Genomic DNA, 256,610 nt, shown 5'->3' on the forward strand with positions numbered 1-256,610 from the left:
CCATGGCTAGATTCAGAGTGTTTTATGTAGGTAGTAAATATAAGAGGATCAAAGCATTGTGCAACAGCAATTGGATTTCAAGTTGCTGTCAGGCAATTAGATAATTATAATGGAAAAAATACAGTAAGTACAATTACAGAAAACTCATTTAAGATGTACCTGCACAAAAGGATTTCCCATGCTATATAGTCACATGTTTTGGTCTTAACATTTTCTCAATAAGCCATAACTTTTTTCCTTATAAATTATGTATTTTAAAGTTGAAAACATTTTTTTTCCCAATATTATTTATTTAACAGAAATACAAAGTTATTTGATGTGTAAATTTTCTTTTAAAGAATTTTTAAACTGTTATAATATTTATCTGTTTGTGTTCGTCCAAGGTGTATACTGCTAATAAGAATGTAGACAGTGCTAGTTGGCATTATTTACGTTTGGTTATATATAGAGTGCATGCACATAGATATACTGTAGATAGCTTGCTGATTACATGCACTGCATGCGCCCTGTCTAGTTTTGAGTAAAATACATTTGATAGTTTGAACTCTTTCTTCGTGGTTAGTGGATACTATGGTAGTTATGCATTAGTTCTGGCTCAAGGTTTTTCATTTTACTATTTAAAGTTAAAGGAAATATGTTTTTGTTGTATGACTTATTAATTTGAATTGTTTGGCGTGCTTTTGTGCACACTACTTTTGAAATTAATGTACTTTCCATGAGTAGGTTTTTGTTTTGAATAACATCACCCCATAAAAACATGGTCTTCTCACATAAAATTCACACCCCTACTTTTCAAACTTGATTTTAGTATAAAATGTGAGATGATTATATGATTAAACACGGTATTTCTGTTATCTATTAGGTTGACAAGAATGTCCTGCAATTAATTGCAGTAGCTTCAGTCCTGAAAACCTGACTAGAAAATAATTAAAAAAAGCAAACACACTGGTGTAAATCTTCAAAATAAATTTTTATATTCTGGATTTGTTAAGCATTTGCAGTAGATTGACTATAAACTACAGTGGTTAGTTGCATAATTGTAGCACATTTTATAGTAAAATCAAGTTTTAAAGTAGGGGTACAACTTTTATGTGATAAAAGCATTTTTTGTTAGGTAAAGTTATTTATGTAAAGTAATTTGAGTATACAAAAGCATACCAAAAAATATAATTTAATAATTCATGCACCAAAAAAATTTGTTAAATTTTAAATAGAAAAAAAAAAACCTGACCTTAACTAACACATAATCATCGTAGTACACACTTCCCATGAAAGAGCGTGAGCTATCAAATGTATGCAACTCGGCACTAGACAGAGTGTGCACATTGCATGCAATCGGCGAGCTATCGATATCAATATTAGATTACATGTGTGCGCTCTATACGGGAAGCAACATAACCAAACATGAATGATGCCGAGCGCTGGCTACATTTATATAAGCGGTACACAGCGGCAATGCAAACGAACAGATAAAGGTTATAACGTTTAAAAAGTCTTTAAAAAAATTTTTACACATCAGACAACGTTGTATTTCCGTTAATTAAATAAGTGGTAATGTCCAAATAAATATTAGATTTTAACTTTAAAATACATTGTTTTATAAGGGAGAACAACCTACACAAAGCACTCGTAATCCAATGGCAGGACCAAAAAACAATGCGATAAAACACAGCAGATGTCTACAGAATCTGCTTTTTTTGGTTCCTAAAAATGTTTCAAAATTAAGTCTCCTAAATATCTAAATAATAATAATAATTCTAATTCTAATAACAAAAAAGCAATAAAAATACTGCATGTTTATTTATCAATCCAACAGAAAAAAAATTTCACTGCCCTTTGAGGGTGTGTATGTGATAACAAAATATTTAAGTGATAGAAACCACACAAAAACTTCTTCTGGACTAGATTATTGGACTAAATAACTAACATGTTTATGCAGTTGGTGTTAAACATAACAAAAAACACAATTTACAGGAATGAAATAATTATATGAGCAGATTTAAACCAAATACACATAATATAACAACTAACAACCTACGATATACTAACTTTCATCAACATTGTCTTTACAATGCTATTTTTTCCTTCGATAGTTTTAATAATCACAAAGATATTTTGACACAATGCTGCTCAATCTTAGATATCTAGTACTTTGCCTTGTAAAAGATTTTTGGATACAGGCTACAAAATTTTACATACATATTCCTAAAATTTCTGCACACCCAAACAATATATGCAAGGTTCTGCTGCATTCACCCGTACTGTGTATACTAATGGAAATTGTGAAGATAACGAATGAAAATATTTTCAGCAACTTTTGTCCACGCTGTAACCATCCAACTCTCACAGCCAATACCATAATGCTAAGATCACAGATGTAAACTTGTGCAGGAACTATTTTGTCCATACAGAAAAACAAATATATTCCCAGTTAAAATCCAGGTCACTTTACAAATACTTCCCTCACACAGGTTCACACAGTATTTAAAATCCAATTATGACTGCACACTCAATGCACTTACAAAATAACCTCACTTCATCATACTGCTTTGTGAACTAAGATCCAGTCTTTTTTGTAATACAAACTAAAACAAAATTACAGAATAAAACGTATCACAGAAGTATTTCACAGCTTTTTTTAAATCAAATCTTTACTCGTTAGGGACTACAAGATAAATAATTCTTATAAGTTTCTGATTTACAAAAATTTTTCTCGTGGTCAATTTAGAAGAAATATGAAAAGAAAAAAACACATGATCAAAATGAACATCAAATTTAGCACACAAGAATTGCTAAGAATATTAAGTCAGTGCATAGTCAGTCTGTTTTATAAATATTTCAAAACATTCTACATTCGTAAATTTGTTAGGGACTGCTCAATGTTCAACAGTACAAAACTCTGCAAAGAAATTCCTCTAACTTATTATATCAAGACATCCTCAGTAATGTGAAGGAAAATAAACAATCGACTTGAGATGAATGAAATATGAAACAAGTGTCCCTAGAGCTGAAAAATGCAGGTGATTGGTAGGTGCTTCACCCCACTCACCCCCAGAAGTTTAATATTTACCATTGCGTGTAACATTCATTACACTGGAACTGGTCTATAGCAGAAGTTTCAAGCTAGTATATACCAAATTTTGCTATAGCAATGAATAATATTTAAATTATGTGAAATTATGGCATTATGTACCTATTTATTATGATCACACAATATACATACATATATGCCAATTAACAATAAACTGTTGCAATAGGTAGGCTTGGACAGTATTTTAACAAGAAAATAACTGAATATTTAGAAATTTTGTTGACCCTTAATGATATTTAATTTGTACTGCCAAATATCTACTAGAGTCCTTTTATGAATCATTCTGAACTTGGATCTGGATGATGCAACATATTTATTACAAATTAGGTCAAGTTACAGAAAAAAATTAGGATTAAGGTACTGTAATGGCCAATTCAGTTCATTAATTTGGAATGTAAACACATTTACTAGAATAATAAAAAAAAAAAGTAAGCTTGCTTGTCAAGTTCCATTTTTAAATCACATTACAAAGTATACAGAGAAAAACACTAATGACATGCTAAAGAAAATAATACTGTATAAAGGAACTGAAAAGAAACACTGAACACGCCTACATCTTGGGTGGGCCGTGATTGAAACAGAAACCTCCTCGCACGCTGCCCGGAGGTTGGGTGTACTTGCCAAATGGCGGAGGGGTGTTGAAGCGCATGGCCGGCAGCTGCTGTGCAAAGTAGTTGGTTGTGGGAGGGGGCGGGGCTACCTGGCCAACAGGCGTGAGCTGCCCCTGGCTTCCACCGGCTGCGTAGCAGCCGTTCACGCCATCCGCATCGTAGTTCCGGGCAGGCTTGCTGTTGTAGCGGCTCCTGCCTCCACCGTAGCCAAACGCGGTGGGCAGGGTCGTGCCATCGTCCTCTTGGTGATTGGCTCGCCCCCCTCTCCCTCCTGCCACAACAGAGCATGCACATCGCACCTCATCTCTACTAGCTGTTCCCTTCTTTATGAAATCCAGAGAATTTACAATAAGCAAGGGACAGATAGAACTGGAAGCATGCAGACTTAAGAGACAGTAATGGCAGAGATGCAGTAAATATTGTTTGTGATAAACTTTAAGAAATGTAGGTAATGTTACCCTAATTACATGGCAGAAACTTATGTGCTATATGGGAATTAGAACAAAAGTTATGATTACAGTATTTACTCACATATAGGTCGCGGCAATTTTACCAGTTTTGATGGGGAAAAAATGAAGTGCGACCTATATGAGAAGAAAATTTTTTTTAAAATATTTGAGGAATTTTTTTTGCAATACAGTAGAATCCCGCCGATGCGACCCCCTTCTGATGCGTCCATTCCGTTTATACGACCGTTTTTTGAGAAACCGTGAAAAATTTGAGCAGAGAAAGTCGAAAATTTGAGTAAAATCAGCTGAAAAACAAGTCTCACACTTAGTTGGGCGCTATGTGTTCACGTTTATCTTGGCGAGAGCTGTACTGTAAGCAGGCAGGCATACAAAAGACTGCTAAAAATAGATACCACCCCTCTAGACTGTCCACGCGGCAGTGTCTTGCCGAGCTTGGCGCGTCCACTATCGCACGAAAAGCCGTCTCAGCTGTCATGTTATCTTACCCGCCCACACGAAAAGCCACTGTGGTAGCTTCTGCGAGAGCGTAAGAAACTCCTCCGGCCAGCCTGGTGGTAGCGGCGGCTTGACGTCATACGTGACGTGACGCTTACCTCTCCCATACCCTGCTAATTCTTCAAGGCTCATCCCTCCCAGAGCCACATACCATGTAAAAACACCCTCCCCCCCTTTTCCAACTAACATTTCAACACATTCCCTCCCTTATTTCAACCTTCTGCATGAGAAACTGTCAGCATCCTCCTCCCCTCCCACACAGCGTGCGGCAAAAGCCAGTTTGCAGACCTGCCAACATTCAAATTTAAAAAATCATGAGGTCCTCGATAAAAATTTTCAGGCCCATAAATACAGGTTAGATATAAAAAAACAACAAATGAGAATCTTTAAATTTAAGTGACATACCTGTACATATGTTAGTTACATGGTCTCTGCTTCAAAATTTATTTCAACAAATTATAGGCGGCAGATTTAATTTAGTTGAACATAATTTAGCACTGTCGTGTAGTGATCATGCAGGGCCGCAACTAAAAAAGATTAAAATAACATTCTGCTCGTGTAACACTATTATCACTGTTCACAGCAAAACTAATTTTTTTATTGGAAGCAATACACTTCACGTGTTAGTTGTGTTTTTTTGTAGCGACATGTTTCACAATGTCTCCTCTTCCACTATGCGAGATAGAAAAATAGGCACGGCACACGCTACAAAACGCAAAATTGCTTCCTTTACGTGACTCGAGTATTGATGGAAACTCGTTACTGTAAGCTTTCGTAAAACTTGTTTTGTAACTTTTACAAACAAAATCTTGGGGCCCCGAAAAATCGTGAGGAAACACTATTTTGGCGTGAGGGCGTGAGATGGACCTTAAAATCGTGAGCCTCACACCAAAATCGTGAGAGTTGGCAGGTCTGAGTTTGTATAATCCATTCTCGGTAAAAAAAAATATTTTTATGGGCTTATACGACTGTCCTTTGCCGTTTAATAAATACTTTATAAGTTATTATGATACAATTTGTTTATTAGTCACACAGCAGTTTCTGCTGAAAAATCACTAATACCTCGAATTTTATTGAATAGAAAAATTTAGCAGGGCCGTAAATATATTTATTTTACTGCATAGTTACTTTTCCATCTGCATTCGAATGTGTCTTTTTTTTTTTTTTACGCTGTGAAGGGTCGTGGATTATTGCTTTTGCTGTCAAAATAAACATCGCTGGCGGCAAGGGCGGGAGCGCATCCTGTCGGTCTGTCGCTGTGATTATCTACTCCAAAAACATGCCACAGCATTTCAGGATAGCATTGATCTTATATCTTAATTAACCAAGCGTATTTTCATAACAAGAAATCACACACACAAAAAAAATTAAAGGCAACGAAAGATTTAAATGGCATCTTTGAAGAACGGGGAAAAAACTGTTGAAAATGTTCACGCAGTAAACACAAAAAAAAAAAAAAAAAAAAAGTAAACGAAGGGCGATGTTGCACCTGGATGGCAAACAAGTAGAAAAAGGGAAGGGGAGAAGCAATGGTTTCCCCAGCCACTATCTTATCTGTGTCCGGAACTTCCTCACGCGTCAGACCAATCGCACGTTTAAAACTAAAACCGCTGTAGATATAAAAAATCATAACAGGCCTTTTTTATTCGTAATTAAATTTGCTACAACTTTTATTCTGTGCATTTTTTCAATACAAAGCACTGTTTTCGAGTTATAGTCTACAATTAAGACATTTTAAGAAGTCAGGAATCTAACTTGACTTCAATTTTCTATATTCGGTTATTACGAGTACTTGTTACAATTTATCACGCCATTATCAGCTCTTGAAGTAGCGGAGTTTTACAGTACCCGTTAACTCTTTCGTGCACGGCGCGCCGGCCGTTCGCGTCATTAAATTACCAGTGCGACCTATATGGGGGAATCTTAAATACCAAATTCAAGACCTCAAATTATGGGTGCGACCTATATGCGAAAGCGACCTATTTGCGAGTAAATACGGTAATTAGGGTGTATATGGTAAAAGATGAATGGTACATCAAGTGTCTCGATAAGCGGCAGTGCTTCTGAGCTGACCTATAGCCTCCCACAACAGCAACGCCACTGACAGGTTCTGTAGAGGTGGGCTTCGTGAGGCAGAAAAGAAAGGCAGGTGAAAAACAGTAATCTAATAATGATGTAGGTTGTACGCTCACTGGCTCATATTCATTTGAAAATTATATTGTCTTTGATTAATTCTAAGTTGCAGTGTGCCATTTACCCACCGAAATTCCTCAATAGTTAAATTGAAATTTTTATGGTCTCTATAATAAAGAATGTGTGTGAGGATTAAATAATTGTAAAATGGAAAAAGTTAGGACTCGAGACATTTTATGGATGCTATTACCTGCTGAGCAATAAGACCCCAAATAAAGTAAGTCATTGGAAGCACATATAAGTTACCTTATTGGTACCTCAAAGATGAACGACAAAGAGTTTATGGCAATGTTACTTGCACAGCTACCTTCATACTCAGAGCGCAGTTTTGGTAACCTGAAGAAATTCATAGACCAACTGCTTGCATGTGACAGGTTACAAAAGCTTAATCACAACTATGGCCACGAGGAAGGCAAACAAGGCATGGAACAAGGCCAACCGCAATCAACCAGCCAGACACACGTGAGTTGGCCCGACAACGCTCAACAAACATCCACCCACTCGGATGGTGTTACCAAGATCACCAACGACCGTTGCACTACCGTAAAAAGATGAATGACAAAATATTTGTTAGATTTACGATTGAGCTAAATTGGTGGGTCTGATACCATAGTGAACCAAGTATAAAATCTTAAATGTTGGGAAATTGATGTTTTAGTTTAGGCACAAACCCTGAATTTTAGAATATACATAATCTTTTTTTTATTGATTAGGTTATTTATGCTTTTCTAGTCGAAGGTAAGCTTAATATTAAGAACGGGGAAACAATTTACACATTGTAGGCCATAAAAAACAATTTTAATACAAGACTTAGTTCAGAATGGCACAAGAGTTAGTGTGCATAATTTAATAAAGCCATAATGAACCAAAGTAATTTTCTTTATATTTCTAGATAATCTTGCTTAATCTAGTTCATAATAAAGAACATGATTGGTTTTTTGTTTGAACTCATTCTTAACTATATAAATACAACAATAATACAAAAAAATTAACTTAGTTCCTTATAGCATATGAAGCAAACTAAACTAGACTTAAGTTGGTTCAAAAACTTGGTTCAGCTTAACTAGTTTGTATTAATATTAGTTCAGTATAATTACACAGACCGCTGTTGGATTTAAAATCACATACCAAATATATTCTACAATAAGTAAAAGGCAATGGCTATTCTTTCTGGAAAGTATGATAATTTTACGTGTTTTACTTTCATTCCTCACTTCCCAGAAATAAATACTCAAGTGTCTCTTCTCATTGTGTGAGAATGCTGTATTCAGATAAGTCTGTAGTAAAATATAATACTACCATGAAAAGACCTTCATAAATTTATAAAAAAAAAGCTAAACATATAATGCTCTAAACATATATTGCTCGGATAAAACAATTAGTTTTTCCTCTCCCATGTGGGATCATCGTCTGCATTTTCTTCAAACTGTTCACTATCCCAGTACTCTTCACTGTCTTCTGTCTCTGTGGGAACGCTGGGGTCTTCAGCGCAGCTTTGTAAACAGTTAATCGTGTTAGACTCATTTGGTTCATTCTCTTGATTTGATATTTCTCTAGTGGCGCAAAGTGTCGAACTGTCTGTGTAGTAGCCGCTAAGATGCTATGGTAAAATGTGTGGTAGACTGGGGGAACAAATGGCAGCATGGACTATGTCCTTTTTCACATCTTTGATAGGCTTTGGCTGAGTCTGTTTGAGTACCAATTTGTGTAATGGTGTCTGAATGCCTTTCGAACGTTTAGCAAAACTGACTTCTTCAAACTGGATATCCTCATTGTGGCTGTATTTATACTCCATGACGAAAGGTTTTTCTCTTGAAACACGCAAAACGAGTATGTTCAACCATGAAACTTTTTTACCATCATGTTGTTTGCGATTGGTTATCGCGTGTGTTATTTCGTCGGATCTGTAAAAATCCGAGGATTTCATTATCATCACATCAAATGCTTCCTTTTTGACTCTGCAGGTTTCAATGATATTCTTTACCTCATCAAGAGTGAAGATATGTTGTTGCTTCATCATTTTCTTCTCAATGTGACCAAAATCACTATCATTGGGTAAATAACTGTGTCCTGGGATGGCGAACTTCTGTGTAACTTCCTTAATTGAACACGAGGGGTCAGACACTAAGTGCATCAAAAGGACTACTAATTTAATGTTTCGATTTTGTCCTCCGCACGAGTCTGACCAAAGTACAAGCCTTTCCATCGAAGGAAATGTACTCAGATATTTGAGCAAACAAGATCCAATTTCATCTGGACCTCGACCAGAAACACCCTCACGCCACAGATGCATTGTCCCTTTAGATGTCGCACAGTTGTGTATTCCTAAATTATAACAAGCCAATTGACGTTTGTAATATACTACCCCTGTTGGAACCTTTGGTAACATGATAGTCTTCTGCAAATCAAATGTTAACACAGAACATTTACCTTCTATTGCAGCCTTCTTGTCATTTAGCATTGTTGTACGTGCTAGCTCCACCCTCCTGTGGTGCAATTCAGTGTCAGTTTTCAGGAAAGACAGGCAAGCAACTTTCTGTTCGCTGCCTGGTTCTGCTTCAGTTGCTCTGATTTTTACTGCCAGGGTGTCGCACAGCTTACAAGTATCTTTATGGGGTGGCTTAAATCTTAGATTAAACTTTGAATAAAAAATCTTTTCGTACATTGATTGGCTGACAATACTACCAACATTTTTTCTTTGTAGAGTCGATACATAATACTTAAATTTAGGTTGTGGTTCAAGAATTTCTTATTTGGATTATCTTGACGACAATAGTGACTACAATATGCTGGAAAAGAGGAAATGTGATCTTCAACATGCTTGATGCGGTCTGCAGAAAGTTTGTTACTTGGCGTGTGACGTCCTCTTTTATCAAGAATGTTACCACTTGCCATTTTCTCCAATGCCCGATGAACACGAGCACTGTCTATGCTGAGGGTTTGCAGGAACATTTCCTTGCAAACCTTTATATCACCATTCTTAGAAGGAATAAAATATTCACGAGAGAATGTTCTTTTCTTTGTTGTATCTTTTTTCCCCTTATTACTAACCTTTGGGCAAGATTTAACTGAACGAGCAATTACAGCTGTTTGAGACTCAAATGTTCCATTTGTCCAATACGAAAGGTAGAAGTTCTTCTTGTCTTGTACGTGAAGTTTTGAATTGCACTTATTTCTGCATATGCAGATGTATTTTCTGAAACACTTTGCTTGCACTTTCTTACCTCTGACAGAAGTGTAAGATTTACCACTGTTGCGGCGATTTTTGCGAATATTTTTCTTCCACTTCTTTGGATTACCTCCATGTCTTTTTCTTCTTTTTTGTTTTGGTTCACCATCTTCATCTGCAACAAATAATATACAATGCTTAAAACCGTATTCTATTTCGTCAGCCACTCAAACAACACAAAATTACAAAATGCCTATAGTAAATTATTTAACTTAGAGATTTGGGCAATGAGTGTACGGAGCAATACCAGAATAATAGGGGGGACGAGAGATCCCCGAGAACACCTACTGACCATTGAACTCACGTTTAACAGTCTCAACAAGAAAAACATTTTATCAACTCACTGAAAAAAATTTCTAGTAGGTACATGTAGGGAGGCCCCTTAATGTGAAGGATGTATGAAAGCCACACATAATAAATTAAGGACTCAAGTTATTTTCAGCTGGTTAGTTAAATTTCTAGGTGCATCAAAATCTGTAATGTTTTAATAATGTAACAAAATAATTATGTATATTATATAATTTTTGTAATTACAAATCCTAAAAATTGCTACCATTTTGCAAATATAATCACAGTGCAACAAATTATTCTATGACTAAATACAGGGGAAAAATATACATATCAATTATTCAGTAATATGAACTGCTTTAAAAGCTACACTTTTGCTTAATGAGTTTTTTGTTAATAGGACAGGCATTTTAAACTTAGACGGTCACACATTAAAATATATTTTTCATTTCTCATTGATAATAATTGCGTAGCACTTAGCATTTATTATTATAGATAGTGTAGAAGATTGTGCCATTCTTATACAAATATTTGTTTGTATGGTTTGCATGGTTATTTAATATGTAGACTTGTCTTCACAAATAAACAAAACTATCCCTTTTTTATGTTATTTTACTTTATTTTTAAGAGGTAAAGTATTTAAGTCATTTGGTTCACAGGTGAGTAAAAACCAAATTTATTTCTTTAGCCAAAGTGAACTAGCGTTATGAGCATTACTTCATGTGCCAAAGTGAACCAACATTTGTCCGTCACTTGTATCGCTTGCTTACAAGGTTTCAGAGGCAAGTGCTGCACTCTGTATCCCCAGAAGTGAACAGTGTATAAGTAGTAACTGTTCACACCAACAGAGCGCTCTAAAGCAATTTTCAGTATATGGTACACTATGGCACATGAACCAAATAGCAAAGCCATCTACAAAATGAACCATTACAAAAACTATTTTAACAAAATATATTATTACTACTTACCTTCACTAGTTGGATTTTCAGTATCTGGAATATATTCGTCACTTGTTGCATCAAAGAGACCTAATGAATCATCACTCACATCATGATTATGTTGTGTCCTTTCGTAAGTTGGCAGCAGTCGTGTCTTGTTGTAAACAAGGGTGTTTATGGCGGGACGCGGCTACGACGGGCGCGGCAAGTTTGTGTGTTGTGTGTGAACAACGAGGTGCATACAAGTACCATGAATGCTGCGATGTGCAGCGTTAGTGTCATCAACATAACACTGGCGACGAGGTCGGAATAACCACGCGTTTTCGGGTCGCATCGGGCACCTGATAATCCACGGCAGCATAACCTAAATGGCGTCGTGGAACTCATTTGGTGAGTTTGTTCCGGGCCGGGATGCCTGGCAGACGTACGTGGAACGGGTGAAATACCTGTTTATAGCGAATAAGATTACAGACAAAGAGGAGCAGAGAGCCATATTTTTTACGGTATGCGGGGCCGAATTGTACACTTTAGTGGCGTCGTCGTGCCTGCCGAAAGCAACCAGTGAAGTGGATATCACTGACATTTTAGCAGCGTTGTCCAATCATTTCAACCCCAAGCCGAGCGAAATCGTGGAAACTTACAAATTCCACAAGCGAGATCAACAGGAGGGTGAGTCCATCTCAGAGTATATGGCCGAGCTACGGCGTCTGTCGGCGCACTGTAACTTCACAGATTTGAACAGAGTGTTACGGGACCGCCTGGTGTGTGGGGTGCGCGACAAGACACTGCAGCACGCAATGTTGGGCAAGGTTGATTTAACCTTCCAGTCCGCCCTGGATATGGCGACTGCGGCCGAAGCAGCGGGTCGGAACGCAAGTGATCTAAGAGGGGAAGTGAGCGGTTTGACGGGAGCAGTAAATCGGTTAGGCCTAGGTACCTCCAAGGACCGGCACACCGGACAGAACAAGTCTAATCTGGTTTGTGAGGGCGGGCCACACAGGCGCACACTCGAGCGGCAGGCTTGCTGGCGCTGTAATGGATCGCACAGTCCAGAGAATTGCAAACACCGTTTCTCAAAATGTAATTATTGTTCCAAGCTGGGACACCTTGAACGGGCATGCATATCGAAACAGAAACATGGTTCCAGGGTGCAGGGGACATCCAGAGGGGCCAAAACAAACCCTAGTAGCGGGGCTTTTCATGTAGCGGATGGACCAGATCCAGCCGGCGAGCACTCTAGCCTGTACAGTCTCTACCAGTTACAAGCAAGCACCCCCAGGAATCACCCGCCTTTCAAAATGTGGGTACAGGTGGACGGTAAAGACCTAGAAATGGAGGTGGACACAGGGGCCGGATTTACCGTTATAAGTAGCGAAACTTTTGAGAGGTTATGGCCGAGCAGACCAGAGCTTAAGGCCGCGAATCTTCTTCTCCACACTTGGTCCCAGGAGAAGCTGCGGGTACTAGGGGCGCTGGAAGTGCGTGTCGAGACGGATGTTGCAGATGTACAGTTACCACTCTTAGTGGCAGATGGGCGTGGACCGAGTCTACTGGGGCGGAGCTGGCTAGAGCCCCTCGGAATTTCAGTGGAAGGGGTGCACACCATGCACTCGTTAGCAGCAAGCATGGCCGCACAGCACCCTAACGTGTTTGCCAGCGCAGACCTGGGGCACTATGTAGGGCCCCCAGTGAGCATAGACATTGAGCCAGATGCCAGACCAATTTTTCGTAAGTGTCGACCTGTGGCATTTGCACTGCGCGATGCCGTAAGCAAAGAGATAGACAAGACTCGTGGAGCAGGGAGTGTTCGAGCCAGTAGTGTATTCTAAGTGGGCAACACCCATCGTTGCTGTATGTAAAGCAAATGGTTCTGTCAGATTGTGCGGCGATTACAAGTGTACTGTGAATCGGGTATGCCAAAGCGAGACTTACCCTTTACCAACTACAAATGAGGCTTTTTCCAAATTGGCCGGTGGTAAGATGTTTACTAAATTAGATTTGGCTGATGCATACTTGCAGGTGTCCGTGGATGAGTATACCGCCGACCTACTGACGGTAAACACCATGAAAGGTCTGTATCGGGTCAGGCGGTTGCCCTTCGGCATCAAGTGTGCCACAGCGGTGTTCCAGAGACTGATGGAAACCTTACTAGCAGGGATAGAAGGAGTCGCGGTGCTGTTAGACGACATCCTCATCATGGGAGCGACCGCTGAGCAACACTGGCAGCGGGTCAACCAGGTCCTGGGTCGGTTAGAGGCAGCTGGGTTACGATTGAAGGAGAATAAATGCATGTTTGCTGCACCATCCGTTCAATTTTTGGGGTTCAGCGTAGACAGTGCTGGCATACACCCAACAACAGCCAAAGTGGATGCTATACACCTTGCACCGGCACCCACCTGCAAAAGGGAACTACAGGCTTTTTTAGGGCTACTCAACTTCTACGACCGTTTCCTACAGGGTAAGGCCAGCAAAGCCGAACCACTTCACCGTCTCCTGGATGCTGGGCATAAATGGGAGTGGACTGAGGTTCACGAAGAAGCTTTTCATGCTGTAAAAGAGCTTCTTCAGTCAGACGCAGTGTTAGTACATTACGATGCAACGAGGCCTGTGTCATTGACATGTGATGCTTCAGAGTACTGCGTGGGGGCAGTTCTGGCTCATGTGGAAGAGGATGGGAGTGAGAAAGCCATAGCTTTCGGGTCGCGCACATTGCACAAACATGAGCGTAACTACGCACAAATAGAAAAGGAAGCGCTCGCAGTAATGTTCGGGGTGATAAAGTTCAGGCAATATGTGACAGCGAGACCCTTCACAATTATCACAGACCATCAACCCCTGTTGCGGTTGCTGGACCCCACCAGGCAAACGCCAGATTTTCTATCGCCGAGGTTGCCACGTTGGAGCCAGTTACTGTCCATGTTCGATTACAGGATCACATATCGGCCAGGACAAAGCATTGCGCATGCGAATGCTTTAAGCAGGTTGCCATTGAAGGTTACGGAAGTCCAAGTGCCCGCTGCGGGAGACGTGTTGATGTTGGAGGCATTGCCAGATCCCCCAATTGAAGCAGCCAGGATTGCTGCACTGACAGAGGCAGATCCAGTATTGGGTGCGGTCAAGAAGTATTGCGGTGGTGGCTGGCCACAGAGTGGCGCAGTGGCTGATGAGCTCCGCCCGTACTGGACACGACGGGACGAGTTGTCCCTGTACAAGGGGTGCATCCTTTGGGGCAGCCGAGTAGTTATCCTCTCGGCACTAAGGCAGGAGCTGTTAGTAGTGCTCCACGCAGCTCACAATGGCGTGGTGAAATCAAAGGCAATAGCACGCAGCTACATGTGGTGGCCGAAGATGGACGACGACATTGAGAGAATGATAGGGCTGTGCCAGCAATACCAACAGTCACAGGCCAATCCACCCCAATGTGTACCAGCTAGTTGGGAACCAGAAACCAAACCATGGGCCAGAGTACACATAGACTTTTTTGGGCCGTTCCAGGGCAAGGTTTTCCTTCTCGCTGTTGATGCCTACTCCAAGTGGCCGGAAGTCAGAATAGTAAGGTCTGCATCATCAGCATGTGTGGTGCGCAAACTGCGGGACATTTTCAGCATTCATGGGATTCCAGAATGTTTGGTCTCTGACAACGGATCCGCGTTTGTGTCAAGCGAGTTGGGAGTGTTCGCAAGGAAAAATGGTATCCGGTTAGTGCGCACAACACCCTTTCACCCCACTAGTAATGGGCAGGTAGAGCGCATGGTCCAGACGGTCAAAGGGAAACTTAAAAAGGGGGGCATGGGTGACTGGCAGACCCGGCTAGCACGAACATTGTTCGCACTGCGTACCACCCCAGTCACTGGAAGTCACAAGACACCAGCTGATCTGCTCATGGGTCGTGCCCTTAGGACAGCTTTGGACCTGATTCAACCAAACCCCAGCAAGTCGCCCTCAGTACAGCCACCAGCTGAGCGCCATAGCAGACACTTCAAGGCAGGGGACACAGTGTGGTACAGGGCTTACTACAAGAATGCCAAGTGGTTGCCTGGGACAGTACTAAGCGCACAGGGTCACCAGATATTTATAGTCAAGGACGACATCGGAGGAGAGCATAGGCGCCACAAGGATCAAATCAGGCACAGGGTGCCCAGCGGATCGGCTGAGGCAGATGGGCACCTGCCTGCGAGGGGAGGGCTCAATGAAGCAATCGAGAAATGTGCCGCGGTCCAGGTTCCACCTAGGGTAGAGCAGCCCAAGGGTGAGCACGGCACTCGCAGCACCCATGACAGGCGGCAACAGGCGGCAACAGGCAGCAGTAGAAGACACCGCAAGCTGCGAGGATGACACAAACCCCTTTCGGGGATTCAAGACGATTGAAACCGTTGGCAGCGGAACAGCTCATCCAGCCATCCATCGAGAGGGATCCAGCCAGCGTCTGCATCAGGGGAGGACCAGCATTGGGAGAGCCTATCGCGGAATGGGAGCACAAAGGCGCCAGTGACTCTAGGAGCGCCAGTGCACGGCTCGCCCAGGATCCGGAACCATCGGAGAGCGACCAGGCGGCTGGAGCACGACGGTACCCACAGAGAATCAGCCACCGACCCAAGAAGTGGGAGGACTATGTACTGTACCACTAGTGTAGCATAGCGTAGTAAGATATTTGGCAAGGTTTTACTGTACTGTTATAAGGAACTTTTAGTAGGGAGGAGGTGTTGTGTCCTTTCGTAAGTTGGCAGCAGTCGTGTCTTGTTGTAAACAAGGGTGTTTATGGCGGGACGCGGCTACGACGGGCGCGGCAAGTTTGTGTGTTGTGTGTGAACAACGAGGTCCATACAAGTACCATGAATGCTGCGATGTGCGGCGTTAGTGTCATCAACATAACAGATTATCACCGTTTTTAGTTAACAGATTGTTTTCGTTGTCCTGCATAAGCGCCATTTTATCTGAGACCTGGTTCACTCTGCCAACCACATAAAATCACAATTGTCCAGTATGCTATAACAAAATTTCCCTTTTTCGTCCTCTCTAATTATGATACAACCTAGTTCACTTTAGCACATGAAAGAATATCACTTTGTGAGTTACAAATTAGTTCTATCTCAAAAATGGCAAAATTGGACTTGGTTCACTATGGCATCAGACCCTCCAATTATAATCACAATAAATTATGTTAATAAAATAATAATGAATTTATTCCTATATAAACTGATAATAGTGATCTACAATATTTGAACTGCTTTCATATTTACATCTATAAGAACAAAATATTTATAATATTAATCTGGTAATGATCACATCCAAGTGTTATATCCAAGACAACATTTAATGGTACATATGTGAAATTTGATGTAAATTGTGATTGGGTACTGATTATATATACAAATAATATATAGAAGTATCCAATAAAAAAGCAAAAGTATAAATTATATATATATAAGTATAAATTATATATATAATTCATACATCTTATTCTAAACATATTAAATTTAATTCATATTGTAACCTTTTGCTGAAAGTGTATTCATATTAAGACAGTGGAGATTGGTATATTTAAACCAAGATGCACCACATTAAATATTTTAATATGCATACCTGCTGATTAAAGCATGAACTATATTAATTAATAACTATTCAGTTTGATTTGATAAGATTTGATTTACCCAACTGAGATGATGTGACAATAGATGATGTGGGATAAAATAATAATTAGTGTGATAATATGGTCCATCCTCAGCCAGCGAGACAAAGCCCTACCTTTGCCCCCGTAGCCGCCGTACTTGGCCTGTTCTGCCATCTCGCTCAGCTTGGGGTTGACCATCTGGTTGGCCTCCTGCAGCACCGAGATCAGTTGGTCGGCATGCTTCATGTTATGGGGGGTGAAGAAGGCGTACGCCGTGCCCGTCTGTTGTGAGCGTCCCGTGCGCCCAATGCGGTGGATGTAGTCCTCCGACGATGACGGGTAATCAAAGTTGATCACGAACTTTACGTCCTCCACATCTGTGGCACCACATCATCATGGTTCCGTGGCTACTTAAGCACCTCTCAAACACAGCATTGTAGCTGGCTAGATTTGGAACTCATATGGAAAGATGACTATAAGCCCAAAGTCTGAAATTAGCAATGCTACCCTACCAAATGTACATTTTCCCTCCGAGATTTAGAAATTCCTATTAAATGTTTCCTCATGAAAAAGTAAGCACTAAATATATGCCTTCATTTACCTTTTTCTATTTTCACATTCTAAATATACAGCTTTTAGTTACCATGAGACAAATCAAATAATTCAGAAAAAATTACTCTTAGATTATAAGTTAACAAACTGCTAAAAAGAGGAGAAAAAAGTTTCCTGATTATGGAAACTACTATTCTAACATTGTAAAACATTTATAATCCCTCCAAATATTTTATATGTATTAATATTATTTTACAACTAATTTTTTAAGAAAAAAAATCTATAATTACAATTACTACACATTTATTGTATATTAAAGAAATTTTTTTTAGTTTATTCAGAATGTACACAAAGAGTGAGTTAAATACACAGCAACATACTCAGTTATCTGACTCTGCCTCTTGGTTTGAGCAAAATAAATTTTATCAACTTGAGAAAATTTTTGTGCCAATAGAATACAATGAGCCAAACCAATTATGAGTAAACATTGTGAATATGTTTCAACTACTTATTAGTGAAGTGATTATAAACCAAGCTAGGACTTTTTTGGAAATGAAATTCACACATATCAAATGTTCTAGTCATGCACAATGATAAAGAGCCGGTATGATAAAGCTGAACCCATCAGAAGGCCACATCAAAAAGTATACAATCGACACGAACTTACAATGTGGTGAAAGTCCAGTATAAGTTACATGTTTAGAAATAGGAACTTAGCAAATAATAAATGTTAGTTTACAAAGACTATTCCACAGTCACATCCATAAATGTGGTCCTCTATAATTAACGTATTTTTTCCTAACCCAACTATAAAAAACACAGCTGGTTATTTGAGCATAAAAACTATAAACATAGAAGCATAATTCATTGTTACCAATACATCACAGATTATTGGGTACACAGTAGATGATTTTTAAGCAAACTACAACCATATCAATGGCATTCACAATAATTTGACTGTTCAATAATATGTAAATAATAATGATAGTCTCCTCTCAGTACTTCAGGATTTTGTGAATACAGCCACGATTCTAAAATTGAATTATAAGATAACTTTAATAAAATTTAAGCAAAAAGAAAACTTAAGTTATGGTTTACCACCTAATAATAATTGTTTACATAATTATGTCCCTTGTTCTTTTCAAATATTAAACTAAGTCATTTATTTCAAAAATAAAAAAAATTAGGTTTTCTTTGTTATTTTAACAAACACTTGTATGACAAATAAAAAAAAATGTGAATAAATTGTTTTTATTTATACTGCAATATTTCTTTCAAATACAAAAATATTTCATAAGGCTGAAACAACACATAAGCTTAGTCAATGATATTTAAATTATATTAACAGTTTTGTTCTTATATAAGAATATAATAGACTGCAACTAGTAAAAAAAATTTCATGCAAACTAAATGCATGTTAGACTCAACAAACATTTCATTAATAGGGTTATTGCCAAATCATCTTACACAATCTACCCATGATAGAAAGTCCTATTATCAATTCTGTTATCATTTAGGAGAACCTACAAGCTATAATTAATTATTGTAACCTTGTATAAGTGAAAATTCTTTGTAATTAATAATAATGATAAAAATTCATTTAAAATCATTTCTATAGTTTTCTTATAAAATTACCACCTTCAAAAAAAAAAGTGTTCCAATGTAGTTAAGATTACATTGTCACTTGTTTGTGTTAACATTTGTTTTACTTTTTTTAATTATAGAAAAAAACAAATTAAAAAGAGCTCATTCCTGATTTATAGAAAGCAATATTGATATTATAATATATAATACTTATTTATAGAATTTATATATTTTATTTACAAGTTCTCAACAGCTATAGCAAGCAAAAAGTAAGCTCTAAATGTAAGCCTTCATTCATTTTTTCCAACACATTCTAAATCTACACTTTTTGGTTACCATGAGATATCTGAAATAATACAGAAAACTTACTTTTTGTCAGATTATAAGTTAACAAAGTGCTAAAAACAAGGGAAAAAATCAGTTTCTTGACATTTTTTTTTATTACTACCAAATCATTGACATTTACTAACATTGATTATTAATATGATTAATAATAATAGTACTTCCAATCAGGGGTAGAATGCTCGTGCCTTTTTGTTTTGAACATTTATTAAGAATATTTTTTAAAAAAAATCAAATAAAATATGTTCCTAACTTTCCAATGTTGATATTAATACTAAATATTCCCACCATATTAGGATTTATATCTGGACTCCTGTAAAATTGCAGAATGTGTCCCCTTGTAAATCTGAAACCAAATATTTCATAACTATTTGTGTTCACTAAGTTTATAAAGATAGGCTAGGTTAATGTTTGAGAATACAATCTTAAATAATGACTTTTGATAATCAGTTTCATGGTGAACACAGATATTTGTAATTTGTATGTTTATAATTTTATTGTAAATATATCTTAAGGATTAAGTGTATAAGTTTTCTATATTTTTGGTTGTACTATATTTTCAGCTAAACTTAATTGCATTTCAAGGAGTTCCCAACACTGTGCAATTCATGAAAATACAGTTGGCTTTCTGTGTGTTGTTAATAAATAATCATAATCATGAGTTGACCTGCGAGAGTATTCTCTCAGACTTCCCATTATTGACATAACGAAACTTGTACTGCTGACCATTACTAACCAGAGAATTCAGAGAAAATGCTACATAGGCCTTTTAATTTTCTTTTGTTAACACAGTTATGTAAATTATACTTACATTTACTACAAAATAATTTTTTGTATTAAAATCCTTGGTTTACGGTATATTTACTAACCAGAAAAAAATATAGTAATGATTGATTTTGGAAGAAGAGAGACAAAAAAATCAGTAAGATGGGCTGGTCGAATCCTCGAACCTTCAAATACCAAAGAACATCTAGTATTTGAATGATCTGAGATTTATAGAAAAAAATTCTAAGAAAAATATTGGAAGAAATGTATCAAATTTAATTATTAAACACTGCCAACTCTTAAGTTTACTAGGTCTAGTTGTGCCTTTACCTGACTGATTCCATTACAGTTCCCAAAGATATTGTACTTTAATATGCAATAATGTAAATCAAATCATATATTTGAATAAGGAAACATACTTTAAGAAACAAATATTTAAATAGTTGAATGTTTTAACACCACAGTAAATATTTTTTTTAAATTTTATTTCTTGTCCATAATTTTATTTTTTCATCTTTAAGACTTAAATTTGGATTTGAGGGGTAGAAACAAAGTATCCTTTGTGATTTCACTTTCAGAAAATTGTGGTTTGAGCCATCACTAGCCATTGGCAAAGTCAAATGAGTGTGGATGCACAAAAAAAGGAATGCGACGTATAGTCTTTGGTGGCCTTTTTTCAAACTTTGATGTACATGAGTATCGGCTTTAGACCAATAAAACACAGATACTACAGGAAACAGCACCCACCTTCAACGATAATCCCACCAAAAGCAGTAGGACATCTGTTGCAGGCGAGATGCCGTGAACTGATCAGAGCCGAAGCTCCAGTGCACAAACTGTACTTGTGGAAATTTCAAATCCATTTTTTTTGCCAAGCAACTTTGTTCAATTTAACAACACAAAGTTATGTCTTTCTACGTTGAAAAGACACAACAGGGCCCCAGACAAAATTTAAAATGTACATATTTGCCATACACCTGGAACTCTTATGGAGATGGCCAGGCTTCAACATACGACTCAAAAATAGAGGCAATGCCAAAATGTGCAAACTGGCACAAACTACTGTTTACTTTTACTCTATCTTGCATGTGCCTCTGAAAACAGAAAGAGCCAGATTGGTTAGTTGCCATGCATCAAGTATAACACACAACTCACAGTGTACATTTAACTAGGTAAAACACAGAACTCAGCTTACCCACAATACCACTATTACTTCACACATGTCACATTTGACCATATGTAACATGCAACATTTCCCAAACTTTGCAGTTGGAAATCTTTACATAGCTAAAGAAATTTAGCAACCTACCTCACTTAGAAAAATGTAAAATTATCTTCTCACTTTTAGATGGAATACAAATTTGAAGCAGTAAAATTAAAATTTAATAAGAGAATATAATATATACAGGGTTTGTATAAAAAGTACGGAGAAAAGTTTAGGAAAAATAGATTTGAGATATTGCTAACTGAAACTTGAGTATAGACACACTTTTGCCTGTAGCTTTTCCACGAATCGAAGGCTCTCTGCCAGGCGGATCGCAAAAGGTTCTTAAGGGTATGTGTGCAAGCTTCTTGATGGTATTTAGGGTCCCTGGTGGTGTTCTTTGAAGGAGGATTTCATGTTTGGGAATAGGAAAAGTCTGCTGGTGCCAAGTCGGGACTGTAAGGGGGTTGAGATCGTCTTCAATCAGACACTCGCCTCTGGTTTTGGTCGTTCGTCCAGACCTTCGGGACGAGTTTCGAGAAAATATCTTTCGCAAGCCAAATTTTCAGTAATAATGGTGTGCACTAACATCTTATCAATGCCAATTTAATCTGTGACCATGCGCACACTGAGTTCTGAATTCAGCACTTCATGCTGCATGTTGTCGGTTCTTGATGTCCACGGCCGTCCAGCACGGGGCTCTCTTGGCCATCTCTGAAAAGCTTGTGCAACTTAAAAACTGCAGTTTGTGACATGCTTTCATCCTTGACTATTCATGCCCAATATCTCTGAACCTGATTTCCCCGGTCCAAAACAAAATTTGATGGTGTGCTGCTGTTCAATTGCTCACAGCATTTTGTGCTTGCACCAGGTCACTTGCCAAGGTTCCACTAAAACACGATCTAGCCTAAACGAACGCTCACAGGCAACTGGCGCTTGGCGCATGTTGAAAGTCACACACCCCCACCATCGAGCCTGCACGGTGCGAGCTAGCTGCAATGTACTGTCATATCAAGAAATAATTGTTCTCGATACTTTTTATACAAATGCTGAAAATTTTATTAATAGTACAAAACTCTCTTAAAATTAATATTTGCATTGTATAAAATTCTCAAAATTACCAAACATTTAAAAAATAAATTATCATTCTAGCTAAACAAAGATTATCCGGAAGCTATTTTTAATATTCTGAAAATTTATTCACAAAATTAAGAAAAACTTTGATGAGAAATCACTAATGAGTAGTGCATATAATGAGGTGCAATTACACCTAAAAAAAAATAATCCTCATAAAACCCTTGTTGTATCCAGTATATATTTTTTTTAATTTAAAGAAGCAGCTTACAAATAATGAATAAACCAATGAGAAGTGCTTATGGCAGTTCACAGTAAATGGTAGCATATTATCAATAACTGTTGTTTCAGTAAGTATTACATGAAGTTAATGCCATCAAAGTATTTTCTATAGCCTAATGTGCAAATTCCTTAAGATGCTTAACTTATGACAAGAACGAAAGAATAGTTACTTGAACTACCTATTATTATATTAAAATTTTAAATCGTTATAAATCTTCAGTTCAGGCCTTTATTAAGAAAGAAAAAAAGTGTACTATTTACACAAATTTATTCAATTTCCACAAAGTAAATAAAGTAAACCTTTTTTACTAAAAAAACTTAATAGTAAGTTGGCAAAAGCTGTCAGTATCTGATATGTACATACAACCTTATAGGGTGAATTGAAATAAAACTACAACACTGCAAAGAATGTCAATACAGCATACAACACCAAATTGCAAGTTAATACATTATTTTGCACAGAAATGTAACCAAAAACTTTAAATCAATTAGCAATTTGATAAAACCTTTACTCAAATTACAAACATGTTATATAATTCAAATGGTAAAAACACTGAATGCAATATATTTAGTATGAATTTTGTATTAAAATGTAGAAACTAAATGGATTGAAAAATTTATTATGTTTTTGATCTTGCACCTATGATGGGTATGCATGATATGACTAATCTATAGAGATGGTGTTATGATTATATGTGGAGATGTGAGGAATTACCTATCACAATGATATTGTGTACTCCCTAACTTTAGGACAATATAAATATAAAATATTTGCAGGAAATGGTTTAGCATAAATTTCTACACTTTGCAGAAGCTGGTGACTGACTTCTTGGCTCTGTGTGGGGTCTCTAAGGGTTTGAGACCGCCCCTCACACAGAAGCCACCTTGCTTCACTGAACGCTAGAGCTCCAATCCTTTATTGTCAGAATATTGCTAATTTCATTCTGCTAAGCCACCAAGGAGGACTGATATAAAGAGAATGATTTTTAACTACTATTTTTACTTGGACGCTATTGCAAAGCAGTAAAATCAACGTTGAAAATGTATCTTGTGTGGCCACATACTAAAAAAAATGAAACTGATGAAATAATATATATAGGCTTAGAGAACAACGATGAAACTGAAAGAAATCTTGCTACAGTATGGCTAGGTTATTAACTAAAAATATTTACATATAATAGAATATAATGTTTTAGCAGAATAATATACAAGATAAATTAATTTAACAAGTAAACTCAATCATGCAAGCATTCTTAATGCTTACACATCGCTTAGTAATTAGTTTGTATATTAATGACTTAGGCTCATTTTTAAAACACACAAATTATGCAAAGATAATTTTTGAGTAGTTCTCTAACCCCATAACATAGGGTGTATCAAAATTCATGTTACAACGCTTGAGGGTAGAAAGCTCTTATTATTTGCAACCATTTTTGCCAATAAACATTGCCGGAAACGCGTAGTTAAGCCCCTGTAGCCCCAGAAAGAGTCAGCGTAGGCAACCCGTTGGGCTTTGTGCGATACAGACGATGCTGTGGTGGATTACGTGTTTACGATGCCGGGCAGCGCTCTAGAGGACTGTACGATGTCAAATGCTGACCCCCGTCGCAGTGTGTTGTGATATCACTGGTGGTCTGTTGTTGACTGTTCTGTCGTACAAGCAAACTCGTGGTGTCATTTCTTTCGCTTTGGTTCTGAAAAGGGCGACGTTTTAGTGGAGCTCAATGGAGTACACGTTTAGTGAGTACACGGAATTGCTGCTTGTTTACGGGGAAGCTAGACAAAATGGACGAGCCGCCCATCGTCTGTACGAAGAACGATATCCGGGTCGTAGGATTCCAGCTCACACCATGTTTGCAAGACTTACTCAGCGAATGTGTGATACTGGTACATGTGCCGTCACAAGACCAAATGCTGGTGCTTCACGCAGGGTTCGTACTCCCAGTTTTGAAGAAGATGTACTTCAGAGATTTGAGGAGAGTCCGGATACAAGCACAAGGGCAGAAGGTTCCGATATGGACGCTGACAAAATGGCTGTTTGGCGAGTTCTTCATGAGCAACTCTTGTACCCATACCACCTACAAAAAGTGCAACACATGGGTCCGGCGGACTATCCTCTTCGCATGACCTTTTCTCGTTGGTACATTCGAAGAGTATTGAGGAACCCCGAGTTAGCGGTTTTATTCAGCGATGAAGCCAAGTTCACTCAAGACGCTATTTTCAATTCGCACAACAGTCATGTTTCGAATGATGTCAATCCACATGCTACGAGTGTTACAGCTTGCCAGGAACGTTTTTCAGTTATTGTGTGGGCCGGTATTGTTGACAGCGTACTCATCGGGCCTTTTTTCCTTCCGCCACGACTTACCGGCGCCGGATACCTCCACTTCCTTCAGAACGAACTACCAGGTCTTCTTGAAGAGGTTCCATTGCATGTCCGACGTGTGATATGGTACCAACATGACGGGGCACCACCTCATTTTTCCCTGCAAGTGCGAGAGTATTTAAACCAAACATATCAAACCGATGGATTGGACGAGCGGGCCCTGTCGCATGGCCGCCAAGGTCACCGGACCTAACCCTGTTAGATTTCTTTCTGTGGGGTTACGTAAAAGGGCTTATCTACGCTACGCCAGTAGAAACGGTAGAAGAGCTTACACAGCGAATCATTGAAGCATTCGAAATCATAAGGTCGACTCTACACATGCTCCAGCGTATCCATGAAAACATGATTCGCCGTTGCCACCTCTGTGTCGCTCAAGGTGGGCGTGTTTTTGAGCCGTTGCTTTAGGCTGTCACGTTGTTAAAACGTATGCAACAATTTCAATGTTGTGAAACAAAGCCGAAGCTGTGATTGATTTGAGAGTGAAATTAAAATCTGTGCCATGATTAAAAAGGTTATTTCTCTACTCGAATGCCCGCACATCCACTACATAACACTACAACGGGTTGCCTACGCTGACTCTTTCTGGGGCTACAGGGGCTTAACTACGCGTTTCCGGCAACAAGTTTATTGGCAAAAATGGTTGCAAATAATAAGAGCTTTCTACCCTCAAGTGTTGTAACATGAATTTTGATACACCCTGTTCAATAGCCCTACCTCCGAAAAATAAAATTTTACAGGAAATTAGGAAAAACATTTTCTTCACCAGCATTGGAGTTTTGATACTTTAAAAGGCTTTTGATGTGTAAAAGCTGTTGTTTTGAAGTACGCAACTTTTTGTTGATGTTAATATTATTGATTTTTAATATTTAAAAAAAAATGAATATAGGATTTTTATTTTAAAATTTGCTGCTGAAATACACTGTATCGAACAGCCCTACCTCTGTATGGGAGTTGGAGCTTTTTATTATCATAATTGTCATGTTTAAATCTCTAACTAATCATTTTGCATAAAACTACTTTTAAAAACTGTATAATACCATAAACTAAAAAGATAACATTCAATAATTTTCATTTTTTTTTAAATTATATAAAAGTAGATTACATATTGTTATGATTTATAATGTTGTAGGGGAACTGGGTTCGTAAGAGATAGCCCAATTAAGTTTTTTTCTCACAGTTACAGTTTCACTGATTACTAATATGGGCCGCACTCGTCGCGGAACTCACGTGGCACACCCCGCCAAACTCTTGTTGCCAAAACCCTGTCACTGAACTCACCACAAACCTCTGTCGCAGGACTCTGTCACCAACCTCTCGCAGCAACCGCGGCACTCACTGTCACGGGACTCGTCACGGGCTCAAATGGCACCCATCGCTGAACTCTCACCGCACTCCATCGCTGAACTCACTGCGGAACTCCGTTGCAGAACTCTGTCGCCAAACTCTCGTTGCGCCCGCGACATTCACCGGTCCACACCGTCGCGAGACTCTGCCACCCCCAAAACTCCCACGGAGGCCGGAAATCTTGCTTCAATAGTCTGTGGCGTCCTTCTAGAACTAGCGAGAGCAGCTGGGGCGAGTCAAGTCATGCCGCGCCGACCCGACGCCCGAAGCGTCGAGAACAGCGTCATTCGCTCATGCCACGGCCCGCGGATTCCCAAGGCTGCTCAGCGATAGATAATGGCACCAAGGCAGGAAGATGCACGGGGAGCGGAGGAGGGTAGCGACGACCCTTATAATCCAGCCAGGCGCGCGTGGCATGTCTTATGTCAGCGGTCCACATGTGACCGTGCAGGGCTACCAGTCATGGCGGTCTGGTCTCTTGTGTTTGTAACAATATAATATATTAAACATGTTCTTTGTCAGTCTTTCATTAGTCAGCGTTTAGTATCTCTGGCTCTTTTGACTCTTGGATGCTCAACCATAATCCAATGGTTGGATGGCAAAAGAGGGGAACACAGTTTCTGAACTATTTCTTTTTTCTTTGAATTATTGTATCATTGTACGTATGTCAATTTTATCAGGCCTGGGAAAGTTCTTGAGGCATTTAGCTTACATGAAATTCAACACTTCTGAACTAGATTTTTCATATTTGGTCGAGTACAAAAGACTTATATTTCCTAGTTTAGCAGTTACGTTAACAACATCTGAGAGATAAGGTATGTTGTCATCTCAATGCTTAAGTTTTTGTATTTAAATGCAGTCTCTCTATGCGAAAAGGTCCCCTACACTAGGTTCTTTGATATTACTTTTCCTGAGTTTGCTAGTTTTAACACATTTAACAAAATCCTGGAAATAATAAACCTTTTCACTGTACTTCATAGCCCATTCAACTTTATGGTGAAATGAATCAGCAGCCAAACAAATAAGCAGGTTCAAAGTAAAAAATGTAAATGGTGTTTACAGAAATCTGTGGGCAATAATTTACAAGATACACAAAAAGATTTTTAAAAGTCATTTTTTTTTTGCTGAGCAGTTGTCTAGTCAAATAGAGATATGATTTACACCTCTAAAAGATTTAAAAAAAAATAAAAATAATAAAAAAAAATTAAAAAAAAAATAAAAATAAAAAAAAAATTAATGAAATGCATTAAGATGTCTTCTTTCTTTCTTCCACTCATTGCCTCATACTACAAGACTGAGAGGTATAGCCTTTAGTTTGGTACCAATAGGTACAATACTTTCATTAAATACTACCATTGTTCGAGCAAACACAACTTCTTTGAAGGAATCCATCCATGGCCACATAAACACTTTCTGTAGTTCAGCACAAATGTATAAGGTATCAGTGAAAGACTGCAGCTTAGTATCTTCATTAGAGAGGTCTCTTGATTTTTCAGCTTTTTCAATGTGGCAGTTCTAAAAAATGCAAGTCTATCAGTCTGTTGATAGTTTCCTGATTGTGGTCTTTGTCATGTTCCTTAAACTTGAAGCACATGCCACAATAATCATGACTGAGTTTCATAAACAATATGTTCAGTTTATTAACAACCTTTCTAAACAGATTGTAATAACAGTCACAACCACAAGAGTTTGCATCTTGTATATCTTATGTTTTTAACTCATACAAAACGTAAACATGACCAGTCGGGTCCACGACCACCGCCATTGTTCTGCTGGTGTGTCCTGATGCACACAACAAAAACACATCCCCATCTCATCTCAAAACTATAATTTTAAATTTAATCTCTTCGGAGCTTTCACCACTCTACTTGGGTATCTATTACTATATGGAGTTTTAACTGGTTTTGTAACTAGAAAACCTTTGAAGTCGTGTTCTTTCTACTCATCCATTTCACTTTCTGCCCAATCTGCTGAGCTATCTCTCGGCTCTGCATCCTCCCCTTGCTGCTGAATCTCCGAGGAGGAGAAAACATACTCATTTTATGTGATGATTTTTCTAAGTGGGTGAGTACCTGGTTGATGAATACTACCTCAGTTTTGAAGGTCATTGAAAAACTTTGTTAATGTTTGGCCATTTTTGGAATTACAGGTACTATTGTCTCTGACAATGGGCCTCCCTTTAACTCTGAAGACTTAAGGGGCCCGCCTCGTCAGGGGTGTATGTGTGTTGATGAGGCGGGATGATAAGTGCGACGCTCGCTGGTGCTTCTAGCGCAGTATCGCCTCTAAGTGCAAGGCTCTGAATTTACGCGTAGTCTTCTCGTCATCACAGGATAACTGTGAAATTTTAGCGGTGACCGCAACATTATATGGCCGATAAATGAAGATAAAGGTGTGATGCAAGTCCCTTAAGTGCTTTTAATAATCTGTACCGGTTGTTTTACGCCTAATGATTACTCCGAAAACATGCGTTTTAGCCATTTTAACTCTTCTAGATATACAGTTTAAAAACATGATCCAAAATTAAAAGTACTTTTCGGGCCTCAGCGAACTCTTAAATGCTTTTCGTAAACATACCCCACTCGGATATCTTGAGTAGTTTTGAAATCGCGTTGTTTTTCCTGAAGCTCTGAGCACCGTCTGTGTGACCAGGTAGGCGGAGCCCTTAATATCCTTTTGTAAAGGAAATGGGCATGTAAGACTATTTTATAGAAACAAATAATAATAAATATTTTGGTTTCATGTTTAGTTGAATAATAAACTATTTTCATGAATATAAACAATACATAAAAACACTGAACTCTACTGTTTTTAAAACGAAGTTGACATAAAAATTAAAACATAAAACCTTGTTCCTACTGATGCTTGAAACTACACAGATGTGGTTAAACATCTTAAGGCAATGTATAATTATTGGGCTTTCAACATTAAATAATATTGATTTAATTTATTTATATTAATAAAATTAAAATAAAACATGTCAGCACCAGGAACAAATTAAAACCATACAATTATTTAAATATGTAATATTTTCCCCCACTGCTAATAATGTAATAATGTGATGTGGAGTATATACAAAAAAATTGATTAATTACTTTGGTACAAAAAATGTGAAATATTCCAAAATCTGCATTTTTTTTATCATGATACATAATACTAGTGTCACTTAATAAAATAAGAACAAATTTGAAATCTTCAAGTTTTCAAGGCAATAAGTATTTCTGTGCTTGCAAATATTGGTTCCATTCAAAACTTGATGGTAATGTTGAAAAATCTGAACTGTCAATTATAAAATTATATGGATTAAAAATAACGTAGATATCATCAAACATGATGCATAGTAAGATTGTACTTATTAAGAATAAGTTCAAACTGAAACTGTGAGTCAAATAGCATCCGAAGATTTGAGTTCATTCAATTCCATTTACATTATGCAGGGTGTCTACCAGATCTAGTAAATGAAATTCCCTGATTTTTCCAGGTTTTCCAGGTCTAAAACTGAACTTTTCCAGGTTTTCTGTAACACAATTACGACATTACACGAAACTGAAAAAACTGCATAACAGTATATTGACGGGTTTCAAAGTATTTCAACTCACTTAAATTAGTAAAAAAAATACCTTCTTCCAGACGAGGCCAAAGTGACTCAATTGATGGCTAATAAAACATGCTGCTACAAATATTTCACACACTTACTTTTGCAAAAACATAAGTAAAAGGAAGCTCCCATCAATTTCGCAGTGACTCAACTTTTGCGTCTATTGCACTTGCTTCAGAACGAGCCAAATCCAACACTCGAGCCTTCTTCAACTGCAATGCCTTGATCTCCTCTTCAACTCTTCTTTTTCTGCCTTCTTCTTGTCTGTAGCTTCCTTTTCTTTGTTTTGTTTGCAGGGCTTCCTTACGCCTACAACTAGCATTTCTTACATATGTACTGTAACATGGACTTGGTGATATCAGAACGTTGAATGAAGTCGTACATCTGTCTTTGTTTGATCAGTATTTCTTCCTGCAAGTTTTCAGTCAGAAAATTAGAATTTACTGAAAATCCTCTTTCCAATGATGCATTTCCATGGGAAAGTACCAACATAATTCTCACAAACTTTAGAAGGCCTGTTTTGGCAGCTACTGTATGTGCCTTTAAGAATGAGCATCCACAAGTGATCAAGGCGCCAGTCTTCTCAAGAAAAAGACGAGAACAGTGCTGCAGAATCTTGCGAGGAACATACCAACTGATATGATCACTCAATGTTATCAGCTTCTTGTCCTTATAGCCACCTGTTTTGAAGACAACATTCTAAACTGTAATTCACACGCTGTTTCCTCACACCCGAATTTAAAGCCACAGACGGACATAAGCAGGAAATTCCCTTGGTAAGTTTGTACTTCAGGGGACTTTTGTCTTGAAGTTTTTTTACCATAACCTTTAGACAAGTCCTAATCTCATTTTTCAGTAACAGGACAGACTTTACTGGTAATTTCTCTTTCTTGATGGCATGGCGTACTGCATAACCCAACTTGATATTGTTAGCAGTCAATAGATTTTCCTGGTTATCTACATCCAATCGAGATACATTGAATTTCTCCCTAAAGCTCTTCAGTACCTCTGGTTTCAAAAACTTTCCTGCCAAAGCTACCAGTGAATCATAGAGAAAAGGTGCTATGGGTGCCTCACTTTGGAACATTGTGAGAAACAATTCCAACTCTGATGCCAAAGAGTAGAAGAATGTCTATTTCACTTTCTTCAAGAGCACTTTTCACTACACTGAAAGACACAGATGAAATAGAAACTTCACTAACAAATTTCTTTAGGTGGGGTAACGTTTTCATGGCATGCTCAGCAACTGCAGTATTCCATCTGATTGCACAAAATTTCTTGGAAAAAAGCTCTGAACCAGTTATTCTAATGTAATCTGCCCTCCTTGCAGGTAGGTACATGCATAAACAAATAGTAACTGTGCCTCAAAAAACTAACAACGTCCAATTGTATACCAGAAATTCCAGTTTTGAAAGCACCATGGACCGTATGAAGCCCACAGCTACCAATTTTGTAGCAACGATGGCGAATCTTCACCAAAAGTGTCTGTGATATGTATTTTCAAAGCTAACAAAAATGCCCAGTTTACGTTGAGGGCATCCATTGATGCACCTGTCGGTATAATCCGAACGTGGGAAGCACGTGCTGCAGCACGTCACGTCAGCAGGATAACAGACCAGCTTGAACCAGTTTGTGTCGCATGATTACGCCACTTCCGAATCCGATGGTAAATAGAAAATGGACGTGGGAACGGTTCGTTATTTTCCATTCAAAAATTAAAAAATGGGGCGCGATTCACTTGATGCTACGTCAATGCAAGCAGATCAATTAACAAAAAACGTATTTCCAACTACAACCTACCAAACAAAAATTCCCTGATTTTTAAAAAAATTTCCTGATTTTTCCCTGATTACAATATTCCCTGAATTTTTCCAGGTTTTCCAGGTTTTCCAGGTTTTCCAGGGTCAGTAGACACCCTGATTACATTAAATCTAGGACATGTTAGCTTTGATAACCTCTAATTTCAAATATTTCTCGCCATGGCAAAGTAATCAAAGACATATACCTCGGTGCAGTAATCAAATAAATTGTAATAATTTCACTTGTTCGTTGCTGAACATTAATAGTCCCGGTACACATTTAGACTTCAAAATTAAATTTGCAGTAAAGATAGGCTAAAACGTAGTCACTGTTCCATTGCTGTCAACATTTATTGTAATTTGTATTGTTCAGTTAAAGTGTCCAGTTAGTAATTCTAAGCATAGGAAAAAAAACATTTTTTAAAAGTTATTAAAATAAATAATGTCTGTAACATGTCCATGTATATTGTTTAAGAAGGTGTGATTCCAAATACCAAATACTTTTATTTAGTATTGACGTCGTCCCGACCACGGCCTCTAAGCCCGTGCTCCGCACTGCTAGTACTAGATCCCGTTTTCGGAGCGCACCCCTAGCCCAGCAGGAATAAGTCAGGCGAGCGCCTCGTGCGTGACCCCACTAACCTCAAATAAACTTAATGGCACGAAACCCCGGGGGCTTGATTCCATAAAACAATTAAGGAACAAGACACTAGGACACAATTATTAATTCACAGACATTAAACAAGTGCATCGTAGCCACTCCGTGCGAGCACCGCATGCACGGAGCAGACAACGAACCTCATTAACAGTCACCGCGTGCCCATGACAATGATCAAGTCAGATTAGGAGAAATCCCACTAATACAGTTCACAGGGAAACAATATGTTAATAAATTTACAGTCGCCAACTTGATGCCACAATTCAAATATTTAAATACTCTAAAACAGTCGTTAAGCCTTTAGCACCCAATTACCAGGTGCTACCTTTTATTTGGGCACCTGGAATGTGTTTTTAGCTTATAACAGAGCAAATTAAGTTAATGTAAGTTTTTGGCGCCGACTCCCAAAGGAGGTGAAAGTTTCCCTCCCTTGCGAGGTGGCCATGTTCGGCAGTCTCCAACCACTTCGCGCAGGGTCAAGACCTGTGTCCGTGAGAAGCCTTCAATTTTGTTCCACCGATCATTCACTCTGTACCTGATTTAATATCCAAACCCTTTTACTTCTTTGCTGCTCATGTCGACTCGGCGTGTATTTTGCGGACTCGGGCTTATCTTGACCGTTTCCTTAGTGATTCCGCACCGCGTCGCGGACCACGCAATTTACGGCACTGGCAGACTCCAGCCAACTCGCTTTCGCTAAGACCGCCGCGCATACGCCTGCCGGCTGCAACCTGATGTAAGTGTAAAGTGTAATTTAGGATCATGCTTACTGAGCCCCCCCCCCCCCCCCCCCCCCTAAGACAGTTAACTTTCGGTGCTGGCCGTCTCCAGAGCACTAGTGACAGCGCTCCCGCGAAACTGCAGTGGAAATTTCACATTGTTATGTAGTGTCATGTTTTGTTCTGTAATCAGCGTGTGTTAATGTAACTGTACAATGGCTCAGATGCCGCATAGCGCATTCACATAGTTTTGTAGTGGTTCTGCCACCGCGTAGTGTATGTATAGGGAGTACAGCGTACCCATGCGTACCACCGGAGAAGTCCGTGGATTAAATGCCCATTTAACATGAACTGTGTCGCTTACGATTATTCCGAACCACTCCGTCCTCCACACGGCCGAGCGGCCACACAACAAAGTTGGGAAGTACAGGATGAATTTCAAGCCGTGTACCTGGCGGGGCACGCGGGGGCAGAGTACCCACGACCCAACATTAACGGCCTAGCAGCCCGCTAGCCTGGCGCCCCCCGGACAACAGCAGCACCGCGACGCCCGTAGCGCCCGTCAGGTACTTCCCGGGCCTTCTACAGAGGCCGGGTGAAGGCAGTGTTGCCAAAACTGCACATATGTTTGATTTTTTACTATATTTCATCGAATGGTGGTTGAGAAAACCTATTATTATCCTTTCTGAAATAAATTCTTATTGGTTCTGTTAATCCAACACTGCAATACAATATGACACTACTATTAATGACACTAAGGATGTTTTAGTAATGTTATCCAGAATAATATCTAATAGGTTTTTGTTTGTTTTTAATTTTGTTTGGGGTCTGTCAACTTTAGTTTTCAACGAGCCTTAGCACCTCGCAGCCACACTGTTTCAGCTGACTTCACTTTTGTTCGCACACATGAACAGGTTCTTCCTTAGTTAGCTTACACCAATTATCGTCAGTTGCGCACAGCCATAAGGTCCAATTGCACAGCCATAGCATCATGCTTATCTCCAGTATGGTGTGCCTTTTTGTATGTGGCGCACTCGAGTTCCTGCCAATGTATCAGTGGCAATATGGCAGAAATTGCAACGGCAATTTATGTACCCATGCTACCTAACATTCCTGAAACCTCTCCCGCTGCTTTGGCCTTTAACTATTACAAAGGTACAGATGCGTACTGAAACTTTACTTTTAATTTATTTCAACCGCATAGAGAAAAGGAACACATTTCTGCACTACAGACTCTTAAGACTTACAACTTTGGAACTATATATCTATGCATTTTCTTTAAGTGTCATGTTTTCCAATATTTTAGCTGTGTATTTTAACAGCTACATATTTGTTCAATTTTATGTCTAATTTGCAGTAATTTGGATGTTAGATATGATATTGTGCTATCTGCGATATATAAGACATTTGTAGCCTCCAGTTAAGTTAAGCAACCGGATTAGTTGTCAGATTGTTTTTCGCACTATTCAAATGGTATGTTAACTCCTATTATTGGCTGGAATTGTTTTCAAATTTTGCTATAGTGAATCAGGAGGTAAAGATTTAAAAAAATAGGGCTCTTCTACCAGTATGGAGGAATGGGTAATTAATTTGGGTTGGCCCATTTTATGGCTTAACGGATATTCCAGGCATGTATCAGAGTTAAAAACTGTTTCAGTTTAAAGCCAAAAGAGCCTGAAGGTACCTATTTTTGACATTTAGTCTGTGTGATAGAAGTGTTAATACGAAGATATTAGATTAAAAAAATCAGTGGTTGATTCTGTAAATGGTGTAATGCCCCTCGTGCACTAAAATTATATCATTTTAATTTACTAATAAAAAACCTAGGAAACAGCTGGGCAAAATTATAGAGAAAAAAATACAAGTGTTACCAGAGGGGGCACGAGGTGGTGAACAAGACAAATTTATACTCCCTACACCCAAGCAAATTGGGAGCTAGTGGATCGTTTAAATGGATTAAGGAATATGAAAAATAAATAAACACTTCATAAGTAGCTTGGTCTATAGGTTCCCCATTTTATTTAAATAGGTCGAATTAACTCACCAAACAAGGTGTAGCTCCAGGGCTCAGGAGATGTCTCGTGTCGACATCAAAATGGTGCGGACCGAGAATAGCGCAGATGACGCAACCGAAATCATCGATAAGTGAAATAAAAATAATTAATAAATTTTTTTAACTAAGACATGACTTGTTCTAAATGTTCCTACTGACTGGCTACTGAATTTTTAGCTGGGATCACATACCTTAAGCCAGATGATTACATTCTTGATTCGAACGAGTATGTCATTGCCGAAGACCAGCCTCTTAACACAGGGAACGCCGGGATGACGCGGTAAGTAGCCGAAGTCAGAGTACCAAATGCCGGCGATGGCGGACAAAGCTCCTAATTAAAACGGGCGCTAGGGCCCTAGGGAAAAGGAGGGGGAAGGTTCGGTTTTGGACCGAACATATCCGGAGGTGCCCGAAGTGGTTGTAAGCACGACTTCAGTTGTTTGCGACAAAGGGCGACTGCTGCGGTCTCTACCGGCAGGTACAGAAAGCAACATACAATCGACTAATACAGGCCGTGAGGAGGAAGCATAGGGCCTTATGGCGTAGCTGGTGGTGCACTCTAGCGGCGTAAAGGGGAACTAACGGGGGCGGTGAGCTGACTTGCCACCAGGTTTCACGAGCGTGTGCTCTGCACGCTGGCGACCAGGGCCGAAGTTACTTATTCTGTCACTAGATGTCGTAGGTATTCCATTAGGGTAAGGGAGAATGTCCTTGGAGTAGGCCATCGTCTTGGCGAGTTTACGCCAGGTCAATGGTCCTGGGTTAATTTCTCAGAACTGAGGGGGTGGAGAGAGAGGGGAAGGTGGACAGAAAAGCGCAGAGAAGGCTGGGAACGAGCGTCTACAGGAGACTCGTTCGTGCCGAGACTAACTAGTCTCAGCAGGCCTCTAAGAAATAGAGCTTGCAGGCCAGAAGATGCTCTATGCGATTTTTGTCATGCAGGGAATTAATATTACAAACCCGGGACGTGACTGCAAGCGAGAGAAATTTCAACCGGGCTGCTAACGTCCACATTAGACTAGCAAAATATCAGATAGGTCCCTGAGAAAGGTGCCTCGGTCCACTGGCACAAAGTTTAAATACGTAGCGTACACCAGCATAACAAAGTGTAAATCATCCTTTTATAACTAAATTATAAGAAAAATAAAATATCCAAAAATAATTTAAAATTATAATAACAAATTTAAAAAAACGTGCCGAAAAGGCCTAATTTCCGGCACAATGGCCATAGCCATTTTGGTAACTTCTGGTTCTGGGTGAGTTTAACTGTTCACCATTTTAACTTACATAATTTTTGACTATTTGAATCTAGATAACTTAATCAGCAATTTAGTCTGCAATGGTCAATAGCTAAATCTAGACGTAATGAACAGTGATTTAAAAGATCTCTGGCTCGAACAAACTGAGTTACATAAAATTTCAAAATTCTTTTTGCCAAAAACCAGAGAATTAAGAACTAAAATCAAATGCCTAATGTTATTTGCACTTGATCACATAATGAAATCCACTTAAATTGGGTTAATTTTCTATAAAATATTATTAGGTGCTTGAAAATTATTGCCATAATCATGTAAATTTTTTGATTATTAACTAATTTAGTTACAATCCTTACTAATATTATAAATGCGAAAGTAACTCTGTCTGTCTGTTTGTCTGTTTGTTTGTTACCTTTTCCCGGCTGAACGGCTGAACGGATCGTAATGAAATTTGGCAAGGAGATAGCCTATGTCCATCCCCAGGATATAATCTATCTTTTGTCTAAAAAAATAAATTTTAAACGGGTTAAAAAAATATATCTTAATATTATGTAATGTGTGTCATAGATATACAAACTGTTAGTGTCATTCCTCTATGTCTGCCGAGCAATAGCTTTCAAGCCATTACGTTACGTTTTGCTATTGTAAGGAACTAAGTAGAGTAAGAAAAAAAAAAGCTCTTGACAGTTTGTAGTGTCGCCATATTTGTTTCAATTTTCAATACCGTTTTTGTATATTACAATTTAAATTGCAGAAAAAAATCATGTTTCATAGACACATAAATAGTGAGTGTGTGTCATTTCTCTATGTCCACGAGGTCTCGCCGCGTCAATTTTCTCCTTGGGGCGAACCCGTCCGCTTAATTAAATAAACAGCTTTTATTGTTGAATGATTTCATGATTTATTTCATGAAAATCTGCTCTCATAAAAAAGTTAGTTTTATAGACATTCAATAGGTGTCTCTCTCTCTGAAGATCAATCTATGAATCGTTACAAATTTATTTCCTTTATTTTTTTAGTTTGTTTTGATACAATATGATTTCACTAAAATCAATTTCTACCCCTTCCTATTTTCATTTCCACATTACGAAGTTTCACTTCTTCCACGCGGAGGGACTCCATGCAATATCTTTGCATGCAATTAAAAACTATTTTTTAATGATGCCAAAGAAGTATAACTTCTCATGCGCGTACCTAAGTACACGCACCCATTTTTTTTTATTTAATTTCTTCTATATATATTTTTTCCTCCCTACCTAGGGCACTCATAATTCTTTTAAATTTCACGTGTATGTTTTCAATGTCATTCGAGTTGAACAATTTTTTTGTTGTCAAATTGGTCATTACTTATACTTTGTTTCATTTTGGAAACATACATATTTTAGGTATTATGACAAATAAAATAAATTAGTTTCACTAACATTCTTAGGTTTTTATTGTGTGGATAGTTTCAAGTTTAATATTATGTAGGTACATAAATTCTTAAACTTATAAATTTCTTCGAAATTTATTCATAGGTAGGTAGGGCCTACTAATATTTTCTATTCGTCAATATTGTTATTTTTTTTACATTACCTACTTATTTGCAAGGAGTTTGGTTTAGTGTTCATAATTTATCTGCTGAGCGTCAAGAGTCTTAGAGCTGCTGAGACCATTATCAACTATGTAATACATTGTTGAAAAATTTGAATTTTACTATTTCAGGAAAGTTGATTTTTTTTATTAATTAGAATAGTTACGTGTAATTTCCATCTTCCTTTATTTCATATTAAACATTATGTTTGGTTGAGTGTGAGATAATTTTATTTATGTATGTTTTAATTTCATTTAATTTCTTATATATATATATTCTTACCTACCTACTTCTATTAAATTTTCAGGTGGATGTTAACATTGTCATTCCAGTTGTATAAATTTCTTTGTCAATTTAGTTGTTATTTATACTTTTTGTTTCATTTTGGACTATGTTTTTTTTTTTTTATACTTAATTCAAAGATTTGTGGTGTGTACAGGGAGTGATATCTCTATTAATTTCTATACTCCTTTGGATAAGCGGAATATTGCCACCACAGTTTTACATATAAACAAATCCTACAAATGTTTTAAACATTATGACAAATAAAAAATAGTTTCACAAACATCCTTAGTTTTTTTTTGGTGTGTATAGTTTGAAGTTTAATATTATGTATGTACGTAAATTCTTAAACATAGAGTTATTTATTAATTTATTTAGATAATTATTCATAGGTAGGTAATAAGCTTTCTATTTGTCAATATTGTTATTATGGTAGATAGAGATAGGAGTACAGTAAATGCCTACATTCTTATATTCCATTATATCTCTTTCGATTTGGAGTGTTTCCGAGCCATTCAGGGTCCTCAACGTCAAACCCCCCCCCCAGGTGGTTAAAGCCCCAAAATTTTGAAAGTTTAAAAAATTTTAAAAATCTATCTCTTTCGATTTTAAGTGTTTTCGAGCCATTCAGGGTCCTCGAACCTGCCTCCCTCTGGGAACAAAGCCCCAAAATTTAGACAATTTCAGGAATTTCAAATATCTATTCTTTCGAGATGGAGTGTTCCAAACCATTCGAGGTCCTGAACATCCACTTTCCGCAAAAGTGAAAGCCCCAAAATTTCGAAATATAAGAATATATATAAATTGGACGTTGGCATGTATGTCGTCGATAAACTCTTACACCGTTTGACCGATCGCCATGAAAGTTGGCACATCGAAGTGTTTTTATCATGGAGAAGGTTTTTATGCTAACCATTTTTTTTTGTAACTCGCCGCTAGATGGCGCTGTAGTGCATCAACTTCTAAACCTATCAACCGATCGCCATGGGTAAACAGAAAACCATAGGTCAGAGATACACAAACCGTAATTATGTGTCATTTCTTAATGTCCACCACACTGGACATATCGCTATCCATTTTGCTGTAACTCGCGAACAATATATCACCCGGTGTTCAGCCCGGGCAAAGCCGGGTACTGCAGCTAGTAGTTAAATAAGGTAACAATTAAATGGGGAAAGTTCACAAAAGATTTGTACTTTAAAAGTTCTCAAGAGCTCTATAACCAACAAATTTAGCCATTAATTGGAGACATACCTAACGGCTGATTTTAATTTCTTGAATATGTAAATGTCCTCTTAGATTCCCTTTCCTAAGAAAATGTCAAATTATAAGATGTTTATAATACTGAAACTATATCCTATAAGGCTAATTTTATTCCCTATTTTCATCTGTGTACTGTATTTACCCATTTATGGGAGCATATTTTATGCCGATTTTAAGTTTAAAAATAGTGTAGTACAACTTGCCGTCACCCGAAGTCTAAAGTTCGGGACCCCGGATGAGCCCAGTGATTGCTGGTGGAGATTATTTAGTTCTTTTCTTTATGAGGGGGTGCCAGGCTAGCCTTTGTGATTGCGTGAGTCGTCGGCCCCAGTATGTATCACTGGACTCGCAGCGATTATTAATTTATAAACCTTACAAGAGCTTCCAAATAAAGCTGGTTCAGGCACACGGTTCTTACACAGTAAATATGAGTCTTCTCCTACATAAATTACCTGTTGTTTGTTGTGGCAGCTGCAACACTAGGGTGGATGTCACCACACACACTTATCGTCTGTCGCCGTTAACGTGCACTGTCGAGCGCAATCGCGAATGTTGTAGTCCTTATCAAGATGCACAGTTATGTTCTTTAACGCGGGACGGAGCGTCCGCCCTAGGCCGCGTTCTGTTGGCTACTGCCTCGCGGCAGCATCGAAAATTCCTCTGTGCGGGCCGCGTGAAGGGTGCATTCCGCCAGCGGGATTCAGTGCTGACGGGGTGGGGACAGGGCTTTACCGCCGCAGGAGGCACGAAATCAAACAAGCCCCCCCTGGAGAAGCCCGGTCTTACCCCGCGAGCAGTACCCCGCGGCATGGTTGCACCCCTAGCACTGCCAGCAGAATAGAGGTGGGGGCGCCTGGGGTGGCCGCAGCCAGTAGGGTCGACTATCGCGCTCTGTGATACCGGGTGGAGGTGTAGGTGCCCGGTTGTCCTTGGGTCGTAGTTGGTAGGGCTGTCTCTTCTCTGGCCCGCTTGGTGGTGTTAACGCCATCAGGGCATTACGATCCATTACATAGTCCAGCAGTCGCATCGGGCAGCGGCGTTTTCGCTTGGGCCTATCTAACCCCTGCTCATCTGGCTCATCCATTCGGACACGGAACGTTGCATCTGCGAGTGTTGCCTGGTGAGCCCATCCTCATCGGGTTAGTGTTAGACTCGGTTTGGCTTCTAGTTCGTCCGGTTCGGTCACACAGGGGACCGTTTCAGGTGGTTGATCATCCTGTTCCTGGAGTTCCTCCTGGAGTTCCCCTGTCACCATTTCTGTTATCGTGAGCCGGGAGGGGCGGGCCCTGCATTTCCGGCACCTGCGTGGTGTGGCATTGGGGCTCGTGTCTTCCTTCCGTCTTGGCGGGGAATTCTTCCCTGATCCTTCCCACTCCTTGCTTCACGATCTCCGTGGCTGGTATGTCGTCATCAGGTATTGGCTCTTCAGCGATGTTGCTGTCCCCTTTTCTGTCTGGAGAACACTCTCCAGGAAGGTAGCGCTTTTAGCCATAGGTCATCCCGGTGTATCTTACTTATTCGTCGGCCCTCCCAGGTTCACCAGGTAGGAAGTGGCCCCCAGACGATGTTGGACCGTATATGGGCCTCCACATCGTGGTGCGAGTCCGGAGCAGTAATTGCGCGGAGCTGCAGACAAGGGGTGGACTCGCGCAAACAGGCGACTGCCAGCTTGTAATGGGTACGGAGGTCGTGTGGTCTGGGGGGTTATCTCCTGCGCGTAGCTGGTTTGTCACTGTCGTGCGACTGCGTGTTAGCTTTCGCGCCGCTGGTTGCGCTCCTCTGCCCCTTCTCCTGAATCGGGTATGCCATGGGTAGCCCACTCGCCAGGCAGTGGGAGATTACGTCCCTGGACCATTTATGCCAGGGTCATTCCAGTGGCGGCGTTCACGCGACTCCGGACACAGAATAGTGCATCGGCAACATGGCGGTTCCAATGGGCGTGGTTGTCGCAGAGTCGTAGCTGCAGCTGTACCTTCAGCTCCTGGTTCCTGTGCTCGGTGGGTTCGCCCTTGGGTGGTAGGCAGGTGTGGTGTAGTGGGCGATGTGCGTCGTCCTACACCAGTTCTTAAATTGGGCTCCCAGGAACTGGCTACCATTGTCCGCGAGGGCGGATTCTCGGTAGCCCCACTGAGGCAGAAACTCACGGGTTAGGATGTCTATGATGGTCGACGCTCGCACGTTTCCACAGGGGTAAGGTTCCATCCATCTGGTAAACATGTCTGTTACGACTACCAGGAAGCGCTTGCCCCGTGGCGAACGCGGGTACAGCCCCATGATGTCGAGAGCGATGGTCTCTAAAGGGTTATTTGGTTGGCGGGGTTGTTGCTGTTGCACACCGTCGACGCTTCGGGCTTTGCGCAGCTGGCAGGTTTCACACTCCCGAACGTACTCGCAGACATCCAGCTTGTATCACTGGACTCGCAGTGATTATTAATTTATAAACCTTACAAGAGCTTCCAAATAAAGCTGGTTCAGGCACACGGTTCTTACACACTAAATATGAGTCTTCTCCTACATAAATTACCTGTTTGTTGTGGCAGCTGCAACACTAGGGTGGATGTCACCACACACACTTATCATCTGTCGCCGTTAACGTGCGCTGTCGAGTGCAATCGCGAATGTTGTAGTCCTTATAAAGATGCACAGTTATGTTCTGTAACACGTGACGGAGCGTTCGCCCTAGGCTACGTTCTGTTGGCTACTGCCTCGCGGCAGCATCAAGAACTTCCTCCGTGCGGGCCGTGCGAGGGGTGCATTCCGCCAGCGGGATTCGGTGCTGACGGGGTGGGGACCGGATTTTACCCCCGCAGAAGGTACGACATCTAACTCTATGTGAAATTGGGTACAAAAAATTAAAATTGCTGTATGTCTTGAGTATGTGTGTAAATAACTCTCCTGTGTTGGTTTTTAATAAGTATGTTACAAGTAAGTATAAATTGTTTCGTTAAAATATCTCAACAGTGCGTGAAAAGCGCCAATCTTCCTAGTCTGCCCGGTAGCCGCGCCAGTCACCCAGCCGCAGCAGGCGTCGGCGAGTGACATGACTTGCTGGGTTGTAATTCGGCTGAAGGAGGGGAAATCTAAAAATTAACCAGCAAGTTTGTGTGTGAGCATTCTATGAGAGCTCTGGTGTCAGTTCTCTCTCTCCCTCTCTAACTTGTTAATGTCCGTGAACTGGCACAATTTCCACTTGTCTATTTTGACTGTTTTTTGAGTGTGATTCCTTAACTTTTATATGGAAATACCATTGCAAACCTACAGCCATTTTTGGTGCTTTCAAAGCAGCACTTCAATGCCCGGCTTTTTACCGTTCTTGAGCTCCCACACGAATTCCTCGCTGACTTGCGTATGAGCATGCTAGGTTTTATTACAAACTGTCAAGAAAGGGTAGTTGCTGCCTTTTTTTCTATTATGGAATAGGACTACGTAGTTTGAAAAAATTACGATAGCTGGGAGCTTTCTTTTGTTATTAGGAGGGGTCGTAAATCAAAAGGGGAGAGGCGGAGATAAGTGAGCTGGCCTCAGTCCCTTCTACACAGTAATACAGTAGCAACAATAAGCTGAGACAAGGAACAAAGACTTCACTTGTAATCTACTGTAGACAGATGTATGGTGCCACTCATATTTGAGGGCGACCCTTACGGCAGAAAAGTTGTATTTTTATGACCCAAATTATAGCTGCAACTCATACGCAGGGGAGACTATATTTCGGGGTAAATACGGTACTACATCCACATGAAGCTTGCTAAGCAGCGTATCCAGTATAGACTGAATTCTAAATGAACTGAGTAAACATCCACAATCAGTATGCAAAGAATTTACATTTACAATTGTATGTAAACCATTAATAAATGGGACCAAACAGTTTTAATCCATTTAATTTAATATTCCATACAGCAACTAGCCTTGTATTTAATGGTTTGATCACACAGATATAAAGCATGTGAGGAACATACCCAAGCCCCGAGCTGCCACATCTGTTGCCACCAGGATGGGAGCTCTGCCACACCGGAACTCTGCAACACATGCCCACATTAGCTCCTTCCGTTCCAACAACTTGCTACAAGACTAGTTCAATTGGTCCCGCTCCAGGCAGCAAGTATACTCATGCCTACATTCCTATCTGAGCTTAAGATAAAGTAACCCAAATAAATTGCAATTTACAATTTTTAAAAATTAATTACTTATATACTTATAGAAATTATTATTCTTAGGCATGTCACAAAAAAAAAATAACTTATCTGTTGCAGGATTAATAAGTGCCTAAATCCATATTTCAGCTGTTGGAAAAAAAAAAAAAAAGTTATGAGGGTGTGTTACAAATCATGCAAAGGCATAAAGATCAGTTTAAAATTGAAGAAGTTTAAAGCAACATTTTTTTAAGGACCATCATTAATCCCATTTTGTTTAGATAAATTTTCTATTCCCCACCTGACTTCAGGAAATATATTTTTAATAATATGTAGGGGAGAGGGGGGCACATGTGGACATGGGGTAGTTGTGGACAGTTCAGATTTCCCGCCTTTATTTTTATTAAATGTTACTGTGGCTTCTATTCACAGTTGGCACTACTGCACACTATGTTTACATGAAATTTCAACCTGTTGAGATCTGTTGTTTGTTTTCTATTGCTGAATAATCAGATTTACTCATGAAAGGTAAGTTTTCAGAACTTTATATCTTGGGAAAATACAAATATTGTATGCATTTATATATTTACAATTATTTGCCTGATGAAAGAGTGTAATTTTATCTAACTGTTAAAATAAACAATGAAATTCAGATCATAATCTAAATGCACTTTTTATTTTCATGTTTGTTTAAAGTGGTGCTGGGGCACATGTGTACAGTGCACAGGGGGCACATGTGGACACTGTCCACATGTGCCCCATCCTATAAATTTTCCATTTTTAGGTTATGTAGCCTTATGAAAACCACTTTGAATGGTAGATTACTATGTCCTTATCATATTATTTTGATGTGCATGATTATTATATTAATTTTTATATTTCTTTTCAGTGAATAAAAATGGTACGAACATATAAACGAAAAACCAGCCTTGCAGAAATTCCTGAAGATAACATATCAAAAGCAATTGAAGAAATATTAGGTGGTGCTTCTATCCGATCAGCAGCTGCAAAGTATGATCTAACAAAATCAATGCTACACAAAAGAATGTCAAAAATGAAAGCAAGTAGTGAAAACAGTGAAATTTGTGTAAGTGTACCAGGAACTACTTCACATAAAAATAAAGAAAAAATACAACCCTATAATTCAAAATACACGAGCAGGCAAATATTTACAAAAGAAGAGGAAGCTATGTTAGAAGAGTACCTTATTCAGTCGTCTAAAATGCAGTTTGGGCTCACATATCTTCAAATCCGAGAATTTGCATATTCTTATGCTGTTAAGCTATGTCGTCCTCTACCGAGCAACTGGACAACACAGAAAATGGCCGGGACTGACTGGATGAAGTAATTTATGAAACGTCATCCTGCTTTATCTCTTCGTAAACCATAGTCGACCAGTATTGGCAGAAATATCAGTTTTAATCAATATAATATTAGTTCATTTTTTGACAATTTAGATAAGGTGTTATCCAAACACAAATTTAGTAGCAGCAGGATCATCAATGTTGATGAAAGTGGAATCAGCACTGTCTTACCAGCTCCTAAAGTGGTTGCTCCAACTGGCTGCAAGCAAGTGGGCCAAACAGTGTCTGGTGAGAGGGGTGAGCAAGTTACTTTTGTGGGAATAGTTTCAGCGGCAGGCAAAGCTTTCCCTCCAGTGTACATATTTCCTAGAGTTCGTTTCAAGGAAGCATTCCTCACAGGATCTCCTCCAGGTAGCATCGGCTTGGCAATCCAAAATGGATGGATGACAAGAGACGGTTTTCTGCAGGTTATGAAACACATTCAAGAGGTCACTGCAGCTTCCAAAGAAAATCCAATTCTGGTTCTTCTTGACAATCATGACTCACACACAAGTCTTGATTTAGTTGTATTCTGTAGAGAGAATGGAATAGTTCTATTAACATTCCCTCCACATTGCACCCACCGAATTCAGCCCCTTGATATAGCAGTTTTTGGTCCTTTTAAGTCTAGGTGCAAGACTGCATTCAATTCCTGGATGGCTTCTAATCCCGGAAAGCCGATTACAATTTACAACATTGGTTATTTGAGTGCAAAACCCTTCATTGAAATATTCTCACAAAATAACATTTGTGCTTGTTTTGAGAAGTCAGGAATTTTTCCTCTGAATAGGGATGTTTTTACTGACGAAGATTTCATGCCTTCTAATGTTACCGAGATACACATGGTTAGTATTTCTACTGATGGTAATTTAGAAAAATCAACCATTCCTGGGCCTTCAAGTAGGCTTGATCTTGCTTCAATTGAGTCGGACATTCAGTCGTCCACGTCAAGTATGAGATTTTCTCCAGATCCTACTTCAATTGAGTCAAGCACAGCGACTTGTTCTTCTCATCCAGACAATAATCCTGGCTTCGTGAAAGCTATTCATCCATCCACTTCAAATCAGTGCTATAATGTTTCTGATTCTGTTTCAACAGCATCAAACGAGAACTGTAGGTCTACTTTATCTCAACTGAACAGCGGAACTAGAAGGTCTGTACAAACATTGTCACCAGAAATGGTAAGACCATTCCCAAAGGCAGACAGACAAAAACCAAAAAAATTGTAAGAGAAAAAGAAAATCTACAGTATTGACTGATACGCCGGAAAAAATTAGACTTGAAGAAGAATTCCTACGCCTACAGGAAAAAGACAAGGGTAAGTCAAGAACTACTAAGAAAAGATGCAGTAAAAATAATCAAACCATCAAAACTAATTTTCCTAGCAGTGTAGGCCTACTTAGATCAAAACTTAAATCAAATGAAAATGACTCTACTGACTCTGATACCACAACATTTGACAGCACCAGCGAAAATGAAATTGACAATGACGTTATGGATTCAGCTGGATGTCCGGGTGAAATTAAAGTGAATGACTATGTTATAGTAAAATTTCAGTCCGAAAAAATGGTTAAACATTATGTTGGTCAAGTTGACGAGAAAATAGATGAGAATAGTTTTGAAATTAACTTTTTAAAACGGAAAAGTGATGGAAAATTTGTTTTCCCAAATGAAGTTGACAAAAGTGAAGTGCTTATAAAGGACGTTGTCATGAAATTGCCAAAACCAAGAATGGGTTTAATTGGTGGCACAATGCGAGCAAGTGGCTTTCTAACTTTTTCAATTGACACTGAGAGCTACAACTTGGGTTAAGAATAGCAATGAAAAACCATTTTGAATTGTAGATTACTATTTCCTTATCATATTATTTTGATGTGCATGATTATTATTTTGTTAATTAGTGCAGTTGTAGTTAAGACTGTAGGCATAAATGGAATTAACTTGAACTCAATATGCAAATATAATATTATTATACAATTTTAATTTATATTTTTGCTAAATTAAAAATCTAATAATACTTAGTTAATAAATTCCATGCCAAAGTGTAATTTTATTGCAAGTGGTCAGTCACTCAAATCAGCGTCCACAACTGCCCCACATTTGTCCACAAGTGCCCCAGCATGGGGTACATGTGGACAAAACACTCAGTTTGACAAAATAATTTCTCAGTGACAAAGTATGTAATTATAAGTGTAATCTGAGTAGGTGCGGCCAAGTTAACACACTTATAGTACTGTCCACTGCAACTAATGCATTATTTAATGAATAGTAGAAAAAATTCGCTTATTGCAATATTATTGAGTCAAATCTGTCCACATGTACCCCCCTCGCCCCTATAAAAAAATTAAGTTTATTAAAAAAAGCACAATTGTAATAAATCATGAGATAATAAACACCAACAACCAACCAACCTTGTAAAACTTGGTCACGTTCTTGCTGAGATTTGTCACCATGAATACTCACTGCAGACCATCTAAAATATCAAAATTGAAGGTTAGATACAAGGTTAACTGATCATTCATTTTGTTTATAGTTTATTTGAAAGGATATAAGGGAACATTTAAAAAGGTACCTGTTTACCTGAATAAGCCACACACAATTTTACGTCAAATGTATGCTGATTAAGCATGGTGCATTATTCATAACTCGACACCGCTACATAGCAACACTGAACACAAGTTCCATCAAGTTCCATATTGGGAAACCTGTTATATCGGACAGAGTGAACACACATTATTTGGATAGTGTTTCGATACATAAATATTAGTGAGAGTTAATTTAAAGAGTAAAATGTTAGACACAAGTTATTTTTAAACTTCCCCCCACCCCACCACACCCCCTTCTGCCAGCTAGCAACGCCAAGTTTTCATCTTGGCTGCTTGACAAGGTAGGTAGTCCTATAGCTTCCAGTGACAAAACAACTGTTGATCTTTGACCATCATGGTGGAAAGTTATGCAATGGAACACAATTGCTGCCAATCGATGTAAATAGTCTTTGGTATTTATTTGCAGTACATTTATTTTGTCACAAAACAGTGTGACTATATACCATATAAACCCACGTACCACCCGCACCTTTTTTAAAACATCAGGTTCGAAAAGGTGGGGTGCGGGTGTTACATGGGTCTTGAGCCGCTTTTGCACGGTGACGAAATAACGCTGGCGCGAATGGAGGTTTATGCGATACGCAAGAGATGTAGGGGTAAAGAATGGGAAGGAAGCGGCAGACAGTCAAGGTCACATTCCTCACAGCGTTGTCCCACTGCAGCTTCGCTGGTTACAAACGTGCGCTCCCACGCACTGTCCTATCCTCATTTGCAAAGTACCCAGTGGTTTTACACCTATGTTGGCTGCAAGTATTGTAATGAATCGTAAAAAGTTGCGTTCTTTCACCGTTGTGGAAAAATTAAAAATAATCAGTGAAGCGGAAGAAATCGGTAACCGTGCTGCTGGGCAAAAATATGATGTCGACGAATCATGTGTAAGGGATTGGACGAAAAGTAAAGACAAACTGCTTTCGGCCAGTGGCGATAGACGTGTGTTTCGTGGTGTGGCAGCAAAGTTTCCAGTGATAGAGGAAAAACTCTACGACTACTTACAGGACAGACGGCAATTAGGGTACGCTGTAAGCACGGAAATGTGTTCGCTAAAGGCGCTGCAAACTGCTCGTGAACTTGCCGTGGGTGAAGATTTTAAAACAAGTAAGAAATGGATGCGCAGGTTCATGGTAAAAAAGGGTTTGGCCATGAGGCGGCCTACTACAATCTGCCAGCGTTTACCGACAAGCTACGATGAGAAATTAATAGCATTTCAGAGGCATGTGTTAAAGCTGCGGAAGCAACACAATTATTTGTTTTCACAAATTGGAAACGCCGACCAAACACCTGTGTACTTTGAAATACCTACAGATACGACAGTTGAAACAAAAAACAGTGCGCATCTTAACTGGAGGCTGTGAAAAAATGTGGTGCACTGTAATGTTGACAGTCCTTTCCGACGGAAAAAAACTACCGCCATATGTGATTTTTAAAAGGAAATCGCTCCCAAAAAATGAAAAATTCCCTAATGGTATTATTGTGAGGGCTCAAGAGAAGGGATGGATGGACCATGCAATGATTGTGGACTGGATTAAATGTGTGTGGGAACGATGACTAATGTTAAAAATTACGAAGCATGCTGGTGTTGGACAGCTTTCGCAGTCATTTAACCTAAGAAACGAAGAATTGTCTGAAAGATAGGCGAACAGATCAGGTCGTAATACCTAGACATCTGTGAATTGTGATTTTTCTGTTCGAATCGAATTCGAATCGAATGTCAAAAAAAATCACGAGTTTCGAATTTTTTTCGAATCGAATTTGGGAATATTTATTAAAATAACATAGATCATTAAAAAATTTTAACATACCACTTTGTCACATAATTCACAGTTTAAATCAAGTAACTAAAATTAAAGTGAGACTATATTGAAGTGCACAACCAGATTCTCTAAAATTAAAAAAAAAAAAATAAAAATTAAAAATTAAATGTCTATAGCACTAACATAAATCACTTCGCAAATTATTTCAAATTGTCATGGAGAAATGTGAGTTCACCGACATGGTGCGGCAACAACAATTCTCTGCGGCTGGTAAATATGTTGCCTGCTGTAGAGAAAACTCTCTCACTTGCCACCTTATCTAGCATGTTTGACTTTCAAGGATAAAAATATTAATAAAAATTTCACAGCATAAGGAAGTGGTACAAAAATAAAAAAAATTACTGTTTTTATCGTTTAAGCATTGCACATTTTATTCTAAAATCAAGTTTATAATTTTGGGGGTGAGACGGTGGGTTCACTCTTAGCTGAGTTTTGAAATATACAAACACCGTCGTATCACTGCGCCGCGTCAGCAAGTGATAGGCTGAATTAATCTGGCGTGCCAAGCACTAGTTGCAACACACACACTTCAGTACAGTCGGTGCTAATAAAATAACGGAGAAGTAATATAACAGGAAGCACCGTAGCACTTTGTTCAGCGTAGGTGGTTCATTTGCGAAGAAAAAACTATGCACTTTACGCCTAATAGCCGTCTTTACAAAATCAGCACAAGTTTTGATAACAGGATACTCAAGTTTTCTTTTCTTCCCGGGAGTTGTTAATGTCCCAGTGTCCTGTAATTCTTTCCTTGCACGAAGCACACTGCTCTTCGAAACACTCGTAAATTCCGCAGTTAAACTCGCGATATCGTTCACACAACAATCCGGATATTTGTCTGAAAATGTTTTAAAAACATTCAACACAATAGTTTTCTGTGCACTTTTCAAAGGCTTTTCCGTTCTGTGCTTTACAAAACAGTCCGGCGTCAGTCATAACAAACCGTGCGCGCGCGAATCCTAAATACAGTTGTTGCGCCGGGCATCAACTGTACACGTGGCGTCTGCTAACATAATTGTAAGTAAATACTTGCTGACACATTAAACTGTATTGGATATTAATGGTGAAACGCTATAATGCTATATAACAACAATTGTTATAAAAAAGGCAGTGTAAAAATACTTACAAATGGTACGTAACCAAGGAACTATTTCTTGCGCACAAACAATGTGCGCAGCGGCCGGCAGCCAATGAAAATGTTTGTTTACAAGCGGCTTTGTTTATTCCAAAACTCAGGTAAATGTGAACGGAGAATACTATTATGCAAAAAAAAATGTAAAGTAATCCATAAAAACAAAACCTATTCATGGAAAGTACGTTTATTTAAAAAGTAGACTTTGTGAAAGCAAGCTAAATAATTTAAATTAATGAGTGATGCAATAAAACCATTTTATTCAACGTAAAAAAAAAAAAAAAGAAACCCGTAACAAGAACGTGATTTGTAACTATACGCATAACGATCGTGCGGGTTAACTCGGTTCTGACAGAGCGCGCGCGTGCATGCAGTCTGCGAGCTATCGATATCAATCTTGGACTACGTGCGCGCTCTCTATAAGGTAATACAGGAATCAACACAACCAAACTGGCGCTGCTTACGTTTCTTTAAGCGGTATAAAGCGACTCCCGAGACGTTAAAATTGAAGTTTTTAAAAGTTAAAAACGTCTTTAAAACACGATTTACACATCAGATTACTTTGTAATAAGATTAATAAAGTTAGTAAGCAGTTTTATCAGAACGAACGGCGTAAACTGCGTATAGCAAAAGGCGCGTTGTAAACAACGGGAATTCATTGCATTACATCAAATGAAGTTAAAACGGGACAGAAATAAAATGGTTAAATAACGTGAAAACGTAAATAACGGTGACGTAAATAAGGGGTTTCGATGTATAATTTTTTGTAAGTGGAAGATGTAATCGCCCATTTACATTTCTTTTAAAAATGGGGGAGGGGGATGTCTTATATTAGTGTAACAGGGGCCAGATTTTCCAAGTCAAATTATTGTAAAATGAATTCGATTCGAAATTACGAATCGAATATCAAAAAATTCGAACTCGAATTCGGAAATTTCGAATATTCGCAGAACCCTAGTAATACCCGGAGGATTAACTTCAGTTTTGCAGCCCCTTGACGTCTGTATCAATAGGCCGTTTAAAACGCATCTGAAGCGGCAATACTCCAAGTGGATGGCGAGCGAAAACCACGTAATGACACAGACCGGGAGAATAAGGCAACCAAGCTTGTATCTTGTGCGTCAGTGAATTCTAAGGCCTGGTCTGCGATCCCAGAAACATTAGTCGTAAAGAGTTTTAAAAAGTACTGCATTTCAAATGCGCTCAACAGCACGGAAGACGATTGCTTGAGCTCCGATGATGAGTGCTCCGACACTGGCAGCACTGTGGACAACGGCTGTGAGGAAGTTTAAGTCCATTCTTGGGCGACGGCTGTGACATCATGTTATTGTTTTGTTAATTTTATTGTCTGTGTGATTTTGTACGTCACTTTTATTTCAGCTTAAATAAATGTCGTATGTGTTAAACTAATTAATATTTTTATGTAAAATATGGCACATTTAGGCACAAGGTTTTTTATTATGCATGTAATAAAAATAGTTTTTATTTTGCGTGGCTAGGACTCGCGTGCTTTATCGTTTATTTGTTTGAACGAGGTCATTGCCCAGCGCACGATAATGGACGCGGAAGATTGTAACTGTAAACATTTGGGAGCTGGGCAAGGTCACGCGCACACACGGTATATTGTTATAGATAGCGTGCGCCGATGCCACGTTCTACTCGCGCGATGTTGCCACATTGCAGTTGCCTGCCTTCTGTACACTTTTAACACAAATGCCGAGGCTGTAATACGTAGCATAGTACTTTTTTGGTAATTCTTTACGATTTGTTACTGTTTGAAAGGAAAAGATAATACGACTAAATTATTTTTTTTCCATGCAGATTTGCAATAAAAACATTTTTTCCCACAAGGGTGCGGGTCTTACCCATGGGGCGGGTGGTACGTGGTTTTATACGGTATGTTAAAAACTAAAGCTGAGGAGATAGGAAATGTGATTTGAGAAGAACGTTATGATTAAACATCTGTTACTATACTGCTGTCGCAAAGGGAGTTCAGATTTACGGATATATGTACTTGGCTTTATGGCTAGGGCGTCACCACATGTGTTACGGGCAGTGGTGTGAGTGGTCTGACTGCTATACCCTTGTGATCACTTTCAGCAATTTAATTATTTAAAGAAAATTTTAGGAATTTAGCAAAGGCAGGGTGTTTGTAATCCAGTATTGATTAAATACTCACCCGTCACGGACAATGTTTCTTGTTATCTCATCAACTTTGCGCTTCGTCTCTACAAAAATGATGGTCTTGTTCTCCTTCTCAGAGCCAATCTCTCGCAGCAGCCGGTGCAGCCTGCAAAAAACAAGCGCTGGAACAGTGACACTGTGTTCGCCCCAGAGCACAGACAATGGCAGTGCACGAGGTGGCTGGCTCACTTCTGGTCCTTTTCGTGCTCCTGGCACACGTCGACTATTTGCATGATGTTGTGGTTGGCCGCCAGCGTCAGTGAGCCGATGTTGAGCTGCACGTAGTCGCAGAGAAAGTCCTCGGCGAGCGTCTGTACCTCCTTGGGCCATGTAGCAGACCACATCAGCACCTGGCGGTCCGGCTGCAACACAAATACTTCCGTAATCCAAACTTCCTTCCACAACAAGCAGCATCATGTACATTATTAAAACTACTGATGGCCATCACGAAAATTATATTCATTTTAATTTTTTAAGCATTATCAAAGGAATTATGCCAACAAACTTAATACAAGATGACTTATATAACAACATGTTTAGCACACTATTAAACTATGTAGTCCGAAGTAAGGTAGTTAATATTTTTTTTTCATGCAAGGAGATTTTAAACTGTATTCTTTCCATCAAACGTCAAAATGGGTGCCAGTGACTTTTTATCTGCCTGCAAAAATACATTTAATTTATGATTAAATTAAATGTGAAGCATTAGTTCATGATCAGTGAAGTAGCATCATGTACAACAGGAACAATTGGTTCACACTCCTAAATTAAGACAGACTGCAGTCTTCTTATTTAACATTCTTTGGAGGATTTTAGGAAGATTACCCACAGAATAAGTTTTCATTTCATGGTTCTATAGAGCCACATAGAAAAAGAAATTGTCAGTACTTAAAATTATAATAAGTTATGCTTAACGTATTTTTTTGGCAAATTATTTGATCCTGACTAGCCCAAACATTAAAACTTTGGGGGGAAAAAAAATTTGGAGAGCAAGTAAAATTCTATTTCTACACTTTGGTGACAATGCAATTAATATACATGGTACAGTATAGCCTCGATTAACCGTGACAACAAAGGGGACGAGTGTATCGGATAATCAAAAGCTGTGATTAGGCAAGTCATGCTTATCAATTGTTGGGCCACTTCAAGTAACAGCAGTTCAGGCCAACCTTAAACAGCATCAACGAAGATTTGACTTTTAGTTTTGTATTTTCTTGGGTTCATAATATCTCATGGACGAGGATGCGAAAGGGCGGGGAAATGAAGTACGTGTGTACATTCAGGTAGACACAGCTATCGCTCAGTTTTGCAGATTCCGTTTACAGAGTGTCTACAGGCAACAGAAAAATTAATTTGGTGACTTTTTGGTGACCTTTAGGTGACCTTTTCAAGAAAAGTTGATACTTCGAATTACACGTTTCATTTTTAGGTAAAAAGTTTTCAGAAACGTTTCACATTATACCACACAGAAAAAAGGAATATTTTTAATGCAACTTATTGACTATGTAATAACATACACTATTGGAAATAATGAAAAAGCAACAAAATATACTAAAAAATATTACACAGTTTTATGTGCTTACCTTTTAATAGTCCCGGGTGTTAGCAGTTGTTATACAAGACCACAATTTCAACACTGGCCAAAAAACACTGACAGTTAATATTTAAAATTGTAGGCCTATGTGTTTCTGCACTGTGGATATGGATAGAAACATAATTCATAATTTTAAGCCTGCTTTTTCAAAAATGTTATCCTATCCTCCATGCTGGTCATTTCCTCCTTATGCATTTCTAACATCCTGCGTTTTGTAGCTTGCAGTTCCTTCAGTTCTGACTTGGCTTTCCTCTTTGCTTCTACTTCCTCATCTTTCTTCATGTTTTTCATCCTGAGTGCTTCCTGTCTCCTGGCAGATGCATTCCTTACAGTATGGATCATTTTTTTAGTGATTTGGACATTTTTAACTCCACCTTCTGAATGAACAGAATCATACACACATCTCTGTGCTATCAAAGAGGCTTCCGACAAGTTTTCTACCAGACATTCTCTGTTCACTGAAAACCCCCTCTCAACTGCAGCATTGCCATGAAACATAACTAAAATCTTCTTGCAAAACTGAATCAGGGCAGCATTGTCCACCTTCGCCATAGAAATTAATTCCAAAACAAGGGCATCCAATTTTTGAGACCTCCAATCATATGTCTCTATAGCATCTTTAACAGCTGCATTGTCACAAACAATCAAGTAATCTCGTTTGATGCAGTCTGCTACATGTGGAGCCATGTGTCCATTTGACACAAAAATGTCTAATGCAGTGGTAATGCGTGAGTTTCTTAATAGACTACTTCTGATGACTTCAGGCGATAAACAGGATGCTCCTTTAACAATTTTACTTTTGAGTGGAGACTTCACAGTAAACTTTGAAAATATATGTTGTAAGTAACACCTGCATTCATTTCTAAACAACAACACTACAACCTCTTTAAGGTCTTTGCATGCTGCTTTGGCACCAAATCCTATATCTATATTGCTCACAGCTTTCAAGACATCTGAATTGTATACATCAACATTTGTCAGCTGAACACCCGATTTGATGTCTTCTACCACATTTTTCTTCAAGATGCGAGTGCCAATGCCTATCAAGAGAGACAATGTATCTTGATAGAGCAGCGGAAATAAAGCATCATTGGACTGGAATTTCGTTAGAAAAGGCTCTAGCTGCAATGAAACTGATAGAAGAAATTCCAACTTTGCAAACAATAGCTTATCTTTCAAGGCTTCTTTCACTCTTACATAACACTGAGAATTCGGGGGATTTTTCTCTACTGCACTGACATATTTCACAAGTGATGGAAACATCTCAATGGCTCCATGAAGTACTCTTGAATTTTCAACCCATCTAACTTGGCAGAACTTGAGTGGGAAAACTTCAGAAGCAGTCTTCAGAGTGTATTCAGCTCTTCTAACCGGAAAATCCCTGAACAGATAGTACACAGATCGCAAAAATTCATGTATTTTCCATCCTACTGTAGTGTGTGCTGTTTTATAAGCCCCTTGCACAACATGTAAAGGGCATGTTCCAGTATCAAAAGGCTTTCCATTTCCATCCAGCTCGTTACCAATACTGTCTTGCAAGTCACGTAAAAACTTTAAGTTCACGTTAGGCCCATCAACAGATACTTGCAAAATGTGATTTAGGGGCAAACCTAGATTAGCCATAGTAGTTGTGAAAGTTTCCAACAAATCTTTTTCTGTTGCTCGTTGAAGAAATGTTGATGTCAGGTACTTGGTCACAACTGCATTGCAATCTTCATCCCAGAAACGTACAATCAGATCCATTTGACCTTTCTGACTAATTTTATTTAAACTTTCATCGAGGGAAATAGCAAAAAAATTTGCATTTTTTACTTCATCTACAAGTTTACTTTGAAAATAAGGTCCAAGACCATAAGTAATAACATAGGACAATTTGTCCTTTTGCATCATGAAATTTTTTGCAATCAAACTATCGGGGAACATGTACGGAAACAGTTCAGAACTTGATCCTGAGCCACGTGAAGACCCATGAGTAACTACTTTATTTAAAGCCCAAACAATTTCTGCCTTTGCTACGTCATCCTTCAAAATGAAATTGCCTAGGCCTATGCCAGAAGTACCTGCACATTCAGTTCTTTTAGTATCACTATTAGTTGTTGCTAGAACAGTCATTCTGTGTTTCAGTGTTCATTGGTGAAGTGCCTGTTGCCAACACAGATGGAGCATCATTTTTCTTAGAAAATTGCAGTAATGTTTGCTTACCTTTAGAGATTTCCAGGAGTTTCTGAACATGTTTTTTCCCCTTTTCATGAACTTTAACACAGTATACACCACCATGGGAAATACCAAAGTCGCTTCTACAAATAGTGCAATAAGCTTTGTATTGTGACTTTTCTACAGGCCTAAGCCAAGACGTCCAATTTCCTTCTATTGCGCAAGGCATTTTGAACCACTGATCTTGGAAACTGCACTTTCCAGGCATTTCTTTTATATTTCACACATATAAATACATAAACACGTGAAGACGTGTCAAACAGAATTTCCAGAACTTAAGTAAATAATTAACTGTAACTTTTTGTTACAACAAACTCTTCCATGTTCCTAAATAGCACATGATACATAAAAGTCAAGAAATATTTTGCACCAATTACAGAAAACACCTTTTGGCCGATCTATATTTAGTACCACGTGCTAAAACGTTGGAGTGGCGATTAATTAGAAAAGCACACATCGATTTACTGGTAAATAACGCACGGAACGTTTTTACTATAAACTCAGTTAACTGGCACACAAACGAAAACGTTTTCTTTCCGGTTTTATATTCACAAGAATTACAACTACATGACGTTATAATTAGTAAAATCCACGCCACTTTACACAACACAAGTCGGCAGCCATTACAAATCTACGTACAAATCCAAACATCCGTGTTTCGAAGACAAAGGAAACAGCAAACAGGAAAGCACTATCGATTAGAAGATATCAACGTCTGCTTCCGCGACACTATCGATGCGCATATGTCGATTTCTACACCCGCAAACTATCGATTTGTATCGAAACGTTACGTACGACGGGTAAATAAACATTAATCTGTGACTTCCACAACAATTGTGCCACTTTTTCGGTACTTCCGTGACCAGCGCTTCATTTTAGTTACTTTTTGGTGACTTCCGTGACCTGTAGACACCCTTTTTTATGGGTGTATCGCAGCAGCATTTAAACAAAGGAATGGGTAGGGTGAGATCTTTAGCTACATGAGAGTATAAGTTGTGACACAGGACGCACTTTGCAGAAGAGCATGGAAACAAAGGCGAGCTTAATGGTGAAAACACGAAGGAATAGCTGCAGTACAAGGCATGTTAACTATTTTCAGAACCATTTTCAGTAAGTCCCTGTGCATACCTACCTCTTCCCTACTCCCATCAATTGGCAGTATCGCCAGCAGTACATATTCATCTGGCACGCCCCTTCGGCCCAAAACTTGAGAGAATATTTAAAAAGGGGACTGGGTCTAAATGAGAGCCGTAGGCCTACATTTGCTACGGCAGTGTTGCCGGATCAGTGCCGAGTATGCCTTCAGGTGTATAGCCACCTGCTGCTGTATAAAACAAGCTGAGTGGTTCATTGCTACGTATGTGTGGGCAACTTGAGCCCGCTGTGATAGAATGAATCAATAATTGGCACACCCTTAGACCTTTTATGTTGAAACCAATTAGACACGCATCTAGGCAGCTTATGCAGGATACTTTCATTGTTTTCTGTTTCGTAAGTTCGCTTGAACTGTCTGCTGACAAATATGCGAGGATTTCCCCAGTTTTTTTTTATTATGTCACACATATTCAGCAGCATGTTTCATCATTTTCTCTTCACTAAAACATTTCTATAATTTACAATCAATTGTTAAAACCACTCCCTTTCTCATTTGAGAATTTTCTAACACAATGCTGTAGATAATATATTAAAAAAAAAAAAAAAATTAAAAAGATAATACAAATCAGAATATGAGCACTTAACAATATCTAAACTATACTTTAGTAGTATCCTTATTTTAGGCGTAAATAAAACAAATTGGCAGTCACACGGCTAACCAGATTCTACTGTATTATAACATTTAGCACTTTTGTATGTACATAATGTAATTTACATTAATGAGCACATTATGTTCATTTTAACAATCTAAATACTAAAATGTCTGCCAAAAAGTTGTTGCCAGTCAGTCAATAAATAAATACAAATAGTCCGTGGATCTATTCCTTTGAGGAGACCAAGTCGAAGATCACCAAAATCTTTAGCTACTTTAAGAAAACTCCATAGACAAATTTGAATGTTTGGTTGGTGTTTAATCAACACATCCTGTATACCACACACAATGTAGGAACATTTAGCAAGCTAACAAACAGCCACAGCTTGTAAATAAAAATAAAAAATTGCAAAATTAAAAATAACTTATGTAAAAGCAAGATTATCTGAGTAAGTACATTCAAAATGTCAACACACTATGAATATTGCATACAACTAAGCATCTTTCTTTTCAAATATCTTTCTTTAAAGGATGCTGTTGTGCAAATTCTGATTTACCAAGTCAAGAATATATTTTCTGTCAAATTTATAAGTATAAAACACCCAATAAACATAAATACTCTTAAAAATTGTAAGATTGATATCTCTCTCTTCTTCAGTAAAGAGAGACATGTGACAAAGTTCAGAACATTCGAGAGTCGGTGACAGTTAAGTTTTTAGAGGTCATTAGGCTGTGTGTTGATTGCAAGGTGTCATTAAACAAAGTTTTAAATGTACATTCATATTCACTGCCAAGGCTAGATTATGTGTTTGCAAAGTTGGCTGGAGGACAGATATTTACTGTGCTGGACCTCAGTAATGCCTATCAGCAACTAGAAGTTGGGCAGGAATCTAGGAAATACCTCACAATAAACACACACCTGGGTCTCTTTCAATGGACTCGTCTACCATACGGTGTTGCAAGTGCACCTGCAATCTTCCAGTCTGTGATGGATAGGGTGTTACAAGGCTCCACATAGGCTCGATTTATAAGTAGGGTATTTGACATGGTAAGGTGTGAGTTCTGCATTGGAGTTGCTGGTATTAGTGTTGTACTATGTTGTTAAAGTTTTAAGAGAAGATGGAGTGTAGTGTATAAGTGTAGGGAAAGTGACTGTGCAGAGAGACTGTAAGGAGGGCCAGGTTGGCAGGACTGTAGAGAGTAGGCAGTAGGCATGATGGCGGACAAGAGCTATGAATGTATGTGGCTAGCGTATGAAAATAAATAAAGAAAATACAAAAATGTGGAGTTCGAGAATCGTTTTCATTAGTGAAATAACATCTTCTGACTTGTTAGAAATAAAGGAATGATGATCTTTGGGTTGAAAAGTTAAAACACTTATTTACATATTTAGTGTCCTGAAAACTCGTTGAGAAGAATCATTGTCAAATATCATTACCACTAGAGTAGTTTTGCCTGGCGTTCACATATTTGTCATTTTTTATGTGCTTTGCAACAGAATTTATATTTGATTTTTTTCAAATGTTACTCTGCAGTTGCAGTATTTACAAATTAGTGTAATGGCATCGCATTCATAAACTCAAACTTTTAATCTCATCAGCATGTTGCCTTGCACTAACTATATTTTTTGGCATTTTTTATGTGGAGCAATTATTGACTTAAAATACAGTGGAACCCAGCAATTACGTTCCCGCTAATAGTGTTGTCCCGTCAATTAAACCATTTTTTGCTGGTCCCCCCATTTGTCCTATGTACGGTTCAAACAATTTTTGGTTTATGTACTTTATATACATTACCTATGCACTTTCAATCTTGAGTACATTAGTAAGTACCAAATTTTTTTTCGTTCTTCAGATCGTTCCATGTAGTGAAAGGAACACGTCCGCATAGCAAATACAGTTTCTCGCTCCTTGGCAAACGTTGGCAACACTACTGCGCACCGCTGTATTGGTTTGGTACCAGTTATTCTGGGCTTTTTTTGGTTTACCTCGACGTAAATTTTCGCGCTTTATTGACACGTTCTACAGATAATTTATTCACATTTGTGATTATAATTTTCGTGATATTTGTGCAATGGCGAGTGATCATGAAAGAAACACTTTAACAGTTGAGCAAAAATTGAAAATTTTGAGGCAGTTTGACAACCACATTGGATCGTGTGTGGCCTTAGCCAAGGCTTTGGATATTCCAGTGTCTACATTAAACACAATTTTTCATAATCGAACTTCAATCGAAAATGCTGCAGAAAAAAGTGGACCAATGGCAAAAAATATTAAAACTGTGAAGGTGTCCAAACACCAAGAACTGGACTGCTTGGTTAAGGACTGGTTTTGATGCTACACCAGCAGCAAACATTCCAGTGGACGGCAGATTGATTTACAAGAAAGAAACTCAGATTGCGGATCGCTTAGGCATTGAGTTTACCCCCTCAAATGGTTGGATTGATCGGTTCAAAAAAAAGATACAATGTTGTGTACCATACTGTTTGCGGTGAAAGCAAAAATGTTGATCTGGAAACAGTTGAACACTGGAAAAACACTTTGCCAGATGTGGTGAAGGGTTATCAGGTTATCACCATAAGGACATATTTAATGCCAATTAGACCGGGTTGGTTTTTAATGTACTCCCCAACAAAACATTAAATTTCAAAGGAGAAGAGTGTCATGAGGGGAAATTGAGCAAATTAAGGCTGACTGTTTTGTTGTTTGTGAATTCTGATGCCACAGAGAAGCTGACTCACATAGTTGTTGGGAAATATTTAAAACCTATGTGTTTTAAGGCATCAAAACTTCCCAACAAAATATTTTGCCAACAAAAAGGCATGGATGCCTGAAGCCCTTTTCAGTTCCCAGCTCCATGCATTAGATGCCAGGATGGGGGTGCAAAACCGCAAAATTATTTTGCTAGTTGACAATTGCCCAGCCCACCCTAAAGAAATTACACTACGTAATGTAAAGTAGCTTTCTTCCCTGCAAATTGTACAAGTGAACTTCAAACCCTAGACCTTGGAATAATACAGTCTTTTAAGTTGAAGTACAGGAAGCGACTCGTGCAGAATGCCATTACAATGCTGGATTCAGTAGAGGATCCAGCCACAATGCATACTGCGTGTTCTAACTGCTCTGCATTATATTGTGTGGGCATGGTCAGAAGTCAAGTCTGACACGATCATCAACTGCTTCAAGAAGGCTGGATTTTTAACTGAAGGTGAAGTTGCTGCAACCCAGCCAGAGGCAGCCAACACTGTACGAGTACAGCCTTCAGAATGGGAGACACTCAGTCCCGGTGTCACTATTGAGGAGTTTGTCAATGTTGATGCTGCTGTGGTCACTTAAGAAGTGCAAACACTGGATGACATTATTGACCAGCATTTGCAGGACAAAGAAGATGTGGTAGAGGAAGAAGAGGATGATGAGGACGAGCCAGTACCAGCATGCAGCCACAGTAAGGCACTGTGAGAAGCTATTTAGCCAGTGTTTCTCTGGAAGTGATGAGGTGTTTCATCACTTGAATAAAGTGCAAACTCACCTTGAGGGTGTGAGGATCAAATCGAAATGTCAAAGTAAATTATCTGACTTTTTTAGGAGGCATTGATTTTTTTTTTGTTTTTTAGTGTACTACTACATATATGAATACAGTACTAGATGGTGTGATTACATAACACCTTTGTATTAAAGATGCCATGGCTACAGTACGTACATCTAACAGGGAGTATGGTAAGTTGAAAATTTAAAATTTTTGTTTAATTCTGTCTAATTTTTTGCACGATATTGTTAATTTCATCCCATTTGTTTGTGTTATTGCTGCTGCTTAATGTAAATTCAAAATATCAAGTTGTTAAATGTTAGGCCTATAACTTATTTATACTTAAGTTTTGAGATTGCCATTAACTACTAATGTTAATTGCAAACAAAAATAATATAGTTATTGGTTTAAAACTTTATTACAGCAAGCGTTGACTTGAAGTAGTTTTGACTTCATGTAGTTTTTAGTGTAAGTTTACTATCCCCTAAATTACACTTTCCCCCGAATTACACAATTTTCAGTTTTACCATTGAAAAGTGTAATTCAGGGGTTCCAGGACTGTAGTGATAACCATTGTTATTTATACTGGCCATGTTAAAACCACAACCACTACATAACTACAGGTATTTGGCGATCCTCCAAATGTTACAAATGACCCATGTTGTGAAGTTATGGTCATTGTTCTCTACACTAGTATTTGTAACCAGCATGCTTTGTGATATTGCCAATCTCTGTAATGCAGGAAAGATACATGCATCTGAAATAAAAGCAAAATATAAGCCAATCCAATTAATTGGTTTGTAAAATTACTAGAAATTAAACCTGCAACGAAAGTTTGCTGGCATAGTGCACTACCTACTTTGTAGTTAAAATCTGCATTAGTATTTTTTTATTTTTAATCTAGAAAGTCAACATTGAATTATACTAACATGAAATAGTTTCATATGTTGGTAATTTATATATATTAATATTTAGTTTTCAAACATTTAGAGCATCTTTGTTATTTTTTAAACAAGCTGCATTAAAACTGTAATTTTACAATATTAGATACTAATTTAATAAAATAAAAATGCTAATTTTGTAAAAAAAATTGATGCTAATCAATAACTTTTGCCCCTACCAATTATTTGTAGGATTTCATGCAAAATATTAAAAAAAAATTTATAATATAATTATATTTTATAATATCAAATTTCAACTTTAAAGTATCTGGAAACTCATAATTTTTCAATTTTATCGCGATTGAGAATTTTTTACCTCTAACGATACGGGATGTTGAAATGAGAATGGAGCATTAATGAAATGAATGGCGGGTGAACAGGGGCAACTAGACGAATACCAACTGGCTCGCAGTAATGTCCAACACCTTTCCCACTTGCGAAGTAGCCTATGATCACCTTGGTAGCTCTTACAAGAAATGACCACAGAACAGAAAGGAGCAAGGGGGCCTCACCCTGATCTGCTCTATGATCTTGCGTATCTGAGGCTCGAAGCCCATGTCCAGCATGCGGTCGGCCTCGTCCAGCACCAGGTAGGTGCAGCGACGCAGGTTGGTGGTGCTCCGCTCCAGGAAGTCTATCAGGCGGCCCGGCGTGGCGATGCAGATCTCCACTCCCCTCTCCAGGTCCCGTGCCTTCATTAAAAAAAAAAAAAAAAACACAAAACATCAACAAAACAAACTCACAAGGTTTTTTAAGAGGAAATTTTGCAATTAGCAAAATCACACAAAGACGAAACAAATAAGAGAAAACCCAAAAGAAATATATTTAATGTTACATCAAAGACAAACTTGAAGTCAATTGGTGTTGAATCTGGTCAGTAGATGACGTCGAACTACGACAGTCAAATTGACTCTGAAATAATTCACCAATAGCACGCTGAACTTGTTTTATTCAATAATTTTAATTTCCCATAATTTGTATTTGTGTTGTCTATATGTATGTGTATTTGTCCTTTTGTGTGTACGTTGTGCATGACTTAAAAAATTTAAAACTGTTGGTAGTCCTATAAGAAATGAACTATGTATTAGTTGATAGTAAAATAAATGCATTAATTAAATACATAAATTTAGTTAAATAAATGGAAAGGGCAGTGGTGAATAAAATTTTTACAAAATAACAATAATAATACTTACACACTTAAATTAATAAAAATTAAAATAATTTAGCTGAATTTTTAGTCACTGTTGAGATAAGCATTTAAGAATAGAATTATTCAGAGAAAAATATAATTTTTGGTCTTGAAACTGTCTTCTATGTTAGAACCACATCTATCCTATTGGACAACAACCACAGCCTGTGAGAAAATTTATTAAAGAAAATTTTTTTAAAAAAAGTTCTTTTTAAGAAGCCATGTTTGAAAACAGGGAAACTGTCATGAATATAGACCAGTAATGTCAAGATGGCCGGCCTATGTAAACACAGTGAAGTAGTCGCTCGTGTTATTGTATGCATATTGTAGTCAGTTGACGAATAAATTAATTGCAAACAATCTCTCCGAATTGTCAACGTATTCATTTGCTAATGAATACAGAAACCAGTTGCATTTTTGTGTCTGGGCAAAAAAAAACCCTTGTTATTTAAATGTGTACAATTTGTTGAGCTCTTGCCGAAGAAATAGTATTTAAGTAACAGTTTTCAATTTTCACTTGGATTAGGATGAACAAAATCAATAATTACAATGCAATAACTGAATTGTAAAGTTAACCTCACTTAATAATCTCTAATCTAAGTAGTCAGAGTTATGTTTACAATTGTAGTTCCAATTTATAGTAATTAAAAAGAGTACTCATATTCTTTGTTCACTACTTATTTATTTAGATTACACTGGATATTAGATACAATGATATAAAACACACTTCTTTGTTGGCTTCCATCTTTTTCACTCTCCTTTCTTGCCAACCTCAGCTACACAACTTCCTCCTGGCAATCCATGTATTTCTCTACTATTAAATCAACCCTTTCTTAACAGTACTCTTCCAAATACTTAGGTCTATGTACATGACGTCCACTTTGTGTTGTGAGAGGGGTGGAAGGTTGAGCCGTGACTGACTGTCATCGTGGTGTAACATCTGATTGTTATGTTGATCCCACTGTATTGTTTCCTTAAACTCCCTACTCTCATGATCCCATCCTTTAAAGTCCTCGTCTATACTTCCCTTCTTCACCTCGCCGGCCTGTTTGTCTCACCTCCTTCCCCCTCGTCGATCCTGTTCTTAACTCTAAACTCAAAATTGTTAGTTCCTTTATGTATGTGAACTCTATTTCTTTCAACCTGCTTGCCCTCAGGGGTCATAATCACATAAGATCGTGATCTTTTGGAGGAGTACCCCAGTACCTGCCCCATGGTCCTTTCCTGATCCCCTTGTCTGCTATAGAATACATTATCACCTGGCTTGAAAGGCTTGAGTCTTCTTGATCCCCTATTGTAATACTCCTGTTGTTTGTTTTGTCTGCTAATGAGTTTTGCCTTGTCTGCCTGATGTACTTCCAGACTATCTCTACCCACTGTCAGCACGGTGTTTGGTTGACGACCAAACATCATTTCTGCTGACGTTTTCCAGGTTCCCTCTAGCGGAATGTTGTTTAGTGTAGGCTATTGAGAAATGATAAAACACTTCTTTTACATTAACATCAGCCTTTATTCATCACCATGTTACATATCAACTGCCGCCAATCTCGCACTCATTGCAGTACCAACCTAGCACTCCTCACATCTCCCTTTTTCAATAGAATAACATACACATTCTACACTGTTCCTGTTGCAATAAGGTTCTAACTAAAGCAACATACAAATTCCACATTTTTCCTTTTACATTAATACATATCAGCACATTACAAACAATGACAATATTATTGGGAGCCAAAACAAACTTAGGCCCTTCTACTTTATATTACTTGGAAACATACTCTGCACAATTATATCTTTTGGATGGTTTCAGTAACCTCCAAAACCTCTATCTACATTCAGCACTAACACAATCTTATTATCTTTGAAAGATTTGTGCAATGGGAGTGCATGACTTGATGTAAGCTTTTGGTCATACGCCATTGCTAAAGCTTTAGCAATGGCGTATGTCCAAAAGCTTACATCAAGTCACTAACACAATCTGCATCAGATACATTTGCTGCTGGGTTCACAGAATCTTGCATGTCTACTGATGTGAGGTTTGTGTATAATGGGTCCTGGGCACTACCCCTACAGTCCTCTTCTGTGAATCCTCGAAAGCCCTCAAATTTTGTATCATTGTGACCACCTATGTTGGGTGTAGCATCCTCTCCAAGTTCTGGACTAGCCCCCTATTACTAGAGTCAAGATTTTGTGGTGTTATTTTAAGACAAATTTCGGTGTAAAGAAATAAAGATTTCGGTGTTATATGGTTTTATTTTTTTGCTCAAAATTCCCACGGCAAAATTTTCTTGCTTTTCTGTACGACATGCAAATTTATTAAAACAAATATTAATAAACACTAAAACCTCATGATCTAATTACAATTATGTTCATTTGCAAATTCATAGATAATTAAGTTCATTTGCCAATTCATAAATTCAAACTTTTAAATAACTACTAAAAATTTCACGACTTAATTACAATCACATACACCACAAAATTACACAATAAAGCACTTCCAAAGTTACTATTAAGACGGTTTTATTGAAATGCTATCATAGTTAAATTTTCTGCATTTTATGGAGTGAGACGTTGTCTTCTGTCACTAACTACCAGTGAGTACCTGGAAAATGAACGTTTTGCATTAACATTTGATGTTGGGAACCAGATTGCCCTTAAACTGGCTTGAGCAAATTCACTGTAGTCCCCTTTAAGGGAGCAAAGTACCTTTGCAACATCAATTTGGCTTGTTTCTGTCAATGAAAGTTCATCCTCAATTATTTTTTTGAACGCAACATAGCCATGTATGAATGTATCAATGGGAAGATGGGAAACAGAAGGCAAGTTATGCAGAGACTTCTGTAGGTTTGCATCTTCTTTGCTAACCCAACTCACATTTCTTGGGTTGAACCGCAAATTAATGGCATTAAAGACTCTTAGACAAGGATGTCGTTTAACAGATGAGTTTTGCCTCAAACGCTTATGTTTCTCACTCGCGACATGTTTCACAAGCGTATCGCGTCTCTCGTAGTCTAGCCTGCAGTTACAGAATTTGCACATTAAAATTTTATCACTGATATAAAATCCTTCACTGGAAAATTCTTTCGATCGGTCAATGGCAGAAACCTTAGTTTTAGGCATTATCAAAAAAAATTTAATCACATAGGAAGAATTTAACCTCTCAATACGCAAAAACTTGCCGTGCTGGAAAGATAAAAACAATGGAGAATAGATGCGAATACAAACGCATACCGAATACCAACGTACGTACGTGAAAATTAATACCGACATAAACATGTACTATTTATTATTTACATTCGTTACGTTAAGCAGGGTTAATTTTATTTTCGTAGCCTACGTACTTTATTTCAAACAAACAGTAAAAGCAATGCGCTTTAGTGTGTAATATTTTAATGATTAAAAACGTAATCTTAGAAAAACATATTTTGGACGTTTGTTATTTTTGTATTTACAGAAAGTGAACGGCGGCCATTGTATCATAGTTATCAACATCTTAGTCCAGTCAATGAATGCTCAAAAGGGGGGTGTAGAGGGAAATGGAAGGAACACAATTTTTGACTTTGGGACTTTGTTTGGACTAGTAAGGAGGTAAACATACTAAAAGTCCCCACTTCTATGTGGTGAGCGGGAGGGAGGGGGGCATGTTGAAGGTCCCTTTTTTCGGTTTTTCTCTTATATCTTGGAAACTATACGCTCTAGTGAAAAGACCAATCTACACTAAAATAAAGCTGATAAAATTTTCCACAAAATGTATTCGTTTCAATTTTTCTCTATCTCGCATAGTTTATGAGATATTGGCGTTCAAATTCACTAATTTTTAGGGGGGAAATGTTTTTTTCTTACTTTTTTGCCCTATTTGACTAGATAACTCTTTATCCGTTCGTGTTACGTGATGGTCATGCAGAAAGAAAGTTGTAGAAAATTAAATTTTCTTTAAGAAAAACCAAACATTTTAGTTTTATCTTCAATCATTGTAAAGTTAGAGCAATTTTACCTATTTGTGTAAATCGCGAGATTTTTCAGAATAGTTTAACTTCCGTATTTTTCGCTATTCTACTGCTCTAACTATATATAAGTTAATATATACATATTTATGCGTATAAATAGTATTATATGTATAGTATATATAAATGGCACATAAATAAATTATTTGTATACATGTATATATAATGTTTTTTCAGGTACATATATAGTTCTCCAATTGTAATATTGTTTGGTATCGTTTCATACTATTTTTGGCACCGGGAATCGAATGGAAGATCTTTCAGGGCTCCTTTGTAGAGATACAGTGACTCACTGTATCTCAGGTCATTTTTGTTCGACCTTGTAAGTTCAGACAGCGTGATATTCTCAGGGTCCGCCCCCAGGCCGTCCACTCGAACCTCGCATACAATGGGGACCGTTATCCCCACCCCTCACCCCCCTCAGGAATTCCGAAGGGCTCGCAAGCTGGGGGCCCAACACCAGATTCCTTACCATTCAGTTGTATCTCAACTGCGCTTGTGAAATGTTGCGTTCGGTTGAGAAACGTTTTATATGTGCCACATATTACAGTAGTTGTTCAATATCAAGAGTGTTTTAGCGTCACAATGAGTAGTAGGTGTTTTGTGTGTGATGAAGAGATAAGTGAATCAAGTGACGGTGTTTCAAAGGTGAGTCAAAAGGGAATACATTCCCTTAAAAAAGCCAGCAAAGAGAGGGGTGATGGCAAAATACGACAACTAGATGGTTTGGAGTCATTTCTTGTCCACACTTTGTGTCGAAAAAATTACACAAGGAACAATACGATTGTAGCTTTGAAAAAATATGAAGCATCAACATCTTCACAACCGGCGGTTGTGAGATCTAAAATTCCAATATTCAATTTTAAGAAGAATTGTTTCTTCTGTGGACAGCCTATAAAAAGTGAAGACAAGAAGCCTCTGAATAAAAGGAGGAAAGTGTTTAATGTTCGCACTATTGAGTTACAAAAAACATGTCTGGAAGCCGCCTCGTTAAGAAAAGATAGTTGGGGCAATGAAGTATTAGGTCGCTTATCCTGTATTAACGACCTCGTCGCTGAGGAGGGTGTTTATCACAATGATTGTCGTTTGAAATTTGTTAAGCATTATTATGCTCAACCGCAATTAGACAGTCGTTTGCCCCAGTCTGCCAATGTTACAAGAGCAATGGATGAAATTTGTGCCTACATTGAAGAGACAACTGACTGCCAATTTTCACAGACCGAAATACTTGGTGTCGTCACTGGTGTCAAACCTGTATGGAAAACAATAAAAGCACAACTTGAAGCAAAGTATGGGGATCGTATACTAGTGACTGAAGGCTCGAACAGATTCAAAGTTCCAGTGCTATGTTTTAGAGATGCTGGGCAACAACTGATACGTGATGCTTGGTACGAACACAAGGAGGACAATGCATGTGATGAACGACTCAGGATTGTCAAAAAAGCTGCCGAAATCATTCGGCAAGATATTCAGAGTGAATTGTACACTTATGAAAAATATCCCCCTAGTGATGATTTCCTTAAGGATGCAGAAGCTCTCCCTCGAACCTTACTAACCTTTCTAGAGGATGTGATGATGAAAAAAACAAAAAGAGTCAAAGAAACAAAGACAAAGTGTATTGCTATTGGGCATGCTATCGCCTCGATTGTCAGACCACGCACATTCACGTCTTCAGTAATGAGCAGTCTTTCCCTCTTTCTCCACAGGAAATATGCCTCTAAAAGACTAATTGATGTTCTAGCGAATTTGGGTTTTTGTTCATCGTATTATGAAGCCCAAACATTGGAATTTTCTGCTCTCATGCATGCTCAACCAACTTTCAAGTCAGACTCATTCAGCCAATTCGTATTTGACAATGCTGACTTTAATGTGTGCTCTATCGACGGGCTCAATTCTTTTCATGCTATGGGTGGTATCAGATGTTTTACACCGTCCAGTTCTGTGGAGAAAGGATCCGACATTCCTAGACTGATCAACATGCCAACATCGCGGGAGACAGGAAAACTCGGGATTATTCCACTCGAAACATTTCACGGCAAGGAAGTGGGGTTGCGAAAAATCATGGTACAAGAATTGGTGATCCCAGATGAACAAGAACATCCTTATCCTCATGAAACCTTGTGGTTTGTTGCTAAACATCAAGGTATTTCAATACCAGAGTGGAAAGGATACATGCAGTACATTACAACAGGACACTTCAGCGAGAAGACAAGAGTTGTACCTCTTCCCTTCATAAATTCACCTCCCTCCAGCTACGATACCATCTATACAGCATTACAATATGCAGCTAATTTATGTGGAAAACTTATTAAGCAACAGTGCTTGATCGTTACGTTTGACCAGCCTCTTTATTGGAAGGCCAGAGAGATTGTGGCAGCTGCTCCACCTGACTCAAAACTTTCAACATGTGTGGTGCGTCTTGGGGGATTCCACATCCTGATGTCCTTTTTGGGAGCCATTGGCTATTTGATGTCTGGAAGTGGTCTGAGGGAACTTCTGAGTGTTGTCTATGCTCCTCTGTCAGTAGACAAAATGCTGCAAGGCCGTGCTTTTGCCAGGGCAGTGAGAGGACATTTGCTCGCAACCACAGCTTTGTCAAACATAATATTAGAAAACATTCTGTTGACAGAAGAAGAGCAGACATGTATTGAAGAAGTTACATCAAATTTTCTTAACGAGCCTCCCTCTGTGCTTTCAATAAATAAAAACTCTCACCTTAAAGAAGTGTCCATGAAATTCAGAGCTGCACTGGATCAACTCAGTGATAAGGGACCAACAGCAAAACTTTGGGTGCAGTACTTCAAAATGGTATGCCTGATGAAAGAGTACATTCATGCTGAGAGGTCTGGGGATTGGAAAGGACACCTTGTTTGTGTGAAGCGAATGATCCCGTACTTTCATGCTTCAGGGCACTTTCCCTATGCCAAGTCATGCCATTTATACATCCAAGATATGGAAACTCTGTCTTCAAAACTGACAGCCGAACAGTACAACAAATTTGTAAATAGCAGTTACTTTACAATGCGCCAATCTGATCGCTTTTGGTCAGGGGTGTGGTCCGATATGACCATTGAGACCACCCTTATGCGAGCATTTTCTAGCCAAGGTGGCATGACTCGTGGTAGAGGTGTGACAAATAGTACACTCAGCAAATGGGTAGTTGGAATGAGTGCGACACATGATATTTGTACCTCCATAGAAGAGTTTTGTGGGGTTCTATTCACATCAAGTGAGCAGCACAAAGATTTTGGACAAGCCCGCCAAATTAGGGATGCAGCTGATGTTACCAAACTAATTCAGTGGTTTGGGAAATATTTTCCCTTTCCGGCCACCTGCGACATAATATCCATTGTGACTGGGGTGGTTGGTGACAAAACAATCACATGCTACAATGCTGTTACAGTTGGTAAACAAGCAATAGCTAAAATGGTGAGTTGCCCATTTTCTGATATTAAACTGTCTCGAAAAAATCTAGCACTCCCCCTTTCGACTGTAAGCTCGTCAATCAAGATCAATGACGAAAAAGTGTCGGGGGTTCTTTTTTTGCTATTCCAACGCATAGCCATAAGCAAGAAAACTGACCAAGATTTAAAAACTTATTTGCAATATGAATTAGCTCCTTTCCCTTTGGCTTTCTTCAATGAGGGTGGGATGAGGAAATCGAGGAAGTCGGTTCTCTACAAAGAGCTCAAAGCAACAACCAAAGAAGTACATGTGACACACTTTGACATTGTTATGGACGGAGGACTTCTCCTCCACAAAGTTATATGGCCAAGAGGTTCCACGATATCTGTAATTTGTGATGGGTATGCCAATTTCGTGAACAGCCACTATCGTGGAAGGAGTTGTACTGTAGTGTTTGATGGGTACACGAGATCATCAAGTACCAAGGTCGCTGAGCAGCAAAGGCGGTACCATCTCAGAAAGTCAGCCGACATACATTTTAATCAGGAGACAGTCATAACTGTGAAGCAGGAAGACTTCCTTTCAAATGTCTACAACAAAAGTCGACTGATTAACATACTAAAGGTCATACTACAGGCACATGGAATCAGTACCCTTCAAGCACAGAACGATGCCGATGTCCTCATTGTAGACACAGCTGTAGAGTTATCACATACCACTGCTGTTGCTGTTATAGGTGAGGATGTCGACCTAATAGTCCTGTTGATGGCCAAAACACCTGGTGACCAGGATATAATTTTCGTAAAGCCTGGACGTGGAAACATAAATCGTTCATTGTTTTCTACCCAGGAGCTTCAGACCCAGGGGCTGCGGGATATACTTTTTCTACATGCCTTCACTGGGTGCGATACCACCTCAGCAGCCTTCCGAAAGAGTAAGCTTGGATTTATCAAAATGTATTTGAAGTCTCCAGATGTCCAGGGAGCTGCTGCAGTTTTCTCAGACCTTTCCTCAACAAAGGATGATATAGAGGAAGCTGGAAAAAAGTGTATTTTGAGGTGGTATGGAGCCCAACCTAAAGAGAGGTCTTTAAACGCTTACCGTTACCAATCTTTTGTTAAATCGGTAGCCAATATAAAACCGGACATCTCAAGCCTTCCACCCACTGAGGGGGCAGCGAAACAACATTCACTGAGGACATATCACCAAGTCCAGACGTGGTTGGGACATGAGCTGCCTCCTCAGATGTATGGGTGGAAGCTAACCACCAATAAATTTCTAACACCGGTGCACAGTGAGCAACAGGCTGCACCAGATGAAATATTAAAAATGATATTTTGTCGGTGCACGAAGGATTGTGCCACCACCAAATGTGGATGCAGAAAGGCATCTCTCAAGTGTTCCCCTGCCTGCCAAAGTTGCCAGGGTAACTGTCTTAATGGGGGGCCCCCTCTTGGACAATGAAGATGAAGAACTCGACATCTATACTCTGCCAGTCATCCTCCAAGATCTATCTCCTTTCTCAACAGATGAAGAGGAAAACGAAGCAGAACCCACCCCATGGCTAAGTTCCCATGACGAGCCCGGACCATCTCACCCCAAAAGAGCCAGGAATTGATAACAACTATTACTGCACAATTGTACTATAAGGTAATAATATATTATTAACTGAAAAGTAACATAGTTCTACAAAAACATTTACAAGTTCATGTGTCAGTAAAATAGTTAAGTACAAATGTTGTTGCCTCTATACTCACCCTAACACAATTCCTTTACGGAATGAATGTACAGTTAATAGATACATATATTATACATTATTAAAAGTACATTATATATTTTATAAATTTAACTGTATACAAGTGTTATTGCTTGTGTAGAGGGTTATTATTGCTCCTAATTAAAAATGCAGTGATCCTTGATAAAGTGCCAATTATGAGTATTATTAGGAAGTTTTCATCATATATAGTAACTGCATTTCTTAAGGGTTAAGAGATGGAGCTGTCAAAGTTGCTCTATTACATTCAGGGTGCCGAAAATAGTTTTATACGACACCAAATTAATTATACTGTTAAAGAACTAGGTACATAAGTTAAGGCAAATATATAATGTATGTTCATATTATTTCTTTATACGCCACTTAGCCTATATGTAGTTGATACTTGATACTGTTTACACATATTAAAACGTATCTATTGGCTTACATTTAGAGTTAGATCAGTGGAATAACAAAAAAGACGGAATTTAAACTATGCTGTAAATTCTCGCGATTTACACAAAAAGGTAAAATTGCTCTAACTTCTTAGTGATTGAAGATAAAATTAAAATGTTTGGTTTTTATTAAAGACAATTTTATTCTCTACAGCTTTCTTTCCGCGTGACCTTTACGTACGACGAACATATAAAAAGTTATCTTGTCAAATGGGGCAAAAAACGTACGAAAAAACCTTTCCCCCCTAAAAATTAGCGAATTTGAACGCAAATATCTCATAAACTATGCAAGATAGCGAAAAATTAAAACGAATAAATTTTGTGGAAAATTTTATCAGCTTTAATTAAGTATAGATTGGTCTTTTCACTAGAGCGTATAGTTTCCGATTTATAAGAGAAAAACCGAAAAAAGGGACCTTCTACATGCCCCCCTCCCTCCCGCTCACCACCTAGAAGTGGGGACTTTTAGTATGTTTACCTCCTTACTATTCCAAACAAAGTCCCAAAGTCAAAAATTGTGTTCCTTCCATTTCCCTCTACAACTTTTCATTGACTGGACTATCTTAAATTATTATGGTACACAAGATTACCGTTTAAAGAAAATATTACGTTAATTCAGAGACTTCATTTTAAAATCTATAATAAATCACAGTCGCATATAATATATATGGCTGCTAGTTACTGTAAGAAATATTTGACTGTGCTGAAGGTAGTGAATTGTCCTTACAGAATGGGGGGGAGAAAAAAAAAAAAAAAAAAAAAAAAACGTAAATAATCAGGATAGACGAACTTTCGTGACATATCGCGGATTTCGCAAAATTTCGTTTTATTTCGTGTTTTCAAGCGGTTTTCTGTGTTATTTCGTTTTATCGCGCATTAACATATAATCGTGGCTCTACCTATTACTGGTACTGATATTCCCACCACCTATCACTGACATGTCCTTGTATTTAACCGGCACAACCACAATACAATCATCTTGGCAAAGTGCCCTAGAAAAATGTTCTAAAATGTTACCATTGAGCATTTTTACCACATACGAACGTGGGCGAGTAGCTGGCCCTACTATCACAGCACCTTTCACCCAACCATTAGAAGTCTGTACCCTCACTGCTCCAGACAATGTTTCCGCTTCCGCCTTACATGCCCTCCTATCATAGAATGCCTTTTGTTCCTTCTGCCGTACAAAAAGAGCGTCACGAACAACCTGATGGTTTGGAAGCAGAGGATCAGGTAACTTAGGGACAACAGGAATACATCCTCTAAGTTTACGACCCATGAGCAATTGCGCAGGTGAGTACTCCCTTATGACCGGAGTGCTGCGTAACTCAAGGAAGACCATGTCCAGGTCTTTCTGATCTTTGATCGCTTTTTTGACTGTCTGAATATGGTGTTCGGCCATGCCGTTCGACTGCGGGTGCCGTCGCCCGGGTTCTCGTGTTCGAGATCCGGCGTAGTTCCTAGCGAGAAGGCTGGTTTATTATGTGAAACGTGTCCGGGAGGGCGCCAGGCTAACTTTGTGGTTAACCACGAAGTGGGTCGGTGGGTACGAAAGCCCCTGCGTGGCCCACTAGGAACGGCGGCGGTGGTCGTGGTATTAGGGATCCCTGGTTACTGATGCACTACTGGCCCTACACAGCATAGCACCCTGATCCCTAACTGGATTGGGGAGGTTCACAAATAATGTACAAGAGTCTGGTTTGCACTGTCGTATACACGTCGCGCACGGAGTGTGCGGAGTGGACGTTTAATTAACGTTGGCAATTACACTTGCAGTTAGAGTTACACTATTTTCCCTACACAATTACACTATGTTTACACTGGGCGCTCTGACGCGTCTTCACTAAGATTAAGCCCTCACGCCAGTCGAGGTCGAGGGGGAGAGTTCAATTGGAGTCGGCCAATCCCGTAAGTTGTGAACGGCAACGCTCGGGCCCACCTGTGTGGACCGCGGCTTGCTAAGAAATTTAGTTAAAAGTTTTTAACTAGATGTGGCCGGTGCCTGTGCACCTCGGTAATTAATGAAATGTCTGTGGTGGCGGGAGTCGGCCCGCGCCGTATGCTGCACTGCCCCGCGTAAAGCGTGGTGCGGGGAGTTTTACGTTTAATCGGCTGGGATAGGCCCTCACCGTAAAAGGACCGGGCGCACACGGGGAGTTAATTAAAAAAGGTTTTGGAACGTGACTATATTTACCAGAATGAATTCAGTGTAGACAATGGTTGAAGGCTCCCCGTGGGACGCACGTCCGTCCTGGTCCGTGAGTCGCTCGGTACTGGCGTCTGGCCCTGGCGCGAGGGGAGGGGTGAGCATCCTCTCGCGCCAAGGTTTCTAAAGTTCCGTTATTCGTAAAATATTATATTAATAACAGAATGTAAGTGGTTCTAAATTCACACATTAAAAATTAACAATTAACCTAATACATATATACGTTTTGGAAATTGGATTTAACAAGTTTACATGAAATAAGTTTGAATAATCTGAGTCACACTGGAAACTGTTCATCGCTTGATGACTGCTCCAGTGGTGAATGATACATGAAAATTTGGGGCGGTTTTAATTAAGTCACACACTACGTTATTGAAATTAGGCTGAAGGCTGCAAGGGGAGCACTCATAAATAATACAAATCCACACGTGAGTGACCCGGGCACTCCTACGTCGCACTTCCTTTGCACGGGATTGTTAATTAAAAGTGATGTGATCATTAATGTAAATTGAATTTATAATATACTGAAATCGTGTTGTCCGGTTGATTAGGGCATGGGCTTTGATTCTACATTTGTTCCGCGGCGCTCGTCTGACTTGGGTGGGCCATTGCTAGGGGCGCGTTCCGTTAGCGGGGTCGGATACTGGCGGTTGCAGTTCGGGCTTTAAGGTGGCCTTCGGTCGGACGACGTCAAGGGTAATGGGGGCTAGATGTGTGGTGACTAAAATTCCACTCGCGAGCAAATTGGTCAAACTGCGATGAAGTGAAATTACTACCCCCATCAGACATAACTACTACTGGGATGCCTAACCTAGCAAAAATGGCTTTTAAGCATTGAATAACACATTTGCTTGTTTGGTTTTTGAGCCGTTGTAGCTCCAGCCATTTAGTGTAGTAATCTACAAGAAGTATGGATGATCATGAAGAAAAAATATATCAATGCCTACATTCTGCCAAGGTCTGTCTGGAACTGGGTGTGGAAGAAGTGGATATCGACGTTTCGAGTTCTGGAACTCCCTGCAAATCTCGCAAGTATCAACAAATTGTTTTATATCTGAAGCCATCCCTTGCCAAAACACCGTACCACGTGCTCTTTGAGTACACTTTTCCGAGCCCTGATGAGCTGCATGAATGGAATCAAGAATTTCCAACCTTAACGATTTAGGGACCACTATAGTATTACCTTTGAGAACTAAACCATAGGCACAGCTAATGTCTTCTCTGTATGTCCAGTACGGTTTCAGTTCGACATCCTCAAGCCTTTCAGGCCACCCTTCACTAACCACTGTACGCAAACTTCGCAGCACGTCATCCCGATCAGTTGATTGCTGCAATGCTAGCAATTTGGCATCCGATATTCCGGAATTAACTATCAATGAACATACCTGCAACTCCATTTCCTTTTCCAGGTCCGTAAACCCACGAGGTTGAGCACTAGTATGGCATGCACGAGAGAGTGTGTCAGGAATGTACATCTGTGAGCCTGGTTTATAAATAACGGTAAGTGAAAATCGCTGCAGCTGCAGCCGCAGTCTCTGCAACCTAGCTGGGCAATCTACCAAAATTTTTTTTAAGATACTTACCAATGGCTTGTGGTCGGTTTCCACCATTACTTGTTTATTGTAAATGTACTGGTAAAAATGCTCGACCCCAAACACTATGGCCAACATTTCTTTATCTATTTGTGCATACCTTTGCTCTGTCTCCGTAAGTGCTTTAGAAGCATAGGCAATCGGATGACCCTCTTGTAGTAGCACTTCACCTAAACGCGCTTGGGACACATCGACAGAAAGGGTAGCTGGTTTACTCACATCGTAATATTTAAGCACAGGGCTTTCACACAACAGGTCTTTCAACCTCTCGAAAGCTACCTTTTGCTCGTGCTCCCAATGCCAGTCAACATCTCTCTTCAAAAGAACCCTGAGTGGAGCTGTAGCCCCTGAAAGGTTAGGACAAAATCTTGACAAATATGTGACAACACCCAAAACTCTCTCGACATCTTTTTTGCAGGATGGAACATCTATATTTTGAATAGCATCTACTTTGGTATCATCAGGTTTGACACCATGTGCAGTGAAAATGTGTCCTAAATAACGTACCTCCTGAACACCAATAACACATTTACGTTTATTAAACCTAACATTATTCACAACAGCTCTCTCCATCACAGCATTAAGCCTCATATCATGCTCCTGTTTTGAACTTCCCCAACAGATAATGTCATCAATATAGGTAAGCACTCCTGGTAAGCCCTCAAATACTTCACTGAATTTACGATGAAAAACTTCAGGAGCTGTACATATGCCATAAGGTAGCCACAAAAACGTCCCCATGGAGTGTTAAAAGTGCAGTAGTCAGTGCTACTCTCCTGCAGTTTAATTTGCCAAAATCCTTGTGCCGCATCTAGGACAATGAAATAACTAGCACCTGCCATTTGAGATGTAATTTGCTCAAACGTGGGTAGTGGAAAGTGTTACCTCATTAATGCATTATTAAGATCTTGTGGATCTAGGCAAAGTCTTATGCTACCATCTCGTTCGTGGACCATTACAAGAGAGTTTACGCATTCTGTGGGCTCGACCACTTTAGCGATTATTTTTTTCTTCACCAACCTTTTCAACTCCTCCTTCAAGGGTTCCCTGAGGGCAGCGGCAACTTTACGAGGAGCATGAATCTTCGGCATTGCACCCTCCTTAAGAACCATCTTATAGCTACCAGGCAACTCCTCAATATATGTGAAGCACTTAGGATACTGGGTGACTAAATCTGCAAGCTTAGGACTTGTGGAACTAGATTGCACACAATCAACCTTGCGTATCAGGTCCAGCAACACGCATGCAAGGGTATATTCTCTCCCAAGTAATTAACAAGCTTAACACTAGAACTCAACAGGTTCTTATGGCTAATATTAAGTTACTCAAACATCTTCCTAGTTATGAGGTTGGCTTGAGTTCCAGTATCTAACTTAATTTTGATGATATGAGAATTTATTACCTCAATTTTTGCAGTCCACTCAGATATAGTGCTTGTGTGAGAGATAGTATGAACACACAAATTCTCCTGCCGACAACTTGTTGAATTTTATGCTGGAGTGTCATGAGGTTCCTTCATTTCGACCTCCGATTCCCGAATTAGCGCAACACGGATTAACGAGGTTCTACTGTATTGTACTTTTAATTTGTTATTATATAAAAAAAAAATGAAGCATGTACTGATTTGGGAAACTTACTTTATATTCATGAACATGGATGCATTGTCGCTACATTGGCATTAAATAAGGCATAAATCACAGATGTATTCTCAGAATATGCTAAAAAATAAAATTAAGCACATTTAGGATCCAGACTAGTAATATGAATCTTGTTTTTTTTTAATAACTTTACCGAGAAATCTGTTACTTAGTAATACAACAATAATGCCGACTTTCATCACAAGTTACGGTCGCACATGTAGTAATAACAATGAAATAATGAATGACAAAAATTAATACATTATACAATTATTATTTTAATCGCGATTCAATTTTAAATATTCTGATAAACGTTCTATTTATGAATTTTTTTAGGACCAAGTTTGGTTTGTCTAGACTACCAACATTAAAATATGTATTATCTGAGAATTCCATGATGTCCAACCAATGAATTTGTTAGCTAATCATTTTGAGAAACACAAAAAATAACAATAATATTAATATAAAGAATTTTAATGGGTGAACTAGAGAAAACACCCCGTCACTTTTAACTTCGGGCATATTAATCACTATGCTTTAGTGAGGCTTAATTTTAAAAGACGCACGACAATATTTCTTATGGCCTAAAACCATTCAAGCCAAGATGGCGCATTTCAGTTTCCATTAAATATTTCAGGAAAGCGTTTATCTTCATTTGGGACTTTAAACAAATGTCAAGTTGGTAACTACAAAATATTGTTCCGTCGGATATTGAATTTCGTTTTCCGATTTCCGTGGATACATGAATCACTGTACTCACAGATAATGCCTGAATGCCTTAAATCCACCAAGTCGGATTCTACAGCAATTGATGAAGTGACCAGATTCTTACGTGATCCTACAGTTAACCCAGAAATAAACATCCTCGAATACTGGAAAACTCAGTCTACGTGTTCGCCCAGGCTACATAAAATGTCCAAAAAATATTTGTGTTCACCACCTGCGACAGTGTTCTCTGAACGTTTGTTTAGAACTGCAGGAAACATATGTGACCAAAAACGGAATCGTCTTGATCCAGACCGTGTCAAAATCCTTGTTTTTTTAAATAAAAATTTAAAGGGTTAGATAATTCTGCATAATGTTTAATTTTTTCTCTTAACTTATAAATTATTTTATAATTAACCCTTGAGATATAGATTTGGATTCGAGGTACTTTTTGGGATTCGAATTCAAGATTTGGATTCGGGAAAAATGGGATTCGACCCATCACTAAAAACAAATATTAAATAAAATAAATATTGACATTTCTATAAAGTGTAAAATTATCCTTTATAATACGTATGTATGTACTAGTATTTTTTTTAACTTTCTGTGTATATAAACATGACTGAGTCAAAGTACTTTGTCCAACATACATTTGCAAAGTATTTTTAACATTTTAACATTTACATACATATTGAATCATTGGTTATATTATATGTAGAGCCAAGATTATATGGTTTTATGCGAAATCGCGAATTTTCACGCGAAATTCATCCCAAACCGCGAAAAATGCGAAATGTTTTCTAACCACAAATAAACACCTCAATATTGATTTAAATCGTTAACTACCGACTATTGGTTGATTGACAAAAATTCCGTATCTGTTTGTAGAAGAAATGGTCGTCATCCAACTGCAGTGTGGTGGTTATTTAATACGTTAATTATTCATCTTAAAAAATTACAATATATCACAAAAATTGACGATTTCACGAACAAAAAAAAGATCGTTATCGGAGTTAGGTTAGGGTTTTTAAAACTCATCTAGCCACTAGTGATGGGTCGTTCGTTAACGATTCGTTCAAAAAGAACGAATCTTTGAGAGAACGAAATCTTGCGATTCGTTCGCGATGTAAAGAACCGGCTCTTTGAGAGCCGGTACCTTGAAAGATTCGGTAGAACGTAAATGCGGAGAGAACGAGAGAACCAACCGGCTCTTTGAGAGCCGGTACCTTGAAAGATTCGGAAGAACGAAAACGCGGAGAGAACGAGAGAACGAGATGAGAGAACCGGCCACGCGCCCGGTCTGATTCGTTCGTGAAATGATTGATGACGTCAGGAGTCTGAAGAATTAGTAATCACAGCGTGAGCATGTTCATAAGAGCAAACGATAACTGATCAAATAAAATAGGGTAACATGAAAAGTATCTATACCTGAAAATGTCAACTGTTAAGTAGTGGTTTAAAATTGCGTTTTCACATTCACATACACAAATTTGGGGAAAAAAAAACATGAATTAAAAATAACAGGGAAAGTAACTACAAATGTTCACACTTACCATTTAGGTGTTAATTAATGTACCTACTTAATTTTTCTCTCTTCATACTGAATCGCAGTAGTAGTATTCAATTTTTGTCTTTTTTTCTCTAAATGTGTTGGTCTACATGTAAACACTTTACTCTCTCTAGAGTGTAAATAGCCTGTATATTAATATTTGTAACTTAAAAAGTAATACAATATAAATAATCTTGTTTCATATACGCAACTGTGATTCACTGGCTACGAAAAGCAATGTTCAAGTACTAGCTATAATAGTGCGATTACAAATTAAAGTTAAGAAAGATCACTTTCGTACCTAACATTCTTAGATTTAATGCTCCCGTATTATATAGAATCACTGCATGAAGCATTTGCAGCGATCAACAGTCAATAATTTTATAACAGTCAGTATACAACTAGACGTTTGAAATTTCATTTACCCATGCAGAGTAGATAAAGATAACCACCCACGCGATCCAGCCTCCTCTCGTTATCGGGTCACGCGATAACGAGGGGAGGCTGGAAGCAAACACGTAGCCAATACTCTAAAGGATGAACGAGTTACGACACCTGATAAAAGAGCCAGATCCTATTCACAGAAAAGAACGAAATGACCGAGATGAACGAATCGTTCTGAACGAATCTTTCTCGGAACTGATCCGAAAGTACCGGTTCGGTCAAAAGAACCGTTCTGCCCATCACTACTAGCCACTAGAGATCACGCAATATTAACTACTGACGATCGTAAACTAAAATTAACAAGTTAACAAACACAACAACGTGAAAAATCTCAGCGCCTTGTTTGCTGTATCCTTTGAAAAATACACGTGAACAAAAACTGCATTCATTAAATAAATACGTATGAAAATAAAATGAAAGCGAATATTGATATTTAATGATCACTTGATATTTAATGAAATTTCACTGTAACGCAATTTTGTGTGCTTGTTGAATAAGCAGTTTACCGTCAAGCCTTCATTTTCATTTCACACTTCACAGGCGAGAGAGCCAAAATCGTAACATAATCGAAGTTTTCAGATCGCTAATGAAAAAGCACCATATTGTAAGGATTTATTTATTTTACGATCATTAAATATTTTAAATAACGCTTACCTACCCAAACCTTCCGGAAAATAAATAAAAACATTTATTTCACTGTCCTGACATAACCTAACCTTTTACTTCGGGTATAAGGCTCTCTCGCCTGTAAAAAGTAGGCTTCCCGCGGTTTATTTTTTCGCTACAACTTCAGTAAATACTAGTTTTTGGTACCTCCGGGCTTTGTTTACAAATGACGTGCATAAATGAAAGCTAAATTTCTTAATCATGCCGAAAAATAAAGCTACTGCGGCATCACGTGCTGACGAGTTTAAGAATGAGGGATTATATGTCAGTGACGGAAAAATACTTTTCTGTAAATATTGTAATTGCCGTTTGGAGCATGAACGTAAGGACACGGTAAACAAGCACATAATTAGCGACAAACATGTAAAAGCTAAACGATCCCCATGCACTTTGAAACGACAGCTTTCTATCCCAGAAGCAGGAGTGGCGCAAATATGCGCAAAAAAACAAAAGGAAGATTTTGTTCTCGAAACTGTTGAAGCCTTTGTAGCTGCAGGTATTCCTCTTGAGAAACTTGACAACAGCAAGTTGACTGCATGGATGCAGAAGCATGTAAGTGGTGCTGGTGATCTTCCAACAGCGGATTGGATGAGGAAAAAGTACATTCCCCTACTTAGAGAGAAAAAAGAAGTGGAAATCAAGCAGCAGCTCTTGGGTAAGATGTGGTCATACTCGCAGATGAAACCACTGACAAGAGTAATTGTGTTTTCAACATCTTGTTTAAAATTCTGAAACCAGGTGCTGAACAAGATGTTATCTTAGGGGCTTCTTGTGTCCTTGATGCAGCAAATGCTGTTTGTTGTTCTCGGGCAGTGATTGATGTATGCTCCAAATATGAAGTCAAGGAAGAAAACATAATTGCGTATGTTACAGATAGTGCCAGGTACATGACAAAATCTGCTGGCACCCTTGAAGGTGTATTTGGTGACCACATGTACCACATACAATGTTGGGCCCATAAAGTAAACATTGTTGGGCAGATCTGGCAAAACAACTTGGAAGAACTGAACCTCTTCGTTTGTAAGGTAAAGATGGCCTTTCTTAACACCAGAAAGAGGAGGCATGCATACCTTCAATTTCTTCTCCAGAAACATGGAGAAAACAAGGCTCTCATCAAGTTATTCCCCATGCCAGTTGTTACACGTTGGAACACATGGTTTGAATCTGTATCATACATACCTCGCACTCCATCTGCACGACATTGTGGAATTCTTTGAGCAGCTTAGCGAAGATAACTCTGGTGTTAAATATATCAAGGGACTCCAGAAGGAAGAGTTACAATGTCTTGAGGCCACTCTTACATTTGTGGCTCAAAACTGTAACACCTTTGTAGAGCTAATTAATTTTCTTGAAGGAACAAAGTATCCTACTGCTCATCAGTTGTGCACAAAATTGAGTAAACTGCAAACTACTCTTGATGTCTTGGCTAAGGGAATATTTCCTGAAAATGTTGAAGACATTTTGGCTGAAATGAAAACTGTCAACTCTGCAGCCCTTAAAGAGCAGTTCAAGAACACAGCTAAACTCAGTCTTATAAAACTGATTGATCTGGTGAACACTGATCCATCTCGTCAACTATTTCTGGGAATCGGTGCTCTAATGAATCCTCAAAATGTAGGAAACATTCGTGTGGAGGAAAAAGAATTCCAGAAACATATTGGGAACCTACCTTTCCTTTGCAAGGTGCAGAAGACCTCTGTAGCAACAGGCTACATAACACTCCAAAACCTGGTTTCCCAAGAGCAGAAGAAACCGCATGTGAACTATATAGACATGGTGGACATACTATGTAAAATGAAAGCGGATTATCCTGAATTTGCAGCTGCTGCTTTAAAGTTAATATGGATACCTGCAACGAATGTGGACTCAGAAAGATCTTTTTCTAAGTATTCTGTAGTTGTAAGTGACAGAAGAAGATCTCTAAAACCAGAGAATGCTGAACTGCTGACAATGGTGGCTTTTTCCTGAGCTTAATTATATTGCATTTATAGAACAAAAGTTTAACTGTAGTTTATATTTTAATTAATTTAGACTCTCTCCTGAACTCAGGAACAGTACTTACCTGCATAAGAATACTGAATATTTTAGTTGTTAATTTTTATGTACTCTCAACATAGTATTGTTTAATATGCATATTTTAAGTCTCTAACCACGAATTATTGAAGCATTTGATCAAGGCAGCTCTGCTAGGTGTGTACATGTTATTACATGTGTTTTAATTTTTTATGACGATAAAGACGAAATCCACAATTCTTAATGACGAAAAGTCCTTTTTCATAACACCATAAAATCTTGGCTCTAATTATATGTTATATGTAACTAAAAAATTGGACTTGGACATAAATCGCGGTTAATCCGCGAATCGGATGATCGAGTCACGGATAATCGGAGTTCTAATGTATTCTATTTATTAATAGGTACACATATCTATTCATAAATCGAAGTTCTTTTTTGGTCTCAAACAAGGCAAACACTGCCAAACACTCGTATCGTAACAAAAACGCAATAGACATTAACACAGCAAAAACCCGGTCGGCCATATTGTTGTTTTGGTTTTAATTTGCGTATTCGATGCATCGAATGAAAAACATAAGATATATATTCGATGCTGAAGTATTAAAAATTCATCGGTTCGATACGATGCATCATTACTATACATCGAGTGTTTAAAATACATCGATGTATATCGTCCATCCCTAGCACTCACCAGTGATATGTAATAACTAACCTCGGGAATGAGCAAATTTATGTTATGTTGCAAATACACTTACAATGTGAAACTTGGACCTGACATTTAAAGTACAATTCTAGCGTGAAAATAAATGCAAATTGCATTTTCAACTACATTTATTGACGCAAATCACACGTAGATTCCACAACCACCATTAGAATTTTCTGCCGAAACAGCAACATTGACTGTCCAATAATTCTATTTGCACAGCAAAATTTTAAACTGTATAATGAAATGGCTCCAATAAAAGTGAAAAAGACTTGATAAATAACATATAAACACCGGCTATAGACTAGATTTTTGACAATGAATTTTATTACAATACTGCTGTTATGTATTGACATAGTGGCAACACCGTGTTTATGTAGCACACTGTGGCAACACTGCAGCCAGTTGGTGTCTTGTGTTATGTGCGCAACTGTTACAATGTAATGGCCGCCTACTAGGGTTCACCTAAGAACAAAGTGTATCACGATTAGCTGGAACAATGTTATGAAGAGGACATTACATTGGCGACGAGGATAATACAAGTTGGTACAAACGGCCGCGGACATGGCGGGTTTTATTGGTTCGGTGGGTGAGTTCGTGCCCGGAAAAGAGTCGTGGAAGACATACCGCGAACGGTTGCAATTTTATTGTGTCGCAAATAAACTTACGGATGACGAGACTAAACGGGCCGTGTTTTTTACTGTGTGCGGGGCAGAACTGTACAATCTGGTTACGTCGCTGTTATCTCCACAATCCACAGATGCTGTGTCGCTCGGCGATGTGTTTACGAAGCTAACCGATCATTTTGAACCGAAGCCAAGCGAAATAGTGGAAACCTTCAAGTTCCTCCACAGAGACCAACATGAGTGAGAGACAATCGCCGTTTATGTGGCAGAGTTGAGGCGGTTGAGCACACACTGCAATTTCCCTAACTTGGAGCGCATGTTGCGGGATCGGCTCGTGTGTGGAGTGAGGGACAGAGTCGTTCAACAGGTTCTCCTCGCGAAAGACAAGCTCACATTTAAAGATGCAGTGGAAATCGCAGTTGCGGCAGAGGCGACTGGGAAGAACATGGGGGAATTAAGAAGTGCTACGACCGAAACTCGGAGTGAAGAGGTGAATAGAATTCACACAGGACGAAGCCGCGACAGTAAAGAATTACCTACGGGAGCCATGAGGAGGCGAACAGAAGAATTAGCCACCAAACGGGACACGGAGGCCAGTACTACCCAGCAGTGTTGGCGATGCAATGGAAACCATCTGGCCGACAAGTGCCATCATGTCAAGACAGTTTGCCGGTTTTGCAAGAACCGGGGGCATATTGAGCGTGCGTGCATCACGAAAAAGAAAAACCAACCTGCTACGGACGCAACAGGTAAAGACTGGACACACAGAAAATTCCGTGAAGTGCAGTATTTGCAAATGGACACACCAGCAGAGGACATTGCATATACCTTGTACAGTATGCAAGACACCAATCGACGAAAGCCTTTGTGCATGGAAGTGTCCCTAAATGGGAGTCCTCTAACCATGGAAGTCGATACTGGGGCAGGCCATTCCATCATTAGTTGGCGAACATACCAATTACTGTGGCCCCAGGAGCCCCCCTTAAAAAAGGCAAGGATTGTGTTGCGTACATGGTCTCAGGAGCATTTGGAAGTATTAGGTATAATGGAAGTAGAAGTGAAAACAAAAACCGGGAAGATGGCAACACTGGAGCTTTTGGTGGTGCAAGGGAATGGGCCCAGCTTGATGGGTAGTGATTGGTTAGAGCCACTGGGGATGGAACTGGTTGGGTTGCACCAACTTGCAGATGCTCATTGGAATAGAGTGATGAACCAGCACCCTTTTATTTTTCAGACAGAGGAGTTAGGTAAATATATTGGACCAGAGGTGTCAATTAGGGTTCTGCGAATATTCGAAATTTCCGAATTCGAGTTCGAATTTTTTGATATTCGATTCGTCAATTCGAATCGAATTCATTTTACAATAATTCGACTTGCAAAATCTGGCCCGGATACACTAATATAAGACATCCCCCCCTCCCCCAATGTTTTAAAGTAATGTAAATGGACGATTATATCTTTCACTTACAAAAATTATACAGCGAAACCCCTTATTTACGTTACCGTTATTTACGTTTTCCTCTTATTTGAACCATTTTATTTCTGTACCGTTTTAACCTCATTTGATGTAAGGCAATAAATTCCCGTTGTTTACTACGCGCCTATTGCTTTACGCAGTTTACGCCGTTTGTTCTGATAAAACTGCATACCAACTTAATTAATCCTATTACAAAGTAATTTGATGTGTAAATCGTGTTTTAAAAACGTTTTTAAAAGTTATAAACTTCATCTTTAACGTCTCGGTAATCGCTTTATACCGCTTATAAAACGTAAGCAGCGCCAGTTTGGTCGTGTTGATTCCTATATTCCCGTATAGAGTGCGCACACGTAGTTGAAGATCGATATCGATAGCTCGCAGACTGCATGCACGCGCCTATTGCTTTACGCAGTTTACGCCGTTCGTTCTGATAAAACTGCATACTAACTTAATTAATCCTATTACAAAGTAATCTGATGTGTAAATCGTGTTTTAAAGACGTTTTTAAAAGTTATAAACTTCATCTTTAACGTTTCGGGAGTCGCTTTATACCGCTTATAAAACGTAAGCAGCGCCAGTTTGGTTGTGTTGATTCCTGTATTCCCGTATAGAGTGCGCGCACGTAGTCGAAGATCGATATCGATAGCTCGCAGACTGCATGCACGCGCGCGCTGTCAGGAACGATCGTTATGCGTATAGTTACAAATCACGTTCTTGATACGGGTTTCTTTTTTTTTACGTTGAATAAAATGGTTTTATTGAATCACTCATTAATTTAAATTATTTGGCGTGCTCTCGCAAAGTCTACTTTTTATTTTTTAAATAAACGTACTTTCCATGAATAGGTTTTGTTTTTATGGATTACTTTCCATGTGTTTTTTTATTTTTTGCATAATAGTAGCACCCACGGTCTCACCCCTAATTTTGAAACTCGATTTTAGAATAAAATGTGCAATGCTTAAATGATAAAAACGGTAATTTTTTTTTATTTTTGTACAACTTCCTTATGCTGTGATATTTTTGTTGATATTTTTATCCTGGAAAGTCAAACATGCTAAATATGGTAAACTGTGATACTTTTTATGGTCTTCCCTTTATTTTCACTTTCCCACTTTTTTAATTCTTTTTTTTCTTTTCAATTTCCTTTTTATATTCTCAAATTCGATTCGAAAAAAATTCGAAACTCGTGAATTTTTTTTGAATTCGATTCGAAAGGAAAAATCACAATTCGCAGATGTCTAGTGTCAATCACCATCCATCCAGGAAGCAATCCAGTTTTTCGGAAGTGTAGACCTGTGGCTTTTGCACTGAGGGAAAGGGTAAGTGCGGAAATAGACCGCCTAGTGCAGCGAGGTGTGTTTGAACCAGTGTCTTTCTCAAAGTGGGCTACACCAGTGGTGCCCATAGTAAAAAGTGATGGTTCGGTCAGGTTGTGTGGTGACTACAAGAGCACGCTAAACAGTGTGTCAGCGACAGAAGTATATCCATTGCCCACACTCACGGAGGCTTTTGCGATGCTTCAAGGGGGTCAAGTTTATACAAAACTTGATTTGGAGGAAGCCTACCTGCAGGTCACTGTGGACGACGCCACAGCAGAGCTGCTTACAGTCAACACAATGAAGGGACTCTTTAAGGTAAGGAGACTGCCTTATGGAGTTAGCAGCGGGCCAGCGATTTTCCAACGCCTGATGGCCACACTGCTTGTAGGGGTGCCCGGCACTGTAGTTTTGTTGGATAACATTTTAATTACTGGGGGTGATGCACATGAGCATTGGAACCGTGTCCATGAGGTCCTGGAGCGATTGGAAAAGACGGGCCTCAAACTAAAAAAGTCTAAGTGTGTTTTTGCAATAGAGTCTGTACAATTCCTGGGGCATAAAGTTGATGGAAGAGGCATTCACCCATTGGAGAGCAAAGTGGAAGCTATTCATGGTGCACCAGAGCCAAAAAATAAGAAAGAGCTACAGGCATTTCTTGGGCTTTTAAATTTTTATGAAAGATACTTTGAGAACAGATCTGAAGTACTGGAGCCATTGCATAGACTACTTGATGCAGGGACTCCGTGGCAGTGGACAAAAGTACACAGCCAGGCCTTTGACAGCGCAAAGCGACTGCTGCAGTCAGATCAAGTTCTTATCCACTATGACCTGGGCAAGCCGTTGATCCTGACTTGTGATGCTTCGGAGTATGGGGTGGGAGCAGTACTAGCTCATGAGCTAGGGAATGGGTTAGAGGCTCCTGTGGCATTTGGTTCCAGAACATTGCAACAGTGTGAGCGCAACTACGCACAGTTGGATAAAGAGGCTCTCGCAATAATATTTGGCGTAACTAAGTTCAGGCAGTATCTGGTGGGCCGAAGCTTTAAAATTGTAACAGACCACAAGACGCTCCTAAGACTATTGCATCCTAAACAACCTATTCCAGATATGCTTTCTCCTCGGTTATTACGTTGGAGCCTGATGCTGGCCATGCATGATTACGAACTAGAATATAGGCCCGGGCCACAAATTAGTCATGCTGATGCTCTTAGCAGGTTGCCTCTGCTTGGGCAGGAATTTACAGTCCCAGCACCATGTGATGTACTCATGCTGGAAGATTTACCAGAGCCACTTATTAACCCCTTAAAAGTGGCTGCAGAAACTAAACAAGATTCCTTGTTAGCTCAGGTCATGGCATATGTACAGGAAGGATGGCCGACAGGCATTAAAGATGGGAACTTGCAACCTTATTATGTGAGGCGAGATGAGTTGTCGGTGCACAAGAGTTGTTTGTTGTGGGGAACTAGGGTTATAATTCCAACCACCCTACGATTAGTGATGATGAAGATGCTCCACTCAAACCATGATGGCATGGTCCGTATGAAAGCAGTTGCCAGAAGCTATTTTTGGTGGCCCAAGCTGGATGCAGGAATTGAGGAAGTGGTAAGGGAATGTGTTAGGTGCCAAAGTTGTCACAACAATCCACCCAAGTTAAAGATGGTATCATGGCCAGCACCAGAGAAGCCATGGTCACGACTGCATATGGACTTTGCTGGACCGTTCAAAGGGATGATCTTTTTGATTGTTATTGATGCATACTCAAAGTGGCCAGAAGTTAAGCGGGTCAAGAGTATGTCAGCTGCATCAGTTGTGCATGAATTACGGGACATATTCAGTTGCCATGGGCTGCCTGATGTGGTAGTAGCAGACAATGGCACAGCTTTCAGATCACAGGAAGTGGCATTATTCATGAAGAAAAATGGAATCCGGATGATGTTTTCACCTCCATATCATCATTCAAGCAATGGCCAGGCTGAACGCAGTGTACAAACGGTGAAGCAGAAACTGAGGAAGTTAGTACAGGGTGATTGGAGAGTACGCTTGGCACGTATGTTGTTTTCATTACGCACAACCCCTTGTTTGGACAACTTAAAGACTCCAGCAGAGATGCTGATGAACCGGTGCCTGAAGACCATCTTGACAAAAATGCATCCGAGTGCACAAGAAGAAACTCAGGGAATCTCACGGGCCCACGAGACCAACACCTACCAGGCCCAGCAGTTTGTCTCTGGAGAGGCAATCTGGCTACGTAATTATTTGCAGGAGCCAAAGTGGGTTGCAGAATGCGTGATTGCAAGTGAAGGGCAGCTGATGTACAGAGTGCGGGACAAGCACGGCCATGAACATCGACGTCATGTTGACCAACTACGGCACCGTCTGGGCCAGAAAACAGGGGGACATTCAAATTTATGTCCGAGCGAAAGGACACGGCATGCCTCACGGCAACCACTAGGGTCACAGGAAACTGGTTCATTCATGATGGGTGGTGTCCATGCCAGAGCACAGTTGCCTTCTGGGTTCCCACCACAGAGGGATGCAGAGGTGGTTGGAAATGAGTCTACAACTGTATCAAACCAGCAAGCAGTGGGAGGAAGTGCTCCATGTTCAAGGGACTCTTCTCCATTCCGAGGATTTGATTGCCATGAAGAATCTTCTGCCCCTCCACGATGTTCCTCACGACGTCGACCCCCTGCGAAGCTTCGTGATTTTGTGACATCTTAAGAGGAGAGAGAATCTGTTATGTATTGACATAGTGGCAACACCGTGTTTATGTAGCACACTGTGGCAACACTGCAGCCAGTTGGTGTCTTGTGTTATGTGCGCAACTGTTACAATGTAATGGCCGCCTACTAGGGTTCACCTAAGAACAAAGTGTATCACGATTAGCTGGAACAATGTTATGAAGAGGACATTACAACTGCCCATTTTGTTAAAATTCATTAATGAGTTGATTCTATTAAGTTTTCCTTTGGCTTTGTGAATGTAGTTCGTGACATCCACCACAGATGGCAGCACTGTAGTTACACATTTCCATTCCAATTGACTTCTGTTCCATTCACAATACTGTTACTAAATACTGTATACAGAGAACTCAGATGATACACCCACAAAAAAAAAAGCTATTTTTTTTTTAAATTCTAGTATGAGTGGTATCAATTCATAGACATGTAGTCTCATAACTACAGCGAAACCCCTTATTTACGTTACCGTTATTTACGTTTTCCCGTTATTTGCACTATATTCTTCAGGTCCAGTTTAGTTCCCATTTAGTCCAATACAATACTTTCACGCGAATTACGTCTCAAAAATCGAATCCATCCCGCTATTTACGTCACGTAACAACCATAAACAACCAGAAAATACCGTGGGTACTTTAAGAGTAGATAAGATTAGCTAGTAGGCCTAAAAACATCGTGAAAAACGTAATGTTTAGAGTCGGCAATGAACATTTTAAATCGCAAAATATACATATTTTATAACATGAAAAGTTGCTTTTATTTCTAAACATGTAATAATTTAAGCCTAGGCGTGTAAAAGTCCGAGTAATTATAGCAGGAGACAATCTAAAATGCACGAGGGAAAAACCAACTCACGAATGTAAAAACGTGGCTGATTGTTAAGTTCTGATACTGTATTTATGCCACAACTTAGCCGAAATACTGGTATGAGACAAACTTCACAAAAGAAAATGAGCGGAGTCTTGGTAACTGTTTTATACGTATTTTATAATTTCGGAAGAATTGTACAGTTGACGCATATTTTTTAAACTAACAATTTATTTCTGGGGATCGTAAATAATTAATTATTGACCTCAAGATGAACGTAACCTTGAACATGTCATGGCAGCGAGAAAACTGGTGCGTATACCAAAAAACTGGTATTAGAACTGGACAAAACTGGTACACGGGAGGTGGAGCTTATATTTTTTTCATTTTTTTCCGCTAAGCTCGCATCTATTGGCTGACTGCTGATGGAAGGTCATGAGTCTGGACGGAATGTTGAGTGAGTTATAGTGCGCATGCGCAACTCAGACAACAGAGAGAGCCAGCCGGCAGCTACGCCGCGCCGTAACAACAGCTGATCGAGTACAATGACCTTTCTCTGTGCACTGCGCGCTATTGACTGTAAATTTCCATCAATTTGCGGCCCTTTTTTAATTTTTTTTTTACTGTGGTGCAATGCGTATGTGTAATGTAGTCCGTATTTGTTCTGAACGCTGCAGAATGCGACTGTATTTTAATTAACTTTAGCGTATTTCTTACTTATCCCTTTATTTACACTTTCCCGCTTTTTACACTTTGTCCCCATGAAAAGTGCAAATAAGGTGTTTTGCTGTAATTTAAACCTTCTGTACACTTAAAATGGAGAAACTTTTATATTTCCTATATACAGTAAGTCCTCGGTTTACGTCGGGGTTACGTTCTTGAAAACCGCGACGTAAATAGAAACGACGCAAAATGAGCCATGTTTCATGCCACCGGCCGACCACGGCCCAAGGTTGACCGGAAGCGCTGGCATACAGACGTGACAACGAGCAATTTTATCAGCAAATGACAACCGACAGCATGGGAAACAAGTCCAACTAGTACTTCTCAGCTTTATAGAATGGTTATTTAACCAGCTGCTTTATTACCTTTATTGATTGAAATATAAAAACAGATATATAGTACATACTGTACGTAATATAAACGCAGAATGCATTCAAAGTGTAAGGATACAAAGTGGTTTAGCGCTACACAGATTTTACTTTGAGTCATTCGCGGGAGAAAACAACTGTTTTGTTTGGAGGCTGGTAAGAACAAAGTCAAAAGAAATGCATACATACAATAAAAGTACTATAAGTATGACAAACATTGAGAGCCCTTGATTTAAAATAATCACATGAAGTAATAAACACCTAAAAGAGGTTATACAATAGCGCGGCGCAATTCTTACAATTTACGTACGGGAATAATTCTAATAAAAATCAATGTAAAATATTTTTCATGAGAAACACTACTTTAAATTAACGTCGCAAACAATATAAATTATATCATTTTACGTAACATTTTAAACGTTTAAAACTCCGCCCAACTCAATATCATAGCGACTGAAGTGCCAAGGAGTTGGACGAAAAGGGGTAGGAGAAAATGCTGTGTCGTTGCGGGAAGTAGATAACACTTCTACGTGCGAGATACGTGGGTGGCCGAGCGGGCGGGCTGGTAGTATTGCATCACCGCGCGGAGAGCAGGAAGCGTCCCTCATGATGTATGATAAGATAAGGTGGTGAACGTGTAGCTTACGCTACATAGCATAAATTAGCTACCGAAGGAAACAAAGAATTATAAACGAATTATATACGGTGTTTTGGTTAAAATAAAGATTTACGGTCATTGTAAACGACGTTATTGTGAATCGGCGACAACTTTAATTGAAACATGAGTACTCAAACATTAGCGACGTTAATCCGAAACGACGTAAATCGGTACGACGTAAATAGAGGACTTACTGTATTCATTTAGAAAGGAGAGAAAACTGAATTTAACAAAAACTGAAACAGAGAAAACCTTGGACTCTGGATGAGAATTGAAGAAATGAGTATGTAATGCATCACTAATATAGACTCGCACAGCTTAAAACATCAACATGTAAGGTTTGTAATGTTTCATTGAGTCCCTGGCCACTGGCAACAGTGAGATGCTTGTACCTGCGGGCCCTTGGGAGCACCCCCGAAGACGCAGGTGTTCCTGACGGCAGAGGAGGTACCGAAGTCCGTGGCCACCTGCTGGATCTGCTGCGCTAGCTCGCGTGTGGGCGCCAGGATGAGGGCGATGGGGCCGTCGCCCCGGAACAGTGGTTGTTGGTGGTTGATGTGGACGATGGCAGGCAGCACATACTGGACACAGAGTACCACAGTGCCTCCAGTCAAACATTTACCTGCCACTAGACAACCATCTTATCTAGACTGCTCTAGTTCAAGTTGAGTCTTTACCAGGTGCTATGTAAACACAAATCTGTAGTAAAATTTTTATGCCTTTCTTGACCAAAATTTTTAAATTTCTCTTTTTTTATATAAATAATTTACCTATTTCATAATTATCTGAACAAAATATTGACAATCCAGCCACCACCCTACACATAGCTATGCTAGTTCTACCCCCACATTCTTTATTTTAAACAGAACCTCACATACAAAATTTCATAGTGTTGGAATATTCACTAAAACATCTGGAAAAAAGAAAGTGTCTGGGTGACAGCAGACTAAAGTAAAAAATTTCCCCCTTGAATTACTATCACTGGTGAATTTTCATGACTTTTCCATTACTTATTCCTGAGTTACCTTGATTTCATCAGACTTTCTAGAATGTGGATAATATATATTCTATGTATATATGTATATATGTATATATATAAATAAAAAAGCAATAATGTCCACCACATTAAGTTTATTATGATTATTATATATTCATTTCAATTTTATAATAGAGAAAAATTCCTGCAAATTTATTGCCATCGTTCTTTTGCAATTTTTGGTACACATTTTTATTTTCAGCAACTACCTACATATTTACTGAAAATTATTTTTGATCTGTGAAATGCCATTATAAAATATGAACACTTGAGTGACATTATTGCTATTAGATAATCTTTTAAAAAATCTGTTGAGAAATTTTTAGACGAAACATAAAAGTCAAGCATGCTATTGGGATACATTTACCAGAATATCCTGAAATACAGTAATGATAAGAAAATAAACTAACCATCATGGCATGGGAGAATGAGCCTTAATTTCTAAATGATGCCAGGAGGTTGGAATTGGACCATCAACACTTATCACACGATGCCTCAGCACTTGCGGCCACTCAAATTATTCCTTATTAATTAGTCAAAAAATAAAGAAAAAGAAATAAAATAATTTTTAAAATATTTTCAGCACATTCTAAATAAAGATTACAGAAAGAAGAATGGCGACTGAATAAATATAATGTGGGAATGCTTTCAAGGTTGGGCAAAAACAGTTTTTTTAAAAAAAAAATTAACAAACATGTTTTTATTGTTTTGAACTGTTTTTTTTTTTGTTTTAAACAGTTTGTCATGTTTTAAAAAGTTTTTTAAGTTTAGCTTTTTTTTTTTTTTTTTAATTTTAAACAAAACCACCACAATATGTTTTGCACATATGGTTTCAGCAGAAGTCCCATCAGGTGTAAGGTATATTGCTACACATTTTTGAATATGGAATTCCCTGACTTTGCCCGGTTTTCCCTGACTGTAGCAACCCTGATTGAGAGGGGAATGTGGTAACTGTAATACAGGGATTGTTTTGTCCATATTGTTAACAGTTGAGCAGCCTGGTTTGTGTGTATTTGTATTTGTTTATGTGCCAGTTAGTGCATGACTTGACTAGTAGTGAGTGATACATTTTATTACTTCATAGTGTCAAAAAGTGTGAAAATAAAAGAAAGTAGTGTATTGACATAGTGTAATAATGAGTTCAACTGATAGAAGAAAGAATCCAATATGGCAACATTTTATTGAAACAAGAAATACTGGTAAAACTATGAGGGCAAAATGTAAGTTGTGCAAAGAAGACATGGTTGGACTGGTTGCAAGAATGAAACATCATATTGAAACAAAATGTAGACCTACCCACAGAAACAGTGCTCTGGAAAATAACACAAACTTAATGAGACAAGAAGAAGAAGAAGAAATGGACCTTTGTATTGTCTACCAGTACCAGTCCTAGTACTTATGAGCAGTCCCCCGCAAGCTCTCTTTCATGTTTCCATTAACCTGGACCATCTCAGGCTCAGCTCGGTAAGAAAGTTTTTTTTACTGATAGTTTACGTAAGAATTGTATAGGTTATGTGTAGGTAGTATGAAAATTAAGTGTTCATTATCTCATAAACAGTTGTACTTTTTTTTTTTTGCTGTTTATGGTCATACTATCACTTAACAATTTTAAGTTTTCATAGCAATGAAAGTTAACGAAGCCAGCCACTATCCTGATTTAATAATAATATTAATTAAAAACAATCCAAATTGGGGTCATGTTGAGTTGCAGTGAAAGTTTGAGAGAAAATTAATTTTTAAAAACATTTTAATGTACCATACTACCATAGCCAAGTTATTAAAAAAACATTGTTTTCAAAAGTACACATTACATTCAGTCTTGTGAGAGTTTTGTCAGAGCACAAAATTTTCATATAGTAAATGAACAGGATATCATGTACGCTAATAAGTATTTTTAACTTTTGTTTAATGTAGTTTACGTTAGAAATTAAATGTTGCCTAGGAAATTTTGAGTAGGTGTAGCATAAAATTTACACAATGACACTTTTTATTAATAAAAAAATTTAATCCCAACTGGGCAAGCACATATTGACAGCTGCTTGTTTTGTTCAAGGACATGTTACAATCGAAATAACAGTAACCATACCAGTGACAGTAAAGCGATAAATCCTTATTATACAAATAGAAATTGCTACAATCCCAAATAACAGCAACCTTTAAAAATAAAAATGTATGTCACATGCTAGCCAACTTAAACAAACAAAAGTTGGTCCATGAGAAAGCTGATAGGATATGGAACAAAAACTATGCTATGTTGATTTGTAGCAAGTTATTTTTTATGGGATTATGCCTATGCACATTGGTATCAACATTGTCCCTAACCCCACACAGTATTCTGAAAATTCATTTGTGTGTGTAATTCTGTGCCTCTCGAGTAACAAAGTTGAATATTTGCCCCCACTGTAAACCACTCCCTCTCCCACTCTCTACCCTTGTTGATATTATAGGGTACGAAAAGCGAAAACTACAACAATGGGGTACTTTTTGTTTGTTACAGATAGAGAGAGAACATCAACACTTGGTTGCAAAAGTTCTATTTTATCAAGTTTAGAAAGTAATCTGTCTTTCTCGACAGTAAGTAGTGAAGAGGATTCAACTGAAGGATATCAGGCTTCTTCCTCTACACATGTACCACATGGATCTACTACCTTGTTAGATAGGTTTACCATACGCACCACAGTAACAGTTAAAAAACAAATAGATTTGCAAATAGCTCGCTTCATATTCGGTACAAACAGCATTCAGGCATGTCGAACATCCTGAGTTTGTAAAAATTGTTCAACTTCTTCGCCCTGGCTACAAACCCCCTAACCGAAGGCAAGTTTCAAACTAACTTCTAGATGAATATTACTCTGAGAAATGGATGGAGGTGAAGAAAAAAACTATCCAGAAAATCTGTGTGCATGGCTCTGGATGGTTGGAGCAATGTGCACAATAATCCAATTGTGTCTGTGTCCGTGAGTGATGTGCTGGACAAATGCACTCATCTAACTGAAACCATTGACACTGAAGATAAGTCATACTTATGAGTACCTGTTACAGATAGCAGAAAAATCAATTAAAAACTGTCAACAGTATGGCTGCTGAGTTTGAAGTTTCGTTACTGATAATGCAGCCAACATGGCGAAAATTATGGAGGAGCTGGCAAGAAAAGACATAGGAGATGTTATAACGTACGGTTGCTCAGCTCATCTACTCAAATTTACTAGCACATGGCTTGCGAGTAGACAGCATTATGGAACATGTTAAGCAAATAGCAAAGTATTTCAGAAACACCCACTTTGCAGCTGCTAAGTACAAACTGGCTGGTGGAACAGCTCTCGCTCTCCCTACGGATGTTCGCTGGAATTCTTCAGCTGATTGTATACAGTCTTATTTGAACAATTGGCACATCATTGCCAAAGTCTGCACTGAAAATCAAAGTGCCATCGAACCAAACATAAGTGCAAAAGTGAGTAATATTGGATTGAAACAAAATGCAAAAGACTACCTTAAAAAACTCAAAACTCTTTCAGACTCTTTAGATAGGTGCAACGTGATGATTGCACCATTGGTGAAGCAGTTGAAGTTTGGCTTGATCTACAGGATTTTTTCAAAATGATGATTGTGACTCCAATGAACTAAAATGCTTTATGAAGCGATTTAACTTAGCTGTGACTGATTCCCATCTCCTAGCTAACCTCATAGACCAACGTTTTGAGGGGAGAGATTGAGTGAGGAGCAACTTCACTCTGCAATGGAGTATGCTTTAACGTACCACCCAGATGCCATGTCGGGTATTATTAAGTACATGGCAAAACGTTCACCTTTCAAGGAGTACTTATTCAGTCCTGTAACACTAAAAGAGATTAAACCTCTAGTATGGTGGATGGCTTTGGAGAAAAGTACTCATCATGCAACTCTGAACCTGGCACATCTGTTACACAGTGCAGTGGCTTCGTCAGCTGGTATTGAATGTCTTTTCTCCACATTCGGGTTTGTGCATAGTACTGTAAGGGCCTAGGAACAGAGAAGGCTGCCAAACTTGCAACTGTTTTCCGTGCACTTAACTAACAAAAGCAAATTTTAATTAGATTAGATGAACTTAGTGGAACTGGCACCCTAAAAGGTATGACTGGTTTGACCCCAAGCAGTGCTGGTATTTTATGTTTACATGAGGAATGTGTTTCTATTCAATACTTCTCATCCTAGTCTGGATATTTATCACAATTGGTGACTTACAATGAGACAGTGATGCTTGCGATGAAAATGTCAATATGGAGTTTTCGTTTTCGTAAGAGTAAACTTTTTTTAAAATACATATAAAAAACATGTTTAGAACAGAATGTTATAAACATTTTTTTTTAAAAGTGCCAACCCTGAATGCTTTTACTACAAAATGACTGAATTCATAAACAGGACAGCTATGAATGCAACTGGTCCAACATGAACAATGATGCTTACAGCGAGAGTCTTGCCAGATCCTGTCCGAGCAATGCCGACCATGTCTTTGCCGCTGAGTGCGATAGGCCAGCCTTGGGCCTGGATGGCAGTGGGCGTCGAGAATCCCTGCTTCCTGCACACAGTAGTTGGAAACTGGTTATTTTTTCAATAACTTACTGGTTGCATACAATAAAATGCAATTTAAATTGTTCTTAGGTATTTAAATACAATAATATTTTCTGAAAAATACCCCAAAGAAAAACAATGTTTATTTCACTGCAATAAAATACACAAACTTTTTACCACCCCATAAATAAGAAAGCATTTATAAACTGTTACAGCACTGCGCTCTGATTACCATTTTTTTTGTTACAGCATTGTTCATTAATCAAAACAAAGCAGATAAAAAATTAATCACGCTAAATACTACCATTTTTGTTACTTTGTGGCAGTGTAGGTAAATCAGATTAAATACATAAATAATACCATTAACATTATACACTGCTGTAACGGTGGATCTTTTAGTTTCACAAGGACATGAGGAATGAACAGAAACAAGGTGTGATTCCATCTGAATATAATTACTCCATATTTATTTAAGGAAACTTATAACAGATATTAAAATGTGCTAAAATACAATTTCAATTACATGATTAAAGAGCGCTCGGATATGTTAACAAAAATATGGGCCGGCCCTAAATTAGATTATAAAAGGTTTCATCAAATATAAATAAACAAACTCAATTAAATTAAAGAAAAAGAAATACAAAGAGGTATAACAATCCCAATACCGTGGGTGGAAGTCCAGAATGAAAGTGTTATATAATTCTGATTTCTTTGAACGTAGTAATTTAAAGGTGGTTCCAAAAGGTTCAAAAATACTGTAGGACCGAAGTTCGGTGGCTCGCTGCCCGGAGTTCAGCAGTCAACATGGTGCCAGGGCGCCTGTTTGTTGAAGAGGAAGAGTGTGAAAATGCTAAGTCTGCATCCGGCTCTTGGACCCTGTCTGTGAACTCCGAATCAAACATGATCAGAACTAGTACACAGACAGTTAGCAAACTGGGCAGAAAATGCCTGCAAAAATATAAGGGGAGGTCGGGGAATAAAGCTGATAGTAAGTCACCAGACAGGGAAGTTGGCTTCTAGCTTCTGAAGTGTAGCAAGTCCGGATCTGAAGATCGCAAAAACGCGGGAGGCGGAGACGTTTCCATCATTTCAAAAAAAATTATTTAAAAAAAAATAAAAACTATGCTGAGTACTGTACAGACGGACTAAACTACTTAAAGAAATCATAGGGATAGCATCCCTTGTCTAATTGACTACATCGTCGGTTTCGGCCGGACAGAAGTCTTGTAGTACGTCTCGTCGATCCGCAGATAATCTAAAACAGTCCGTCTGGAATCGCGACGCGAAGTGTCTGTGGACGGGCCGCGTCTCGTAATTAAAAGGAAATGCTCAAACAAAAGTTGGGGGGGAGACTAGGGCGTCCGGACGGAAAGGTTCCGAAGTTCTCCGAGTGGGAATCACAAAAAACTCTGACTTCGATATCTCGAAGTAGGTAGCACTGGCAGATATTAGCGCTACCTGTTGAGGGCTGTCTGAAACAAAAAGGGATCGACTCGCCTGAGGCGTCTGCTCCAGCCTGGGGCTAATGGCGCAGTCGGTGCTGCTCTCTGACAGCCTACAGTGGAAAGAAAGCAGAAGGTTGGCAATGTCGCCACCAGGTGTCACGGGCGTTAGCTCCACTCGCTGGCGACAAGAGAAGAAGTTACTATTTCTGCCGCTAGATGTTGTGTGTGGTCCATATTTGCACATATATTTTCTGTGGCAAATTGTCCTTGAAGTCGGTCACTGCCTGCCGAGTTCACGTCAGGGCAATGATCCTGGGCTAAATTCTGAGAACCGAAGGGAGGGGACTGGGAGGTGAGGGTGGAGAAAAAACACAACGAGGCTGGGAACGAGCGTCCTAACGTGACTTTCTATGAGTGAACCTAAGACGTATGTGTGACAGTAAGAGTTGTTCCAAGCTCGTCTCTGAGAAGTGGTAACAACTCGTCCAGAGCTGTTGTGGCAAATTTAGTCATGCAGGGAAATAATTTTACAGGCCGGGAACGTGACTGCAAGCGGGAGAAATGTCACCCGGTCTGCTAACGACTTCATTAGACTTGCAAAAGATCAGATTGGTCCCTGAGAAAAGGTGCCTCAGGCTACTGGCGCAAAGTTTAACTAAGTAGAGTACACCAGCCTAACAAAGTGTAAATCACCTAATTGTAACCAAATTATATATAAAATAAAATATCCAAAAATAATTTAAAATTATAATAACAATTTTTAAAAAAGTGCTGAAAATACCTAATTTCCGGCACAAAAACCAATTATTCAATTTAAGAAAAACCAGTTAATATCTTATCGAAAGAAATGATGCAAGCTAGGGCAAATTTAGTTTCCACATTTTTTAAATGATCCTTGAAATTGATTCATAATGTATTTTTGGACAATTGTCTGTGCTGGTTTACACTGCAATTGAAAGAGAAATCACGAAAAATGACAAAAAAGATGACTATACGAAGACACATTGTTGTAGATGTTATCTATGTTAGAGTTGGCAACCCTGTGTAGTGGGTAACAACTGAAGGCGGTATGTCGCTATCACAGTGTGTGTTGTATGTGGTTAGCAAGTGATAAGTAAAGATATGACACATCATGTACTCTTATAGTTCAGTGTGATGCATCGCAGAATGGTTTGGGAGCGACTCTCTTTCAACAAGGCCCGAATGGCTTTCAACCTGTTCATATTGCTTCCAGGTCACTGACTGACTCAGAGAAACTACTCCCAAATTGAAAAAGAACTGTTGGCTGTCTCATTTGCTGCCTCCAAATTTCATTATGGTAGAACTGTGCAAGTTCAGTCTGATCACAAGCCCCTTGTTAACATAATGGCCAAGTCTTCATCAAATTGGCTCAGCACGGCTTCAGAGGTTACGCCTAAAGCTGCTCAAGTATGACCTGGATGTAACCTACCTACCGGGCAAGGTCATGTATTTTGCAGATCACCTGTCACGAGCCTACCTTCTGGACAAAGTACCTGAAGACCTAGCAATGATGGAGGTAGTTCACTCGGTTAGCAAACACCTGCCCATGTCCAAACAGCGTTATAACGGTTCGTTATATACAAAAATAAACAGATGTTCAACGCAGATTGTAATTTTGTTGTTTTTATTTTTTTTTAAATAGAATTCACAGACGAATTCAAACACTTCCAAAAAAGGTTACTCACTCATTCCACATACATCTGCCCGTCGAAAAATGCCAGCAGTTTGCGTGATGAGGATTAAAGAAAAATAGCGTCCTTCAGCAATGTTTTATTACAAGTACACGAAGTTAGTGCGGCCTTAAACATGGCCGCACCCAGCGAAAACGAATTTCGCTACTAGCCGAATGCCGACGAAGGTGGCCGCAATTTCTAATTAAGTACTGTTCGAAAGAAAATAAAACAAATTAGGTTGACTTAATACTCGGCCTGGCTCTGACCACCACCGTGAAATTATCCATTAGCAATTTACTTCATAATTTGGCGAGAAGCCACCGAACGCGACCTACTCGTCCAGCGTTCGACGGACGACTGGTGAAGTCCTGCCACACTCTCCTCCACGCAGGGAGTAGACGTCACATGACCTCACTGACCAATCACACGCACGCTTCATTCACGCTTACAGATACAAGCCAATCACAGAATAAGTTACAATACATAAAAAAACCTTGTACATACAGAACTCTGGGCTTCCCCTGATCTATCTCTTTTCAATTTCACATTGAAATCGAGGACTCCCATTCTCGTTCTCTCTCCCACACCGTGAGACAGCAGTTATCACTTAATTCCCACGCAGTGGGGGAATTACCGTCTATCTCGGTTGGCGGGGAAGCACTGTTTCTTTCTCATTCACACTTACAGGCCTCTTATGCCTCTCTCTCCCTACACATCAGACACAGTCCCTTGTTCTAGAATTATGCAACACGTTAATTAAAATTAAGAACAATAATCATAATACAAATTACTTTACAAAATTAAACTTATTGAGAAAAACCTGAAAAGGTAGGCCTAAACAGGCAAAATTCTAGTACAACGACTTCTTTGTGAATAATTACATAAAAAATAGTAATGACTAAAAATGTCTAATAAAATAATAAATACCTTCTTAAAAACATAGCAAGTGAAAAATATCAACCCTAAAATATATAACAAACGGTAAAATATCATTAGAAAGACTTTTTAAGAAATATTTACATTCATGAAAATAGTTTAAAAGAAAAATTATTTAATTAGGAGGGCAGGGTTCTGCAACATTACAGCGTCTGACCCAGTTCCAGTCGGAAACGAGTAAAGATCCCTCATTGAGTCTAGTATCCAAATTTTGTAAGTCAGGTTGGCCAGCATATAATCTATTGCCTAAAGACTGTAAGCATTATTAAAAAAGGAAGATCTGTGCCTTGAAAGGTACATTGTTATTTCTTGGTGACAAAGTAGTGGCTCCCTTATCCCTGCGGAAATACGTACTCAAATTACTTCATGAAGGCCATTGTGGGGAAACCAAAACTAAATCCAAAGGCCGCCAGTTATTTTATTGGCCTTCAATGTCATCAGATATAGTACTTTCATCCAACAATGATTGATTTGTGAAATGTTCCGCCCAGGCAATTTCACGCAGCCGTTGCATCCACATCCCACTCCAAATCTCCCATATGAACAAGTTGGTGCAGACATCTTTGAATTTGCATGAAAACCTTACCTTGTTCTCGTGGATAAATACTCTAAGTGGATCGATATTTATGAACTCTTTGCAAAATCTTCTACTGCTGTGATTCAAGCTATGCAAACTTTTTTTGCCACTCATCGTTTCCCAAAACTTGTGGGCAGACAATAATCCCTTTAGCTCTCATGAGTGCCGTCATTTCTTCGCTCAGCATGAAATAGAGTTGTGTACTAGCAGTCCCCATTATGCACGCAGCAATGGGCTGGCAGAGATGGGGGTTAAAGTCAGTAAAATGTTATTGCAGAAAAGCCAAGGAACTGACTATAGAGAGATGCTTCGAGAATACAGGACAACTCCCCTTCCTGGTTTGGACTGGTCCCCAGCTCAGTTGCTTTTCAATAGACGGCTCAGAACCAAATTACCTGTGTCGTGCAATTCCCTGAAACCTAAGGTCATCCAGCCTCGTCATGTGGTTCGGGCTCTTGTCTCCAAGGAGCAACGGATGAAGGGTTTCCGACGACAGGAGGTGCAGCTCGTCAGGGGGGACAGGGTAGTTGTCAGGACAAGCAGTTCTGCCACCTGGGAGCCTGGTGTGATAGTAGGGCAGCATTCATCCCCCCGCTCGTATTGGATTCGCATGTCACGAGGTAAAACGGTTCGTCGAAACGTCATCCACATTCGGAAGTCTAAAGTGTCTGAGCAGCCAAAAGTGGCCACTCCGGTGCTGATGGAAGTTGATTGTGGAACCCAGTCAGGCGACACAGAGTTGCATCACGGTAGCGAGGAGCTGGGTCCACCTTCATGCTCGTCCTCACTGGAATCAGACTTCCGAGGTTTTGAGCCAGGCACAGGACAGTGTACCGTAACAAGAAGTGGAAGGGTAGTCAAGCCAGTGAAGAGATTGGATCTGTGAATAATGTAACTAGCCTTTGACAGGGAAGGTGTTATAGGTCTTGTTATAGGTCTTTGCATTTGTCTATCAGTATGATGTGTTATTGTATCATATGTGTACTCTGTATTGAAGGGTTTATTCTGTGTAGTGTTCTATGTGTAAGCAGTCAGTACATATTTTTATGTTAAAATTGAAGAAGTGATTTGTCAAGAGTTAATCTAGAAGAGGGAAGGTGTTGTAGATGTTATCTATGTTAGAGTTGGCAACCCTGTGTAGTGGGTAACAACTGAAGGCGGTATGTCGCCATCACAGTGTGTGTTGTATGTGGTTAGCAAGTGATAAGTAAAGATATGTAGCCTACAAGATTGTGCTGTATAACTAATGCATTCTCTAATGCATTCTCTCAATATAAAAGGGACTAAAACACAGATAAACCAAATCAGCCAATGTCAAAAGTTAAATGCATAGACAGCACAGAAAATTCCATGGAACTGGTCAGAAAAATATCACAGCACAAACATGAGCACAATGTGCTGACAATAAGACCGTTGCAACAAAACAGACGAACAGATAATTTGGACAACATATTGAAAACAGCACAGAGAAATGAGTAGAGTATCCAAGACTCATTGCAAGGCCTGTCTGTGCTTCGCTGTGTTGTCCACAATAACTTATAATTGGGTTCATCTGTTTGTCACTATTAACCAATTGACCATATTTACTAATTTGTTGCAACTTTCTCATCGCCGTCAGCCCACTGTGTTCGTCTGTGCTGTGATCTTGTTCTGACTCATTCCTTCAACTGAATTCTCTGTGCTGTGTGTGCATTTACCTTTAATATTGGCTGATTTGGGCTTGTGTATGGGGTAATTGTTCTGTATCATGCATCCAAGTTTATCCCTTGATCATGAGGTAAATGATGCTTGCTGTGTTGATTTAGTACGTCAAAAGATCCTGGACCTAACAAATATATTACTATACAAACAAATCATCGGTATGTCAGGCCTTGTGAAATTTTATTATTTTAATTCAACTACAATCCTGATTCATAGTTATTTCACAAGGTTTTGTTATATCAAGGATCTTTCAGTGTATTAAATTAAAACAGTGAGCATTGTGTACCACGAGATCAATGTATACAGGATTATGCCACAATGGGAATAACTTGAATATATGACGCACGCTTTTAACTTTTTTGAAAAAATTTCATAAAACACATGGACCATTTTAACTACAATTAATGCTGTAATAACAGAACATTGCAAGTAAAAATTACATCATTAGAACTATTACATTACTAATCTAAGCTTAACTTCTTTTTCCACCCACCTGATTCCATCAAGAACATAACCAGGAAAGTTTCCTTCTTCAAAGTACTGGATAGGACTTGGAATGTCATCGCCTTTGACAGTGACTTCCTGGCTGGCTCGATACTCCATCACCTCATCATATGACCTACACATTTTCCTTAATATTTATCAGTGTCTGCCAAAAACATTTAATGACAATGTATTTTTAGACATTTTAAATAAATAAGAAATTTATAAATGAAAAATGTGCAAAGATAACAAAACGAGGACAAGTCAAGAACAATATAGAGCAACATAGAACACAATTTTATGTAATAAATCAGTATATCCTGAAGAAATGACATTCTAATGACTAGCATCTTTCGCAGCCTCTGCGGGACTATGGCATACCTAGAAATGTGCCAAGTCAGAGCAGCTGCTTATCCTTCAGAAATGAAAAAATAAACAAAACAAAAAATTTTAAACGATACATTTCTGAAAAATTGATAAACAGGTTGGTCATCGGTGTTTAAATAGTAATCAAAAAAATTAATTACAAAAGGAGGTCATTTTAGTATTTTTTATAAAAGGAATAATTGGCTTCACCTGGGCAGAGCTTCAGAAGAAACCACACAATTTGAAAACTTGAACAACCCTGTCTACTGCCCCCTCGGCTTATTACACAGTTTAATTAATGATTTATTACATTGTATCAGATTCAGTACTCTGGTTAGGTTTTCTGGTATTTTTTAAATAACAGCTTTTTATTCCTTTTATGAAGTATTTGTGCATTTGCTAAACAGATTATGATCACACTTTACATAGTTTCATCCTGTTTTTGTGTTACTGATTATTTTCTTGCTTATAAAGACAGTCACTTAAAGTTGTTTTTAAATGTTTGTTCATTTTACAAGCGAGTTACGTTTTTATGTACTTTCATATTTTTTTTAGTATTGATCGGTTTTTTAATTTGTAAATGTCTCAATTTTTTTTTCGTATTTTTTTTTTGCCATGGTTCTTTGCTCAATGAGCTGATGCAATAGTTTGACAGTTGCATAAGAATTAGAGAGAGACAGAGAATTTGGAGTGTGAGAGAAAAGACTCTAGAACCAATGTTATGCTACCTGGGAGGTTTGGAGTGTGACAAACTGCTCATAGTCAGGGGCGTAGCCAGGGGGGTGTTTTAGGGGTTCTAACCCCCCCCCCCCCTATTTTTTTTCTTATCTGAAAGCAGGTTAGCTAAGAGCCTGGGTGTCTTACTGCTATCACCGGCCACTGCACTGGAGGAGAAGAGTAAGCGAGCCCTACCGATTCTCCTTCCCTTCCCCTAACCCTGTCGCGAGCAGAAGCTATAAGGTTGTGATGCCGTGACGGGTCCCAAGCTTTCAAAAATCTTACACCTATTGTATTTAACCAGCACGGTAGTGATGGGCAGAACGGTTCTTTTGACCGAATCAGTTCTTTTGGATCAGTTCCGTGAAATGATTCGTTCATCTCGTTCAATTCGTTCTTTTATTAGGTGTCGTAACTCGTTCATCGTTTAGAGTATTAGGTACGGTACGTGTTTTTGTATTTGAACATTGCTTTCCGTAGCCAGTGAATCACAGTTGCGTATATGAAACAAGATTATTTATATTTTATTACTTTTTAAGTTACAAATATTAATATATAGGCTATTTACACTCCAGTGACAGTAAAGTGTTTACATATAGACCAACACATTTGAGAAAAAAAGACAAAAATTTAATACTACTACTGCGATTCAGTATGAAGAGAAACAAATGAAGTACATTAATTAACCCAAAAATGATAAGTGTGAACATTTGTAGTTACTTTCCTTGTTATTTTTAATTCATACAGTTTTTTTTTAGTTTTTTATTTCCAAATTTGTGTATGTGAATGTGAAAAAGCAATTTTAAACCACTACTTAACAGTTGACATTTTCAGATATAGATACTTTTCATGTTACCCTATTTTATTTGATCAGTTATCGTTTGCTCTTGTGAACATGCGCACGCTGTGATTACTAATTCTTCAGACTCCTGACGTCATGAATCATTTCACGAACGAATCAGACCGGGCGCGTGGCCGGTTCTCTCATCTCGTTCTCTCCGCGTTTTCGTTCTTCCGAATCTTTCAAGGTACCGGGTCTCAAAGAGCCGGTTCTTTACATCGCGAACGAATTGCAAGATTTCGTTCTCTCAAAGATTCGTTCTTTTTGAACGAATCGTTCACAAACGACCCATCACTACAGCACGGTAATTATAAGCAGGTAGTGACTGAGTAACTCTTCAAGCTAAAGCTAATTGTTTCCAGGAATAGGCCAGTTCTGCCGAAACCCAACCAATTTTATTCCTTTTTTTTGTATTATCGATCTTTGAGCATGATTTATGATTTTGAGTGTACGTGGACAAGGCACTTGGATTGATTAAAATATTTTTAATTAATTTCTTACTTCATCACTCAAACAATATTTTTATTAAAAAATTAATAATATATTTACCATTACAATATTTATACTTAAGTACCGAAAACTGCTCAAATAGCACTATATTACACCTTAAAATCCAAATTTTTCCGGGGGAGGACCCCCGGACCCCCCGCCTTAATAAGGGGGATGGGGATTTACAATGCTTCTTAACCCCTCCCCCATACACAAATCCTGGCTACGCTACTGCTCATGGTATCCGAGTGATGTCTGTTCATGAAAAATATTTAAGGATGCTCTGAAGGCAGACGGGTAGTTCTGTTTCCAATTTTTGAAATTAAACTGTATTTTTAGGAGTCAATAAATATAAAACCTGTGTTTTCAGACAAATTATTAGTCATGAAACTCATGGTACAGATTCTTAAAAGCACTCAAAGAACTTGCATCACACCTTTATCTTCATTTCTCCAGCATGTAATGTTATGGTTATCACTTACATTACTCGACAAGAAGACTGTGCGCCAGTCCACACTAATACAGATTCACCCCTGACTAGGCAGGCCCCTTATACACTTTTTTCTTTGGTATCCACGTGTGCCCTGGATATTTGAAGCAGGAACCTAATTCCCCTCACTTTAGTGTAACTACGCCGGCTTTCAAACAATGAGCAATCCCGACCGACTCCAGTTTATCTTTCAAGGCCAATTGTTTTTCCACACAAGTATTTGCTTCATTTTAGTCTTTGGACTGAACTGTTTATATGTTTCAAAAAACTTTCCACAATTGTTTGTATTGTTGCAGTACTTCTACGACAAGTTCTTTCATGCTTCAATAAAACTGCAACAACCTCGACATTACGAGTATTCTTTTGCAGTACGTGCATTTCTTTCCCCGAGTACCTATTTTTAGACTGATGACAAGCTCTCTTGGCATTGTAGCAACAGCATACTCTCTGGCCGTAATACGTGGGGCAGGTAGTGGTATACTCTGAATCCTCCCAATTAACATGTGCATGTCAACTCAACATTTCCAGCTAGACACCTGGGCCCAATGAGCCAGAACTCCAACCCACTGACATGTGGCTGCTCTCCCAAGCTGGAGCCGGACATTCACCAACTTTCAGACTTGTTCTGGCAGCAACAACTAATAAGAATTTTTAAATACACACCTCTCCTTAACAAAGGAAATAAAATATAAATTTAGGATTCCTTTTCAAATAGGTAGTTCTTTAAAGGTGCTGTTATTGGATAATAAGACAAATAATAACAAAAGTGAAAGGTTAGTTAGATTAGTTCAGCTACATTAATATACATTCTAAACAAAATGTATTCATTAATATCTAATCCATAATTAATTTAGCTGATTAAACATATGTAAAAATTTAGTTATTGTTTGCCTAATCACCCAGAAACCACACTTGTACAGAATTACCTTCAAGTGTACAAGACCACAAGTCTTGAATATGCCATTTAAAAACCACCAAACCACTAGCACAATTTTAACACAGGTTCTTACAAATAGATACAATAGCAGCGTTACAGAGGACTCACCTGTTCATGACATTTTGATGTGGAACATAGAAGTTCTTGGCAAAGGGCTGCAACGTCTCTAGGTCCCAGTGGGGCTTGCGCAGTTGAGAACCAGCAGACCGCCCCATGCCCCCGCCACCTCGACCGCCCCTAAAGCCCATACCCCGGAAACCCCCGTCGCCTCTGGCAACACCACGGAAGCCTCCACCACCGCCCCTGCGGTCATCTCGGAAACCACCTCGCCTCTCCCGGTCACCGTACCTGCACACAAGTCTGGGGCCTTCACACATACGTTCTAATCGTTGAGAAAAGCACAACATAACCAAATATATATTAAGTATGTATTATTAATGTAAATCTAACCTAACTACCCTTTAACTTTAGTTATTAATTGCCTTATTTCTCAGAAACCGTATAATCTTCAGAATCACACAATATTTCTTTCTCAAACATGTAAAAATTATATTTCCAAAGGGTTATCAATAAGGACTCACACATACACCATCGATAAAAATTGCAATGTTTTCTGGTAGAAAAATGTAATTACTACACATGAAGGTAGCAAGATCGCTCAAGCTATCACGCAATTAAATTTTAACAAATTTTTAGTACTTCACTGTGCTTTATACTTCCACGGCCAACCATTTACTTTTTCTGTTTAATGACGGCTACTAATTATTTCATCGAAATGTCCATAAGCGATTGAGAACATTCAACTGAATCATTAACATAACTAAATTTATCATAAAAAATGTAATATGATTGCCGTAATTCCGCTTTTCTTGTACATTTTCCTGCTCCCAAATAGTCAGTTCCTTTAAATATATAATGTTATGAATATAAAGTATACAAACATAATTAAAAACTTAACTAAAATTAATTACTTCCTTATATTATATTAACATACTTACATAGTCTCCCACACCTTTCGAGAACAAGACTAGCCGGCTACCTAAACGTCAATAATTGATTTATGAAAGGTAGAGAAATTTTAATGAAAAAAATACTGTAACTCTAAAACAATAATTATACAAGACAAAAATCAAACAGATAGTAAAACATGGTTAAATACTAAAATTGCAAAATCTCTACTGATTATCTTTTAAACATTTACTCCGCTAACACAACTTCCAAAACCAAAAGGCCGGTTCGAAATAGAGAACGCCTCGAGGAAATACGTCATTATTAACTTCCGGTTGGCTGCTATTTTGAAAAACAAAATAATATATATTCTCTGTTTCGACTAATGGATACTATTTTAATTTATAGTGAAAGTGTTAAGTAATTTCAAGAAATTGTTGTGCAATAATTTTATTTAATAGTAGTGTTTTATTTAATTTTTATAAAAAAAACTTTATTTAAAAAAAATTAATTTATGTCTGCTGTAGTAGCGCAGGCCAACTAGTAAACATTTCATTTTAATGTTTTCTGCTGTCTGTTAAATGTAAACAGTAGTGCATTAATGGTGCATCGTAAACGATCGTTTGAATCGCATTTTTTTTATTTGTTGGTTACATCTTTCGAATTATTTTACTGCACGTGCTACAATTTCACATAAAAAAAAGTGTTAATCCGTTAAAATATTTTCAATGATTATAAAATGATCACAAGTGACACACTTTTGATTCGGCACTTACCACCAGATTTTACAGACGATGAGAAAGAAGAACTGCTTAAACATTTTGGGGCAGTTCAGGTGAAGTGCTTTAAAGGCAAGGTTAAGAAAAACAACGTTGCTTTTGCCAGGTGTGTAGTTAAATATTAGTTCAGGATTCCGTATGTCACAGGTACACACAACAGCGTGACATGTTAGATTTATATTGAAGGTCCTGTTTAAACGGGAATGATATCGGATGTGCTACTATGTGCTGATTCCAATTTTGAAATTTTATTGGCCTACGTAACGTCACTGCGGCCTGTGGGGCCTGTACGTGCTATGACGCTGTCGGGTGCGATTGCCAGCATTTATCTTGGGGTCTGCAGACTACAAACAAGTAACGGTAAATGAAAGTAGTTAATATGACAGCGTGTTGCAGTTGTAGGGAAATATTAATTGAGAAAGCATATAATTTTTTTTACTATTCAGTTAAAGTAGTGTTTTGAATCATGTATTCATAGAATATTTAGGTTACGCTAGCGACGTAAAAATACTTTGAAATATTGTGGATGGTAGGTTCGGTTAGTATAGCGACATTAAAAATACTGTGAAATCGGGATTCTTTAGGTTTGAAGTGTCGTGAGGCAGGAGACCACCTCAGTCAATCTCACTTTCAGCGCCGAGACAATACACAATAAAAATAAAGGGGCTCTTGTGGTAGAGCCATACAGAGAGAATCTGGCTAGTAATTAATGTTACAAAAATTGACTGTAATAGACAGTGGCGTAGCCAGGATTTGTGTATGGGGGGTGTTAAGAAGCATGGCCCCCCCGTATTAAAGCGGGGGGTCGGGGGGTCCTCCCCCGGAAAAATTTGGATTTTAAGGTATAAAATAGTGCTATTTTAACAGTTTTAGGTTCTTAAATTTAAATATTGTAATGGTAAAAATTTTATTAATTTTAATATGAAATTTTTTTGAGTGATGAATAAGAAATTAATCAGGCTAAATATTTGGTGCTAAGGGGGGGGGGGGGGGGGGGTTTGGGTAAATATTTACTTGGGCGGTATTTCCGAAAACAAATGTTGAAAATCCGAAAATACCTTTATTTTATGCTCTTCAACTTCCTCTTTTCATTAAAATCGGCGGAGATTAGAAATTCCAAATACTTTAGGAGATATCGAATTTTTAAATTTCTTCATATGTAGTTGAGCGGTATTTGCGAAAAAAAATGTTAAAAATCCGAAAATACCTTTATTATATGCTCTTCAAATTCCTCTTTTCATTAAAAGCGCCGGAGATTAGAAATTCCAAATACTTTAGGAGATATCGAATTTTTAAATTTCTTCATATGTAGTTGAGCGGTATTTGCGAAAAAAAATGTTAAAAATCCGAAAATACCTTTATTATATGCTCTTCAAATTCCTCTTTTCATTAAAAGCGGCGGAGATTATAAATTCCAAATACTTTAGGAGATATCGAATTTTTAAATTTCAGCACAAAATCAGCGCATTCCTGTGGCATGCGTGCACCATTGTTTCTTGGGTAAATATTTACTTGGGCGGTATTTCCGAAAAAAAATGTTAAAAATCTGAAAATACCTTTATTTTATGCTCTTCAACTTCCTCTTTTCATTAAAAGTGGCGGAGGTAAGAAATTCCTAATACGTTAGGAGATATCGAATTTTTAAATTTCATCATTAGAGTTGAGCGGTATTTGCAAAAAAAAAAATGTTAAAAATCCGAAAATACATTTATGATATGCTCTTCAACTTCCTCTTTTCATTAAAAGCGGCGGAGATAAGAAATTCCAAATACTTTAGGAGATATCGAATTTTTTAATTTTGCAATACAAGACCTGTGGAACCATTCCAGCGGCGCCATTTTTGTTATTTTGCCGTGTGTTCGTGAGACGTGAATACGTGAATCGTGAATGCGTAATTAATAAAATGGTTGATTAGGTCAGGTCAGTTACATTATTAATACTTTCAAACTAAGCCGACATTAAAAATTATTTTGTGAATTAATTTTAATGGCTGTTTAGTTTTAAAATATTTATAATGTAACTGACCTGACCAAACAAACCCGGACAAAGGGTGAACAGTAAACTAAAATGGTCGATTATGTCAGGTCAGTTACATTATAAATACTTTCAAACTAAGGTGATATTAAAAATAATGTGAATTAATTTTAATTATTCCTTAGTTTTAAATTATTTATAATGTAACTGACCTTACATAACAAACCCGTAACAAAGGATGTACAGTAACAACTGAGGTAAATTTTTTTGTTACTTATTACTTGCGCAACAATATCAAAATAACAAATAAGACTTTAAAATTAGAAACGTTAAAAACTCACCTAAGTTGGAGGCGGTAATTAAACACCGTTTTAAACAATAATTGAACTAAATAATCACGTATTAGTTAATTTGAATTCTGGCCTATCACGAACAATCACGTGACATCATTATCCAATAAAAAAAAATACTCGTACGTAAACAATAGGGATGGGAAATATAGTTCTTTGGAAAGAACTAGTTCGTTCGGAACTAGTCACTTCAAAGACTATTTCTTTAGGAACCGTTCTATTGAACTACATCGGTCGCGGACTGTATCGCGGTTTCCAAAATATTCCATACCTACATGACACCAACACAATCGTTACAGACTTTTTGTTTTATGGGCATTTCTTTTTCTATAAATAAAAGAGGCACACAGTAATCCGATGCTTGTAAACAATATCTCCCATTACAAATGAACGACTATCATATTGTTTTTCTTTCACACAATTCTTACATTTTTGAATGTGTATTAATTTATTTTCTGCAAGTAATGTGCTTATTTTCACATGTGTACAAAACAAAATAATGGTATAGTGTTTTCTCATCTGTGACAACCTAAGCTGATTTTTTTCGTATTGGGTAAGTTTTATTATGTTTCTTTAAATTTTAGTGTAGTTTTTTAATGTGTGGTCTATGTGTAATTAAAGTTTAATTTCAGATTGTATAGGCTATCTGAAATTTTCACGTAATTACACTTATTTACGTGACACGTTTTTTAATGCCAAAATGTAATGTTAATGTCTAAAGAATATTAGATAAAAATTAAGAGTTCACGATCGTCAAACGATACATCATTGCGCAAGAAAGAACGAAACGAAAAAAATGACCGACAGCCTAACTACGCAATTAAATAAACTTACTGTGTGAACTATCTATGTCTTTGAACTATCTAGTTCAGTGTGTATATGTACTCCCTTTCTCTTCGGTCTTCGTAGTTCAGATCAGGGGGCCGATTCTTGACGCTACCGGAATAATTCCGCTACCGGATTAATCCGCGAGTTTCATTCCGGTAGAGAGTAAAAAACCAATTCTTGAAATTGTTGTAGTAGCTACCGGAATCAACATTGTCGGGTCAACGAAAAGTCTTTACGGAAGTGTGGCAACGTTGCTTTAACTGTTGACGTCACTGGTAGAAGGCCAATCACAATGAGGAAAGGTAAATTTCCCGTGGAAGTGGATGAATACTGAATGTTTTGTTTTGTTTACTCTTTGCAAATATCCTCGTGTTGGTGTAAGGGTGTAGGTTGAAGATCTACATATCAAATTGAAATGAGCTGTAAAGTTACGGCCGAACAACGGGAAATTTTATCATTCATGGAAAAAAATGATTCTTTGTCCAGAGGAAAATTTAATCCTGAATTTACCAAGAAACGTGCTGATAGTTTGTGGCAAGAATTTTATTAAAATTTACAATTCTTATCCCTTAAAAGTACTCGTTTTTTAGTTTATTGTTTCTGCTTACTTGATAGAATTTAAAATTCTTATCACTTAAAAGAAATCGTTTCTTAGTTTGTTTCTGCTTATTTTGCCGCAACTTTTTATGTTAGTGTAAAATTTGAGGTGACAATAAATTTTATGCGGTGTTTCTTGATTCAGCAAACAATTGTCAATGTGTACATTAAGATTTTTATAACTGCAAGTCAATACAAAATTATAACATTTTATGAACATCATCTGGCAATTATCTCATGGTGCGGGGGGAAATGGGTAAAAGTTCCGTATTGCGTATCCAAGTTAACCTGTGATCCTGTTGGCATGATCCTGTACACCTGATCCTGTGGTACATAATGCTTATTTTTTTAGCAGTGGGCAGGCGCGTAGCGCCGACGCATTTCGCGCGACAGCGCGAAATCTGAAGTTATTCCAACTGATAAGAAAGATAAGCATCATAGAACACAGGATCAGGTGTACAGGATTATGCCATTAGAATCAAAGGTATATCTAGATACACCTGGATAAGCAAAACGGAACTTTTACCAAAGTTTGTAATTGTTTGGTGTAGGGGCTTCTTGAAAACAATCTTATGAATTTATCAACAATCTTTCAACTATATCTCCTTCCATCATTTATTTAATAATACTTGTGTGGGTTTTCATCGGTGTGTGTTGTTTTCAATCATATTATTTGCGTGGTAGGAATGTTGGCTCTGTTTGCAAGATAGGGAAGGGTAAATAGGATAACCTTTATTTTCACAATCACTTATCACTCTGGGAAATTCATATATAAATGGACTCATTTCGAGTACTTTTCAATTATTCCGGGATGGATGTACTTTTAACGAATACATGTGCATAATCTAACTACCACTATAGTTTTGTTCCATCAAAACATGACAATTGCAATATTTGGTGTCAAAAACGAATTACGTAATATGGAAACTACGTTACCGGTATTGTATTTATCACAATACACGTCAAATAAGCCACAAATTTATACACAGGAAAAATTTCAATGTTTTTTATGCTAAGTAGGTACAATATTAAGTACTTAATGGAAGATGGTAAATATAACTTTCGTAACGTAATATTTAAATACCTGCCATTGAAAATCACACAAACAAAAATGTAATACTTAAAACATTAAATATTAGTTAAATTGTTACAAAAGTTTTCTCGCCACGCACACACGAATTTTGAAGGTTGAAAGCATCACATGGCGTATTTTTATCTGAATAATCACATAACATAATGAGACGAATAAGTTATTTCTGGTTTTAAATGAAGTATTATTAAATAAGTATATAAACACACGCATTATTAAACAAGATTTAAATGTAGCTAACCTAAACTAACCAAACATACAAACGATTTAAAAAAATTTCAGAACCATACCAGAGACTCCATTTTGGACAAATCATGGTTTCAAATAACAAACAACGTTTAAATCTCTACCGGAATTGTGATTCCGCCAGCTCACGAGGTGGCGGAATAATTCCGGTAGTTTGTGACGTAATTCCGATACATAATTCCGCTAGCGAGTGTTCAAGAATAGGGTTTAGCAAATCTCTGGTGGAATCAAGTAATTCCGCTAGCGGAATTCTTCCAGCAGCGTCAAGAATAGGGCCCCAGTACTTGGAACTGACGAACGACGAAGCGATGGGGAAATATAGTAAAAAAGGGGGGGGGGGAAAGAGACCAAATAAAGAACAAACGTAAGAGAGGGAAGAAAGCAAGAAAGAAAGACGTGGCATATTGTTTGACAATGTTTTTTTGGTCGGGTAGGGGGGGGGGGGGGAACTTTCGCGCATGCGCAGTAAGGACCAAGCAGAGTAGGAGACGAGAAACACGCAAAGAACGAAAGAACGATTGTTTTTGGTAATAGCGAACTAGTCACCTAGGGATCTTTCGCGCATGCGCAGTAAGGACCATACAGAGTAGAAGAGGAGAAACACGCAAAGAACGAAAGAACGATTGTTTTTGGTAACAGCGAACTAGTCACCTAGTTCGCTCGTCAGAACAGTTCAAAATGAACTGGTAGTTCGCGAACTACCCATCCCTAGTAAACAAGAAACAATGGTCCACGCACGCCACAGGAATGCGCTGGTTTTGTGCTGAAATTTAAAAATTCGATATCTCCTAAAGTATTTGGAATTTCTAATCTCCGCCGCTTTTAATGAAAAGAGGAAGTTGAAGAGCATATAATAAAGGTATTTTCAGATGTTTAGCATTTTTTTTTGGCATATACCGCGACTCTACATATGATGAAATTAAAAAATTCGATATCTCCTAAAGTATTTGGAATTTCTAATCTCCGCCGCTTTTAATGAAAAGAGGAAGTTGAAGAGCATTATATAAAGGTATTTTCGGATTTTTAACATTTTTTTCCGGAAATACCGCCCAAGTAAATATTTATCCAAATGTATATTTACTAATAAACTATTCAAACAAATAACAATAATATAAAGTAGCTATATAATAAGTTTATAGGAAGCAACAAGGCGTTTGCAAATTCAACAAATAATTACAAATTAATTAAGCATGATAATTAACAATCATCAATAGAAAATACGTTTTGAAACTAGCACAGATAAAAGTGGCAATAGAGACAGTCAACTAGAATCAAAGAAAAAGTGCCTTATAAACCAATGCATATAATACAAACGTTATATTATAAGTACATTAAAAACAACTAGAAAATGTGCCTTCAAAAAAAATAACAAAACTTACGTGCTGCCTGTCCAGGGCTTGTTGGTACGTCGATAAAAGAACTGTAAGGCTATACCCCGCTATGATGTTGCCCACACACTGTCAAAAGCGCGTGACCAATCAAACTATCTAGAGGCACGGAAATCCGCAGCTTTTGCTTTATTAAAGTTACCAAACGGTCCAAATCGGCAGCGTTTCGTTCCACTTCATGCCTCTGTAATTCTGTACTTTCGCTAGTTGATGTGGCTGGAAGCTGTACATCTAATACTTTAGATATTTTGTCTGCTACAGCTGATGATACCGCTTGTACTCTACGTTTCCCATATTTTTCTTTTGCATGTTGTGGTACAGCATGCAGTTTTATTGGTGACTGTTGCAAATATTCCAAACTTTTGTCAAGTAAGCTACAGATTTCTTCTTTTGATGCTTGAATCTCTAAACCCTCTGCAACGTCACTTTCAGATGATTCTGAAGATACCTGTGCACCTACTTCTTGAATATTATACAACCTATTCCTACATGAAGAACATAATTGTTTACCAGGAATTAAATTAAGTCCCATGTCTGCTGCTTTTCTGTAGCACTGTAAAGTGATTGTGCGCAAAGAACACTTAACTGGAACACTATGCACTTTCATAGGATCACAACATAATGTCTGAAACATTTCATACTTCTTAATATAAAACAATTTGTGATGAAAACATATGGTGTGAAGATTATGTTTAAAAATACCTGTTTTCAGCACAAGAAGACTTTGAATATCTTTGGAAAGTGATTCCAATCTTTTGATTCCCTTTGTTTTAATATAACACTCTTTATGGCATTCTTCATCATGCATATCATTCCCAACAGAACAGAATTCTAGATTTTATTAGTACTGGTAGCCATGTAGTACTCATCCAACTTATAATGAACTAAGACTTTCCACTAACATTATACACAGGCAGCACATTAAGACTGGCCTACACAGTGTAGTCTGCATGGTGGCAGACACACGCCTTATCTCTGACGACCCCCCCCCCCCCTGTTATCTTTATTGCTTTGCTTTCCTCCCCTCTGTGTCCCTCTGGTCATGGGCCACTATACTGCATTTGCTGTGACAGCCCAGATATTAGGCCTATCTCTCAACTGCCTCTGAGGTAGCAGGAAAAAAAAAAACAATGCCAAGGGGAACAGAGCAAGTATCAAAGAACCCCTCTCTTATAGCTAGCAGGCAGACTCCATGCAGAAATGACATATGTACAGTCACATGACATGGCTCTGCAGATAACACAGGAAGATACACAGGGAAGGTAATTAGAGGCTTTGAAATTTGCACAAAATCCTTGTGTAATATGCGGAAAATATGGGACATACACAACCCTTATATTCGTTCCTCTTTGCTTCCATCTTCTGGCTGCCTTTTGTTAGGGCCCCATTTACATCACCAAGTCATTTTCATTTTGTTTTTCAACACTCCAGCAGAAAGCCACTATTTTTTTTAATGTATCTTATAGAAAATTTCCTCTTCTTTCACATAGTACCAAGCTCATTTTTTTGTGTGGTCTGCCTTTTTAGATACAGTCTATTTTGTAATAAAGGATGCAGATGATACATGAAACATCAGTCATGTTAATAATTCTGTTATAACTTACAAACCATTCTAGATATAGCAATTTGGTGGAATTTTACATAAGGAAAAGTATTCTTATTCTGAAATACATATTGGTATTACAGTGAAATACAAAGCAAGGAAACACAGATACTGACCAATTTATGCTGTCATTACAACCTGTTTTAGGCCAAAAATGGTCACAAGGGAACCTTCGATTTCTCAGGAAATATTTGAGATAAAAATCTAAAATTTTGGATTTTAAGTGGCCTTTTGTCACCTAACAATTGAACCAATTTTTATTAAAATCAAAAAAAAACATGGGTTACATGCCCTGGATGAACTGACATGGAATGACCCTTTTATGCTATCCATTTTTTTTGTAAACACGGCTCTAGATGGCGCTGTAACTGTGTAATAAAACTTAATTGGGCTCAGTGGCGAGGCGTGAGGTTTACATGAGGGGAAGCAACAACTCCGTTCACCCCAATACATGGCCCGGGGGGGGGGGGGGGTTCGGGGGGCCCTCCCCCAAGAAAATATGAATTTCAAGGTACAATAGGGTGCGATTTAAGTAGTTTTCTTAACTGAACATTGACTATTCCACAGGTAGAAAAAATTGACTTTTTTTTTTTAAATTATAAATTATTTTTGAAAAATAATAATGTTTGACTTACATTATTCTGATAGTAAAATACCTACTCTACATTATTTATATACTAAGTGGGAGTGTAGTATCATCGATATCTGGTACAAAATATATAAACAGACAACACATGGCAAAGCAAGTACTTAAAATAAAGAGAAGAACCTCATAAAAATGTACTAGAATAGTAAAAATTAAATCTTGGTATTCTTCGTATCAACACAAAAGAAATTATCTTCATACGTGATCAGAAACTCTTTTAACTGGTACGTGTACCAAGAAACTGGCACGTCAATCATTCCTGAAACGCCACCTCGCCACCTGCCGTACCGAACTGTAGCGGACATAGCCGAAGCAGTCGGTGGAAGAATTCCACCGTCTGCTTCGCCCAAGTTCGCTTCAGTTCGGCAAGAAAGCGTTACCTTCGTAGCTTCTACCACGTGTTTTTACAGCCAATCCCCTCCTCGAACCTTTGTACCATGCCACCCCCCTTCCTAAAGGAAACTACTGCGGCAGCCTTCCTGCTGAAAGCGGTCCTACCTGCGCTTCTAAACCTAGCAACGCTTCTAAAACAGCATGTTTTGTGTGTCAACGAGTTCTTTTCTTATAGCGCACAGTATTGGGTCTCAAGAAGATAGTGTAAAAAATACATACACCTAACTGCACAAGCCAAAGTAAAATACTATTATGAATAAAATATTTATTTAAAAAATACAATGTCTGGGAACTGCCTGGGCAAGCACTGCTTGCCTTGCTTGCCCTGACGAGGCGCCACTGATTGGGCTATCCCTTACAAACCCAGTTCTTCCCACACAACATTATTAAATCGTAACATTTTGGTGTCAGAAGTGGGATAGTCCTAATTAAATAATTTACAAATAGTTAATAGAGATGATTTAAAAAAATAGAATTTATATTTTTAATATTAAAATTAGTGTTATGAACTGTAGTTAGTTTTGACTGTAGTGTACTAAAGTTAGTGTTAGTTTCGAGTAGGAATTTAGATTAGCTTGTAGGTGAAATTATAGCATAGTATAGGACAGTAGTGATAGTGACAGATTAATAGTGCATGTTGACAAGAAAGATGGCTGCTGACGAACTTAAGAATGTATTGGCATTCTTGACTGAAATGAAGAGTAACCAGGAGAAAATGGAGAGTGTGCTGGATGAAATGAAGAAGGGCCAGGAAGACATGAATCATAAAATGGAGAATTGCCAAGAAGAGATGAAGAATAAAACTGATAACTGTGAAGAAGAGATTAAGAATGCCATGAAAACTGAGATCAGAGACATGGAGAAGAACCAAGAGGAGATGAAGAGGGGTCAGGAAGATTTGCGTAATGAACTTGTGGCTGCTGAAGAAGATTGATGAAACAAGCATCCAATTCAAAGTTAAAGTACAGTGCTTGGAGCAACAGGTAGCTCAACTCGAACAGGTCACCGAACAGCTAGTAGCAGCTGTAACTGAAGAGTGCCATCGGTTGATCAAGGAAGCTACATCTGCTATGAAACGGAGTAGCCTTTCTGGAGACGTGAAGGTGGAAGGCACAACTGGTCACCCAAAATTCAAGCCACCCACCTTCGATGGCCAATCGTCGTGGACTGCCTACAGGTGACAGTTCGAGGCAGCTGCTGAAGTGAATGGCAGGGGCGAGGAAGAGAAGGCTTCAGCACTTGTCCTAGCCCTGAGAGGATCTCCACTCGAGCTGCTACATACCATACTGGTTCTAGACAAGAAAGACTATGGAATAATAGTAGAAGTTCTTGAGCTAAGGTATCGCGACCGACACATAGGCGAGGTGTATATAACAGCCCTGAAAAAGCTTCAACAGAGATCTTCTGAAACCCTCCAAGAATTTGAAGCCAACATCAAGCGACTCGTGCACCTCACCTGCCCAGAAGTACCAACTGAGTTCCGCTAGCAGTTAACCACTAGTGCTTTTATAGACGGACTCAGAGATGCGGAGGTTCAACAAACTCTTCGTTTGGCCCGCCACAAAAAAATCAGCGATGCTCTTTTTCACGCCCTGGAAATTGAAGGTGCCTGCATTGCCTCAAGAAACATGAGTATCAGAGCGAGACAGACCGCTCGAATACTAACGAAGGGTTTATACTCGGGACACTAAAGAAACTGTTGAATTGATCGCAGTTTCAGAGAACTGGGACACATCCGGCGTGAGTGTTGAATCATAGTAGGAAATTAAAGAGAGAAGAACAATGCTGTGAGGCAGCGATCGAATAAGAGAAGAATCAACTGGTCCAACGAAGAATAGGTTGCCCACGATGTTTCGCATGTCGAGAAAGAGGTTTATGTCCAGCATGACTGCCCGAATCGTGTGAGGAAACTGAAGGACGATGACATCCTGCCGGTTAAAGAAACAGGCAGTCACCTACGGTGATCTGCTTCTGCTTACCGACAAGTGCATGTTCGCTGGAGACGCCCGGAACTGGAACATGCTCAGCGGGGTTGCCTAATGGAATGGGAAGCGTCACAGCAGCAGTTGCGAAAGAGCAAGACCCATAGTAATCGCGAAGCTGGCCTATGGTCACGAAGAGTCGGAGGACAGCCGCGATGTTACATGTGTTAGGAAGTGGACTATATCCAGTATACCTGTCCGATGCTTAGGATGGCTTTGGAGCATGGTCCACAACAGCACAGTATTACCTGTTCAGGATGAACAGGTTTAAGGAGGGGCATTGTTATGAACATAAGAGGCTAGACCGCGATGCCAGGTTCGGAACTGGCTGGGGGCCCCGCATGGCCACTGACGTCACGCGCCATCCATTGACGTAAGGTACACCACGCATGCCTGACCGGATTACAAGGGTCGTCGCTACCACCCTCTCCCCACCGCTTCCCAAGCATCGTCCTGCCTCGGCGCCGTTATCTATCGCTGAGCGGCCTTGGGAATTCTGTGGGCCGCCACACCAAGTCACGTGAAGAGCGACACTATTCTCAACGCTTCAGGCGTCAGGTCGGCGCGGGATGACGCGACTGGCCCCAGCTGCACTCGCGAGTTCTAGAAGGGTGCCAGAGATTATTAAGCTGGGATGCCGACCTCCGCGGCAGTTTTTGGTTGCATGAATTTAAGGTGGGGGGCGAGAGTACCACGGATGCAGCTAGAGTTTGGCAACATAGTTCTTGGTGTGATGAGAGTCCCGCGAAAGTTTTGGTGGCAAGAGTGCCGCAGGTGCTGCAAGAGTTCGGCGAGAGTTTAGTGACAGAATCCCACGACAGAGTTCCGCTGTAAGTTCAGCATCAGGTTTTTGGTGACAGTTCTACGGGGTGTGCCATGTGAGTTCTGCAAGGAGTGCGGACTTTGTAATGTAAAAACTCTGAGTGACTTGGGGATACACATTTTTAAGTAAGATTATTTATGTAAATATCAGTAATAAATAAAACTGTGTAATGAAACTTCATAAATCGTAACAATATTGTAATTAAAATTTAAGATAGTAATCTTCACGTAACTCGATAATATGTGTATCAGTAAGATTTCAATTAAAACTAGGCAATCCATTTCTTACCCAGAATTCTAACCCAACCTATCACCCTTGCATATAATTTTTCACTTCAATTAATTGCACCATGTATGTCGAATACGGATTATGTAATATATTCAAATATCTAATGATTGTCAACTAACATTTGGGGATGTTCTCATCAATTAAAAATATTTTTGAAATGACTAGACATTTAATTTCATTAAAATAAGCCAGGTTGTTCAGTTTTATTTAATTATTTATCAAACAGAATAAAGTGTTCAAATCATGGACAGATATTTTGAATAATGCTTACTAAATTTTAAATTATATTTTTTTATGATACATTGATATTCTAAGTACATATTACTATACTGCTGATAACATAATTAATGTCCAAATTAAAGTGAAACTAGCCAATCAGCAAAAATTTGTATTTATTGAGAATGTATTCAAAAGTGTCTAAATATAAAATATTATTACAATCTGTTACTCAGAAGAGTAAAAAAAAAAACTCCATTTTAAATAGGACTTAAAAATCATTTAAAAGTAATATTAAGTGGTTTTGAAGTAAAATTAAAATCAAACTTGTTTTATCTGTTAAATATTTTTGAAGCACCTGTGTACATGTAGGTACATGTACATACACATACATATACACAGACCTACATACATACTGTGCCCGGCAGTTATCTTGGCGTCTCTCAGCGCGGGGTGCGGGGACAGGGGGACCGGAGAAATAAGAGGGGGTAAGCAGGCGACACGTAGCCGAGAGCCGTGTAGTGGCTGTTAGGAAAATATCGCCCTTCAGTGTATACCCGAAAATGGAAGGCGAAGGTGGCAGCTCGCAGAGGCGCAGTAAAGTGATACATAGCGGAAAGCGGGAAATAATAAAAACTGTTTATTCTATAGTATAAGTTGCTAATACTCCAAAAAAGCACAAAAGTGGCTTAAAAGGAAAGTTTAACATTGTAAGTTATATTTTCTGCATTGTTTGTACACTATGAATGCTGACAATCGAATAGTAATAATAGTAATTAATTTTAACTTAATTTGGTTTTTCGTCACCTAATACAATCAATTATGGAAAGAGAACTTCACACTTACATTAAACAAATCATATAATATATATGAGGTTTTGAATGTTATAATATGCATTCTAAAGTGGAAGTACAATGCAAATTGTATTTACATTTATAATAAATAATCGATTAAAGGTGCATTAAAATATAAAGCCACACATACACAAGCATTTTTTAAATGCCATTAACGTTGGTAGTCAGGTTTTTCCTAAACGACTGACATGAAGTTAAAGCAGCAAATATAACATAACAAGCTCCATGTTTAGTTAAATTTAAATCCAGCGCTAAATGGCACGTTTTATGTACGGAGAACGATAAGGGCTAGACTGCGTCATCAACTGTGAGATAGCTTTCGCGCGGAGAGCTACAATTGCGTAATGTTTTGGTCGTTTGTTTTTTCTTGTAAGACTTTTTTTTAAAAATAACTTTGAGAACACAATGAATTGAGAAGCATAGTTTTAAATTTATTTTACATACTAAGTGACCTAGTTTTCCAAAATAAATCGTGTTTGGTTTTCGCTAGTTACTGAGTTAACAATATTTAAATTAATTTTGGTTAGCATAATAATTAGCAGACACCGTAAATATATTTGATGGGACAAAGTAAAACGTTGCATGTTTAGATAATAGTTTGTTACTTTTCCTGACAAATGAGTACAAATATTTGAGCATAACCACTGCAATTTACACAATGTTACACTTATGTAGTACAAGTAAAATTCATAGGATTTCTCACTCTTGATTTGGTAACCCAACGCTCTTAGCCAAAAGGCCTTACCGCCCTGGGGTCTCCACGGTCGTGGATACAGACTTACGTATTGTAGGAAGTCACGTGCCGAATGTTTTCTGTTATGCTAGTACAAACCTGGCCGCTGACCTTGACAATAGGGTATCGCTTTCTTTTCGCCCTCCCCTTTCCCACAGACAGGACTAGGGAGCTCAGACGCTAAGTTATCTGCCGGGCACAGTACAGTGGCGGATACAAGAAAAATTGGGGAGGGGGTGGGGTTGTGTGTTTGCTAAAAGACATCTTGACCTATGGGTTTAATAACAAATCATCAAGTCACATGCAAGGCTTAAGAAAATTTTAATCAAATTATTTCCAAGAAAACTACAACCAACCAAATAAAAACATACAAACAAGACAAAAGTAACAATTTGTGTTCTCTTATTTAAACGATCTATTCTTCCTCTCGCGCGCCCTCCCCTCATCGTGAAAAGTGCTTGGTGCTGGGGGGGGATCCCCCGCATATATCTGCCACTGCCTACATACAAACAAGTAGATGATCTAATTATATATTCCTTAGGAAAATATGCTAAAAACCAAGAGCAAGTTCCGAAATAGAATTTCTGATGCAATTACCATTGTGCGAGTGCATGTGGAACCCGAAAACATACAGACAATTTTGAGCAATCAGCTATATCCATCAACGATTAGTAAATGTCTTTTTTATATTTGATCCTTGATGCACATTTTAGATGCTTAAATTACCATCCTAGTGTCATCAGGTAAGAAATATCCTTCAATAACAAATGTTATACTAAAACAATTACAAACCTTAAAAGCACTGTGTGGAATATTATTAGCAGCTTTGTACCTTAAGGAATATAATCTAAAAAAAATATTTTGTTTGGATGTTTAGTTACTTCACAGTGACAACATTCCAGCCCCCTAACCAACCTCCTCATTCCTTTAGATGCCTGCAGTCAATGAACGTGCAGAGAGCGGGAATGTCTTAACTTATATACTTTATCTACCTTGGTGACCATGTTGATGAAGTCATCAATATTGTTATGGTACTGTGTTGTAAACTACTACTCTCGTGATTTATTAAGTTGAAAGGTGACAAGTGTTCATTACAAATGAAAAAGTGCAAGAACATAAACAACGCTGAGATATAGGGGTGCTTGTCTTCCATTACATTATTTACCATAATCACTCTGTGATTTGATTTAATATTACAAATGCACATCATCCAAGCACACAAATATGTTTGCGACAAGCACAACGCCAGCGGCAGTTAACACTGTCCCATTGTAGCAGAGCCTTCACCTTCATATACACTTAACTTGGGCAGCAGATTATATATTTGCTTCTGTGTTACCTGTTTCACTTTGTGGTTTTTAAGTCCATATTATACCTCCTGAACTGCTCCACTTCCCTCACTAACACACGCTCCACAACCTATCATCCACTTTATTGCATCCTCCAACTGTTGTCACTTGCAGCATGTCTCCCCCCAACCCCCAACCCCTTTTCCCTTTACTCCTCACTCTGATAATATTCATTAGGTTAATGATATTAAGGAATAATTTACTTTGATGTTTTTTGTTTCAACATAAAGATTTGAAAATGAAGAGGCAGCCAAAGCCGCTCTTTTCCGGTTACACCAGATGGATGTCCTGGGATACCCTCTCATCGCAGAGTTTGCCTTGGGATTGCAGGGCCGTTCCTTCTCTTCGGATGCCAAACAACTGTTAGTCATGTTACTTGTAGAGATTAATGCAGAGAGTTGTAATCAACTAGTTAATTTTGTTTTAAATGTTTTTAATGATTGTTATTTCTTATTTGCTGTACGCTAGTTTTAACTTATTTGCCAGTCATGCCATACTTAAAATTTTGCAACAAATGTGATGGATGCAAGTTGATGAAATTTGTTCTAACTAATAACCTTCTGACGTAAGTGCAAAACATTTTTAGATGTGACTGACTTTTGTATGAGAGAAATTTTGCATTTTACTCAAGTAGCAAGCATGGCATAATGAAAATGACTGTGTATGTATATATATATGTGTGTGCGTGTGTGTGTGTGTGTGTAACATAATGTAAATATATATACTTATTGGTAACACTGCTATTATTATAGTTTTTTTAATATATTGTTAAAAATATTTACTAGTAAGAAATGTACATACAGTAATTTTTGCGAAGAAAGATAATTTTTGTAAAGTACCTACATACTCAAAAAGTGAAAGTACCTAATAAAGTTGTGAACAATGCTTGTCCAATAATTAGCATGAATGAAATGGCCATAGCAGGCCATTAAGTTTAATAATTTATTCCTGTTTGTCACTTTATCAAACATTGCATTTTTACAGATGTGCTATATTTTTCCATCTAATTACATTCTTGACATTGCATTTGTTGTGCTGTAGTGGTTTCAGTGTTAATTAGGAGATCGTACAGCCTGTTCATGGGTTACCTTTACAAATATAATCAACTATATAAGTAATATAGAATGTAAATGGATGATTATTCATGTATCACAACTTCCTTCAGGCAAGTTTAAATGAGCAGATGAACTGGATGATGTTTTCTGAATGTGTAATAGATTTTGCCCTCCATTGCCCCTAAGTGTCTCATCCTTCACTGCAGCACCTCCCCAATGCCTCTGCACAGATTTTATTCTCGTTTGAAAACAACTCTACCGAATCCTGATTCATGATTAAATATTCCAATTAAATACAACTGTAAATATAGCATTTTATATGGGGTCATTTATTATGTATGTTCATTGTTTGAGAGTAAGATCACAATGAAACAATTCTAAGAGTACCTAAGGATTTATTTTTAATGAGAAAACAGCTCTACTACAACTAAAAATTTAAGGAAAACCCTGTTTTATGGGCATATGTATTGTTGCGACATTAGTCCTATTGTATGTGTTAGGTCAGGAATATTTACCTGATTACTTTGCCTCACAAAGATACAATAATAGATCCTGATTAACTGGTCAGATGACAACTTACATTCTGCTCCCAATGACCATGGTAGACTATTGTAGTTCCAAGCAATCAGTTTCTGTGATTGTTTATTATTACTTAAATAAAAATACAAGTGGACTGACATTGACAAGAATGCTACTTTTGATTTTTGATTCATCAATAACAACCTATCAGGGACTTCATTTTGGTTAAAAAGTTATAAACTGAAATAAAATATTAAATGCAACAAAATATATTTGTTAAAACATAAACATGCTTGATTTATGAAGGAATGTGCACATCTTTCTATTAAAGCATTAAAAGGAGGGTATCGGAGGTGAGTGACCCCGTCTCCCCCTGCAATATCTCCCACTATTACCATTATCCCCATGTAGACTTCTGTAAATAGTATTAAGTTTGAAAATAGTTTTGTTATATAACTGATTACATTCATAAAATAGAGAATTATTTATATTTCAAATCATAATCACCGATTTTTTAAATATAAAACCAATGTGTGAGTAATGTTACAGAAATAAATCTGAATTTCTCAATAAATCATAACAGCCTCATACATGTTACTTTTTTTTTGTAATTTTTTTTAATGAGTCTCACATGGTGTAAGGATATCTATTGGTAAAAAATACACACACAAATTCTGAAATGTCGAATTGAATATTTTTCAAGTTACTCGCAGACCTCTATCCCTCATATTGATGGCTTAGAATAAAAACCTTGTATCCCATAAAATGCAAATTTTACAGCAGAGACAAAAACTGTTTCTTTCGCCCCCCCTCAATTAATGGTTGTACAATTTTTTTATGTGATTACTAATAAAATATTTTGGATGCCTGTTATTGTAATGTCATTCCTGCTAATTATGACATACAATGTTTTATTTTTTAATCTGCATACTGCATGAGAATTATGTAAGTGGTTTTCATTGTTAATTTGAGATACGTAGTTTTCATACTTGCGTTCTATAATATATACATGGTTTTCAGTGCACATTGTTAGGAGGAAAATAATGAGTTTTAACACACAATACTTATTACATCATTTGTATTTTCCTATAAAATGTACAAATAATGAAAAGATTAGCTTACAAATATTAGACTAACTCCAGATAACAAATTGCAAAATTAAGTTCTTAGTTGAAATAAAGATAACTGAAAATAAGTCCCCATCCAATTAATAACTACATTGTTGAAATCACAAAAAATAAATTGAAATAAAACTTGTAAGTTTAAAATATTTACTAAGGTACAACATAAATGTAGTAATGTAGAACATGATGGTTGGTACACCTGGGGGTGTACGAAAGGAGACAGTGTAAGATCGGTAATGGTGAATTAAAGTAGTGTGCCTGAGTTCCCGTGTTTCAATTATGTAACATACATCAACACATGGCGCAGTCGGTACGAAGAGAACTACGGGAAACACAGGGTTCGAAACTACTGTCGTGATGTATTGGAACATTTCATTTGTGCCAGATATCGTCACTGAGTAACAAAGAAATGACCCGCGCAGCTGACTCGTATCAAGACAGAAACAAAACATGGCGGCAGCAAGCACGTTCAATGTTCCTGAGAAATTGTCACTACGTGGAAACATCAGTGAGAACTGGAAAAAATTTCGACAAGCATTTGAAATTTATCTGGAGGCGTCTGATCTCGTTTCGCAAGGAGAATCGCATAAGATTGCGATATTTTTGAATATTATTGGCGAGGAAGCCCTGGATGTTTACAACACACTCACGTTCACCGATGAAGAGAACAAGAACAAGACGTTGGCTATTGTTCTCGGCAAATTCCACACCTACTGCAACCCAAAAAAGAACATCCTACACGCGCGATTCATGTTTCATAACCGCAATCAAAGCAAGGGTGAAAACTTTGATGGCTTTTTAACTGACTTAAAAATCATGTTGCAAGACTGTGACTTCACGAATGCTGACAAAATGTTACGTGATCGGATTGTCTTTGGCACCCAAGATAAACCAACACAAGAAAAAATTCTCAAAAGAGGGGATGTCAGTTTAGAAGACACAATTCAACAATTTCGGACTGCTGAAATAACTGCTGCTCAGGCAAGCCAGGTGATGAACTCAAACCAAGGGATGCCAGATAACATCACTGTTGATGAAGCCAAATATAAGCCAAGCAAGTTTCCACGTCCTAGTAGAAACCCAACCATACAACGACTGGCAGTGGACATCGAGTGCAAGTGGTGTTGTCACCCTAGAGTCTTTTCAAAATGCCCAGCACAAGGGAAATCATGTTCACTCTGCGGTGTAATGAACCATTTTGCGAAAATGTGTCGTAATACTCGTTCACGAGAAACAAAATCACAACCAGTAACTGAGGTTAAACAAACAACAGATCCTGGACATAGCTTCGATTTTGAGGATTATTACTGTGATCACGTCACAAAAAACCCTGCATGCAACAGTGCTCAGGTAAAGTGTTGGACTGAAACATTCCTTGTTGACAATGTCTCTGTCACATTTAAACTGGACTCAGGGGCATGTGTCAACATCCTGCCCCTCAAGATATTTTCCCAGTTGTCTCGTGCAGGAACCACAGTAAAGTTACGACATGAGAACATGTCCCTGGCAGCCTACAACAACTCTACGATTAAAGTGGTAGGTAGCTGTGAATTGAACTTGCGTCGGGGCACCATCAATTCAGAAGAAACATTTGTCATAGTGGATGAAGACTCTGTGGCAATTTTGGGAATCAGTACCTGTGCACTGCTCGGCATTCCACAAATAAATGTGGTCAGTGAGGTACATCTCAAATCCAAAGAAAGCATTGTGACAGCATATGAAGATGTTTTCTCTGGCGTCGGTAATTTTGCACGTGATTATACCATAAAGTTGAAAGAGAATTCTGTACCTGTTTCAAATCCACCAAACAGACTTCGCCTTGCAATCAGAGCCAAGTTACAAGCCGAGCTAGATAGATTATCTCAGTTAGTCGTAATTGCAAAATGTAGCACACCCACTGAGTGGGTGAACAAGCTGGCAATCGTCGAGAAACCAGATGGTTTCCTGCGACTCTGCCTAGATCCCCAGGATTTAAATGAAGCCATTGTGAAGGAATATTTTGAAATACCCACAGTGAAAGATATAATTGCTAAGCTAGGCAACTCCAAATACTTTAGTGTGTTGGATCTGAAAGATTCATTCTGGCATGTACCTCTAGACAAACAGAGTTCAACATACTGCACATTTTCAACAGTATTTGGCTGCTATTACTTCAAAAGGTTGCCATTCGGGTTGAACATATCGTCGGAGGTATTTCAAAAATACAACACAGAAATATTTGGAGACATACAAGGGGTCATGATCTATGTTGATGATCTGCTCATTTATGCAGACAATGAGGATGCTCACGATAAAATACTCATTGAAGTGCTGGACAGAGCGCGGAGATGCAATGTAAAGTTCAATGTACAGAAGTTCCAACACAAGGTTGCTCAAGTTAAATATGTGGAACACACCTTCACTGGCAGTGGCGTTATCCCAGACAGTGAAAAAATTTCAGCAATTGTCAATTATGATATCCCAACATGTAAATCAGACCTCCAGCGTTTTTTAGGTCTTATAAACTATCTGAGAGACTTCATTCCCCACTTCACGGTAGTCACTGGCCCACTGAGAAGTCTGTTGCGAAATAAGAGTGAGTTTGTGTGGGACCCCAGCATACATGGTACATGTCTTAATAAGCTAAAGAAAATATTAACATCTGAACCCTTCCTACAGACCGACAGCAGCAAGGAAGGTATAGGCTGTGTTCTATTCAGGACGGCAGGCCAGTCTGTTATGCATCAAAATGTGTCTCGCCCACTGAAGTTAGTTACGGCCAGATTGACAAGGAATTTCTTGCCATTCTCTTTGCCTGCAAGAAATTCCATCAGTATATTTACGGGCGCGAAGTGGTAATACAGACAGATCATCAACCGTTAATATCAATCATGCAGAAAAAAATCCACACAATTCCATCGAGAAGACTGCAGAGCATTAAGCTTAAAATAGGGTTGTACAAAGTCAAGCTAGTATATGTGCCGGGCTCGAAAATGCATGTCGCAGATGCTCTCAGTAGGGCATGCTCCAAAGCAGCAATTGATGATGTAGATGTGTCCCTGGGAGATGTAGTACACTCAGTCAACATGTCAAACAACAAAAAGGCTCTGTTTCAACAAGAAACAAAGAACGATGGATTACTCAGTATGTTGTCCACACTGTTTCATAACGGGTGGCCGAATTCCAAAACCAAGGTACCTGAACTGGCAAGATTCTATTTCAAATTTAGACATGAGATTGTAGTTGAAGATGGGTTGGTATTTCTGGGTGAAAGAATCATAGTCCCTGTAGCCCTCAAAAAACAGGTGTTAAATAATGTCCATCAATCTCATTTTGGTATGGCAAAAACCAAAGCCAGGGCAAAAACCTTATTTTATTGGACAGGCAGGGACACGGACATAGAGAATTTTGTAGCAGGATGTAGCTTGTGTGAAAAATTCAGCACAAAAAATCCTAAGGAACCGATGATACTACAAGAACCCCAGACGCTGCCCTTTCACAAGGTAGCATGTGACATCCTTGAGTTGGACTCACAATCATACTTAGTTCTGTGTGATTACTACTCCAAATGGATTGAACTGCTTCCGTTGCAATCCAAGGATGCAGCCAACATTATACGAGTGCTGAAAACTGTCTTTTCTACACATGGAATACCAAGCATAATGATTGCAGACAACATGCCCTTTGATTCTACACACATGAGACAATTCAGTGACAGTTATGGCTTTGTTATCCAAACATCAAGCCCATACTATCCCAGAAGCAATGGGTTAACCGAACGAGCAGTAGGGCTCTGCAAGAACATGCTAAAAAAATGTAAAGACCAACAGCTTGACATCCACGATATGTTGCTGGAATTTCGTAACAGCCCGGTGTTGGGATCGCCCTACTGTCCTGCCCAACTTCTGTTTAGCAGGAGAACTAAAACCAAGTTACCCATTTGTGACACTCTGTTGCAACCCAGTATCGTACATAATTTCAGTAACATACAAGATCAAAAGGACAGGCAAAACAAAGGTTATTATGATAAAAATGCTAAACACAGGCATGTTGCATTTCAGAAAGATGACAGTGTGGTTTATTTGGACAAAGGGGTCTGGAGACCTGCCCGAATCATCGCAGAGGGTGGAAGCCCGAGGTCATGGATGATCAAGGATGAACATGGGAGGCTCAAGAGAAGGAACACCTATCATCTGAAGAAGTCCACAGTCACACGAGAACAGAACCGAGAAGAGCCAACAAGTGGAAACAAGGCAAGTGCAAACAAGGATGTGACTCTCACCAACAAACAACGTTACTGGTCTGCTAAACGCAGAATGGTGTTCACAGAAAAGCCCACTCAAACTGAGAGACTCAAGGGTCCGATTGAAGAGGGCTTCAGAGGGTTTGAGACAGAAGACAATCCAAGTGTACCAGATTGCCGTCCAAAGAGGATCCAGAAAACACCTCACTACCTTAAGGACTATGTTCAGAAATAAGAGTTATTGTCATCTTTAGTTTTAAGTAGTTTTTTATTTGTGTTTGTATAAGGAGGGAGATGTAGTAATGTAGAACATGATGGTTGGTACACCTGGGGGTGTACGAGAGGAGACAGTGTAAGATCGGTAATGGTGAATTAAAGTAGTGTGCCTGAGTTCCAGTGTTTCAATTATGTAACATACATCAACACAATAAAGAAATAGCACAAAAGTCAATTATGGCCAAATGGGTGAGACATGGCAGTAAAGTTAACAAAGTGGTAATAAAAATAAACATCACATTCAATTAAATGCTTAGTAGGATTTTTCAACAATGTGTCATAATAAATTCTAAGGAGAAATCGTTTACAGAAGGAAAATATAAACAGTAGGTAGGCTACTATATAACAATAGTAGTAAAAACTACTAAATTTTCATTCAACTCATCTGAAGACATGAAGATGACATGTAACATCAATTACGTATTGTACTATTCACATAATTATTAAGCCGCGATATTATGTACATTCTTAAGAAATAACTACTTTAAGGGAAAGTACACATTGTTAGAACAATGCAAAAACAAAATACCTACTTATTGAGCTGGAATACACACTAAATGAAAAATGACTTAGAGGAAAATACAAGATATTCCGTACTCATGTACAATTCCTGTGAACAATGAACAATGATACTATTCATAGCACTAGTATTCCCGGTTACAAACTGAGCGTGTCCAGCTTCAAAAAAATTTCTTTATACAAGTGCACAACCCTCTGAACTACAAACTGCACTTGAATTTTTCATGAAATGTGGCAGTCTGTCATAATACACGTGAACTTCTCTGGGCAACACTCCTTTCATTTCTTGAAGATGTTGGAATTTACTCGCTTCTAGAGGAAGTTCTGTTTTATACAGTGGCTTTAAAACAATGTCTGTTGGCTGTTTGATCCGTCTAGGCAGGTCTGAGTACTTATCTGAAAAGTCAAGCTTAACTTTTAAATTACCATCTTGTGAGTACTCGATACACTTCAGATCTGTAACCATGGGGTCTCCTTTCTTCTTACCTGGATGAATGGAGGACATAAAATTTAAAGAGATGTACTTTTAAAAAAAATCATGGTAGAGGTACTGTACTTTGTAGGGCTTTGGGTGTATCCGAGCTGTGCGGAAAACTTCAATGTATCCAGCTGGTGAATATATTTCCCGATTTCGTACTTTCTTTTCTATGGTGCTGTGCATGGAGTCACACTCCATTTTCGTGTGGCCCTTTTCGAGAAACTTTTGAGTAATTGTGAGACCTGTTTCATAGGATGCAAGGAGAAGTGCATTAGATAAGGTACAGTTCCTATTTTGATAGGTGCATCCATCATAAATACTTTTGTCTACTTCAGTGAAAATTAAATGACTGATATTACTAGAAAATTCAACAGCGGTAAGTCCTCCCTCTGTCTCGTCCCAAAGATAACAGAAGGCATTATCTGTTTTTAGGTTATAAATAGTGAAATTGTGGATTTTCAATTTTGTTCGGTAATACAGAGCTGATGCTTTTAAAGCAGGACATAAAAGTACTGCCTGTACAGCCATAGTGAACACAGCTGTAGTGTTATTGCTCGTTTTGTCTCTCTCTTTTTCTTGTCGTGCTTTGTTTTTTTGAGTACATGGGCATCGTATTCTTCTTGAGGCAAATTTCCTTTGTTAAACGATTAGCAAACATCGTACTGATCTTTTTTAGGTGAAAATAAACCAAGGTTTAATTCATCAAAAACAGAGAAAAATGTAAAAATACTTCCACACAAACTCTCTTACCCTTCCGACTTCCAATACGACTGATATTGTCTGTAAAGTTCAGCCTTAGACTGCCACTTCGGATCAAGGTACAATTTCTTTGTATCTTTCCTACAATAATGTGACTAATTTTGGGAGGCTGTCAAAGAATTCACGAAGAGGTTTCTTATGACCACTACCATCTTTGTCTTTCTTCTGTCTGTTTTCACCTGTTTTTGACTAAGTTAGACCTCCTTCACAGTTTCCTTTGTCCTGCATCATCTTCTGATTCTTCTTGTCTGTCGACTTCCTGACATTCCTGACCTTTAGGCGAAGGTACGACCCAGTTTGAAACCATCCACTCTCCTAAAGACAAAGTGTTCAAAAACATTTTTTTGCATTACACTCAATCTGTCTTCATTTTGACAAATCCAAAGAATTCACTGTTCTTTGAGCAACAGTTCTGTGGTCGACAAGCTGTTTGACTAATATGCGTCTTTCTCACCAATTCAAACTCCAAAATCTTGAAAAAGTTGTTTTCTATTTTCTTCAGTTAATCTAGTACATTGGAACACCGATATTTTATTCGTAGAACAGCACAAATATTGTGGTTTCAGTTCTCTTTTGGCCCGACTTACATCGAAAACACTTTTTCGTGCATCATTCTTTCTCCTCCTACAATATGCCTGTCCTATCATTCTTTTAAACTTATTCTTCTCTGCTGCCCATGCATGTTTCTTTATTTTTGCATTACATTTCTTTTTTCCTGGTATTACTTTACTGCTGTTTGGTTCATGAACATTTTCATTATTGTTCTGTTCAGAATGTGTCTGAGCACCATTGTCATTTGGTCTAGTGTCTTGTAAAAAATTGTCTATAGAATCAGATTGTAGATAATTATTTACTATTCCATCATGTGTGAATCCTTCTATATTTGTCATTTCACTGCATCCATCTTATCTGCTCATTTGCTGCAGTCTTGATGAAAGGTACTTCCATACTACATTCTGCAATACTTTCCTCTACTAATGGCAAAGGTACTTCTAAATCAATAATGTCTTACATCGACAATTCTTCAGACATCACATCTATATTAGAACAATCATTATATTGCATATTCTCATCTGACAATAAAAAATCATTTTCTTCTGCCAAGAACATCTGTCGATCTAAATTTCCATCATCGCATGATGTATCTTGGTTGATTTTAGGTGAGTTCTTTTCTGATGACTTTGAAATTGGCTGTAATATATTCATCACCACAAGGAACCACAATGAATTCAGTCATTTGGAAACTTGCTGGATTAGTTGATCCTTCCATTGGATTTGAAGCATAATCAGATTCAGATGTTACATGTTCTGAGGATAATATGTGTTCATGGTTGTCTAGAACACACAAATTAATCCCTGCATTTATAATTATAAAGGTAGGCCTACTTACTACTTACCTACATTAGTAATGTTTCATCTTGCATTATTTTTGTAACGTGTAAGAGTTTCAGGTAAGAACATCAAACTGATTATAGCCTACCTGTATTTGAACAGCTGCCACCATGGGACACAGTGCCAGGAATTAATTCCTATCCTGTTAACATTCCTATTATTTCTGTTGATCCAATGGCTTCCGAGTCGTGTTTATCTGTACTGTCAGCATTTCCTTTAACTTCTGAAAGAGAAGAAAATAATCAGATTGTAACATTAAAATGTATTAGTAAATAATGTAACATAATTTTACCCTATCAGGATAAGGTGAAACTTTTTTGACAATTTTTCATTCGTGTCAAAAAGAGTCTTCATCTACGATCAGTATCAATGTATACATACACCAGCATTATTCTGATTTGGCCAGTTTTGGTTACATTTCAGCCTGTCAGACTCTTGTGAAGACTAACCTAACACATTGTTTTGGTCATCAGGTGTACGCATTGCAACAGATTATTAAACTGGATAGTTTTTTCATTCCTACTATACACTGTCATCTGTTTTCATTGATGACCACTAGTACATAAGCATGATCAAAACAATTATAACTAAACTGTTGAAAAACTCCACCTTGTCCTGCTTGATAATTAATGTTAATAAATTAGGCATACCAGCAATTTTAGAAGAGCTACAATTATTCTGTTTCTTTTGAAAATTTGTCTTCTTGCATTTGGATAGCCAACTGGACCAGCAACTTACTTCTAGAGTTCATGTCCTGCAATAAAAATAATATTTTATATTGCTTTCAGCCATATTTTTTCCATAACTTAACTTATAATTTAATTGAATTTAACTGAATTTAACTTAATTTAACTGAAAAAAATACTTAAGAAACCTGAAAGAAAAACTCAGATAACATTCTTGTTTCTATTCAGTAAAAGTGAAAACCTCGTATATATGATGTACGAGGTTTTCAGAAATACTGCAGTGACCGTATAATATGTACAAGGTTTTCAATGATACAACTTCTTTTATATTATGCAAAATTAGGTAGAAATATTATCACAATACTAGAAATAACTAAATGGTTTACCTAAGAGTAGTTGACTGTACTGTAAAACTGATGAGAAAATGATGAACAACTTCAAAAACATTAGAATACAGACCAAGCAAACTTACTGAACATACGAGGTTTTCTCTCTACAATGTGTAGTGCTACTGATATACTTGGTTTCTTTTTTTCCCGATAGAAAGCAGTAGGATGCACATTTTATTTCTTTCAGCCCAACATTCTGTGAGATACGAGGTTTTCTAGCCAAAAACATAAAAATCGTATTTTCGTCCAAAAATTGAGATACAAGGTTTTCATTCTAAGCCATCGATATGTGCGAAGTGCTGTCTGTGGCTGGTTGCAGCATCCAGCCAACCAAGAAGGAGACGGAAAGCAAGCACAAGAACTACAAGGCGTTCCTTCATCGCCTGAACACATGGAGTGCGCCAGTGAACCTGGGGCAGCCGCCCCCGCCGCACCTCGGGTACCAGTACCCCCCGCCCACCCAGCTGGTGCTGTTCAACATTTCGTGCGCACTGGCATCCGTGCCCAGGCTCTACACACAGGTGTTGCACCTCATGAACCGCATGAGCCTGCCCTGTCCCTTCGAGGGAGAGGTGTTCCCCAAGGTGGCCGTGCCAAAGGACGCCCTGCCCCCACAGCCTGCACCCGAGCCTGCGCTCGCCCTGATACCGTGAGTACCATGAGTATTATTCATCATGCATTCATTTTTTATTCATTATATTTAACAAATAAGGAAATATCATGGCATGACACTTATTTCAATAAACAGGACAATTGGTGTCCTGCATACACCAGTAATATAACATTGCTATAGTGTTTAAAAAAAAAACAACAATAAGATCTCTTAAGTACAGTGGTCAAAACTCATTAAAGTTAGCAATTCGGTAATATTATTTTTCATTCCAGTTTTCCTTGTGTTACAATGTAAAATAAAAAATTTCACACCAATGTTTTTTTTAAAAAAATAGAGTAGTTTTCCTTTGTATTGTAAAATCTTTGTGAAAATTAGTTAAATAAATTAATTATTAATGAACATAAAATTGGTGCAAAATGAGATGCTTTGTAGAGTAACCTTGTTGGTGTGAACAGACGGGAAGAGAGTCCTCCCAGACAGGACACGGCAACGGAGGAGTCAGAGTTGGAGAGTGACGGAGAAGGCAACAAACGTCCGGAAGACATCATACCCGAGAAGCGGGCGTTGCCGCAGAAGAAGATGCGAGTGAAGCGCCCCAGGCTGAGCCAGCTGGCAGCGGCACCTGCTGTGCCCAGGGCCGCCAAGTCGGTGCTGAGGCCGGAGGAGGTGTTCGAGCGGGAGGACGCTGCACCGACACAGCGCCGCATCGAGCTGAAGCTGGCACCGGAGCCATCGCTCGAGAGGCACGCGGAGAGCACGAGTGGGGTCGCCGAGAGTGCGGGTGGATTCGGGCTGATGTTCCCGGCCAGCAAGGCGCCGGCTCCGGAGGAAGAGAAGGACTCCGAGGAACGAGTAACCGAGGATGACGACGACTGTATCACTGCGGAGAAGCTCGCGGAAAACCGGATATCATCCAGAGGTACGTAAAATCACAACCCAAAGTGTATTGGGACGTTTGCAGCTCAACTAAGTAGAAAGTGTTCTGTGCAAGTTCATGGTCATTATTACAGTAATGTTATCAATAAAATTCATTTAACCTGTGATTTTATGTGAAATAAATTATATTCATCATTGTAAATTAGTAATTTAAAAACTAGCTTTTAAGGTCTGCTCAAAATATCTTAGTAACATCTGTTAGTAAATAGAATTTAAGAAATTTTTTTAGGTCAGAATGGTAGTTCCATTGTCTCATTACACTTAAAAAAAAAGGTAAAAGTAGCTAAAATGAGTTTTCAAAGTAAGTTTAACAATTAAAACCATACGACCATGGTTTGTATCCTCTTGTGCAATAAAAAATTATGGACGTTACCATCAAAAGGCAGACAGCTATTTGTAATATTACTAAATCACACAAGAAAATAACAATTGAATACTAAATGCACAAAAAATAAATTTTGTGGGTTTGTTCAGTTCTATCTGTGATTACTAAGGACTGGAAAAACAAACATCACCTGTTCATTGGCTGCTGACGTGTGGGGGCATTTTGAATGGATAACTTGTGATTCAATACTTTTTTGAGTGTGTCTAATTGGGCCAGAGTCTTCCAGATTAACAGTGAACCAATAGCAAAATCAGCACAAAGGTATAATTATTTGAATTTTAGCATGTCACAAGATGAATCTGCAAATTTTCCAGTCTCTACTGATCACAGAATTTACCATGCTAAAGAATACCGGATTAAGGGAGCGCCAACTGTATTAGTTTTATCTTTGGGTGTTTTACCAAAAAAGTACTCAAAATTTTTGCCAAGTATCAATATATTGGTGATTTATACCGTGCTTTTAATTAATTCCTGGTATTTTACATAGGAGAAAAAAATCTGGTGAAGTAAAATTACTTAAATGAACTTTGATCTCAGACAGTTCTTCATGCTCTTTATAGTACTAATCAACCTTTCTGTAAAGACATTTGTTACACTAAATTTAAAAAAAAATTAGGTATGCAATGTTTCAATAATTTGAAGTGGCATCTACTTTTCACATGCATGATCTTTGTTATCAGTAATAAACAAAAAACTGACCCATGTTAATTTTGAAAACCTACAATGTCCAATTTTTTTGTATTGCTTCTTTTGTAACACTGTTGAGAGTTCAGAAACAAAGCACCAATTTTATTATGCATTTCTTTAGATGACTTTATTCTCTTTCCAAGCCCAAAATAAGCCTAGTAAAATTCAAATTTATGTTCCAACAATGAGTGTTTGTTTTACAATTTTCATCTCCAACAGCATACATAAATGATTTTTTCTTGTTACATTTTGACTCATTAACACATAGCTTTATATGCATATTATTCAATTTCCTTTCTTCACTGACTATACTGTGATTCCACATACATAGTAAATCAATTATTAACTTCTCTCATATCTCAGAGGAAGTCGAGAATACAAATGTCAAAAGTTTAATCTAATTGTCTAAGTCATAAATTGTTAATACGTACATGAACTATATAATTTCAATATGTATTCTTTCAAGATGATAGTTTAAAATACATAGCTAATTGCTGAAAGCCCAGGCCTTGCCCCTAATTGAGTGATTTTTGTGAAGAGAGGTAGGTTTGCACTTACAATTTTGGCTTACTAACGCAAATATAGTTCTAGCTAAACTGATATTTAAAGTTTCTGTCTCATGTGCCACATTTGTAATTTAATTTTCTTGTCATTACCGTTATTCAATCCTGTAAATTTTTCGCACTATCTCTTGTATTTGTTGTTTGTTCACATATTTGCCACCAGTTATTTCCTAAACATTCCTCGCAATATTTGAAATGTCATATTTTTGATCATAATAATTATCACTCATAATAATTAACATCTGGTGGAAAAATCTGAGAAGAAACACAAAGTGCAAGAGAGCTGTTGTGACAACTTTGCAAGAATTGTCCTGAAATTAACATCCAGCGTGACCGGAGAGACTGCACATGTACGTCAGTTACACATGAAGATGTAATAAGGAACAGCAAGTAGGTGGTCGGTTGTTATAGTCTCTCTCTCGCTTCCTTACAGATCAGAAGCACCTGCCAGTGTTCAAGAATTACCAGCCCGGGGTGCCGTCGTGCCGACTGTACATCAAGAACCTGGCCCGCCAGGTGGACGAGCGAGACCTGCACTTCATCTTCCGCCGCTACCGCGTGTCCAACGTCTTGGAGGAGCAGGGCAGCATGTCAGTTGAACCAGCACTCTGCGTGGTCTCGTCTGTTTCACGACCCGTCTGGGTGTCTAGCACCCAGTTGCTTCCCACGCAGGAAACATGGCGAACATTGCTGTGGTTTCTCTGAGTACTCCAGTTGCCACTGCCAGTTTCTCCCGCCATTGCTGCATTCTCATTAATGCGACCTCCAGGTGGTGCATCCAGTACAACGGACTGCAAGAGCACGACGGCTGAAAGTCTACACCATGGGGGACCCGACTAGATCCGAGATCTCTTCCAGCCACTTTATAAAAAATACCTAGGTCTAGCGACTTGATCCAAACATTGAACTCATGTAATTTTTAAACTTATACAAACATGTCAAACATGTACTCGACAATGGAAAGCAATGAATTTCTGCAGCTACCAATTATTTTTAAGTAGTGGAAAAATTTAACTTAATGAATAGCAAAAAACCTAAATTGAAAAATGTGGTTGGGGGGAGTGGGCACAAATGGAAGTCAGTACACTGTATAGCCTGAAATACACAAGATGTCTCAATTCAACACTGAATAACCTATTTTGTTTATTAAACAGTAATATTCAATTTATATAGCTCTAGTCCAGTGTTTTATTTAGAAAATTTAAACAATAGTTTATGATGTGAAAAAATATTTAGTTCATAGGGTATGGTGGTTTATAGGTAACTGTAAACGTAAAGAACATAAAATGAGTTTTAGTTAGAAAATCATTAATAAAAGCATTCAATATCTAATACCACACAGATGCTAACATAACAAGTAAGTGTATGAGGAAATTGGGCTACTTACAGTGCATATAATTGTTTTTAATTCATATTAATATTATTTTAATTTTACAGTGACAAAACCGTTTCATTGCAAAAAAAGAAATTAAAACCATGCAAGCATTCAATGTTTTTTCCACTGCTAAAATCGTAGGTCGTGTTTCCAAAATTACTTGTCAGTAAAACAGTTTCCTTGTTTTGATAAGTCAAATGTTTTATATGCCACTGTTTGAGTTTATTTATTTATTTATTTATTAAAGATATAAGTGACATAGATAAAATATTGTCAAAATTTAACTGTTACAAAATTATCAATTCTGTACACACCCAAAAATAAGTTGACCCTGAATGTAAGGATTGCCCAATTATACAAATGAAGGTTCCAAGAAAAATTATTAACTCACATTTTTCATTTTCATACCCAGATCTCTGTGAGAATTAAAAATGCTTGACTAAAACTTAAAGTTGTAGTGCCTCACCCACCAAAGTATGTGTTTAAACCCCACAAATGAGAAGTAGCTGCGTAAGTAAACTATGACTCCGATTAAGATATAGTGATACCAACTAAACAGACCGTAAAATGTTAATCTCCTCAGTGACTGAAAGTAGCAGTCACGTTAACGGAAATTGGGCGCCATTGTAGACCCTTCAAAATATTATTATTACCAAAATTACTTTACTCAAAGGAAATGAAGTTAACATAATTCGTTCAGAAAACAACTGCTTTATGATTTGAACTGGACATTATTGTAAGCAAAAAGAAATTTAGTTATTAATTACTTATTTAAAATATGGGCTTATGTATGTTCTAGTTAAATATAGCTATCATTCAAATGCTATGCTATTGTAGGAGTGCAATTTATAAGACAGTTACCAGTACAAGTGTTGAAATCTTTAAGTAAAATATCAGTTAGAGTATACAAAATCCTCTACTTAAAACACTTGATTATCAACATTCCAAAAGTTACTCTGTTTAGCAAAGTCGATAAAGACGTTATTCAATAATAATGTTACAAGAATAGTTATGTATCTCTGGTATACGCTGAGTATATGGGAAAAAATGCACTTAAATAGGTTGTAAAACAAATTAGAATCTAGTATATAAAATTAAAACATTAAGTTAAAAGGATACTTCATTTGAATGTTAACTAATGAACTTAAATCACTACTCAAAATTACACACAACACATTATAACCCTACACAAAAGGCAGTGTGACAAAATTTACCTTATTTACATACTACATTTACAATCGGGGTTCATCGTATTTCCTACATTAGGAAATTATAGTTTTCCTCTAGCATTGATGACAATGATATGGGTCCTACTCCACAACACCACGGTGATAGTACTGGAATCCGCCAAAGTTTTGAAACAAGGCACAATGACTCTTGGGAGTGCAGAAATCCTTCTACAGCAGCGCTACACCACCCCAGTTCCAAACTCTGTTCTGAGGCTGTCGACGATTCACTGAAGTATCACCGTCCTCCAATTGTTCACTAGGTCAAAGTCATTTCTTAAATCTTAAAGCAAACCCGTAACAGCTGGGTTTTGACGTGATCCGTATTGATCTTGATAATTCAAATATTACACGAAACCAGAAAAGTCATGTGTTTGTGCAAACATAATTCGTGTAACTCGTTTCCACTTCCAATGCAGTTAATGGTGAACACTCACAATGGTTCTGATCGACGTCAGTTAAAGTAGTTCACTTATTGTGTCTTGAAGTTCATTTCCCCACATATATTTTTGCATATACACAAAATAAATATATTTTCCAGCAACACACAATGCTTCATTATAATTTTGTCGCTTCATAGACAGCTTCTTAGTAGTCCAATTGAATACATGATAGTAGTGAAGCTCATTCAAGACAAAATGCTTCCGCTTATGTCAAATGCTAAAGCAAGACCCTCTGTTCCAAACAAAAATCTTTGAGTCCATCCTTTTTTTTTTTCCTAGCTAATAAAATCCTAACATAACAATGCTCAAAGAGTAATACATTACACTATCAAGAATTATAATTTTGCAAAGACAAAATGCCTTACAAGTAAAATATTTACATTCTATGGTTGTAGTTAAATAAAAAATCAAAATTGATAATTTTTGTGTTTAGCTATTTCTCCACAATATCCATACTAATGAATAATGATTTATATAGCAAGTATAGTAAGTAGTAGCTTGGCTACAACCCAGTAGCCAAGCTACTTCAAACAATGGCCATGAAAGCCTGCAAACATTATTAACTTCTATACACCTATCCCTCACTTAGCATGACTAATTCGTTCCTAAAAATGCTCGTGTTATTCGAAATCGCGTATTCTGAAGCATTGGTTTCCATAAATAGCAAGGCTAATTTATTTCATCTGTTCCAAAATTGTGTAGGAAAATATACTTCACTTTATACAAATGCATTGAATAACACTCAACTATAAATATGTCACACCATTCATCTTCATATGCCTCTCATCGCACTTTGTATGACAAATTCGACACAGCGTAACGGGAGATACGTGGTTATGTGTTATCGTCAGTCAGCTGGCTGACTTGCCCGTCCGGGCGTGATCTTCAACTCAAGTCACGTACATTTCCAAACCATCCTTTACTGACAGTGAAACCAATATTACTGTCCAGATAATTACATTTTAATTTTTCAAAAATTAAAGTGCTTATTCGCGTATCACCACCTGGTTCACACCAATCCTGTCAGGCCAATGATTATCGATACTGGAACATAAATGAATCATCTGTTCATTTATGTCCCGGTATCTAATGTCAAATATATTCCCGCTAGTACAACCAACAGCATCACACTTATATAAACTTTTGGTAAGATTCCTTATTTTGTACGATTGTGCACACAGTAGACTTGCTTAAAACTAAAGTGCGACCAACATAAGCGTGGCCTTTATGACAATCTGCACGCTGTAATACTTCTAGTTTTGTCTCAAATACTTGAACACGGTGCATTATGAGAGATCAAGCACGTACAGTTACCGGCAACTAAATGGGCAGACATTGCTTTTGTTTGAGTGAATTCCCTGCCACTGGCTAGACTGAGTTCACGGCCCGGTTTGTGGCCAGACGACAACAGTACTGCACTGCGGCATACGTACGGACGTAAAAACATTTGGTCCTTTACACTCCATTGCTGCAATTTAACTTGCTATAGCTGATGTTTGTACAACAGCCAATAGCGTAGTCAGACCTGCGCGCACATCTCTTCCTCCCCTTGTTTGGCTAACTGTATCCCATGGCACATCTGTTGTTTACAGAAGTTGAAACAGAGTTCGTGGCGTCGTGCTCGACTTTTTTTTGCCTGTGTCGAGATTTTGTGTTAACTGAAATTTACAGACGTGCTATTTAAGACTGGGGCAGTAAAATTCACATCGCGCTAAATGAATCTGCGCAATCTGAAGATGTGCTAAGTGAGGGATAGGTGTATAGTATTTTTAAAAACAATAAATAAAAAATGTGTGCATGTTCTTATCATACACATGTGTTAGAAGTTATACTTACTCTGCATGATAAAAAAACTAACTTTAATTCTGCATCCAAATAATTAATAAACATAAAAAAGGACGGGAGTGATATTATAAATATGGTTGGTAAAGTATAAATTCATTCAAATTATACAATATAAATAAATACTCAGTATTTAATATTGATATAAAGATGTAAAAATTACATAATTATTAAATTTAGTAAAATAATCAAAATAAATTTTTATAAATATATAAAATCAAATATGCTGATTTTTTATTCTAATTCATTAATTTTAATTGTGTATTAATAATTTAATACTTTATAATGCATATAAATTATAAATACGGGAACATAACCTCACATAACCAAGCCCATGAAAACAGCCAGGAGACTACTAAACCTTCTAGACTATCCCTGCCAGTGACAATGGAAAATTACAAGCAACCTAACATCGTTATACATGTGGGAACATAACCTCACTTAATTAAATACACTTGAAAACGTATATAACCACAATATATATCACTAAAATTCAAAATAAATAAATGTTTTCAATGATATGGACCAGTATTCAATATCAATCACTGAATTATAAGTTTAAAAGCATATGAATAATTTTTTATTTGTATTTAGCCTTTTTTTTATTTGTAGGTATAACCTTTCATTTCATCCTAAGAAAATTTTGTTGCATGGTATGCGTGCATCATAAAAATTCAGTCATAATTTATTCATTATGTGCCTAAAGAAGTATAACATTGAATTAAGTAATTTTAAACACTTTTTTGAACAGTTTTACAATACAACTGCTAATCATTTTCGCCATTTCCACATTGCTATCGGTCATAAGACGACCCATGATTTTTTGGAGTGGTATTGCAATGAATAACTCTCAACTTATTTTCCTTTGGATACGGTATGTTAAACCATAAAAACTTGACCATCTTCAAGTGTATTTAAAGTGATCATGTTTTTAGAATGCATTGTAACATGCTGTATCTGCTATTGTCACCAGTGAACTAGTGCTAGCAATGCAGTGTGAACTTGGCCCCTTTCAGGTTCGACATACGGCTGATGAAAGAGGGCAGAATGAAAGGCCAGGCCTTTGTCACGCTGCAGTCGGTGAAGATGGCCGAGAAGGCTCTGGAAGAGACCAACGGCTACATCCTCAAGAACAAGCCCATGGTAGTCCAGTTCGCACGGTCGGCGAAGGCCAAGTGAGGCAGCTCACTTGCGTTTATCTAATTGTTTACGATTGATTCACTTTTTAATAAAATAATTATATTTTGTACATTTTCTTTCAATAAAACTATTATATTGCCAATGAACTGAAATTTGAGATTGTTTACAGCTCATTAAAAATTTCTTTTTTAAAGTGAGGAATTTGTTTCATTTCTCTGAAACTTTTTTTTAAATTTTAAATGGTGTGAAGTAAAAAATAATACATTTTCTCCTTCCATATACATGAGTTTAATGAATGTAGAAATGAATGGCTGTTTTAAACGCAAAATACCTGAAGGAGCGGATAAAGCAAAGTATTATATAATGTAACAAAAGCAAAATAGGTTAACAGAATTAAATTTTCTTTATTGTGAAACCAAAGATGAGAAATGACAACCTAATGTGTGCACGTAATGGGTCAGGTCTACATGAGTTGTAATTACAACGTCTTGCTGTCAAGACTGTTGAATTTTTTAAAAAAAAGAAATTTTAAGATGAAAAAATTTTATTGTTTGTTATTTTCAGAGATTTGTAGTTAACATCGCAGTAAAGTTTTAGTGTTTGATCAAATTTCCTTTACACTAGAGCTGTGCCGATACAAATCGGCAGCAGCCGATATTTAGTTGAATTGGCATTTCTGCCGATTCACGATACGCTTGTTTATTTTTGGCCGATATTATTTAAAAATGAAAGTTCCTGTCATAACTTTGAACACCATTTCTTAGCTGTGTGTGCCAGCCGTACATATCAAACTTAAACATTCTATGTTTTAATAACGTTCTTGAATCTAGTATATCGTAAATAAATATATCACCAGCACGGTCAAGTTGGATAAGAACAAAACTTGCTTTTGTTTGGAGGATGGCCACTACAAACAATGAAAAAAAACCAACTACTTGAACTGCACAGAAATGTTTGTACTATTGTGACAGAGATTCGTTTAAATTAACTTACGTAAAGTTTTTTAAATTTAATAAAAAAAATAACCTAATAATATACTATTTTACATAAGGTAAATTACTTTTACAGTTTCCTGTGCAAAGCGACCACATGAAACGCGTTTGATAATGTAAATTTTCGCCACTGCATTCCATTCTTGAAATGTAAATATCTACAAAGTCTCGCAATTTTGCACATAAAAATTAATTTTTTTGAACTGTGTACTTTGTGAATCAATATATTTCGTAGTTACCCATTATTAAATAATCCTATTTTATATATTTACAAATTAAATAATTAAATTTTCCAGTCTCCATTAAAAGTCAAGTTTCAATAAGCAACTAACGGGTCATCAACAAACAAATGAAAATACGCTAAAAATACAAGTTAAAACGAGAGAGGTTGTTCTATCTATAAATTAAAACATATGTGCATTTACATTGCATGCTTTTCTTAGAATAAGTTATTTTGGGTAATTAAGTAAATTTTAAAAAAAATTTTTAATCAAAATGTGTTTTTTCCTGTATCTGTGCATTGGCAACAGTCGTATCGATGTATCAGCTTGCCTTTTGTGAATCAGTACAGCTCTACACACTTGTTCATCTTGTACTGTTCAGTAGAGCAGGTAGAACCTTTTTTTTTCACTACCCAATGAAATCATCCACTGAAGTGTCAGATATAAAATGTAGGTAATTGATACTGCCAGGGTAAATGAACATACATCAAAGTGTTTAGAATGACAGGGAAAACTGGTGTTAAATCTTTAGGTTCTACATTAAAAAAGATCACAAACGTGCATTTTATAGGCAGATAGCCCGTCACATATGTCTGTCCGTCCGTCCGTCATCCGTCTTCGTGACCTGCAGCCAATCAAATGGCCCAAAAAATTATATCCATCCGTCCGTCAAAAGCTTGGCAAGATCTAACTTTTGACGGACGGACGGACGGCTGGATTATATCTATAATTTTGGCCACAGCAGTCAATTGTTACCAGAATTCAAGCCTGTGGTGTTTATATAGGTCATTCTGATGCTTTATATAACAAAATTGTTCTTAAAACGTATTCAAAAAAATTTACTCACGGCTCTGAATTGATCCGAAGAAATGCAAACATAAACATGACATAAATAGCAAACATCAAAATAAATCTCTGAGGAAAAAATGTGGACTGCTGGCAGCACTTATTTGGGAAAATATCTGGCAGACGAAAGAAGTCGTTGCTTGGCTAGATGCGTGGCGTTGACAGACAAACGGATAGATGATGGAGGCAATGGGGCTATTTTAATTCCACCGTATTAGAAAGCTGAGCTAGAATTTTATTAGAGTTGAATTTTTAGAAATGTGTAAGCAAACAGAAAAAAAAGGGTATCACCATCATAAACATGGCTGTCCTTCCTTACTTGCAAAAAAATTGTATTTATTTAAGTATCGTTCCTCAGGGTAAAAAAATGTGGGAGTAAAATAAATACATTCAGTTTTGTTATCCTGTGATAAAACTAATTTATTAGCACCAATGGCTTGCGGAGGGGGGAGGCGAAGAAGCAAGCGTGGGAGGGTGGAAGGGAAGGTTCTTTTGTCTTTGATCTGCTGGAGTTCAGTTGCTGCTCACGTTATACTTGCGTTGTCTGTGCGAACAAGGTCAAAGCCAGGCGGGTTATTCTGCCTATTGCTACATGCAACAGTTCAAATTCTTGTATTGCCTAGCTTGCTTTTCAGCAATGTTTATTAACTTGAAAATTAAAACTAGTTTTGCACTCCAGACTATATCCATGAATTAAAAACAACTTTAATTCATGTTTAAAAGTGTTTTCATTCACATACTACAGAATTAAGATATTTACATTCATTATGTAGAAGGCTATAAAGTTTTATTATATCGCAAAAACATCTCCAACATTTTTACTTTCAAAAGGAAATTTAGGAGAGCTATATGGCATACAGTGAATTTTTTTATGTGAACTCTGGAGTCACCATCACCAATCAGCTTACGATATTTCAAACCATATGATATTTCTAACACACTACAAAAAACCTCAAACAATGATTTCTTGTTCCATTGATGATGGACCATCCCAATTTTTGGCACATTTGTGAGACATAACATGAATTTCCTTCTTCCAAGTTTCAATCAAAAAATTTAACAATATTTGTTATGAACTAAAAAAAGAACTCTCTTAGTTCTGTATCCAATGACAGCACCCTGAAAATAAATTGTTTATTTTCCATTAAATGTCACCTTCAATTAAGAAGTGATACATTTACGAAAATGAGGCCACACCAACTAAGGGTGCGAGAGATTTCCCAGTTTGAATGCCGGTTCCGGCATGGCCGAATGTGTTATTTTTCAAAGTAATTTTGGAAGCCATCTTATAATACTTTCAGCAAAAAAAATGTGGAACATTAAAAAATATTTCTAAACAAACTACACTATACTACCTCCTTGACGTCAAACTAAGCCGCCTCTATCAAACAGAAAACCACTGTTTAAACAGAAAAAAATTTAATTCATTACATGTACATCTTATTTATTACACCAGAAAGTGCATCATCCTTTGTTTTGTATGTTTGTTTAGACCCAGTACCATCTGCAACAATTAGAGGTATTCCATCCTTGTCAACCTCATCAGCAGTCTTTGCCAACTCAGCCTCTTCTACTCCAGCTTCTGGCATGACATCTTCAAGTACATTGTTTATGGATTCAGACATACCTACCAGGTATCTCTCGATATGCAACTTCCAGTTGTAGTAGCCACTTCCTGTTGTCACAACACCCACAGCTGTAGCCGCAGCAATGACATTCATAAACTTGGCAGTCTATTCAAGTTTTTCTGTGCGAACATGTTTAACACTTTAAAGTTAAAAACTAAGCACTTTTCGTTGACAAGTTTCATGTCTAAAATCGTGCAGTCAAACGGACAATGATTACCAATAGACGTAATGCTCTCTATAATATTCCCGGTCCACAATTCTTCTGCCTTCCTTAAGAAATTCAACATGTTTGTTTGTGTTGGCATCAGCAATTTCAAGAGTTCTGAAATAAAATTCAACATAGTATATATAGTCTTTAGAAAACAATATTTTTTAAGTATGACATTTAGTAGCATTTCACAAACACAATGCTTTTGGACAATATTAGGAAAAAAAAATTATGTACGAACCTATCTCATTATTTGTGGTACATACATCATCCTCACAGACATGTTCTACATCGGAGTGGTTATTTTTCCTAATTTTAGGAATTTTTTCTGCATCTTTACTCCCATGGCTGATATTGAATTTTGACGTGGATATCTATCAGTTGAAATTTTAAGAAGGAATCTTGCACTATATGTTATGTTTTTTTTTTCGAACAATGATTTTGTATTATTATTTATAAATCCCTGAAAATAGTAAACTTTAGTTAAAAAGAATTTGTTTCTACACTTTTATTAGAATATTCACATATATTTTTAAATATTGCTTAATTTAAAACAATACAAACCTAATATAATCTGGTTTTTAGCAGTGTTGACGATTTGACAAAAAGTTTAGTCTAAAAATCATCCCCAATATTCTTGCCTGTGAAAAAAACAGACAGCATTGTCCTTTGTTGGTTGAAGTTCTGTTAGTTACTAGCCAATTTTTTGCTTCTGTTGTGGATTAGAACTGTTCACAGATTTTATTAAATTACAATCAAAATTAAAATGAAACTATGCATAAAAATAAATACAAACACAACTCTATTAAAAAAATTTTTTTAATTTACCCAATGAAACACACATTTATTTTCAGATGGTTGACTGTATTCAAACTCGTCAAACTCACAAACTATTTCTGCATAACACACTGTCATTTTCCTAAAAAAAATTAAATAATTCCTTACAAAAACAAGACAAATCACCTGAATATAACATTTAATTAATATTTTACCTGCTTCATACTAATGTTGGAAACTTTGCCACAGCTTACTATTGAAATTTTTGTTTTTCAGTTCAATAATTCCCTGTCTAAATAAGCATGCTGACCTAATTGGGGTGCTGCAGTATTGTGCCGGAAACTAGGAATTTCGACAGGTTTTTTAATTTGTTATTATAATTTTAAATTATTTTGGAAATTTTATTTTTCAAATTTATTGGTTACTATAGGGTATTGAAACTTTGTTAGGCTGGTGTACGCTACGTATTTAAACTTTGTGCCAGTGGACCGAAGCACCTTTCTCAGGGACCTATCTGATATTTTGCTAGTCTAATGTGGACGTTAGCAGACCGGATGACATTTCTCTCGCCTGCAGTCACGTCCTGGGTTTGTAACATTACTTCCCTTCATGACTAAAATCGCATAGAGCAGCTTCAGGCCTGCAAGCTCTATTTCTCGGAGTCCTGCTGAGAGTAGCGAGTCTCGGCACGAACGAGTCTCCCGTAGACGCTCGTTCCCAGCGTCGTTGTGCTTTTCTGTCCCCCCCCCCCCCCCCCCCTCAGTTCTGAGAAATTAACCTAAGAGCATTCATTGCCCTGTGGTGAACCCAGCCAAGGTGGTGGCCTACTACAAGGACATTCTCCATTGCCCTAAAGAGCCCCCCCACGACATCTAGCGGCAGATACTGTAACTTCGCCCCTGGTCGCCAGCGTGCAGAGCACACGCTCGTGACACCTGGTGGCAAGTCAGCTCACCGCCCCCGTTAGTTCTCCTTTACGCCTCTAGAGTGCACCACCAGCTACGCCATAAGGCCCTATGCTTCCTCCTCACGGCCTGTATTAGTCGATTGTATGTTGCTTTCTGTACCTGCCGGTAGAGACCGCAGCAGTCTCCCTTTGTCGCAAACAACTGAAGTCGTGCTTACAACCACGTCGGGCACCTCCGGATACGTTCGGTCCAAAGCCGAACCTTCCCCCTCCTTCTCCCTAGGGCCCTACCGCCCGTTTTAATTAGGAGCATTGTCCGCAATCGCCGGCACTTAGTACTCTGACCTCGGCTACTTACCACGTCTTCTCGGCATCCTCTGCGCTAAGAGGCTTTTCGGCAACGATGTACTCGTTCAAATCAAGAATGTAGTTATCTGTCTTAAGGGATGTGATCCCAGCTAAAAATTTCAGTAGCCAGTCAGTAGGAACATTTAGAACAAGTCATGTATTAGTTGAAATTTTTTTATTAATTCTTTTTATTTCACTTATCGATGAATTCGGTCGCATCATCCGTGGTATTCTCGGTCCGCGCCATTTGGATGTCGGCGCGAAACATCTCCTGAGCCCTGGAGCTACACCCTGTTTGACAGGGTCCAACAGTTGGGTGCCGAAATTACACCCATCATGTTGTGCAGAACCTCCAGCTGCTTTTCCCCCTAAGAAGAGATTTCCCCCGGCCAGACGTCATCCTTTGAAGACCCAGGTGATATTAAAAATATATTTCCCCTTACATATAATGAACTAAATTAATTAAATGCATACCAGCGAACAATGCCTTAAGAACTTAATTGACGAGAATATGTAAAATCAATAAGACTGTTATTTATGTAATCATCGCAAGAATCTAATAAGGTGGAATGTTTCAATTTTTTTTGTTCTGTGATGATGTTTAATTAATATAAATTGTTTTAAATGATTTCGGGGCGGCCCCTTATTTTTGTTACTTGTTAATATCTTATTGCAATGCCAAAACAAAACCTATTTAAATAAACCAGGGAACCTATAGACCAAGCTACTTATGAAGTGTTTATTTATTTTTCATATCCCTTAATCCATTTAAACGATCCATGAGCTCCCAAGTTGCTTGTGTGTGTAGGGAGTATAAATTTGTCTTGTTCACCACCTCATGCCCCCTCTGGTAACACTTGTATTTTTTTCTCTAATATTTCACCCAGCAGTTTCCAAGGTTTTTTGATTAAGTTAAAATAATCTAGTATAGAGGTACGAGGGGTTTTTCAGTATGTAGGTCTAAATTAAACAAAACAGTAGCCATCCAACTTGATTTAGATAAACTTCTTCCATTCTCTGCAATTTTCTGTATGTTAAAAAAATAATTTAATTAAATCAACTTCTCCCAGTTTTATACTGGGAAGTTTTTCAGGGATGGCCTACAAACAAATGAACCGAACTTGCGAGTCTAAACCTTCTTTGTCTTGAAGTAGAAGCTAAAAATCCCACTGCCCTGACGGGGAATCAAACTTGCGTAACTCAACAGCTGGAGCCAACCATAAAAACTGCTACACTTGACTACCGAGGTTCGTGCAAAATTATTTTAAACAATTTGGTAGGTTTACTTCTCACTAATAAATAAGAGTTCTTTAGCGAAGCTCACCTCTATACTGTATGCGATTGAAGCAGTTTCTCTTTTTCTTTTGTGGTTCACAAAGCTTCAAGCAGTCTCGTTTTCTTCTGTTCACTAAGGTTTTCTTCCATCCGTAGTAATACAGTGTGTTGTTTGAACACTGCCAGTACCTATTTTGTTTCATTATAACTTTTCTAATATTATATTATAAGCTTTGAGAAATTTGTATTTTAAACATACACAATGTTTTGGGGTTACACAAATATATTTATGGAATAGGTAGGGCACATGGTACTGTGGATAAGCATACTAAAAGCAATAATTGAGAATACCTTTAAATCACCTTATTTTGCTCTCATGCATGCACACATGCACACACAAGTAACCTGTCTCCCCTCCGAGCACAAGTTCCATTAAAGTACTCTGACTTGGGTCCGGGCTGGCTTCACCGAGTTGCAGCACGAAACAGATGGAACACTACCAATATTTTCATAAACGGCAGATAAAAAACCTTGGATATTTAAGTGATGATTATATGTTTTTAAGACACCAATTTTGTCAGAAAAAAAAATATTTTTGCCTAAAAGCTTGCTTTCTTTCTTTCATTCTTCCAAACAGCACAATACTGACCCAAAGTTGGATATGTGATTATTTATTTCAGTTTTTGACACACAAAAATAACAATTTTAAGATTCATAGTGTTTTATCAACAAAAAAAAATATAGTGTTCACTAACTGTTGATGTCACTAGAGAGAGCTTTTTAGTAACACACATTTTAAAGGTCAAGAATTGTGTTAATTTTTTTATTATGTTATACAATTTATGATTGTGCTTTTGCGAAAGACTAACAAAATTCACAAAAATTTACACATTTTATAAATAACTAATTTATTTATAAAATATACACAATGGCTTTAAATTAGGGATGGGACGAATCCACATTTTGGTCGAATCCGAATCCTTGTTCGAATCCTCAGTGTTTGTCATCGAATCTCGAATCCCAGTCCCACACTAAACTTCACCACATGTTATTAAAAAAAATCACACATTTATTTTAAAAAATTACATAGGCCTATGTATTAAAAAAAATCACATGTGTATTTATAAAATTATAAAATAAGTGCATAGTGTATACACCTGATATAAAATAGAGACAAATAACCTCAAAAACCACACACGTAAGTTTGCATTTGTCTAATTCTCTGTTAAATTAATCCTTCCTATGTTTTCAATAAAATACGTTTGTATAAGAGACACCATTTAAAAAAAGTTACGTTTTTTTCTGCAATGTTATATTATTGAAGGTTGGAAATGATAGAGTAGTTATGCTAATTGACAAAATGCAGCGTAGTTTATCTTATGTTTGTGCCATTTCCGTTACCTTTATAATATAGTTTAGGTATACAATTTTCTAGAGCTGGACGAACCTCAGTTCTCTGGTTTCGAACCGAGCCGAACCGAACCTCATACAGAAATAATTGTTTTGAATTAAAATGAACCGATGACCAGCATTTTGGTCTTTAACTGAGTGGTGAGAAAGAAAGGTTCTCCAGCCATATGTAAAATTAAAACATTATATAGCTTAGCTTATATATATACCAACTTTTAATTCATGAAGAAGTTCCAGCATTTAGTTCTTTAACTGAGTGGTGAGAAAGAAAGATTCTCCAGCCATATGTAAAATTAAAACATTATATAGCTTAGCTTATATATATACCAACTTTTAATTCGTGAAGAAGTTACATCTAAATTTCATAAAGACTATATTCCTTTTTAAGTGTACACTAACCTTCATTTAAAAAAAATGTTATAAAGATGACGAACATTCAGCATAAGGCCACATAACATATTTTTGTGGTAGACATAACCTAACATTTTTAATAAGTAAAACTTTTTAATAGGACATAAAAAAAAGACGAATATGAATTAAGTTACCTATCTACATATTTTTGTGGTAGACTTTTCATTTCATTTCATTTATTAGCGTCCTATATTTGACAGTACATATGTCCAGGTTTTGTCAGTAACATTTTTGGCATCTACCGCGATTGTAAATATTTACCTAAAAAAACAATGCAGCAATTTATGTAGATGCACTGAGGAATTCATTAACAGAGTATGGAGCTATTCGTAGTAGGTAATCTTTGAGATGTCGTTTAAATATGGTATGTGACATAACCTAACATTTTTAATAAGTAAAACTTTTTAATAGGACATCAAAAAAAAGGCGAATGTGAATTAAGTTACCTATCTACATTACAAAACCCGCTGACTGCAGTTGCTGTTTTCTTGGAAGAATGCTGCTCGTTAGAAGAAACTTTAGACGGTTTTTTTGGGGTGGTTCTGGGTCATCCGGGTCGTCATTATCTTTTCTTCATTTGGAAAACTTAAACGACGTTAGCCTGCTCATCGCAAATCACCTCTAGAACAATAATATTGTAAACGTAACGTAAAAAGTGTGGTTATAGAAATTTGCGTCGGAAAAAAGAAAACACGAGAAATAATGATGGCTGCCGCGACTACGCTAGTCAAATTAGTACCGTACTGTAAAATTTACTGGACTGGTACTTTTAATACACAAGATTAAATTAATATTTTCATTACCTGACTGTTATAACCAAAAAGGCCAAAGAAAATAAATACATCCCAGTAATTTAAAATACGTAATTTACGTAATCATTTCCTACCACATTTGTCTTGTGTTAACTTGATCACGTTAGTTTTGCCGAAATACGAGAGTTCTCGTACATGCGCTTTAGTTTAAAGTATGGGGTACGCAATTTTTGGTGATTTTACAACACTTCTCGTACACGCACTATAGTTAAAGGTATAATATACAATACCTTTGGCATTTGTACGATAGTTTATATTACGTAGTACGACAAATGCATACAAAATTCTCTAAAGTAATAGTGATGGGCAGAACGGTTCTTTTGACCGAACCGGTACTTTCGGATCAGTTCCGTGAAAGATTCGTTCAGAACGATTCGTTCATCTCGGTCATTTCGTTCTTTTCTGTGAATAGGATCTGGCTCTTTTATCAGGTGACGTAACTCGTTCATCCTTTAGAGTATTGGCTACGTGTTTGCTTCCAGCCTCCCCTCGTTATCGCGTGACCCGATAACGAGAGGAGGCTGGATCGCGTGGGTGGTTATCTTTATCTACTCTGCATGGGTAAATGAAATTTCAAACGTCTAGTTGTATACTGACTGTTATAAAATTATTGACTGTTGATCGCTGCAAATGCTTCATGCAGTGATTCTATATAATACGGGAGCATTAAATCTAAGAATGTTAGGTACGAAAGTGATCTTTCTTAACTTTAATTTGTAATCGCACTATTATAGCTAGTACTTGAACATTGCTTTTCGTAGCCAGTGAATCACAGTTGCGTATATGAAACAAGATTATTTATATTGTATTACTTTTTAAGTTACAAATATTAATATACAGGCTATTTACACTCTAGAGAGAGTAAAGTGTTTACATGTAGACCAACACATTTAGAGAAAAAAAGACAAAAATTGAATACTACTACTGCGATTCAGTATGAAGAGAGAAAAATGAAGTAGGTACATTAATTAACACCTAAATGGTAAGTGTGAACATTTGTAGTTACTTTCCCTGTTATTTTTAATTCATGTTTTTTTTTTTTCCCCAAATTTGTGTATGTGAATGTGAAAACGCAATTTTAAACCACTACTTAACAGTTGACATTTTCAGGTATAGATACTTTTCATGTTACCCTATTTTATTTGATCAGTTATCGTTTGCTCTTATGAACATGCTCACGCTGTGATTACTAATTCTTCAGACTCCTGACGTCATGAATCATTTCACGAACGAATCAGACCGGGCGCGTGGCCGGTTCTCTCATCTCGTTCTCTCGTTCTCTCCGCGTTTTCGTTCTTCCGAATCTTTCAAGGTACCGGCTCTCAAAGAGCCGGTTGGTTCTCTCGTTCTCTCCGCATTTTCGTTCTACCGAATCTTTCAAGGTACCGGCTCTCAAAGAGCCGGTTCTTTACATCGCGAACGAATCGCAAGATTTCGTTCTCTCAAAGATTCGTTCTTTTTGAACGAATCGTTAACGAACGACCCATCACTATAAAGTAATCAAAAAACAAAGCGCGCCCATATGCGACGATTAATAATTTTTTTTTTTTCTCTGAGCTTGAAACTGTTGAGGCGACGATTATGCGATAAAAGTCGGAATATTACAAGTAATGGAATTTTGTTGAGCTGTTTTGTGAATGGTCTCAAATGGGGGTTAGAAAATTAGAAAAACGTAATTTTTTTTAAACGAACGTTCGGTTTTTCGAATATATTTTAAGAGGTTTCGAACCGAACCGAACGTAGGGGTTCGGTTCGGTTCGAAATTTTCAAACTTCGCCCAGCACTACAATTATCAATTACTACCTAAAACTCTTAAAAACCCACCTCGAATCCCACCTCGGATCCTACGAATCCTCGAATCCATAGGATTCGGTATGTTCGACGAATCCAAGATTCGAAAATCCCATCCCTACTTTAAATAATTACATTGCACTCACTGACAGGACAGTAGTGCTCAATATATTTTCTACAAGCGGAATTAGTAGGGGGAGCACGCCGGTTCTGTTACACTATAAACAAAGGACAGGTGTTTGTCTGAGCACGTGGGGGGGCGTGGCACCAACATGGTCGGGTGGGCGTTGCCGGGAGCCACGTGTAGGGGTCCGCAGGGGGTTGTTAACGTCACGTGGAGGGGGGTGTGTGTATGTTTCTATATGAGGAAGGTAGGTAGCGCTTGTGTCGCGCGCCGGAATTATTTTTTCAAGTATAAAAATGTGAGGGCGGGTGGCGGTTGGATTCGAACCTTTGTTTCTGTATCGTTAGTCCGTCACGCTAACCACAGGACCACGAGACCATGTTGGAGAAATTAATGTCAGATGTAGTATATATGCTTATAAAATATTTTTTTAAAGAAAATGTATATTTTTTATAGTGCTAAGCGGCAAATTTAAAAAATATACAGTGTCGGCTGCTATGCGGTCGCCATGTTTATTTTTTTATAGTGGTAAGCGGTAAATTTAAACGAGGTGCATCGGCTGCTAGTCGGCCCCCATGTTTTATTTTTTATAGTGCTAAGCGGGAAATTTAAAAACGGGCCGGCGCCATGTTTATTTCAACATTGAAAAAAAATTTAATTTCGACTGCTAGGAAGTAACCAGAACAGCATACTTTGAAAAAAAAATTAAATAATATTATATGTATGACAATCGATTGCTGAAAGTCGCCATCTTGTAGTACAGCATACCAGGCCGCCGTCTTGTAGCATAGCACACCAGGCTGCCATCTTATAGCACAGCATACCAGGCTGCCATCTTTTTTTCTTCCCCATTTATAGTCATTGGTTTTTCATTTCTCAAGTTTGAATATAAAAAATGTATTATTTCGTCAGCCACTACTCTATGACTATAGTAGTAGTAGTAGTAGTAGATGCTAAATTTTTAAAACACACACTGAAGTGTAGCCATGTTTTCTTATAGTACTAGACCAGTATAGTCATATTATGCTTAATTTGTTGTGTAGCATGTCTGTCTATAATAATAAATAAAAAAGCTATAGGCATTACTTATGCTTATAGCATGTTAATAAAAAAAATTATAATTTACGTATTTCAGCGAATTCAAACACCGTGTTTTTTTTATGTGTTAAAGACATAATGTTCTCTTGTAGTGTGTATTGTGGAAATGAAATTTACAGTAGTATTAATTACTTAAAAAAATTATATTATTTATAATATATCACCTATATTATTTTAAAAAAAAGTATTCTTTTTACGTCACTTGTCATTTAAAAGAAAATGTATTGTGCATTTATAGGCATTATATATATTTTAAAAAAATAAAAATATTTTTCCCAAGGGGTTGGAGCCGCAGACGACGGCGCGTACTCCCTCGCAGATACCACCCATTTTCATTCCTCCCCCATTGTCATTTTTTTAAATAATGACCCAGACACTGGCGCCCGCATAGGGAAGCCGCTCGCAGAGGGGTGGGGGCTGTAGCCGCAGAGAACTGTATACATATGTAATTTCTTCCAAAGTTAAAATATATATTTCCCCAACACTTAAAAAAAAATATTACGTCTACCTGCTTTGTTAGTTACCTGTACCTGCCATTTGATTAATACCAGGTAAAAGTAACTTGTAATAATAATATTTTGCCATAGTCTCGTTTACGTAATGTTTCTGTTAAACTATAATGTATGTATATATTTTTTTCTCACAGCATTTTTTTTTACGAGTAGTGCATTGCTACAAAATTATATTAAATATTACGTGTATTTTTCCAAACAAAACGAGTTTTAAACCTTTACACCAGTCTACCATGACCGCATAGTTCTTTACACGTATTACCAATTTTCTGCATACTAAGTTACCAGCCACAAGTAACACATAATGTATATTGAAATAATGTAGTCAACATAACGATATTACTTAGTTAAAAAAAAAATTTATTTATTATCCCCTCCCCTACCCCGCTGGGCGTCCATAGCCATCAGCTTGGCTACGACTTTGCCGCTAGGCAGAGCCGGCACCTGCTGGTTTGTAGCAGGTAGCCGGACCCTCTTTTTTCGTCGGCTGTTAGCGGCCGACCCCAGGGACATGTCCCAAAGGGGCCCGCCACCAACAGCAGCGGCAAAGTCTTGGCCGGCGGTGTTGGAGGAGGAGGGGGAGACGACGGCCCTTCCAGCAGGTCTTTTGCGAAGAAGGCCGCCGCAATGTCGGCTGTAATACTGGTCCCCTCCTCCACCTCTTCCTCGAAGAAAGAGGCCGCCAACGCTGATGGGATCCGTTCCATTGTCTGGGGTTGGGGAGATCTGTAGAACGTCACACAAATTTCAGGCATCCTATCAAGAGGACGATTTATATAAATTTAAAAAAAAAAAACAGGGCAATATTTTATTTTTACATTTAATCAGGATAGATTAAATATACTTTGAGATGCAACTTGAAACAAACTTTTATTTTTTACATTTAATCAGGGATAGATTGAATATTTGTGACGCTGCAACTTGAAACAAACTAGTATTTTTTACATTTAATCAGGATAGATTGAATATTCGTGATGCTGCAACATGAAACAAACTAGTATTTTTTACATTTAATCAGGATAGATTGAATATACTTTCAGAGGCAACTTGAAACAAAATAGTATTTTTATGTTAAATCATGATAGATTGAATATACTTTGAGAGACAACTTGAAACAAACTTGTATTTTTTTTAAAGTTAAATCAGGATAGAATGAATAATATGCAAGCTATCATGGTAACAGGGAATATTTTTTTTCAAACATCTCTACACATTTTCTTTAACATACCGACGGTTTTTCTCTCCACATGCATAATGGAAAGGATCATGGCGCAGCGCGGTGGGGGGAGGTGAACACACCTCTCTCAGGATAAGTTTTTTTTCTTTTGTGTGTGGGGGGAGGCGGATGAAGCGCTGTTGTTTGCCTTCAACCCCCCCCCCCCACACACACACACACACAGACACACAGACACACATACACACACACACATATATATATATACACACACACACACACTTGAAGCCCCTCCGAGAAGGGGAGGAGTGGTGAGCGCTGTTGTGTTCCTGCAACCACTGCTCGGAGGTTACATCAGCAGTGTTCGTCTCACTGGTGAACATAATCAGAGGAAAAATTGAAATATGTACAATTATTAGGAGGGATCGGGCGAGGCACGAGTTTTAGAAGGACACAGATCTTTATGCCCCCAAGGTAATGTGCTGACACCGTCTTCAGAAAGCCAATGCTTATCGTCTCCTGAAGACAGTGCTACCTTGTTCACTCGCTCCGTAAACACGGTGTGGCCTCGCGAACGGAAATGGTATTGACTGCCTAGAATCTGGGAATTTTTAAGCAAGCAATCCAGGTATTGAGGGAACAGAAGTGATTGGATTACGTTGGCCTTAACTCCTTTCGCTTTACGCATACAAGAACCATCCTCCGTCTTGTATGCGTAGAGTTTCGGGCGAAGACCCATGTATTCCGTAATGATCTTGCCAGTGGCTTCATCTTTCATCACCCCTGTTACACCCTTGTTGACTAAGGGGAAGCGTTGATCATTACCTGGCGCATAATTTGATGTGTCGAAACGTGAAGCTAAGTCGGGTCGAATTGAATCATAAACGTTATCACACTGAACGTGGTAAATGAACGAATCAGTGTCCGAGTACAAGAGATGCAGAGACTGTGGAGGGAATTTTTTTTGCATGTAGTTATAATGAAAGTCGTATAAAATCAATTTTGACAAATCTAAAATGGCGATACCCGTGTACAAAGGTTTATCGAAGGTTATCGAACCTTCCTGCAACTCTATGAGAACTAGATTTTCATCGACGATTTGCCGAGCCTTGAATGTCGGACGACCAATCAGCTCGGCTGCCCCATAAATAGTTTCGTAACACGAAGTGATGCGAAAGTCTCTGTGTTTTCTAGAATCTTCTAAACTTTTACCGTACACTGCATTCGAAAATAACTTAAAAAACTATTTTTTGAAGGGATTCGCAGCCTGGGCACGACGCTCAGCATTAAAGGTTATGTAATCTTTCATCCAGGCCGCCTGTTCAAACCGCAGCATGCGGTGAACCTGGCCGATCACCGCCCCATAACATAGTGCCGCAGTGTTATAGCATGGACAACATAATTATTACGCGGCGCGAGAGTTAACAATAATTTACTCATTCGCCCGTTTGGCGGTACGCCATTCACAGGGGCTATAGGCAGATCTGATAGGCGGTCGTGACAATCATCGGGAAAGGTCAAATCCACTTTCGCGAAATATGACGTATCGCCATCTAGGTATGTCAATGGCGTTGAAATCACAACTCGCATACTCATCCCTGGGAACCCACTCAAATTTGCCCACAGGAAGTTTATCTAACATTGTGTGAGCATACAAAGAGTTTACATCGAAATAGCAGATGTATGAAGACGGAAGGCTGGGGTCGTGAGTGGACATGTGAACATTATTGGCTTTCGCGTGACGTCGACTTACGTTTGTTATACCTCCACGAATGGCTGACTCTAGGAAGAGGTATATATCCGGGTCGGTTATCAGCTCAAGACGCAGTCAGCAATTGTTCACTATATTTAACAAAATCATAGGGAAACACACCTTTACGAGTAGCTAACTGAAACTGTGCGTCATCTGGAAACATTGAACGGGTGACTTTCAATTTATCTGGCGTGAGATTGCCAGCGAGAGTTTCCAGAGATGAATTAAAAAAGTTAAGTGAATCTATGAATCTAAGACGCACAGTGCGCATGCCTCCTTGCGCATTATCTGAAATGGGTATGTATTTTGTAATGCACTTGTAGCTCTCCATTGTAACTCCAAGGACTTTGACACTGCCGGGGTTCTCCACAGCGAAGGAGCCGTCCGGCTGTGCAATCCGCCGCGAAACTAAATGTTGCATTAAAAAGTGGGCATCGTAATTTTGCAAATTATGAAAAACCGCGACGAGTTGATTCTTTTGCAAACTGAAAGCCAGGTTGCATTTAGAATGGGCATTACCACGTATTTCACCAGTCAACTGGCAGTGATCGAGCACCGTCTGCCCAGCCAATACCTTCTGACAGATATGGCAATGTGTTTGACTCGCAAGCCTTGCAGAGACGGCCGGGGTCGGTGTCTTAATGGTAATGATGTTTGAATAAATATCGCAAACCCACTGTGTCATTGAAACTAATTCTGCGATCATTTCAGCAATACAATTATCACCCTCGAATTGCACCTACTTGGTCAATGAGCTATCGTACCCACATACTAACAAAATGCTACATGCATAATGCACGTGTTCGTTTACCCCTGACGACAGTCGTCGTGCCTCCCGGATTCAGAGGCCGTACCTGGCCACCGACGTGGGCCTGAGGTAGCGTGTTCTCCCATGTGAAGTGCGACGGCCAGGGACGCACCCGCGTGCGCCCTAGCATGCCAATGAGTGTTTTTTCTATGTGACTTTATCTTTTTATCTCTGTGTATATATATTTGTAAACGATTAAGGGTCTTAAATGTATGTAATTAACTTATTTTATTTATTAATTATTGTGTAAATTCGCCGTTTAATTAATGTCTCGTGTAAGTCTTTATAAATAATTCTGTAACTTTTCTGAAGGGTATTGCCGTGTAGTATGTAATTGCAGCCTGCACGCCGCGGGACGGAGCTCTCTCCCACGCCGGCCGATTTTCCCCTCCCTCCCCGCCACCCGCGGGCGCCGGCCCGCGGGCGAGCGGGGAGAGGCAGTCGCGTCCTGGTCTCGAGTGGAGACAGACGTGTTCGTTGCTCCGCGAGCCGCGTACGTTGCGCTCGGGGCTAGTCGTTCTCTCAGTTCACAGTTTGTCACGGCAGCTGAGCTGCCACCGCGAATCAGCTTAGCATTGTTAATTTACGAGTTATCGGGAGACGTGTCCAGCGGGCAGTTTCTACAACGCGAACATGGTGCTACGGGTTTCTGAACTTTCGCCGCCTAAGGGACATTACGTTACGGGCCGCGTACGCACAGCGCTCCGTCTTCGGGCCCTCTCTCACAGGGTCAGCTTAGCATTGAGAACTTTACGATTCGTGTCGAAACGTATTTGAGAACAGCCCGGTCATCAGGGAGTCCGTGTCGCCGTGGTAGGGCACTTGTTCCGCGACGGTTCCGCCAGGCTGCGGCAGGTCTTTATATGCGTTAATAAAAATTGGCTCGTGAAATTCGTTAATGCCGTGTTCTGCTTGCGACAACCTACCAACATTCCTCACCATCACTTCACTCTCCCTCCAGGTCCCGCATTTCCCGGTCCCGGCCACGTTGGCCTGGACCCACACCTCTCCGACGAGAGCAGTACGGGCATAACAGGACATTTACTTAAACGGGAAAACGGGGACTTGAAGCTGAGGGACGTCATTTGGCGCCCAATTAGTGTGGCCGTAAGCATACGCAAGCGCACGCAAGCGCACGCAAGCGTGCAGGTGCAGGACAGAACGGAAGCAGGTGCGGCCGCGCGGCGTGGGAGCGGCTCGAATTCGAGACGGCGCGCCGGCGGGAGATAACGCAGCGCGGGAACGGCGTGAACACGAGACGTTTCGGCGAGAGATAGCGCGTCGTGGGGGCGACAGAAATACAAGACGGCGGCGCAGCGGTATCCCGGACTGAAGATAACGCGCCGGGTAGGATCGTATTGTATTACTGGGGGAGATTGTGTTCAAGATCCGCGGATCAGTAGCATGAGAGGACAGGATGGTGTGGAAACAGGCGGGACAAGAAAGATACGATCGAATCAGTTTCGAAACAGACTTGTGTGAGGAAGGAGACTCCGCGAAAATGGACGTAAAAAACGAGGTGTGCGGGTCCGGCGGCGCGGCCGAGGGCGCGGACAGCACGGACAGCACAGTCAAGGACAGTAAACGGGAACAGGGGGACAGGCACGCAGACGCAGATGGGCCGGTAGTGCGGTACGTGAGCACGCAGTTCGAGTTGCCAGTGTTCGCGGGGAGAGACAACGAGGATCCGCGGGAGTTTTTGCGGGAGTGTGAACACCTCCTGAATCTATACGAAGTGCGACGGGCAGAGTGGGCGTCGCGAGTGGCGGGACAGCTCCGCGGCAAGGCAAGAAACTGGTGGTCAATGGCCGGGAGTTTTGATACAGAGTGGGGACATTTTCTACGCCAAGTCGAGACGAGGTTTGATAACGATCAGGCGCGTGCCATGTGTTTGCGAACTTTTTATTGCCAGAACCAGGAGGAGGACGAGAGTGCGGAGCAGTTCATTTACGAGAAGTTACGCATGTTCCGCCGACTGGGGACAAGTGGGGACGTGAGTGCGGCGCTGCCAACCATTGTCGAACAATTGCTACCAGAGTTCCGCCCCTTCATGAGGACCGCCACTGGTCGTGACACGGAGGAGTTCGTGGCCCTCGCCCGCGTGATCGAACGTGACATGTCGCAGTGGAGGACGGCGCTCAGAGGTGCGAGAGTTCCCCGGGTCCGTTCGGGGCCGCGGGGGGTAACGGTCACAGAGGTCACGGACAGTGACATGGCCGTGGTGAGCTACGCCGACGGCGCGGGACCGCGCAAGCCAACAGACCGTGGAGGCGCCAGGGAACGTCCGGAAACAGCGGCAGCAGGAGGAGGACGTCACGAGCGGACAGCTACGCGGGAGAGAGACGAGCGTCCGCCACGATGCCGTTTTTGCGCGGAGGCATACCATTGGCATCGCCTGTGCCCCACCAGATCCGCGTGGGAGGAGGCACGCGAAGGCAACACGTCGCAGGCGGGAAACACAGGACCGGGGACGGAGGGACAACTAGGTGCCGCTCCCCGGCCCGCCAGCCACCGGCAGTCCCAGTAACTGACAGAACTCGTCGACCACCACCGGCGCCTACCACACCAACGTCCTGTATGCCGCCGGGGAGCAGGGGACAACGGGACTGCTCCTCATAAGCTGTCCCCACGCTGGGGCAACTGCAGGGACAGCTGACTGCCAGCGCCACCACCGCGGCCCTGAGGCCGGTTATACCAGGACCGGACCAGCCGCCTCGTCGACACGCCGTCGACGGGGTGGGCAACCGGAGCATCAGTGCAGGCATCCCGCCGGCCATTTCCGTGCAGGGACAGCTGACTGCCGGCGCCACCACCGCGGCCCTGAGGCCGGTTATACCAGGGCCGGACCAGCCGCCTCGTCGACACGCCGTCGACAGGGTGGACAACCGGAGCATCAGCGCAGGCATCCCGCCGGCCATTTCTGTGCAGGGACAACTGGGTGCCGCCAGAACCACAGCGGCCCCGACGGGGGGTTTTCCGGGGCCGGACCAGCCACCTCGTCGACCTGTCGTCGACACGGTGGACCACGGGAACGTCAGCACGTCAGCGCCAGAGCGAGCCGCGGACTTCGCCGCGAGTTCCCCACGCCCGGACGGCCAGGAGGCCGGGGGCGGTGGGGGATGGACGACGGCACAGCTGGGGCAGGTCGGCCCCGAGGAGCCGGAGCTGCTGCGAATCCCCGTCCACACTAACGGCGGGAGATGCTGGCCCTGGTGGACACCGCCGCCAGCCGTACCTACATCGCGGCCCACCTGGTGAGAGCGGAGGCGGTGACGCCGCGGAGGGAGCTGGTGCAGCATGCCACCAGGGACGCTGTCGTCGCAGCAGGGGGCATCACTCAGGTAACGATGAGCATCGTTGGTCACGTTAGCCACGTCGAGGCCTGGGTGGTCCCCGAGCTCCGCGAGGGGCTGATCCTGGGGGTCCCGTGACTGCACGAGGTCGACACCACCGTGGAAGTACGAGCTGGCCGGATGCACTTCGGCACCCAGGGGAGCTGGACGGTGTACGACGTGCACCAGGTTCCCCCCAGTCCCCCTCAGTCAGTCATCCACTTAGAGGACCTTCAGCACGGTGTTCCAGAGGAGTACGTCGATGTCATCAACCATGTCCTCACCTCTCAGGCACAGGTATTTGCGGCCGCGGACCGGGTACGACGGACAAACGTGACGGAGCACCGGATACCGATGGTACCGCACCGCCCTCCCTTTGAGAAGGTATACGGATTTGGCATCCGAGAACGGGAGGCCATACAGACTCAAATTGACGAGATGTTACGTGACGGGGTAGTTGAACCCAGCACCTCCCCGTATAACTCGCGGGTGGTGCTGGCCACTAAAAAAGACAGAAGTCTACGCTTTTGCGTGAACTTCAAGGCGATAAACAAACTGACCATTCCCGCCCGCCCCCGCAGATCAATATCACAGACGCATTGGCAGGACTGGGGGACGCCACTATTTTCACGACACTAGACTTAAAATCAGGCTACTGGCAGGTGCCAGTATGTCTGGAGGACCGCCCTAAGACGGCATTTACGGCACCAGACGGTCGACGTTACCAGTTCTGCGCCATGCCGTTTGGTCTCATGGACGCCCCTGCCACGTTCCAGGCCCTGATGGTACGTGTTCTGGATGGGTACATTGGTGAGTTCGCCAGTGCCTATCTGGACGACGTTATCATCTGGTCCAGGACGTGGGAGGAACACACGCACCATCTGGCATTGGTGCTGGAACGTATGGCCAGACACGGACTGATGTGCGCCCCAAAGAAATGCCACATTGGGGCCATGGAAATCGAGTTCCTAGGACACATAGTGACGGCGGAGGGGTGCCGCCCCCGACCTGAGCAGTTGGAGCTAATTGAGGGAAAGGGGGCACCGAGGACCAGGAAGCAGCTCCAGAAGTTGCTGGGGCTGCTCAACTGGCTGCGGTCCTTCGTCCCCGACTTCGCCACGGTGACGGCCCCGATGACGGACCTACTGTCGCCGAAGACTAAGTTCCGGTGGACCCCCGCCGCGGACGAGGCCTTGCGACAGGTAAAGCGCCGGTTCAGGAACTGTCACACGCTCTCACGCCTGGTGCCCAGCCGCCCCATCTTCATCCAGACGGATGCGAGTCAGCAGGGGATGGGGGCGGTGTTGTACCAGATGGATGACCGGGGCGAGAGGCGCGTGATCGAGTACGCCAGCGCCAAGTTTGGGCAGGCTGAGCGGAAGTATCACGTGAATGAGCAAGAGTGCCTTGCGGTGGTCTGGGCCCTGCAGAGGTACCGTCACCACGTCGAGGGCCGCTCATTCACGCTGAGAACCGACAGCCAATGCCTCCGCTGGTTGGACTCCGCTCAGGGCCGGAAGTCTAAGTTCACTCGGTGGGCCATGCTGATCCAGGAATTCTCGTTCACGGTCGAACACATTCCTGGACGTGAAAATCAGTTGGCCGACAAGTTGTCCCGGAATCCGGATCCTGAGAATGAGTTCCACGACGACCAGGGCTGGGAGGAAGTGCTCCTCCCTGAGCGTGAGCGCGGGGTAGAGGACTCGGTGCCGCGACCGTGTGCGTTGTACGCGCTGACAAGCCCCACTGCTCCTGCACCTGACGCACGACCTGAGACTATGACTGACCTGCTGGCGTGGGTCCACGCGGCGCAGCTCCGGGATCCGACACCAGGACCCGACTGACAGAGTGTGGGGAGGGGGTGGTACCGGGCTGCCGGAGTCTGAACGGGGTGCTCCAGACCAAGGGGGCTCACAGGTCGAGCGGGTGGCGGACCCACGTGCCGCCCGAGGCCAGGCGCTGGGTTCTGAGCTACCTGCATGACCACCCCCTGGCAGGACATCCGGGTGCGGAGCAGACGCTGCGTGAGGTCAGGCGGACGTTCCACTGGCCTGGCGACGCGGCAGAAGTGAGACGCTACGTGCGGGCCTGCCTGCGTTGCCAGGAGCGGAAGTCCAGGCGACCCGACGGCAGGGAGCAGCAGGTTCCACGGCGGCCCCGAGATCCCTTCCACACTGTGGCGGTGGATATTATGGGGCCATATCCTCGCACGTCCCGTGGTCGGCGATTCATTGTTGTGGTCACGGACGTCTTCACCCGCTGGGCGGAGGCGTTCGCAGTATTAAACGTGAGAGCCGGCACCGTGATTGCCCTGCTCGAGCGCGAGTTCTTCCCGCGATACGGGTACCCCGCGGTCCTGCTGACGGACAACGGGGTGCAGTTCACGGGGAGAAGCTGGCGAGTGTCCTGCGCGGGTTGGGGGGTGGAGCATCACACGACGCCCACCTACCATCCGCGCGCGAATCCGACCGAAAGGCGGAATCAGGACATTAAAACTCAGCTGCGCATCCGGTTAGACGAGGACCACGCCAAGTGGGACCTGCACCTGCCGACGCTGCAGTTTTGCCTGCGCCGTCGGACGAACGCGGTCACGGGCCATTCCCCCGCTGAACTGGTGCAGGGCCGGAACCTCGCCCTGCCCGGGGAAGCGCGCGCAACCCCGACTCGCACGACATGACCACGGACGATCTGCGCGAAATCGCCCGACGTCGCCAAGCTGACTACCTGACTAGACGTACGCCGCAGAAGCACCAGCCCCCAGCACGACTAGAGCCTGGCCAGCAGGTGTTTGTTAAGTGTCATCACCTGTCGGCTGGCGAGCGGGGCTTTTGCGCCAGTCTGGCCCCTAAGTGGGCGGGGCCACAGGAGATCATAGACAGACTGGGCACCACCTCATACCTCGTGCGTCGCGCCGACGGACGGACAACTAAGGTACACAGGGACGACATTCAACTGATAGGCGACCCGCACGACGAGTACGACCACGACTACAGCGGACCAGTGGACGGTGACGGGGCCGAGGATGACGTCACCGAAGGTGTACTGGCCGACCTCGGCGCCCCTGTGGTGGCACCGCCGGAGCCGGACCTGGGACGTCGACGGGGACACGCCCACCCCGGGTCGCAGCGAGTGGCAGGCGGGAACGTTGACGGGGACGGTGACACACGGGACGGGACGTACGGGGACAGTCACGACGGTAGCGGACCGGTGGTCCGGGACAGGGCCAATGACAACGTCCCAGTAGGAATCCTGGTTGACCTCGGTGACCCTGTGGTGACACCCCCGGAGCCGGACCTGGGACGTCGACGGGGACACGCCCACCCCGGGTCGCGGCAAGTGGCAGGCGGGGACGTTAACGGGGAAATTGACACCTGGGGCACGACACATGAACGGGCCCGCACGACGACCCCGACCCAACCTCCCACGGGGGGACAGCAAGGGGAAGATGACGGTGGGCGACTGGCGAGAGGGGGCGGGGGAAGGACGCCCGTCAGAAGGGGCGGAAGGGGTCCGCGTGGCGCAAGCATGGCAGAGCTGGAGCGCTTCGTGGACCGGGTGCTCCCGACTGATGACGTCAGCGCCTACGCCAACGACACTGACAGACCACTCATCGAAGACGTGACGCATGACGACACTGCACAGGGTGACTTGGTCGACCTGAGTGAACCAGTGGTGACGTTGTCGGAGCCTGTCCAGAGACGTGGACGGAGGTACGTCCACCCCTGGGAACGGCGGGTGACAGGAACGGACGTGAGCAAGGACGTGACAGACGGGGTAATGGTCCGGCTCCTCAGTGGGGAGGGCGATGTCGACAGGGCCCAGCAGGTGGTCCTGGACTTGCCTTCCGGGGAGCCGATGACGACCGCTCACGCGGGGAGGGGACCGGCGTTGCGCCGGTCCACGCGTGAGAAGACGGCCCCCCACTACCTCCAGGACTACGAGTGGGGGGGTCAGCACAAACCCCGAGACGTGAGACCGACGACCGACGGGGGGCTACGCTGCAGCGTGATGTAGCTCCTGCCCCAGTTTGCCCGACCCAGACGGAATGACATGACGAACTCCGATGATCAGACACGTAGCCGGACGCGGACGCAATTGCCGGTCTAGGTCCGTGTCGGTGGCCAGGACGGCCTCGGGGAGGGGGGGGCATATGACGACAGTCGTCGTGCCTCCCGGATTCAGAGGCCGTACCTGGCCACCGACGTGGGCCTGAGGTAGCGTGTTCTCCCATGTGAAGTGCGACGGCCAGGGACGCACCCGCGTGCGCCCTAGCATGCCAATGAGTGTTTTTTTCTATGTGACTTTATCTTTTTATCTCTGTGTATATATATTTGTAAACGATTAAGGGTCTTAAATGTATGTAATTAACTTATTTTATTTATTAATTATTGTGTAAATTCGCCGTTTAATTAATGTCTCGTGTAAGTCTTTATAAATAATTCTGTAACTTTTCTGAAGGGTTTCGCCGTGTAGTATGTAATTGCAGCCTGGCGCGCCGCGGGACGGAGCTCTCTCCCACGCCGGCCGATTTTCCCCTCCCTCCCCGCCACCCGCGGGCGCCGGCCCGCGGGCGAGCGGGGAGAGGCAGTCGCGTCCTGGTCTTGAGCGGAGACAGACGTGTTCGTTGCTCCGCGAGCCGCGTACGTTGCGCTCGGGGCTAGTCGTTCGCTCAGTTCACAGTTTGTCACGGCAGCTGAGCTGCCACCGCGAATCAGCTTAGCATTGTTAATTTACGAGTTATCGGGAGACGTGTCCAGCGGGCAGTTTCTACAACGCGAACGTGGTGCTACGGGTTTCTGAACTTTCGCCGCCTGAGGGACATTACGTAACGGGCCACGTACGCACAGCGCTCCGTCTTCGGGCCCTCTCTCACAGGGTCAGCTTAGCATTGAGAACTTTACGATTCGTGTCGAAACGTATTTGAGAACAGCCCGGTCATCAGGGAGTCCGTGTCGCCGTGGTAGGGCACTTGTTCCGCGACGGTTCCGCCAGGCTGCGGCAGGTCTTTATATGCGTTAATAAAAATTGGCTCATGAAATTCGTTAATGCCGTGTTCTGCTTGCGACAACCTACCAACATTCCTCACCATCACTTCACTCTCCCTCCAGGTCCCGCATTTCCCGGTCCCGGCCACGTTGGCCTGGACCCACACCTCTCCGACGAGAGCAGTACGGGCATAACAGGACATTTACTTAAACGGGAAAACGGGGACTTGAAGCCGAGGGACGTCACCCCCGTAGTGCTAGAAGACTCGTCACCGGGCAAACAGGTGGAGAAAGGCTTCAGGTAACACTCAGTGTCACAGTACGCAATAAAGCCTAGGCGGTCCTGTTGTGCAAAGTTTGTAAATTGCAAATACTTGTTCTCTTCTGTAGGGAAACAGGTCCGCACTGCTTGATGCTGGCTGCAGAGAACATTGTGTGAATTTAATCTGTCTTCGCTTGTAAAATACTGAAGACAGCGCTCGCAAATCCATTTCTTATGTTGTGTCTTGGACAATTGTGAATGCAATAATCTGGACATTGATTTTATGTAAACAAAATGTAGGTGCTCTGTCGCGCCACTCGAACGAATCGCCAATATATTTACATGTCTCTCTCTTCGCTCAGAGGATACGCGAAGAGGCTGGATCGAGGATTCAGATTTGCCACTAAAACATTCGTCAACGATATTCCCCTTAGAATCTATGCAAGCGTAAACATTAATGGAAATATCATTGTTCCTCTCAAATGTTTTAATCTGATGCAGAGTGGAGGGAAACATCAAGCCATTCGTATTAAAATACACAAGTGGATTTGGATACGAAGTGGCTCGAGTAACATTGCCTTCCACCGTCGACACACCTGCCATGACGGCATACAGGAAACAGTGCTGCTCGGGACACTCAGTGTTAACACAAGCTTTCCTATTGGACAAAAACGCCGGCAATTTCGTGTGCACTGCGCCAACCGTGAAAACTCTATAGCTTGAAACATGTACATCCATGTTAATCAATCTTTTTAGAGCCCAGCCACTGCCACGCGCACCGAAATCACTAACGTGTTTATTGATTTCCGGAATGAATGTTGAATCGTAGATTTCCCCTACCTCATCAGAGTGCAGTATCGCGGTTGAGTGAGTTGTGAAATGAAAAGTTTCACTCTCGTTTCCCTCCGCAGATTCCTTAACAAATGAAGCCGAGAGTGAAACGTAAACTTTAATGGGGCGATTAATTCGTTAGTTAAGTCCAGAAAGGGAACCCTACATCTCTGTAGAAACCGGTCCAAGTCCGGATCGACATTTTCAATATCATTTCCAATTCGAAAGTCCACTATCTTGTTAGCAAATGCAGTGTTCAAGGTAACACCCTCCAGGCGAGGCAAGACGTCGGGCCCCTGCGCCAACTCCACCCCTGACCCCCGCCCACCATCGCGAGAGGCAGGGATAGAAGGCCCAGCTTCATTAAGACGGAGTCGCTTTGCCTCGGGGGAAGAAGAACGGGAAAACATAGTAAGAGAGAAGAGATAGAAAATAAAGAAAGAGAGAGAGGGAAATTACGTTCAACAGTGAGCTCAAAGCTAAAACAAAAAGAAAAGATTAAAATTTAGTAGACGTATTTATGGAGTATGGATTTGACATAATATTTTAAAATTAATTTTTTTTTTCTCCAGAAAACAATCTTAGATTGTACACGAAATCTCCCATTCGTTTGCAAGATATGAAAAAAAAAGTTTTTTAGAGAATATCTCTAGATGGAAATATTTTCTAAAAACATTTACGTATTAATGAATAGGAGACGATAATAAATTATAGATGGTAAATTCAAAAACAATGTGTGGTAGTAAAAGATGAAGAAAGTTTAAGTTTAATATTATTTTCATGTTAAATGAAAAAAAAAAAAGAATATTTCCATTCAAAATTATAATAATATCATCCTAACATTACAAACAGCTTAGTAAATAAATTTACAGTAAAATGTATCTATCTATCTTACCTTTGCTGGAAAAAACTGGAGGCGCAGCTATGCTCGTCAAGGTAGCGGTGCGGCAGCAGCAGTGCGGCGACTGATCAGAGACTGTGTTCCCTCACAGTCTGTGCCATTTATATATCAAACGAATCTTTCAAAATGGCTGCCAGCGTATTTTTTTTTTACTCCGGGAGCACTCACGCCGCAGCGCGTTGCGTCTGGTTATTTTTTTTACGACTTACCACCCCTCCCTGAAGACGGATCTCACCCCAGATTAAAGTCACCCCAGTAACACAATGAACAGGCTAGTATTCAAATAATCTAACAAGCAATAACATTTACTGTTTTTATTCGAAAGTCACTCTTCAAACCACTCCTCATACAATAAATAAATTACACACATAAAAAATTATGACTATTTAATCAGAGTCCAAACATACTTATACAACATTAGATATTAGACCACACTTATGTGTGTTTTAAATTACAACAAATAATTAAATTAAGAGTTTTTTTTCACATAAACCACGTATTAAATTTAAAAAAAATTATGACTCTTTAATCAGAGTACAAACCTACTTATAAAACATTAGATATTATACCACACTTATGTGTGTTTTAAATTACAAAAAATAATTAAATTAAGAGGTTTTTTTACAAAACGATGTATTAACTGAAAAACACAAGTCATAAAACTTACAGTTTGTTATACATTTCTATGAGTACAGTACATAGGGCTATTTTGGCATTGCTTAGATCTCTTTCGTGCTGGTTCTGCTGAACGTTGTGATCACCATCTTGACTGACGGGTCCCAGATGGATTAGGTCTCGGGTTCAAGTCTTGCGCGGTGCATACGTTGCGGGCACTCTCCGCTGACATTTCTTACGCGCTGGTTTTGCAGGCTCGATGATAGCTGATGTAGTGATGGGCAGAACGGTTCACTTTAATGAGCGGTTCAGAACCGGTTCGTTCTTCGAAGTGAATCGGTTCGTTGATATGGTGTTTCGGTTCATTTAATTTTTTTTTACTAGAATTTGAATTAACTGCGTACTTATCGCAATTACGATGTATTTGTACTATCAACTTAATTTTTATAGAAGAAAAAATTTTATTGCATAGCTAACCAATTAAATATATTGCCATTATTGGACTGCAATTAAACAAATCTGTTGATTAAGCCCAATAATAAAAAGTATATAAGTACTAAGTAGTAATAATAAAGATGTACTAGTAACTCAATATATATTTACTAAGTATTTTTAATCGTAAAATGAAAATAAAATTGAATGCATATTTGCTCATGATGTGAGAATTATAAATTGTATGTAGAAAAATCCAATTTAGAGGCCTCTCATGGGTACTAGAGCAGTTATTGTCACTATTAGTTGAAAATGTATCCGCAAGAGGTCAGCACGAATGGCAGCGACGAGCAATGCCATGTGAAACTAAAGAGAAAGAACCGTGATAAGAAGGAACCGATAGCTTTGAAAACCACGAGCACGAGAGCCGGGCAGGTCCTTTGTGGAGGTGAGTGGACGAGTAAAGAAAGAACCGAGAGATTTGAATCACGAGAGCCGATAATTCCGTAAGAGCCGAGCAGCTCACATAAAAATATATCAATTTATTGTTAGTTAAAATTTTTTGATGCACGTGTAACATTTTTTATAGAAAAATCAAAATTAATTTACTTTGAAAAACTTACCTTGTTGTAAACCTACCAAGTGCAAACTCTGTATAAATAAATTTCTTGCTCCCGCATCAGTAAACGAAGTAAAAATATAGGTATATATAATTTAATAATTGAGAAAATTCTACTCAGAGCATACATCAACTGTCGAAGTCAGGATTTCAGTTGTTAATTGTTGCCACGAGCACATATAAAAAAGACCCGCAAGGGCAAACTAAACAGGGGATGAGAACCTTGTTCATTAAAAAAGAGCGACGTGTTGAAGGAGTGGGGGAAGGGACGGAGGCTTTTAGTCACAATTATGTATGAGTCACGTGCACTGAGAAAGAAGGAAGAGGAAGAAGAGCCGTGATGGGTGAAAGAAGGGAGGGGAAGAAGAGACGAGACTGTTCATTTGGCAGGGAAGGGGTGGTGAGTTGTTTGGAGTGGGGATTGGTTCTCCCCTCTCCCACTCTAAAGTGCGGAAAATAACCAAAGAGCGGAGAGAACAGAGAAAGAGCCGAGAACGCGAGAAGAACCGAGAGCTATGTGAATTGCACGACGCATGGAATCGGGCAGCTTGTGAGGAAGGGAAGAAACAAAGAACAAACCATCTCTCCTTGTAGAGATCGTACCATGGATCGTACGTGTACATCGTTCGACTGAGCTAGTGACCCACGGTTCTTTTTCAAGAACCAGTTCCGGAGCATTCCTCGAGGCGAACCAGTTCAATTGAACGGTTCATGAACCATTTGCCCATCTCTAAGCTGATGCACAGTCGGGTAAATGCAGTTCTGGCATTTGCAAGGCGTGATTGTAAACTTCGTCGACACTGCAAGGCAATGGCGTGTCTTTTCGCATGTAATTAACTGCACAACGTCCGTACAAATTGCACTGATTAACTTCCAGGGGTAAATCGTTAGTGTCCGGGTTTATAATCTGAACAGTGTGAAAGTGACCGTCACAACTCTCCACATAGTTCTTCAGGATGCCATTATTCCAGATTGAGTACTCCACCATAGATAAACCACGAGACAGGTTTTCATACTGGTTACCCGAATTAACGACATGTTTACTCGACCGAGGCTCACTCCACACTGAGCTGAGACTCTGATTGTCTTTTAGCAATTATACGCATGGCTTCCATAAATAAACTTGCAATGTATTCACAGAGGGTGTTACAACACGCTGACTCACAACAGTTCATGGTTTATTTTTTTATTTTTAGAAAAGCTTACGTTTCGTCGATAGCTTGAATCCGACATATGGCGCAAGAGGTAATGATTTAGACACTGAAAAGTTTGACTCTTTTATTACTTTTGCAGGGTAAATAGGACATAGGTGTCCTACACACGGTGTGTTCAGGTTGTCATCGTCTCCCAACAACACATCGTACGTTTTCTTCCGACAATGATCGGTTCCGGTACAGCGCTCTATGAAAGTTTCATCATTTTTAACCCTAGAGGTCCTGAGTTCATCAACGGTTGTTGGATGTTTAGCCAGCGGATGGCATAAGTGCACGTAACAGTTCTTATCTTCACAGCGAAACGATGTTTACAGTCTCATGGTAGTATATGGGAATGATTTATCCCAACACATGCGATAATGGATATTATCGCGACACGATTCAAAGTATACAGGCAGACGTTCACAATCCTTCTCAATGTCGTAATATCTAACACGGTATTCGACACAGTGCAGGCGAGAATGCACGTAAAGATATCTAGTTTCTTGACAGTCGTACATTATCTGCGGTAAGGTGTCAGTTAACCTAGGATCCGCTATTCTGTGTTTCTTCGCTTTTTCTCGCCATCGGCACGAAGCCAAATAAATAGGAATGTCATAGAAGTTTCGGTCACTTTGATTATCACTAAAACCATCATCTGACAATTGTTCTGGGTTCGTATCTAAATAACGAACATCCTCGAACAGCGGCATGGGAATGTCCAGATGTTCACCGGAAGCTAGTCTTAAGCCTGCGGGATACGGCCCGTGGATGTGTCTAGACTTTTCCCTCTTGGTCTTGATGGGGTCTCGACCCCAGACGGGTGGAAACATGGCGGATGTCACTCACCGAGCTGTTACTGGCGAAGACTGGGTGGGTGGCAGCTGGCGGGCGGGTGGCGGTTGGCGGCTGGCGGCTGGCGGCTGATGTCTAGCCGCGACGGCGGCCGGCGTCATCCTCCTCGTCGTCGGAGCCGACCGGTGTTGGGATGTCGCAGATGTCCGGGTTGCACGGCACACTCCACGAGTGGTTGCCCCCGTCGAGGAATGTTGAATGTGTGAACGAATCACACGATTCACTCCAGGCAACCACCGTGCCGTTGGGACAATGCAGCTCGAACTCAACAAAACCTTGCTCCTGGCCGGGCCACACCTGCACCACCTCATCTGCGGCCTCGACGAGCAGAGTTTCCGGAGAGCATGGGAGGTGTGTGTCCGGCCGTAGGAGTCTTACGCTGCAGTTTTGCTGAGTGTAAGGTAGCTCTATCAGTTCCTTGTCTGCGTCGTCGCGAACCAGGTGTCCCAACGTTGTGCACACGTGCAACCACTGCCGACCATCCGCTGTCTCGAATATCACCCGACCGTAGCCGAGCGACACATCCCGATACGAAATTGCCGGATTGAACTGCATTTGGCACGAAGAGTGGCTTGGAGAGTGACTAGGCTCCCCTACGAACGACGCGTTCCATTTATATCACCGAGGGTGGCAACCCCACCAGGCTCCCCCTCCCTATGAGCGACGCGTTCAATTTATAGCATCGGGGGAGCAACCAGGGTCTGGCGTCGCTTGGCAATGCTCCAACGCCCAAGCCCTAAGCAGCGCGGCGTTATGTCGTGACGTAACGGGCCGTGCACGGCTATTATCTTGCGTATACATTTTATTCAGTTCTTTCAGTGACGGACATCCGAGCTCGGTCTGAGCATCCTGAATATTAACATGTTTTTTACACAACTTTGCAAGCCACCTTTTTTGCTCTACGCCTACCACCATTACAGTTCCGCTAATATGTCCTGACAGGATGTTTTGCAACGAAGTATACGGAAACAGACCGTCATCCCAATGGATGCCGTGGAAATGTCTAGTTAACCAAGAATTTGTTCTCTGGTAATTTCTGTGGAGGTATTTCCACGAGTATGGCGGCTGAAATGTTCTCGTAATTATCTCCCCTTCGTCATTAGCCAGGCTTATCTCTTTTAAGACGAAACCGTGCTGAGAATAGCATCCCTGGAGGTTGGCATACAGCATGACGTCCCAGGGAAGACTGCGTTATCACTTACATTATATTATAATTTTAATAGATTTGTCTCTCGGGTTATACAAAACCAATCGATCGTGCAGAATTAGTGCGAATGCTTGAGTGCCGACGGGAATATTTCTCGTTGTGGTAATTTCTATTCTACAATCCACGACTCCTCCAATCATCTTATCGTTCTGTTTAGACACATCAAACACAAAGAGAGGAGCCATATCTTTAAATTTCTCCGGGTCGAGAAGTGGTGATGATTGACGACCGTAATATGAGTCTTGAAATTCCGCGTACATGTTATACAGCAGCAGATAGCTATCATTAGGAAAATTACTATCCAGGTTTGTGTACGGATAGAATTCCGAATTCAAAAAAACTTTCACATTCTTAATGTCAACGTGATCAAACTTTGATTTATCACCGGCGATGTTGTTTTGCCTACCTGTTTGAAATGCGACTATTATATATCTAGGCTTTTCCGTATTAAATGATGTTTTCACGGACCAATGTACGATTGAGATTGCGGCAGGGCCGGATATGTTTCGAGGTTCCAGGATCGGAAAGCAATGTCTATGTTTTTTTTCCTTTTTCAGCCATTTTAAGCAAACAAATCCTCTGTGTGGTAGAAACAGTTACATGAGGCATTAACCAATCGATGCTAATGAGTGTTAGTTTCACAGGCAACTGTTGCGCTGCCGTGTCTAACACCGCGTTGTTCTGAGAGTTTGAAACCAGTAATACTACTTCTTGTCGAACGTTAACTAAAATGAGTTTATAATCTTCGAAAAATCCCATGAGATGACTCAAAGGCATGCATATTTCAAACTCGCCGTTTGCATTAATGGGTACACTATAGTCTTCAGACAAGCCCCAGCCGGCCATCTTGGAAACAGCTTTTTCACTGGGCGTTAGCGAAAGATAGTTTTTAATCGTAGTCACTAATTCAACATCGCGACATTCATCTATCTGTAAATTATTTACCTCGTACGCAATTCTGTTAAACATGTGTAAAATTCCATTTCTGACAATTTTTGCGTATGTAGCGGCCTGGCCATCCGGTTTGACGAATTTTCCGTGGATTCTTAACAGGCTTTTGCAAGGCAGACAATAAATATCAGAATTCTGGATTGCGATACGTATCTCGGAATTTAAATCATAAGGACCCAAAATGAATGGCCGTTAGCTATGTATTTCCATTTTTGTGATATCATTTTCAAATTGAATTGGCTGGTCGACTTGGAGAATGCTGGAATCCATTTTGGAATACTTTGAATCCTAGTTTCTTGAGAAAAAGTATATTTTTACGTGTTAACCACTTGGCGTCTCGCTGACTACTGGGTCTGCCTTCGAAACCGCCGGAGCCTTTATGAATGCCAAAGTAATTCACTCCCATATTTTTTTTAAATGCAGACGTAACGTTATTTTTTCACCTCTAAAATCGATGAGCTTCCCGTTTTGGTCGACTATCCTCACAGACAACTCGTGTATTCGTTTAACGATCACCGGAACGTATATGACAGATTTAGGTACTTCGATGACCTTATAACCAGGCGGGATGCTGGGGTAAAACTCGTGTATGCTCAAGCTAGGTTGTCCGTTTAAATAGCTGGAGCCCACAATATTTGTATCTATACGTATGACCGATACAGGGAAAATATTGATCGGCTGTGTTGACTCGTGCATTCGACCTGCCACGTAGATTTTAGGTTCAAAACCGAGCATTTTTTCGACCGTATCGCTTCCTGTAAAATTGATATCGTAATTACAATGCATATTACATTGCAATGTATTAGGGTTGCCTCTCAAAATAAATGTGGCATCGTGTGGTAACATATCTCCGATGTAACTTTCCAAATCTGAAATTTCATAACTTCCGACGGGAAGATTAATTTGAGACACAGGACCATTGTTTTTCGAAAAACGGAATTTGTTGTTTTTTTCGTCAACGTTCGGAATGGAATGGTATGTTTGAAAGTCGATTAGCCCAATCTGCCACTCTGCATTTGTAAGGTCAAGGGGTGGAAAATATACGGACCGCAATTCCGAATTTTTCCCAGTTAATATAAGTGAAATTGACATTTCAGGTTAGCTTGCACTACAGTATGGATCACCAGGATAGGTTGCACTCTGGTATAGACTGGACGCGTCAATGGCTGGTGTATCTGTGCTGTTTGAAATTATTTATTTTGCTTCTTATACGCGGACACGAGAAATCTTAAACATAAATGACCGCAATTCCACGATTTGATCGTCTGTTGTCTATCGTAAATGTAACTTAACATCGTGCCTTTCAGATACTTTCTTACTTCCGGAGGCGGTCTGAAGTCGCCATAGCTGTCATAATACAGCGCAGTGCTGCCAGACTTTTTATATGCAACCCAGTGAGTTCCTTTTCCTGTCGATACGTCTAGATTAATTATCCCGCACTCGTACTGTTTCGGTTTTAAAGGTAAGTTATCTCTCATGAAAACGCCTCGGAAATTTTTGATTTTCAACTTGAATACCGCATTTTCTAAATCCGTTGTAGTTAGCGGTCTGTGAGGCAAGGCTAAAATCACCCTTTCCTCATTTTTTTTACTGCTTTCTTAGTCACTGCGGCGAGAGCGCCCCTTCCCCACGTGAGGTCGTGTGGCAGGGTTAATAGCGTCCCACCCTTCCCTGTCCTGTCCCCCCTTCCGCTTCCGGCGGCGGCGGCGGCTGCGTCCTCCCACGCCTCCTCCCACGGCTTTGAATGGTCATAAAAAAAGCCCCGCACCATTTTTGCTTCGATTTGTTAAGGCCTGAATAGGTCTGTGATGTGCATTTTGTTGCAACAATTTAGTCTGATTATTAGCGGTTGTCACGCTCTTTGCGATTCCGGCTACGCCTCCGATCAAAGAACCGAGCGCTGCCTGAGCTGGAAATAGAAATGGTATAACACCACCCTTTTTATCACGTTTATTTTTCTTATTTTTTTTCTTTGCGACTCTTATGCCAGCTCCTAGTTTACGCTTAACACTCATTATTTTACTTACGCTCCAAGCCGCGATCTTTTCACCTAGCTTAGTTTGAGGGTTCTGTGCAATTAATTTAGCTTTAAGTGCTAAAATACGGTCCGCTTGATGTCTGTTCTCCAAATCGTTACTCTTTGCGTATGAAATATCGTGTTCTTTGCACGCTCTATCTAATTGATTTTTGCCTGGGTCTCCGCATGCTAAACGTTTTTCAAGTTTTGTACCGGGTCCACAGTACTGATAAGTTGGCAAATGTAGCTCGAAAGGTAATTTATTTATGGCAGAGTTAATAAGACCTTTACCCTACACCCTCCTTCCAGCACGACGCATATCAGCGTAATGACTTTGGGGGGTAAAAATAAGACGGTTTTATACTTTTTACGCTTCAGTTCTAACGATGGAAGTAATCCCTCAACATGACAGTCTTCCGATCGAAATTATTCACAATGATTTTATAAGCAAACGAAAACAACGCCACGGACCGCTGTTGCAGAATACCATAAGATGTATAATTGCTGGACCTTCAAACAGCGGGAAAACATGTATTTTACTTTCGCTTATACAACATCCTAACGAAGTGCGTTTCGAGAATATTTATTTGTATAGCAAGAGCATTGAACAACCAAAATATAAACATTTGGCGCAGGTGTTGTCTCATGTTCAAGGTATTAAATTTTTTCAATTTCATGAAAATGAAGAGGTAGTGCCGCCAAGCAAAGTGCAACCAAATTAGATTATAATTTTCGATGACATCGGTGTTTAAAACAGGCAATAGTTCAACAGTATTTTTCCATGGGGCGACATTTCTTGTGCGATTGTTTTTATTTAATTCAAACGTATAGCCAAACCCGAAAACAGTTGGTTCGGGATAATGCTAATTTGATAATTTTATTTAAAATGGATCTTCTAAATCTTCAACATGTTTACCACGAGCACGTCACAACCGACATGTCATTCGATAAATTTAAAGATGTTTGTGCTCGCTGTTGGAATAGCAATAATGGTTATGGTTTCCTAGTAATAGGTAAGGATTTTCCTCTACAAAAAGGTCATTATCGCTGTGGCTTCGATCACTTCATAGTGTCACCTTCGTGAAGAATGAACTTGGGCATCTCCAAATTTGGGAGCGGCGGGAATAAACGTCAGCGACAGTCATGTCTGACTCTTACGGAAGATGGGCACTGTCAGGTTGGCGGGAAACGTTTGCGCGGTGTAGGCGATCCACGTGACGCGGCAGATGCTGCCACAAAGAATTACGTAGATGTAGCTTCCGGTGCCACCGCACATGCAATTAGTACGATGGCGAATAATTTAGAAAAAGACTTTGGTCTACTAAAAAACAGTCTCTCATACGCACAGGATCTTAATAACAATTTGCTAACGTATCTACATAAGTTTGAAAAGAAGAGTACAGATGTTTTAGATAAAATTCGAGGAAATTTACCCGAGAAGGAAGTTTTACACGAGTTGAAAAATCTGGTATCTGTCAGTAATGATGAGCTGAAAGTTATTTTTACGGATGTGAAGGATCTCGTTAGCTCGTCATGTGACTTGCAAAGGGGAATGGGAAGTTACTTGCGTCAGGCAGATAGCGATACGCGCGAGTCATTTGCCAAGATTCTAGAGCTGTTGAAGGCTCTGTCAAGTGGTGGTTGCAATAGGAACTTTAGCGAGCTAAAGAATATTTTTCTGACTAAACACAATGAGGGTTTATATATACACAAACAACGCTTTGAAGCAATCAAAAATGCTTTGGTGTCTACAAACGAAAAACAATCTGATACGACTGCGTACCTACGGCAGGTTGATGCCACGGATCGCGCGACGTTTACAGAGCTTTTAACACTCGTGGGCGAGCAACCGAAGCTTGTAAGTAAGGAACTAGTGTCCGGTATGGAATTTCAATTTAATACTTTGATGAGTTTTCTATGCGAAGATAATGCTAAATTTATTAAGGAGTCTCTATCGAGTATTGAGGATAAAGTTGATAGTCTCGTTAGTGGAGCTACTTCATGTTCTCAGTTTCCACATATCGTTAATCAAAGCTTGAATGCAATGAGAAATCGTTTAGACCTATTGTATAACCTAATGGGAAGGAAGCTAGTGGACAGACCTGAAAACCAGCCGGCACAGATACCATCTGTATCGCTTCCGGTTTTAAGAGGTCCGTCGCTGAATTTGTCTGGTGTAAGACCATCTTCAACTCCGCTTCTGCGTATTACCGTACCGGTTGAGCTTCCCATTATACCAACTACAGCTACTGCGCTTAAAAGGCATACTTAATGTATATAAGCCTCTATTTACGCTCACATGAGTCAGTCATGGCTTCAGAAGCAAGAAAGCTCCATCACATCATACAAAACGTTCGTGAAAAATATTTTCTGGCCAAACGCGCGCGCCTGGCGCGGGATGCAGTTAATGAACAGGTATTCAAACCGATCACATCGCGTCTCGAGAGTTCTTCTGCTGCCGCGGATAATTTATCGGCTGAGGTGAAGAAAGAATCCGCTACACCTATCTCTAAACCTGAGATTAAGACTTTCTCTAGCGAAGGTGAAGAAGATGATGATGATTTACCACCGATTGTTCATTCCGGTAAACGCTCGGCTGCGTCACGTGAGCCGTTGGGTGAGGAAGCCCGGTCCTACCTAACCGGATTCAATTCTAAAATAAATGATATGACCTATGGAATTTACAAATGCAAGAATCGCTGCTTCTTGGGAAATACGGAAGTTTTTTTCCTACCTAATATTTTACTTCGCATGGATGATGAACTAATACTACCTTCGCCGGGATTATATGAGCTATTGTTTTCGAAAGAACCTAAGGTGTATTCAGAAGCTGCATTGCGTCAATACACACGCTTGCTGCGGTCTACTAGCGTGTGTTATAAAAGAAATGATGCGTCATCCAAACGATATAAAAACACAGATCATGAAAAGTTCGGGCTCATTAAGGATCTTTGTCCTGTCATTGCTTCCCATGAAGGCAGTGGTTTAGTTGAAAAACTAGATTTCAATCGTCGAAAGGAATATGTTTACTGGAACTCGGTAAATGAATTATGTGATCGGCTTAGATTATTACTTGCATCGCAACAATCCGGGAACACGAGCCATTCAAATTAAGTGTTTGCCATACTAGAAGAACTCATTGAATCTGGCTACATTAAAAAATATTAAGTAAAAAAAAATGACTGCCAGACGCGGTATTGCGCTTGAACTTCACAAAAGCGCATGCAAAGTCTTTCCTCGGAGATGTGTAATCAATAATGGTCTCGGCGATCTTTTACAGATCGATTTGGTGGAAATGCAACCTTATCACCATGCAAATAAAGGATTCAGATATATATTGGTTGCGATTGATGTTTACTCCAAGCGGGCTTACGCGGTTACGGTACTGAAAAAAAACTGCGGAGCTTGTGGCTTTAGCTATGAAACGTATTCTAAAGGATTCTGGAGGTTTCACTCACGTGCACTCAGACCGCGGTACCAAATTTTATAACAGAAGATTTCAGACATTGATGAAAGAACACGGAATTAACCATTATTCAACTAACAGCGAGCTGAAGGCCTCGGTAGTTGAACACTTCATTAGAAGTTTAAAATCGCTTTTGTTTACGGAAATGAGCGCCCAGGGAAACTATAAATGGCTATTGCTCTTACCAAAAGTTATGGAAATATACAACGGCAGATTTCATAGGACTATCGGTATGAGCCCCAACGAGGTGAAAGATAATTCTCTTCTTAAAACGGTTTACAATGTTGTGAAAAAAATAGATCACAGGCGACTTAAAGCTAGTGTCGGAGATCATGTACATATCTCAAGAAATAAGGATTTATTTGCAAAAGGTTATTCCGTAAATTGGTCCCACGAGATTTTTAAGGTGATAAAAATACGCAACAGTTACACTAGAACATACTACTTGTCTGATCTAGATGGAAATGAAATCAAGGGCGGTTTTTATTCTCAAGAAATTCAAGTGACGAAGTATATATACACTTATTTAATTAATAAAATCCACAAGCGACTTCCTACACGTCTTCTAGTCAGCTGGAAGGGATTCCCAGAATCAGTAAAAACATGGATTTCTATAATCGATCTGGAAGACTGATGGAGTGAACTGACCTTAACAGACTCTAATCGCAACTGTCTGGAGACCCTTGCAAGGGCTAGGGTGTAGACTCCCCGCACACATGTCGCGACAGCGCGTTCCCCCTATGCGGGCGGACATCTGGCAGGGTTATTATTTAAAAAAATGACAATGGGGAAGGAAGGGTTTGGAGCCGCGACACGGCTGCAGCCCCCACCCCTCTGCGAGCGGCTTCCCTATGCGGGCGCCAGTGTCTGGGTCATTATTTTAAAAAATGACAATAAGGGAGGAAGGAAAAGGGGTGGTAACTGCGAGGGAGTACGCGCCATCGTCTGCGGCTCCAACCCCTTGAGAAAAATATTTTTATTTTTTAAAATATATATAATGCCTATAAATGCACAAAACATTTTCTTTTAAATGACAAGTGACGTAATAAGAATACTTTTTTTTTTTAAATAAAATAGGTGATATATTGTAAATAATATTATGTTTTTAAGTAATTAATACTACTGTATATTTCATTTCTACAATACACACTACAAGAGAACATTATGTCTTTAACACATAAAAAAACACGGTGTTTGAATTAGCTGAAATACGTAAATTATAATTTTTTTATTAACACGCTATAAGCATAAGTAATGCCTATAGCTTTTTTATTTATTATTATAGACAGACATGCTACACAACAAATTAAGCATAATATGACTATACTGGTCTAGTACTATAAGAAAACATGGCTACACTTCAGTGTGTGTTTTAAAAATTTGGCATCTACTACTACTACTATTGTCATAGAGTAGTGGCTGACGAAATAATACATTTTTTATATTCAAACTTGAGAAATGAAAAACCAATGACTATAAATGGGGAAGAAAAAAAGATGGCAGCCTGGTATGCTGTGCTACAAGATGGCAGCCTGGTGTGCTATGCTACAAGACGGTGGCCTGGTATGCTGTACTACAAGATGGCGACTTTCAGCAATCGATTGTCATACATATAATATTATTTAATTTTTTTTTCAAAGTGTGCTGTTCTGGTTACTTCCTAGCAGTCGAAATTATTTTTTTTTTCAATGTTGAAATAAACATGGCGCCGGCCCGTTTTTAAATTTCCCGCTTAGCACTATAAAAAATAAAACATGGCGGCCGACTAGCAGCCGATGCGCCTCGTTTAAATTTACAGCTTACCACTATAAAAAATAAACATGGCGGCCAACTAGCAGCCGATGCGCCTTGTTTAAATTTACCACTTACCACTATAAAAAAATTAACATGGCAGCCGCATAGCAGCCGACACTATATATTTTTTTTAATTTCCTGCTTAGCACTATAAAAAATATACCTTCTCTTAAAAAAATATTTTATTAGCATATATACTACATCTGAAATTATTTTCTCCAACATGGTCTCGTGGTCCTGTGGTTAGCGTGACGGACTAACGATACAGAAACTAAGGTTCGAATCCAACCGGCGCCTGCCCTGACATTTTTATACTTGTAAAAATAATTCTGGCGCGCGACACTAGCGCTACCTACCTTCCTCATATAGAAACATACACACACCCCCTCCACATGACGTCACCTACCCCCTGCGGACCCCTCCACGTGGCTCCCGGCAACGCCCACCCGACCACGTGGTGCCACGCCCCCCCACGTGCTCAGACAAACACCTGTCTTTTGTTTATAGTGTAACAGAATTGGCGTGCTCCCCCTACTGGAAATGTTCCAAGGAATACCTCAAGGGGCCTCCCTAGTAGAAATGTTTTGCGCGCTGGGCTACCGGTCATGTGCTGAAGCTAGTAGATGGGTGGAGCGAAATACGTTATCTTGCGAAGTGGTGGGGGCGGGTTGGCGAAGAAGTGGGGGAGACGGTCTGAGAGAGTTGGAAGGGAAGGTTCTCTTGTCATCGTGTGTCTGCTGGAGTCCAGTTACTGCTCGTACCCATGTTATCTACGAACAAGGCTGGTTACTCTGCCTATCACTACATGCACCAACGGGATCAAATTCTCATTTTCCTTGCGTACGCTTCTCGGCATTGTTTGTTCAACTTAAAAAATGAAATGAGTTTTGCACTTCTGATTATATCCATTAGGGGCGTTCGTTCAAATATAACGTAATGCAATTTTGGGGAGGGGGGGGGTGTTTCTTGAAAAATGTTATGATGCGTTACAAGGGCGGGAGGGGGGATTCGAACAAGGTGTTGTGTAACATTGTTTTTTTATTTAAATTAAAAACTAGGCAATTAAAATTTTCCTAGTTCGCAACCCTTTTCATTTATATTTTACAGGGAATCCCTCAATTGTATTATATACAATATTTTTCAGTTCTCCCAAGTTGACAAACCCTTTTTGTTTATATTTTACGGGGAATCTCTCGACTGTATTGTAAGTAATTTTTATTTTGTTTTCGTTGTCAGTATTCGTTAGTGTGTACACAGAAGCACAATGCTGTAGTCAGTGTTGTTAAAGTGAGTTTATACTGTAATGTCCTCAGTAGATGGAAAATGCCGATTCAAGGACAGGCGGAGGAGCGAGGAGCCGGCGGCCATCTTGGATGACGTCATCTAATCCGTATGCTAATCCATGCTAATCTGTATGCTAATCTATGCTAATCCATGCCAGTCTATGCTAATCTATGCCAATCTATGATAATCTTTGCTAATCCGTATGCCAATCTATGCTAATTCGTATGCCAATATATGCTAATCTATGCTAATCTGTATGCCAATCTATGCTAATCCATATGTTAATCCATGCTAATCCATCCGCCATTTTGTATTTCTAGGAATTTCCACCAACTTCGAATCGTGACATCACCGTAGCACTTTTCGTCACGGCCGCCATCTTGGATTCGAATTTTTTTTTTTCGAACTTCAACTTTTCGAAATTCGATGTAATCATCAGCCGCCATCTTATTTCGTCTGCTGGTGGCCGCCATATTGTTTTCGTCTGCTGGAGGCAGCCATCTTGTGACGTCATATAGTTCTGTTGGTCGCCACCAGGTAGCAGCAGGGATTATTTTATTTTTTTCTTTAACTAAAATATTTTCAGTGCCGAGGCTGGGATTCGATCCATGGGACGTGAAAACGTCGAGGACATTGAGGTTATAAAGCAGGCACCTTACCAACCAGACCACGAGAATAAATAATCTATATATGCTACGTACTGATGGCACATTTATGATAAATGGGGGGGAGGGGGGTTTTGATTTCCTTAATGCATACCTAAGGCACCACATTTGAAATTAAAATTATTATACCATCGCCATCTTTAATTTCAGCACAGACTACTAGATGGCGCCAAATTAAAATATTAGTTAGGGAGTCGGCAGACAGGTGTCGCACACCGCCATCTTGGTTCTCAAGTTGGCTGGTAGATGTCGCTAGTATCGCGCGCCAAATTCAAAAATTAGTTGCCAGAGGCACCGCCATCTTGGTTCTCAAGTTGGCTGGTAGATGTCGCTAGTATCGCGCGCCAAATTCAAAAATTAGTTTCCAGAGGCGCCGCCATCTTGGTTCTCAAGTTGGCTGGTAGATGTCGCTAGTATCGCGCGCTAAATTCAAATATTAGTTGTCAGAGGTGCCACCATATTGGTTCTCAAGTTGGCTGGTAGATGGCACCACCATCGCCATCTTTTAGTTTATATAATCGATACCAGATGATGCCACCGTCGCCATCTTTAGTTCCTAGTATTGCTACCAGACCGTGCCACCGTCGCCATCTTTAATTCTTAAAGTTACCGCCGGAGCGCGCCAAATTCAAATTCAAAAACTTAGTTGGTGGATAGCGTCACTAACAACCATCTTGGCCGGAGAGGTGTGGCATGATGCGTCAAAGTATACGTACCCTTATGTGCATCAGACTCACACACGAGAATTTTCATTGTCAAAGTCCCTGAATGTATGCTTATAGGGGATTACTCGTTTAACTGTATATACCTATTAAGTAAATAACCTACAAGTGTTAAGTAGTCAGTCGAGACAAGTCGGGAACGAGTCGAGACATGTCTAGAAGGAGTGAGTCTAGACAAGTCGGTAGCCTGTACTCACCAAGTTCACCATTGCCGTCACTGCCACCCGGGTATCTGACGAGTGCTAATTAATATACTCGTACACATCCTACCTCTATGACTTCTACAAACACACTGACTGTACCTACTCCAAAAGGACATACACACACACATATATATATATATATTACACCCACATGAAAACAGTTTATGTTCAATGTCAGGCGTATAGGCCAATCGTCTCCGAGCCATGATGTCAGTAAAGGCTAACTACACACACATGAAACGAAACAACACACACACACCTACACTCATGACACTAGAAGAGTAATGTAAGGAATGGCTTTTCATTTGTATTTGCGACAAACAAACCATCCATCCGATTATGCATCCTCAAATCATCATCATCATCATTATCATCATCATCAACATCATCACTACCACTGCTGAGTAGGAGAATGGCAGTTCGATCTGCATCATTTTCAGCCTCTGTCCAGGGACGTAATTAGACTAGGTCCTGAAGAAGGAAGTGTCCTTCGATGCAGAGGGCTGCGGGATCGCTCCCTACTATCATCCATTTCGCTGTCGCTGGAAGAAGTCATGGTGACAGGAGCGCGGGTAGAGACTAGTCGAACTAAACCATAATTCTGTGAAATACAGGCTGCCAGTCGCAACCCTGTAGCTGGTGCGGTGGTCATGGAAATAAATCGTAGGAAAATCCCAAACAACGTTCCATTAGCCCAGGAATGTCACAAACAACATTTACAAATACCCTGAGTGGCTTGGCGAGACGTGAACCCCCCTCAACGGCGATTACTCCTGCCCTAACACGCACTGCAGTGAAAGCCTCTTCCAAAGCATAGAATATATTCTACAAAGAACATCGCAGTAAGAAAAAATATGAATTCATCAAGTACGATTCCTGCTTGAATAATATTAAATCCACTGCATTAAACGCCTTGAAAAACAAAAACTAATGCTAGCTAACAGTATTGGTGCAGTCAGGAGACAACTTTTGTATCTGCTGCGTTAATATCAGACTCTAGCTTCTAAATCATATAGATACGCAAATGACACACAGGTTTAAAGTACACACACTGGATGCATAGTACGTTAAGTAGTATACAAAATATAAATCTATATTCCAGGATAAATGTTGTCATGGATGTTATAGATGTCTATGCAGGCACCAGGTATCTGTTTCTCGAACAGAGGTATCTGGCGAAGTGGATTGGGAAACTCGGTGTTAGTGAAGTTGAACCTTTCCTTCAAGTCATTGTAGCACTGATTAACATGCTCAGATGCTCACCCGCATCTAACTTAACCAGAATTGCACACTTAAAACGTATGTGCTCATCTAAGTATTTACAGATTGACCACCGCATATTTTTCTTTGATACAGGTAGGTATTTCGATGTAGGAGCTAACTCGAAGTGGATCAAGCTTGTTAATGTGTAGTTGCAGTCGCTTAACACCAGACAAAGACCATCCGGACCCCTTTCATAATTAGTATTCTTCCTCTTTACATATCTTAAAGATGTATTCAGTAATGACATCCTCCACTTCAAAAACTGCAAAGAGTGGAAAATTAGTGGTTTTGAAGGCCCTCTTGTCTTCACATGTACCCATTGGCTTTTCACAATTACACTCAAGCACGATGTAATACTTGAGTGGACCATCCTCTTCAATTTCCTCCAGAAGTTGGCTTATTAGTTTAACCTTGATATAGTCCAAGTATGTACGTGTGTCCTTGACAGAACTGGTATTATTTTCTACCACACAAGTCTTTAAGTTACCCCAGATTCCCACTTCTGCAATGATGAAGTCGTGGATGTTGGTCAAAACCCACCTCTGTCACCAGCTATGTTCGGCTGGTGCTTGGCTTAGGTATGACTACAGGCTTAAGTGTGACCATTCTCTGCTTCTTAGTTGATAGTGGATCAGGACCCTTGCACACTTTGGTATGTGCTTTCAACTTATCAGCCCTGGCAAACACTTTAACATAGTTCCCACACGAATACATTTTATGTCTAGGGTTGAGACCGCAAGCCGTCTTCTCATGGTGTGTGACATGGCTGGAGTTTTCGAAGGTTTTGAAGCAAAAGCTACACCAGGTGACTGAAGTCGTGAGGGCAGCACCAGTACATGTTGTAAGATATTACCGCAAAATATCACTGCGAGCAACCATCTTTCCACACAGATGACACTGCTTGAGGTCATGCTGCTGGTTGTCAGCACACTGACGTTCATAATGGTAGCAGTTATTAACTGCCGTATAGGTAGCAGGGCAGGCAATTTCTGCATGGTTGATGTCATCACAACAATCGGTAGTCTGTGCTCAATGCACGGAACACGCGAAGGAAGCCCGACGTACGGAGAACTATAACAGAAGTCTTAAGAAAACAATGTAGCTAGCCATTACATGAAAATGTTTGCATACATAACTTCAAAACCAATCCTTAAGTTAGTACTTCCTTGCCCGAAAATAATCTAAAAAATCACTAAAAATGTTAAAGTACTGTAACCTACAAGTTACACTGAAGTAGTCAAAAAATATTCAAAGTCCTGGTAACTGGTAACTTTTACAAATTTTTAAGTACAGAGAAGCATTTAGCTGGAAAATATTTAAAGTCCACACAACAAATGTTTAAGTACAGAGAAGCATTAAGCTGAAAATATTCAAAGCCCTACATAGTTACATTTTCACACAAAAGATTAAGTACACAGAAGCATTTACCTCAAAAATATTCTAAGTCCACACAACCCCCTCTCCACACAAATGTTTTACAGAGAAGCATTAAACTGAAAATTATTCAAAAGCCCGCACACCTACATTTTCACACAAAAGTTTAAGTACACAGAAGATGCTAGCAGAAAAAAAAAAGTTCAAAGTTCTGATAGTTAACAAAATTATTTAAAAGATCATATAAAAAAAAGAATACACAGCCTCAAAACCACTCATTTACACGAAATACAAAAGTTTAACCCACCAACTACAACTAATCATACTACTTTTCAATATAACAAAGAAGCCCCCCTGCTTGAAAACAACCATACCTAAAATTTGTTACAATTTTAGCACTAAACGTAGTTCATGTGCAGATTTTCATAACAACTCCTGAGTTTCGGTAGGTCTATGATGTGTGAAGGGGTATGGGGTAAAAACCTGTATCAACCATGCAACAAGTATGATTAACCTCTATAGCTTGGTCCAAGTACAACCACTATTGGCTTTACCAATTAGAGATGGGGTCACGAGGTACTTTCACAATCATGACTCATCTCTCAATAATGTCTGAGAGCCTGAGCTATCCACAACAGTCTCAAGCAAATCACGGCATCGTGGGCCCAAGAGTCCCTCAGCACACAGCCATTATCTACACAATCAGTTAAACTTCTACATGACAATACTTGACATGGCAAATGTTATAGTTATGAAAGGAAATAGTTAGAAAAATTGAAATCTAATCCTTTTGTTGATTCAGCATGGGACTTGAGCGAAAACATTAGTTGCTCACGAAACATTTTGTGTAAATAACTTCATACCTACAAACCCACATTAAATCCATAATTCATAGTGATAAATTATGAAACCAACCCACCACACCATCAAATTAATCCGCACATTAGCATATTGCAGCTACCCCCACCACCTTTTGAATTCGATCTAACATAAAAACACTCAAATACCACCAATGTAAAAATTACAAGTAGAAAAATTAAGTCATTTCAGGACCGCAGGACCTTCTTCGTCTTTAGATAATTACAGTCATTTAGACCATCATGAAATTTTTATACACACTTGACGTCGACCCAAGTGTCTCCTTGGCTCCTTCAGGCTGTTATGCCTCGTCAACGTCCTCCCTTGCGTTACGAGTGCACCATCTGTGTAGTGCGATGAGCAGGGACGCACCCGCGTGCGCCCTAGCATGCCAGTGAGCTTCTGTTGTGTAATAAATAATTCTGTGCTTTATGTATTTTTCAAATGGTCGCGAGCCTCAATAAGTGTGTAAATAATGTAATCGTAATTTATTAATTCTTGTGTAAATTTGCTTTTGATTAACGTCTCGCTAAGTTGTGTAAATAATCTTGTAACTTTTCTCAAATGTTTCGCAGTGCTAGTATGTAATCGCAGCCTGGCGCGTCGCGAGGTGGGGCCTCTCCCACGCCGGCCGATTTCTCCTCCCCTCCTCCGCGGCCTGTGGGCCTCGGCCCGCTGGCGGGCGGGGAAGGGCAGTGTTGCTCAGGGCGCGATCATAGACAGACGTGCTCGCCGCTCCGCGCTGCTCGCGAGGTGCGTTTTCTGAGCTCGTGGTCCGACGACAGTGTAACTGCACGGGTTGTCGCGGCAGCTGAGCTGCATCCGCCGAGTCGCTCACCCTGTTGAGTTTTACCAGTCTTACGAGTTACGTCACCAGTCGAACGTCCTAGAACGCGTAAGCGCAGTCACGAACCGCAGAACCTTTGCCGTCATTACGATACTTATTACGTAACGGACCGCGCACGTGTCGCGCATCGTTGTGGAGCAATTTTAATCGGGGACATTGTTTCGTGGGAAAATTTCCAGTTTGTGTCGGAACGTGTTAACGGACGGGACGGTCTTCCGGGTCGTCGTGGTAAGGGCGCTTGTTCTGCGACGAATCCGCCAGGCTGCGGCAGGCTCTCAAAACTACAATAAAAGGGGCTCGTGGAACTATTAACATCGAGTTATCCTTGGAACCGCCTACCATTCTTCCTCCTCACCTCACTCTCCCTCCAGGTCCCGTATTTGCCAGTCCCGGCCACATTGGCCTGGACTCACACCTCACCGACGAGAGCAGTACGGGCACAACAGGACAATTACGTAAACAGGGAATCAGGGACCAGAAGCCGAGGGACGTCATTTGGCGCTCAACTAGTGTGGCTGTAAACACACACGAACGCACGTAAGCGCACGCGGATGCACGTAAACGCACGCAGACAGGACGGAGGCCGGTGCGGCCGTGCGGCGTGAGAGCGACGCGAACTCGAGACATCGGCGCGAGATTACGACACGTGGGAGTGTCGGGAACCCAAGACGTCGGCGAGAGTTATCTAGGCGCGGGAACGTTGCGAACCGGAGACGTTCGGCGCAAGATAACATGACGTGGGAGCGGTGTGAACCGGAGACGGCGGGCGACGCGACAAGGATCGTTGGCGCGACAGATAACGCGTCGTGGGAGCGCCACGAACCTGAGATCGCGACGCAGCAAGGATCTTCGGTGCAAGATAACGCCGCGAGAAGACACATACTGTATTACCGATCAGCGAGACACTCCCGATAAGCATGGACGATTTCCAGGAAGCGTACGAGACATGGGCGGAAGCGGATTTTCCAGAGCCCAGCGAGAGCTGCGAGCACTTCGCAGATTATGAGTGCGGATTTTGCTTTGAATACCGGGCGTATGGGAGGACAATGTGCGGTGCGGATTCATGCCCCGGCGAGACATCTGATGGGCGGATCTGCGAGACGTGCGGGAATCAATGGCACAGGGAGTGTTCACAACTGGTCGCGAGAGGAGAGGAATGGATGTCCGGCTTTACGTGTGACCAGTGCCGAGCGAAACTGTGTGTGGGTGTTGCCGCAAGTGTCTCGACCACGAGGATCGAGTGGTCACACTGGGCGGACGCCGACACGCTGCAGGAGTCGGCGATATTCCCGATGCCACACCAACCGACGCCGCCGTCGACGCTGCCACCGACACCGCCTCCAACACAGCCCCCGCCCTATGGGGTGGAAACGCCGAGCAGAAGGACATCGCTGCAGACGGAGGAAGCCGCACCCGTCCAGCCCCTGTGGTACGACTGGCACGCGACGTCGGGGTGGATACGGCAGGCCGACTCAGACACGCCGCCCCTGACGCCGCCGCCACCAACTGCCATAGGGGCTCACGATGGGCCTACGCGGTGCGAACCGGCCGTGCTGCCACAAGTGCTCAGCACGCAAGTCAACGAGGACGTGCCACAATCACTCTGCACGCACAATGAGGGCGTGCCACAATCGCTCTGCATGCACGAGGGGGTGCACAATCGCTCTGCACGCACGAGGGCGTGCCACAATCGCTCTGCACGCACAATGAGGGCGTGCCACAACCGCTCGCCACGCACGTCAAGCACGTGCAATCACTGTACGATACCAAGGGCGTGCCACGACCGCCACCACGCGTGCCACCTTGGAAGCAACACCGGTTGCTGCCGCGCTCGCCGCTGAAGGTGCCACGCCCCTTCATCCTGTCACGCGGGCCACCTTGGACGCGATGCCGTCATCTGCTGCCGCGCGCACCGTTGAAGTTACCACGCCCCTTCCGCCTGTCACGCGGGCCACCTTGGAAGCGACGCCGCCGCCTGCTGCCGCGCTCGCCGCTGAAGATGCCACGCCCCTTCCGTCTGTCATGATGGGCCACCTTGGACGCGACGCCGCCGCCTGCTGCCACGCGCGCCACTGAAGGTGCCACGCCCTTTCCGCCTGTCACGCACGCCACCTTGGAAGCGACGTCGCCGCCTGCTGCCATGCGCGCCGCTGAAGATGCAACGCCCCTTCCGCCTGTCACGCAGACCACCTTGAAAGCGAAGCCACCGCCTGCTGCCGCGCGCGCCGCTGAAGGTGCCATGCCCCTTTCGTCTGTCACGCGGGCCACCTTAGACGCGACGCCACCGCCTGCTGCCGCGCGCGCCGCTGAAGGTGCCACGCCCCTTCCGTCTGTTAAGCGGGCCACCTTGTACGCGACGCTGCCGCCTGCTGCCACGCGCTCCGCTGAATGTGCCACGCCCCTTCCGCCTGTCACGCGGTCCACCTTGGACGCGACGCCGCCGCCTGCTGCCGCGCGCGCCGCTGAAGGAGCCATGCCCCTTCCGCATGTCACGCGGGCCACCTTGGAAGCGACGCAGCTGCCTGCTGCCACGCGCGCCGCTGAAGGTGCCACGCCCCTTCCACCTGTCACGCGGACCACCTTGGACGCGACGCCGCCGCCTGACGCTGAAGGCGCCGCGACGCTGTCGCCGCCGCCATGTTCGGCCGGCCCCATGGCGACAGGTACGGGCTGCACCGACACCACGAGGGCGCCGGACTCAGCAGGTCAGTGCTCCAGTGCCACGGTCCAGTGTATCACGTCCATGTGATTAAATGAGAGGCGTTGACGAACATAACGGCCTCGTTGGAGAGGGGGCATTTGACGTCGACCCAAGTGTCTCCTTGGCTCCTTCAGGCCGTTATGCCTCGTCAACGTCCTCCCTTGCGTTACGAGTGCACCATCTGTGTAGTGCGACGAGCAGGGACGTACTCGCGTTCGCCCTAGCATGCCAGTGAGCTTCTGTTGTGTAATAAATAATTCTGTGCTTTATGTATTTTTCAAATGGTCGCGAGCCTCAATAAGTGTGTAAATAATGTAATCGTAATTTATTAATTCTTGTGTAAATTTGCTTTTCATTAACATCTCGTTAAGTTGTGTATATAATCTTGTAACTTTTCTCAAATGTTTCGCAGTGCTAGTATGTAATCGCAGCCTGGCGCTTCGCGAGGTGGGGCCTCTCCCACGCCGGCCGATTTCTCCTCCCCTCCTCCGCGGCCTGTGGGCCTCGGCCCGCTGGCGGGCGGGGAAGGGCAGTGTTGCTCAGGGCGCGATCGTAGACAGACGTGCTCGCCGCTCCGTGCTGCTCGCGAGGCGCGTCTTCTGAGCTCGTGGTCCGACGACAGTGTAACTGCACGGGTTGTCGCGGCAGCTGAGCTGCATCCGCCGAGTCGCTCACCCTGTTGAGTTTTACGAGTCTTACGAGTTACGTCACCAGTCGAACGTCCTAGAACGCGTAAGCGCAGTCACAAACCGCCGAACCTTCGCCGTCATTGCGAGACTTATTACGTAACGGACCGCGCACGTTTCGCGCATCGTTGTGGAGCAATTTTAATCGGGGACTTTGTTACGTGGGAAAATTTCCAGTTTGTGTCGGAACGTGTTAACGGACGGGACGGTCTTCCGGGAGTCCGGGTCGTCGTGGTAAGGGCACTCGTTCTGCGACGTATCCGCCAGGCTGCGGCAGGCTCTCAAAACTACAATAAAAGGGGCTCGTGGAACTATTAACATCGAGTTATCCTTGGAACCGCCTACCATTCTTCCTCCTTACCTCACTCTCCCTCCAGGTCCCGTATTTGCCAGTCCGGGCCACGTTGGCCTGGACCCACACCTCACCGACGAGAGCAGTATGGGCACAACAGGACAATTACGTAAACGGGGAATCAGGGACCAGAAGCCGAGGGACGTCACACTAAAGGACCAAGTGACCATGAGAAATATTTTAGTAACAAAAGAGGTTTTGAACTAGTAAATATTCAGTCACTACATATTTTACTACGCGCAATCAATAAAAAGGAAGCAACATCAACGAAAAGGCAGCACATTTGGAAACACCATCAACAAAAAGGAAGCACATTTTGGAAGCACCATCAACGAAAAGGCAGCACATTTTGGAAGCACAATTACAAATACAGCACATTTGGAAGCACCATCAGCAAAAAGGAAGCACATTTTGGAAGCACCATCAACAAAAAGGAATCACATTTAAGAAGCACCATCAACGAAAAGGTAGCACATTTTGGAAACAATCAAAAAAGGCAGCACATTTGGAAACACCATCAACAAAAAGGAAGCACATTTTGGAAGCACCATCAACGAAAAGGCAGCACATTTTGGAAGCACAATCAAAAAGGCAGCACATTTGGAAGCACAATCAAAAAAGGCAGCACATTTGGAAACACAAGTTACGAAGCACATACTATTAGTTAAGCAAATATAAATGTTACCCCACATATGACTACAAATGTTGTCAATTTGGCAGCAAATGTAACCAATTATCTCCTTTTGTCTACAAATGTAAACCTGTAGCCTATGTATTCCGATCTTCGCCCCACTTCGTTTCAGAGTATGATGAGTGTATTCATACTGTTTATAAAGCTATGTTATTATGTAGCATGCAGGATGTATACTTAGTGTTCGCAAGAGAAGTAAGGATTCGATAGGTTTCAAGGGAAAGAAAATCATATTTATGTTGTCTTCTTAACAAGTTACAATTTCTTATATTTAGCAAAATGGTGAATTTTAATCAAGTGTCATCGTTATTTTCATTTGTTTAAACTAACCGAAATTCTCAGCACATAACCAGTCACATGTAGAAATAATCTGACTATGGTGGATTATTACCCCAGAATTCACTGAAAAATGCTATGTGAGAACCAATTTTATTTCTAAAATAAGGTCACATTCACCAGTTCTAAGAGTGAACATTATGGAGGATGTATACTTGGTGTTCACAAGAGATGTAAGTATTCGATAGTACTCAAGAGAAAATCATCAAATTCTTGTCAGGTAAAAAAGCAGAAGCTCACGAAAAAAAAATTCTGACACAGTAAAGTTGAAGCAAACGTAGAAATCCATCGAAATTTCACATGAAAAAATAGGAGCACTCAGAGAAAACCATCAGGGAGAAGATGTCGTTTATAAACATCATATATTATAAAAAAGTTTTAAAAAGTTCAAATTTAATCCTGCTTAAACAAAGAGTTCACAAGCTGACTTGTGCTAGAACTCTCATGTTGCTTAAGCAAAGAGTTCACAAGCTGACTTGTGCTAGAACTCTCATGTTGCTTAAGCAAAGAGTTCACAAGCTGACTTGTGCTATAACTCTCATGTTGCTTAAGCAAAGAGTTCACAAGCTGACTTGTGCTAGAACTCTCATGTTGCTTAAGCAAAGAGTTCACAAGCTGACTTGTGCCAGAACTCTCATGTTGCTTAAGCAAAGAGTTCACAAGCTGACTTGTGCCAGAACTCTCATGTTGCTTAAGCAAAGAGTTTACAAGCTGACTTGTGCTAGAACTCTAATGTTGCTTAAGCAAAGAGTTCACAAGCTGACTTGTGCCAGAACTCTCATGTTGCTTAAGCAAAGAGTTCACAAGCTGACTTGTGCCAGAACTCTCATGTTACTTAAGCAAAGAGTTCACAAGCTGACTTGTGCCAGAACTCTCATGTTGCTTAAGCAAAGAGTTCACAAGCTGACTTGTGCTAGAACTCTCATGTTGCTTAAGCAAAGAGTTCACAAGCTGACTTGTGCTTTAACTCTCATGTTGCTTAAGCAAAGAGTTCACAAGCTGACTTGTGCCAGAACTCTCATGTTGCTTAAGCAAAGAGTTCACAAGCTGACTTGTGCTAGAACTCTCATGTTGCTTAAGCAAAGAGTTCACAAGCTGACTTGTGCCAGAACTCTCATGTTGCACACTGACGTTCGTGACGGTAGCGGTTATTACCTGCCGTGAAGGTAGCAGGGCAGAAACGACATTTCTGCGCGGTACATGCCATCACAGCAATCGGTAGTCCGGTCTCAACGTACAGAACACGCGAAGGAAGCTCGACGTACGGAGAACTAAAACAGAAGAATTAAGAATACAATGTAGCTAGCAGTGGCGTCTCGTCAGGGCAAGCAAGGCAAGCAGTGCTTGCCCAGGCAGTTTGCAGACAATGTATTTTTTAAATAAATATTTTATTCAGAATAGTATTTTACTTTGGCTCGTGCAGTTAGGTGTATGTATTTTTTACATTATCTTCTTGGGACCCAATACTGTGCGCTGTGCGCTATAAGAAAAGAACTCGTCGACACACAAAACATGCTGTTTTAGAGCGTTGCTAGGTTTAGAAGCGCTGGTAGGACCGCTTTCAGCAGGAAGGCTGCCGCAGTAGTTTCCTTTCGGAAGGGGGGTGGCATGGTACAAAGGTTCGAGGAGGGGATTGGCTGTAAAAACACGTGGTAGAAGCTACGAAGGTAGCGCTTTCTTGCCGAACTCAAGCGAACATGGTCGAAGCAGACGGTGGAATTCTTCCGCCGACTGCTTCGGCTATGTCCGCCACAGTTCGGCAGTGCAGGTGGCGAGGTGAAGAAGAGTCTAGCGACAGCAATGCTACCTTCCTGCAACTGGCTGCAATGCCGCACCGCTTACGCTCGTTCCGGGGCCGGCTGCCGCACCGCTCAGGCTCGTTCCGGGGCCGGCGGCACGATCATATATATCATCTCAAACTTCTCATTGTCAAATATGGCCTCGTGGCTGAGTGCTCAGCGGTGCTAACATCTAAACGTAAGGTTGATGGTTCGAATTCCGGCAGATACGAATTTTTTTTTGTACTTGTAAAAATAAATACGATCACGTAACATTTCAAAAGTAATAAATATATTTGAATAATGAATGCAAATAAAAGTAAATTTATTAATTAAATTGTAATTTTCAGGTAAGGACATGATAACTAATGGTCAATTAGGTTAGGTTAGCTACATTATAAATACTTTAAAACTTTGTGGACGGTTGATTTGGTTAGGATAGCTACATTAAAGATACTGTGAAATCATGTAAACTGTTTCCTAGCGCTGGATAGCTACATATTAAAAAGTTATTTGCTAAGCAACCACAAAATGATTTTACAGTATTTTTAATGTAGCTATACTTACCTAATATAACCAACCATCCACTAAACAGTCTATGTGGCATTTTTATACTGGAGAGAAAAAACGCGCGCTTAAAAATAAAAAACATCCAGGGGGTAGGCGCTCCCGATCGGCTAACTTCGGAAAGGATCGGCATTTGCGGCCAGTTGCAGGAAGGTAGCATTGCTGCCGCTAGACTCTTGTGCGAGGTGACGTTTCAGTCGGCGGTCGTCTCTCAGGGCACGCGCATCTCTCTTGCGGGCTGTTGACTGGGAGTTCCCTGCGCCCTATTGGGTAACCAAAGGCTGGCAGTGCGTGGGGGATTTGTGGGCGTACGGGAGGCGGCCTAGCAGTGCCAACTGCTACCGACCGCGTCCCGCGGGTGGCGGATACGGGATCCCAGCTCGAGAGTTGCAATCTCGCTGGAGTGACTGTGAATAACCACGTACAAGTTAACAGAGTTTCTGATCACGTATGAAGATAGTTTCTTTTGTGTTGGTACAAAAAATACCAAGATTTAATTTTTACTATTCTAGTAAATTTTCATGAGCTTCTTCTCTTCATTTTAAGTACTTACTTTGCCATGTGTTGTCTGTTTATATATTTTGTACCAGATATCGATGATACTACACTCCCACTTAGTATATAAATAATGTAGAGTAGGTATTTTATTATCAGAATAATGTATGCCAAACATTATTATTTTTCAAAAATAGTTTATAATTTAAAAAAAAATGTCAATTTTTCTACCTGTGGAATAGTCAATTTTCAGTTAAGAAAACTACTGAAATAGCACCCTTTTGTACCTTGAAATCCATATTTTCCCGGGGGAGGGCCCCCGGACCTCCCCCCCTCCCCTCCACCGTGTTTTGGGGTGAACGGAGTTGTTGCTTTCCCTCATGTAAACCTCACGCCTCGCCACTGGTAGCTAGCCATTACACGAAAACAAACATAACCTCAAAACACGAACGTCAGTGTGCTGACAACATGCAGCGTGACTTCCAGCAGTGCCATCTGTGTTGCAAGATGGTTGCACGCAGCGACAAGATGCAGCAGCACCTGTCAACATGTGCTGGAGCTGTCGCCACGACATCAGGCATGCGGTGCAGTTTCTGCTATAAGGTCTTCGCCCGTGCTGATTTTGCTAGACGTCATGAGAAGTCTGCTTGTGGCCTCAACCCTAAGCATAGCACATTCCTGCAACAACTGTGCTAAGGAGTTCGCCAGAGCAGATAATTTGAAAGCCCACATCAAGGCGTGCAAGGGGCCTGCTCCGCCTCCGACAAAGAAGCAGAGGATGGCAGCAGTTATGCCAGCAGTACTGCCTAAACCATCGGCCAGCCGAACAAAGGTGGTGACCGGCGCGGGTTTGGCCAATACCCATGGCTTCATCACCGCTGAAGTGGGATTCAAGGGCAATTTGAAGACTTACGTTGCTGTTAATACGAAAGTTCTGCCAAGGACATTTGTACGTACCTGGACTCCATCAAGAACAAAATAATAAACCAACTTGTGGAGGAGATTGAAGAGAACGGACCTCTCAAATTCAATATCGTGCTCGAGTGCGACTACGAAAAACCAGTAGATGCCGTTGAAGACAAGAGGGCCTTCAAAACCATGAATGTCCCCCTCTACACAGTTCATGAGGTGGAGGAGGCAGTTACCGAGTCCATCTCTAAGATCCGCAAGGAGGAGGAAGACTACTTGGGGAAGGGGTCCGGATGGACTTTGTCGGCCGTTAAGCGATTTCAACTACGAATAAACAAGCTCGATCCACTCCGTGCCAGCTCCTACATCGAATTACCTACATGCATCAAAGACAAATACGCGGTGATAAATCCGCAAAATCTTGAAGACCACATGTGCTTTAAGTGGGCGATCCTGGTCAAGTATGTGGAAGGTGAGCATCCTGAACGTGTGAACCAGCGTTACCATGACTTGGAAGAGAAATTCAACTTCAACCACATCGAGTTTCCTACTCCAATCCGGCAAATACCTCTGTTAGAAAAACAGAACCCTGGAGTCTCAATCAACATCTACAGTATCGATGAGAACCAGAACATTGTACCTGCACGAGTCACTCCTGAAGAAAAAGAACATCATTTCGATCTTCTGCTCTTGGTTAATGACAATTCGTCCCATTTCACCTACATCACTAATTTTTCTGCCCTGGTTCGGTCCCAAATCACTTCACATCATGATGCTATTAATGTCTGTAAAAGATGCTTCAAGCATTATGATGATCAGGAAAGGGTTAGTGGGCTCACTGGTCTTCAGTGTTTGGCAAAACACAGTGAGCTCTGCAAACAGCATGCTGCTGTTAGGATGGAGATGCCATCGCCCAATCAAAATGGCTTGCCTCCTGTTCTGAAGTTCAAAAACTTCCATCATGCTGATAAGATGCCCATCGTGGTATATTGCGACTTTGAAGCTATTCTGGAGAAAATCCATACGTGTCACCCGAATCCTGATGAGTCATGCATGCTGCAGTACCAAAAGCATAAGACATACAGCTACTGCATTTATGTGAAAGCAGATAATACAGTCATTCCAGCACACCTCACTTTTGCACTTCCTTCACAGCCTGAAGTATACAGGAGGTGTGATGCAGAAGATAAATTCATATCCCGCATTGTGAAGATTGGACATGACGTACAGAAAATATTTTCTACATCTGTTACTATGACTCCGCTCACACATGCACAAAACACTGCTTTTCTGCAAGCAAGGTGTTGTTGCTACTGTGGGGGAAAGTTCGGAGGGGCTGTAAAGAAAGTTCGTGACCATAATCACTTCACCGGCGAATTTATTGGGGCTGCATGTAATGACTGCAAACTTCTCAGGCGCAGACAAAAAAAGATGATTGTGTTCTTCCACAACCTGGCATACGATCAGAACTTCATTATCCAGGAAGTTGGGGTATGATAGTAAAGACATCTTCATCATTCCGAATTCAGGGGAGAAGCTGATAACTTTTTCCAAGAAGTTACATGATAATTTGAGCATTCAGTTTGTCGATACGTTTCGTTTTATGAGTCGGGGTCTCGCTTCGCTCGCCGAGTTCTTGCTTGCAGACAAGTTTATAAGTACTGCTGAGTTTTTAGCTCCTGATGAGTTGGGGTTGGTTACCCGCAAGGAAGTATTCCCATACGACTTCGTTGATTCTTTTGCTCGGCTGGATGATACTTGTCTTCCACCCATCGATGATTTCTACAATATTCATACTGATTCTGATATTTCCGAGGCAGATTACGCTCACGCACAAAATGTCTGGGACAAGTTTCAGTGTGCTACTTTGGGGGAGTACGCTGACTTGTACCTGAAGACGGATGTTCTGATTTTGGCGGACGTATTCGAGAATGTTCGCAGTCTTTGCTTGGAAACATATAGTTTAGATCCGTCTCACTACATTTCTTGTCCTGGGTTCGCTTTCGACGCGATGCTTCGAACCACAGGTGTACAGCTAGAGCTACTCACAGATTACGACATGTATATGTTTGTGGAGGCTGGTATTCGTGGTGGTGTAGCGCAAAGCATTAAACGTCATTGTGTAGCCAATAACGCCTACGTACCAGAAACACACGATTCTTCCAAGCCATCCACATTCCTGGAGTACATTGATGCAAACAACTTGTATGGGTGGGCGATGTCTCTGCCACTCCCCATTCGTCATTTCCAATGGACAGACACATCAATTGATGTCATGTCTATTCCTGAAAATTTCCCCACAGGCTACATTATCGAGTGTGATGTGGAGTACCCTCTCGAACTCCACGAAAGTCACAAAGACCTGCCATTTCTTCCCGTGAATCAGTGTCCACCCGGCTCAAATCAATCAAAGCTGATGACAACGCTGGAAAATAAAGAGCACTACATCGTTCCCTACAAAAACCTACAGCAAGCAGTATCGCATGGTCTAAAAATCATAAGAATACATAAAGTTCTTCAGTTTGAGCAGTCGTCATGGTTGGAGCCCTATATTCAGCTGAACACCAACAAGCGCAAAGCAGCAGCCAACGAGTTCGAGAAGGAGTTCTTCAAGCTCACTGTGAACTCAACATTTGGTAAACTGATGGAAAACAAGAGGCGGAGGCTCAAAATGGAGTTGGTGTGCTCTGAGAAAAGATTTAAGAAGTTGGTGTGTCGTCCGTCCTTCAAGGACCGCACAATGTATGAGCCAAACTTGAGTCTTGTCCACCTGAACCATGAGACCATCATTTTCGACAAGCCGATCTATGCCGGACTCGCAGTACTTGATCTATCAAAAACACTTATGTACAACTTCCACTATAATACTATGAAACCGAAATATCAGGAAAATATTAATCTGGCATATATGGATACAGACAGCTTTGTGTATGAGATTCAGACACAGGACTTCTACCATGATCTAAGAGCCGACCCTAAGTTAATGTCTGAATTCGACACCAACTGCTACACTCCTGACCACCCATGCTTCTCCCCCATCAACAAGAAAGTTGTTGGCAAATTCAAAGATGAATGTGGGGGAGAAGTAATGAGCGAGTTTGTCAGTCTGCGGGCCAAACTCTATGCATACAGGTGCGGTGGCAAGGTCGAGAAGAAGGCTAAGGGTATCCAGCGTTGTGTGGTCAAAAACCACATCACATTCGGTGATTACCTGGATGCCCTGCAAGACCACCACACAAGGAGGGCAGGTGTTAGAGCCATACGGTCGAGAGAGCATGTGCTGTACAGCGAATACAGCAATAAGCTAGCCATAACATGGGAGGACGACAAACGTTTAATCTGTGAAGACGGTATCCGCACGGTCTCCCACGGCTATATCGGAGGCGATGAATAATTTTTTTTCTGTAAATAGTTTTTGTTGTAAATAGTTTGGCAGTTTGGTTGTTGTTTCCATTCGTTGTATAGTTTCCTTTTTTTATAGTTTTCATTTTGTTGTATAGTTTCCGTTTTTGTTGTATAGTTTCTGTTTTTGTTGTATATTTTCTGTTTCAGTTTATGTTCTTAATTTAATAAATATAAGATTTTACCTACATATTACTTATTATTTTTTAATTGTTATAACCTATATCCCCCAAGGTACTGATACTTATAAATGTCTTAGAGAATGGTAAAATGTAATTATACACAGACAATAAAAATATCTGCTTCCATGCAGCTTTTTAAATACGAGTACGCAAACATGAGAAGAGAATATTACTTGTGAGTTAGGACTCTGAAAAATTTCTGGTCCGCTAAGATGGAGTAATAAATGTTTTTTTTTTAATTATCATTACTTTAACTATCGCATCCACAACGATAGTATTGATAACATATATTTTAGTTAAAACCTATAAGAAAACATGGTGGTTACAACAGCAAAATGACTGTGGATTTTGTGGATTTTTGTCTTTAAGGGTCATAATAATGCTGGTACGGGATAGGAACTCGACCTTACATACACTAGCGTACTTTAAAAACCTACACTTTATGATACCATCAGATGAAATCAAGATGGTGGTCTCCACTAAATAAGATGACTGCCTCTGGCAGACAATGATGGTATATATATATTTTTTTATAATAAATTATTTTAAAGAATGCGGTGTAACGAAAAATTGTAACAGGGATGAGTGGGGTGTTCGATGACGATGTCATTGTAACAGAGGAGTGGGATGCTAGATGGTTTATTCGTAATGTAGAGGAGTGGGGTGTTCGTTGCGTAGGTTTTTTTCTAGAAAACCAAATGGCGGATGTATTAGCATAGATTGGCATACGGATTAGCATAGATTGGTATAGATTGGTATACGGATAGGCATAGATTGGCATACGGATTAGCATTGATTAGCATAGATTGGCATATGGATTGACATACGGATTAGCATAGATTGGCATATGGATTAGCATGGATTAGATGACGTCATCCAAGATGGCCGCCGATGACGTCATCCAAGAGGTTGGCAACATCGAGGGTCGCAAGGCTAAAGGTCAGAGTCGAATATTCAAGGTCAAGGTCAAATTTCAAGGTCAAGGTCAATGTTAAATGTCAAGGTCAAAGGTCAAGGTCAATGTTAAAGGTCGAGGTCAAAAACAAGGTCAAAGGTCAAGGTCAAACTTAAAGGTCAAAGGTCAAAGTCAAAGTTCAAGGTCGGCTCCTGGCTCCTGCGCCTGTCCTTGAATAGGTCTATTCCATCTACTGGATCCCAATCCCCCTCCAGCCTCCGGTGTCCCGTTATGAACTATATACACCTACTCCCAGAGTAGCGTAGTTTAAGGTGGTGTTATTGGTAATTAGGTAGAAAATTCGGTTTTCCTTTTAAATGACCTAAAAATTGGTGATATTGACCTTTGGGTGTTTAAATGTGCCAAGTTCGGAGGTCTGTAAAAGAGGCAGAAACCGATATGACTTTGAATCTGGTATCCTGAGTTGTACCCAGAGTACCGAAGTTTAAGGTGGTGTTATTGGTAATTAGGTAGAAAATTCGGTTTTCCTTTTAAATCACCTTAAACTTGGAATATTGACCTATGGGTGTTTAAAAGTGCCAAGTTCGGGGGGCTGTAAAAGAGGCAGAAACCGTTATGACTTTGAATATGGTACTCTGAGTTGTACCCAGAGTAGCGTAGTTTACGGTGGTGTTATTGGTAATTAGGTAGAAAATTCGGTTTTCCTTTTAAATGACCTAACACATTGCGATATTGACCTATGGGTGTTTAAATGTGCCAAGTTCAGAGGGCTGTAAAAGAGGCAGAAACCGATATGACTTTGAATCTGATATCCTGAGTTGTACTCAGAGTACCGTAGTTAAGGTGGTATTATTGGTAATTAGGTAGAAAATTCGGTTTTCCTTTTAAATGACCTTACACTTTGCGATATTGACCTATGGGTGTTTAAAAGTGCCAAGTTCGGGGGGCTGTAAAAGAGGCAGAAATAGATATGACTTTGAATCTGGTAGCCTGAGTTGTACTCAGAGTACCGTAGTTTAAGTTGGTGTTATTGGTAATTAGGTAGAAAATTCGTTTTTTCCTTTTAAATGACCTTACACTTTGCGATATTGACCTATGGGTGTTTAAAAGTGCCAAGTTCGGGGGACTGTAAAAGAGGCAGAAACCGATATGACTTTGAATCTGTTATCCTGAGTTGTACCCAGAGTAGCGTAGTTAAAGGTGGTTTTATTGGTAATTAGGTAGAAAATTCCGTTTTCCTTTTAAATCACCTTAAACTTGGAATATTGACCTATGGGTGTTTAAATGTGCCAAGTTTGGGGAGCTGTAAAAGAGGCAGAAACCGATATGACTTTGAATCTGGTACCCTGAGTTGTACCCAGAGTAGCGTAGTTTAAGGTGGTGTTATTGGTAATTAGGTAGAAAATTCGGTTTTCCTTTTAAATGACTTTACACTTGGCGATATTGACCTATGGGTTTTTTAATGTGCCAAGTTCGGGGGGCTGTAAAACAGGCAGAAACCGATATGACTTTGAATCTGGTACCCTTAGTTGTACCTAGAGTATCGTAGTTTAAGGTGGTGTTATTGGTAATAAGGTAGAAAACTCGGTTTTCATTTTTAATCACTTTTATTTATTCATTTTTGAATTTACATGCTCTCAAACATGGCATTTTGATACGAATCTGATTAACTATTGTGTACTCAAATGAGTGTTTTTTAAGGTGATGTTCGTCTCTATAGGGTACGTAAGTAGATAGGAAGTACCGATTCAAGGACAGGCGTAGGAGCCAGGAGCCAACCTTGAACATTGACCTTGACCTTGAACATTGACCTTGAACCTTGACCTTGAACTTTGGTATTGAACCTTGACCATTAACTTTGACCTTCACCTTGAAATTTGACCTTGACCTTGAAATTTGACTCTGACATTGAAATTCGACCCTGACCTTTAGCCTTGCGATCCTCGATGTTGCCATCCTCTTGGATGACGTCATCTAATCCATGCTAATCCGTATGCTAATCTATGCTAATCCATGCCAATCTATGCTAATCCGTATGCCAATCTATGCTAATCAATGCTAATCCGTATGCCAATCCATGCTAATCAATGCTAATCCGTATTCCAATCTATGCTAATCCATATACCAATCTATGCTAATCCGTATGCCAATCTATGCTAATACATCCGCCATTTGGTTTTCTAGAAAAAAACCTACGCAACGAACACCCCACTCCTCTACATTACGAATAAACCATCTAGCATCCCGCTCCTCTGTTACAATGACATCGTCATCGAACACCCCACTCATCCCTGTTACAATTTTTCGTTATACCACATTTTTTAAAATAATTTATTATCAAAATAAATAAATATACCATCGTCTGCCAGAGGCAGCCATCTTATTTAGTGGAGACCACCATCTTGATTTCATCTGATGGTATCATCAAGTGTAGGTTTTTAAAGTAAGCTAGTGTATGTAAGGTCGAGTTCCTATCCCGTACCAGCATTATTATGACCCTTATAGATTAAAATCCACAAAATCCACAGTCATTTTGCTGTTTTAACCACCATGTTTTCTTATAATGTTTTAAATAAAATATATGTTATCAATACTATCGTTGTGGATGCGATAGTTAAAGTAATGATAATTAAAAAAAAACATTACTCCATCTTAGCGGACCAGAAATTTTTTCAGAGTCCTAACTCACAAATAATATTCTCTTCTCATGTTTGCGTACTCGTGTTTTAAAGCTGCATGGAAGCAGATATTTTTAATGTCTGCGTATAATTACATTCCTAAACAAGTTCATGTTTGCGCATATTTGTGTCTGCAGGAGACCGCCCTCTTGATTTCATCAGATGTCGCCATCATCATTCTAAAGTACCTTATTGTATGTATGTAAGGTCGAGCTTCAATTCCCTGCCAGTGTTGTTATGAACCTTATAGACAAAAATCCACAAAGTCCACAACCATTTCCTTAAACTTTTATATTACAAGATATATGTCAACAAAAATGGAAATTATAAAACAAAAAATGGAAACTATACAACAAAGTCTCAGCTTTGAGGATGCGATGGTTATAGTAATAATACTTAATAACTTATTCTTACATCAAATTTAATTACTTACTACCTCATAGTAGTCACAGGAACCAGAAATTTTTCAGAGTCCTAACCCACAAGTAGATAAGTATCTCTTCTAAGTAGGAACATGTTCGCGTATTAATATTTAAAAAGCTGCATGGAAGCGGATATTTAAAATGTTTGTGTAAATATCCGTCCCCCTAAAATTTTTAATGAAAGGAAAAAAACACATGCAGGCTTTATCTTGCACGATAATATTATGCTAGAAACAAAAACGGCGATTCAATTTTGTACAGTATTAGATGTGCCCACTCTTCACGAGAGAAACCACATCCAACACATAACATTTTACGTTTCAACTTAATGTCTGATCGCTATAGTTTATATAATGCAGTTACAACACTCACCTCAGCCATTACTACCGCTACGAGATGCACTTCATATTGAATAAAAAAAAAAGTAATTTAAAGTCGTGGAAAGAAGTGGAGGTAAATAAAATATCAAAAAATATTTAACACTGTTTAATAAAAAATCACACATTCCTTCACACCATCTTCTCCCCCTTGTTAAAACAATACCATTCAAAAGGCGTTACCGACCCCCTTCACAACACCCCGCTCCGCATTACTTTCCATACTAGCCATCAATTACTCTGTCCACACAACTATACAAGCATCACACAGCTCCAAAGTCGATAATTGAGGAATAAGTGTATAATATTACCCCACCCCAGCAGCAATATCCTCCACAGTCAGAGTGCAGGTACATCTGCAGGTACATCTGCGAAGTCTTCCCTGGACTCTTCATCTTCATCCATCGCAAGAGCTTCTTCCTGGCCGCTAGGCTCCTGACAGCACGCATAGAATTCATCCTCAGCAATCTTCTCATAGCTGGCACGACACATCTTACTAGCTCTGTTGATAACTACGAATGATACATCATACTACACTTTCTATTGCAGTCCTGTTCGTGCGGGCCAAGCACATACGTCAAAGACCCACGGCCTTTGACTTCAGCATACCTACCCCCTCCCCCCCTCATCGTGAACCATCAACACCCCTAATAGCTGCATCATTTAGACCTGTCGCCACATGTACCCAGACTCCTCCTAATACCATTTTAAGAACCTTCGACGAACATCCCGACCTCTGGTAACTAGTGAAAAGTTTCAAACAGTACATGAATAAATACATTTTTTTTATTTATTTTAGACTTGCATTTATTAATATAAAAATTTACAACATCTCAAAAAATAAAAATTTATATGACATCAGTGGATTTTATCCAACTGATTTTCACATTTATCGAATCCTAACCACTTCACAAACAAGGGATCATCTTTCTAATGTATCAATTATTCTACTTAATAATCGCTTGGGTACTTGGTAGGCTGAATTTCTTCCCCATAGAATCCGCCACATATCGCCGAACCTCATAAATCTTCCAAGTAGTAACACCTCGGATGGTAATTACATATTTTACAACACGGAATATTTATGTCGACCCTTTATAAATACACACAAAATATTCAATTTTAGCTCTAAGTTCTATTACGCCTAGTTTATTTGCATCAAAATAAACAGTTTCCAGGAGTGAGTTCTCTTTTACATTAACAGACACCATGCCAGTTTTTCTGTATTTTATGTAACACATAAATCCACATATAACTCCCTTTTGCTGCGAACTCCCTTCACATGACTTCCTTTAGAGCAGGAATAAATCATTCATCCACCCATCCTTTTATCTCGGTGAACATAAATTAATTGTATTTCTTTTTCCGAAAATGGCTACAAGGCTAAACGGCTATAAGGGTACATCAAAAACACATAGAAATAATCTTTGTATAAAATTACTAAATCAGCAAATTTAAAGCTTACTGTAGAGCAGAAACCTCCCTGAATATATATTTTTATGCTTACTACAAGACCATGTGGCTTTTGAACCATTACATATTAAGCCCTGGCTACAGACTTGACAACAAGCAATCAACAAAAGGAAGCACATTTGGAAGAACATTCAACAAAAAGGAAGCACAATCGGAAGCACATTGATAGAAAAGGACGCACAAACGGAAGCACAATCAACAATAAGTAAGCACATATGAAAGCACAATCAACAAAAAGGAAGCACAATCGGAAGCACATTCATAGAAAAGGAAGCTCAATCAACAAAAAGGAAGCACATATGGAAGCACAATCAATAAAAAGGAAGCACATTCAACAAAAAGAAAGCACAATCACAAAAAGGAAGCACATTTGGAAGCACAATCACAAAAAGGAAGCACATTTGGAAGCTCAATCACAAAAAGGAAGCACATTTGGAAGCACAACTACAAAAAGGAAGCACATTTGGAAGCACAATCAACAAAAAGGAAGCACAATCGGAAGCACATTAAGCAAAAAGGAAGCACAATCGGAAGCACATTAAACAAAAAGGAAGCACAATCGGAAGCACATTAAACAAAAAGGAAGCACAATCGGAAGCACATTAAACAATAAGGAAGCACAATCGGAAGCACAATCACAAAAAGGAAGCACATTTGGAAGCACAATTCACTAATAGGAAGCACATTTGGAAGCACATTTAACGAAAAAGGAAGCACAATCATAGAAACAACGCACAATCGGAAGAACATTCAACAAAAGGAAGCACATTCATAGAAAAGGGCGCACAATCGGAAGCACGATCATAGAAAAGGACTCACAATCGGAAGCACATTTGATGAAGAGGAGGCACAATTGGAAGTACAATAAAAGAAAGAGGTAGTATGAAGGGACGAGAACTTAGTGTAAATTGTTTTTTAATTCCCCATGAAAATGCTACTTTCTTCATTAACTTTTAGTTCCAAATAATTAACAAGACCTGGGATAGTAGTATTATAATCATCATTTTCACATTTCTCGTGATCATTATAGTCATCTAATATTTTGCTACCATTTCACTTTCTTGCTTTTATAGACACACCATTCTTAACATTAACCAGCCTTGTTTTACAGATAGAGGGCATTGCCAGAACTCAAGGGGGAAGAGAATCATCTTACAAACAAGTGTTTCTCGGCTGTACTTAACCTATTTAATGAATGAGTAATGGATATTTTTTATTCAAGTGCCACCTGATTAAAATGCGGAAATTTCTTATTTGGTGTCAGGAATTCTCAATACAAACGGATATCTCTCAATATATTCCAAGAACAATTCAAAAAATAAAACTCAATAAAAGATATATGACTCAAGAAAAACAGAAAGCACATTCCATTGAATTAATTTATTAATTCAGAAATATTCCTCTATGATAATACAGATGTGTTTATTACTAATGTGAACACATATTTAGAACACTAATACTCATATTTCAAACACAATTCATCATATTTTCAAACACAAATCAGCTAATTTCAAACAATAAACCACACAATTCACAAAAACCGCATATTTCAAGACCAAGAACAGAAGTTTTAAGTGATGTACTTTTCTCTTCTAGAGCGACTCGTGATGTTACAATCATCTGGTTTTCGTCGATGCTATAGATGTTTATGCAGGCACCAGGATTCTGTTTCTCGAACAGAGGGATCTGGCGAAGTGGATTGGGAAACTCGATGTTAGTGAATTGAACTTCCCCTCCAAGTCATTATAGCACTGATTAACATGCTCAGATGCTCACCCTCATCTAACTTGACCAGGATTGCACACTTAAAACGTATGTACTCATCTATTTACAGATTGACCACCGCATAATTTTCTTTGATGCAGGTAGGTATTTCGATGTAGGAGCTAGCTCGAAGTGGATCAAGCTTGTTAATGTGTAGTTGTAGTCGCTTAACACCAGACAAAGACCATCCGGACCCCTTGCATTTGTAGTTTTCTTCCTCTTTTCATATCTTATAGATGTATTCAGTAATGACATCCTCCACTTCACGAACTGCAAAGAGTGGAACATTCATGGTTTCGAAGGTCCTCTTGTCTTCACACGTGCCTATTGGCTTTTCACAATTGCACTCAAGCACGATGTAATACTTGAGTGGACCATCCTCTTCAATTTCCTCTACGAGTTGGCTTATTAGTTTAACCTTGATAGAGGCCAAGTATGTACATGTGTCCTTGGCAGAACTGGTATTATTTTCTACCACACAAGACTTCAAATTGCCCCAGAATCCCACTTCTGAAATAATGAGGCTGTGGATGTTGGCCAAAACCCGCCTCTATCACCAGCTATGTTCGGCTGGTGCTTGGCTTAGGCTTAAGCGCGTCCATTCGCTGCTTCTTAGTTGATAGTGGATCAGGACCCTTGCACACTTTGGTATGTGCTTTCAACTTACCAGCCCTGACGAACACTTTCGCATAGCTCCCACACGGATACATTTTATGGCTAGGGTTGAGACCGCAAGCTGTCTTCTCATGATGTGTGACATGGCTGGAGTTTTCGAAAATTTTGAAGCAGAAGCTACACCAGGTGACTGAAGTCGCGAGGGCAGCACCAGTACATGTTGTAAGATATTACCGCAATTTGTCACTGCGAGTAACCATCTTTCCACACAGATGACACTGCTTGAGGTCATGCTGAAGGTTGTCAGCACACTGACGTTCATAACGGTAGCAGCTATTAGCTGTCGTATAGGTAGCAGGGCAAAAACGCCATTTCTGCATGGTTGATGTCATCACAACAATCGGTAGTCTGTGCTCAATGCACGGAACACGCGGAGGAAGCCCGACTTACGGAGAACTATAACAGAAGACTTAAGAAACAATTTAGCTAGCCATTACATGAAAATGCGGTCAACCAATAAGTTTGGATCTTTCCACGATGTGTAATCAATCTCTTCTACCACCATCTCACTTGCTTGTTTAATATAAATACTTTTAATATCACAATCGTCCCAGTGATCATAATTAGCGTTATCAGATTTATTTATTATAACACGTCGTTTCCATCGTTTCGGTCTCAGGACACCGTTACATTCTTCGATCTTGTCAGCTTTAGGTACTTCATCACAGTCTATGCTTTTGTCAACAGCCTCAGAGTCACTGTAACAATCACTGTAGAAGACATCCTCTTCACCCAGATTACCATATGAATTCGATATCGATGATGTCGAAGTGCCATTATCGTCTTCATGCTTCCTTTTTAGGAGTCCATCATTTTTACAAAGTAAGAAAGATCTACTTGAATTCGGCTGGAATGTATTCTAACTTTTCACGTTAAGGATTCTTCCATTGTCTTCATTCTTCCATAAATCATCATCGTCCTTCAATTTAAGTTCTTCGTCGAGATCGGAAGAGCCACGAACATAATCTCTCTCAAGACAAGGAAAATCATTGTCGTAATGCAGATCACTATTCCTTAGTCTAGTAGATCCATCGTTGTCCTCTGGCTTGTACGCAGGCTTAACGTTACAAGTTCTGTCATGTCTTTTTAAGCTCTCTCTCCGCGTAAACGACTTGCTACATCGAACGCAACTTATCATATTGCGTAGTGGATTTTTAACACAGTCATTCTTCTGGTGTTGTCTTCCATTCTTTCTAAAGATAAATTCTTTGCTGCAAATCTTACACCTGTGTCCTTTCGATACAGCGACAGACACCGAATCAGGATTCATATTAGTTACTGTGACTAATGTTAGATACAAACAGACAGTTTTCCAATTGGAACCATTACTTAAATATAATTATTTAAATATTTCTTAAGCGAGAGTTAAGTTATCTCATGCAAAGGTACTTGTTGTAAGTAGTTCTGCTTTTCAACAACAGATGACACCACATATTGCTTGCAGGTAAATATTATTCCTTTTTTTCATGCGGGATGCAGGATTCTCACTAACGATCGCAATAGAGGGATGGCATCGCTAGACTCCAAGGAGAAGGTAGTTTGTACTTCCAGTTAGTGTTTCTCAGATTTCTCAGGGTATATTATTATTTGACTGAACAATGATTTTTTTTAAAATTCCACCTAATAAAAATAAAATAGAAGCACTCAGAGAAAACCATCAGGGAGGATGTCGTTTATAAACATCATAAATTACCAATTTTTTTTTAAAAAAAAGTCCAAATTTAATCCTGCTTAAGCAAAGAGTTCACAAGCGGGCTTGTGCTAGAACTCTCATGTTGCTTAAGCAACATGAGAGTTCTAGTACAAGCCCACTTGAACTCTTTGCTTAAGCAAAATGAGAGTTGTCGCTGTATCAAAAGGACACAGGTGTAAGTTTTGCAGCAAAGAATTTATCTTTAGAAAGAATGGAAGACAACACCAGAAGAATGACTGTGTTAAAAATCCACTACGCAATATGATAAGTTGCGTTCGATGTAGCAAGTCGTTTACGCGGAGAGAGAGCTTAAAAAGACATGACAGAACTTGTAACGTAAAGCCTGCGTACAAGCCAGAGGACAACGATGGATCTACTAGACTAAGGAATAGTGATCTGCATTACGACAATGATTTTCCTTGTCTTGAGAGAGATTATGTTCGTGGCTCTTCCGATCTCGACGAACTTAAATTGAAGGACGATGATGATTTATGGAAGAATGAAGACAATGGAAGAATCCTTAACGTGAAAAGTGAGAATACATTCCAGCCGAATTCAAGTAGATCTTTCTTACTTTGTAAAAATGATGGACTCCTAAAAAGGAAGCATGAAGACGATAATGGCACTTCGACATCATCGATATCGAATTCATATGGTAATCTGGGTGAAGAGGATGTCTTCTACAGTGATTGTTACAGTGACTCTGAGGCTGTTGACAAAAGCATAGACTGTGATGAAGTACCTAAAGCTGACAAGATCGAAGAATGTAACGGTGTCCTGAGACCGAAACGATGGAAACATCGTGTTATAATAAATAAATCTGATAACGCTTATTATGATCACTGGGACGATTGTGATATTAAAAGTATTTATATTAAACAAGCAAGTGAGATGGTGGTAGAAGAGATTGATTACACATCGTGGAAAGATCCAAACTTATTGGTTGACCGCATTTTCATGTAATGGCTAGCTAAATTGTTTCTTAAGTCTTCTGTTATAGTTCTCCGTAAGTCGGGCTTCCTCCGCGTGTTCCGTGCATTGAGCACAGACTACCGATTGTTGTGATGACATCAACCATGCAGAAATGGCGTTTTTGCCCTGCTACCTATACGACAGCTAATAGCTGCTACCGTTATGAACGTCAGTGTGCTGACAACCTTCAGCATGACCTCAAGCAGTGTCATCTGTGTGGAAAGATGGTTACTCGCAGTGACAAATTGCGGTAATATCTTACAACATGTACTGGTGCTGCCCTCGCGACTTCAGTCACCTGGTGTAGCTTCTGCTTCAAAATTTTCGAAAACTCCAGCCATGTCACACATCATGAGAAGACAGCTTGCGGTCTCAACCCTAGCCATAAAATGTATCCGTGTGGGAGCTATGCGAAAGTGTTCGTCAGGGCTGGTAAGTTGAAAGCACATACCAAAGTGTGCTAGGGTCCTGATCCACAATCAACTAAGAAGCAGCGAATGGACGCGCTTAAGCCTAAGCCAAGCACCAGCCGAACATAGCTGGTGATAGAGGCGGGTTTTGGCCAACATCCACAGCCTCATTATTTCAGAAGTGGGATTCTGGGGCAATTTGAAGTCTTGTGTGGTAGAAAATAATACCAGTTCTGCCAAGGACACATGTACATACTTGGCCTCTATCAAGGTTAAACTAATAAGCCAACTCGTAGAGGAAATTGAAGAGGATGGTCCACTCAAGTATTACATCGTGCTTGAGTGCAATTGTGAAAAGCCAATAGGCACGTGTGAAGACAAGAGGACCTTCGAAACCATGAATGTTCCACTCTTTGCAGTTCGTGAAGTGGAGGATGTCATTACTGAATACATCTATAAGATATGAAAAGAGGAAGAAAACTACAAATGCAAGGGGTCCGGATGGTCTTTGTCTGGTGTTAAGCGACTACAACTACACATTAACAAGCTTGATCCACTTCGAGCTAGCTCCTACATCGAAATACCTACCTGCATCAAAGAAAATTATGCGGTGGTCAATCTGTAAATAGATGAGTACATACGTTTTAAGTGTGCAATCCTGGTCAAGTTAGATGAGGGTGAGCATCTGAGCATGTTAATCAGTGCTATAATGACTTGGAGGGGAAGTTCAATTCACTAACATCGAGTTTCCCAATCCACTTCGCCAGATCCCTCTGTTCGAGAAACAGAATCCTGGTGCCTGCATAAACATCTATAGCATCGACGAAAACCAGATGATTGTAACATCACGAGTCGCTCTAGAAGAGAAAAGTACATCACTTAAAACTTCTGTTCTTGGTCTTGAAATATGCGGTTTTTGTGAATTGTGTGGTTTATTGTTTGAAATTAGCTGATTTGTGTTTGAAAATATGATGAATTGTGTTTGAAATATGAGTATTTGTGTTTTAAATGTGTGTTCACATTAGTAATAAACACATGTGTATTATTATAGAGGAATGATTCTGAATTAATGAATTAATTTAATGAAATGTGCTTCCTGTTTTTCTTGAGTCATATATCTTTTATTGAGTTTTATTTTTTGAATTGTTCTTGGAATATATTGAGAGATATCCGTTTGTATTGAGAATTCCTGACACCAAATAAGAAATTTCCGCATTTTAATCAAATGGCACTTGAATAAAAAATATCCATTACTCATTCATTAAATAGGTTAAGTACAGCCTAGAAACGCTTGTTTGTAAGATGATTCTCTTCCCCCTTGAGTTCTGGAAATGCCCTCTATCTGTAAAACAAGGCTGGTTAATGTTAAGAATGGTGTGTCTATAAAAGCAAGAAAGTGAAATGGTAGCAAAATATTAGATGACTATAATGATCACGAGAAATGTGAAAATGATGATTATAATACTACTATCCCAGGTCTTGTTAATTATTTGGAACTAAAAGTTAACGAAGAAAGTAGCATTTTCATGGGGAATTAAAAAAAAAATTTACACTAAGTTCTCGTCGCCTTCATACTACCTCTTTCTTTTATTGTGCTTCCAATTGTGCCTCCTCTTCATCAAATGTGCTTACGATTGTGAGTCCTTTTCTATGATTTTGCTTCCAATTGTGCGCCCTTTTCTATGAAATTGCTTCCTTTTGTTGAATGTGCTTCCGATTGTTCGTTGTTTCTATGATTGTGCTTCCTTTTTCGTTAAATGTGCTTCCAAATGTGCTTCCTATTAGTGGATTGTGCTTCCAAATGTGCTTCCTTTTTGTGATTGTGCTTCCGATTGTGCTTCCTTATTGTTTAATGTGCTTCCGATTGTGCTTCCTTTTTGCTTAATGTGCTTCCGATTGTGCTTCCTTTTTGTTGATTTGGCTTACAAATGTGCTTCCTTTTTGTGATTGTGCTTCCAAATGTGCTTCCTTTTTGTGATTGTGCTTCCTTTTTGTTGAATGTGCTTCCTTTTTATTGATTGTGTTTCCATATGTGCTTCCTTTTTGTTGATTGAGCTTCCTTTTCTATGAATGTGCTTCCGATTGTGCTTCCTTTTTGTTGATTGTGCTTCCGATTGTGCGTCCTTTTCTATCAATGTGCTTCCGATTGTGCTTCCTTTTTGTTGAATGTTCTTCCAAATGTGCTTCCTTTTGTTGATTGTTTGTTGTCAAGTCTGTAGCCAGGGCTGAATATGTAATGGTTCAAAAACCACATGGTCTTGTAGTAAGCATAAAAATACTTATTTCAGGGAGGTTTCTGCTCTTCAGTAATCTTTAAATTTGCTGATTTGGTATTTTTATACAAAGATTTTTTCAATGTGTTTTTGACGTACCCTTATTGCCGTTTAGCCTTGTAGCCATTTTCGGAAAAAGAAATACAATTAATTTATGTTCACCGAGATAAAAGGATGGGTGGATGAATGATTTATTCCTGCTCTAAAGGAAGTCATGTGAAGGGAGTTCCCAGCAAAAGGGAGTTATATGTGGATTTATATTGTTACGCAGGTTGGTACTGCGTAACGAGGAAACTCGCCCCTGCGGGCTAGTGGGATACCACCCGCCATACACTGCACGGACTCGGCGCGCGAATTTCAATTGATGCGCCTTGGATAGCAGATCCTCGGGTCCACTCGTGCCGAATCGCCTTTGATCGGAGCACGTGGATGTGGTCGGAAGTTTCCGAGCCGCGTTTCCGATTCAGGATGTCCAGAATATTCCTCGCTGTTTTAGTATGGAGCGCAGCAAGTATATAAGCAGGCTGCTAGCACGAGTTCCACAGAGTCTTCTCTCAACCGGCTGCGTGAATAATGCGGTGACCACGACCCGCACCTTTGATCATCGACGCCGAAAGGCTGCCCGCTGAGGTCTTCAAGCTGCGCATGGATGCCGAAAAAGGCGGTAAGAGAGGCCGCAAATTATACAAGTCAGTTACGGACTTGGTAATAATTCAGTGGTAGCCCAGAAACAATTTGCAAGTTGGCACGGGACTTCGGAAGTAAAAAGTAGGTGTCGGACTTTGCAGTAAAATGACCAAGGGGAACATAGAAAATTCCGCCGAGGGTCATGAAGTGGTTTGCGACTAGGAGCATAACAGAGTTCTGCTCAGCAATACTTTAAAAAAAAATATATATATATATATATTTTCTCGTTCTATTAATACGGTGAAAATAAAAGGTGTTACTACTTGATTAAAACATTAAGGGCGTAGTGCAGTGGCATTAGCGGGACTACCAGTCGTGGCGTTTAAGACTACCAATGAACATAAACAAGGAGGTAAATTTTTAATGAAAAACTGTTTTAAAATAATTTCAAGCAACAGCATGTTAGGTGATTTGTCTCCAATTTTCTGCACTAGTATAGTGTTCGTTTTATTACCAAATAGTGTGAATTAAGAGCCGGCGAAAATGTGCAAGTATCAGGGAATCAGCACGGCGGCAGAGGTAGAATAAAGACATTCGCTCCGTCGATGTTTCCGGTCCGACTGGGGTGATCAGGTCAAGGATCAACGGAAATAAAAAACACTCGCCGCTATCACTTAAACGACACTGAAGATTTTAGCCAATTTTATTTGGGGAGAAATGTTGAAATTTAAATTGTGTTAGAAATATCTCGTTCCTAAGTCTCTGGTACTGTTAAAACAATGTCTAATTTTGATCTGTAATTGAAGGTTTAAGTATTTTGTATAAAAAAGAATTAGTAATTATAACTAAAAGAAAAGGGTCCAGTTAGAATTATTTATTGAGGAATAATTCGTGTAGTTATGAGAAAATGTTTAAAAAGTAGTGAATGGTACGTAATTTTGTATAAGTTTATTTCAGGTGTTTTGTTGGTAATCGCTGGAACATGAATTGTAGCAGTAAGGTGTAACAGCCAACATAATAAGAAAATTTATATTAATGTATGAGGATTATATGTGTTTGTATAATGTGTGAATAAATCTCTGTACATGCCGTACTAAATATGTGTTATACATTGCTCTGTGTTTCCTTAAGCTCTTGTTGCCATTCTAAATTCCAACGACTAGGTAACAATATGTTACATAAAATACAGAAAAACTGGCATGGTGTCTGTTAATGTAAAAGATAACTCACTCCTGGAAACTGTTTATTTTGATGCAAATAAACTAGGCGTAACAGAACTTAGAGCTAAAATTGAATATTTTGTGTGTATTTATAAAGGGTCGACATAAATATTCCGTGTTGTAAAATATGTAATCACCATCCGAGGTGTTACTACTTGGAAGATTTACGAGGTTCGGCGATATGTGGCGGATTCTATGGGGAAGAAATCCAGCCTACCAAGTACCCAAGCGATTATTAAGTAGAATAATTGATACATTAGAAAGATGATCCCTTGTTTGTGAAGTGGTTAGGATTCGATAAATGTGAAAATCAGTTGGATAAAATCCACTGATATCAAATAAATTTTAATTTTTTGAGATGTTGTAAATTTTTATATTAATAAATGCAAGTCTAAAATTAATTTAAAAAAATGTATTTATTCATGTACTGTTTGAAACTTTTCACTAGTTACCAGAGGTCGGGATGTTCGTCGAAGGTTCTTAAAATGGTATTAGGAGGAGTCTGGGTACATGTGGCGACAGGTCTAAATGACGCAGCTATTAGGGGTGTTGATGGTTCAAGATGAGGGGGGGGGAGGTGGTAGGTATGCTGAAGTCAAAGGCCGTGGGTCTTTGACGTGTGTGCTTGGCTCGCACGAACAGGACTGCAATAGAAAGTGTAGTATGATGTATCATTCGTAGTTATCAACAGAGCTAGTAAGATGTGTCGTGCCAGCTATGAGAAGATTGCTGAGGATGAGTTCTATACGTGCTGTCAGGAGCCTAGCGGCCAGGAAGAAGCTCTTGCGATGGATGAAGATGAAGAGTCCAGGGAAGACTTCGCAGATGTACCTGCAGATGTACCTGCACTCTGACTGTGGAGGATATTGCTGCTGGGGTGGGGTAATATTATACACTTATTCCTCAATTATCGACTTTGGAGCTGTGTGATGCTTGTATAGTTGTGTGGACAGAATAATTGATGGCTAGTATGAAAAGTAATGCGGAGCGGGGTGTTGTGAAGGGGGTCGGTAACGCCTTTTGAATGGTATTGTTTTAACAAGGGGGAGAAGATGGTGTGAAGGTGTGTGTGTTTTTTTATTAAACAGTGTTAAATATTTTTTGATATTTTATTTACCTCCACTTCTTTCCACGACTTTAAATTACTTTTTTTTTATTCAATATGAAGTGCATCTCGTAGCGGTAGTAATGGCTGAGGTGAGTGTTGTAACTGCATTATATAAACTATAGCGATCAGACATTAAGTTGAAACGTAAAATGTTATGTGTTGGATGCGGTTTCTCTCGTGAAGAGTGGGCACATCTAATACTGTACAAAAGTGAATCGCCGTTTTTGATCTAGCATAATATTATCGTGCAAGATAAAGACTGCATGTGTTTTTTCCCTTTCATTAAAAATTTTAGGGGGGCGGATATTTACACAAACATTTTAAATATCTGCTTCCATGCAGCTTTTTAAATATTAATACGCGAACATGTTCCTACTTAGAAGAGATACTTATCTACTTGTGGGTTAGGACTCTGAAAAATTTCTGGTTCCTGTGACTACTATGAGGTAGTAAGTAATTAAATTTGATGTAAGAATAAGTTATTAAGTATTATTACTATAACCATCGCATCCTCAAAGCTGAGACTTTGTTGTATAGTTTCCATTTTTTGTTTTATAGTTTCCATTTTTGTTGACATATATCTTGTTATATAAAAGTTTAAGGAAATGGTTGTGGACTTTGTGGATTTTTGTCTATAAGGTTCATAACAACACTGGCAGGGAATTGAAACTCGACCTTACATACATACAATAAGGTACTTTAGAATGATGATGGCGACATCTGATGAAATCAAGAGGGCGGTCTCCTGCAGTCACAAATATGCGCAAACATGAACTTGTTTAGGAATGTAATTATACGCAGACATTAAAAATATCTGCTTCCATGCAGCTTTAAAACACGAGTACGCAAACATGAGAAGAGAATATTATTTGTGAGTTAGGACTCTGAAAAAATTTCTGGTCCGCTAAGATGGAGTAATGTTTTTTTTTAATTATCATTACTTTAACTATCGCATCCACAACGATAGTATTGATAACATATATTTTATTTAAAACATTATAAGAAAACATGGTGGTTAAAACAGCAAAATGACTGTGGATTTTGTGGATTTTAATCTATAAGGGTCATAATAATGCTGGTACGGGATAGGAACTCGACCTTACATACACTAGCTTACTTTAAAAACCTACACTTGATGATACCATCAGATGAAATCAAGATGGTGGTCTCCACTAAATAAGATGGCTGCCTCTGGCAGACGATGGTATATTTATTTATTTTGATAATAAATTATTTTAAAAAATGTGGTATAACGAAAAATTGTAACAGGGATGAGTGGGGTGTTCGATGACGATGTCATTGTAACAGAGGAGCGGGATGCTAGATGGTTTATTCGTAATGTAGAGGAGTGGGGTGTTCGTTGCGTAGGTTTTTTTCTAGAAAACCAAATGGCGGATGTATTAGCATAGATTGGCATACGGATTAGCATAGATTGACATACGGATTATCATTGATTAGCATAGATTGGCATACGGATTAGCATTGATTAGCATAGATAGGCATACGGATTAGCATAGATTGGCATGGATTAGCATAGAATAGCATACGGATTAGCATGGATTAGATGACGTCATCCAAGAGGTTGGCAACATCGAGGGTCGCAAGGCTAAAGGTCATGGTCGAATTTCAATGTCAGGGTCAAATTTCAAGGTCAAGGTCAAAGTTAAAGGTCAAGGTTCAATATCAAAGTTCAAGGTCAAGGTTAAAGGTCAATGTTCAAGGTCAAGGTCAATGTTCAAGGTCGGCTCCTGGCTCCTGCGCCTGTCCTTGAATCGGTATTTCCTATCTACTGGATCCCCGATCCCCCTCCCCCCTCCCCTGGCCCCATACATACCTAATACACCTACTTACGTAATTCGAGTCACCTTAAATAACTTCTTGAACTTGGCGATTTCGACACTTTGGCAGTGAAAATTGCTAACTAAACTGGACTGTTCATGGAGCAGTAACCTTTTTAAAACGTATATTATATTATTATATTTATCATATATATCATTATATACATCGTATATATATCATTAACATATTAAGATCTTTGAAGTGTTTATAATTTTTTAATTTTTTTATAATATTTTTTTCTTGTTAAATACATATTTACCATAGAATTTACTTATGTCCTTATTGCACTGAAGCCCTGGATCATTTTCGTTAGGTTTTATCGTGCTGTACTATAATTATGGTACGCGTTGTAAAACGAATCTGAGATTCGAATCTAACTTCACCTCAGTGTGAGACTCCTAACTCAGGGCGTGACGTCGCCCATGTGGTACGTGATATTCCCCCTTGAAAACATCTAGCACTAATTCCTGCCCGCTCTCAGCGTCGGGCACGCTTTTACCTACGCAGTGGGCTCTCAGGCGTCCCACACGCCGTCACACTCCACGTGGTCACACAGATGAAAAATAAAAGAATAATACGTCAAATTCGCACGCCTGATTTTTTCCCCTAATTCAGTTCACACACGTACACGAATCTGTTTAGGGGTGATGAGCCACCACGTGGTCACATATTAAATTACGTAGTACGAGGAAAAGACCGAGACTGGCCGTAAACTAATAAATGAAGCAGTCCCCGACCGAGAGTAGCTCCAAGGACTAGAAGAAAGTGATTGAGACGAAATTAAAGTTAACAGAATCACTTGGCAGAGAAAACAAGCGGTGAGCTCCCCGGAGTGCTGATGCGTCTGCTCTCGGTCGTTGATGGCGGAAGACTGGGGTGAGATCATGGCTCGCTCGACTAACATGGCTTCCTCCCACCGAAACAATTGCCGTTAAAAGATATTTGCGAATTCGTGCCACGGGAAACCAAATTAACATGACAAGAATGCATTAAAAATCATGTGACAATTTATGAATAAAGAGAAAAGATTGTACAAATTATAATTAATAAGATTTAAATTTAATCATTGTCTGGCTTCGGGTTTCCTCGGGAATGTTCGGAAACGCTATGACATTTTAATACATTATTTTAAAATAAAAGTACATAAAACTCTCCCGGCCGATCTGCCGTCACGTTGCACTTAGGGAATATAAAAACAAACAACACAATTATATATACTTATGTTTTTAGGGGTGCGGCGCACTGGCTCGACAGCGCCCTCTTGCCAAGCGAGCACACACGTCGAGGTTTCCTGTACAGCTAGCACTACCGGCATTAAAGACTCTTCTGCTGGTGGTATCATGTCTGATGAAGTCTCCTCCAGTGTTGTCGTATTCGTTGCCAACGGGATCTGCTCCTTCTCCGTCGTAGCTGTCGTCAAGGTTCCCGTAGACGATGGTACAACCTACATCGAGTTCGACGTTAAAGTCGGTAAAGATGCCATCGAGTTCGCAAGAACAGGAAATTACGTGATTAATGCACCAGAAGAAACAAACTAGGTGATCCGTAACCCGTCGTCGTCAGTTACAAACTGAGCGACCTGCTGTCTAGGACTCGCTTATATACATGCACCGGATGGATTAATACGCTAGTCAAATCAAGAACAATTTATTATAATACTAGAGTCAAAACAACATTAAAAATAGAAGCACCATCAACAAAAAGGAAGCACATTCTGGAAGCACAATAAAAAGGCAGCACATTTGGAAGCACCGTCAACGAAAAGGAAGCACATTTTGGAAGCACCGACAACGAAAAGGCAGCACATTTGGAAGCACCATCAAAAAAAAGGCAGCACATTTGGAAGCACCATCAAAAAAAAGGCAGCACATTTGGAAGCACCGACAACGAAAAGGCAGCACATTTGGAAGCACCGACAACGAAAAGGCAGCACATTTGGAACCACCGACAACGAAAAGGCAGCACATTTGGAAGCACCGACAACGAAAAGGCAGCACCATCATCGAAAAGGCCGCACATTTGTCATTGGCTCCAATATTCATTGGCTCCAATATTCATTGGTTCCATCAGTCTATTGATTCTATCAGTCTAGTGACTCCATCAGTCATTGGCTCCTACAGTCATTGGCTCCAACTGTCTTTTGTCTCATCAACTCCAAATATATTTGGCTAGAATTCTACGAGTCTAAGAGACTATGAGGCCACAAGGCTACGAGTCTTAAAGGATCTAGCTGGTTAGGAGTTATACATGGCTACGAGACTGCATGACTAAAAGACCGCGTGGCTACGAAACTACATGTCTTTGAAGCTACAAGAATACAAGTCTACTCGTCTCCAACTACTCCAGAAGCATTATGTTAAATATTGCACGACTACTTGGTTACGTAGCTACAATTATATGAGGTCCCAAGACATCGTGACTACGCGACTACGTGCCACGAGGTTACGAGACTACACGACTACGAATCTTCAAGTTTACGAGACTGCAAGGCTTCAGAGCTACGAAGCTTCTAGAACACAAGTTTATGTGACTGCGAGGATACAGGACTTCAAGTCTGCATGAGTTCTTGACTACGAAGCTACACGTCTACAAGGCTCCAATTACCGTATCTTTCTTCGACAGAATTTTCTCTTTTGCTCCAACTACACCATCAGCTTTATGTTATAAGATTACAAGGCTACTTGCTTACGTAGCTTCAAGTCTACGAGGCTCCATTGCATCATGACTGCAAGACTACGAGACTATACGATTGCAAATCTTCAAGGTTACTTGATCTCGAGGCTATAGGACTATGAAGCTTACAGAACGCATGGTTACGAGACTGCCTGACTAATTGGCCGCGTGGCTACGAAACTTCATGTCTCTAACTGACTAAAATATCACCATTCAGTAGTGAGAATTAATTTATCTCATGCAAAGGTACTTGTTGCAAGTAGTTCCGCTTTTCAACAACAGATAACGCCACGTGTTGCTTGCAGGTAAATAATATTTATTTATTTTATGCCGGATGCAGGATGCTCACTAACGCCCGCAAAAGAAGCGTGGCTTCGCAAGACACCAAGGAGAAGGAAGTTCGTCTTGTACGTTAGTGCTTCACAGATGTCTCATGGTATATTACTAGACTGAGTAATAATATATATTTTTTTTATTTCCACCTCATAAAAAATATTGCAAGTGTCGATTTAGTAGCCGAAAATCACTAATTAAAGGTAACTTTGAATAAAATGACATGTCTCATTAAGAGTAAAAAAAAACTCCTTCATGGAGAGATTAGTTTCTCAGAAATAACCAGAAGAACTTGGAGAAACCACAGAAATGATCGCAAGCACCCGGAAAAAAAACAATCATAATATTGACAAGAATAATCAGGAGCACACGGAGAAAAAACATCATTATTTTGATAAGAATAATCAGGAGCACACGGAGAAATAACCATCATAATATTGACAAGTATAATCAGGTGCACACGGAGAAAACCGACATAATATTGAAAGAATTATCGGGAGCACACGGAGAAAACCACCACACATTTTCTTTGATAAAATAAAATTTAAAATAATTTAAAATTTAAAATAAAAAAAATAAAAAAATAATACAAAAACTGATTCTGATAGCTTGTGAACTTCTCATTGTTGAGCAAAGATAGAGTTATAGATCAAGCCAGTATTAGTTTTTGTATTTTTTTAAATTTTTTTTTAAATTTTAAATTTTAAATTATTTTAAATTTTATTTTATCAAAGAAAATGTGTGGTGGTTTTATCCGTGTGCTCTCGATAATTGTTGTCAATATTATGTCGGTTTTCTCCGTGTGCTCCTGATTATACTTGCAATATTATGATGGTTTTTTCTCCATGTGCTCCTTATTATTCTTATCAAAATAATGATGGTTTTTCTCCGTGTGCTCCTGATTATTCCTGTCAATATTATGATGGTTTTTTTCCGTGTGCTTGCGATCATTCCTGAGGTTTCTCCAAGTGCTTCTGGTTATTTCTGAGAAACTGATCTCTCCATGAAGGAGTTTTTTTCACTCTTAATGAGACATGTCATTTTATTCAAATTTACCTTTAATTAGTGATTTTCGGCTACTAAATCGACACTTGCAATATTTTTTATGAGGTGGAAATAAAAAAAAATATATATTATTACTCAGTCTAGTAATATACCATGAGACATCTGTGAAGCACTAAAGTACAAGACGAACTTCCTTCTCCTTGGTGTCTTGCGAAGCCACGCTTCTTTTGCGGGCGTTAGTGAGCATCCTGCATCCGGCATAAAATAAATAAATATTATTTACCTGCAAGCAACACATGGCGTTATCTGTTGTTGAAAAGTGGAACTACTTGCAACAAGTATCTTTGCATGAGATAAATTAATTCTCACTACTGAATGGTGATATTTTAGTCAGTTAGAGACATGAAGTTTCGTAGCCACGCGGCCAATTAGTCAGGCAGTCTCGTAACCATGCGTTCTGTAAGCTTCATAGTCCTATAGCCTCGAGATCAAGTAACCTTGAAGATTTGCAATCGTATAGTCTCGTAGTCTTGCAGTCATGATGCAATGGAGCCTCGTAGACTTGAAGCTACGTAAGCAAGTAGCCTTGTAATCTTATAACATAAAGCTGATGGTGTAGTTGGAGCAAAAGAGAAAATTCTGTCGAAGAAAGATACGGTAATTGGAGCCTTGTAGACGAGTAGCTTCGTAGTCAAGAACTCATGCAGACTTGAAGTCCTGTATCCTCGCAGTCACATAAACTTGTGTTCTAGAAGCTTCGTAGCTCTGAAGCCTTGCAGTCTCGTAAACTTGAAGATTCGTAGTCGTGTAGTCTCGTAACCTCGTGGCACGTAGTCGCGTAGTCACGATGTCTTGGGACCTCATATAATTGTAGCTACGTAACCAAGTAGTCGTGCAATATTTAACATAATGCTTCTGGAGTAGTTGGAGACGAGTAGACTTGTAGCTCTTGTAGCTTCAAAGACATGTAGTTTCGTAGCCACGCGGTCTTTTAGTCATGCAGTCTCGTAGCCATGTATAACTCCTAACCAGCTAGATCCTTTAAGACTCGTAGCCTTGTGGCCTCATAGTCTCTTAGACTCGTAGAATTCTAGCCAAATATATTTGGAGTTGATGAGACAAAAGACAGTTGGAGCCAATGACTGTAGGAGCCAATGACTGATGGAGTCACTAGACTGATAGAATCAATAGACTGATGGAACCAATGAATATTGGAGCCAATGAATATTGGAGCCAATGACAAATGTGCGGCCTTTTCGATGATGGTGCTGCCTTTTCGTTGTCGGTGCTTCCAAATGTGCTGCCTTTTCGTTGTCGGTGGTTCCAAATGTGCTGCCTTTTCGTTGTCTGTGCTTCCAAATGTGCTGCCTTTTCGTTGTCGGTGCTTCCAAATGTGCTGCCTTTTTTTTGATGGTGCTTCCAAATGTGCTGCCTTTTCGTTGTCGGTGCTTCCAAATGTGCTGCCTTTTCGTTGTCGGTGCTTCCAAAATGTGCTTCCTTTTCGTTGATGGTGTTTCCAAATGTGCTGCCTTTTTATTGTGCGTCCCGAATGTGCTTCCTTTTTGTTGATGGTGCTTCTATTTTCAATGTTGTTTTGACTCTAGTATTATAATAAATTGTTCTTGATTTGACTAGCGTTTTATTCCATCCGGTGCATGTATATAAGTGAGTCCTAGACAGCAGGTCGACGGTGTACGGATCACCTAGTTTGTTTCTTCTGGTGCATTAATCACGTAATTACCTGTTCTTGCGAACTCGATGGCATCTTTACCGACTTTAACATCGAACTCGATAGAGGTTGAACCATCGTCTATGGGAACCTTGAGGCAGCTACGACGGAGAAGGAGCAGATCCCGTTGGCAACGACGACGACAACACTGGAGGAGACTTTTTTCAGACATGATACCACCAGCAGAAGAGACTTTAATGCCGGTAGTGCTAGCTGTACAGGAAACCTCGACGAACGCTGTTTCGCCCTCGATGGTGACTTCAATGGATGGTGATTCGACAACAAACAACGAACATCGGTGCTGTTACTGCGACAAGATTTTCTCAAACAACAGCAATGCTCGACGACACGAGAAGAGATAATGTGCTAAGAACCTTTATCGAAAAATGTTTGGCTGTGAGAAATGTCGTAAGCAATTTACAAGAAATGCTGATTTGCAGCAACACTTGGAGACATGCAAAGGACCTGTTGCGCGGCAGAAAGTAAAGGTGTCTATACAACAGCGAATGATTGATGTGCATAAGAGTATGTCTGGAAATGGTACGTCGGCGGCAACGTCAGTATCTGGATCGAGTCTGAAAGGTTCGTCTTCATCACCACGGTATCCTTGCAGCTACTGCGATATGACGTTTGCATTTGCTCATGATGTACGGAGACATGAGAGGAGTAAATGTACAAAGAATCCTTCTCGCATGAAGTTTCGCTGTGATGAGTGTTATGAATGGTTTACTCGAATTGATAATTTGCGTCGACATGCGAAAAACTGTAAAGGTGAAGTCCGTGCGCCTACTACTGAACTACCTGCAGAAATTTCGACTCCTCGCTTTAGATTGGAGACTCGTAGGCGTACAAGCAAGAGAACAGATGCGCAGCAACCGATTGCTATGGCATCTGGACATGAAACTAAACCTAAGACTGTGATCGGTGCTCTACAGGTGAATGATAATGGCTTCTACTTGGCGCAGTCTGCATTTCGTGGAACATTGAAAGACTATTATTATCTAAATACGTTAGGTGAGTCGAAATACATTTGTAATTTTCTTGATGATATCAGACAGAACATAATCAATCAGCTTACTGATGATGTAGCAACAAAAGGACCTTTGAAATATAACTTGTGGTTGGACTGTATATATGGAAAGCCATATCCGTTCGATGACAAAGTGAAGAAGTGTGCATTCAAGACATCGGCTGCAGTAATTTACAGTTCTAACGATGTGAAGCAAACTGTTAAAAACGGTATCCAGAAACTCTGTCAAGAAGAGGAGGACTATGTCTGTAAAGGTTCTGGCTGGACTCTGTCTAGTATAAACCGATTGGAGCTAAGAATTAGTCATTTCACACCGCTGCGGAACTAAATGATTATAAGATTGCTGGCTTTCGCAAATGATCGTGTAGTAAAATAGAAATTATGTAATAAATATTATGTTTGTAAAAGAACTTGCGGTGTTTAATTCCTCGAACCTGACACTTTTCTGATATTTAAATTAAATTTATTTTTAGCTTCGTTCAGAGATCGAACCAAGGACCCGAATCGATCGAATCAATATGTTAATTAATGAGTGAATTATTTTATGAATTTTAAATTTTTTCATTAAAATCGGATAATAAATACAAATATCTAAGATGACTCTCGTACTGTCTTATAGGATGATGGTTGATTTGGAAACTATGCTTCTGTTAGGACTTTGATCATTATTTATTAAAATTATTATTTTTTACATAAAATCAAATGTTTTACATCGTCTAGGGATCGAACCAAGGACGGGAATCGATCGCATCAATCAGTATATTTATTGCCAATTTATTTAACGAATTTAGAATTTTTTCCCGCATTTCTAGCATTGAAATTACGGATTTTCAAGATGGCGGACATGACATCATACTAGGTGACGTTATATACTTTGACATAAGTGGTGGGGGTCAGTCTGCCTCCAGCCACCGTGAGGGAAGGATTGGATGCCATTTTTATTTTTTTGCCCTCACCGGGTTCGAATCGAGGACTCCGAGCTCCGTGTCGTTTTTTTTTTTTTTAATATTTTTAATTAAAATTTTATTTATTAAATATTTATAATTTATTTTTTTCATTAAAATCAGATAATAAATAAAGATTTTAAAGATAGCGGGCATAACGGAAATCGCAATGGTGATGTCATAATCCAAGATGACATTCCATGATGATGTCACAGGCTTATCGGATGCTGTAGACATGGATGCTTAAGCCTCTATATGGACATTTCTAGCCGCCGGGATTTTTAAGGACTAAAAACGGGAAATTTTCCCTCGAAACGGGAATTTTCCCCTCGAAAAGAGAAATTTTTAATTCGTGGAATTGTTTGAGATTTTTTGGCGGAATTTTTTTCCAAAAAAATGGAAATTTTGGCGATTTCTGAGGATTTTTGGGCAAATTTTGCCCAATTTTGGCACATTTTGACACATTTTGAGGATCAAATTCAAGGTCAAGGTCACAACCATCCAAGATGGCCGCCGTGACGTCACTATTAAAGATGGCGGTCGGCTCCTCGGGCTCCTCAGCCTTAAAGCCTGTGCCAGGAAATACATTCCTATACTACTGGCGTGCAAAAAGCCAAGCAAAAATTACAGACTCTCGACAAGAAGATTATAGGAGGATTTATTCCTTTGCTGTTGCCGGCATTGGGTGCTCTCGGCGGCCTCATCGGTGCAACGAGCGGTATAGTGTGGGCAGTCAACACTTCGAAGAATGAGCACAAGCAGTTAAAAGAAGCACAACGACACAATGCCAGCATGGAAGTCATTGCCATCGGTAAAAAAAACGGCGCAGGACTGTACTTACGACCTCACAAGACAGGTCGAGGCATGAGGAAGAAACGAAGGAAAAAATCCTAAGTTCTTTGCCGAAACGTCCGCTCACCAATATAGACTTGATCAGGTACGCTCGAAAACTGAAAATACCAAATTTCCGAGGCGTGTTTATGCGAGACACTTTGCCCAGCAAACCAAAGACACGTGAGCGCGCCATCATTAATTTAGATACGTCGGCGGGTCGCGGTACGCACTGGGTGGCTTATGTAAATACTGGAAAAATGGCCGAGTACTACGATAGTTTCGGTAATTTGAGACCTCCGCCAGAACTTAGGCGGTACCTGGGTCGAACCACTACATTTTTCTACAATTACGAAACCGAACAGAAGCCTAATCAAACAAACTGCGGACACTTGTCTTCGCTTTTTAACAAACAAAAATTAGCTGACAGATAAAAATTGCTACTTAAAGGTTGTGCAGTGATGATAATTTATTAGTAATGTCGATAACCCTTACCTTGACAGGTCACGCATCTGAGCTGCGGGCTGTTCATTTCCCGCCTCTGGATTTAGACGGAGAATGGTGTATCGGACTCGTAGATTTTCAAACGTATAATGTCATACCGAATATCGACGAAGAAAACTGCAAGATCTGCTTCCTGAAAAGCGATGGGACCATTCATGAAATACAGTTACCTGTTGGCTCTTACGAAATTGACGACATTGCAAAGTACATCAGGGATATGTTACCACAGGATGTAGACTTTCAACTGCGTGGAAATCCAAACACTCAAAAAAGCATTCTAACATGCAGTGAAAATGACGACTTTACGAAACCTGGGACCATAGGTACGATGCTCGGATTCGAATCAAAGGTGTATGATACAGGAAGAACGTACGAATCTACGCGCGCAGTAAACATTTTGCCTGCGAATGTCATAAGAATAAACTGTAATTTGGCAAGTGGAACGTATCTCAACGGAAGACTAAGCAACATGCGGCACGAGTTTTCACCTATGGTCCCGCCAGGATATAAACTGGTAGTACCGCAAAGTATCATTTACATTCCAGTCGTCGTGAAGTGCGCACACGAAGTCGTCGTCAGAATCGTTGACCAGCGAAAACGATTGGTGAATTTTCAAGACGAAGAAATTACATTACGTCTGCACTTGAAGCGATGGGCATAAAGTTCGTAACACCGAACAGTTATAAAAGAAATCGTATTGGCGTTAATAAGAACAGTTCTCTACCAGACATCGGTGCATTAACACCTGACAGCATAAAGTATCTTCTCAGTATTGGACAAGTGCCGAATAAATATGGAAGACGAAATCCTCAACGTGGAAGATCCGGTCATTTTTGATGACAGCATTACGAAAATGGAATTGCACGAGTACCAGCCTTTCCTGCTCGGACCGTACGCACTACCATCAGAAGTACACATTGCAGTACAGCACCAAGATATTTGTACTTTACCTTCACAGTCATTTCTACGTATAAGAGGCACGCTGACAAAAGCGGATGGTACGCACCCGACGACATCAATATCCTGCAATGGTATTCTTCACCTAATCGAGCGCATTACATATGTACTCAATGGTGTCGAGGTAGACCAGACGAAAGATGTAGGCATAACATCTGCTATGAAAAATTACCTTTCGCTCACGCCAAATGAACTGTCTGCTGCAAAGATGGCCGGTTGGGCTCTCGAGGATGAATATAAACTTCCGGTTTATAGCGAGGGGAAGTTCGAAGTTTGTGTTCCTCTGTCCATGCTTCTTGGATTCGCCGAGGACTACAAGCATATAATCATTAATTCGAAACAAGAGCTCGTACTGCTTCTAGCCAACACGCACATTAATGCAATTGTCGCCGCTGCAGAAAACCCTCAAGATGTCTCGCTAGCATTACAGTCTATCGAGTGGATGCTGCCCCACATCCAAGTGAGCACCATTGAACGAGTAAAGATGTTGAAGAACATAGAAAATGGCAAGAACTTCGATGTGCCATTCCGATCCTGGAGCCTGGAAACTTATCCTGGCTTGCCTCATAGTCAGCATATCAATTGGATAGTAAAGTCCAGCTTCGCTACGGAAAAACCAAGATACATCATCGTCGGGCTTCAGACCGGAAGACAGCTCAATGCAGGAGTAAGTCGCTCCGTATTCGATAACTGCCAAATACGTAATGTAAAAATATTTTTCAACAGCGAAAGTTATCCGTACGTTGACATGAACATGGACTTTGAAAGTGGAAGATTTCTTCTCACATATCAAATGTACGCCAAGTTTCAGCAAGCTTACTATGGGTAGAGACAGTCACCGATACTGAGTCCCGACAGTTTCAAGAACAAGGCTCCGTTAATGGTGTTTGACGTTTACAAACAGGATGATCGTATAAATTCAAACATCATCGACTGTAGGATCGAGATAACGACTAGCGGAAATATTCCACCAAACACCTATGCTTTTTGTCTGATACTTCACGATCGGCTTGCTTCGTACAATTGTCGAGACAAACTTGTGAAAATTCTGACATAAATAGTGTTTCGTTTTCTATGATAATTTAGTTACGACCGAGCATTGCTAGCGACAAGATGTACTGCAACCTGCAAGGTTTCCAGAGTCAAAATGGATTCGTGTTCAAGGAAATTAGCGTCACCTCCGGAGACAAGACTCGAACACGCACTTTCCGACCTCCGTATCTGTGGAAACTACTAGACGAAAAAAGTAAACGGTCGAATGAATGGCTATGTAAATATTATCACGGACTAGAGTGGGACGAAGGGAAAATTCCGTACCACCAAGTGAAAAACACTATTGAAGATTTGCTTGTTCAAAACGAAATAATCTACGTCGCCAGACCTGAACAGAAGAAATGGCTGAGCAAGTTGTGTGATGCGTCAGTTGTAATTGTAGACCTACAGACCGACTACGGCTGTCCTTACCTGCGCAAGCTTAGTGCAATATACGACGTGCAGCCACGTGACAAGTTTGAACGTGTCTGTGCCTGTACAAACTCGCAGTTAATGCAGAAATGGCACACACAGTGATAGTAGGAGCCTGCATATATAAATGGCGTACATACGTACGTGCCTTCAGTTGTCGTTCTACCCGCAAGAATATGTTTACGTTTCATCCTGCTAACGTGTACGTGAGCGCAAAACCTAGCTTCAGCAGTGTCGAGTACAGCTACTGGGGTGCCGGGTATCTACGTACATATACAGAAACATGTGATGGAGGCGCTCAGCATTGGCGGTTTGCGCACTTTCCTGTGTCTTACGAACCGACTCAGTAGCTGGTAGATTGTTGCGAACCTGGAAACTGTGCCGTCTATCGCATGAGACCACACACAATCCTTCCTGCTGGCATCGCTGAGGTAGTCGCCTCGTCTGCATGTGCAACACCAAACATGGACGTGTTGCAACATGTTGCGACCTGTGATGCTTCTACGCAGACGTCCAAACGGTGTGCGTCTCGTCGTCGCAGTTCAGGCAGTGAATCTGTCCCAACTAGCACTGAGCCAAAGCCCAGGCGTAGACGTGGTCACAGACGTCATCGACCATGTCTTGTCGGGGTTGTCGACGTCGCAGAAGATGACCAGCTGGAAACCTGTGTTCATGATCCCGTGGCCTGCGAACCAGTTGGAACTGGAGTCGATGATACAGTGCGTGCGGCATTAAAGACTTTGCTTGTGAAAATGCTTGATTCCTTAACCTAATGTGTATTTGTGTAATTTTTATAAATAAATGTGTAAAACTTGAACTCGTGTGTTTTTTGTTTCTGTAATTTTTAGGTACCTAATAAAAAAAATAATTTTAAATACAGACAATATTTTGATTCATGTAGTATACCAGTAGACCGCGGGTATATAAGCGAGGTTCAGACGACTGGACCCGCAGTCCACCTCTGGTCGCGGTGCAGTACGGACTTGCTCTCTTCAGGTAGTTTCGCGAGATTTAGTTATGTCGACCGGAATATACTGTTTACCATCAGCAGCGGGGACCTCGATGGCAGCAACGATGATGGAGTCGGAGATCCTGATACCGACTGCAGAGGAGACCACGACAGCGGAGAGCTCAATGGCTGCGGTGTCGACAGCTGTGGAGATCCCGATACCGACTGCAGAGGATACAACGATACGTGTTGTTTCATCATCAGCTGAAGTTTCACCATCTGCATTCCAGACTTCAATTAATGAAGAGTGTACATCGCATCAGTGCAAATACTGTGGCGCATCTTTTACAAAACCTACAAATGCGCGCAGACATGAAAGAAGCAGTTGTCCGAATAATTTACTGAAAAGAACAGAGTTTCAATGTGACAGGTGCGGTAAATTAATTTCACATCTCGATAGCTTACATCGTCATTATAAAAATTTCTCCGAGAAAGCTAAGTGCGAGTATAATGAACATGGTTATTGTTTTGACTCATGCGTTGTACCAGCTAATGAGAATATATAAGTGAGACCCTGGTGATATGAACTTCAGTCTGTCTCTGGCTGCGGTGATGAACGGCTCGGATAGTTAGACTGTTAAGATGTGGAATTATCTTTGGTAAAGTTGGATATACTGTTGACTTTTTTTATGGAACAGTTGGTTATGCTGGTGTGTTGTGTTAGTAAGTGTATGTGGAAATTCTTTGTATCTGACAATGAATATAATAAATCTAACAGGTTATGGGCCCAGAAGAAGTACCAATGTGTTCAGGCAAATATGTGCACAGTGAAATAATGAGATAGTAACATACAGGAATGAAATAGTGTACCATGGTAGCAAGTTTGATTTGTGCAATCATGGCTACGAGTTTGTCGACACAGTATCTACAATTATCAGATACAAACTTTAAAAATTGGATATTTCGTGTGTTGCTGCTACTAGACGAAAAAGAGGTTCGACGGGTCGTGGATGGAAGAGAGAAGCTAGAATATTTGACAGGAGAAGAGTTGAAAAAGGCGAAATTATAAGATAGGAAAGCAAGAAACATTATTATCAATTGTATTACAGATCGCCACATAGAATATGTGCGGGAAGCAGTGTCGGCTAGGGATATGCTCAAAGCTTTGAGCAGTGTTTTTGAAAGGAAGAGTGCGATTTAGAAGTTACTAGTGCGAAAGAAACTACTGACTCTGAAGTGCACAACAACTTTACAGGAACACTTCAATAAATTTGATGACCTGGTATACGATCTCGAGGCAATGGGATCGAAAATGGAACAGGATGATAAAGTTTGCCATTTGCTCCGAACCCTACCTGAACACTATGACAACATAATCACAGTGTTAGAAACATTAGACACAGATCTTACCTTGGACTTTGTCAAGTCAAGACTTTTGGATGCAGAATTGAAACAAAATCACATACAAACAGATGTGGAGCGTGTGGAAAACACTTCATTTGTTGCTGGAAACAGACCAACAAGAAAATGTTATGGGTGTGGTGACCCTAGGCATCTGATTGCAGACTGTCCTAAGGTAAGAAATAATCGCTCAGGTAGAGAAAGGAACAATGACTGGTCTGGCAGGAGCTCGAGAGGGCAAAGCAAAAAAAAAAAATTTCGTGCTTCTGGATATGGATATAACTCAAGTTACACCTGCAATGACCAAAGTGAGGTTACATTTATCGCAACTGCAGGAACAGAAGAGTCAGTGTGTGTTGGTCAAGGAGGTGAGCTACAAGAGATAAGGTTTGTTCTTGACTCTGGGTGCACAGACCATTTGGTCACTTGTGATATAAAAGACTTTATGACAGATGTGGAAGACCTGGAGATACCTGTCAGAATAAGGGTGGCAAATGGCGAAGAGTTAATAGCAAAACAGAAAGGGATAGTTAGGCTCCGGAATGATGAACAGAAAATAAAAATAGAAGCACGCATTGTACCCAACCTTAAGCTAAATATATTGTCTGTCAAGAAGGTGGTATGTTCTGGTAAGCAAGTAATTTTCAAGGCTAATAGGGCAGAGATAATGGACAACAATGGGCTGATATTGGAGTGTGGTACACTGGGAAAACTATATGTTGCTAAGTTCTCACCGTGTAGGCCCATAGAGGATGTGTGCTCAGTAGCAGAGGAAGGTGATCTGTGGCATAAGAGACTTGGACATTTAAACCATAAGGGTTTGAAACAAATGGGATTACCCACATCAAGTAAGGTTTGTGATGCATGTAGGCAAGGAAAATCTAATAGACAACCTTTCCATAAGAGCTTTTCACCAAAATCCTCCCACATTGGAGAGCTTCTGCACACAGATATTGGAGGGCCAATGTCCACACAAACTATAAACGGTGAACAGTATTATCAGACCATAACTGACGATTTCTCACATTTACTCAAGACAAAGGCAGAAGCTGCAGAAAATGTGATAAGTTACGTTAGACACCTAGAATCTCGCTTTGGAACAAACTGCACTGCTAGAGTGAGATGTGACAATGGAGGAGAATTTATGTCTGTGAAACTGAAGGCATTCTGTGCTGAGAAGGGTGTTACATTAGAATATACCGCACCATACTCACCACAGATGAACGGCACTAGTGAAAGAATGAACAGGACCTTCATGGATAAGGTTAGGACCATGTTTGCTGAAACAGGATTGCCAAAGCTCTTGTGGGGTGAAGCGATTCGCACAGCTGCGTATCAGCTGAATCGGTCACCCACTGCTGCTCTAGGAGGAAATATTCCAGCAGTCATATACTTGGGTAAAAATGATCTGTCAAAACTGAAGGTCTTTGGAGCCAAAGCCTGGATGATCAAACTGCCAAAAAGAGATAAATTGGATACCAAGGCTACTCCAAGCAGAATGCTAGGATATGCGCCTAATGGGTACAGAGTGTGGGACCAGGAAGTAAATAAGATACACATATCAAGAGATGTGACCTTTGATGAAACTGACATAGTATTCAAAGATGAGCAAAAAGCAGATACCCAACATTTGAGATTAGATGAAGAGAACGAAAAAAAGAAGAATATGTGCAGTAACCAAGAGACAACATCAGATGAAGTAGAACACGAAATGTTCCGAGGGTTTGAAGAGAAAGAAGAACCAACATTGGAATTGAAGAGGAAAGTGAGGAAACCTTAACATCTAGAAAACTATGAACTATATGTGGCATACTGCTTGATGTCAGACAGTGATCCTCAGAATTATGAAGAAGCAGTGCACAGGAGTGATGAGTGGAGAAAGGCAATAGAGAAAGAATTGGATACACATAAAAAGTTCCAGACTTGGGTCGAAGCAGAGCTACCAGTAAACGTTAATCCAATCGAGACAAGATGGGTTTTCACTACAAAACCAGACGGAACAAAGAAGGCTCGACTAGTGGCAAAAGGTTTCCAAAGGGACTTACAGGGAGACAGCAAAGGACTTTTGTATGCACCAGTTGCAAAAATGCCTACAATTAGACTTGCAATGTCGTACGCTCTACAGAAGGATTGGACAGTTAAACAAATGGATATACCAACTGCATTCCTAAATGGTATGCTCGATGAAGATGTGTATATCGTACAACCAGAGGGAGTAGAAGGAGAAAGTAAGGTACTGAAACTCCAACGTGCCCTATACGGACTTAAAGAAGCACCGCGTTGTTGGAACCAGAGATTTAATCAGTTTACAGAAGAGGATAGTTTAAGGAGATCCAAAGTAGATGTGTGTTTATATATTGGAAAGAGTGTATGGTTGGTAATATGGGTAGACGACATTCTACTCATAGGTGAGGGGTCAACAACAGAAGGACTGGCAAAACAGCTCATAGACGAGTTTGGTGCAAAAGACATGGGGTATGCAATGTTTTGTAGGAACAGAAGTAAAGTGGGTCGATACCAGAGTTGAATTGTGTCAGCGTAAACTTATCAAGAAGATGCTAGAGAGATTTAATATTGAAGAATGCAAGACCTGTCCTACACCAATAGAAGAAAGAATTGAAGTCAGAGACACAACTGTAGTTGTAAATGTTCCATTCAGAGAACTGGTAGGTAGCTTAACATACCTCTCCCAAACCACCAGACCAGACATAACATTCGCAACATCATATCTAAGCCGGTTTTTGGACTGTCCAACAAGACCTGTATGGAATGCGTAAAAGAGGGTGCTTCGCTACTTAAAAGGAACAATGGATATCAGCTTGGTGTACGGAAAACATCCAGAAGAGCATAACAAGGTTATAGTCAATGCAGATGCAGATTGGGGAGGTGACAGGATGGATCGAAAGAGCATGAGTGGGATGGCTTCATTTCACTGCGGAAATCTAGTGTCCTGGAGTGCAAGGCAGTAGGCAGCAGCGTTGAGCTCGGCTGAAGCAGAATATGCAGCAGGAAGTACAGCAGCTGCTGAACTCCTCTACTTAAAGGGACTCTTGTCCGAGTTTGTCGGTCATGAAAACGACATGAAAGGTCATTTGCTTGTAGATAACCAAGGGGCAATACATATGATGCGAAACTATGAAAACACTAAAAGGTCAAAACATATTGACATCAAATTTCATTTCATTAAGGACATTGTTGCTAAGAAGGTTTTGAATGTTGTGTATGTAGATTAAAATTCAAATATTGCAGATATGTTTACCAATCCACTGAGACCAACCATGTTCTGTGAGGTTAGTAACAAACTGTGCTTGAAGATAAATAATGCATAATCCAATTACAAGTCCGTTTTATAGTCATTCACTACTGAATAGATAAGGCTTGTAATTGAGAGGGAGTGTTAAGATGTGGAATTATCTTTGGTAAAGTTGGATATAATGTTGACGTTTTTTTATGGAACAGTTGGTTATGCATAGACTTGTATAACATAATAGACCAGTATCTAGCTATTCTTGAAAACTCGATGGCATCATTACCATTAAATACACCAACCTGGATCGAAGGTCTACCATCAACAGTGCAGAGCTCGATGACAACGTCGCCTACAGCTACACCTACTCTCTCAGCACCGCAGGAGATTTCGACGCGTGCAACTTCTTCCGCAGCGCAGACCTCAAAGGCTTCAGAAGTTAACATTTCAGCAGTGTTACAATGGTTGTCAACAGTGCCCGTGTCATTGCTGAAGGAAGGAGCATCCAACGGTGTTCCATCACCCAACTGCACGTACTGTGAGAAGATCAAAAACTTGAAATTATGGGATTATGTAATACACAATTGTAGTAATAACTCTGAATGCATTAAATATCAGTGCAACAGATGTTTAAGCAAGTTTATACTCTATGGTAGTTTAAAACGACACCTCCGGAATTGTGATAGACTGGCTGTACATTCATCGGAATCAAGCTGTATATTTTGTAACAAAACATTAGCAAATATTCAAACTGCACAACGACACGAAATATATCACTGTCCTCTTAATGAAGTCGATAATTCGTCTTTGTGTGAAAATTGTGGTGTACCAATATGTCGACCTGATAAACTGAACAGACATTTACGGACATGTAAAGGACTTAGTCCGTACAATAAGAAGACTGTTTGAATCAAGAGATCCACAAAACTTTAGTAATGTCTGTGTTTTTTTTTGTACTTGTAGTAGTGTAGTATTTGTGTAATAAAAGTTTTTTTAAAAGAACTTGCGGTGTTTTTATTTTCTCAAACCTGCCACTTTAGTGGTACTATTTAAAAATATTAAAGTTGTTTTTATCAATAAGGGATTGAATCAAGGACAGGAATCAATAATTTCCTCAATGCGCGAATTTTTTGATGAATTATGAACTTTTTCCTGCATTTCTAGCATTAAATTTACGGATTTTCAAGATGGTGTCCAAATGACAAGATGGCGGGTGTCACAGTAATAATAAATGATTACTGCACTCTAGTAGGTAAGAATTAAACTAACATGGCGTCAGCACACTCTAGCTGACGATACAATGATGATGGCTTCCAGCAACGAAGACAAGATGGCGGATGTGACGTCATGTTACCTGACGATATATATGCTATTAACAAAGTGGTGGGGGCCAGTCTGCCTGCACCCACCACGGGGGAAGGATCGGTCGCCATTTTTATTTTTTTGCACTCGTCGGGTTCGAACCGAGGACTCCGAGCTCCGTGTTATAGAAGTTTGTTAATTTTAATTTTCTATTAAAATTTTTTTTTTATTTTTTTTTTATAATTTTTAAAGAAAAATTTCATTAAAATCGGATAATAAATAAAAAGTTAAAGATGGCGGACGTGGCGGAAATTGCAACGGTGACGACATTATTCAAGATGGCGGTCATGGTCTCCTTATTTTCAAGGTCATGACCTCGGCGGCTTAAAGCGGCTAGCTCTTAGGACTTTTAAGCCGCTTTTAGGATTTTGAGTACTTTCTAAGGCAAAACGACTTTTGAGGATTTTCGAAATCTTAATTTTTGAATTGTGGTATTTTTTGAGAATTTTTGACAGGATTTTTTTCCAGAAAAAAGGAAATTTTGGCGATTTTTGAGGAATTTTGGGCAAATTTTGAAGGTCAAATTCAAGGTCAAGGTCACAACCATCCAAGATGGCCGCCTTGACGTCACAATCCAATATGGCGGTCGGCACCTCTGGCACCTAACCCTGAACCCTGTGCCCGGACTTGCCAATACATACTACTGATATCAATAAAACTCAAACTGTAGCTTTTTATTTTTTTTAACAAATGTTACAACTGAATACAGAATTTTAAAAAAAATTGCTGGTTAGGTCTGTAAAAGATGTTAAATTACCTAACTTGGTTGGCTCATTTAAATGTAATAACAATAAGACTGTCATCTATAGTACACTTCTAATGAAACATAAACTATGCCTACATACTTCTGTATCTCGTTTATTATCAAAATTGTGTTGCAAAACGACAAAAATAGAAATGCAAAACTACATGACCATGATTTTATAAGTAGGCCTACTTCTATTTTGCCAAAAATGTGTATGTATATGTTCTGTATGCAGTATTAAAATATATTTAAACTAGGTCCAAACAAGAGGCATGTTTTAACCTAACATGAACACTCGAGGACAATGATTAAACTTACTTGTGAAAAGTTATTTTCTTCTGTTTTTCTACTTCCAGCTGACATTTCACGCAAATACACACTCCAAGAGCTTGAATTCCCATCCAACACGATCCAACGTTAACACAACTGTCCTAATTTCAGCAAAACAATTCCAATTTGGCGCTAAAAGTTTCCACTTAGTATATAGATATGTAGTTTACTACATACTCTTGTACATAATCATTTTTCTCGAGTCAACAATCTTTATTTGTTTAAAATGCATGCACTTTTCCAACACCATACATACATCACTTATGAGAAAATTAGATTTTCTTCACGGAACAATATGGCGGCGACCTCCTTCCCCCTTACGACCTTTAGTGCGTTCTGTTAGTCTTTTGATAGTTCATATTCGGATATGAAATTTTGACAGGACTATCTTGGGCATAGTCTTATTTAAAATCAATCGAGACACAACTCGCGTATCGCCCCAGAGGGGAAAAAGGGGTGAAAATGTCAATGAAAAAAGAGTTTTTTTTATGATTGATCAAAAATAGTACTTTTATCAAAAAATATTTCAAGTAAAAAATATGCATCATAAAATTTTCATTAAGAAAGGTCTCTAAGAGTTTTTTTCATTTAACGAGTCATTAGGCAACAAAATTGAACTTTAAAATGCCAAGAACATTAAAATACTACAAAAAGTACGATACTGTAAATACTGTAGCTCATAAATTAAAGGTATGCATGGCATTGAAAGTGAGGAAAAAATGTTTTTAGATCTTTGTTACTAGTTATAAAATTAAAAATAAATTAAAATGCATTATTTATTTCCAATAATAACTGTGAATCAACATTAATATGTTCAGAATATGGAGATTAATGATGAACTGAAATATATGTAGCAATTCATTGAAAGCAAATTTACACTAATTAGTTTTCATAAATGTTAAGAGTTAATAAAATATATTTTAATTTAATTCCCTACCTACTTCACTTGTGTAATATAGTCCAGTCCCTTAGGATAGAAAATTGAAGTCCGTATGCTCCTTCGTGAAGAAAGCAAGAGACAAATTTTATTGTGTTATTATATGTCCCAGGATACCGAAATGCCTTGGTGCCACTTTCACAGTGACGTCATTATAAATTGGCGGCCATTTCAAAATGGCAGCCAATTGCATTCATAAAACAAACTGTATCTCTGCTTTCCTTCATCCGATTTTCATTTTGTTTTTTTTATTAGACAGATCTTTTAACGGTGATTACATTTGTTGTCTACTAGATTTTTCATAGATCTAACCATTTTCCTAAAATTTTGGAAAAATTGAATATTTAAGAATTTTTATTTTAAATATCTTATTACTGTGAAAAAACAAAGCTGTACACGATAATAAATGTTTCATGAAACTTAAAGATAATTTGTTAAGCTTTAATTTGATACATTACACAATGATACTGATCTTCAGTACAGCAACATAGTTAGTGAATTAATCTGGGAAAGTGTACTTTTGTAATTGATAAAAAATGTCACAAATATTTCTGCTTGTTCTATCTTCTCTCTAACCTGTGATTTTAATTTAGCATAATTTAATTTTATGTTGCAGGTGAACTGTTGAGTAAGCTATGATGGAGAACATAAAATCAGTTGCTAAGTTCGACCTGCCACCTTCTGCTAAGAGAAGGCGAACTTCGGAAACAACATGGACACTGTGTTTATTGTGCCAGTTAGAGACTGCAGAAAGTGTTTCGGAACCAAAACGTAAAGAAAGTTATGAGAAGTTATACAACTGTATCACAGAGCGAGCAACATGGAATGACTTGAACTTTGTGGAGTTGAAAATGTGCCTAGGTGAGTTGACAGCAACAGACTTTGAAGTAAACAAAGCAAAGTGGCATCGTTCTTGCTATCAAAATGCCACACATAAAGGGCATATGGAACGTGCCCACAGAATGTTCATTGAACAGTCCCGAAGTTCAATAGAGTGTCAACAAGAATGTAGCTCTTCTCTACATTTACCATACACCAGAGCAAAAACTAGTGTTTATGTGAAATCTGTTTGCATTTTTTGTGACAATGGTCCAACCAACCACAATAAACTACATTTAGTGCAAACTGATATTGCCGGGGAAAAACTGTTGAAAGCTGTAGAACTCAGTAATGACGATAGGTTACGTGTGCGAGTAAATGAAAGTTTAAATCCTGCAGATGCTCACGCCATTGATGTAATGTATCATAAAAATTGTTGGAATACAAATGTGAACAACAAGTTGCGGCAAGTAAATGTTCCATATCAAAAGCAAGATAAATTTGTTGAGGCATCAGACATTGAATTTATTAATTCGCTAAGAGATTTTTTGGAACAAGGACATGTTGTTAGTATGGCAGAATTGGAAAATGTGTACAAAAATATTTGTCTAACAAATGGTGTCCCTGAAAGTGAAGTTAAGAGTAGACGGCAGATAAAGAAGTTGATTGAAGAACAACTTTTGGAGTTTGACGTGCTGTTCAGTTCTCCAAAGCGTAAAAATGAATCGGAAAGGGTGTCATTGAAAGCAGTTAAAGATGTCGCAATGGCACAAGCAGAAGACGAAAATGTTGGAGAAAACCTGAGGAATTTGTACTCTGCAGCAAAGTGTATCAGAAAACTCGCATTGGGAGCAAAAAATTGGAACTTTGAAGGGTCTCTATTACAAGACAATGTGGATGATATTGTGCCAATGGAAATGTACTATTTCTTCAAGTGGTGCCTTGTTGGCCAAGTAGATATGTCCCATGTGAATGCTAGCAAATCGTCAGAAGTAAATAACAGAGCTGTACGACTTTCGCAAAGTTTGATGTATGAATGCATGTCATCACGCCAAGTAGCAAAGAAGGATTCCCAGTTATCTCGTCACATTCATGATGTACCAGTTCCATTAGCTGTTGGAATAGCTGTTCACAAAGAAAGCAGAAGTAAGAAACTTATTAAGATTCTAAATGGGTTTGGCTGCTGTGTTGACTACCATAGGATTTTACAACTAGAAGATCAGATAGTGGGTGAAGTTTTACATAGGATGGAAAAAAATGATGGTGTTTACATTCCTCCTGACCTGACAATAGGTAGGTTCATATTTTGTGCTGCGGATAATATTGACTTTCAAGAAGATACACGTGATGGGAAGCAAACCCTGCATGGAACTGTTATGGTAGTCTACCAAGAGATGCAAGAAGATGACACAAGTGTACCCCTGGTGTTAACTGGAAAATCACATAGTGAATCTGGGAGAAAAATTAGCTATAGCAAACAAGAAGCAGTACATCTGAGGTCAAAACAATTGAAACCATCTATGCCAGTTTTAAATGCAGAATTGAACACCAACATGTACGGTAATGTATTTGAAGGAGCAGAATTAGATAACACTGCTTGGTTGATACTACAGGCAACATCTGTATCTTCCTTGACTGAGCACCCTGATAAAGAATCAAATGATTTTTTTTTGAAGACAACTCAGTGAACATCAGCTTACCTGAAGCTAACCACACATATACTTGGTCTGCATACAACTCCCTCATAGGTTCAGTCCGTCAGAGAACTCGGGTGTGTGTACTGCCACTCATTTCTGAGTCACCTACGGACAGTCAAACTCAAATTAAGTTTATGAAGACCTTAGAGAAAATCAATACTATGGTGCAATGTAGCCAAAAGAAGATGGTAGTCACTTTGGATATGGGACTTTATAGACCAGTTAAGCGCCTTGAATTCAACCACACCGACAACCAAAACAAATGGATCCTTCGACCTGGAGAGTTGCATATTATTATGGCTCAACTAAGAACTATAGGCAAATATATCGATGGCACAGGTATTCCAGAATTGTGGGTCGAGTCCAACATATATGGCCCTGCAACTGTGAAACAAATCTTGGAAGGTAGGCATGTACGGAGAGCACTAGAGGCTCATAAAGTCGTTCTCATATCTCTTTTTTCACTTTACCAAGAAGCATTTTTTGAGCAGTATCCAGAAGTGAAGCAGATTTTAAGTTTTAAGTTGAAAGTCCTTATTAAAGACTTTACTGATGGAGATGTTAAAATGGCTCACAAAGATCTTATGTATACTTTAACCTGTGAGGATATCATCAATAAGTTTGAATGTTTCGACTCTTCAAATGAAGTTATGAACCCTACTTTCAAAGTAATGAGGCAGTACATGAAGATGGTACAGTCCATGCTAGCATTTGTAAGCTCAGTACGCATAGGGGATTGGCATTTGCATCTTTCTTCCTTACATGACTTCACAAAATATTTCTTTGCAATGGACCTCTTCAACTACTCTGGCATGATTGCTTGGTACCTGGCTGAAATGGAAACACTTAAAACTACAGATCCAGAAATTTGGGAAGAGTTTGAAAAGGGAAACTGGGTAGTTAACAAAACACAAGTACCATTTTGTAGTTTGGGTGCAGATGAAGCCTTAGAGCATGAAAACAGGGCTATGAAAGTTATGGGAGGAATTGTAGGAATTACTCTTAATTAGGGATGGGTTGAGTACACATTTTTATCGATTCCGATACCAGTACCGATTCCTAAATTTCGATTCTCGATTCCGAGTCATTCCAGTTTTCGATTCCTGGTAATTCTAGTCACATAATTAAAACTACTTAAGAATTGAATGCATTACATAATGATAATAACATGTATAAAGGATAATTATAGACTTAGGATTAAATGTTGAGGGTTTTTTTTTTCAATTACCAGTGAAGAAGCATTTTCACATAAAGTTTGTTTGCTAGTAAGTACTAGGCTGTGCACAAAGAAGTTCAACATTTAGACAAGGTTCTTTAACAGGCGATAACGCCGATAACATAACATCTTTGTTCAAAATGGGTTCAAAGGTAGCACTACTTTTTTCTGTAGTACCTTTTGACTTAGTTGGTGACAGTGCTGTAAACAAAAGTTTGTTTTTCTTCAAAGACTATTTTTTCTGGTAGTAATGTGTGCCGGGATTTCAAATGCTTCATTAAATTGGTTGTAGATTTATAAGTACCGCTCCGTGAAATTTGCGCACTACCATTATTACAAATTGCATATTTGTCATTTTCACTATTGATGCGAAAATGTTCCCAAACTTTAGACATGTTAATACAATATCAGACCATTCGCATCGTAATTTGAAACGACAGTCGGCGAACATTTTTTTACTAACAAACTAGCAAAACACTTGAAAATAGTTTTAGCAAAACAATATTTGTGCCAAATAAATAGCATAAATGCGAAACAATTCACAGTAACCTCAATAGCACGACGGTGAATTACGGCGTAATTCACCGTCGTGCTATTGAGGTTACTGTGAATTGTTTCGCATTTATGCTATTTATTTGGCACAAATATTGTTTTGCTAAAACTATTTTCAAGTGTTTTTCTAGTAATTATAACGGTTTTCCTTTGCAAGAAATAAACACGAGCCTCTGTTGACGGTATGGCCAGAGAATTCTTTATTATCGATTGTTGCTTTCATTATACAATTTGTCCCGTACGCAACGAATCGATACGTTTCGACTTGACTTTATATTTTATGGCCACCAGAGATTTTGTGGAGGCCATCATCCTTGAATGGCTCACAACTAAACTGGTGACGACACGTGATGTGATCTCGTTTCATAACCGTCACTTTCTTCACAAAAAACAATGGACTTTTCTTAACTGCAAATAAAATTAATAACTCTTTTTACAATTTATTTACGTCTAATACATGAGTGAGGAATAATGTTCTTCGATCGTGGAGTTTTAATTAGAGGTTAAACATGCCCGGTAACATTGTTTTTATTTATTTTTATTCGTATAAAATTAATATTTAATAATAATGAGCATTATTAGGAATTTTATGCGCATACGGCAGGTAAGATATATTAAAATAAGTAAGTAAAGTTCAGACGAAAACATATTACTACTGTATTTTCTTAACTTAACCGATTCCTAACCTACCTTGCCCTTTTTTAGTACCCGATACTGAGTACCCAAATTTTTTAATAATCGGTGGTATCGAGGAATCGGAGAATCGAATCGACCCATCCCTACTCTTAATGAAAATGCAAGAACCCGTTTCTTTCTCACCTCTCCTGAGCTTACGCGGCTTGTAAAAGAAGCTAAGGATATGGCTGGATTTCAGGGATCCGATAAAACCAAACATCATGAACTGTCAAAAGTTGCTTCAGGAAGGCAAAGCAAAAATGTTTTAGCACTTTTGAAAACCCTTGAAAGAGTCGGGAACCCATTCAAATACTGCAGAGATGAATTGATAAACATTAGAACAATGTGTGTTATGCCTCAGATGACGAAGGAAGATATGTGTAACATGTCAACCATAGGACAAAAACAGTTTATTAAATTCACAACAGAGCGCATAATTACTGGTCAAGTAAACCTATGGGATCCCATAAAAAAATTAAATCTTAGCACCTGCAAACATTCAGTGAAGACAGTACAAATAAAAATGAAAGACACTGTTTTGGAACTGAAACAAGACAGGGACCTCTTTGCGAGATTGCTCATAGTGGCCAGATCCCGTCCTCGGGTGGATGTGTGCGATACCATCAGTAATTATGAACTTTCTGTTGTACCACGTTCAATGTTTGCTCCTGATGGAACAATGTTGCACTGCTCTCAGAAGAGTAAGCTAATGGAACTACTCGAGTCATTACTAGACAACTTCCAGCATGAAGATAGCCGCTCAGACATGGTCGAAGCAATGCAACCCAACTTAAGTGGCAGTGTTGCTATTATTGATGCCATGGCCGAGGTACAGGCGCTAGACAAACCACCTCACATTAAAACTTGTTCAGACTTGGCAGACCACTTTATAAACCGCATTACTAATAAATATCGTTCATACAAATGCATCCACTTGATATTTGACTCATACATAGAAGATTCCTTAAAGCAGTTCACTAGGGAAAGGCACCGTGTTAATGTTGAGCCAACTCATTACCGAATTCAATCTGAAACTACTATTTATACAATTTCAAAACAGAAGCTCCTTTCCCATGAAAAGACAAAGGACGAATTGTCCAACCTTTTAGCTGAGCAGTTTCTAAAATATGCAGCACGCACAGGTCGGGATGTGGTAGTTGCTTGGCGTCAGATTGCTAAGGGCACAAATGAATGTGCATCTTTTCTGAGCAGTTCTCATGAAGAGGCAGATGTAAATATCATTTTGCATGCCATAGAATCAAAAAAGGCTGGAGCAACACATTTAGACATCATCTCTCCTGACACTGATGTTCTTGTTCTTGCTTTGAGCAAGTATCCATCACTCCCACAAAACACAAATTTCATCACTGGAAGTAGAGACAGGAACAGAACTATACCACTTCAGCCACTGCACAGTAAATTGGGAAATCTAAAAGCTGAAGCACTTGTGGGTTTACACTCAATATCAGGAGCTGATATCACTGGCTCGTTTCACAAAAAAGGGAAATTAAGTTTCTGGAAGCCCTTCATGACTGCAGACAATAATTTTCTGCATGCACTGGCAAACCTTGGTAAAACTGAAGTAGTGTCTGATGATGTAATGCTGGAAATTGAGAGGTTCCTATGCAAAGTGTATGTGCCCAATACAACTATTACTACAATTGGAGAATTGAGATGGTGGCTTTTTACACAAAAGCAAGTGGTGGGTGAAAATCTCCCTCCAACGAGGTCTTCACTTAGATTGGCTATATTGAGGGCACATTTGCAGGCAATGGAATGGCATCAGTGCGACAAACGACATCCAAGTTCAGCAAATCCCACAGAGTTTGGCTGGAAATATGAAGATGGACACTTAGTCCCTGTTACTTGCAACAATATTCCAGCCCCTCAAGCAATACTTGATCTTGTTAAGTGCAACTGTGTCAAAACAAAATGTCAAACTGTTCGCTGTAAGTGTTCAAAAAGTAACCTCCCCTGCACAGAAATGTGTAATTGTGGTGGAGATGTTGACTTGTGTGGAAACAATTTGAACAGTGAAACATTCACATTCGAAAGTGACGATGAAGATGAAAATGGTGTTCATTTCATGTGAAATCAAAATGATTAAAAATATTCATGACAGCTGTATTATTATGTCTACATAATGCAATTATTATGTACCTAAATATAACTCTATTTATGAGACAATGCGATATGAGATGCTATTTGAGCAATAATTTCAGTTTATTTAATTTTTTTATGTTATGCATAAGAACGCCAAAAATGAGTACATGGTTTGTTTAAAAGTTTAATTTCGCACCAAGAAATATAAGAATAAAAAAAAATTCATTGGTTTGATAAGACTATTCATATTTGTGTTTTCTTTTTTTGTTAACAACATGTTCTCCTTAACACAATAATAAAATAATACAGATATATTCACTTGTAGTGTAAATATCATGCATACATTGAAAACAAACTACATGAGTATTAAACAAATCATCATATAAAATAAATAAAGTTTAATAAGGAGCATTTGTCAATCACAAAAATACACTTTCCCAGATTAATTTGCTTACTATGTTGCTATACTGAAGATCAGTATCATTGTGTAATATATAAAATTAAAGCTTAACAAATTATCTTTAAGTTTCATGAAACACTTATTATCGTGTACAGCTTTGTTTTTTCACAGTAATAAGATATTTAAAATAAAAACTCTTAAATATACAAATTTTCCAAAATTTTAGGAAAATGGTTAGACCTATGAAAAATCTGGTAGACAACAAATGTAATCACCGTTAAAAGATCTGTCTAATAAAATAAACAAAATGAAAATCGGATGAAGGAAAGCAGAGATACAGCTTGTTTTATGAATGCGATTGGCGGCCAATTTGAAATGGCTGCCAATTTATAATGACGTCACTGTGAAAGTGGCACCAAGGCATTTCGGTATCCTGGGACATATAGGAACACAATAAAATTTGTCTCTTGCTTTCTTCACGAAGGAGCATACGAAAAACCCTAACGGCCCCTACTAATAGGTACTTACTTGGGGATGAATATAAGTTATAAAACTTGTGTCATTCATATATGAGGTATTGGCACGTTTTCACAGATCAACTGATCCTACTTGAAATTAATTACTCATTTAGCAAATATTTGGTTCACATTTATGTTTAATCAGAGCATGGAGTCAGAGTTCTATTTTAAATCGCGGATCTTCCACTTCATAAAAGCTGGTTTAAGTTGCACATTGTCCGTCGCAGGCACATAATGAAGTACAGGGAAGACAGTTTTTCTCACACTTGAAGTTCCTTGAAGACATGGTTTTGCAGTGGCAACAAATCAACTGAGAATCTTCTTTTGAAACTTCTGGAATAGTTGTACAAATTGGTTCATATCTCGAAGAGGATTTCCTTTTCCATCCAAAAAGTGTAATTTCTGTAACTTTCAATTGACGTTGAAGGCACTGATTCCAAATCACCGCCTGCAGCATCGCACGCTTCACATGTAGCCGTAAAGCGTCTTCTGTCGGTGGGATATTCTCGATCGATCGGGATTTTTTTTGTGAAAAAAATCCTGCGGCATTCATTTACACTTTTTGCGGTGATAGTCGTCGTACAGAAAAATTGTGAACCATGCGATCATGTTGAAATCTTGTTCTTGAATTTCTATAGAGATTGACAAGCGATTGAAGACTGGTATAATATCTGGCACTCTTTTCCAAATATTCCAGGCCCTCTGTTTTCCAATCCCATAAAAAGCCGAGACCATGTCGCACCCTGTGAGTGCGTGAAAGAATCGTAAAGCTGCTCTGATATCATTTGTAATATTTTCTAAGAACATACTTAATGAGAAATATGTTTTGTTCTTACCAAAGGTTTTGCAAACCCATTGATTTTAACTCCGACAAGGCAGCTGCTGCAATAACTACCACATCCGAATCCACTGTAACAAGAGCAACATTATTATGGCCAGCCTCAACACAGTTTTTCACATGTAACTGACGCCAACCGCCGGTGCTCCCTCTGGTCCGCAAAGGCCGTTATGCCACAACAGCACTTGCTCTTAAGTGCGCCGAACACGCCCGAGCGTGATGTCCGCCGAGTGTGTGAAAGTGCGCCGCGACGAACACCAAAGCGACGTCAGCGCCCGGCCGGGTGTGGCAATGCGCCTAATTAATTATATAATTATTCTGTCCAATTAAAACAACTAAATTAATAACAATTTAAAAGAGGATTCATGTAAGGGAAATTATGTCTAATTGTCTTATAAGCATATATTGTGTAACTTGTCTTTAAGTCCAGAACTGGCCGGGTCGGTTTTCCCGTGTTCCACGTGGTTAGGCGCGAGGCAGCAGGGCGGTCTCGCGCTCAGTTACCGTCGGGAGCTCGCAGGGGTCGGATGCTCCGCGAACGTCGAGCCATCAACTTTCGCGCTTCATCATCATTTCAGCAATAGTGTAAGTTTTAAAATCCTTCTTTCAGCTCGGCGCCGACCCCACTCAGTCGCACGATATTTCGTGCGACTTGTAACTTATTAATCCATCCCAACAGGGAACTTTACTTTTTATACGTAATTACATGTCCAGCTTAAGGACAGCGTAATAGTGGTACGCAGTTTCGGCTTCATAGCCAATTAATTGTCATCATCGAAGACTCTTTGTAACGAGTGTTGAATGCTTACTGACTAACTTTCGCCTTTTAATTTTCACCATCTTAAACGTGTAACTCATAACGTGTAATCTAACTGGATAACTGTCAATTTCAAAAGAGACTATAACGTGTACGTCTCCAGCTTACCGTATCTACGTATTTTCCAGACATTATTATTTCGCCGCATGTTAGATTGCAAACAATCTTGAACTGAGGTGCTACTCTTTCATGTTAACGTGTCCGCCTAAGTTGTTGCAATACAGAAGCTCCGCGACTATCCGCCACATCCTTCATATGGATAAGTAACCACTGTATCAGTTCGTAGATATTACTTTGCAACCTATCCTGGTCATGCA

The 256,610-nt window shown here is 39.8% G+C and overlaps 2 protein-coding genes across 9 annotated transcripts; one reads left to right on the top strand and one right to left on the bottom strand.

Moving 5' to 3' along the window:
* Nucleotides 1-1,781: 1,781 nt before the first annotated feature.
* On the bottom strand, nucleotides 1,782-115,331 carry LOC134540296 (probable ATP-dependent RNA helicase DDX5). Of its 4 annotated transcripts, none has more exons than XM_063382965.1 (12): nucleotides 115,070-115,331; nucleotides 110,293-110,532; nucleotides 106,355-106,480; nucleotides 99,404-99,515; nucleotides 94,317-94,505; nucleotides 63,397-63,576; nucleotides 53,053-53,225; nucleotides 52,859-52,969; nucleotides 47,545-47,606; nucleotides 43,617-43,676; nucleotides 17,061-17,303; nucleotides 1,782-3,973 (listed from the first exon to the last, which is right to left on the bottom strand). In XM_063382965.1, the coding sequence occupies exons 2-12, from the start codon at nucleotides 110,430-110,432 to the stop codon at nucleotides 3,642-3,644; spliced, it is 1,728 nt and encodes a 575-aa protein (XP_063239035.1). In that variant the 5' UTR covers nucleotides 110,433-110,532; nucleotides 115,070-115,331; the 3' UTR covers nucleotides 1,782-3,641. The 4 variants fall into 4 exon arrangements, with proteins under 4 accessions (XP_063239035.1, XP_063239028.1, XP_063239043.1 ...); XM_063382958.1 differs by lacking the exon at nucleotides 115,070-115,331 and adding an exon at nucleotides 111,183-111,613; XM_063382973.1 differs by lacking the exons at nucleotides 110,293-110,532; nucleotides 115,070-115,331 and adding an exon at nucleotides 111,183-111,608.
* LOC134540340 (RNA-binding region-containing protein 3-like) lies at nucleotides 111,694-148,097 on the top strand. Of its 5 annotated transcripts, none has more exons than XM_063383012.1 (6): nucleotides 111,694-112,017; nucleotides 127,502-127,633; nucleotides 139,010-139,339; nucleotides 139,759-140,222; nucleotides 142,308-142,464; nucleotides 147,777-148,097. In XM_063383012.1, the coding sequence occupies exons 1-6, from the start codon at nucleotides 111,872-111,874 to the stop codon at nucleotides 147,937-147,939; spliced, it is 1,392 nt and encodes a 463-aa protein (XP_063239082.1). In that variant the 5' UTR covers nucleotides 111,694-111,871; the 3' UTR covers nucleotides 147,940-148,097. The 5 variants fall into 5 exon arrangements, with proteins under 5 accessions (XP_063239082.1, XP_063239114.1, XP_063239105.1 ...); XM_063383044.1 differs by lacking the exon at nucleotides 111,694-112,017 and adding an exon at nucleotides 113,622-114,142; XM_063383035.1 differs by lacking the exon at nucleotides 111,694-112,017 and adding an exon at nucleotides 114,159-114,788.
* Nucleotides 148,098-256,610: the final 108,513 nt, after the last annotated feature.

The sequence above is a fragment of the Bacillus rossius genome, chromosome 1, assembly GCF_032445375.1.
Source record: "Bacillus rossius redtenbacheri isolate Brsri chromosome 1, Brsri_v3, whole genome shotgun sequence".
NCBI classification, from domain to species: Eukaryota; Metazoa; Arthropoda; class Insecta; order Phasmatodea; family Bacillidae; genus Bacillus; species Bacillus rossius.

Excerpts from the sequence above, each read along its gene's own strand:
- LOC134540340 (XM_063383012.1), top strand. The coding sequence starts at position 111,872 with ATGATCACAAGTGACACACTTTTGATTCGGCACTTACCACCAGATTTT. Across the intron at positions 127,634-139,009 it reads TCTTCGGATGCCAAACAACT|CATCCAGCCAACCAAGAAGG; the intron begins GTTAGTCATGTT and ends GGCTGGTTGCAG. Across the intron at positions 139,340-139,758 it reads CCTGCGCTCGCCCTGATACC|ACGGGAAGAGAGTCCTCCCA; the intron begins GTGAGTACCATG and ends TGGTGTGAACAG.
- LOC134540296 (XM_063382958.1), bottom strand. Across the intron at positions 94,506-99,403 it reads GATCTGGCAAGACTCTCGCT|TATGTGCTGCCTGCCATCGT; the intron begins GTAAGCATCATT and ends CTCTGTGTCCAG. Across the intron at positions 17,304-43,616 it reads TGTGGCAGCTCGGGGCTTGG|ATGTGGAGGACGTAAAGTTC; the intron begins GTATGTTCCTCA and ends GTGGTGCCACAG.